Source organism: Patella vulgata, chromosome 6, assembly GCF_932274485.2.
Source record: "Patella vulgata chromosome 6, xgPatVulg1.2, whole genome shotgun sequence".
NCBI classification, from domain to species: Eukaryota; Metazoa; Mollusca; class Gastropoda; family Patellidae; genus Patella; species Patella vulgata.
In genome coordinates this window covers 22,501,938-22,718,293 of record NC_065884.2, presented here as the reverse complement: position 1 = coordinate 22,718,293, position 216,356 = coordinate 22,501,938, and the positions used below count along the sequence as shown (strand labels likewise).

General features: G+C 34.3%; 12 protein-coding genes and 2 long non-coding RNA genes across 35 annotated transcripts; 6 read left to right on the top strand and 8 right to left on the bottom strand.

Moving 5' to 3' along the window:
* The first annotated feature begins 4,258 nt into the window (after positions 1-4,258).
* On the top strand, positions 4,259-15,345 carry LOC126825110 (uncharacterized). The gene is made up of 7 exons (XR_007681796.2): positions 4,259-4,458; positions 5,562-5,795; positions 6,378-6,581; positions 7,957-8,214; positions 8,630-10,817; positions 11,883-12,113; positions 15,070-15,345. It is a non-coding gene; the product is annotated as an uncharacterized LOC126825110 (long non-coding RNA).
* A 2,278-nt stretch (positions 15,346-17,623) lies between these two features.
* On the bottom strand, positions 17,624-37,311 carry LOC126825102 (chitin-binding domain protein cbd-1). Of its 5 annotated transcripts, XM_050554583.2 has the most exons (11): positions 37,121-37,311; positions 33,884-34,345; positions 29,846-30,073; positions 28,953-29,165; positions 27,885-28,028; positions 27,434-27,565; positions 26,131-26,475; positions 23,893-24,225; positions 23,110-23,355; positions 19,038-19,085; positions 17,624-18,566 (listed from the first exon to the last, which is right to left on the bottom strand). In XM_050554583.2, exons 1-11 carry the CDS (start codon positions 37,146-37,148, stop codon positions 18,388-18,390), a joined length of 2,358 nt encoding a protein of 785 aa, XP_050410540.2. In that variant the 5' UTR covers positions 37,149-37,311; the 3' UTR covers positions 17,624-18,387. The 5 variants fall into 5 exon arrangements, with proteins under 5 accessions (XP_050410540.2, XP_050410542.2, XP_050410541.1 ...); XM_050554585.2 differs by lacking the exon at positions 26,131-26,475; XM_050554584.2 differs by lacking the exon at positions 29,846-30,073.
* Positions 37,312-38,445: 1,134 nt separating this feature from the next.
* On the top strand, positions 38,446-59,221 carry LOC126823727 (replication factor C subunit 2). Of its 3 annotated transcripts, none has more exons than XM_050552693.2 (9): positions 38,446-38,514; positions 55,337-55,448; positions 55,661-55,767; positions 56,219-56,320; positions 56,810-56,910; positions 57,357-57,514; positions 57,797-57,862; positions 58,250-58,444; positions 58,692-59,221. In XM_050552693.2, the coding sequence occupies exons 2-9, from the start codon at positions 55,362-55,364 to the stop codon at positions 58,806-58,808; spliced, it is 933 nt and encodes a 310-aa protein (XP_050408650.2). In that variant the 5' UTR covers positions 38,446-38,514; positions 55,337-55,361; the 3' UTR covers positions 58,809-59,221. The 3 variants fall into 3 exon arrangements, with proteins under 3 accessions (XP_050408650.2, XP_050408647.2, XP_050408648.2); XM_050552690.2 differs by lacking the exon at positions 38,446-38,514 and adding an exon at positions 52,122-52,278; XM_050552691.2 differs by lacking the exon at positions 38,446-38,514 and adding an exon at positions 52,847-53,047.
* A 2,081-nt stretch (positions 59,222-61,302) lies between these two features.
* On the bottom strand, positions 61,303-69,048 carry LOC126823726 (coiled-coil domain-containing protein 74A). Of its 3 annotated transcripts, none has more exons than XM_050552689.1 (8): positions 68,929-69,048; positions 65,960-66,354; positions 65,043-65,144; positions 64,781-64,831; positions 64,465-64,588; positions 63,888-64,074; positions 63,571-63,737; positions 61,303-63,009 (listed from the first exon to the last, which is right to left on the bottom strand). In XM_050552689.1, exons 2-8 carry the CDS (start codon positions 66,321-66,323, stop codon positions 62,871-62,873), a joined length of 1,134 nt encoding a protein of 377 aa, XP_050408646.1. In that variant the 5' UTR covers positions 66,324-66,354; positions 68,929-69,048; the 3' UTR covers positions 61,303-62,870. The 3 variants fall into 3 exon arrangements, with proteins under 3 accessions (XP_050408646.1, XP_050408645.1, XP_055957828.1); XM_050552688.2 differs by lacking the exon at positions 68,929-69,048 and adding an exon at positions 68,597-68,799; XM_056101853.1 differs by lacking the exon at positions 68,929-69,048 and adding an exon at positions 68,546-68,563.
* Positions 69,049-69,594: 546 nt separating this feature from the next.
* LOC126825239 (protein moonraker) lies at positions 69,595-86,937 on the top strand. Of its 2 annotated transcripts, none has more exons than XM_050554807.2 (19): positions 69,595-69,708; positions 71,260-71,801; positions 72,088-72,246; positions 72,791-72,999; positions 73,238-73,462; positions 74,035-74,197; positions 75,464-75,526; positions 76,084-76,241; positions 79,027-79,184; positions 79,783-79,950; positions 80,162-80,192; positions 80,431-80,579; positions 82,114-82,186; positions 82,386-82,436; positions 82,781-82,954; positions 83,732-83,813; positions 84,028-84,124; positions 84,951-85,229; positions 85,730-86,937. In XM_050554807.2, the coding sequence occupies exons 2-19, from the start codon at positions 71,318-71,320 to the stop codon at positions 86,016-86,018; spliced, it is 3,012 nt and encodes a 1,003-aa protein (XP_050410764.2). In that variant the 5' UTR covers positions 69,595-69,708; positions 71,260-71,317; the 3' UTR covers positions 86,019-86,937. The 2 variants fall into 2 exon arrangements, with proteins under 2 accessions (XP_050410764.2, XP_050410763.2); XM_050554806.2 differs by lacking the exon at positions 69,595-69,708 and adding an exon at positions 70,005-70,258.
* Positions 86,938-88,094: 1,157 nt separating this feature from the next.
* On the bottom strand, positions 88,095-96,638 carry LOC130013108 (uncharacterized). Its single transcript, XR_008788471.1, has 4 exons — positions 96,272-96,638; positions 91,707-92,209; positions 90,352-90,506; positions 88,095-89,732 (listed from the first exon to the last, which is right to left on the bottom strand). It is a non-coding gene; the product is annotated as an uncharacterized LOC130013108 (long non-coding RNA).
* A 574-nt stretch (positions 96,639-97,212) lies between these two features.
* On the top strand, positions 97,213-100,062 carry LOC126825241 (uncharacterized). The gene is made up of 5 exons (XM_050554809.2): positions 97,213-97,348; positions 98,091-98,266; positions 98,809-98,933; positions 99,120-99,336; positions 99,735-100,062. Exons 1-5 carry the CDS (start codon positions 97,213-97,215, stop codon positions 100,047-100,049), a joined length of 969 nt encoding a protein of 322 aa, XP_050410766.1. The 3' UTR covers positions 100,050-100,062.
* Positions 100,063-100,489: 427 nt separating this feature from the next.
* On the bottom strand, positions 100,490-105,382 carry LOC126825242 (peptidyl-tRNA hydrolase 2, mitochondrial). Its single transcript, XM_050554810.2, has 5 exons — positions 105,364-105,382; positions 103,421-103,516; positions 102,783-102,904; positions 101,268-101,380; positions 100,490-100,644 (listed from the first exon to the last, which is right to left on the bottom strand). The coding sequence occupies exons 2-5, from the start codon at positions 103,475-103,477 to the stop codon at positions 100,595-100,597; spliced, it is 342 nt and encodes a 113-aa protein (XP_050410767.1). The 5' UTR covers positions 103,478-103,516; positions 105,364-105,382; the 3' UTR covers positions 100,490-100,594.
* Positions 104,838-116,848, top strand: LOC126825240 (anaphase-promoting complex subunit 7). Its single transcript, XM_050554808.2, has 17 exons — positions 104,838-104,973; positions 106,269-106,397; positions 106,606-106,680; positions 107,005-107,088; positions 107,418-107,533; positions 107,795-107,908; positions 108,128-108,215; positions 111,135-111,230; positions 111,568-111,656; positions 111,929-112,058; positions 112,633-112,774; positions 113,395-113,495; positions 113,653-113,697; positions 113,815-113,927; positions 114,406-114,528; positions 114,910-115,021; positions 115,955-116,848. The coding sequence occupies exons 1-17, from the start codon at positions 104,908-104,910 to the stop codon at positions 116,009-116,011; spliced, it is 1,680 nt and encodes a 559-aa protein (XP_050410765.2). The 5' UTR covers positions 104,838-104,907; the 3' UTR covers positions 116,012-116,848.
* A 1,278-nt stretch (positions 116,849-118,126) lies between these two features.
* Positions 118,127-136,408, bottom strand: LOC126825238 (uncharacterized). Its single transcript, XM_050554805.2, has 17 exons — positions 136,316-136,408; positions 131,004-133,038; positions 130,120-130,764; positions 129,208-129,338; positions 128,390-128,596; positions 127,950-127,998; positions 127,443-127,604; positions 126,194-126,247; positions 126,030-126,077; positions 125,057-125,121; positions 124,644-124,727; positions 124,202-124,372; positions 123,547-124,013; positions 123,135-123,244; positions 122,841-122,927; positions 122,112-122,177; positions 118,127-121,432 (listed from the first exon to the last, which is right to left on the bottom strand). Exons 2-17 carry the CDS (start codon positions 133,020-133,022, stop codon positions 121,337-121,339), a joined length of 4,461 nt encoding a protein of 1,486 aa, XP_050410762.2. The 5' UTR covers positions 133,023-133,038; positions 136,316-136,408; the 3' UTR covers positions 118,127-121,336.
* Positions 136,409-136,459: 51 nt separating this feature from the next.
* Positions 136,460-152,904, top strand: LOC126825076 (uncharacterized). Of its 5 annotated transcripts, none has more exons than XM_050554525.2 (9): positions 136,460-136,519; positions 142,985-143,042; positions 144,425-144,496; positions 144,803-144,876; positions 145,563-145,657; positions 145,989-146,094; positions 146,839-146,943; positions 150,476-150,678; positions 151,368-152,904. In XM_050554525.2, the coding sequence occupies exons 3-9, from the start codon at positions 144,465-144,467 to the stop codon at positions 151,542-151,544; spliced, it is 792 nt and encodes a 263-aa protein (XP_050410482.1). In that variant the 5' UTR covers positions 136,460-136,519; positions 142,985-143,042; positions 144,425-144,464; the 3' UTR covers positions 151,545-152,904. The 5 variants fall into 5 exon arrangements, with proteins under 5 accessions (XP_050410482.1, XP_050410481.1, XP_050410483.1 ...); XM_050554524.2 differs by having other exon boundaries at positions 136,466-136,594; XM_050554526.2 differs by having other exon boundaries at positions 136,519-136,628.
* A 41-nt stretch (positions 152,905-152,945) lies between these two features.
* LOC126825075 (DNA repair protein RAD51 homolog 4) lies at positions 152,946-160,784 on the bottom strand. Of its 3 annotated transcripts, none has more exons than XM_050554520.2 (9): positions 160,427-160,784; positions 159,160-159,278; positions 158,324-158,405; positions 157,841-157,957; positions 156,413-156,514; positions 156,093-156,183; positions 154,842-154,912; positions 154,246-154,398; positions 152,946-153,218 (listed from the first exon to the last, which is right to left on the bottom strand). In XM_050554520.2, the coding sequence occupies exons 1-9, from the start codon at positions 160,574-160,576 to the stop codon at positions 153,183-153,185; spliced, it is 921 nt and encodes a 306-aa protein (XP_050410477.2). In that variant the 5' UTR covers positions 160,577-160,784; the 3' UTR covers positions 152,946-153,182. The 3 variants fall into 3 exon arrangements, with proteins under 3 accessions (XP_050410477.2, XP_050410479.2, XP_050410478.2); XM_050554521.2 differs by lacking the exon at positions 160,427-160,784 and adding an exon at positions 159,750-160,390 and having other exon boundaries at positions 152,949-153,218; XM_050554522.2 differs by lacking the exon at positions 159,160-159,278 and having other exon boundaries at positions 152,947-153,218; positions 160,427-160,584.
* A 3,123-nt stretch (positions 160,785-163,907) lies between these two features.
* On the bottom strand, positions 163,908-204,058 carry LOC126825071 (uncharacterized). Of its 6 annotated transcripts, XR_007681774.2 has the most exons (8): positions 203,896-204,058; positions 203,464-203,526; positions 202,037-202,107; positions 199,924-200,208; positions 198,835-199,200; positions 197,264-197,294; positions 196,690-196,734; positions 195,842-196,019 (listed from the first exon to the last, which is right to left on the bottom strand). XR_007681774.2 is itself a non-coding variant. In XM_050554516.2 (5 exons), exons 2-5 carry the CDS (start codon positions 169,707-169,709, stop codon positions 163,954-163,956), a joined length of 1,089 nt encoding a protein of 362 aa, XP_050410473.2. In that variant the 5' UTR covers positions 169,710-169,786; positions 203,896-204,058; the 3' UTR covers positions 163,908-163,953. The 6 variants fall into 6 exon arrangements, 2 of the variants coding, with proteins under 2 accessions (XP_050410473.2, XP_050410472.2); XR_008788445.1 differs by lacking the exon at positions 203,464-203,526 and having other exon boundaries at positions 197,264-197,325; XR_007681773.2 differs by lacking the exon at positions 203,464-203,526.
* LOC126825072 (uncharacterized) lies at positions 179,627-190,970 on the bottom strand. 2 transcript variants are annotated; one of them, XM_056101597.1, is made up of 6 exons: positions 189,505-190,970; positions 188,009-188,097; positions 186,816-187,133; positions 185,957-186,235; positions 183,825-184,259; positions 179,627-182,272 (listed from the first exon to the last, which is right to left on the bottom strand). In XM_056101597.1, the coding sequence occupies exons 2-6, from the start codon at positions 188,076-188,078 to the stop codon at positions 182,205-182,207; spliced, it is 1,170 nt and encodes a 389-aa protein (XP_055957572.1). In that variant the 5' UTR covers positions 188,079-188,097; positions 189,505-190,970; the 3' UTR covers positions 179,627-182,204. The 2 variants fall into 2 exon arrangements, with proteins under 2 accessions (XP_055957572.1, XP_055957573.1); XM_056101598.1 differs by having other exon boundaries at positions 188,009-188,094.
* Positions 204,059-216,356: the final 12,298 nt, after the last annotated feature.

The following is a 216,356-nucleotide window of genomic DNA, read 5'->3' as shown; positions in this document are numbered from 1 at the left end:
AAATTTCATCATTTTCAATATCGTTATGGGGTAGGGAAATCGAATTAGCTTAGAAACACTTAACATTGTTACAATGAATAATTTCCCGTAAAAATGTGGTTGATTTCTTTTAAAGGGGGGTTGGATGGCTGAATGGTTAGCGTGCGCGCGCTGTATCATAAAGTCTGTCATTGAGTCGACTGGCGTGGTTTCGAATCCCCGGTTGTACGTGACAAGGAGTAGGGTCGCCTGTCCAACCTCGTGGGTTTTCTCCGGGTCCTCCGGTTTCCTCCCACTGCTAAAGACCCCTATGCGCAAGCGAATTATTGAAATAAAATTAAACCATATGTTGGTCCCGAAATGACCTAGTTGTGTCGAGTGGACGTTAAACCCCATTTCTCTCTCTCTCTCTTTTAAAAAGTTAAAACAACCTTATTTTAGACACGAGAAGAAACAAGACTTTGTCTTCCTTCATGATTTTATTCTTTCATTAAAGAGCTAAATCTGTCTATTGCAGTAAATCTGCCTATTACAGGATTTGGTTTTTACGTCAAATGTTATTTATTTATCAGACATTTACTAACATAACAATCGAATCGATGGCCCTGATTTTGAATGGATTAAAATATAATCGCCATTTAATAATTTAATGTAAATATCGGTGGCATTAAAATTGTTTATAAAAAGTACAGACGTATAACTGTTGTACCTATACTTGTACATATTTTTAGAAAATGGTTTTAATGATTTGAATTTTTCTCTTTTATTTTACGAAACATCATTAAGGAAGCTAAGTCTCTAACTCAATATCTTCCAAAATATTCAAAAATAAAAACACAAATTAGAATTCAATATTGGTCCATTTCAATCCATATTGATGTTGTTATGTTGCTGTGAAAATGTGGGATCCTAATTTCCAATATTTAAGACAACAAACGTTTTAACATATGGTACACGAGTTGTGTACCATATCCTTTCGGGCGCAAAACCAATGAACAAAGAAAAACATATCCTAAATTACAATGCGGCAGTAAATAGTAATGATAAGATAATAATTTTTTTTGAAAAAAAAACCCCGTGAAGAATGGGCTAATAAAGCGTAAACGATTGTAGTTCAGTCTGGACTGTTCGCGTATTTCCCCAAAAATAACGGATTAGAAATTACAATATTTTTTTAAAATGTTGAATACTTTTATAAATCAATTTATATGCACACATAGTACATTAAAATGTGCTTTTAGACCCAATTATGGTTCAAAAAAACAAATAGAGTCATCCGCCCTTTAATACGTGTAACGTAATCGAAGCAGGGGGGCAAAAATTTAACTATGTAGGAATCCAACTTAGTCAAGAGCAGAATAAACATTTAGGATGGTCGAAATCCGCAAGGATAACCGAGACCTAGCCTCAGTTGTCAAGTACTGTAGCTACGATATTAAACTATCTGTTTGATCTCTTCTACAAATAATCATAACTTCGCCCAGATAAAGTATTTTGAATGAAATTTTCAATATTTTGGAACTATTATAGCAATAATGTCCAACCCTTATCTTTATCTAAATCTTCCATAATGCTTATTAAACTATAGATTTCCTTTCATTTCGTTTTCTTCATTCATCAAATTATATCACAGGATTAATCACTCAAGATTGACAAATAATAGAAGTACGCCTATATTATTAGGTTCGCCATGGGCAACCGTGTCTTGCGTTGGTATTCTGTTTTGAAATGTTTCGGTTAAGTTAGTCTTCATTTGCCAGTTGCCTCAAATCGTTGTACTGTGATACGTCATTTGCAGCTGTTGCAGTTAAATCTAGTTTCAAATATAATCTATTACTAAAAAGATTATACTATCGATCTTAAAGATTAAAAATATTTCGCTTCAAGATTGTTGCTTATAGATTTCTCGCATAAGTTCCTCCCTAATCCTTCTATTACCTTTCATCTCATTTAACGGGGCGTTATTTCTGTATAAACTAATAAACGCGGATAAAACTGGTGTAAATATGTAATATTGGTAAGCTTGATGTTTAGTATTCTGAATTTCACTTTCACATGAGAAACTTTGAATACGCATTTGGTGTAGAAATGCGACACTCTGTATATTATCCGTTCAGATATAACGGGTGCCTTGTAAAATGTTCGGTTTTTCGTCTTCGTATATTGATAACCTAGGAGTGGTCCGATCTTAAATTATAGAGATCTGGGCCCTGTTTTTCGAAATCTTAACTAAAGATAAAATCCAAATTTTAGTAGATACTTCAATTTTGATTGGCTAAGCACTAAAATCAATCTAATATTATCCAATCAAATTACTAAAATTTGGATTTTTATCTTAGTTAACATTTCGTGAAACAGGCCCCAGGACTATATTAATCGGTACTGAAAGCTCGAAGATTCTTCTTCCTTTGGAAAACCGTGGTTATGTCGATGCTTAAACAAAGTAAGGATCTGGTTACAATGAAATTATATCGGTTTGTTATCTGAGATAAAAGTCTACCTTTTGTTACAGGCACTGACCCTTTCTCTTTTTTCCGCGTTGACCCACCAGCTTTCGGCGATCTTTTCTCTTGGAGCACAAAACTACCAGTTGTTGATTTATTTATTGGTGTGACATGTGACACAATTTTTGAAAAAACTGAGGTGACGGGATAAAAATAATATTGAACATGTACAATGAATTTATATCAGTTTGTTATCTGAGATAAAAGTCTACCTTTTGTTACAGGCACTGACCCTTTCTCTTTTTTCCGCGTTGACCCACCAGATTTCGGCGATCTTTTCTCTTGGAGCACAAAACTACCAGTTGTTGATTTATTTATTGGTGTGACATGTGACACAATTTTTGAAAAAACTGAGGTGACGGGATAAAAATAATATTGAACATGTATTTTGTGCGTGAATAGCAAATGGAATGTGAAACAGATTGTAAGAGATCAATAAAATGACGCTTATTTCGATAGAAAAGGCTTAGAAAATTAATATATACAGAGCATCTTAATATATATTATATGAAAAAGGTAGGTTATGTTAATTTAAAAATTGTTACTTGCTGGGTATCATTCACAAACAGGATGTTTTCTCCCGTCTTAAAACAGTGTCTTTTTTCTGACATATTCAAGTTCCGCAAGTTAACTGTACTTGAAATGCCTGATTAAAGGTATTGTACATGAAGACTGTCAAAAGGAGTCCAAATTCACGAAATCCATTTTCGCGTTGATTTCTTTCCAAATTCGTAAAAATATAATTAACTAATTAAATCAAAAAGATCTCAAACTACATTTTCGTTGCCTACATTTCAGTGTGGGCGTATTATGTAACCAAACTGTCCGTCTCCCGTCCGTCCATCAACAATTTAGTACGCCGACTAAAGCAAGGGACTCAAATTTTTTGAGATAAGTTTCTTTCTCTTGACAATTTGATATGAATTTATTTTTCGCTACTGGATTCATCTTAGCTTGGAGAGGTTTTTTTATCAATTAGCAAATTAACAATTAAATAATTAATTACCCCCCACCACCATTTGTTTAAAATGGCACAAATATGTTAAAATATGCGTCTGTAATAATGTTTTTTTAAATAGAATAGGACCCTTAAAGTCCATTTCGCAACTGGCTCCTGGAATGTTTTCAGTAATTGATAATTATATAATTAATTAAACCTAAATTATTGAAAATGACACGTATATCAATATATAGATTTCATAATCAAGTTCTATACTGTATCGGACTCACTGAATGCATAATTTCGCTAATGGATCGATGTCAGTCTGGAACGTTTTAAGTAATTGGTTAATTTTTTAATTGAAAAATAAATCAGACTTGTGATTCATTTCAATAAATTACGACTCCCTTATGCAACTGCCACACGGATAATTTTATCACGAGTAATAGATATTGTGCGCCACTTATGTGCATACGGAGATCGGTCACACGAGATGGTGTTTCAGCCTTGAGACCGCGAAACCAATAAGCGGTTGTCATGCGAGATACGTCCGCATTTTGCAAGGGATGGACGGGGAACTGGTAAATGCGATAGAGGTCATCCACTCATTGTACCCATGCTTCCCAGTAAAAACTGTAGCCTCTTTCAGAAGATAACCTGCTTTCGAGACATATAGATGCTGTGTTGGCGCATTTACACGCTTTACGTGGCTATGTTTTTATGTTAAATTTTAAGATTTAATCTCAACTTTCAAATGCGATTAAAGACCCACTGCCATCGATTTTTAATCCATAAATTGTCAGCCAGTACAATGTCCCATAAGATCATAGTAACAGCTGATAATATTGTGCCGTATGACCTTAGCCAACATATGACGTTTCTCACGTTTAAGCCTTTCCAGATTTAACTTGCTGTACGTATAAATTCTTTTACCTGCGGTTCATCCTGTGGATTTTTCTAAAGAGAACCGCCACACACTCATTATGGAAGTAATTGTTTTATTACTAGCTGTCTCTGTAATAAGTACTCTCACCGGTATGTTTTGTGAATTTCTTTAATGTTTTCTCTCTAAAAGAAATATCTTAAAATGTAGTTCACATGTATGTTAAAATGTATGTATTATGGTTGATTATATCAAATTGAAATATATTTACACATAGGCGGGGATATTATATAGGTTCAAATTAAATTGTTGCTTTGGTGAGATCACGCTTCCTAATCATATATTCCGCATTTTAAATTTTACCGACTTAATTTTACTTAATATTATGCAAGTCTTGTCATTGGGTCGTCTTCTTACTTATGTACTTTAAACAGGTATTAAAACGCAGAATTATCAATCAAACCAATATATCGTCCTTTGATCTATCTATAAACCCCCCAGGCCCCAAGCCAGAATCAAGAATTGGAATGAGAAGGCAAGCCCGAAGAGCAACACGCTTATTGTTCCGTTGAGTCTCGGGCACCGGGGCAACACCATTTTGAAAATTAGACCGCCGCAAACGTCATTTCCTGCATCCTTGTATAGTACTTTGAATAGAAAATTACTGCAAAATTATATATGCAAAATTCTATCACATAACAACAAGATCTGTCACTTAAATTAGCAGCAGACAGGGGTGCACGGAAATTTCATATCCAAATACCAACAGCATAATGTTCACTTGTCCTTTCGTGGTTGTAGCATCCTGATGTGCGTTGGTCTGTGAACTCGTTTGAGAACTGGGATACTGCTTTCACATTCAGCTGAACAAAGGCCAAAGACAGCTATGTCAGTAGCCAGATTATACAATTTCGAAAAGAAAGGAACTAAGCACTAAGTTGGAACCCATTCGATCGTTTGGAAACAAAATTGAATAGTTTTGATGCAAAACGCAACATGTGTGTCAGGTAGGTGTGATCGCTTGCCCTTGTCAAACGTTGTTGCTGGTCAGAGGAGTTCGTTGAGGAACCAGACGTTGTAATCCCCAGCCCCACCCCAACTCATCCCCCTCCCCTATTTGCTTTCTCACTTGATATAGCATATAAATATATTTGTAATATAATGGTGATGAATAAGAAAAAAAAAAAATTTATGACACTGTCTTATCTGTCAATGATCTTGGCTTTCTATAGATTTGTATGTACTTTTATTAAAGGTGCATCACTCACACTTCCTCCAACAACACCAAGTCCACCAACAACACCTGTTCCGCCAACAACCCCAGGTCCTCCCACAACTACTTCAGAATGTATTTCTGGTGAGAGTAAATCGGAGAATTGTTTCGCATATTTCTGTTATGAAGGAAGGTGGGAACAATTCGAATTTATAGCCACTGTAGAATGTTGTAATACAAAACCAGATTTTCCTCGTTGTATAATGATTTTCCCCGGTGAGTATTTATTTATATTATAAAATACCTCTGATTTTATAATTAGCTACGGTTTTAACTGATTCATTATGTAGAGAAATACTATCTCTAGTTCTGGCTCTTTTTAGATGGGTCTTACTTCTCTCAATTACAGTAATATTTTGTTTTTTTTATCTTATTTCTGATTTTTAGTTTACACTAACAAAGTTTCTATCGTCGACATGTGCTGTTATATCGACCAATCAAACGATAAATCGCTGTAACCGCTAAACAAACTTTCATTTTCACTTGATCTGAAAACTGGATTCAAAGAACATTTGTTAGTTGTGGTTGAAACGTTGCATCAAAAATAAAACGAAACCCTTATTGACATCTGAAATGGAACCAATTTACATAACCGCTATGGTTGAATCTAGCTGTAAATAGTTTTTATTAGGGCAGTTCTATGGTAAGGGGCCAATTTGTATTGCCACTCTTGGGCGCTTGACCGAGCACTTAATGTTACAAAATAAGGGTGTCCGTGGGTTTATTTGATATTTTGTTTTCCTTTTGTATATTTGTGTGTGTGTTGTGGCTCACCAGCAATTTTTACTCTTTTTATAGAATTATTTGGATCGACAACCCCTCCCCCAACATCACCACCACCACCACCTACAACCACTTCACAGTGTTCTTCCGGTGATGGCAAAATAGAGAATTGTTACATATATACCTGTTCTGGAGGAATGTGGCAAAGATTTGAATTCACTGCAACAATACCATGTTGTCAGCAACAGCTACATCCTAAATGCTTCACATTATTTCCTGGTAAGTCTAAAATACTATTAATATGTGCATCGCATTAAAATAATTTGTAGACTGATATTGATAAATACCAGCAGGCCCAATTTAATGTTTTGGAGCCTTTATGTAATGTTTTGAGTGCCCTATAAGATATACTTAAACTTGTGTGGTTAGGAAAGGACATTGTTTAGTGTACATATCGGCAATGTACGTACAGGGCTCTCACATGAAGGGGGGGGGGCATATGCCCGGGGTCGACAGGAAATCACTTACCTTCGCTTCCATACACCTGTGTAAATTCCAGTTCATATTTCAGCAAATAGAGAGGGTAGAATTATGATTTTTCCAAGATATAATACATGTATATGTTTTTTCGATAAAAAGGTGCGTTGAAGGTGAAATAAACATAACATCTTTACATATAAATTGATTTAATAAAATAGTTATTTAGATAAAGTGTTAAAAGTATAAAAAATGTATTTTAAAATTTCTTTAATTATAAAGACAAATAACTAAGCAAAGGCACTGAATAAAGCAGTTAAAGTATGCAAGGGGTGACAACCCTGTGTACGTAAACGATCTCTTTGGAATTGGAACAGTAGGCCTAAGCGGAACGATCCTCGTAAAATTACCTTCGCCGTTTTACACAAATAATTGTACTATAGTTGTAGAAATGTTGTCGTTGCGACATTGTTTTCAAATTTATAGACAAGGAATAGAGAAAAATGATGGCATTATATTCTATTAATTAATGTCTTTGGAAAGTTGTGGGATTCAAACATATTGTTTAATATGTACTTAAGTCAAATTAGTGAAGGAATGACAGATTGTTATATAAAAAAGAGTTATAATTTGATAAACATTAGCTGGTTCCGTGGAAATGCGAATTTGATGTTTAACACGTTATCGGAAAGTTACGATTGCATCATTTGGCTTTATAAAGCAATCTCTATAATTATTTACATCATGTTTGACCAATTAGATAATTGAAGGTCTAAAACCCAAAGCTACAAAACTATCATATTTGTGAGACTTCGTCTGACACTGACACCAGCTTAATTCCAGAAGGGAAAAGATGTAGCGATTTATAATGTAAAAACAAACTGGTGCATTGTTATTCCTGGTAAGACAAACAGTAAGAAGTAAATACGCAACGTGAAGGGGAAGCAAAAACGACAAGTGAAAATACTAGACGATCACAAGGCTACTAATATGTAGTAAGAAAAGATGCATGGGTCATACGCCGGAGGTGGCGACCGCTTTTAGCACGTCCCCCGCTCTCCACGTCTGACAGAAAAATCCATGGTACTACATAGTAGGCTCAAAGATATTTAACAGGATGCTGTCCTAACATGACTATTTCAAGCAATAAACTTGTATGTATGCGCTTTATTTGTAGGTGTTTTTGATACTAGTACTACTACAATCCCCCTAACAACTACAACAACTACAACAACAACAGCGACTAAGGCACCAGCAATTATTGCTGCTGCAAGAGAACCAATATATGAATGTAAATCTGAGAAAGAGCAGATGATTAGAGATTGTATTGTATATGTCTGTGTTAAATACAGATGGCAGAAATATCAGTATGCAGTAACTAAAGAGTGCTGTCATAGGTATCCTGAACAAAGAGGATGTAGCAAACTATTATCAGGTAAGGCTGATCATGCCCGTCTAAAATTGAAGCTTTAGCAAGTAGTTTGCTCCTGCTTTGTTTAAAGAAACAAATGTGGCCAAAATGTGGTGTTGAATAGGATACTGGGGTAAGCTCTCTTAAATTAAATTTGTGCTTCGAAAGATTAAACGGAAGTGAGTTTATTTACTAATTTTAGCTTAAATTTTGGCTTTCTGTGTAAATACAGTTAAATATACCACATATTTTGGTTATATGCCAACATTGACTTTATCTGTGTAAAATTTTGAAAGAATACACTCTATATTATATTTTGCTGTTCTAAATCTGTTTTAGTGAGAGGTGAATTGGGTACTTTCTCCGAGTGATTTTGTAACTGATCTCGGTGACACCATGGCATACAAAATACGATTAACTTAATCTTGTCTGTTTTCAGCCTGAAAAGTGTATCCAACATGAATCCAGTAGATAATGAAAAGAACAAAATCCGAGACTTCTGCTGTTTTTCTTCAAGATAAATAAAAAAAAAAACAAAAAAAAAAACAATTTATCAGGTTTCAGCCTATTACTGACCAACTATCTGTACAGTTGGATTCCTGGCTATTATTAAATTCGATATACGTGCTACGTTACGGACTTTAGGTTTTGTTTTCTAATAGTTAAACCGTATTGTTCAACACCCGTGTTTACATATCTTACATACAAATCTATTTTATAAAGTACAACAAAGTACCTATATATGTATATTATAATCTATAGCCTAGAATCTTCTGAAACACCAGACATGTCTGATGCTGATGTCCCTAAGCGTGCATATTTCTTTGAAATGATGGGAACGCACATAGTTGAGGCACCACTGACTTGATTTGACAGTCGCTGCAAAGACTTTACCCGGGATTCAAACAAAATGTACTAATATGGAAACCGCGTGGCCATCTTTCTAAGAATTAGTTCGGAGGGGAGGGAGTCTTTCGTGACTAATGGTGGGTACCAAAACTATGACCAAACCAGTTCATATCCAGAACGCCTGCTTAACCCAAATTTTTTTTTGCAATCCCGATAGATCACTCAAATCCATGAAGGTAATGGTCTTAAGCTATTACAACATTATGGCATTTACTTACCACAAATCGCCCATTTGAATGTAATGGCCCCAATACATTGGACCCAATGCAATGTGGAACAATATAGTCTTAGGTTTGATAACCTAATGGTATTATAAATTAGCAAATAAGCCAGTAAATTTAGTTTTAAGGATTAAATTAGTGTAAAATGGACATTAACTACACCAGGAAGGTTCTAAAGGGGTTATATTTACGCGCGTCATAGAGTTACTAAAGTTTCTTTGATTAACCAGGCCCTAAAGGGCAGAATAACGATAAAAACGGCTACAAATACCACGTTCGTGTGGTGATATTTGGGGTGTTGGTATCAGCTAATGCCAGCTTCTGTTTCATGATAATAGCTACAATATCGAGGAATAGCACATTAGATAGCGAGTATTTCAATGTACATACGTTATGCCTATGTTCTACCTTTAGTTAAAAACTTGCATTGACTTTTCCCATTGTCCAATCCTTCTCGAATATATAAGATATTATTAAAACATTGCTGTGAATTTATCACGTTACATCTTAAAATTTTAGTTCGAAACATGTTAGTTAACCACTAATATTCTGATCTGTAACATACACTTCACACCAGTGTCCATTGTACACGTGGTACATAGAACAATAACCGTATGTTAGTTTCAAAATGTGTGTTGTTTAAGAGATTTTAATTTACTTCTGGTTTGGGACTGCATCGGGGTAAAGGAAAACAGCAAGTCAAGATCACAGACCGGACTATATACACGTTCCATTGCTGTACGGTGTAATATACAAGGAATAGTCTGGCCAGCTAATTCGATTGCACTGCCCTGGAAAAATGTTCTCAAGCGAATGCAAAATATGATATTTGTATACTCTGTGGGGATCTGCGGAGACCGTATATTTAGTTGAAAGGTTTAATCTAAGCTTTATAGCGCAGATGTTGTTTACTTGAATTGAATGGTGGCCATTTTATACAGGTAAAGTTTATAATGTCATCATGACTGAATCTCAGACACCACACCATCGCCATTACATTACATAAGACACATTTTATTCCTCTTTCAAGGTGTTAAATGAAAGGATTATCATTAGACAAAGATTAGATATTGACACCGGCTTTATTTCTCCAGTTAGTCGAGGCACATCAAAAGACAAGCAACAAATTGTGACTCCCCGAGTCTTCTATTTCGCCATTGACCACTCACGTGCGACTAAATATTATAGTATACATGTCACCAACAGCCTATTGTTGCTGTAAGAGTGTGTGAGTGCATAGCTTGTATTTCTATCTGATATAAGGTGCTAGTTGCCTCCCTTTTTTCTACCCTTTTTTTCTCATTCTTTATTTTGTCTTTTTTATCGGTTTATCAGAGACGCACAGTGATTATTTTGTTTAGTTATCGAAAATGTACCTGGAGGTATAGAATAATTTATGTGGCTTTCACGTAGCCTTAATTGCTGGGGATATAATAAGGATTAAAATCAACACTGGAATAAAGATGGCGATATTCTGGTTTAAAATGTCTATTGTTGGTAGGTATCTGTGTATTATAATGTCACTTTCCTTTATCCTTTACTCCGCCCAAACAAGTTGTTAATCCAACTGTAAAGTAGAACATTGATTATTGAGTAAAATTAAATTGATTTCCAAGAATCCAATTGTATACTTGTGAATGTTACCTTTTTGAATTGAAAAATCCACACCTCCAGGCAGATTCATAAATGAATGTATCTGAATTCGGATTTTAACATACAAATTTGATTTCTGAAAATGGAAATAATGGAGATTGTTTTAAAGATACATTATTCAAGAGCTCTATTTGCCTATTACAGGTCTTTCTTTAGGCCTTAAATGTTATATAAATTGTTAATTAGACATTTATTAAGATGGAAAGACCTTAATCCACTCTCGATGGCATTGGATGTTCGAGATTTTAATTAGATTAGAACAGTTTGGCCATTTAATTATTTAATTTGAAAATGGAGAAGCGGGGCTAAGTCTCGAATATACCAGTATGGTGGTTACACTCAAAGCACACATCTTTTCAAAGCTACAAACAGTGATAAGTTTGCTCGGAATGTTTTGGAGAATTTCGATGGTTAGAGAAAATTGAGTACTGTAATGCATGTTATTTATTAATAATTTTGCAAGAACGTACAATGTACTGTGAATCTATGACAACTTATGAAAGTAATAATAGTTGCATCATTTACATGGACCTATATCGATATACTGTTGTGGTTAATATACATAAGGTAGCAAACACATGACTATTGTCCTCAAATTTTGACTAAGCGTGCGCGCAGTCAGGTTTGACCACCGATTGGCAATTTTTAATGAAATTTTCAATATATACTTTTACATTATCGATTTTCGAACTATTATAGCAAGAACTGTCCGTTCTTTATCTAAGTCTTACTTAATGTATCTTTAAAAGGCAGTTAAGCTCGTTGTGATATACTTATAGTCTAAATGGCCCCATCTTCAAAGCATGTCATACAAGATCATGTGCTTAAACTTGTATTAGATCTTAAGATATTGACAAATCGTTGGATACCAACATTGTTCTGGGACATGTTCCATTATTTATATTTCAGTATTGTTCATCAGTGACGTGTCATCACATCTTGTCACTGATTGGGCGACATATTGTGGAGGTAAAATTGGTCTATTCCGCCATCCTGAGTTATGTGATAGATATATAGCGTGTTCTCCATCTCATCTATATATTGGTATGTGTCCAGAAGGTCTTCATTTTAACATCAAACACAACGTGTGTGATTGGCCTTATAAAGCGGACTGCAAAATACAAAAGCAATCTAATAACTGTAAGTATAAAATGTGCGAATAAATTAAGCGAGCGTCAATGCTTTTGACTGGATTTGTTTAATAACATGGGATATAGCCTGGTCGAGGTACATATTTAGTGGGAAAAAATTCCTACCCAAGCGATTATTATTTCATATGAACAAGTAGGGTGAGTAGCCTTCCAGAAAAATTTTCCCCGTTGAACGGCTTTGGGGAAAATTTTTAGGGGGCTTTTTTGTTTGGACCCCCGAAATCGCCCTAAAATCCGTTAATGGCTATGATAACTCGCTTAATATTCATATTTGGGGTTAATAATGTACTAGGAGCCTATAGGAAATCGATACCAAGGAATTCAAAAATGACGACGTCATAAGTCAAAATGGCGCCAAAAATTTGAAAATTTTGAAAATTTACCTCATTCTTGAAGTTTATCATTATTCACAATAAATGAATTAATATTTACAAATAAAACACACTGATATAAACAAACATTGATTTTATAGGTAAATGATAATATAGTCAGATTTCATAGAATGATCATTGATCGTCATCTTCTAGGTCAACTTCCTCAGAATTCCTGCAAGATTCACCATGACAGCCCCCACACGCGCTGACGCATTTCAGGCCATTCTTCCTGCAGCTGCATATCATGGTACCGCACTGATTTTTCAGCGACTTGCACTTACATCTCACAAAGTTTAAAACGCTTTCAGGGGCTGCAGGAAGGTCTGTCATGATGGGTTCGTAGCCTTCTGGTGTCTTTTTCCAGCCCCACTCGCTCGCATTCAGCTTGCTTTCATTTAATTTTAACCAAACGACGACCTGCAGATGGATGATGTCACAATGAGTTTACTAAGCTTTTGGGCCTTTTTATCGCTTGTTAATATACCATTTATAGTGTTTTTTTCTGAATCCGTAACAGTGCGAAGGGTATCGCTGCCAATATTAAATGCTCTCCTACAATGGCTTTTCTATTGATTATATGTAAAAAGTACAATGTACAAAGTCCTAATACCGGTAATGATAAAGTCAAAATACCTCTAAGGTAAGAGTTAAATGTAAAACGTCAAATGTTAAGTGTTAAATGACAAATGTTTTGTGGGAAAATGCTTTTTTTGACGTGTCTACATTTTACATTTCTCTCATTACATTATACATTTGCTCTCTGCCACATCCCATTTGTCCTTCACACATTCTACATAGCATAATATTATTTCGCACAGCATCAACTTGCATATGCAAATGTAGGATATCACTTGACTTATTAACATATACGGAAACCTGGCACACTATAAGCCAGAACAAGGATATTCACGACACTATAACAGGAAATCAGCCTAGCACACAATACAAATTTACTCACCTTGACACTTTGGATGGCACTTTATGATGATTACGGGGAGGGGGGACTGTGCAATGTCTAAATACGAAATTTCAGGTATCATGTTACATATTCGTGAAAATCACATTCATTTCTGTTTGTAAATATGTAAATAGTTTTCTGGTACAATCGTATTTTCATAATTTAAATCCAATAAATATCACACTATTAAAGGCGTATTCAAGTAAAAATACTGGTCTAAATACGAAATTCCAGATACCATGTTAAGTATCACTGATTGCTCTTTACAAATATGCAAATAATTTTCTGGCACATTCATATTTGCTTAACTTTACAAAATAAGATTAAAGTTGAAGTAAAGGAAGGGGGGGGGGCACTAAACTAAACTTAAAAAAAGATACAGGGCTTAATCAAAAATTCTCTATGTCCATACTAAAAGATGTATAATCATTCCTCTCTTTAAATATATTATTTATTTGTTGGGCAAAATGCTTATATATTGTTGTTTTTTTAATGGATCAAAGAAGGCTACTCAACCCTGTTTATAGAGAGACCGGAAAGAATGGGGATGTTTAAAATATAAAAATACAGGTATTAATACGAAATTCCAATTATTGAGTTATAAATTACTGGAAAGTATGTTTCTTTGGCTGCTTGAATCTATCAATTATTTCCTGGCACATTCAAAATTACGCACGGTCGTCTAGATAGTTTATGGTGTGCCAGCTTGATTTCTTTTGTCGTGCGGTGAATATCCTTATAGTGTGCTTGTGCCGGGTTTCCATATATGTTAATAAGTCACGTGATATCCTACATTTGCGTATGCAAGTTGATGCTGTGCGAAAGTTGCTATGTAGAAAGCGTGAAGGACAAATGTGTGCCAGCTTGATTTCTTTTGTCGTGCGGTGAATATCCTTATAGTGTGCTTGTGCCGGGTTTCCATATATGTTAATAAGTCACGTGATATCCTACATTTGCGTATGCAAGTTGATGCTGTGCGAAAGTTGCTATGTAGAAAGCGTGAAGGACAAATGGGATGTGGCAGAGCGCAAATGTAAAATGTTATGAGAGAAATGCAAAATGTAGACACGTCAAAAAAAGCCTTTTCCCACAAAACATTTGTCATTTAACACTTAACATTTGACGTTTTACATTTAACTCTTGCCTTAGAGGTATTTTGACTTTATCAATATCGGTATTAGGACTTTGTACATTGTACTTTTTACATATAATCAATGGAAACGACATTGTCGCAGAGCATTTAATATTGGCAGCAATATCCTTCCATAGGAAAAAGACACCAGAAGGCTACGAACCCATCATGACAGACCTTCCTGCAGCCCCTGAAAGCGTTTTAAACTCTGTGAGATGTAAGTGGAAGTCGCTGAAAAATCAGTGCGGTACCATGATATGCAGCTGCAGGAAGAATGGCCTGAAATGCGTCAGCGCGTGTGGGGGCTGTCATGATGAATCTTGCAGGAATTCTGAGGAACTTGACCTAGAAGATGTACCATCTATATGCGGTTTTAAAAAACGTCACATTCAATGAGCAGCATCCTTGAGTATTTACTTGAAACAAAAAAATTTTAAAAGCTGCTTCAAATATTTTTAAAAACTCACACTTTTGATTGTAGGTCCTGATCTAATCATCTGCAAAAACCACGTGAAATATTTTCAGTTTCCTGATTGGTCAGACTGTAGCAAATTCTACGTTTGTACATATGGAGTTTTGAAGAAGAATTCCTGTCCAATGGGGATGCATTATGATTTCATAAATTGGACATGCACGTTCGCTAGTACGTCCACGTGCTACGAACCTTAAATGTGTTTTTGAAACGAAATCAAGGAAAGAAAGACGTTTACAAAACATGTTATATCAATTTTTATGAATAAATATTTGATGTAATATATTTTCTTTCGTTAATTTTGTTGTCTAGTCACTGTAATCTGGATGACCTGGCGCCTGGTACGTTCGGGCATTTTTATGCGCGAACTCTTAGTTTTTTTTTTACTGGCATGCGCACAGGTACTATTTCTTTTTCTTTTAACAAGTACCCAAATCGGGGATTTCGTGCGGAGGTAGTTCGGAGGTAAACAGTCTGTGAAGTACAACACTTGCCACTGTAGCTGTGTATCGCTAATTATAAACCGAATGTGTTAAGACAGTTCATACATATCACTCAAAAATTTTTCAGTACAAACTCAGTTGATTCACGCTCGATTTGCTACTAAACAAACCCATCGGTTTATTTTCTCAACAGTGTGACCCGAAGTGACCGCGGATTTATTGACCTTGTATGAACTTATCCATAGCTATATCCTAACACCGAGAGAAATTATCTAGTCTCGGTGAAAAGAACCATGGTCATCTGGTAGAAAATTACTTTTGTATTTTTTGGAACGGAAAACAGTGTTTTTAGAAGCAAACTAACCTGCCGCACATGAGGAAGTCATTATACTAATAATAAAAGGCGAGACCTCTTTTTGCGGCGCAGGCTTATCACTGAGTAGTAAACCGTCCACAAACAATAATATAGGAAGCCTAGTGACCAGTGTAGTACTGTAAGTAGGCTATAGACTAGTCGAGATTACTCGCTTTCAGTTTACTCTGTTTTTGCGATAACCAATTATGTGAGAAATACCATACTGACATTCGGTTTTTAAAAGTTGTACGCGAACTAAATGCGTTTGTTAGATACTGACAGAGCAGCCCCGAGTCGAACAATCGCCGCCCGAGCTGTCTTCGTCAGCTAGTTTCACAATATCGTGCAATAGGTGTATTAATGTGATTTTTAGGTTTAACCCCGCAAACAATGCCAAAATAGTGTTTTCACTGCTTACAGAAAACTGAAATTTAAAAAAAAAATTTTTTATGAGGGTGACCCTCCCACACACTCGCTATCGAGCTGCCGCTCGGTCTGCGCAGCCTCATGCCTGGCACATACTGTCAACATTGTATATTTTTCCGTTTCCGCCCTTCCCCCCCCCCCCCTCAATATATATTTCACGGCTACGTTGCGACGGTACCAGCATACACAGTTGTTGACACCCATTACATCACTCCTGTCTAACAAATCATAAAGCTGTGGTGTTACGGTGGCGGCATAGTATTTCACCGTAACACCACAGCCACTCTAACCATTCATAATACATCTAACTATCCCTTTACAGCACTCCCTACACATTTCCCCTCGTCCTACTTTCCCAAACGTCAATAACACATCTCATACATCCAGTTCGCTGATTAACCCTTGTACCACGTCTACTGGATTGTTAGTTTCGTGTAAAATAAAATCGAATGGAGCAGTAATGTTCTACCTCTCGGTACCAACAGTGCTAAAAGTGGGGCAGTTATCTGTTGCATTATATACTCTTCAAAAAAAGTAGGGGATATTGAAATGCAACTACCTATGCAGGTTGTGATATGATAAATAGTCATGGGCACTTGACATGCTTTGAGAGTATCTTCACAGATGAAGAACTTATCGCCCCAACAGAACCACTGAGCTGCATGTGCGACACGCAATAGCGCCATACACGTGGGAGGAGTTCATTGTCAAATTTGACACTTCAAGGAAGGGTTGCTGAAAACTGCCGCTTGCTGGTTTATCCTATCCATGTTTGCTTTCCTATCGGTTCTTGCATAAGATTTACTGTTTAGCGCAATCTTTGCTTTAGTGTGTTACGTTAAATTTGATCGGGAGACGTGTTCGTCGACGTCAACGTCAACCGACAACACTGCAAGAATTGGCCGTGGCACTACAAGAGGAGTGGGTCAGATTGCCCAAAATCGTGATTGGACGGTTGATTAGGAGCATGCCACGACGAATTGTTGAATGTCTGAGGTTTGGTGGAGCAATTACTCATTATTAAGGCAAAAATCAAAAACGTCCATTTTCACTTTTGACAGTGTATCTCTTTGCGAGTGAAATGGGGCCGTCAGATAAGCCGCCCATATGAACTGTTTATGTTCATGTGTAGGCAATTGGCCAGTTATTAAAATACACTGGTTACCTCTAATAAAAACAGCAGTGCATTTCCGCATTTTTTTTATCGTTTCTGAATATCCCCTACTTTTTTAAGGGTATAATGAAGACAGTTATGTGGTCTGATATTATCTGCTGTAGAAACCTAGTATCACTACTTTGCTGTACATTTGTATGCAAGAAATAACTCATGACTCGGTCGTATAATAAAAAAGCCTTAATGTAAATTTAATATAAAAGGAATATTTACAACTATACATTATCAATATACAATTATACAAAAACAGCAGTATATATACAGCATGTATGGTTATAGATTACTAGTATTCAAATAAATTACTAGTATGTGAAATAGATTACTAGTATTTGAAATAGATTACTAGTATTTGAAATAGATTACCAGCATTTGAAATAGATTACAAGTATTTAAAAGAATAGGTTAGTTCGAAAAAAAAATAGACATTGAACAATACAAAGATTTGATTATCAATTATCTGTTAATTATCAAGAGACAGTTGATGCAAATAAGAATTGATTTTTTTGGGTGGGACGAAACAGAAGAATATATAATTTTTAGCACCCGATTTGCGTAGAACACTAGACTCGAGCGCCCGCTTGGTTTCGATTTTAGCATAAATTGAGACAATTGCATATAAATGAAGAACTATTATGAACAAAAATGTTAAAACAATGTACAAAAAAATATGTATACTTCTGTTAAAGTAATATATTAATATTACTAGACGAAATATGTAATTATCAACATATCGAGAGACAAAATTTAATTTGACGTGTTATAAAAATATGAGTGATAATTATATTGTGACATCATCTGTACCCATGAAAAACGGGCACATAAAAACTTCCACGTAAAACTTAGATAAAAATAGTTAAACAAATACTACTTTATGTAGTGGACAATTAAGATTTTTTTATGGGTTGAAAGTGATAATATTATAGATTTTGTTAATCGTACAGCTTACATACGACGTCATCTGGATAATCGCAAGTATGTATGTGGATATTGTAGACTAGATCTCGAGGACATTCATATATTTTGGGAATATATTTTGTACAGTATATAAACTTGGAACAAGATCTTGGATGAGCGAAGACACCATCTCGTTCTGGACATTGCAAATTGACTGAAAACAAACAGAGGTAAATATTTTATTTAGGAAGTTGTTGTCGCTATATTACTGCATAATTTTATATTAATACTAATATTCACGGATGACCTGGATTGTGCTGTCCTTAACGAGGGTGTTAATGCGATATGCTTTCTTTTCCCAACTAGGAATTATATAATTGAAATGCAAATATATACGATAGCTTACTGGTATTTATACCCGTCCTATCTTTTATCAGTACTAAACCATTTACAAGTACAATACTTTAACATTCATATTTATTATTCATATTTATTATTTATTTATATTTTTAAAGATTAAAGCCAAAAACATGAAGTAAGTATCAAGTTTTCTGATGAACAGCGGATACAACTTATATTTTACAGCTTAAAAATTAAATTTTGAAAATAATAATCATATCATTATTATCTTATAATTAAACATGAAAAGTTGTTATGTTAAATGGTGTAAATAATATATATTCACCTGCGTTAAAATCAGGGGGTGGATGATCAAATGACGATTCACCTTCATCTAAAATTAAAATAGCTAATATTATATGATTGTATTCCCTACATAATATTCCCATTATTCTTGACAATAAAGATGATTATAGTAGGTTAAAACAAAATATAGATAAATAGCATTTAGTAGTTAGTAAGGGTCGTAGATAAAGACGACGCAGAAAAAACAGCACTTAGTATCAGGGGCCTGCTTCACGAAATTTTAACTAAGATTAAATTCAAATTTTAGTAATTTAATTGGATAATATTAGATTGATTTTAGTGCTTAGCCAATGAAAATTGAAGTATCTACTAAAATGTGTACAAACACTATAATTGAATGTTTTAAATAAAATCTGAAAATGGCACGGAAGGTTTGAATTAAATTACAATTAAGAATATCAGACAAAATCACTTAAAACAAAAATAACCAATGTTTCCTTAAGGCAAAACAGTACTGAGCTGAGAACTAGACCACCTGGAAACTCGATTCACAGAATACGTAAAGAACATATTGATGCTTGTTATCTAAATACGTTATTTTATTCATAAATGAGGGTTGGGAGGTTAGGATGACAACATATAACCACTGAGAGGAAACAAAACATCGATATTAATACATGCAGGTAAGGAAAGGGGTTTGTAAACTGATGCAAGCCATATTAACATCAGCTATAAATTAAAGAAAGTAAAAATTACGAAAGCAAAAAAAAAAAAAAAAAAAAAAAAATCCAACCAATTAATAAAAAAAACTAACTTCAATTAAGAACTGTTTTACTTCATGAAATGCTCAACCTTTTAAAATGAACTTGTGTTACTTAAAGCCCTGGTCTAGAACAATACATTACAGTAGAATCTGCATTAAGCAGCCACCCAAGGGAATTTTCACAACTGACCGCTTAACGGGAGTGGCCTCTTAATAAAATCTCGTTGCTTTTTGTGCCGACATAAATTAAATATTACGCTTGGATGCATTGGAAGCGGTAAATTTGGCCGTCGCTGAATCTTGCGCCGAACGAAAATTCTTTACTCAAATCTCGGACATAACTTAACGGGAGTGGCCTCTTAATAAAATCTCGTTGCTTTTTGTGCCGACATAAATTAAATATTACGCATGGATGCATTGGAAGCGGTAAATTTGGCCGTCGCTGAATCTTGCGCCGAACGAAAATTCTTTACTCAAATCTCGGACATAACTTCTGTAAACTTGTCATTTTGTACCAACCTTCGATACTACTGTCTACCATTGTGATGCATTCGATAATATTTATCCATTTTTGTGAAGAAAATCGATGAATTCATTTTATTTTATCAAAAAAGCACATGAACAAAAAACATCGCTAATTTTATCACCTATTTACAGGGGGTGTAACTCTGTATGTAATATTATAGGAGGCGCTAAGAGAGATACTAGGTGATCGTGACAAAACTCGGTACTTTTATTTTATTCAATCAGTATCAAATAATGTGTCGTTACGCGTGAAAACAATGATCAGGTAAGTCGTTTAATAAAACAAAAGATTAATTAACAGATAATCCCGGGTTGATTGTTATTTTTACATTTCTTTTTACCTGATCAGTGGGGGTCCAGTTAATTAACTACTACTCTCGGGATTAGCGGGAGTGTTACAAAGAACGACAAGATGGTATCATTCAACAATGGCCGTTGAATGGGCCATGTTTTGTTGAATTTATTAGTAAAATAGTGACCGCTGGCCGCGTTAGAGGAGTGACCGTTGAATAAAGAGATGAAACAACAGAATTTCTACGGGGGGAATTTATCGTGACCGCTTACAAATAGATGTCGCTGAATAGGAGTGGCTGCTCATACAAATTCTACTGTACTTGTATAATTATGGCGCTTATTTAGCATAATGTTTGTTCTTACAAAATCTCTACATATGTCACCGGGATATATAAAGGAGGTATAATGCCACTTCTGTAATAAAATGAGGACACTTCCTGCAATAAACATAGTAGGGGCCACACTTAAAGCTTAAGGGATTCATTATAAATCCCCAAACTGTACAACTAAGCAATTACATTCTTAGTATAAAAGTCAGTACTCACCAAATTACATATTATTATATGGTAAAACTACATGTAACATATCTAAATAAACTTCGTTAATCTTGTAGACTGAAGTCATATATACTCAGTATGACAGATCATTAGTAACAATGCCCACATTGGTTAATATTAATGTTAACAGGATTGCAACAATCAAATGTTTTTCAATCATTCATTGGTTACACAATTTACATTATCATAGATTATTTTCAAAACTTAAGCATTACCATGCTTACAGAACACCATATTATTAAAAACCAAGTTCCGCCAAATCAACTAAACAAACAGATCTAAGGAACTGAAGTAAATAGACATCCAACGTTTTAAGCTTTTCATGTACATAAGCACTGCCTTACACCTTCTACCTATAGTTTAATTGCTCTCCGTGTATTTGATGGCGAAACTACAGATTGAAATATACTGTTTTGTTGTAGTAAGCATTTTTTGGTAGAAATCAAAGGAATCAATGCACCAAAATTTAATTTAATTTTAACTTAAATATTAGAACCGTGGGTGAATCATTTTCATTTTGACTTAAATTTTAGAACCGTGAGTGAAGGTGTAAGTCAGCTCTGAAAACTAAATTTGGAATAGAAGAGAAATGATTGCTACCCAAAGCTTACATCCCTATAATTCATGAACAGTTATAAAGCATCATTTGACATTTTTGAATTTTCGAAAAACTGTCAATGAAGCCAGGCAAATTACCAGACTGTTAGAAGAACTTTACAGTGGTCCAATATCATAATCTATACATAAAACAACACATTCAACTAAGTTTATATATTTGTATAATAAATTATTTGTATTAGGAACAACATGCTGGATTAATAATTAATAAAGAAAAGAACCGTCATCATATAAAATCATGCGAGAGCAATGACTATCAAAGATCGATGCAAGAAAATCCGTGTGAAATAGAAAGTAGAATAAAACAGACAAATATGGCCATTAGCAGTTAGAGAAAATAAAATAGCAAACTATATTGTGAATATTATTGAGATGTGAAATGGTGAATTAAATCAAACAAAATGCCCATTTTCAAGCATTCTTATATGAAATAGATATATGGATAAACAAAAAGTAAACAAATAAATAAATAAATATTGAAAAATAAAAAACATTAGAAAAACGTATAATCTTTGAAACTGATAAACTTCATAAATATTTACAAGAATAAATACCGTTTGAAAAGGAAATACCAAATTGAAGAATACTTTTTGAAATTTTTTAAAATAATTTTTGAAATTTTTTAAAATAATTTTTGAATTTTTTTAAAATAATTTTTGAAATTTTTTTAATAATTTTTGAACAAGTCTTAATAATTTTGAAAAGGTCTAAGTGATTTTTTAAAAAGTCTTAATAATTTTTGAGAAAAAAAAATTCTTTTTGAAAAATAACCAAATAACCAATACTTTTTAAATAAATAAACAATACTTTAAAAATATAAATTAACAATATAAATTTAAAAAGAAATGCGTTGAACAAAATTAATTAATTTTCAAAAAATAAATAATTTTTGAAAATAATAAATAATTTTTGAAAATAATAAATAATTTTTGAAAATAATTAATAATTTTTGAAAATAATTAATAATTTTTGAAAATAATTAATAATTTTTGAAAATAATAAAAATAATAAATAATTTTTGAAAATAATACACAATTTTTGAAAATAAATAATAAATAATTTCTGAAAATAAATAATAAATAATTTCTGAAAATAAATAATAAATAATTTCTGAATATAAAAATAATAAAAAAAATTTGAAAATAATAAAATAAATAATTTTTGAAAATAATAAAATAAATAACTTTTAAAAATGATAAAATAAATAATCTTTGAAAATAATAAAATAAATAATCTTTGAAAATAAATAAATAGAACATATTTGAAAAATAATAACAAAAATAATCAATAAAGTTTAAAAATAATAATAAATAGTATTGGATTCAATAAATAAAATTTGAAATATTGTTACTTACCATTCTGACTTATCATAGTATTACGTATACCTCCTGTTGTACAATCTGTAACTTCACTTTCAAAGTTACACAAAAATCGTAAATTATCAAAATATGTACCACGTGGACAACTAAATGTATACATTTCACCACCTATACATCTATAGAATCGGGAACATGAAATCGGGTCTCCATAGTAACCATCGTATATTGGTGGACACACAAAAGTAATCGAAGAAGCTTCTGTGATGGCATTTATATCAGGTACTGCAACAGAAATGGTTGTTGCATTATTTACAAAAACAATAATACCAGGCAAACAAATAAACGTTGAAAATAATATTCTTAACTATGAATGTTGGATTAAATAAATGACAGCAAAAAAAAAAAAACATTTGAATAAAAAAATAGCTGAATACTTTTGAAATCTTAATCAAATTTTGGAGCCGCGATGGTTCGCTAACCAGGAGGTCCCGTGTTCGATCCCGGTGTAGGCCGACAAAGTTCATCGAGATTTTTCGGCGTGATTTCCCATTATCAGCGGTGCATGGAACAACGTATAGTCGTTCGGATGTGACGAAAATCCCTAGAAGAACCCTTGACAGTTGGAATTCGAAATAAGAGTAGGCCGTAGCACCGCTGTCCGCGCAAAATTTCCTTGCATGAAGTACGCCTATCTTCATTAGACCAGTAGGAGCAAACATAAAGAACCCTTGGCTGTTGGCATTCGATATACGAGTGGGCCGTAGTACACTGTAATCGTATGGCCGTCTTCATTTAATCAAATTTAATGTAGTAACTTACAATTTTCGCCATGTTGTTCAATCGTTTCTGTTGGAAGAGTTGGAGATATAGGCTCTTTAAATCTGATTTCTGTATTTTCAGAATTTAGTCCTGTGCTTGCTGCGGTACTGTCCTGGTTTATACTTTCTTTAGTTTCGTCACATCCATCCACAAGGTGAGGCCAGGTACAAATGTGTTTGACCATATCAAAGACGGTGCCTGGTTTACACTGATGTTGGTATACCTTCCATTTAGTACAGAAATAATACACAGCACAATCTTCTATATCTCTGAAATAACCTTCTTCTTCTGGGCATTTGAAACTTCTATAGTCGATGACGCCCACATTAAGAACTATAAAATATACAACGATGATTAAAAAAATTCGCAAATATAATAGAAACAGTTCAATTTTGAAAGACGTGACTGTATTTGCCACTGGTGGTAAGTGTACAGACATAAGTTCACACCACCATTTGTTACATTATCTAAAAGCAGGCCAATATAACATCGTATTGGAGTAAAAAAATTTAACCTTGAGGCAAACCAATTAGTCAGTGTTATCTGAAATATGACTCAAATAGAATCAGACCCATAAACAACAGTAACATTTCTTTTCAAAGACTTAACATTATAATAAATCGTACAATAAATTTATGTTTTATGTTCATCAGAATTAAACATATTAATCTTGTTTTTCATCTATTGTTTTAAGAAAGATGTCAATCTGTAAAACATATTTCACAGTTCTTTAATAAAAAAAACCCATGACTTTGGTGTAGTCACGATAAGACAACTATAATTGGATTAACCTGTCACCTTTGCATTCCTACGTATTAATGTAAACATAATGTATAGAATGTGGAGAAAAACGTGAATCCTTAATCTCTTATTTCTGTCACGGAAATCTGCTCAGTTTCTGGCGACGCTTTATCTTAATCCATTAATCAAAACGGTTATTAGGATTAATAATTTACTTGGGTTAAAAAATAATTGGGTCAAGGTCAAATTTTGGAATTTTTAAAAAATAGAATAATTCACATCCTTCTTTCGGGCCCCATGGATTCTGCAGGATCTATTTCTGCTTCCCAATCAATCCACTCAACTTCATCACCCAAATCTAATGTCAATAAAAGAGGTAAATGTATGGTATCAAGTGGTGTTTTTATATAGTGTTCACAAATAAATCACATATCTGGTAGGGGCAATACAGAGCTATGTACAAACTATGTCTTTTCCTTTCCTTTTTGACTACTAGCTACACACTGATCCGCAGTGAATATTTGCTAGGCCGCTACAATCACTGATAAGGATGACATCGATGCGGCTTAATGAGCCAGAAATATTAACTTTTTTCCTGCGACAAATTAAATTCAAAAACATTTTTTTTATGTATTGGAAAAATAAATAAAGGTCTTATGTAAACAATGCACGCGCCATTCAGCCAATGATTGACGCCGCGTGCTGTGACAGCACGTGTTAAGGCAGTCATCTTTGACAGAGATTTATCACTAGACTCGTAATTCTCTGTGAAACAGATTGTACTAGCTAGTCAAAAAGGAACAACTTTCTGATTATGTAGTAAAGTAGCCCCCCCCCCCCCGCCAAGAAAAACAAACCAAAAAACAAACCAACAATAGACGTTATCTTTGTATAATGTAGGTCTGTCGTACTTAGGTAATAAAAGAGTAATTACTAATATAATTAGAAATTCAATAAATAATATAAGATAATTAATGAAATTAAATATTTTTATTCGAAAATGAAGATATACCAACACCATGTTAAATGTATTGAGATGAAACGGACGTATACAAGTTTTAATATTTAATAATAAAAATCGAAATGAAAATCTGAGACATCTTTATTTAGAATGAGATAAAGTTTGTTAAGTAGGTACCTTTAGGTACCTTTAATTTCAGTGAAAATGCGATTTGTTCAATATCGAAGTTAAAAACTGAATAGACCGAAATTAAATAAAGTCATGTCAATACTACTTTTTTTATCTGGAATAAAATCTTAATACACCGATCAGAAATAAATTAAAAGATGTAAAGAACTGTGGTACAAGGAGTTAACGAGGCTGAGAATGTTATATGTGGAAAGAAGAAAGAAACAAATACCAGAAGAGAAGAAATTAAAGAATATTGGTAAGATAATTATGGTATTATATAATCTGACACAAATGAGGTTGCAATCGGGCTTTAAATATGGGTATTAAAGGTGAACTAATATATGGGAAGGGTATTTGAAAGTTACCCTTATCCGGTGGTGTCATTGCTTCAAGAATAGACACCGCTGGCTTATCCTTTGGTTCCACTGCTTCAAGAATAGACATCCCTGGCTTATCCTCTGGTGTCACTGCTTCAAGAATAGTCACTTCCGCAGACTCCAGGGATTTTATCGGTTCTTCGACTTGCTGACTTTCACATCCGGGGATTTTATCAGCAGAAATGCACATCAGCATGTCGGTATCAAAGCCGTGGCCACTGCGACAATATCCTTTATATGGTACATCGGACAAACAATGGTAGAATATGGCGCAATTTTCCTCGTCTCGGAAGTGACCGTTAGGTAACGGACAAGCAAAGTCAAAAATGGATCCTGCAGGATAAACAATGTTTTTGGTATAATCGGACAAGGTGATATCTAAATAAGTATATTCCGTCGTTTGAGCTGAAATGTGTGATAAGGCACAAACACAGAAAAGATCGAAGAGAAAAACTAAACTGGCAGACATCTTGGATACTATACGAGTGTAAGCCTTGCACACTCCAAGGAAGCAAAGGCGCGCAAAACAATAGATCTCCGTCTCTTCAAAATGTCAAAACAATCTGAAGACAACCATTGTTAAAATACATATCAACAGACAATAGTCGCTTGTGATTGGCTAAAATTATAATTTATCTATTTAGCTTCCCTAAAAATGTTTGTGAAAGGTTAGTTATCTTGTAATGGATTAGCTAAATGGAGGTCTGTCAGTCACATTCGGCTTGTTACTATGATTTTTTTTCAAAAAGATATAGTTACCTATAAGGAAGTGATATTCATGTTGTAATAGGATCATTGCATGTTCGCTACACAAAACATTACATTTTCATGACAATACAAGACTTTAGCAGTATTTAAATCTTAGATACTAAATCTTAGACTACAGGGAATAAAAAAAATATTATAGCTTTAAAGGGGTGAACTGAATTAATCCCAGACCTGTATAAATATCTTCTATCAGTTCATTAATACCATTTTTGCTCCTTTTGTCAATATCATTTATTTTTAAGCATTCCCTCCGGCAAGCAAAGTAGATCTGAATAACTTTCACGCATATTAATAAACGACGGAAGTGTTCAATATTCAACAAGGCACATGTTAAAAGGGTTATGAATTTACTATCCGTCTCGATCACGAGATTTATAATGCAAGGGCAATAACTCTGGGTTGGGTAGCAATGTTGTTGTAATCGTATATGTCGACAGTAAACTTAAGTTAACCAGAATATAACTATGTAGCGCCGGGATTACAGAGAAGCTCTGAACAATTCCAGGTGACAAATCGTAATTACCTGGACGTTTAACTAAAACTTGGTCATTGGATTGGTTTTGTTGTATATCTACTGTTTGTTGTACTTTGATTGTATCTATAGGTTTATCATTTTCATCACAATCTGACACCATCTTAGACCAGGTACATTTACCTGTAATATAAAAAAAATTACATATAAATTGGGAAGGGCGTCCATTGTCCACTTACATTACATGCAGCCACACCCAAATCACCAGTCTACGGAGGTGTAGGTTTCTCAGATCAATAGTCATGCCAGAGCTTGCTCTCGTTTTATTATGGCTTGGTGACATGTAGAAAATTATTGCCGTTGCCACGTTCAGAGCAGGATACCCCTTGTCACGTACACGCTTAGAATCGAAATCCCACTGAACCCAAGACCTCCTGGTTAGAGAGCCACCGCGACTCCTTCACAATTAGAGAGAAGTGTATATATATTTTTATATATTTACCTAAATATACGTCAAACAGAGAACCACTTTCACATTCAAGTAATGCAGCATTATTATCAATACAATGATAATAGGCGCGACAGTTATCGGGTTTTCTATAATAACCATCTGGTTCAGGACAATCAAATTCAACAACAACTGAACCTTAAAAGAATTTAAAGTGTTAGTAAATATAATGAACTAAAAAAACATCACTTCTGAATTAAATTGTTATTGAATAACCTGCTCACTGTTTCTAAAGATACGACTTCCCGTTTGATGGGGATATGGTGGTTAAATGTTTGAATGGTGTATCTACGTATCTCATGTTGGATCTAAAGACCATGGGTCGTTTGTTTAAATCGGACACTATAATCTATTTTTACATGCCCTTACACAAGTAATTGGCGGGACCAGCACGTAACACAGTGTGGAAGAGTCTAAACAAAGGTCTAGGGTAAAGGGAAGTAATCGGGAGTCACTCGTTCATCATAGATCAGACCAACAAATATTTCCCAATTGCCTTTAATGTTAATTCTTGAAGCTCGGTTGGTCAATGGAAATTAGGATACACAAATTAAAAGACAATTTCGGAAGCTTTAAGCACGTGCGAAATAAAACAAGAGGGTGGTTTGTTACAAAACAACAAAATAATCTCAAAATAAACAGATAATACTTGCACAGTTCTAAATTTCGTTTCGTTATTTTATACTTTCGCTGGCCTCTACTTGGGTAGTAAAGACAAGTGAAACGAAATTTTGAACTATAAAAAACGAAACTAATTAGGATCTGTGTTTTAATCAGATTGCAAATAAAATTGCGTGTAACTCTCACTCTCACTCAATCAGAAGCAGAGTAGCAATAGATCGAATTGCTCATCTCTGTTCAGACTAAGCTGATCCGAAAATGTTCATCGTTAAACTCAGTTAAGACATCTACACCCAATCAACATCTACTCCAAGTTTATACATTCTTCCCCACTTAGAAGCAGGGTTACTGTATTTCAGACAGACTGACAGACCAATTTTCCTAATAACCTGCATTTTCCGAAAGGCGGTGGAGAATTTTATGCAATCCAATCAAAGTTACCTTTTGTTATTATATCTTTATCACCCCGTGTCAATGATTTACAGTCTCTAACAAGATTTTCCCATGTACACTTATTGCGTACTCTGTCGAATAGGGTGCCATGCATACATTGTCTTCTAAAAGCATTTCCAAGGATACATTCAAAGTAAAAGGAACAATCGTCTAAATCGGGATAATAACCATGATCTTTGGGGCAGTTGAATTGAACTTTCCCTAGAATTAAAAGGAATTAAATATAAGTACAAAGGGATGATAATATTATCAATTGGAAAATTAAAACAAAAAATCAACCAATAATCCACCATACAAACATTATCTTTAAACAATAAATAAGTATAACTCAACAACACAATAAGAGATAATATTAAACAATTTCAAAATCAAAACTGATTACTGTTTTGGAAAGGAGAGTATTTTATCTGTATATTACAATCTATAAACTCGATCAAGCAAAACAAAATAATAAAATATGGCTGGTGGGTTGGTAAATATTTTATTGATTAATACGTGGAAGGAAAGTGGCAAAAGGTCAATTATTGTACAACTTAAGAATGTTTAATTTTAGTAAGTAAGGTGCTTGTTAATTTAACAGGCGGTTCCATGGTTGAAAAAGTCCCTGTGAATATTCCAGTCTGGATCTCCCTTCTCAGTGATGTAAGGCTGGAGGCCTGAAAGGAACAGCGTTTAGTCGTTCGGTGGGACGGGAACCTGAACTGTCGTGTATATATTGACAGTCTGCGTACACCCATGGGCCCAATCAACCGAATAATATTAGTTAGTAACATCAGAACCGTGATAATGATTGAATGGAAATTACCAGATATAACCCATAGGGTGGTGCAGGGTTTCGGGGTTTATCGGGTTTGGTAGTATCCACAATATCACATACTTACCAGGAGTAGTCGGGGTAAGGAATTCCATATTCTCCGGTTCACCATAATACAGACAGCCTTCAACTTCTGATTTAGGTGCACAGCCCAAGATATCATTATCAAAGAACTCTTGTGGTGGACATATCCTTTTATAAGGTGCCCAGTTAATACAGTAGTAGTAGTTCCGACAGTTGAAGGGATCTCGATAAAATCCCTCAATATTAGGACATCGGAAATCAGAGAAAAAACCTGAAACCATTTTATCACTTGAATCAAAGGAACTTATCAATCCGTATATTGTTTTAACTAACACTGGTCTTAAGAAATGTAAGTAACCATGCATTGAAACCAGAAAAAATCATTTGAAAAGTAAAATGGTTCTGTTCTATATAGCTATGATATACTGGAATGGAATGGTTTTGTAGAATCATTTGAAAATGCTGGGAAGGGGTGGGTGGGATTGATAGGGAATCAACAATTAATTTGATCAGAGGTAAATGAACACCCGTTAACATAAAAGAAATATGATTGGTGCCATAAAAGGATGTAAGCTAAAGGAATTATGTTAGATATCATTATGAAAAAGTTAGGGATAGTAATGGGTTTTGTTGCATGATGACTGGATACTCTGAACAGGGAAATTACAGTCTGAAAGAAGGTTAGGTTCGGAGAAGAATGTATGGAAGGAATGGATATAACAGCTAACATGAACCGAAGCATGTCCAGCAGAAAGAGAGAGAGAGAGTGAAATGGGGTTTAACATCCACTCAACACAACATTTCGGGACTAACACATGGTGTAATTTTATTTCAATAAATCGCTTGCGCGTAGGGGTCTTTAGCAGTAGGGGGGGGGGGGGGCGGAGGACCCGAAGAAAACCCACGAGGTTGGACAGGCGACCTTACTCCTTGTCACGTACAACTGGGGAATCGAAACCACGCCAGTTTACTCAATGGCTGACCTTATGATATAGTGCGCACGTGCTAACCATTCGGCCATCTAGCAGAAAGACCTGGGCCCTTATTCACGAAAACTTAAACCAAGATACAATCGAAATTTTAATAAATACTGCAATTCGATTGGCTGACCAGTAAAATCAATTTGCATATATCCAATGAAGTTGTAGTATTTCTTAAAATTTCGATTGTAACTTAGTTTAAGTTTTCGTGAATAAGGGCCCTGTTCGTAATTCTATATAATATGGAACCATCGCGCCACCATGTGATAAAGTGACTTAGAGCAAAGCGTATTAAAAATAATACATTGGGATTCTAATAATGGAAAAAAGATGATTGAAATAAAATAACTGCTTACAGGAAGGACCATTCACCAATGCAGCTTAATGAAGAACTGACACCTAAATGACAAATATGAAATGCGAGGAGATGAATGTAATTTGCAGGATACGATAAAATGGTATTGGTTAAGAAATATAACTAGGAACTGGCACAAAGAGGTGATATTGTTGGTGTTGATATATTGGCATGACAAATAAGGATAAGAGTGGTGTTGGGTTACAAGGAAGATGTATACATATATAGATAAAAGTTTGCTGGAAGTGTAAATGATCCGGGTGAATCGGGTTGTAAATTCAGTTAACGGAAATTGTTTATAATTAGGACAAGGATATAGTCAGTTAAGATAAGCTGTCCCTTTTCTCTCTTTATTAAATAATTATATCAGCACCATTACAAATGCATAGTGAGGTGGGTAACAGTTGGTCTAATATGTGATTAAATGGCGACAATGGGTAAAATGTGTATTTTCAGTACAAACCAAGATGAGGGTATTGTCTTCTAACCTTTTGGTATGTACACAATGATTGTTCAGGAACGCACTGATATTTGTACTGTGTTCCTTTGGCCGGACATATCCATCTATTCATTTGATTAAACCCACCCCAGTTAACCCTCTAAGCCAGTATCTATACATTCGACTCCAATATTAAGCCTTTGTGGGGATTAATAGCGACTCATTTCTACATCTCTATCGTTTTGTGTAAATCGGATTATCTATCTGTTCTCATGTGATTGCATCGTCACAAATACTTTCTGGACAACAGTCAGTGCATACTAGATTCAAATCCAAGTTTAGGATTTTCCTTGCTAGAGAATTTTCGTACATTAGCCAAATCGCTATATGTCAACAGACATTCAATAACAGTCTGTAACGGTATTTCCATCACGAAATTAAATCAACTCAATTTACAACACTCTTTAATTCTAAATGCTCAAATTATTTAACTAGCTCAGAGCAACAAGGGGGGCGGGAAGTTTTCTCAGGGGTGCTGTAATATTGACGGACAATGTATATCGATTTTTCTCTGGTCGAAAATTTTTCACATGGGGGACGAAACTTTTTCAAGGGGGGGGGGGGGGCTGAGCCCCCCTAGTTACGGGCCTGTCTTCAACAAACTATTAAATCTATTGCAAAATATGGTTTATAAGAACCAGTTAAATAAATAGTTGGCTATATAAAGAAGAATAACCATTAACAGAACACTGTTTTTATGGGATACAATCACTAGTTTTTATGGGTGGAACATCTCCAGAACCACCCACAACATACAGTTAAATGAAATGAGGTTAGACACTCGCCGCTAACATTCTGTTAATGTGTTTACCGATCGCTAAATGCCACTTAAAGATTAAGAATAACCATATACATGTATGTAAAATTCACGACTAAAGTCATTGTTCTAAGAGTTACATGAACAACGCCAGGATGCCCATAATTCCAACTGTCAAGAGGTTAATTACGTATATACACTGACCAGTCTGCATCTTTAATAAGATTCGTCGTTACATTCTAATTCTTCCCGAAGAGCTAGCCTGGAGGTCGGGTGTTCGATCCCTGCATTGGCCGAGAAAGTTCATCCAGATTTTCCGGCGTGGTTCCCCCTTGTCAGTGATGCAGGACGGAGGGCCTGACAAGGACAGCTGTCTAGTCCTTCGGATGAGACGAAAAACCGAGGTCCCGTGTATACATTGGAATGCACGTAAAAGATCCCTTGGCAGTTGGAATTCGATATAAGAGTAGACGCGTGGATAGTGCCGCTGCCCGGGCAAAATTTCCCTCATAGCACACTGTATGGCGTATGCCCGTCTTCATTAGCCCAGCATAGGAGCAAAACAGTAGGACGTTAAACCCCATTTCATTTCATTTCATTTCTTCCCGAAGAGTCACCGAATGTGATGTCATTATAAAAACATGACTGCGATATTGCTTTTATCATGGTTTTATTATATGTAATATTCGTGCGAGTTCCCATGCGTTTGAAATTATAATAGAACCAGGACCTTTAAATTCAACGAAGCTGCAGATTAAATCAATTTCTACAAAAGAAGACTATTCGTGTATCACTTTTCTGTGTTTGTATCTGTTGTCTTTAATTGTTGTTTTTGAGATGATTATTTACATCAAACAAACGACGGCCTTTTCAACAATATGAACGTGAGAGCGAGCTGTTTAAATGGCTTAATGTTACCTAAAAGTCAATATGATTTCCTAATTACTTGTTTGTACGACACGGTATAACTGTAACAATTGGGCCGCTAATAACAGTGTAAAATTATTAAATATAAATTGTTATGGGCGTTTTAACCCGACAAAGAAACGGGCTTGAAATAATGTTTTTCTCGCTCCACGTCGATATTCTATTCGTAAGTTCAGTTTGTTAAAGATATATTGTAGGTCCCTAGAAACTTTTACCCTTGTCTTGTGGGGTTTTATTAAAGGAAATAATGACTTTTGGTTGCCATATGATTCAAGTGCCAGGAAAACCATGCGTAGAAGACGTTCGCTCGTACAATCGAACTCTGATATTTGTTGATCGACTTTCCTAACCATGTAGAACAAACCCAGCGACCTTTTCCAAACCACTCAATATTGTAAGCTGGAATCTTTAAACAAGCTAGTTCGGTTATTTCTTCGCATTTTGGGCTTTAGTTTGGATTCGTAATCGTAAATTTATCAATCTGAGATTGCCCCTCCTTTAACCTGATAACTATAACGACACTCCCCTTGACAGCACACTAAATATCGACTCAAAATACTTACTCTCAGCAGCATATGTTATTGTTGTACTAGCGGGCACATCTTCGGTATCAAGTGTACCAGAACTAGTTTCAACTGCGGATGTTCTGGGAACTACTGATGGCTTGAAGTCCATGGCGTGAAATGGAACACTTTCGTTGATGCCCTGATTATCTAATACTGTCGTCAATCGGGTTTCTTCTCGTAATTCAGTTGGATCGCCCTTCTCATCTGTGATGTCCACTTTGCTGTTTTTAGAGGACGATGGTAGGCCTCTCCTACCACGCTTGTCACATTCTGGTACGTCATCGGGCCACGAACACACTGAATTACTTTCAGACCAATAGGTACCCGGGACACAATTGAGCTGGGTGCCGATTCTATTTGAACATTGGTAATATTTATCACAGTCAGTGGGGTGGGGGTACAGCCCATCTATTATTGGACACAAGAATTGGTGACAAGTTACATGGCTTATTACAAGAACTGAAAGAAAACATAGAAAAATGGTTAAATTTAAATTTCAGTTTCGACATTGAAACCGCTGATCGTCATTTGGATTTTCCGGGCAATATCTATTGTTGAATGTACTAGTATCTTGATCAAGAAAACTTAAAAAATACGAACGTTGGATGACCCCACCGCTTAGATTCAGTCGGATTAAAAACAGATCTATCGAACATGTATGTATATGCGGCGCTGACCTGTTCATGTTTTTGAAACTAAATCAGAGGATTATATCAGTTCTTCTTAGCGTCCAAAAATATTCCCTCTGAAATACCCCCCCCCCCCACACACACACACACACACACGCCAATTACTATTTTGAAATATCCTATTTTTTTAAATATTCGGAAGAGGGCACTTGAAAAGGAAACTTCTGACTTTTCATCTTAACACAAGAAAGATAAAACAGTACATTGCCAAAACAACTGAATCTTAAAATAGTGATAATCGTTAACTAAAAGCGTGTAAAAATCACATATTTTCGAACCTGAATGCAATTAAACGATACATGCCAAAAGTTCGATATGTATTTATTCTTCTCTTTTTCAGCCGTTTTATTTTTTTCCTGATCTCTATTTGAATTTCTTTATTTACAGGATCCTTTTGTGCGCACTCGTTCATCGATAGTTTTTGATACAGGAAAATCGACCAGGGAAACAAGTAAAACCAATCGGATTGAAAATAATCTGTGTACATTAAGTGAAAAAAAAAAAGAAACAGATGGCTAAACAACAGCGGATTAAAAACATCAGTAAAGCAATCAGAATTTAAGCAACGTCAAATTTCACATTTTTTCAGCAAAAATGAAATGAAATGAAATATTGTTTAATGGCACGTCGGCTCCAACCTGGCTATATTTCGCCAAATTTTCCAGCAAAATAAAAGTTATAAAAATTGTCTTGTCTCAACCTGATTCTAGTTGATGGAACACGAACAACCAGCGTTACCCAACTAGTGTAGAGAGAGAGAAATGGGGTTTAACGTCCACTCGACACAAACTAGGTCATTTCGGGACTAACATATGGTTTAATTTTATTTCAATAATTCGCTTGAGCGTAGGGGTCTTTAGCAGTGGGAGGAAACCAGAGGACCCGGAGAAAACCCACGAGGTTGGACAGGCGACATTAATACTTGTCACGTACAACCGGGGATCCGAAACCACGCCAGTTGACTCAATGACAGGCCTTATGATACAGCGCGCACGTGCTAACGATTCGGCCATCAACCCCCCCCCCCTCCAACTAGTGTACGCTACAAAGTATGTATATGAGATCATTTTAACCCAAGAACCATTTTAACCCAAGAGAAACTTAACTTCGAATTAAAATGACCCTGTATTCAAGTGTTACCCCATTGCGTTGACATGTGAACCTTTCTTGGTACCGCAAGTATTACTTTGATTTAGAAAACACAATATAAGGTTGCCCCTCCTTTAACCTGATAACTATAACGACACTCCCCTTGACAGCACACTAAATATCGACTCAAAATACTTACTCTCAGCAGCATATGTTATTATTGTTCTAGCGGGCACAAGTTATAAAATAATAAATGCTTGCGGCGTTCTTCTTTTTGTGAGTCGAGTAAACAAAAGTTCAGTATCTTTGACGCCTAAGATATTTCTGGTATCGTCTACATCACCATTCATTATTCAATTAATTTACCGCATGGTACCCCAAAGATCATTTCATGGAAATAAGGAACGTTAAAGAGAAGTTCAACTCATCGGATCGGCTTACATGGTCATGAATATCATATCCTTACACTGCAAATTATACGACCCGGGCATCCATTTAAGGGGGCGGGAAGCTCTAATCAAGGATGGAAACAGAATTAAGTCTTTTGAAATTATCGCTGTTAAAAATCAGAAAAGACTAAATTTATATGGTAATAGAGAGAGGGAGAAATGGGGTTTAACGTCCACTCGACACAAACTAGGTCATTTCGGGACTAACATGGTTTAATTTTATTTCAATAATTCGCTTGCGCGTAGGGGTTTTTAGTAGTGGGAGGAAACCGGAGGACCCGGAGAAAACCCACGAGGTTAGACAGGCGACCCTACTCCTGGGGTTTCGAAACCACGCCAGTTGACTCAATGACAGGCCCTTTGATACAGCGCGCACGTGCTAACCATTCGGCCATCCAACCCCCTATATGGTAATAATAAGAACCTTACATGAATAGAATCAAACTGATTGGAAGCAGAAGTTTTATCTAATCGACAAGGGGCTAACAATAAAAAGTTATGAACATTTAGATATTTTTGATTATGTTCTGTTATCCATGTAGTATCAAAGAGAAAAGAATGCAATCCATGTAATATAAGTTTCCTGGGGCTAAACAAGGATCTTAAGTTTTTAGTCATATATATTATAAAACGAAAATATTCTCTTTTCCTAATACCCTCAACAGATTTTAATTTGATATCACATAAATACATGTTTGATAAGAAAAAAATATGAATTACTAATTATTGAGTTTCCCTTTGCAGTGTGAAGAGAAAGGGGATAATCTGTAATCCACGAATTTTATCTTTATCCATTATTGTATGCTAGAAATGAAGATGCTACTAGTGTTATCCTCGCATATCTGCATATTATTGAAATCTAGATGTCAGTGGTATACACTACCGTCGAAATTCCATCAAATTCTAAAATTTAATTGCAAATAAAATAATAAAATAACTAATAAGTTAAAAATTTAAGAATATATAATCCAATACAGTAAAACTGGTGAGAAATAAAAAGTACTTACCCGTGCTAACGATATAAGATATCCACATTTTTCTAGAAGGTAGTGAAGTCGACGGCTGATTGTTGTTCGAATGCTTCTCGTGATCTCTTCCGATACTTTAGACGTAGAATGGTTAAATACCACTGTTCAGTGATTGTGTTATTTTTGGTCTGGCCAACTCCCCCGTGCCGCGAACCGCTGTAACAAGCTAGCTCCTGACTGTGACGTCATGTAATAGACGGCCAGTCGAAAATCCACCAGAGTTTGCTGAAAGCACGTCAAAAATCACTAGTTGGCTGATGATGGCACAAGTGACAACGATAACGTAACGAGTTCTGTTAGACAACATCAAAGAAAAGTAAAGTACAAGTTTCTTTTCGACTAAACTGTTCGTGAATAAACGACTTTTTCTTGTATTGTGAAAAGAAACTGAATTTGCAAACTTTTGGAATGCATAGATCTATTATTAACTACTTAACATTGTTATTCCGACAGATAACATGGGATTTCGTCGGTTTTGTGTGAAGTAAAACGCCGCACATTTTTGGCAAGTCAGTTCAATCGATTAGCAAATAATTAAGGTCTTTCATTTTAGAAAATTGCAAAAATATCTTTACAAGACAACGTTTAACACTCACTGATAACTGTAATTCAGAATTTACGAAGCTCACAATAACGGGAATGCAATGAAGAGATAAATAATGCACACTACCATTTCAGTGCCACTGATTCTGCAAGAAAACAAAATCCAAAGAGTGTATGTCTTCGGCGCTCTGAAGATTAAAACATCTATGGGCGAGAGCTTTGGCATCTAGACTGCAATGGTAATCATGATACCGATATCGAGAACATTTCAGGATCTTTATACATAAGTAATCAAATTATATTCTCGATGATGAATCATAAATAGGATATCGCCAAACACCGAGCCCTGTGGAAGCCCATATTCCGCTGCGATTGCGAGGGTAACACCTTTGTGAAGTGGTAGTTTGCAAAGGTGTCACTGTAAACTTTAAAGAATCACTGAATATATTATTGCAATTCCTGTATTCTTCAGCTGCGAAAAAAATTCTAAAGATAGATGTTGGCTATTATTTCTTACAAACACCTGGTAATCATAGACGCCTATTTTGGTAAACCTACTTTAGAAAATTGTTCAAATAGTTTACATCTTGTATATCAATTTCATCACAGACTGTGAATATTCATTTTTAGATTGCGACTTTCCGACTGCATAATAGTCTACATAGTCGAGTAACATGATATGTAGACATTCTGCAGGGTTATTTCTTTTCGTCCTTTTTTTTGGAGGGGGGGGGGGGATACATTTATTAATGGATGTAGATCATCAAAAAATCAGTTTAACACTCAAATACCTCAAATTAATTGTGATACAGCTTCATATCAGAGAACAGGTTAGTGTCTAACAAATTATATCATTTCTAGGATCAATTTGTTTTTATAATTTTTAGCGATTTTTTGTGTGTGGGAAGGGAAATACGAAACAGTTATGGAATTGATCAGACGTTTCGATACATTAGCGTTTTTGCAGTTAGGCACAAACTTTTAATCAAACACCGACACATATCGGACATATTATAAATAACGTGGTTTCTGTCTGTTTTATACGATAAATAACTCTAAATGATTAAAATGCGCTTGGTTTTTTGATTATATTACAGTCTCGACTGTTTCTTATGACATTATCTCTTCATCTACATAGATCATCCAAAACTTAAATTTGTTTAAGATAGCTCTTTTCAAAGTTTTTTTTCAAAAAACACTGAAATATTCGTAAGTCGAGCATTTTGAGACATGTTTTGCTTTGAACAAAACTATTAAAATGTATGGAATTTCCAGTCAAGACAATATCCAGTTAAGAGGTTTACGAAGGTCCATACATTTTTCTACCTTGAAAGTTAATTGACCTCAAGTGACATATGGTTATCTGAGTAAAACAATTGTTTGTGTAACCGATTGAAAACATACCCCATTTCTACTATGGCGTGCTTCTACAAGAAGTACAATATAAAAAAATTATAGTAATTGGAATTCAACGGAGGGCATCCCGGTACTTTCTGTTCCAAGATCGAGGTATTGAAATGCGAAATACACGAATACATTGATGCCATTAAATAATGTGCGCATGTGCGCTCACACACATGTTTTGCAACGAGTGCACAGACTTCATTGATTTGCGGACAAATTTTTGGCCACAAAATATTAGGCCTATGGTTCTCAGATACCACCGCAGTCCTCTGAAAGGGAACAAGAGGTAAACTGTGGCAAAATTATCTTTAAACTAATATCTTACGCCCATACTATTGCCAAAAGAATAAATTTACATATTATAAAACTTATAAAATAAAATGAATTGGGGTTTAACTTCCAACTGTTCTGCTCCGACTGGGCTATAAAACTTGTGGCGTACTGGCTAGACTAAATATTTTTAGGAATGTGTTAGATGGCGATCAATCCCAATTAAGTAAGACGATAAAATTACACCACCTCCTCTTCACATACCTGTGGACGAAATCCAAGTATACCAGTTTAAAGTAATTTTTTATTGTCAAAAATTAAAAAAATAAAAAAAAAGAAGAAAAAGACTTATGCGCGCGCCAGTTGATCAGGATGTCCTTTTATCTAATTTGATTAAATTTATTTTATAGGGAACCTCTACAAGAACCAATTGTTCTCTGCTATTAATATAGCCATTATTCGTTGGGGAAAAAACAGATGTGAAATATGTTCAGGATTCAGTATAAAGTTAGATTATCACTGTTTTTTTGTTTTCAAAAAAGTATTGAACAATTGTGAAAAACCCACTTATCACATGGTGAAGAATTCAAAAAGTTTATTTCGAAACAAAGAGAAATATTGTTTGCTAAACATTACATATTTTAGATAAATGTGAAAATCCTATTGTTGATAAAAATGTTTGGATTGTTCAAACAGTCTCGACTTTACACCTGTAGTCACAAGTAGTATTGAATTCTGTAAACCCTAGATGAAAAACGACAGGCTTCGGGCGTGTTGTTATTTAAACATCCTTAACCACAGATAAAATACTCAATGTACACAAAGGTGCGCATTAAAAGAATCGAAGAAAACTTCCCAGCTAGTATATTCCGGGGAAACAAAATAATCAAGAATTAAGCGTTTAAAATAGTAATCGAAATAGACACATTTTCTCACTTTGGGCAATCCTTCTAGAATATTCTAGATTGATATACAATTTGGAAAATGCTTTAGGCACTCTGTTGATCCCAGATTGAAATATTTCCACTGCGAAGACCTTAAACAGACTCATTGGTTGTTTTAAACGCTGTTTGCCCATAAATCCATTATTGTCTGACATTTGTTAAAGTAAAACAGCTCTCATGAATGATACAATTTGAAACACAAGTCCTAAACAATTTTAGCGAAGATCAAACCAAAATGGGAAAAGTTAGTAAAAAGATTGGAATGACATATATAGAAATTAACAAGACACTTATATAGTTGGCTGTTATAACTAAAATGAGCTACTGGAAAAACACTACACAAAGATGTGAGCTTGATAAAACATCCGCAAACAAATGAATACTTTATGTTCCCTTTGTTAAATAATTGGAGAAATAGAGGAGTAGTGATATCCCTTCATATAACTCATTATAGAAATCTCACATCCAACCGTTATTATGCTCTTGGTAATTCCGATTATTATAGATAAAAAATGAACAGAAAACGTTTTTAACACACGAATAAAAGAACCTTATTATCCTTCTGGGTATGTTCAAGGTAAAATAAAAGTAGGCTTATTTCAAAATCACATTTAACATTTATTAGAGATAATTGATTAAAACAATATAGGACATAGATGTTTATCAATTGAGAAGCAAATTATTCATGACATATTTTTCAATCGTTTTGTCTTTTTTTCATACCCTTCCCATCCCACCCACCCCATTTTTGTGTGTCATAAATGTGTCTTAAAACAAAAAATAAATAAGTAATACATTTTCAGTTTAAGAATCAAACTCATTATGTTAACATGTGAAAATCTGGCTGTGTACCATGGGGTCAATATGGTTCTCGTTGTATGTTATATTTATACTACAAAAGTTAAGCTTGAAATCATTTGTCCAACATCATCATAACCACAAATTTCAACACGTTAAAAGAAAATCGTGAGAATAAAAAACAAAAATATTATATTGACTTTTAAAATATCGATTATTGTGCATCGCGGTTTACCTGACGTTGAATTTACAATAAGTTCCATTATCTGTGTATTACAGGGCAATGTTTAATATTAATATCTTATTGTTCTTGATCTTCCTAATCTTCAGTCCATCTGAACTACAACTGATATCTGCTTTATACTCATAATAGACCGAGTCAAAATTTGGAACTACCGATATGGTTTTTCGGAAAATTATTTATATCTATCTTTATTTTTATATAAATAATTTTACCATTTTTAAATTATCAAAACATGTAATAAATAAAAAAAGATAAAGAAATAAATAAGAACAAGGAAAGACGTTGATTGAAATACTAAAAACAAGAGGGAATAATGAAGATCCCTGTGGCCTACCTTAAAGTAACACGTTAACAACTATTTATTGAGTAACAACTACTGGTTTATTGACATGCAACGTTTCGACGATGATACTCTCGTCTTTATCAAGCATATGATAACATGTAAGTTCGTTCGTTCGTTCGTTCGTTCGTAGGGTTTTGCCTCCGCTTTCACATTGGGTGATATCGCAGACAATAACATATAAGTGTGTGTGAAATAGATTTATTTTACGTACGCTTCCACCTAAGTAACATATAAATTGTTGTTGTTGCTTATTACAGATTTAAAACATATAAGTACGTTCGTTCGTTCGTTCGTCCCTGGAGTTTTACGTCCATTTCCCCCAGGGGTGATATTGTAGACAAGTTTTTCCTAAGAAACTTGTCAGAGGAAGCCACAAAATAGACCTGATCCGGCATTTTTGGGTAAGACACAATGTCTTTGCAGCGTCCAAGGTGAATTTCATCCAAAGGAGCAGCTCCGAGTGTAAGAAATGAAAGAATGGCGAGTGTGCGCAGTCTGGCCCGCTTTGCCATAAATGCTAACGATCTTAGATGAGGTAGGTAAATTTAGTTTTGACTGTCAGTCAGGCCTAGGGCCCGCCGCCTGTCCGACCTAGGTTCGGGGATGCAAGCAATGTTCTCCGGGCTAGGCGGTGTCGTGCCGTTGACCTTGTCACCAAAACAAAAAACGGCCCCCACAGGTCAACCGACACCCCTTCGCGAAGGAACTTCCGACTAGTGGTAACCCTCAGGATGATCACTTATGGATCCCGTCCGTTGGGTAAAACCCCAAGAGTCTTCACAGCGTTTAACACTCTTTTCGTCTCTCTGTATCCACATCATATCTAGGATACCAATCTCACAATCTAGGAAAGAGTAAGTTTGGAACACTGCCGTGTTAAGGGAGCTCAGTTTATCCGTGAGGGTTTTCCTTTCGGCTGTGAGGCGAGCACAGTCTACTAGAATATGAACTGGAGATACGTTCGTGTCGCAACTGCACCTTATATGCTTAAAGGTGCGATGTATGGACGTTTCTTTCGCCCTCATCTTTGTTTTTAACCGGCAGATTTTCCTGTAGGGGTGATTTACGGATAACTTAGCATTTAAGGGCCCATCGGATCTGAATCTGTATGTGTTGAGCTCCGCAAGGGAATTGTCCCATTCAGAGCTGACGCATAGCCCAACCAAACTTTTAAATTCATTCATGCTATAAGGTAGTTAGACTCTTGGTTCTTCCAATTTTGGCCCTTTTAGGCAAGCCTGTCCGCCTCTTCGCCCCCCGCCCCCAAGTTTACGTGCGAGGGGACACATGTCAATATTATCTGGTTGCCTTTTGCCAGGTACTCCTCGTAGCCTACGCTAGGTAGATCTGGGTCAATAGAGACTTTTGGCAAGCGGATTTTTCCCCATCCGTATCACGTATCCGTATCATATACGGCATACGTTACGTCAATGTAGTTTTAGAGTTTGGGCAGATTTTCACGTCGCGTACGTATGCATCTACCAAGATCATCATCAATACTAGTCAAGTGCCTAGCCTACAATTTCCCCGGGGGGGGGGGGGGGGAATAATGTCGAAACTTATTTCAAAATCTTCGACTTCAACTCGACAGCAATTTTTGCTTTCACTAATGTATCTTTTCAGAAAGTGTATACCCCTTTACCATAGAATAAAATCATTTACAGATCTGCAAAGTTCCGCCTCCCTAAATTTAGCATGTACATCAACCAGCATGTTGACAGAGAGACAGGAAAAGTATGAAAATTCCGAGAAAACCCCATAAAAAATAATGATTAAATTTCAGTCTTTAACATGGTTAAAATCACATCAAATTTACACCTTTGTGTTCTGGGATAACACATTGGTTCATAAAAACGCTACGATACAACAATTCAGCGCCTAAAAGTAGCACAAAAGACGATAAAAGGACGACAATGTTTTACGCACCTTTTCCGTATGAAAGCTGTTCGATACGTGTCGTGCTGCCGTATCCGTGTGCCGTATCACGTATGAGAAATACACACACATTGATGACGTCACACGCAAAATCCATACGGATACGGAATACGGACCAGGAATTTACGCTTGCCAAAATTTTCTAATAGCTCGGGACAGGTTTCCGATCTCTGGTTCCTTATTGATTCCAGACTACTTAGGTGATCACTGTGCATATAAGTAAAACCCTGAGTATTTATATAAAGTGAAGAAAAACCATAAATATATACAGAATAACAAAAACTTAGCCAAAGCCATATAATGAGCTGATTTGTGGTCATTGGTAAACCCCAAGTATATAAATGTACATTTAGGAAGCCCTAAATGAATACATATGAAAATAGATACCAGATTACAAGTTCTGACTGTTTTAGTGCAGTCGGTGCAAAACAGTAGGACGTTAATCCCCATTTTATTTCATTACATTTCTGTTTTAGTCGGTAACCACCGCTAAATCTTCTCATGAGGTTGACGTACTGAAAAGGGCACCTTATAAGCATTTCCTTGACCAGTGCCTAGTCCGTGCATATTAGAAATGAAATGAAATGACATGAAATGGGGTTTAACGCCCTACTGTTCTGCTCCGACTTGGCTAATGAAGAAGGGGCTTACGCCATACAGTGTGCTATGAGGGAATTTTGCCTGGGCAACGGCGCTATGGCCTGCTCTTATATCGAATTCCAACTGTCAAGGATCTTTTACGTGCACGGCAATATTCACGGGACGACGATTTTTCGACCCGTCCGAACGACTAGACAGCTGTCCTTGGCAGGCCCTCCGTCCTGCACCACTGACAAATGAGACCCACGTCGGAAAATTCAGATGAACTTTTTCGGCCAAGGCGGGGATCGAACACGCGACCTCCAGGCTGACGAGCCAGCTTCTTACCCATTTAGCCACCGTGCCCCCCCCCCATGCATAATAGTAACTGCCTCTCGATTGAGTACTTATTTGCTTTGATACTGCCCTATTCCAAAGGATTGGGCTGCTGCAGGAGGATAAATTAGATGTTCTGTTGAATTTTGGTAATCGCCGCGCACGTGGAATCTTTTTATGATCTCTTGGACCACTCAGCAGATCAAAGAGAAGGGCTGCCATGTTACTTATTGTGTTTCAAATAACTGGATAGAGAAAACGATGTCCGTTCAAATCACTGCAAGAGAGTCGAAGACGAGAATGGTGAATTTGATTTTTCCTGCTGTCAGAGTAGTAAATTGAAGGGATAAGTTGATCATGGTAGCTGAGTTTAGATTTAAAAGGGGATATAGTAAGTAAGTTTCCGGTAGAAAGATCGAGTTGATTCCATTCTCTAATTGTCGATGGTATAAAAGAGGATGAAAATAAAGAGGTTCTGCAGGAATATGTTGGGACGTTGCTTTGGTTTCGTAGACTATATGAATTTATATAGGGTGATATAAGTTGAAACAAGTATTCGGGAGTGAAACGATTTATGATTTATGTCGCCTTCTTCTCTCTTGCAGTGTGATAAAATATGTTTCCTTATATAAGAGGTGAAGACTTGTACCTTCCACAGCACCACATATAGTTATGGATGCATCTAATTGTAAATGTTCTAGTTCATGAGTTAGTTCGGCTTTAACAGTTGAGTATAATATAAACAAACCACCTGGTCATTGTTTAAATTAGAGCTTAAGATTTTCATATGTATATACAACTTTTGAAGACACCCTTCACAAGTTTGGTAGTTGTGTTTGTATGTCGGCGAAGCGGGCCTTAAATAAAGCTATTTCACACATAGTTTGTTTTGGTCAGCTCTGTTCGCATCATGGTTTGACCTATGACAAGTAGCTGATAACATGAGCCGGTGATCTAACAAGTCAACTGACCATTAGACCGGTGTACAGGTGCAATTTTGAAGACGCGTTTTAAAAAACTATAGTGGATATAAAGTGGCCAAAATTAACAGATGTTGTCAAGATGACTTAACACTACTGGATATGTCACCCTATGTTTTATTTTTAGAAGTTTTCTTCGTCTAAAATATCACCATGTTGTTTCTTCTTGATCACAGAGTGCGCATTCCCTTTGCGTGAAGTTTACATATGGGTTCGACCGAAACTTTTACACGTCTCTAAAATGTGGTTGTCCATGTTCCTCAAGCAACGACTGCCAGTTTTACAACATCAAGTCGTTGTTAGATTAGTCTGATTAGTCTAATGGCCGTCTTATGAGTTTGGTTGGCGCAGAATAGTAAGACGTTAAAGCCAATTTCATTTGTGTTTCATATATCCAGATCTAACAGCATTTCACGTTATAGGCAAATGTAAAAGATTTTTTAAAGTTACATGTATTTATATTGTTCTTTTTTTCTTGTTTAATAATTTCGACAAATTTTATAAATTTCATTTGTCTCGGATACAACAATCGATAAAAATTTGAAATAAATGTAATTTTATTGCTGCCACCAAAATGCATTTTCATTCGTCCATAATTTCCTGTGAACTTGTTATCACAGGAAAAGCACGGCATTTTATTTTATATAATCTTTTATTTTATTTTATAAATTTGTAGGAATTGTTCATTGAGTCCCGTTTGGATTCTAAACAGGGTTGTAAAAGCAGGTTGTTTTACTTTTGTGTATTAGGCGTTATTTGATCAAAGATTTGATGAAGATAACCGCAAAGTATGCGAGAGCCACACTTACAGGGACAATGTAATCATTTTTTGGAAATAGTATAGATAGTTCATTCAATCATTAGAAAATTTCGAAATTCAGAATGTTTCTTTCGCCGGTCGATAAGTTACCAGGCTCCTCTTATTGTTTGACTTCTAAAGCTTGTTAACTTGTAGCGATGTTTTAAAACATGTTATTGACTGGGGACTTTTCGCCACGGTACTGTTGTTGTTATGGCACTGGATTCATCTCAAATAAAAAGTACTGCCCGGGCAGCGGCACTATCGCCTACTCTTATATCGAATTCAAACTGCCAAGGGATATTTTACGTGCATTCCAATGTATACACGGGAGCTCGGTTTTTCGTCTCATCCGAAGGACTAGACAGCTGTCCTTGTCAGGCCCTCCGTCCTGCATCACTGACAAGGGGGAACCACGCCGGAAAATCTGGATGAACTTTCTCGGCCAATGCAGGGATCGAACACCCGACCTCCAGGCTAGCGAGCCAGCGTCTTACCCACTTAGCCACGTGATGGACTAACATGGATCAATTTAATTTCAATAATTCGCTTGCGCGTAGGGTCTTTAGCAGTAGGAGGTTACTGGAGGACCCGGAGAAAACCCACGTGGTTGGACAGGCGACCCTTCTCCTTGTCACGTACAACTGGGGAATCGACACCACGCCAGTTGATTTAGTGACAGATCTTATGATACAACGCGCACGCGCTAGCCCTTCACGCCCACCCCCTCCACACCCATTGTCAGTCGAATCAAAGCTTCGGATTACCTGTTAGAAATATTATCAGATAATAATAAGTAATCTACTAGAAAATTCGACCTTCGATTTTGCCGTTTTGATTCAATGGTGGGGACAGATAACCTTTTCGTGCGTTCGTGGGGTTTAATGTCCGCTTCCAACGAGGGGGATATCGCAGACAAGGTAATATTTGTGCCACTCGGTGAAGTGCCTGTCAGATCTTAAAAAACACAACAATAAATGAACTAAAATAATGTGTTTTTTGAGAAAAATAACCATAACAGATATTGTTTCCGCAGAAAAAAACAATAGTGTATTATAAACAATAACCGAAACAGACACGATTTCACAATGAGAGGTATTTTTTGTATTTATTTTCAAGTTTTGGATGTATTGAGTTATATTTTAGCTCCGGTGTGACAAGTAGCTGTAACATTCTGTAATATTAAGTATATATTTGTTTTAGTGTGGTATCGTAGTCCAGCTATGTTTGACAATGTCATCTGTTACAGGCACTGATTACTGTCAATGTTTACTTGTGCCGTATCATGTGACGCCCTCTAAGCACGCGACCTGTATGATGTATATCTAAGAAGGGACGGGGTTGTTGTTTGCGATAGGGGCGTGATTTAATTTCTTCAACAAAGCAAGGTTTTGTCGACCCCAGTGCAAATTCAAAATATACATATGGAATCGGTATTGGATTCTCATTGAAATGAAGGTTCCTAAGGAATTTCAACATTTTTCATTAATCAATCAAAGTGGAATATGTTGCAATAATTCATCGCATTTTTAAATTGATGGAAGTTTGCTAGGTTATCCCATAAAAATAAAGAACCCCGGTGATTTTCAATCCATTGAAACAAATATTTGTTGGGGTTTACAGGCCCGGCGGAGATGGGGGGCTAGCCCCCCCCCCCCCAATATTTTGGCCGCAAGTACCCTTTTCTCCAGGTTGTTGCACGCAAGTAAGTATTCTATTAAAAACAAAAAAGCTTCAATTTAAACATGCATTATGCAAGAGCAAAATCTGCTTATTGCAAGTCTTTCTTTAGGCCTGAAATGTTATCTAAATTATAAATTAGACATTAATTAACTTATCCAGACCATAATAAACTCTCGATGTCAAGGCTAGCCTTCGATGTTGGCTGGATTAGATTCCTATATGCCGCTAACGGCCATTGATAATTAAATCAGAAAAAGTGGATAATCGAGACTATGCTGTTTATATTAATGATTTTAGTAATGATGACCGAGACTATGAAAAAATTTCACCCGCTTCTTTCTCGGCTCATAGTGGATTAATTTGACTGAAATTTCCAGCAAATTACCTTTACACTATCTAGTTTTTAACTATTATAGCGAGAACTGCCATCTCTTTATCTTATCTCCCATAATGAACATAGAGGTGAGTAGAAGTGAGACTTCTAGAACGTAGACTTTCAGAATTGCGAGGGTCGCAATCAGATAACTTAACGGTCGATCTTTATTTCAAGTCCATCTCATGTCTGTTGTATCTATGACATATTAGGTAATTAGAAAAACGACGGGATAGAGTTTTATTTATACTCTTTCCTTGTGCCCCTTATCCATCAAATAATTCACTGCTATGTCCAGTTGAAACAAGCGGTTGCATGCAAGATATGCCCACATTTTGTAAGAAATGGACGGGGAAGAGGTAAAATCAAAAGGGCTATCCTATCATTCAAGATCATTTGATCCGTAACATATTTAAGGTTCATCAGAATGGGATAACAATGGTAGCCCCCCCCCCCAACATCTGGAGTGCCTACAAAATCCGTACATATTTCCGATTTTGCGTGAAAAGCAGGGGCTATAGCTCTAGAATGTAAGGTCTGATGCTACCAAAGTCGAACTGTTCCAAGAACTTTTGATCCTTAACAAACAGTTGAAGTTCATAGTGAAAGGTACACAAACTTCATTCATATTTAACATTTTGTGTAAAAGGCAGGGGCAGATGCGCAAGCAAATGGAACCCACCCATGAACTAGTGATGCTCTTTTTAAGTTTCATCTAAATCGGATAAAATTGTGACCTCTAGATGGTCAACAACCTGGGTATTACATGATTTTATTATACTATTTTCGAAAAGGGAAGTGGCTATTTGACGGGGAAGTTTCGGTCCGATTTTGCGGAAATATTATTGTGTAACGGTGATATATTTGAACAGTTTTGAAAATAAGATACAAATTATGACCCCGTAAGCTAAAAAAGTTGATATTTCCTACAATCAGAGGATCAGAATCCAGAAAGTTACGGTCCAATACGAGCCAATATCGAAGAAACCCAGATCTTTGGGATATAAATATATATTTTAAATTTCATCAAAATTGGATAAAAACTTCGAACCGCTGGATGGTCTACAACCTGGGAATTAGGATCAGATCCTAATTTTAAGCTACTGGCAGATTTCGTCGAGGTCACGACATGTAAACAGGGTTAGAGCAAGTGATTGTTGAAGAGGATTGTGAGTTAGGGTAAGGGTTAGATCTTTGGTTAGGGTTTGCACTAGCCCTGTTTACATCTCGTGACATTGGCGAAATCTGCAGGTGGCCTTAATATTTAGATCTGAACTGAATATTATATCCTTTTAGGGGAGCGGCCATTTTGTCGGGCAGCAGCTGGGTCTCATTTTCAGGAAATGTGAACTCAACCGTAATTATGGTGTAACGGTGATATATTCGAATGCCGTTTAAATCGGATAAACATTGTAACCTCTAGAGGGATCACAAGCTAAAAACGCGATTTTTCGTACAATCGGGGGCTATAATCCAGGAAGTTACAATCAGATATGCGCGAATATGGAAAGGAACCAAACATACATTTCAAGTTTCATCAAAATTGGATGAAAATTGTGACCTCTAGAGTGTCCATAAGCTAAAACTGTCATTTTTCGTACAATCAGAGGTCATAATCCATGACGTAAGAGTCCAATACATGCCAGTTTCGAAAGAAACCGAGATCTTTGGGAGATAGACCTATATTTCAAGTCTCCTCAATTTAGGATAAAAAAAAATTGACCTGCTATAATTGAATGTTTTTTACAATCAAATAAAAACTGTTACTTCTACTGGGTCCACGGTTTGTAAAATCAGGGACCATAATCCAGGAAATGACGGTCCTATACGCCAATATCGAAAGGAACCGAGGTCTTTCGGTAATAAACGTACATTGTAAGTTCCATCATGCATTATGCATATATTTGTCAAGTTCAGCATCACAGGATTAAACCACCATAGATTGTGTTTTTATGGTAAGGGAGTTAAAAATGAAATAAAATTTCACTTCATTGCTGAGTAATTTATTAGCCAGAAATCGCTTAGAAAGCGTCTCCGACGATCTAGATCCCCAAGAACTCGCGGGGCCTAGGCGGCCCCTAGACCCTCGCCTAAGTACCTAGGATGGTATAGCCCCCCCCCCCCCCCAATCAAGAATTGCTTCCGCCGGCCCTGGTTTATCCTATTGAAAGGACGAACACTACTGACTTTCAAGGATTTTATACAACACCCCATTAGGGTCTAAAATAAGGTTAAATTCTTGCAGCACGGAAGCCGACCGCCCGTGAGCGAAGCGCGCCAGCGCGGGGGGGGGGGGCTGAGTGGCCTCCGCCAGAAACTTTTGAAATTTCAGAGCTAAAAACGGCATCTGTGGACTGTTCTGGCGCAGTTTACATAGGAGTTTATTTGGCTTTGCGTATAGCTTTTTTTCGCTTGAAAACTTAGCACTAGGAAGATGACAACAATTTTGTTACGATAAAATTTGAATTATAATTCAAATTCTATCATCACATCAACATCAGAACTAAAATTCTATCAGTAACAAGGGTACACCATTTTTTTCAGAGCATGGTTTTCTTATTTTCGAAGCACGGAATTTTCATTTCGAAGCACGGAATTTTCATTTCGAAGCGCTTTCGTGCTCCATGGCACGCCATTTTAGGCCCGGTTCCCCAATGACCGCGCTGCAGTGGACGCTCACGGCTAGCCCCCGGATCCACTCACTTAATCTGATATGTACGTTTGTTTGTGATTTCTGCGTATTGTGTCTTGTCCGTAGATTTGTTTTGTGTAATTGTGTGTGGTGCAGTCCCCGTGCATTTACTATTAGAGGCTTCAAATGGTTGAATCTTTTTGAACTGACGAGCACATTCCAGTAAAAAAAATAAAAAAAATACGTGTTTACGCGCGCGATTTTTTTTTTATTTCCATGTGTAGGCCTACAGAAATACCCTGGACGGTTTAGGGATTCCCATGTAAATGACGCCATAAGTGAGGATTTCTCTTTACAGAATGGAGCCTGATATTGTTAACGTTCAGTCGCTGCATTTTTTTTAAAAAAATTTTATAATAATACCATATCCCAAACATCGACTGAATTTGCAGAGACAGAGCGGTTGATTTGATTGGCTTAATTATTTTGGGCGCTCGACTTCGTACATCGCGCGCTCCACGAAAATATCTCTAGCGCACCACTTGGTATCCCGCGCGCTCGAGTTTTTTTGTTGTTTTTTTTTCGGCATGTCCTAAATCAGTCGCCGTATTTATCTAATAACTGTCGGGTGACTTATCTGCTAGTGAGTGGATGTTTAAAAAATATATAGACTGCATGTTGGTGAAAAACGGAACATGTCCGACTCCAGATTCGGGTATCTTTCTAGACCCTAACCCTGATCGGGGGGATGGATGGCCGAATGGTTAGCACGTGCGCGCTGTATCATAAGGTCTGTCATTGAGCCAACTGGCGTGGTTTCGATTCCCCGGTTGTACGTGACAAGGAGTCGGGTCGTCTATCCAACCTATCGTGGGTTTTCTCGGGGTCCTCCGGTTTCCTCCCACTGCTAATGACCCCTACGCGCAAGCGAATTACTGAAATAAATTAAACCATGTGTTAGTCCCGAAATGACCTAGTTTGTGTCGAGTGAACGTTAAACTCCATCTCTCTCTATCTATCTCTCTCTCTCTCTCTCTAACCCTAATTTCGTCAACTATACGTGCCTTAACCTTATTAACATCGTGTGACCTATGATTAAGGGGAAATTACTCCATTTTCCCCATTGACCGGAAGTGATCATAAATACCGCGGGAAAGGGTGGAATATTATAAACAAATCATGGCGGACGAAGAAAAAATGGAAATAGATGAACCTGAAAAATCAACTGTTACGATAAAAGATAAACCCAAAACAACCAGTTATGAAGTTCCATGGTATTTAACCTTTATTTTGCCATTTTTAGCCCATTTTGACTTCTGGGTGGCTCCTGTGGCTATTACATACCATTATTTTTGTTTTTCTTTTGGACAGATGTCGACCACCGCACGACACGAGACGCCTTCTCTTGGTCGTCTGGTGTTGGGATCACCCCAATTTTTATCAATGACAATAATCGAAATTGTCGTGTCAAAATGATCAACTATGATTGTGGACACTACCTGGTAGAAGTGAAAGTAGAAGAATCATGATAAAAGTTATTAAAAGGAACGGCCAAAAATTGGCAAAATCCATTTTGGTTAACGACCAAAAAAGAAACATTTACATCGACAATGACATGACATGTGTAGATAATGTTTACATAGACATTTAAATTATTTAATAATTTAAATACATAATTTCAAAAAATAATGACGGAAGTTTACCCTTAAAGTTAAATATTAAAGCTGAGCCCAAACACTGTATGCGTCTAAATGGATTAGTTTGGGTTGTTTCTAAAAACCTGGATTAATGTTCAGCTATAATCAGATTAGAGAGGTGTGAAGTACTTAATTAGGGATTACCCAATCATTTAATTAATTAGTCTTCACCTCTTTCCTTGCAAATATCACAGTCAATAGCAAATGATGACAAACATGCTCAAAAGTAAAGAAAGTCCTTAGAACGATCCACTAGCACGTACTGTGGCTGGAGCAAGACAGAAGACATAAAGTAATGGAACCATTTTTAGATTTACCTCAATCCAGCAATATTTCAACTGAACTGGTATGACGTTAATTACTACCATGTTTTGTTCCAGTGCATCTGTGGAGAAATGCTAACATTACTCTGGGCTCCATACAATATGATATAGACATAAGATTGTAATCATCTTACCGCTTTATTATTGGTAATACATGTATGTATGTTGAATGCAGATTTCACCTCCCTGACAGATTACTCGCGCTCTTGCACAAGTCTCTGTCTAATATCCGTTGACTAATCTGCGCGTGCTGATCAAGTTAAGACATATCCAGGGTATTTAATGTATAATCCGCCTAACCATACTCGGTATTGATCATGGAACACTGTGTTAGTTTTTTTTGTTTTAATCAATTTTGTGGTAGGCCTACAATAAACATGCATTATGCAAGAGCTAAATCTGCCTATTTCAGGTCTTTCTTTAAGTCTGAAATGTTATCTAAATTATTAATTAGACATTAATTAACCTATCCAGGCCATAATCAACTCTAGATGACTGCGCTAGCCTGCGATCTTTAGTGGATTGTAAGTCGATTTACTGCATAACTTTCCTTCTCATTAAACGATTAAATGGGTAATCGAGACTATGCTGTTTATCGTACTGACTTTAGTAATGATGACCGAGGCTTATGGGAATTTCAGTCGCTTAGTTCTCGGTTCATAGTGGATCAATTTGAATGAAATTTTCACCAAATTGCCTTCAGGGCTGGCCACGAATAAATTGATGGCGAGCAGATGACTGCTCACGCAAATTTAGGTTTGGGCGAGCAAGGCGAGCAATAAAAATTGCTCACGCAAAATGTTGTTTGCGTGAGCACAGATTTTTTAACAGTGTTCCAAGTTAAAATCATAAGAAAATTGCTATTCCTGGCACAGAGCTTGCGGTAAACATGTGTGACCATCGCTTTCGTTTTTGACAGTCATACTCTTCTTTAATTTTTAAAACCAATTTCCGTATGGATTTATTCACCCCACGACATAAATGTGGATATGGCCATTATTACGCTTAGATTAAAAATTATACGACTGCACAATGGAATAAAAACCAAAGTTCTGAGTTCTGGGTTCATAGTGGATCAATTTGAATGAAATTTTCACCAAATTGCCTTCAGGGCTGGCCACGAATAAATTGATGGCGAGCAGATGACTGCTCACGCAAATTTAGGTTTGGGCGAGCAAGGCGAGCAATAAAAATTGCTCACGCAAAATGTTGTTTGCGTGAGCACAGATTTTTTAACATTGTTCCAAGTTAAAATCATAAGAAAATTGCTATTCCTGGCACAGAGCTTGCGGTAAACATGTGTGACCATTGCTTTCTGTTTTTGACAGTCATACTCTTCTTTAATTTTTAAAACCAATTTCCGTATGGATTTCTTCACCCCACGACATAAATGTGGATATGGCCATTATTACGCTTAGATTAAAAATTATACGACTGCACAATGGAATAAAAACCAAAGTTCTGATAAATAAGAAATACCGATAAATATTAGTTTGAAACGTGTACATTTAGCGTGAATGCCAAATGCCGGATGTAAACATTCTTTACTTTAGACTCGATTATCACGCGTTTGTTACTGGTGTTCGTAGGAAAACCAGTCATGACGTTCAGGTCTGAAATGTATTTTTAGTAACACGAGTGGCAAGTAACTTCATTAGCCAATCAAATTTAAGGCGGAAATGTCGCGTGCAGCACTGTGAATCTCAGTTTGACAGACGAAATTATGACGTTATTGACATTGTCGGGTTAGTTTCGGCAATAAACTTGTCAATTTTTTGATTATTTTTACTGGTTTTTCTTAAAATTTTGCGCGGGCAACAAACTGCTCGCGTCTCGTGGCAAGTCCTGACCTTCTACCTTATCTAGTTTTTAACTATTATAGTGAGAACTGCCAACTCGTTACCGAATCTCCCATAATGTATCTTAATAAAGCAAATTAAATTAAGTAAGACAACATCTGGTAAATGATGTCCCACTGAATGAAAACGTCGTTTCAGACCCATACCACTTATTATCATTATTTAATTGAATTGTAAAAAAGTAATTTAATGGACCACGAGGAGCCCAGGAACAAGTTAAGAAATTTGTAAACAGTTTAGAAATTTATAAGCTGTCTGTTGATTATCAAAGGTTTCCGGTAACTTGAACAGCGTAAGTTATCGTCTGATTAATTGTAACTAGACTTAGCTGTTCAGGGCATATATCTTTTTGCCTGGCAACCAGTCTTTGTGACTATTTGTAATCAAGCATATTCACTAAACAAACTGTCAATGTACCCAGGATGTGTTATACTTTGCCATGACTATTTTTAGGGTGGAGAAATACAGACCAATTAAAATGACTGATATTGTTGGAAATGAAGAAACTATTAGTAGATTAGCTGTATTTTCTAGAGAAGGGAACGTTCCTAATGTTATCATTGCTGTAAGTAAAACTTATTTTGTGATCTGTTATTAATAAGCCACAAAATTATGTACTGCCAAATCTGGTCAGGTATTATTGACACTGATACCACAAGAGGTAACTTTTTTGGTGGATATACAATTTGGAGTAAATTTTAGTATATGTATGTTGATTAACCCCATGTCTCACTTAATGTTACAATGCACTGCACATTGATTGTCATTTATTATCAGGGACCGCCAGGTACAGGAAAAACCACCAGTATACTATGTTTAGCTAGAACAATGTTAGGTCCATCCTACAGAGATGCTGTTTTAGAATTGAATGCTTCAAATGATAGGTATGTATTGATTTTAGGGGTATTTTTACTCATATTCCCTCAAACAAATTCCCATCCCCCACGAAGATAAAGATGTTGGTTGAGTCCTTTTTAATGCAAAATAGATCTGTGTAGAGCTACATATAGTAACTTTTATTTGAAGACTTAAATATATTTATATTTTATATCAGTACACCTGATGTCTCAATAAAATGAGTAATCCATAACGTTTGATATAGAGTGGTATTTCGCTCAAAATGAAGATAAATGTTAAATTTGATTTAGATCCCAATTGATAGACACGGGCAAGCAGTTGAGTCACCATTAGCATGTAAATAATAATAATACATGTACACAACACTTTATCACCCTGGGACACCATAATGCAATATAATAAACAATTAGAAATATAATTTTCCATTATTTATGTAGAATAATTATAATGTAGATGGTACTTATATTTATTTTCTAGGGGTATTGATGTTGTTAGAAATAAGATTAAAATGTTTGCACAACAGAAAGTCACTTTACCTAAAGGTCGCCACAAGATTATTATACTGGATGAAGCTGACAGGTAAATATACCAGTATATAGAAAAAAAGTATTTCTTAGGTGTTATTTTGGATTTCTGAATGTGGGTACTTGTTGTGGTTGCTAATGCCATTTAACAGAAGACAGGAAATGTTTTGACGAGTGAGGTCTTGGGAAGAAACTTGACAATCCATTTGTTGTAATTTGGTAAATGTTTAATGAAAACTTGTCAATTTAATCTCAAAAGTAAGAAAATATAATCTGAATTTGGGCTCCTGTGTATAGTATCAAAATACATGTAGGCTGTGAATACCAGTACCGGTAGGTGTTTTAATTAATTGAGGTTATTTTTTACATGTTTCGGAACCAACTTGTTTAATTTGAGAATGCACAACTGGTGTACATGTTCTCTTTCAACTAATTGTAAATGACGTATGTGGTCATAATTTGCCTTGCTGTATTCTTTGACTTACCGTTTGTCAAAATTTTCTGGTGGCAAGTGATAACCTTTTATGAATATTGTATATTCTAGTATGACAGAAGGAGCTCAACAGGCATTAAGAAGAACAATGGAGATATATTCTAAAACAACTAGATTTGCTCTGGCTTGTAATTCTTCAGAAAAAATTATTGGTAAGTTTAATATATTTTTGAAAATGATAATTATTGTTGTAGATAAATGTGGTCTGTGAATAGTGGATCTGTGAAAGGTAATATAACTTAATACTCAGCAATCTAAATCTAAAATTTCTTGATTATTATATAATGTTAACAATCTTTAAAAATAAAAATCGAAAGTTCTGAATTCGGATAGGGGTTTTTCCTCTCTGTACGTACCATCCCAGCAACTTTTTAAAAATTATATTAAGAACTGTGTACCATTAGCAAAAGGCTACTATAAAAAAATATCTATTAAGAGCTATGTTGTGTAGATGAAAGATTACTATTAAAAACTTGAATTTCGATTGACTACATTATTTACATTAAATGGCATGCTGCTGTACAAAATGTGTTGATGCTTTTTTGTGTGTTTCTATGAATATTATAGTGTATTTAAAATTTACATTGTTTTCATTTAGAACCTATACAATCTAGATGTGCTGTATTAAGATATTCTAAATTAAGTGATGCTCAGTTGTTAAGCAGATTATTAGAAGTATGTAAACAAGAATCAGTTAGTTTTACTGATGATGGTCTAGAAGCTATAGTCTTTACAGCACAGGGTGATATGAGACAGGTATGTATTGTGTGCATTAGAATTCAAAGTTTTAGCCTTTAAATGCTGTCTTTCTAAAGAACTGATAAAGAAAGTGTCTAGTTTTTTTTCAGATGTATGGAATAATTGAAATTTGCCATTGTCACTATATGGTGTATATGCTGCAGGGCAAAATTCTCCTTCCTTGTATGGCACACATAACCATAATTACAAGAATGGGTCTCAAAATGAGTAAATCATGGTGTTGGTGAGACGTTATACCTCTGTTCATTCCATTTCCATATATTAAATTCTTTTTTACAGGCATTGAATAATCTTCAGTCTACCTATCAAGGTTTTAGTCATGTAAATAGTGAAAATGTTTTTAAGGTAAGGAGGATCATACATATTTTTATCTGAATGTAATTTTTATTTCTAAATCAAACATTGATTGATATGTAGTAGCAATATTTCAGGTATTGAACTGCCCAAGTCCAATACCTCACAACTATATTGTTTAATATTACTAGCATTGTAAACTTTGCCATATCTAATGTTTCATAAGATGGTGGGGGAGTGGTCGAGTGGTTTAATGTGTACGCTTTAGATCATAAGCTCTGTGTCTGTCAAGTGGCATGGTTACGAGTAGTAGGTTCTCCCCAGGTCTTCTGGTTTCCTCCCAATACTACAGACCACTATGCGCAAGTGGATTGTTGAAATAAAGTTGTACTATTAAATGATTAATCTGAAACAGATTTATCTTTATTTATATTATAGGTGTGTGATGAACCACATCCTACATTAATTAAAACTATGTTACAACATTGTATCGATGTTAATATAGAAGAATCCTATAAAGTTATGGCACATTTATGGAAATTAGGATATTCCCCACACGATATCATCACTATTATATTCCGTGTGTGTAAAAATCAAGAAATGCCAGAATTCTTGAAGTTAGAATTTATCAAGGTATAAATTTTATATTTGATATTCAGAAGTATAAATTAAATTTAATTGTAAGTGACGTCTATAGCATATTTTCATATATACCGGTAATAAATGTCGAAACATTGCATGTTAATAAACCAGTAATTGTTATTCCATAAATAGTTGTTAGTGTAATAAAGATTTGGTTGTTGAGAAATAGGGTTTATTCCGTTTGCAAGATAAAGTTTTATAATTTTATCAATGTAAGTGGGTTTTTTTTCTTTAATAGGAAATTGGTTACACACATATGAGGATAGCAGAAGGAGTTGATTCTTTACTTCAAATGGCAGCTTTGTTAGCAAGATTGTGTAAAAAGTCTGCTGCACCTGAAATGCTAGCAAATTGAGACAAGACTAAGTGTAAAATACTGTGAGATCCTGTTGAGGGTTTCACTGATCAGAATTTATAGTTTCCAACTAAAATAAAACTTTGTGGAACCAAATCATCAGAGTATCATACAAGTGCTATTTGAACTCTCAACTGACGATATTCTACAACAGGACAATTATAATTTCATTTTCCCCCGAATTAATATCGGTGTTAAAAGATAAAAGTATATTGTTATATGTCCACATTGAAATATGGTTGTGTATTGTCATCACACCCTTGCACACTCTTATGCTGATGGGTAACATTAGTATTGGATCTTTTAAAAATTTGTAAGAATGGTTTGTAATAGTAAGATGATACATGTACACTTATTATGTGACCTCTATGGATGTATGCTTTGTTGCCTGTGAAATACATTGAGGATTCATCTTTCTTGTCTTCAATCCTTTATTCCAGCATAAATGTTCAGTGATATCATGGGGACATGATGTACTGTGTCCCCACCACTTATTTCCGATGTTTGCTTACTGTTTATTTTTTGAAATTGAAATCATTCCAGAGCTTTTATTGACATTTCAGAATGTGTAGAGTTGGTTCTAGGCACTTGAGGCCAGGGTCCTTAAGTTGTACAGCTGCACCCGGTGACCGATTTTTATTTAACAGGGAATAAGTGATAATTCATATTATATCAGTAAATAATTAAAATATTCCATAGGGATTATAATATGTATATCATGTAGGTGTGCATATCTGATACGCTGGGTATTAAAGGAATAACTGAGATTTTGTTTTTATCTGGTATACTGGAGAATAAATCACCTAACTAAAGGATTTAGTTTGTATATCAGGGGAACCCTTCATTGCTAGATTTGCTGCCATACTAAATAAATGTATTTTTTAAGACTGGTTTCTATAGGCAATTAAATCTAAAATTTAACCCTTTCACTGTGTATACCCGGTAGTACCGGGTATTATAAAATGTCGGTAAAATGCGCGTACCCGGTATTACCGTGTACTCAGTAAAGCCCTCGCTAAAATTAGTACCGTAACTGCAAGTGCCATCTATTGTATTTTCTATACACTAGAACATATTTTCACGTGTTTCAAAGCGGCAAACTGTAAAATGGCGGAGTGCATATTGACAACGTAGACAATGCACTCTCGACGAAGTCGTGAATGACGTTTTGCTGACCAACACGTGGACAATTTCGAGGCGGGTGATACACATAATTCGTTTCCAATTACTTGATAATGATAGTAGTCAGGACAGTGATTGGTATTATGAAGTGTGTGATTTGTTCCGCCCATGGCTAGCTATGTCTCCCATGAGTGATGAACAAGCCCAATGTGAACACGATAGCCCTGTGTCTGCAGTAGATTCTGACAATAATTCTGATGTTGATAATAATGCTGGCCTGCTGAATTGTAAAAGACGTAGGCAATTCCTGAGTCCCGAACGTGTAGATCTATTGACTGACTATATTGATAATGATATGGGACTTGGGGTGAAAGTAAAAACAAGGTTTTGTAATCCACAGCGGGAGACGTGATGCGCGTGTTCGTGGCGGCATTGCTCATGGCTGCTATTGATATTTTTGTATTAAAATCTAGTGAAAAAAACAATATCTTTTAAGTATTTCATGGAGAAAAATTCGTTTTCGTGTTAGCTTTAGTGAGAAATGAGAGATCCAAAATGGCCGCCATGACGTCACGTGACTACATTATTATGCAAATTTCCAAAATTCTATTTTTTCCTCTTAGCCCAACCTCATGCCCATCCGAACAGACAAAAAGATTTTTCATAAAAGCTTCCATAAGTACTGCTTGGCATTCAGTTCCAACATCCCTTTTTTCCTCAAAAAAGGGTCCAGCACAGGCAGTGGATTTACGTCTAGCATTGAAAGGGTTAAGACTCGAACCCTCTATTTTTTTGAGTACAGTAAGCTGAGCCAAGAATCGTGTACTTATTATTACAAGTAAGTGAAAAAAATTTTGTTTTGAAGATGGTTTAGAAATTTATCGGAAAAAGACATTTTTTAAAACCAGTCAAGGGCCGTCCAGAAAGAAGACAAAGGGAAAAGAAACGGGCAGAATGGATATAAGTGTACTGTTCTTTAGTTTTAAATATATTAAACACTTTATTGAATTTTTTTCTGATTAAAAAATTCCTCTCTGAACTATTTTGTTATTGGTACATTTTGTAACAAAAATTAAAAAAATTGTAAAAGCCCCCCCTTAAGAAGTCAAATTTTGAGAGAGATATTTCTTGTTGGCAGAAGTTGTCTTGTTGTCATTCTATCGTAATGACATTTTCTAGCCTTTATTGAATGTACACCTGACACAGTCAATTTCTTTTCATCTTGACAAATATATAACTCCCGGACTATCAGTAGGGTGGAGAAAGTAAAATATGAGGTAAGAACATTATAGTAGGTTTATAATGTAATTCCATGGAATAATACATGTACACATACTGCTTGAAAGAGTTTAAAAATGACATTACCCATAAATAAACTTAAAACCAACTGGTTTTATAATTTAATCGTTATCACATCAATCCAGCTATATTATTATTAACAATAATTATGTACATAAAACATGACAGATATCAACAATATTACATAAATTATCATACCACCTCCTTAACAGCAGTTTTATCAACAATATATTCAGTAACAAAATTAAGATAATATTCTGGGAAGCTTGGTCACAATGACATATTGAAATAATGAGAATCGTAGGATATAATTAAATGGGGTTAAATATCTCATCAACACAAGAAGGTAATTTTCATGTATTCATTGGTGGACCTCCATTTCAATACCATCCAAACTACTAGTCATACTTTTCTTTTTTAGCCCCATGACCGTCATTTCTGACGAGTCGGAACAAAACTTCAAGTTTGTTCTTGGCTAGCCATGTGGGAATTCGAACCCGGGATATTTTAATCGGGTGGAAAGTGCCCTACTACTTGACCACATCAAACAATTGAGTCAGAAGAATATTGGAGCCATGTTTTCAAGAACAATGAAAAACAATCCGATAATTAAAATATGATTCATAATACATGTTGAAAATCGTTAAATTTTTTACATTACATACCCAAATACAAAATCGTGTATTGCTGCAGCTCCATTAGCCATGGAATTATTTTTTGTATTCTACAGTAATTAAAACAAAATATTTACATCTTTTAATTTCTAACAAGAGCAAGTTAAAATTTCTTACTTGTATCAATAACATGGGGATATATAAACTGAATATGATATTTGACCAACCCTTGAAGCTAAAATGCGTGCTTACATCATGATTATTCTGCTCATACCACATACGTTTTCAGGATTGACAGAACTCTTTACAATTCTTATTATCACAGCTACAATCTATAATTCTAACACTGACGATTGCTATTACCCTAATCATTATTCTAATATTTCCAGCAAGTAAGCGCTTTCTATATCCTTTATAATTTTTTTTGGGTTATAACCTGAATATCAAGAAACCATTTCCAGTTCCCAAAACTTGCTCCCTTCTTCCATGCCACAATATAATTGTGCTCCGGTTATTAGTTATAGATTATTGTAAATAAAGCAAGAAAACTTGGAAAGCCTCTGGAACAGTAAGCGGCCATGTTGTTAATGTACTTCTGATGGCTTATTGTGTTGATACAACTCAACTGATTTATTTATTAACATCACATCCAGAAGCCATTTTAATAATTCCAAACCACAAAATCTTTTTTTCATTTTACACCATCTTTTCAAATGTGAATTAAAAGTGCACAGTTCTTTTCTATGACTAAATTTACCCAAAATATATAACGAAATAGCAAATCATACACTAAGAAAAATTGCACTTCTAATAATTATTTTTTTAATTTTTTAAGGTGATATTTGTATGGATGTCGGGGTAAATTAATTTTCATTTTATAACAACTTTGTGGTTTAAAAATATGAACAAGTTTTGTATTATTAAGCTGCTTCAAACACGACAAACAAAATACATAGCCTAAAATACAGCGATTAATTAAAATAATGGTCATGACAATAAAACATGATGACTTTAGAAATGAAACATATCATTTATACAATTCTTCTCTCTGTCTAGCTTTTTGTATTATTTGTGTTCGTTTCTGTCGTTCTGTGGCTTTATTACTGACTGTATGTTTTAAAGCTGGTAGACTAACATTATCACGCTGAACATATGCTAAATCTGGTCTGAAAAATATATGCAACCAAGAATTAATTAACCTCTAATTCTACTTACTAGCTAGATTTAACAAGACATTAGATATACCCTGACTGAAATTGGTGATCTGTAGATGTGGCTGTCAACCTCATTATTAAAATAAGTAAATGTGAGGATAAGTATATACGTGCAAGGAACAGTGTAACCTTCTTAATGAAATGTTGAACCTTCCTTGCATTCCATTGGATAGTTCGCACTTATGTTTGTATAATTCAAATTTTTCTCATTTTATTTTACCTATTTGTATATATGTATATACTTGTTAAAGACTTGTGAAATCTTGTTGAAGTGTCATCGTGAAATAAACCATAGTAACTGTTATTCCATAAAAGTGTGTTATTTGATTATCTGTATGAATACAATTGCAAGTTATATCAACAAATCAACAACTTTGATTCCAAAGTCAAAATATGAGTCCCATCTAGATTTCATCATAAAAGGGGAGACAAATTTTCTGAAAGTTTTGAAATTCGAAGGAGGAACTAAACTGTCTAAATACCTTAATGTTTTTTTTATACATGTGTACTTACAATTTTCTAGTAGGGTGTTTAAGTGGTATCCTAGGTAGAGCTGATTTACTAGTTTTGCTATCTTTACTATCATCTTCTGCTACATACGCTTTAGCTAATAAATATGCATCGGGCGTCCATTTATGGGAATATAGAACATCACGTAGATCAGACTTTAAACTTTCAAGCTTAAAAACAATATACAGATCATATTAATAAGATAAAAAATCATTGCCCAGTTAATAAGCTCAATTTCCGATATAACCTTTACAGAATTTAAGTTACCAGAAGCTTTTTTAAAAATGAATTTTCATCAATTTTAACGAAACTTTGAATACCTCATGTGACTGTTTTTCATTGACTTGTTGTAAATGTCGTATAATGCCCTGATATTCTGACTGAGTTAATTGCTGTGTAGATTTTTGACTAAATATTTTTTCACTAGCTGCTAACTGTTCTACCATATAAGCTGTTTCTGGACCTTCTTGGTTTGTCTGGGACTTCAAATTTTCTATTGTAATTTGCCTATAGAATAAAGTTACAAAATTTTAACTTTAGCTCAGTATCACATACTCTAATACTTTATAAACAGTTTTTCAATTTGAAAATAAACAATTCTTTTGATCATAAACATTTCTTCATTTTGATCATAAACAGTTCTTCATGTTGAACATAAACAGTTCTTCAGTTTGCAAATAAAAGACAGTTCTTCATTTTGCAAATAAACAGTTCTGCATTTTGAACTTAAATGGTTAATTATTTTGAACATAAACTGTTCTTCATACATTTTTTTTCTGATGAATCTTTTAGATTGTTCTTTTTATCTTATTATGTTATTATATTGAAGATATTGTGCCCCTTTATTATTTATTTTGTCATCTACCCAGACTTTTCCATCAATAAAGCAAAACTTACTGTCTTTTAACCTCTTCTTCATTTTTCTCAACAAGCTGTTTAAGATATGTGTTGGTATTAGTAGTCTCCCTTAGAGCACGTTTCAACTCTTTTATTTCTTCATTCAGGAAAATGACTCTAACTTCTATAGTAATAATATAAATTATTAATGATTTTCTGATTACTTTGACTAATCAACTAACAAGTAAAAAGGCAAACAAACAGAACAACGACTCATTCTATTTATTCTTTTGGGAATTGTAATGATCAGTAGAACACTATTCTATCATACAAAGAACTAGAAGATACAATTAGTAATGTCTACACATGGGCTTACCTCGTGATTTATCTGTACCCTCCAGATATTTAGAATCTATTGAGGCTGTATCTGTAAAAAATCAAAGGTACAAAAGTAATAATTGAATAATGAAAAAAGATGTAATAAAACTTAAATACATACGTGTGTACAGTATCTGAAACTTGAGCAACCTGATTTTGTTTAGCTGCACTGATTGACCTAAAGTACAGTATGTTTTTGAAAATAAATCATTAAAAACAATCCAGCTTTTAAAAACTTTAAGTGTTTTTACTAATCTTACCATCTTCATTGGCAGCTTCCTCTGTTGTACCTCCATCTTGTTTATCCAATTTTTTTGCACTTTTTTTTCTTTTTTGATTCATAATAAGTTTGAACTGAAGCTCTAAATAAAGGAGAAAAATAATAAGTTATGGTTTTAACATGTGTCTTAGTCTATTTATAAAGTATAATGATTTGTTGAAATCAAAGTCCTGAGTGGAACTAGCCATAATTGATTGACAAAATGTTGACCATCATTTTTCCGTAAGCACCATGCAAAGCTCCTCGCCTGAGGATGACCTACTGTTATGATCTGTAGAAATCAAAATCCTGAGAGGATCTACTAGCCATAATTTTTTGACAAAGCTCCTCGTCTGAGGATGACCTATACTGTTATGATGGTAGGAAATTGTTTATTATTTACCGGTAATGTCAACTTATAACATTTGTATTAATTGCTGCTTATATGTAAAGCTCATCGTCTGCGGATGACTACTGTTGTTATGACATGGCATCTGCCCTTAAGGAAATTGTTTATTATTTACCGGTAATGTCAACTTTTGTATTAATTGCTGTTTATTTATGTTAACTATACATCAAGAAAGGTGGTGTAATTATGTAGGTTTTAAATTTTTTTATAAAAAAGTTAACTTCAACCAGAACAGTGTGTCCCACAACACGTTTTGTCGTCGGTATAAACAACTTTAACATATGCACATCTTTTGCCAATTTTACAAGCTTGTTATTTATTTCAAATTAGCTTGTGGCTTGTGAAAAGAGACTATACCTGTATATTTTCCTAAGCAACGATCGACTTGCAAATAGCAATAGATGCTGGCCTACTGGTAGTGAGACAAATCATCTACAGAATGATTTTGACCAGATCTCGACGGAAACAAAGTGGAAATAAAAAGAAATGAAGTATTCATATTATTGTACCTTTATTTTCTTTTTTCACCATATCAATTTCTTCATGCAAACACTTGAGAATATCTTGATGCTGTTGTTTTAAAAATTTAATGCTGCGCTCGAGATAACTAGACCTCTGGGCTGGATTCATATTAAATTCTGAGTCTCCCTCCTCCCCTTCACCTTTATTTGGTGGCAGAGGTTGTAATCTGTCCTTTATAAAAGGTTTAGGGTACCTGGCTTTATCTAGTGTATTAACACGTGTCCATTGTGGTAGCATACTCAAGGGTGGCAGTTGATTCATACTAATATCAGTAGATGGTAAACTATTTTGCAAAGAATTATGTTTAATCATTTTGAGATCCCCATAGGAATTGTGTACTTGTCCTTGCATGATGTGAACGGTATTCCAAACGAATATTCATCTGAAAAAAGATAAATTCGGATTACAAAATGAGACACAGTTGGTAAAAAGAAAAGTCCAGCGTATCTATGGATTATAATAGATACAACAATAGTATTGTGAAAATAATTTGGGTAGAAATTATGTACAATGAAAATTGTGACAATTTGGAATAAATTAAGAGAAAATTATTTTTATTTAGCAATAATATGTTGATCACTATGTAATTACAGTATGGTAGTCGAATTTGCAGTCTGTCAGTTAAGGGTAAAAGAGTATGTTGCTTTAAAACAATGGTTCATACTGAATACAGACATTAAACCTTAAAGTAGTCAATATTTATGGAGAGGGGGTCTATAGGCTTCTGTCTGTTCTCAAATCCAGTTTCTGTGAATAAATATTGTTTAGAAAAAAAAAAAGTAGTCAAAACTTACGAATACATACACATATGAATACCCTCATTCTAAAATACAAGTACAGCATTAGCCTACCGAATATTTTGGAAAGTGTTGTCTATACAGATCTATATCTGTACATCACTGTGTACATAATAACTTATGAATGAGCTATAGTCGATAGTATAAGCCTATAGTATAAATAAATAATGTTAATTTACAAGGTTGTATATTATTGTACATGTACTTGCTATCAGCTAGACCTGGATGATCCCAACAATGTATAATCAATGTTTGTTTTAAAGAGAAACTTACAGCATAACTTGAATAGGTCAATTAGACACAAGATTAAGATAAATGTTTTTTGACATATAAAATATTAAACCTTATGAATGAAATGGGGTTTAATGTCCTAAAACCTACAATCTGATTAAAACACAGATCATATTTCGTTTCTTTTTTTTATAGTTCAAAATTTTTTTTTTTTTTACTTGTGTTTACTCCACTATGGAAGAGTTATTATATGTGAGGGATTAGCCAATGAAATGGTCTGGTGTGGCGAGGTTTTGGCGTGAGGTGCACAGAACTATGGGTAACCCACTAGAAACATCAATGCTGATTGGTTAATCAAATATCTGACATCATAGGGTCAAAAGCCACCCATACGACCTCAGACGCGACCATCCACTACAACCGGTCAGATCTTCTTGTAGTGTAGGTCATCGAAAGTATAAAAAAACGAAACAAAATATAGATCTGTATTTTAATCAGATTGTAAAACCTATGTATGGGATTAGACAATTATTAATCCTTATAATAATGAGACATGTAAAGTATAGCTACCAGTATTATGTACAGAAAAAACATCAAAATATATAATATTAATAAGCATGTAGAATATCCTACTTATTATCACACTACAAACTAATCTATCATCCTTTGAACATTTTAAATACCTGTACTAAATTATTAATTATGAAACTCCTCCAACTGATAAGGTTTTGTCAATAATTGCTTGCCAGTCAAAAAATAAATCTGTCATTTTAATTTGGTACACCCTCCAAGTCCTAATCATATGTTTAGCTGTTTGTAATGCAATCCTTCTGCCAGGTCTATAATCTTACAGAATAGGGTAAGTATGTTCAGCATTATAAAATATTATATACCAACAGTTGCTTGTGGACACTCTGGAGGCTTAATAAATTAATATTTGATTGATTTGATATAAATACAATGTTTATGTTCATGTGATAAATTTAATTATACACAGTGCTGGTTCGGTCTAACAGGGCCTGTCTATCATTACCAGAATCAATTGAATTCAATCAGTGTACCATAATCTTACCTCACAGTGTTATTTCAACTTTTAATATTGGTCAAAAATAAAATTGTTGAATTTGATTGCATTTCTGTGAACTGTGTTGAGTTCTTATGAAATGACAAAAGGTCTTCAAATGTTCAAAAATGCAGTGTGACTTGTTAACACTACAGACTCACATGCACCATGTGTGCTGATTGTCTGGAATGTTCCCAACTGACAGGAATGCAATTGTGTGTCACAGAAGGGAGCATTGTCACATTTCTTCTAGTCTTGAAAACAGATGTGTTGCAAGCAGAATGATGACATAATCAAATATCATATGTCTCAGCTAGCATGGTTGAGATACTCAGATAGTTAAAGTAGATCATGTCTTAAATATAAGTCGCCAGAAACTCAAATGATTATTCGATCAACACCTGTTGTGGGATAGACAGAATTCAAATCCTGAACTTTCAGTATACATATCCCTCTATAGGCTACATGTATTATTTATATACCTTATTTCTAATATTTTAGCTTGATTTCCCAAAAAATCCCTTGATATTTACATTTGCTTGTTGAATATTATTAAGCTTATAGTTTCTTCTTATATTGCACCAGAATCACTAACACATAAATAATCGCATCTATGACATTCTTATAAATATATTATCTATTATGCAGACTAATACACAAGTCGATAGCACAATAGGCTACCATTATTAATCAATCATTAATGGTATCAACATTCGAGATTGGTATGCAAATGTGTGTCGTCAGAGATAAACTTCCGGTAAAATTGTAAAGTTTATAAGAACTTTTTGACTCTCTTAAAAACAAATAAAAACAAAATTACACATCAGGAGATAAGTAGTAAAAATACCATGTTTTAATTACTTACAAAAAATCACACAAAATTGATTGGTAAATACATGTTGTTGGGTTTTTTTTTGTGTTCACAGAGTTTACTAGCTGGTAATCAATCCGTTGTCAATGACTCCACTTCCATTTTACAGCCAGGGGAAGATAACTCTATACCAGACGTTCCTTAGTTCGGAAGTCTTCGGTAAAGGGTTTGAATTTATCATAGAAATAGTATCATGTTTTAAAGATGCATTATTCAACATACTGCACGCAGCGGTCCATCTACGTCATACTTCGAGAATATATGATTATTCAAGAGCTAAATTGGCCTATTGCAGGTCTTTAGGCCTGAAATGTTATTTAAATCGCCTGCGATCTTTAGGCTAGTGGATTAAGAATACATTTTGTGATGGATAATTTAACGTAAAAATAGACAATCAAGACTTTGTTAATTATGGAACCAACGTTGGTAATAACTGATTAGAAATTACAGTAAAAACAGAAACGATTGAATGTAAATCGGTTTATAAACCTTCATATTACATTATTATAGAAGTTAAAATTATGGGGGAAATTCCGCTCCATATTTCTAGGACCTAGAATCTAGGTGCCCAAGAACAGCGATTTAGTTCCTTTAAACCACATTTTTCATTTAATTCTCTCTCGTTGGTAGACCAAATGTATTTAAGAGGAAACGGAAGTGGTGGTGTTGACTTCAAGTATGGCGGCTTGTTTGAAGAATTTATTTCAAGTTCCAGCATGAATTGGATAAAATTTATCATTAGTATATTTAATTTTGAAACAAAAATTCAAGAAAGTAAGAGCCTATTACTTGTTGTTAGAACCCGTAAGAACTCTTTGAGCCCAGATTCTGGGCATTTTAAAGCAGCTAAGTCTCTAACTAACTCATACTCAATATCATCTTCGTCGACATTATTGAAAATGAAAACATGAATTATTTGTCAATTTAAATCAACATTGATGTTATGATCTTACCGGAAAAAGATGCGCTTCTGATATCCAATATTTAAGACAAAATAAACATTTTACCAATGTCCAATGGTACACGAATCGTGTACATAATGCATTTCAGTCCCATTTGTAACAACTTGAACAACTTACAAGGGACTTAAAATAGTTAGAAGAACGAGGCTAGAGATAATATGATTGTTATTCCACAACACAGTCACAAGTAATGTCAAACGGTGATGCCATTCTTATCTGGAGAGCATGCGCAGTATGAATACGGCAAGCCCTCTGATCTGCATATTGCGTTTGTAAACCACAAATTTCTCCGTTATTAGAAAGTCTGAACTACATGTATAGTCTAGTGCATATAAACGTTTTAAAAAAAATCAGCTGAAAAGGTAACTGATAAACAGTGTCAATGGCTTCTTATATTTGGAGTTGTTTAGTTTCATATCTCCCCCAGTGACCCATCACATTTCAAATGTGACCATATGATATTATGATTATATATTACTGGGTAGTAAATAAATGAAATGAAATGGGGTTTAACGTCCACCCCGACACAAACTAGGTCATTTTGGGACTGACACAGGTTCAATTTTATTTCAATAATTCGCTTGCGCGTAGGGGTCTTTAGCAGTGAGAGTAAACAGAAGACCCAGAGAAAACCCACGAGGTTGGACAGGCGACCCTACAGTCTCGAAATCACCACAGTATTGGATCTTTCCTGACTTTCTCAGTCTTTAGCAAAAAAGTTTATCTTAGAGTAAATGAGACAATTTAAACCAAATTTTAAAAAAAAAAGTTAAAACTAGAGCAGCTCAGTGGATAGGTTGAAATTGAAGTAGGCCTACATGTACATATATGTAGTACACAATTTATGCACTAGTATTAGTAGAATAGTGTACAGTCAGCCAGGGTCATGGGATTAATTTACATGTAGTTCCATAAACCAGATATACAACTACATATAAAGCAAAAGAGCTTATAATATACCTCAGACTCTCTTTCTCTCTCTCCCTCTCTCTCTTTTTCTTTCTCCCCCCCCCCCCCCCATCAAATACCCTCTGATATCAATATGTTGACCCCCTGGGCTATGGTCAGAAAAAGTAGATGTTTTCCAGTTCTTTAAACGATTGGTGATTTAAGTCCATCTCCAATTTCCAAGTAATAATCCAGTAAATATTCAAGAGTCCACCATCTGTTAACATATTCATCAGGGTGGGTAAGAGCGTCTAAGCTTATACATTATATAAAATGGCATTTAACATCCATACGTTGAATAAGCTTACCACATATTTTAAAGTTATTTCCATGTAGCACAGCTAGAGATTTGTTCATGAAATTTTATAATTATAAAAATATTAGAATGACAGAATAAAATGTATATGTATTTCAGATTGAACTAGTGTGGCTTAGGATTCATCTTATGAAATACTATAGATAAATCACCAACAATGGCAGCCAAAAGTTTCCTCCAACTTAATCAACTGCAGTTTAATTTGAATGTTCCTCCAACAGCAAATAATTTAATGTATAGACAGTTTAGACCGGAACCAATTAAAATTGAACGACTTAGTGGGCGACCATCTAAGAATAAGAGTGAAGCATGGGCTCCTACCGGACATCCACTAAATACCTCTCAGTTCTCGGCCATTTCTGAAGATAGACTTAGTGCCGCTGTTCTCTTAGCTAAAAGAGATTTAAAAAATCAGAGAATAGCAGAACAAATGAGAGCTAATCAAGCACGTAGTAGAACGCCTTCTCCTAATAGAGGCAGATCTCGTATCAGAACTACTCATGGTAAAAATAATATTGATGCCAAGAAAGGTGTAGGAAATGTACATTCGAAAGTTACTAAAACTAGAGAGAGTTTAAGAAATAAAGCTCCAAGAACTCCTCCTAAACCTGTCGTTAGAGCCAATACTGCCTACTTTCCAGGTTAGTTTGCTTCTTTTATTAAATGAGACATGATCTACCATTTTTAGAAATTTAAAAAAAATGAAGAATTGTTGTAAAATTATAGAAGTCTGTGTTCCCCCTTAATTATGTTATATTCTTATATTATTGTTGATGTTCGAATTTGTTTTGGGGAGTTGGATGGCCGAATGGTTAGCACATGCGTGCTGTATCATAAGACCTGTCATTGAGTCAACTGGCATGGTTTTGGTACTTGGCAGTTGGTATTTCGTGTAATTATAAAAATTATATGTTACATTTATTGCAGCTACTACCAACAGTCCACCAACAAGAGATACTGATAAATATCCAATACATAAAGTCCATATACCTATAAGTGATACAACTGATGAAATAACAAGAATGCAGAAAGAACTAGAATCTTATCTTAGTCAAATAAAGACCATAGAAGAAAAGGCCATTACAGGTATTAAAGCTTACATGACTGAAACTCTGGACACAAAGATTTGGGGTTTTGTTTATGAATATATTTATTCAGATCGCCATCATGGGATGTACATTACATGTCAATCTGATTAAAATACAGATCTTTATTTTGTTTCGTTTTTTTATACTTTCGCTGGCCTACACTACATGAACATCTGACCAATTATAGTGATAGGTTGCATCAGAGGTCATTCGAGCGGCTTTTGACCCTATAACGTCAGACATTTGATTAACCAATCAGCTTTGATGTTAAGATGCCCAAAGCTCGCTGTAACAGACCATTTCATTGCCAAAACCCTCACATCATCGGATCCAGAACACAGGTTATATAACAACTCTTCCAGATCCTGGTGTAGTAAAGACAAGTAAAACGAAATTTTGAACTGTAAAAAACGAAACAAATAGGATGTGTGTTTTAATAGGATTTATTACATGTAAAATATGTGTTGGTAAGAAACTACATAATAATTTGATTTAAAGTATGAAAATTACAAGATTTATTTGATTTTCTTACTTTCTTACAGACGAGAATACTAACTTTTTAATAAACAGACGCAGTAGAAGTAAAGATGGTTATCTATCTGATGAAGAAGATATTAAAAGAAGGGCAGCTAGATCAGAAGAACAGTTAGTGAGAACCGCTAGAAATCTTTATAACCTACGACAACAAGTTAGACAAATACAGAAAGATTTTCTTCAACTGGGTACTACTGATATTAAACAAACAAAAAAGGTGCTTAAATTTGTCCTAACAGTACAATATATAGTGATTTCCTTGGGTGAAATAACAGGAATACATCAAAATGTTCATACATTCGATTCTTGAATAGCAAATCATGCCAGGATGTAAGTGTGCATTATTCAAGGCTACACATTTAATGGTTGTAGCTCACTGGATAAAACTATCGATGTAAGAGAAACTACAGAAGTTGCAATTGGTTATTTTTATGGTTTGATCATTTTACTTTCAGAGTCAGGCTGTAGCTAAACTGACAGCAGCCCATAGAGGAGCTGTTCGCTCCATGCAGGCTTTTGTTCATCAACTACCTCATCAAGATCTACGGCAAGGTTTACCGACATCTTATAGAGAATTAGCTTTGTTAATACGACAACTTACTATGTTAAATACACAGATAGAGAGAGGACAAGATAGACAAGTTAATAATAATATCATTAGTATATTAGATAGAGTTGATGTAAGTTACATTCATATAATATTTGTTGTACTTTTAATATATTTTAAAACGCATCCAGAAATGATGAAATTAAACTTTTCTGCAAATGAATTATTTTGTGATTCTACACCCATTCTATTTGTTACAAAGACTTGCAAAACTGTCACAGTGCTCGACTCTGTTTATGTTGATTGCATTTGAGTCAATGCACATTTTTCAGGACATGTAATCGATTAATTCCTAGTTTCTGTAAATATAGTTTGTAAATTAAATTTTCTGTGGTCACTATATAAACCCGATAACCTACATCGAGGTCAAAAATGGTTTACATATATATATAATCTGGCAGCCACTACCCATCCATTCTGCTCTAAAGACTTAAACATATTCATAGTTTTATAAATCTTTAAAAAAAATTGAAAATCTTGGGTAGTGGGCTGTTGAAACTGTGAACATCATTTTCTTCCCTATTCTTGGATTAAGGGCTAAAAAGTATGGCCTAGAACAGTTCTTGGTTATGAAGTTTATGTACAAACAATCTTTATTTTACCCATTTACTGAATAATAATCTCTCTTTCTTTAATCTATTTCAGGAACTGAATAATATTTGGACTAGTGATATCAGGGGACATCATGCTTCAAAAGCCCAACTTAAAGAAAACTCCCTAACCAGACCTCCTTTTGTCTTAGATTTTAATCAAGATAAACCTCTAAAATTGCATCAAAAATTTTATGGTAAAGAAAATAAAACAAAAGGTATAATAATAGTCACCAAGCAAATTTAGTGTAGTTGGATTTTAGGCGCAATATCTAAAAGTATTATAGATATTTTTCTGTCAACAATTATACAACTTAGTAATTATATTGGTGAACCAAAATTTGAGAGAGGCATTTTACTACAGGCTACTTAACCCTTCCTGAGCTAATCCCGACGATTGTCGGGATAATTTTATAGTCTGTCAGAGCGGCACCCGACGATAGTCGGGAAGTTTATTTAACTTGGTTTACTCCCTTGTAAAAGCATGGTTTTAACCTTAGATGGTTTATAACACGAGTTTTTATTACGAGGGGGTTTCCTCTATTGACGGAACAACCATCAATAGTCAGAACAGCCGAGGAATGGCATCCTTCACAACAAAAAGACTTCGGCTGAATTTAGCCGTGAGTCCCGATGACGTCACGCCTATATTGGATTCGGGTAGTGACTATACTATTATTAGTGGGGATTCTTCTTGTGATGAAAATTCAGATGTTTGTCACAAAGTAAAGACACAAAAAAGGGAGACTTCTCCGGAGGAAATTATTTGTCTGCTTTTATACAGTCGCGCACGTAGATCGCTACCAATATAGACGTATACGACATGGTCAAATTGGTTACCATGGCAACCCTAATGTGAATATTTCGGTATATATTATTGTTATTTTCCAAATATTTAATTTATTTTTATTTTATTGTTAATAAAAACTTGTTACTGATGATTTTTATATGTGTGTTGCCTACCGCAAAATTGTCAATACTGCTCGTTTACATTTTATTATTTTTAGAAAAAAACATTATTATCACAATTTAGTGACTTTTCCCCAAAAACCTATACTATTCTTACAAAAGAGATATCTATCATGTTAATAATCCATATAGCTTTATTCCTGACCATCTTGAATTTTTTAATGACAAGAAAATATCCAATATTTCATTTATGACAATAATATGGCAGCCATTTTGAAACACACTAGTAACCATAGTAACCATAAAATCTAAACTAAACATATGCAAGAATCCCAAGTCATATATAATGGATATACATTTGCAATTTTACAGTTGTAGTCGCATTCATATTCAAAATATGCATGGTTTTTCACAACAGGGTCTAAAGCTTGATTTTTACTCAATATTTGCATAGTCCTCTATGGGTATGAAGTGGTTAGCTCATGAAGGGTTAACATTTAAATGTATTGTCATAAAATGTGTGCAACTAAAGTTAATAAAAACCATATTATGTTCATTTGCTTTGTGTTTTTAAGGTTCAATGAGTTCTCATCAGCATGACAAGAATCTAGTGAAAAAACATACCCATCAGCGTAGAGGTAAATTTTATTTGAGGATAATCACATAAACTAATGAACATGTAAATAAATGTCTGATTAATGTTTATATAACATTTGAAGACAAAATAAAGACCTGAAATATGTAGGTTTAGCTCTTACATAATGTGTCTTTAAAGCGGAAATTGCAAATTTTTAAGTTATATTTTTAAAATTTATTAAAATAAAGCCTGAAAATAGATGGTATCCATAAACATTCCTACCTTGTTAAAGAATAATCCTATAAAACCTATAATTCACTATTGTCAGCTGAGAAATTGGCAAAAATATCATTTTCCTCTTCATTTTCAAACGTTTGAATATTGCTACTCCATGGTGGAGAATAGAAAACAAGGGAGGTAATTGTGTTATTATTTCCTGTGTAAATGAATCTTAAGTGTGAGAATGACACCTATGATCGTATAATTGTGAGTTGACAACCTATTGAGCAAAAGACATAGAAATAATTACGTTTTGACTTTCTTAGAAAATTTGCAATTTCCGCTTTAAATGATTGTTCTTATTTTGAATAGCATTTTTTTTTCAAAATCATATTTCAGGTACATCCCCAGCCAGAAAATCTTCTTTAAGAGCAGGTCTGGTGTCATTATTAAAGCCAACTGGTGTTGCAAAAAAAACAAATGTAGCATTTCAAATACCAAGTCGAAGTAATGCTGTAAGTGGTAAACGTAGTTTAATGTTACCAGGAAAACTACAGGTAAATATAATTTGTGTTATTAGATATCTGAAAATAAATAGTTTTATCTGGTCTGGGTGGCACAGTAAGTATATATATACTGCTGCTTCAGATTTTATTCAGGTTATGCCAGGATAAGTTTCTTGGGACTTTCCAATATGGTTTCTTCTTGTCAGTGGTGCGGGATGAAGAATCTGGCAAGGAAAAGCTTCTAGTTTGATTGTCCGTCTTCATAAGCACATATCATTTCTAGTTTGATTGGAAGAAAAGACTGAGCAAGTCCAGTGTTTACGATTGGCAACATGTTAAAGATCTCCTGACAGTAGGAAATTGATCTAATACTAGGTTGTAGCACACCGCTGTCAAGACAAATTTCTCTCACATCACACTACACTTCATAACATGCTCATGGCCATTGCCCCTGTTGGTGCAGAAAAGTAGATATTAAACCCCATTTCATTATATACTATTCAAAAAAAGTAGGTGATATTTGATTTTGGGGGCATAATACTAAAATATGCAAATGACTACGAAAAAAGTCACTATAGAACCTAACAGAAGAAACATTTCCAGTTACATGTGACGCCCAAACGCACCAATAGCTACCGCATGGAATGCAGGTGATGCTTGGGATCATCATGGGGGTCCAACCCAAGATTTGCACGACTCTGACTTTGAATGTTACAGTCATTGTGGCATTGAATTCCAGGGTGGAAACATCAGTTTAATTGTTTTAGTGACCAGAAAACAAATTTTGATATGCGTCGGCTTACCCAAAATGAAAGGTTACGTGCCCTTGGCATGCTACAGATCGGCACAACACAGGCGGTTGTGGCGCGGACGATGAATGTTTCTCAGTCTGTCATAAGCAGGCTATGGTCCAGATACCGTGATACACAATCTGTACAGGACAGACCACGCTCAGGTCGACCAAGGGCAACAACTCAAGCCCAGGATTGATTTATCCGTACCTTGGCCTTGAGAAATCGTGTCATCACAGCAAATCAGATCAGCGCTCGTCTTCAAACAGACACAGGTGTGAGAGTGAGTGGCCAGACGATTCGGAATCGACTGCATAGGGGTCACCTTCGCGCCCGACGTCCTCGCGTGATCCCTTGTTTGAGAGATCATCACATTCAGGCAAGACGTCGTTGGTGTAGGGATCGTCAACACTGGGATAATCGACGCTGGAGCAATGTGATGTTTTCAGATGAGTCAAGGTTCACTGTCGATTTTTTGGACAGACGTAGGAGGGTGTGGTGTCGTCGAAACGAGCGCTTCCAAGACGTTAACGTCATCAGACATGATCGATTTGGGGGTGGTTCTGTTATGGTGTGGGGAGGCATCACTGTTGCTGGAAGAACGGCTTTACATGTTGTTGCAGGGCGTGTTACAGGCCAGTACTACCGGGACAACATCTTGGCAGTCCATGTTGTGCCGTTCGCACGACGTCATGGCCGCCGTTTCATCTTCCGGGATGACAACGCAAGATGTCACAGGGCCAGGATCGTTACAGGTTACCTCCAACAACAGAACATCACCACATTACCTTGGCCAGCACTGAGTCCCGACCTCTCCCCCATCGAGCATGTCTGGGACATGCTTGGACAGAGGTTACGTCAACGTCAACAACGTCCTGCCAATGTCCAAGAACTTGCTGCTGCGTTGCAACAGGAATGGGACAATCTGGACCAAAATGACCTTAGACGTCTCATTAGGAGTATGCCACGTCGGATCAATGCTTGTTTGGCAAACAGAGGAGGATTTACCCGTTACTGACTTGGTTGTGATGCTGTGGTAACTTTGCTGTTTGACCCCGGGTATCATTTTACCCTTATAATGGTCAGTCTGTGCCTTACTTAGTCTAACGATCATTTGGAATAAATCGATGAATGTGAACTTCATTTCATTTTGTCATTTGTTTCTTCGTCAGTTTCATTAGGTGACTTTAATAACACTTAAAAATCAAATATCCCCTACTTTTTTTGAATAGTATGTATAGACATGATTCTATTGATGCCGGTTCCTTTACACGCTCCTAGGATGAATAACATGAGATTGAAGGCTGAAGCCATCTTTTTCTTAATTCCCAGTAAAAGTAAAGTGTACTTTTAGTGTACTCAAATTGGATATTTAGCATTTAACCCTTAACCGGTCGACGTCATTTTGACGTTATGACAACAAGTGGTCAGGCTAAATAAAGGCTGACATGAAATATTTTGTATGCCTATTTCAATCGACTACTGACGAATAATTATAAGTGATAGACCCTTGACACCAATAAAAAAGTTGCTGGGGATAAGTTGATCTATAATTTGCAAATCATTCTAAATCCTGTTCATCAGAAATATCGTCTTCAGAATCGGTGTCATTGATATAATCCGATTCTGAATAATTCATAAGTATTTCAACCACTTCGAGCATCTTTAACGTTCCCGACACCCTTAAGTTACATTTTTCGTCAAAAAATGTTGAACAAAGACATGGTTTTCTCAATGCCCTTGATAAGACAAGTTCCTGTCTGACACGCATGCGTGCCCATATCAATTAAATACAAAACTAAATACTCAAATGCGGCTTATAAAAAAGGTTCTTGTGACCACTTATCTGTATAACGTTGTGGTGACTATAGTCGACAGTGACCGGTTAAGGGTTAATGAAGGGGCGAAGCTACCCGGAGAAAAATTGTTTTTAATTTTATAGCTATTGGATTTGAAATGGTGCAAGTAGTTAGAAAATGGTATATTTGGAAAAAGCATTCAGACTAACTATATAAGTTGATTATACATAATAAAATATATTTCAGAGTAAAAGGGAGAAGATAAATAGATTTGTTCAACAAGTTCCATCTGACAGTCACTTTGCTGATCCTACAATAGCAACTAATTTAAAAGCTGTGGCAGCTCTATCTAATCCTATTTTAGATGAACGACCATTATCAGCCCCATCTTCACCATCTTTCAGGTACGCTATGTTTGGTTATAAATTTCTTTGTCCACTGATGTCATATTTAGATTACATTTTCAAAAGATTTAAAGTGAGAAAAATGATAATTGCAAAAGAAATACCACTACTGAGAAAATGTATACGGTTAAACATACATTATGCAAGAGCTAAATCTGCCTATTGCAGGTCTTTCTTTAGGCCTGAAATGATATCTAAATCATTAATTAGACATTTATTAACAAAACAAGACCATAATCAACTCTCGATGGCATCGCTAGCCTGCAATATTTACTGGATTTAAATACATTTTGTGATGATCGAAACTAGGCCTAAAATTCAGTAGCTAATATCTCAGTTTAGAGTGGAGCAATTTGACTAATATTTTCAGCATATTCTCTTTATGTTATCTATTTTTTAGCTATTGTAGCGAGAACTGTCAGCTCTTTATCTAATCTCCCATAATGCCCCTTTAAGGAATGCTAGTAGTAGTTATTTTATGTTTTCATTGGTTGCCTATCATATATCGTGAATCTAATAAACTGTCAATATTTTTAAGACGATAATGTTTTATTTCTCTGTTCCGTTTTGATTAATTTTATAATATATATTTCATAAGTGAAGAAGTTGGATTCTCTCCCAGAAGACATCATAAAGAACCCTGGATACCACCTGGATCACCTAATAGTAAAAGAAGTCCATCTGCTGAAGGAAGACGTAGTTATTCAGACAGTCCTGGTTCAACTAAAAGATATCATATAGAAGATGTAGATAACAACCTAATCAAGTAATTGTTATTATTTAATATCATGACATAACAAATAACTAAATTTAGTCAGGATTGAAATTTGATCAATGATGTGTTAAATCTGATTTATGACAACCTCTTTCTGGCCACATTAATTTCATGACACATTAATATTTTGTTTTACCGTATTTGGAAGTAAACAACAGCCATGTTTTGCCTCTCTCCTACATTGTTTACATTTTTATTTCAGACGATTATTTTCAGATAAAGCTGGCACTCAGGTAATTACACATTATATCTGATTAAATTCTGTTATATATTTATTATTTCAAAAAGGCAGTATTCTATTGTCCGTGATATTTTTTTATCAAGGATAACCCACTGTTTATGTTAACATTGCCCCACTCCTCCTGAATTGATATTAGAACACCAAAACCGTAATTTCAAGTCAGATTTATAATTTATTTGTATTTGATATTACGTTTAAATGTTATTTATAAGAATTAGAAAATATTACAGCTGTTGTTTAGAAGTGAGAGGGAAGGTAGAGAACCTATGAGAAAACCTTTTACATTGAATAGATCAAGGTCTATTTCCCCCAGACCAACATCAAGATCACCACCATTGAGAGCTAGGTCTCCTAGAGAACGATCATGGTCACCAAGGAGGTAAATGTGTAACATTAATTATCAATTTTAAAGAACAGTGATGTAATAAGTAGAATCTAAAAGGACCACAAACAGATAGGTGGTATAAAGACACCTATCGTCTCATAATTTATATAGATTGAAAGATTGTAATTTCCTACCATGTTGAAATTTTTGGGGGTTACTATGGTCGAAGTCGGTTGTTTTGTTATAAAAAAGAAGTAAGTCACTGCTGGTTTTATGGAGGCTGGGGTGGTTAAGTGATCTGTGTATGTTAGAGATTGGCCTGTTATTTATGCAAGTCATAGGTTTTTTCCTGGGTTTGTATCTGGGTGAGTTTTCTGCAGGTAGGCAGGCCAACTTAGTTTTCCTATATCTTCTTAGGTTTACAAATTATTGAAATAAAAAAATATCATTTGTTAGTCCCAAAATGACTTGATGTTTTTTGCTCACATATTTGCAGAGTTTTATTACTAAAGGGTACAATATCATTAATGTTCGATGTTTTCCAATTCTTAAATTTTATTTAAAGATGGGTTCCCAGAAAAGTATTTATCGGGTGGTTATTTCCAATAAAAGTATGGCAATTTTGGTATTTAAGGAAAGTAGAGATATTCAATCTTACTAGAAAAATACTGGATTCCCCGAAAAACACTCATGGAGCGTATACAGGACAAAAATGTAAGGGTTCCCCTAATCAACAGCCCGACGATTAGGAACTTCTGCACGCGTGATGTCAAAGGTCACAAGCGAACATTGAGCGCTTGATGTACAAGTTGATAAACTTTATGAAGAGTTAGACGTACAATACTTTCTGAGATAAAAAGACGCGGATAGTGGATAATCCGAGAATTTAATTAGGATTCGATATTTATAATAAATAGTAAGCGATTAAAGACAACATCGTCTTATGTATGCAATGAATTCTCCTCTGGCTCCCAAGACGTGACGTAAACATGACCTGGTTTGATCGAATTTTAATAGCAGGGCATTCCTTCGCAATTACAATGTTTGAGAAGGATTTGAAGCATAATTATGACAAATTAATTAGTTTGAATATGTTTTTGGTCCATATATACCATTAAATCACCCAGTTTGTACGCGGGAACCCATCTTTAACATCTTACAAGTTGTATCAGTTTGTTGTGTTCTTACTTGTGTACTATAGATAGCCAATGAAAAACAGCTTATTTATAAACACACTAAAGACTTGTACATGATAAATACAGATGACATAAATGGTCTAAACACCAGCCATTTGGAATGTATATTAAATCTTATAGGAATCAGAACCATAAAGACAAAAGAAAATAAAGATATAATATTAATTAGATAGCAATACATACTACTTGACCTGATACATTGTAGATAAAAGAAATTCTCTGTTCATGTACTTTTAGATTTTACAAACTATCACTAGTCCATATACCTTTTATTTTATATTTTGATGTAGTAGTAGAAATATGTATAATGTCTGATAAAGTACTATGTATAATGACAAAGTAAACAGTTATTAATTCTAATATAAAACACTTCTTGTTAATTTATATCATAGAAGACGCTCATTATCTGAGTCAATGATAGAAGATATTGCTGAGGAGGTTCGAAGAAAACTAAAATCAACTAAGGTAAACACTTATTTAACACTGCCAGATTTTTGCTGTAAAATGTTTATTTAAATATATTTCACACGTGGCTAGCAAAATTATTAAAGTTCGTCTCTTAGCTAGTAGCATATATATTTATTTAAAACAATGAAAAAACACAAATGTCCATGAACTATAATTTTTGGTTGAAAATTATGATTTGTATACTGTTTTATTTTAGGATGGCCACCAGTTTTATAAATCATATCCAGCTGATAGCAGAAGTAGAAAGGTATTTCTATAAGTTATTATAATACATCTAAATATGATATCAGTTTGATGAAATACAACTGTATATTGAACTATTAGAATAGTATTTTACCAAATGGGGTTTAACTTACATTGTATATCAATATTACTGTATCTATTTTACCAATATTTGTTAAATTCGTTGACACAGATTATATTTCACTTTGTTTTTTTCCTTATTTACAATCCCGGAAAACATTGTAATAACATATAGGCAGAAGCTCACAAAATACATGTTTGTTTTTTAGAATTATTTGTAAGAATGTGTGTATTTTGTATTATATAAGTATATTATATGTAAGATCGTGTGTATTATGTATTATATAGGGTGCTGGTGGAAGAGAAGATGAATTAACTGATATGATATTAGATGATGTATTACGTGATACAGTACATGGTATAAAACATATAGATAATACAGATAGAATACATCAACATGCTATATCATTACAAGATTCACCTACAGTACAAAATCTCTTTCATAGATTACAACAAATGGAGGTAATATCAACAAATATTAGAATCATTACGAACAAAGATTATTTTTTATTGCATTTTTGAGAAAAACATTAAAAAAGAAACAAAACAGTGTTTATCTAGTGTACATTTCAGGAATCATGTTAAAGCTTTGGAACTATATCCTGTTTAGTATTCTATTTATTTTCCCTGTAAATAGCCAACGAATACAAATATCAGTGTGTCTGTATATTTCAACCTATCTGAAATCGTGCTGATATAAACAGTTAAAGAATCTCATGTTAAAGTGAGATTCTAATGAAACTGTTGCCCTTTTTGTTTTAATTGTGATTTAAAAATGAAATATACACTATTAACTATATTCAATAAGTTATGTACAGTAATATGTAAGTTATGGGCACTTGTGAGAAAGAGAGAGAATTGGGTTTTAACATCCACTCGACACAAACTAGGTCATTTCGGAATGAACACATGGTTCAATTTTTATTTCAATAATTTGTTTGCGTGTAGGGGTCTTTAGCAGTGGGAGGACCCGTAGAAAACCCTTGAGATTGGACAGGCGACCCTACTCCTTGTCACATACAACTGGGGAATCAAAACCACGCCAGTTGACTCAATGACCGACCGTATGATACAGCGCGCACATGCTAACCATTCGGCCATCCAACCCCTCAGGCACTTGTGAAATATGGATCTTAAATCTCATATGATCTTACTAGTAGCTGTTTTCCATAAGTTCATTGTTCTATCCAGTTACTAAATGCCTCTAAAAGATGACATACAATGACATCTAAATTTTAGGATGAACAAGAAGATATTAGAAGAAGGTGGGAGTGTGTTAGTTTTCATGATCCGAAACCTAAAACTAAATACTTTTCTTCCAGTAAGTCATTTATATTTTCAGTGGTGCTTTATAATTTATATTTATAAAATGTAGAAATCTTTCTGGTGTATAAAGTACATCATTTAACAACTGTTCAAAACCTTTAATCGTTCTCATGATTTTAAAACATTCATCTTTTCTTCTGTATAGCATCTGTATCTCTAGATGATAGATCTTTATATGAATGTAATAAAAGATGTTTTTTTTTATTTAGGTGAAATATTATCTGATAGACCAAGATCTCCAGTGGCTATTGAAGTTTTATCTTCTAGAGGTCAAACTAGAACAACAAAAACATCTCAACAATCTGTGTAAGTATATATCATTATTATACCTTAAACATACATTATGCAAGAGCTTAATCTGCCTATTGCAGGTCTTTCTTTAGGCCTGAAATGTTATCTAAATTATTAATTAGACATTAATAAACATATCTAGACCATAATCAACTCTCAATGTCATCGCTAGCCTGCGATGTTTACTGGATTAGGATACCATTTGCTGCCCCACTTTCATTCTTGATTTAATCATGAAATGGATAATCAAGACTTAAGTAATGATGATCGAGACTAGGCTGAAAATTCAATCGCTAAAATCTTGGTTCAGAGTGGATCAATTTAACTGAAATTTTCAGAAAATTCCCTTATCTAATCTCCCATAATGTATCTTGAACCATTCCGGAAAAAGGATAAAAAAATACCAATGGTTAATTTTATTTGCTGTATATAGATGTTTTATGTATTATTTCTTTATTGACTTGATTTAAATTCTGATGTTTATCATACTTTTTATATTACTCCCCAATAAATACTTTGGTTTGCCACCCACTCGTAAACACACATGCATGTAGATGAATTTAAACTGTCTTACATATAATTTTTGAGGTGTATTTTACCATCACCAAAAAGTCTTTATTAAGTGCTACAATGTGCTCTTCTTTTGAATTCCATCTGTCGGGGGATCTTTAATATGCTGCTAGTGGTATACACAGGACTTTCGTTTTCTTCCCGCCATCCGAACAACTATGCAATACTGTATTCAAGCCACTGAATTTTTAAGGGAAGGGACCAAATATACTATATGAATAGATTATAAAACAAAAAATTTATTGTAGTGTCTTGTATTTTATGTTTTCAGAGGCTTTAGTAAAGAAATGGTTGCTGAACCTATAATATTTACAAAACCGAAACACGTTCCAAAATGGACACAGAATTATATAGATAGTGAATCGGTTAATGATGATTTTGATGGTGAACCTATTACTCTACCACACCTATCAAAACCTAAAAGACATATCACAATACCTCAAACAATAGTAACAAAAATAGAGGACAATAGGGACAGATTTCAGAATCATCTGAAGAAAATATCTCACCATCCACTTGGACGTTTTGACCCTTGGAAACTTGTAGAAGAGTAAGTAATTATAATATCGTTAGTTGTCTTATTTCAAGTTACAAGTACATGCTTTTAAAGATGTAGAATGTCAAAAGCATGTCATAATAACTAAATGATAAGGATACATACCCATCTGCAGGCATATGACAAAAATGAACACAGATTGTCTATGACATTGATAACAGAGATGGAAGTTGAACAGGGGTTATGAAACTGAAAATATACTTCATCATATTTTTTTTCAAAAGATTGTAATACATGTCTGGATAATGCCAGCATGGTTGTGAGTTTTTCTGATAGGACAAAGAAAAATCAACATGGCTGTGTGTTCAAATTGGTGGTACATGTACAAAAAGATCCCATTGCAGTTTGAAGAAGTGGGGAGAATGCTGCTATTGAACCAAATTCACCTGCTGCATTGCACATGGAGAAATGAAAAAGTCAAATATTTAAGTTTAAAAATGACAGATATATTTTGTTGATGAGATGTTAAACCACTTTTTTGCTTTTATTCTCAGGATTACAGAAAAAATAATGGATGACTGTTTATTAGAAGTTGCACATGAACTGGATGATCTAAATGAAGACATGGCTAACCATATGTATAAGTCAGAATTCTTAATAGACATTAGTCAGTCATCTTCTCCAACCAGTGCACTTATAAAAGGTACAGAGTCTTCCGTAGTGCATTCCCAGAAAATAGATAAAAGGACTGATGAAAATTTTGAGGATGATGACGATAATTCTGATGAATATGAGGACTACGAGGATGATAATGAATTGTCAGAAAATAATGATGAATTTTAAGGGCTTCATTTAAATACTTAGATTGAAACATGGAAAATGTCTGGGGACTTGTTTCACTAAATGTTAAGATGTGAAATGAAATTGATAGTACAGATGTTTCATTAAAAAAGCTGTACATACATAAATGTGATATTTATACTTCTGATGTTTTGTGGAGCATACCTCTGTGCCTAACATTTGATGACAAAAATTACACTACCATGTTGGTTAAAGAATCAGATAGCAAATGGCTTCATTTTACATAGAAGTCAACTTGATCAAAGCAAGTGAAGGTACATGTTTCTGTAAAGATCAGATAAAATGATTTTCAAAATCAGAGATCAATATTTATGAACAATGCTATAGGGAGAGAATTCCTGAAAATAAAAACTAAGCTGTAGTTTAAGCATTGCATCTAGAACGAAATATTTAGTTAAATTTGATGTATTTTATATTTTACCATATGATGTTAATCTTTATTTCGTTATTATGATCTCTGTCTTCAGCATAAGTCATCTGTACTTAATTGTGTCTTTAAATATCATTTTCCATAATACAAAGAGCTTAAGGTCAAATATGTATTGACTGTGCCTTTTTAGTTACTTAATGGTTTATTGTATTTTATATGTAATTACATGTAGTGAAATATGTAGTAGAAATTGAACCACTGTGATATGTAATTATATGTTGTGGTAATTCAAGCTCTGTGATATGTAAATGTAGACTGTAACTTATTGTAATAATAAATACACTTCTTATATAAAATAGGTTTAATACTCTTTAAAGATACATTCCTGTGTACAAACTGGGTGATTTGATGATATATTTGGACTAAAAACTTATTCAAACTAATTAATTTATCATAATTTTGCTTCAAATCCTTCTCAAAACATTGTAATTGTCAAGGAATACCCTGCTATAAAAATCGATCAAAAGAGGTCATGTTTGTGTCATGTGACTTACCTCTCTCGGTACTTATAGCAACGGAAGCGAAGTTGGAGGAGAATTCATTGTATACACAGGACGATGTTGTCTTTAATCGCTGACCATTTATCACAAATATCAAATCCTAATTAAATTCTCAGATTTATCTCAGATAAAGTTTATCAACATGTGCACCAATCGCTCAGTCTTCGCTTGCAACCTTCGATGTCACGCGTGCAGGTATTCGATTAGGGGAACCCTTACATTTTTGTCCTGTTTACTCTCCATGAGTGTTTTTCAGGGAATCCAGTATGTTTCTAGTAAGATTGGATATCTGTACTTTCCATATACAGTATACCAACATTGCCATACTTTTATTGGAAATAACCACCCAATAAATAGGAGTAATGTCAGGATATATTTTAGTGAAACAAAAGAGATCATTTGTATTTGTAACTTTCACTCTTTAAGTGCCTGAATAACCATGTCTATATTGTCTTGCCAAAACCACTTTAAGCAAATCTTGCGATCTTTTTTTAACAGCCCTATATTTTAATTTTAATGTCCCTTTAATGTAATTGGACTACCCATGAAATTGAGATAGCTTATGTGAATAACACATTGTAATCATTGGGGGGGACATACATCTGTGTCAGACAAATATCAAATGAGAAATTAACAAAAGAAGTGAAATGAAATGGGGTTTAGTATCCTACTTTATGGCACCAAGCAGGCTAATGTAGATTGGCATAGTTTTGCAGTGTGGTATAAGGGAAATTTGGCTCAAACAGCAACATTTTCGACTACTTTTCATTTAACACCACTTACAAGGAAAGGTAACCTAAATAACTTTGCACTTTCTAAAACTTACACCCATGGACATGTTTTGAAAAGTAAAGTGAAAGACAATCTCTCTGTAATTGGTAATCAACATGCAAATAATAATTAGTGTATATATTATAACATGTACAGCAAAAACTATATTGAAATGTTTTTGGTAGTCGAGACTCGCTGACTTAACAATCAGAGGAGCCATTCTGTCCCACTGTTACTACTTTTGGATTCTTTCCTTGATAAGCAATAAGCAACACATTCAACAGAAACAATGGTGGGGGGGGGGGATCTGGTTCTTGGGGCTTGGACATTGATAGTTTCAAATGAGAAGTAAAACCATTCATTTTTATACACCCACATTGAAATATGGTCGTTTATTTCATCTCACCCGTCCATTGGTCGGTCAGGGGTCCACAATTGCTTGTGGACGCTCTAGAGGCTAAAGTTAATTTATACACAGTATTTAAGGTAATGTGGATTCTCTAGAGCAGTGGTTCTCAAACTTTTTTTTGCCAACGGCACACTTTGGAAAACCTGAAAACATAGCGGCACACCTGGCTAAATGCATATGAAAAATATTTGAGTTTTGCAAAATAAAAACATGGCTAGTCAGCCTGCATACAACCGTAGACAGAGACTGGTCATAGACACATGGACGGACTCGAACTAAATAAAGAAAAACACAGATATGAACTTATCAGTAGACACCAGTGAATACTCAATTAGGATCATTTGGTATTTCGCCTTTTCTTAGTGTGCGGTCCAAACTTCCACAGCACACTTAGGAAGATCTCGTGGCACACCTGTGTGCCACGGATATTAAATGCAGAGTACACTCATAAAGTTTTCAGGAAGAACTTGGTCTTGTTCCAGGATATGATTTATATAGCATGTACAAAAAACATAATATTTCATAAAAATGTATTTATGTATATGTATAATTTAAATAACAATCCATTTGTCAACTTTTTTTTAAGTAACATTATAATAATATAATCTACATCTAGCAAAATTGTGAAAATGTAATATCCCTGGTCTTTATTATAAAGCTAATATTCATGTTCTAATGACTACCAGTATATCTGTATTTTAGTAAAATATTTATAATAACAACAATGGCTTGATTATACAATATTGGGAGTCAGACTCCAACCCAATGCTGAAACCTGCCTTATACTATTTTATATACATAGCAAACTAGTAAGTAATTATTGTCAGTCTGTAAGCTAAATATATTAACTCTTTAGAACTGCTTTTTTTTAAAAACAAATGCATGTTATGATAAACCAGATTTTTGAAAACAAGTTCTACGCTATCTGTGAAATCCTATTAACAAAAAATACAGTAATGATTAAAATGAATGATGATATTAAATGTAACTATGTAATGGATTTTATAAAACTTCACTTCAATTTCTTTACATTTCTGAGCAATTTTTCTGTGACATACTTCAGTGACATTCTATTGCACTTAAGACCATTATTTCATATTTCTTCAAATCTACAATTGATTGCTAATGACAAATTTTGTTATAAAGAAACTCTAATTTACAAAGACTATACTACTATAACACAAAATAAAATTATTACAACCGTTTTTGATGAACTTTTATCCAGAAAAAAATAAAAAATTCTATTACTGTCATATAAAAATAAAATTGAGATCAAAAATTGAAAGTTATTATTTTTGTGACACATTTTATATATTATATTTATCATTACCAATAAAGCAAATACAGTATATGGAATATATAGCGCACAACCCCATATACATGTTCTTACTGGTATTCTGTAACTTGCAAAACAATTATAACCCATCTCCAATCAACAAAATTAAATATATAATATAATGTATAGAATAATATAAAACTTGATCTAGTAAAAATAATACTGCACTAAATGTATTCATATCTTCGTATCCTATTTCTGTAAAAATCAGCAAACATTGGAAGATATCTGGATTTCCTTAATATAGCATCTGTAAACAAAGCCGTGATAATTTTAAACACAAAATATATATAGACAAAATATTGATAAACATGTAATTAAATGATAGATTTGACATTCAAATGTTTTGTGTTCCAATCATAAGTATGGTCAATCTGGTTAAGTATTGGAACAAAATGATCAGATCAACTTTAAAAATTTATATTTGACATTCAAGCACTGTCATCAATGATTCCAGTACAACTCTATCTTTTAATATGGCTTAAAATTAGTAGTAAATCGGACACATTTATTTATTTTGTGCATTGAATTTAACTGTTCCTCCTCCAAATACACAGTCCAACTGACAACGACTAGTTCTTCTTGTTCGGCCATTGATGTCATGAACACAATCTAAAAGTGTGGCATTTCATGATTGGTGTTCAAGACTTTTGAAAACTTTAATTTGGTAGCTGTCATGGTTTATCTATTGTTAAGAGAATAGAAATAGCGAGTTATCTCATTTATGTCACGAGATAAGTTCATGTATCTATTCGAAAACCTTTAAAACATTAAACTGAAGACATTCAAAAATAGTTTTTCATTTGACAATTTTTACTATGTACATGAATAATCACCAATTATTAAATTACTAGAAAATATCAACTCACCTTTTACTGTAGTTAATGGTTGAGATTGTTCAAAGTCTACAACATTCCAATATGAATCTTTTCGTGCTCGACATATTCCTGCCATCCATGCAGCTGCTATTAAAACCAATATTAAAAAAACTAAACACAAGTAAGCTCTTTCAGCTTCTAATCCCCTGCAAGAAATAAAGAGATAACTTCATTTATAAAAAAGAAATCTTTTATAATTCAGAATTGATGAGTCAAACTACCTTTGTATCAATGGACTGTCACACTGAATATATTCTTGGGAAAGAATGGTTCTTATGATTTATTTAGACCATATTTTTAAAACAGGCATTATATGTAAGATTTAGATAAAAAGCTGCTGTTCTTGCTATAAAAATTTAAAATAGAAAATGAAATATGAATATATTGAAAATTTTACTCAAATTACTTTATAAATGTTTGAAGTTTTGACAAAAAAAGTTCCTATTCTCGATTGTCAAAAACCATTATCATGATAGTAAATGAAATTTCGATTTTCAGTCCTTCAATTGGCCATCACCATGAGTACCACCATATTATCGTTTAACATAGATATGACAGGCAATGTCTAATATACTCAATACCTAAGCCATCTAATTGCCTGAACAGTTCAATATGGATTTTTTTGAATATATGTCTAAATGATAATTTATATGATATTTGAAGCCGGAAAAGAACCCTACAATAGACAAAAAAAGCTCTTTAATACAAAGTATCAGGTGAAATAAATGCACTGAATATACCAAAATTCATCTAATACATGGTTTACACTGTCACTATTTACTAACAAAAATAGACTGTGTAGACTGGGCAAAAAATGAGTGAAATGAAATGAAATGGGGTTTAACTTTCTACCGTTCTGCTCCGAACTGGACTAATGAAGACGGGACAAAAAATGAAAACAAGCAATGAGAACAAGGGTTGATGATGAATGGTGGTGCACTTCTATAATGATATCTGTTCGATCAAGAAACATTAGACAATTCTGATAGAACCAGAAAAATCTGACAGGGTATCAGTGTAATTTTTGAAGAGCCAATTATAATATGTCATTATTTTGCAATAACCTCAATCCAGGTCAAAAATATAGTCTGTTACATTATGAACAGAGGGAGAGAAATGGGGTTTAATATACCCCTCATCGGTCATCACAAACTAGCACGGGGCATCTTTAGCTGTGGAAAGAAACTAGAGAACACCCACAAGATTAGTAAAGGTGATACTACTCCTTGTAACCATCAATCCTTGGATAAATTTCATCAAACCACAAACACTAACTCAATGACAGGCCAAGGATTCAGGCATTATTTCTTTAAATATGTTAATCAAAACATAAGGTGTCCACTTACACAAGTCTATTAATATATAACTGATGGAGATGCTTCTGCATGTGACTTTCATTATACTTATTATACTTAATATGAGTATCTAAGTTATTAGCTTTGGATGTGTTTATAGTTTCTGGCACCACATTTCTCTTAATTATCGTCTGATTAGAATTATTTTCTATGTCTCTATGTTTTAATCTTGCAAACCGTTTTCTGTAAACAGTAGAACTGGATCTTCTTAATAGATTAGAATGATGTTTCATCCATTTGTGTTTTGAAAATATCTGTTTGTTGTTATTGTTATGATGTTCCGGTAACACATCAAAGCTATCCGGAAGACTAAGTATTTTTCTTTTAATTTTTCTGATTATTGCATTGTTAAATACATGTAGTTGAGCTTGGGTTGCTTTAGGTTGTGATTTCATAGTTGATTGGGCAGAAATTATTGTGTCATTTGTAATATCTCTGTTCTGTGAATTTATTCCTGGGAATGGGTTATCACAGTCAGTCCTCTTTAGAATTGCCTGCAAAAAAATAAAATAAATCAAGTTGCTTTAGGAATTTTGAAATTGTTAATGGGATTGAAGTACAATTTTAAATTTAAAAACAGATCTTTATTCAAGCATATCAGCTTTAAACTGAAAGAAGTCATCAAAGTTGATTGTGGCCATGTTGAACATGTTGCAACTTACATGAAGATCTTTTAATTCTAGTGAGAGAGAGAGAGAGGGTGAGAGAGAGAAAATAAAATGGGGTTTAATGTTCATTCACACAAACTAGGTCCTTTTGGGACTACCAGTACCAGTAACATGGTACAATTTTATTTCAATAAATCGCTTGTCATAGGTTTTTTTTTAGCATGTAAGGTAATTAACCGGATGACCAATTTTGACAAAAATAACAATTCACTCATAACATAATTATCTTAAATACTCTTTGATAATCTGTTTGAAGATGGCTACATAGGATTAGTGGTGATTAACTAGTAACGAATCCCTAATTATAGGTACTTCGAGTCGGGGTGTTCTCATCCAGCTCAAAATATTGATTAAGGGTTTAGGGCTGGGGGATTATGGTCTGTAGCTGAAATGTGTTCACCTAAAATTAGATATGGATTAACCGTTTAATAAGTGTCATGTGAACTGTGTTTAATAAGTGTCATGTGAACTGTGTTTAATGGTCAAAGAGACATCATGCTTTATGTAGATGCGGTATCTCATCTTGTCCATTTAGAGTAAAAAGTATGTAATGTTTACTTGCCCATATGAAATATATATTTTTAATGTTGATGCTCATTTCATAGTGCTATTTAGTTATTTATTTTTTATATTAAGTTTTTCCATTTACATTAAAAGTGTTAAAATAAACATGTTTTACTATAATAAATGTTGAATAAAACAATATCAAGTGATTTTGTTTTACTATTAGGTTTAACCTAATGAAATAAACAGTGCCCAATGTGAAACAGACTACAGCTAATCCTTCTTTAGAAATTCCAATTAACACCTTAGTCACGCTAACATGATTATTTAAGTTTTGAGCTGGGTGAGAATGAACCCTTCGAATCACACCCCTCTAATTCGATTAGGTAACTAACATGGGCTAGACATTAATCATTTGTTTGTTTCTACCTAAGGTAAAAGAAACGGCCCAAAATAACCCATTTAGACCAGCCAATGACAAAATAAACAAGCCAACAGTGAGGCTGATGTCCCCCACCGAAATCCCAAAATAAATAGATGACACATATTAATTAAAGATACATTATGGGAGATTCAATAAGTTGGCAGTTCTCACTATAATAGTTAAAACTAAGGAATGTAAAGGCAATTTGCTGAAAATTTCATTCAAATTGATCCACTATGAACCGAGAACTAAGCGATTGAAATTTCCGCCTAGTCACGAACATCATTACTAAAGTCAGTACGATAAACAGCATAGTCTCGATTATCCATTTAATCATTAAATCGAGAAGGAAAGTTATGCAGTAAAGATCGCAGGCTAGTGATGCCATCTAGAGTTGATTATGGTCTGGATAGGTTAATTAATGTCTAATTAATAATTTAGATAACATTTCAGGCCTAAAGAAAGACCTGCAATAGACAGATTTACCTATTGCATAATGTATGTTTAATAGCACATTTATTTTTTTCAAAAGTATCGAGCAATCAAACTATACACTAAGTTTCATCAGTCTCTATCAAATAGAATCAAGATTATCTTGTCCCAAAGCATTGAATAATAAAATTGCTTCGCTCTGCTTAGCTTTAGCTCGAAATGTTAATCATTGAACTCAGTAATGAACATCTACATCAAGTTTAAACATTCTACCTCAATTAAAAACAGAGTTGTTATGTTCCAAAGTCTTGACCAATCAAATTGCTTATCACTCCTTAGCTTAAGCAGAAGATTCTCACCATTGAACTGTTATAATGAATCTATATTCAGAGTTTCATCGCTCTCACTTCATTATAACCAAAGTTATCGTGCTCCAATGCATCAACCAATCAGATTGCTTATCTCTGCTTACTGTAAGCATACAATGTTCATCATCGAACTCCATCAAAAGAAATTGCTTATCCAATTGCTTATCGCTCTGCTTACCCTGAGCAGAAAATGCTCATTATTGAACTTAGTCAAGGTATTGATGTAATGAAACTATACACCAAGTTCCATCACTCTCACTTAATTAGAACTAAAGTTATAGTGTCTCAAAGTATCAACCGATCATATTGCTTTTCTCTGCTTACCCTAGGCAGAAAATGCTCATCTTCGAACACCATCAAGGCATTGACCTAATAAACACCTACACCAAGTTTGAACATTCTAGCTCTTATTGTGTTCCAAAGTCTCGGCCAATCAAATTGCTTATCGCTCTGCTTACCCTGAGCAGAAAATGCTCATATCGAACTTAGTCAAGGTATTGATGTAATGAAACTATACACCAAGTTTTATCGCTCTCACTTAGTTAAAACTAAAGTTATCGTGTCCAAAAGCATCAACCAATCAAATTGCTTATCTCTGCTTACCCTAAGCAGAAAATGCTCATCTTCGAACCCATCAAGGCATTGACCTGATAAATACCTACACCAAGTTTGAACATTCTAGCTCAATTAGAAAGAGAGTTATTGTGTCCCCAAAAATGTGACGGACAGACATACATACGGACGGACGGACGAACCCATTTAAATAGTACCCTGCTTTCACTTAAAAAGCTGTATCGTGTACCGGTACATATTAAATTAATTTTTATGTAATGTATAATAAATATCATTTGATTAAAGATACATTATGGGAGATTTTTATAGAGAGTTGGCCATTCTTGCTATAACAGTTCAAAAGTAGATGATGAAAGAAGAATATATTGAAAAATTCAGTCAAATTACTTTATTCTGAACATAGTTATCATCGTTGTAATATTTGCCTAGAAATGGTAGCGAATTGTGTGTTCACCTTCGCTGATCGTTTGATTGACAGGCGTTAACTCCACCTACATATCTCGATTATCAAGTAAAGTTTTCAATGGCATACGGAAACGCTTTACAGCGGCCTCGCTAAGTACACTCTATCATTTAGCCTCGATCTAACAGACGTATTTTCATCAGGTTACCCGTTATCTGATTTAATCAATTAGTGAAATCCTATTTAAATCCGAGCGGTAGCCGAGCCATCCGTGGGTCTACAGAGTTGATTTTGGTCTTGTTGTTTGAATAAAGATCTAATTTATAATTTCTATAACATCTGAAGCCTAAATTAAGACTTGCAATAATCAGATTTAGCTCTTGCATAATGCATGTTTAATACAACAAATGTTGAGTTTTATTTTACTGTTATGACCAAATTTTTTGACCATTACGACCAAATTTTGGGGCAGTTATGGTTTAGGGACGTTCCATAACAGATTGATTACCAGGTACCATCATTTCCTGATCTGTTATAGCTATAATAGTCTGTCGAATTAAATAGTAAAAATTAAAGAAGAAATAAGCCATACATTTAAGCCAATATCTGAATCTTTGTTTAATTCCATTCAACTTTATGTGCTGAGGAGACATGGACCTTATAATTATAATGCACGTATAATTATAACATAACTTATAAGCATGATCGAGACAATTAAAACGTAATTATATTTATTTCCGTGTTCAAAGTGATAATGCATTTAAATAAATGTAATAAATCATTCCAAAATGATAATGTCTTAATTCACTGTCAAAGAACGTCAATTAATTATAATCCCGCATATTAATATTGAAATTCGATTATGTATAAAATTGTGAGAGAGAGAGAGAAATGGGGTTTAACGTCCACTCGACACAAACTAGGTCATTTCGGGACGAACATATGATTTAATTTTATTTACATAATTCGCTTGTGCGCAGGGGTCTTCAGCAGTGGGAGGAAGACGGAGAAAACCCACAAGGTTGGACAGGCGATCCTACCCCTTGCCACGTACAACAGGGGATTCCAAAACCACGCCAGTCGACTCAATGACAGACTTTATGATACAGCGCGCGCACGCTAACCATTCAGCCATCCAACCCCCCCCCCCCCCCCCGTAAAAAAATTAAAATTGTATTTCTTACCAAAACTAGTATTGTCAACGCAGTAAATAATTGGCATTTCGTCTGCATAATTTGTAAAAAGGGGAGGACCATTGGTCTCTCATCATAATATAATAGATTAATTTTCGAGACTTTGATAAAACACAGAAAAATCTGATTAAATGTACAGCTGTTTCAAAAGTTCTCCTCGACGTCAGCCATGAAATGAAAGTCAACGGAAATAACCCTCAAAGTCAACAAGCTTTGGTTGACCAGCCTCTCCTATCACTAAATTTGCATTTTTAAACTTGGCGTAATCATCTTTTACTGAACTTTGGTTCCAGCTTATCTGAACAGCTTATCTTATTAGAGGAGACTATATTATCTGTTACTGATCGACACTGAATAACAGTAAAAAAAAAAAAGGCAAAAATAACCCATGACGATACCCCAAAAAACATATGAATTACCTCCCATTAGTAGGCGTGTCAACAAGTCACACCGTAAACACAGCAGATCATTTGATCATTTAGCATTGTAGTTTGTACTACATTTTTAATTTAGGGAGATAATTAAATTTTATTTCATGTATGGTTTTCGAGATCAATTTTATTGATTATATATATAGGCTACTAACATTTAATTTAATTTTGTAAATTACAAACCAAAAGCTATTATTGAAATCAGTATTTCTTGACATTGCGAGTAGATTATTGCACAACTACATGTACATCACAATAATAATTGTTTTCATTGACATTGGAAAATATTGATATGTGAATCAATTTCCTTGTATTAAGAAATATGCAGAATCTAAATACATAGATAGTTGTCAGCATATAGGACTACAACCAAATATATATGACTTTGATGATTTGTGTTTCACATATGAACTGCAGGAGTTATATATATATAACTGTAAAAGTGAAAGAATTATAGTTAAAATATACCATCAAATCAAGCAAAATAATTCTAAACAAAAAATGAGTGACACATCAGCTAGACCTACTGGAGGGAACCACTTAAGTAAAGAGGAGGTTGCTTTTCGTTTATCAAAGCGATTGTGTTATATTTTAAGATATGGAGCGGTTAAGTCAGGGCTACGTGTCAACGAACATGGTAAGATATAAATGGAAAATAAACATACCTGTAGAGTGTATAACCAAGAATTTAAATGTAATGCTTTGGGATTCTCATTACGGTATATTCTTTCATTAAAAAATGCAGTCATTTTATTAGAACAAAATATTATAACATGTCTTTTTAAATTAAGTTTAATTAATTACACAATGATAAAGATCATTAAAATGTTGTTACTAATGCGAAATAGTAGATCAATGTTAAAAGAGTAGAAGGGTGTAAAGACATTAGTTAGAACTTAGATACTAAACTATGAAACAGTTTGATAATAAATAATACTTCAGTTGATAAAGAGGTCAGACTATAGCTACTGCCAAACTGAATTACTGTTATTTAAATAAAAAGAAAAAAGAAAGTAAAATATTTTGTTTTAAATAAGTAATATTGGAGATTAGTGTCTTAACCAATTTATATAAATTACCGGTACACTAAAATTTTAATATATCATCATTTAGTTCAATTTAATGTCAAATTGTTTCTGCTTTTATGGTTGTAAACCTGTATGTTACCTACTTTATGAATAATCCATTATTATTGATCCAGGTCTGAACCTATATAATTCCATGAGTAGTAATAGGTATAGTGCATGAGGCAGAATGTCTATTTTTGTCTTGAACATCCCATACTAAGTCTTATATAAAAATTGTATTTCATCCAAATACTGAGTAAAATTGTATTAATTAAACTGTTTTTTTATCAACAATATTTTCACTATTTCAAGGGTTTGTACCGGTTGAAGAGTTGATAAAATTACCAATGTTAAAATGGCACTCAAAGGAAGACATACTGCAAGAACTCTCAACATCAATATCTACCAGGAATGTTAACAGGTTCGAACTTCTGGAGCAAAATGGAGAAACATTGGCTAGAGCAGTGTATGCGAGAAACTTTGAAAAGGTATGACAATTGACAAGTAACAAATGTCTAAATCAATCACAACATCTTGATTATTTGAACCGATTGGCCAAGCTATTTTGTAAAATGTTGTTAATTAAAGCTGCAATTTCATATTTTTAAGTTATATTTTTAAAATATATTAAAATAAAGCCTTAAAATAGATGGTATCCATAAACTGTCCTACCTTGTTAAAGAATAATCCTATTAATCCTATAAGTCACTATTGTCAGCTGAGAAATTGGCAAAAATATCATTTTCAACTTCAAATTCCAACGTTTGAAGGTGCCTAATGCATGGAGGCAATAGGAAAACAAGGGAGGTAATTGTGTTATTATTTCCTGTGTCAATGATTTTTAAGGGTGGGAAATAATGCCCATGGTCGTATAATAGTGAGTTGATAACCTATTGAGCAAAAGACATAGAAATAATTATGTTTTGACTTTCTTAGAAAATATGAAATTATCGCTTTAATATGTAAATTTAGTAGTGTATTTAGCTTAGTTTATTAGTTACTAGTATATTATTCTCTAATATCATTTCAGGCACCAGTTTCTACAGAAAGCCAAGAATCACAAATAGACTCATTATATGATGTGTGTTTACAAAAAATCATGGATAATTTAAATGATTATGACTTAAGTGATTTTCAAGATGAACATACAATAAGGTACAATATTAATCTACATATTTTAAGGTGAACCATAATAGAATGGAATCTCAACCAAGATTCTGAATCAGTTAATAAATACATAAGCTACTCTCTCATGAACGTTTTGAAATTTCTGTCTTAAGCCCCGATTCACATAGTTTATTTTATGTTTTAATATCTTCACAATGCTTTCCTCTTTTTCAGAATAATGATCTACAGATTAAAATCGCAAAAGAAACTAAACATGAAGGGATTGAAAGTTCTGCTTGTGCCTACATTAGAACACCTTGATTTTGAAGGTTTATATCTTACAGAAAATATCTTCAAATTGTTGTGGAACAACTGTCCAAATTTAAAAGAATTAAGTCTTAAAAACTGTGGTTACATTGTGACAGATACCTTACTTATTCAAATTCTAAAGGTAACTAAACAGTCCAATCTATGACACAGAGTTTATAAATGTCTATGACACAGAGTTTATAATGTCTTAAAATGGCAGAACCTTTTCTTTGAGTGGAAAAAAGTGTATCATTACACATTTAGATTCAGCATACATTTATCTATAGCTGATAAATGTTTTAACTGATGGCAGTTCACTTTTTTTTCGTAACTCAAATTGTGGTTATTTGATTGGCCTATTATCAATAACACATCACAAGTGTAATCAAACTGGAACTTATAACTTCCTTTAAAAAAACAAAATTCTGTCATGCAAAATTTTAAAGTTTGGAGAGTTTAGGCTATGACTTATTTTAGTTTTAATATGAAAACCATCAATTATTTTGGTACATTAGTAATGCTAAATCTTTTTATTTTCAGAAATTACCCAAGATTGAAAGGCTAAATGTAGCCTTTTGTAATCATTTAACAGACAAAACATTAGAAACTATTGTAAAATATATACCACAAATAAAGGAGTTGAATCTCAATAAAATAAATAACTTTAGTGAAGAGGCCATAATCAAATTCTTATCATCGACTCCAGAATTAAAACGACTGGATGTATATAATTTACGAACAACTGAACAAGGTAGGGTGAAAATATTACAGTTGATCAGAAGTCATGGAATAAAGTTTATCTGCCGTGGGTTTGAAAATGAGGATGTTGCACCAGAAATGCCAGCATATCTGTGAAAACAGTTAAAATATAATTTCAAACAGTGTGATATGAAGCCTAAGTGTGATATGTAGCTAGTGCGCAAGAGTACAATACTCTCATATTTTTCATTCCTGGACTACCATAACATTTGTTTTTTCTCACACACCCACCTGTATTATTATTGAAATGACAAAGACTGTATTAAATGTGTAACAGCCATTTTGTGAAGAATTTGGGAGTTGAGCCGAGATGCACCGAATATGCTTTTTGACTTGATCAAAATAAACTGAACTACATTTATTTTTTCAAAAAAATGCAGAATATTTCATTTGTATTCAGGTAAATCCTGAACAGGGATTTAGGGAATAGGCCCAACTCGTTAGGCCAGGAAAACATATTTTTCCTCTTACATCTCAGGGACAATTACAATTTTTTTTTGATAGATGTATAGATATGTATAGTCATTAATCATATATTTTAATCAGTTTAACTAAATTTATTTCCATTATTATACAGATAAATTTACATAAAATATCCCCCCGCCCCCAACCTATTGATGTGCTAGGGGAGGTAATTTACATCAATATAATTTTAGATGGCCTGTTACTTCATCTATTAGTGATGCTGGACCTGAAATGGAAAGTTTAAATAAAAAATAATTTTTTAAAAAAAGGGAAATCAGAGAAAAACTTTCACTGAAGTCAAGATTTTTAAAAGAATGCTGAAATACCGGTGTGTATTCTGTTAATGCTATTTGTTATAGTTGATTAATCCTTAAAAATAACAAATATTGTGATATGGTTACATTTTAATGTGGGGTTTATTGTAAGGCCCTAATATCTCAGAAAACAGCAATAATTGGATGACGACAGTAGATGGTTGTATAAGATGTGATAATAGCACAGGAGTGCTGAAAAATATGAGTATAGCTCTTTCATTGAGTGCAAATTAATGAGAAGGAAACTGGTTTGGATTTCAAACAAATTACACAAACTTTCTATTGATCTAAAGAAAAATCTAGTCACAAGTTAGAAAATGTTTTTAATTTTTTAAATCCAAAAAATGGTTTCAAAACTGACAAACCCACTTCTGGAAAACATCCATTCAGTTTACATCTGCCATTTTGGTTTAAATCCAAGAAATTGAAACTAAAACCACTTTCCGTGTGATAAATTTACCCTGAATAATTCTCATATTCCAAACACCTAAGAATTTTCAGTAAACATGTACATATAATACTAATATGTGCTCACCTGGTCCTATTCCTAGAACTGTTTTGGAACCTGGAGCAATTTGTGTTCTACCAGCATCAGCTATAACACAACATGTTAAACCTACACTTTCAGCTTTCTTACTTAATGCCTTTCTGAAAATATAAATTTCAAGTATACATGTATGTAGTTCATCAACCCAACAGTGAGGCTGATGTCCCCCAGCACACTGATCAGCAGTGAATTTTCGCTAGGCTGCTACAATCACTGATAAGGATGACATCGATGCCACTTAATGAGTCCAAAATATTAACTTTTTTCTTCCGTCAAATACAATTCTAAAACATTTTTTTCATTTATTAGAAAAATAAATAAAGACATTTGAATTGTTTGTAGGTAAAAATCATTTCCTATTTAGTGTAAATGGGTATTAAAATAAGTAAAATTCACCATTTAGTCCGAATCAGTAACGTCTTATGTGAGAGAGAGAGAGAAATGGGGTTTAACGTCCACTCGACACAAACTAGGTCATTTCGGGACTAACATGGTTTAATTTTATTTCAATAATTCGCTTGCGCGTAGGGGTCTTTAGCAGTGGGAGAAAACCCACGAGGTTGGAGAGGCGACCCTACTCCTTGTCACATACAACCGGGGATTCGAAACCACGCCAGTTAACTCAATGACAGGTCGTATGATACAGCACGCCATGCTAACCATTCGGCCATCCAACCCCCCAACGTCTTATGTAAACAATGCACATGCTATTGAGCTAATGATTGATGCCGCGTGATGTGACGTCACGTGTCACAACAGTCATCTATAACAGAGATAATAAAAGGTCTCTGTAAAACAGATTGGTCCCCCAGAAGCAATCCCAATATAAATGACATATTAATTAATTGCACATTTATGATTTCATAAAGCATCAAGCAGTCAAACTGTTTATCTATAGTCTAAGCAGAAACTGCTCATGATAAAACTTAGTCAAGGTTTTGATTGATCAATGAATTTGCGTATCGTTCTGCGTACCTGACCACAAAATGCTCATTATTGAACTATACACAAAGTTTTATCCTCTCACTTAGCCAAAGCAGAGAACATTCATCTTTATACTCCACCAAACCATTTACCTAATAAACACCTTAATGAACAAACTCAATAATACAAGTAGGAGAGTTATTGTGACCAAAAAAGTTTGGAGAACAGACCCATTTTAAAAGTCCCCTGCTTCCCTGCGGTGGTCAAAAAGTCATGCTATTCTGATGTCTAACAATCAGAATAAAGACCTCTGGTGACTAGTCTCATGACTCTCATCTATATAGAGATAACTGTCAAATGTATAAGTATCATGGCATTAGGTTGCAGATCATGCTATAATTTTCTTATTTCACTGTTATCCCTATCAATATTGTTCATTATTTTACATTGCTGCTACGTACTACTACAGTTTGTTAGAATCAAATTATAAGAACACAGGATTCAAGGCCATTGAAGATGTATTTTGGTCAGACAGTGACAATCATGATAACCTCTGTCTCAGATCATAATTAAACTTACAGAGAAGCCTCATCTTCAACTTTAACAACAACTTTAGGCTGCCCGTGACTCCTCCAATACGCTAAAGCTTCTCTGTTATTTTGAAGAGCATTTTCACAACATCCAACAGCTGCATGAGCACACTACAATGAAAAGAAGACTTGTAACTAAATTAAAGCAAGTAAAGTTAAGTGGCGTTGAAAGAATACTCTTCCTTCAGTATGTGAAACTAACCTGTATGTCATTATTTTCAATCTACTTGGAATTTATAGGAATTGTTTACATTAGTGAAAGGAAGAAGCCTTTTGAAGTACAACACTATTACATGTACAATATTACTCTAACAATATTTTTCAGAATAAAGATTTCGTTGGGTCACACAGCAAACATCTTTATGGACTGCTTGGACGATTTAGCTGTAGTGGGAATATGTTTCAATGCCTGGCTTGGTTTTACATTAGGCTATTATATGATATTGCACTTTGTTAACAATCTTGAAGAAGAATTAGCTACATGTATATAGATTCAACATATAAAGCAGGGGGCAAGTTACCAAATGAAAACATTTGCTAAACATGTTATTGTTCATACGTAACACCAAACATATATATACATGTATATTTAATGAGTTGTTCATAAACTAATTTAAATTTTCTCACCTGAGCTGCTGCTTTTCCTTTCCCCATTTTTAAATCATTTCTGACAACTAATACCATTTTATATTCTCCAGTAACAGCAATGGCTGGTTCACTAAGCTACAATGAAAATTTATAAATCAAGATGTTATGATGTTGCTATCTTCACGTCCCAACATGCCATAATAATCAAAAATACTTTTGGTCCAAGAATTATTCAAATTAATTAATTTTAACTAAAGTTACTGTTGATTTAAGTTTACATGGGTTTATACTGCATTTAATTCACACCACCATCTTTATCTTTCTTACGAGTCTTAGTCTTAAATATAGTAGGCTACTGGTAATAATAATTTTGCTATCATTTTCCTACAAGCCAGCCAATTGTACATGAAAAACTCATTTTAAAGGCCTACTTAGATGTGCTTGTAATTAAAATTACATTATAGCAACAGTTTTTACATTAAAATAGTGCAAATTTGATTTTAGGCATATAATAAGCTTAAATTCAGATGAAAATTTTAACATCTATTTTCAAGCTGCACAATTGGGATGGGGGATATGGAAGGGGAAGATTCAAAATGTACATGTACTATAATTGAATACAGTAAAACAGATTGTACGATAACACAAAAAATTAAAACTGTCCACAATGAATGAATGAAAGTGAAAGGAAAGATTTTGTCACCTAAAGAACACAGTTCTACATCTATATTCTAACATAAAATAAAGTTAGTGGTGGACAAGTTACTTATATTCCCAGAAAACTATAGGCCATAGGCCATAATTTACATACATCTTTTGATACCTGTTTGCTTCCCGCATAAACACTTCCTCTGGATAATCTAGATTTTAAAACCCATCCAATTGTTATACCTATACTAAGGCCAGCCACAATTGAAGCTGTTGGACTCTCAAGAATTTTATACATAATATTAATAATCTAAATTAAAACTTATATGCTAAAAAAAAAAAGTATAATTGGAACACTGATTAAATTCTCACTCGGGCAAAAACAAATTAAATTCTGTTTCTAAAACTATAACATTTTCCCAACTTTTTGATAATGAGTGTAGCAATTCCTTTATTTTATGATGGAAAAGACAAGTTCGTTTGGGACAACTCTTTATCTTACTCAGTTCGGTTCAATGAATATTCACTGACTTTACATTTTGATCATGACACAAGCATTCAGCTTCGGTGTGATATTAGGCCTAGAAGCAAACGCCTGCACAGTTATAGGCCGTTAATGTTGTTAAGTCTTGTCAAACGTTCTTTATTATATCTTTCGTTTACCGCGAATAATTCGAGCATTCATGAGTGGCAATGTCCACAACATGCATAACGGCACACGCTTCCTGAACTGTAACCGGTTCTTTTATTTACTCCACCTTTTGGCCTATCAAATCAGAGAACCGTTTTCGGTATCTTTTCCGGTTCAATCTCAAGTAACTTCCGGTTTAAGTTTTTAATTTATTTATTTTGACAATAAAAAGTGTTTAACTTTAAGCATGACTCTTTTTGACAATATTAAACAGCTTCACCAATCAGAATTATATGGTGAAGTGAAGCAATTGGTAAGATATGTAAAACTAGCAGCAATAGCAAACCTTATGTTAGGCCGCTATGTCAATGGATGGATTATGTTTAACTTCTAGTTCTCTCCTCTCAGACTCAAGACTTCTCTTCTATCTCAACTGTGATACTGTCACTCCTTAGCCAAGGCTTAGGCTTAGGCCTAGGGTGGGGGGGTGGCTGATAGTTCAGCTTTTAACGTAGGTCTCATTACACTCGCCCTGTATGTTCAGGAACTGTCCTATTGAATTCTTGTCGAAAATCTAATTGCTCCCCAGTCAATTTTACTGGGCAACATTCTAGTTGTTTCTCTAAACAGTTGCGTGTCAGCCCCTGTGAACGCCTGAACAATATAAATGAACATCTTAGTGAGTAAATAAGACCTTGCTTACCTTGCTAGAACCAGTATAATCGACACAACACCCTGTTAAAAAATACGTCCCCGTCTTCTAACCGACTTGGTGGACTTCATTGAAAGGGTAACGCACAAATTTACGAACTCGGCCATATAAGTCAGATGAAACGAAATTTAGGTAAGCCTGGGAGAAAAAAATTGAAATTTTTGAAAAGTTGAGAATCTTCTGACATTTATTGCTTTGCTTAGCCAAATAACAATAATTTACAATCAATTTTTTTCAAAATTCCCAAATTGGGCCCCCATATACGCATACACATATCTGAGGATTTATGTGCACATAACCAGGCTTCAGAAACACGAACATTGCACTTTGATAAAAAATTTATAAATCTTTCTACTGTTTGTTATAAAGGTATTTATTTCAACTATACAAAAATAGCACTGAAGTTTACGGTAATTACTTTACAGCAGATATTTTGGGACATTCAGTCACATGATCAGTTGACGTATAATAGCGAAGATTATCTGCCGAATCGAATTTAAATCTTATTTTTAGCACACACACGCTAATTATGCAGTGATTTTGAAAATTATTTGATAGAGGACAGATCCTTCATGGGATGTCTGACATCCTACTTTCTTCTTTAAAAACTTGAAGGACTAATCAGCTCAAAGTTGACAATCTGCGCACCCATTTGATACGCGCAGATTACAATCGACACGCGCAGGATCTAATCAGCGGGGACAGAGTAGAATCTGCGTAATACGTCCAGTCCATGCAGATTGCAATCTGTCTGAGGGGTGAAGAATGTGCCCAACAAACACACTGCATATCAAAAAAGCTTCTCTTGAAGTGAACTGTAATATAATGATTTTGGTAGCCAATATATTTACGATCATGTCGAGGAAATATTTCCTATCTTTATTTTTTTTATTTAGGCTACCATAGCTTTAACATTATGTGACAACAACACAGAAGCAGAACTCTTGTCACCATCACAACGATATCAAGTCCTTGTTTTCCTTGCAGATTCTCTCTGTTATTTAACAGAATTTAAAAAATCAGAGGTTTGTAGAAATGAATTAAGCTATGCGTTTTTGTTATTCCCAATCATATTTTAAAATAAAAGAAGAAATTTAACATCCCACAGCAAAAGCACAATTTTTTTTCTCTTTGTTACATATATTTGTAATAGTATATAGTATATTGGAATACTCAGAGTGACCCTTTTTTTCGATACATGTGCAAATAATTATATTAATATTATTTTTTCAGTGTATTTATCGTAAAGCTCTGCTGTTTAAGAAAGCTATAAATAAAGTTGCAAAAGGAAAATGTGGAAATGTTACAGTAAGAACAATATTTGATTTTATAAAATTAAATATTTATATGTATATTGAAAGAACTATAAAGCATTAACTTTGTATACGTTTAAAAACTTAATACATGTAATTAAATAGTTAAAACCCATTTATGTCTCTTAGACATGGATATGCAATTTTAATGTTTTTATCAAATTTTTTTTTTTATCAATTCCAATACAAAACTGACCCGACGAAAATGACCACCCTTGTCAAACCACATATTTGATTTTAGCATGAAATTACACATATATGAATTACAGTTTATATACTATAGATACGACATTAAAACTGTGTATATTTTTAATTGTAGGAAATAACAACAGATGTAGAAGTAAAGTATAGATTGTATAACTGCTTAACAAAGATGGAACAAGATAAAGAAGCTTTAAATGTTGTAAGTATCAGTATTTATATTTGAAATGAACTATATTGGTCAGTATATCTTGGAAACATTTAGACTGAATCTACCACAGTAACTTTTATAACTACTGATTAAAGACTATCAAAGTTAAAAGAGGATGAAAGAAATCTGTGCTAACAGCAACATGTTACAGCAGACTGAAAACATAATGTGAATGGAACTTAAATGATAGATATTGTAAAATTTTGAAAGTGTAAAATGTTGGACAGTTTACCTGCTTGAACTCTATAATGAAATCACAGAGTAATACAAGTATTAATGTATGAAATGTTGTCATGTAAATTTATCATTGAATATTATAGTTAGAAAGCATCAACACAAAACAAAGAAATTCAAAAGTAAATCTAGCTTTAGCTAAACTGTATTTAAAAGATGGAAGAGATAGATCTGCTATAACATGTTATAAAGAAGTTGTCAGGTAATTAGTTTCATGTTTTCACAACTTTACCTGATTTCATATGTGTTCTGGTTACACCAAAATGACAGTGCTGGACAAGTCCGTTCCTACTGTCTGGACAGCATTGAGTAGTGAATCAAATGGGTACCATCCAGAACAATTCACTAAGTTAAGCACACCATAAGAATATTTGACAAATATGCTTTTAGTATTCCATTGTAGTCGTCCCCTGTTCGACCTTATTGAATATTTGATATATGTTTTAGATCATGATTTTTTCAGAGAACATCCTATGGCTCTAGAAGCTATTAATGGTTTATTGTCTCTGGGCATGAAATCAGCTGATGTTGAAGCTCTAGTGATGAATAGTTTACCACATGGTTCTAATTATGATTGGTAGGTAATATTTATATAACTCTCAATAATACCGTACATACACCATTATTTCTTTGTTTACATTGATACAGTCGTAGGTTCATTTCATTTGATAATGTGAGTTTTCTAAAGACTATTGTGTTACCACCCAGAATTAATATGCTTTGTGCTTGTCCATGAAAATATCATATGGTACTACTGTTTAGTTTCAACCTACTCATGATGTTTATATATCTGTAGGTTAACTGTGTGGATTAAAGGTCATTCCTATTTAGCATCTAAAGAATACAACTACGCTGTCTCTACATTTAAACTGATGGAATCTAAGGTAAATTCTAAATACACATGTTTTAATATTTGATCTGTTAATGGAGTACTTTAACCTGCATAATGCATATCCTTCTCATTAGGTTCTACTTCGTCATCACACAGTGAAATAAGTTCCTGTATAATGAAATAATCATTTATTGTTAGTCCGTCCACAATATCTGTAGGTTAACTGTGTGGATTAAAGGTCATTCCTATTTAGCATCTAAAGAATACAACTACGCTGTCTCTACATTTAAACTGATGGAATCTAAGGTAAATTCTAAATACACATGTTTTAATATTTGATCTGTTAATGGAGTACTTTAACCTGCATAATGCATATCCTTCTCATTAGGTTCTACTTCGTCATCACACAGTGAAATAAGTTCCTGTATAATGAAATAATCATTTATTGTTAGTCCGTCCAAACAGCTAGTTACTTGCTGACATTGATTTCAGATTTAATAACTTCCAAATGGTTTAGTTCTGTGATTGTTCAAAATGTACCAAATTATTCTCAACTCATCTGCCACTTTTATGGTATCTTAATTTATTCTCTCTTATTGTCCCCCGCCTTTCGAAGAAAGCAGGGGACTATTAAAATGGGTTCGTCCGTCTGTCTGTCTGTCCGTCTGTCTGTCCGTCCGTCTGTCCGTCCGTCCGTCTGTCTGTCCGTCACACTTTTTGGGACACAATAACTCTCTTCCTAATTGAGCTAGAATGTTCAAACTTGGTGTATGTGTTTATTAGGTCAATGCCTTGATGGAGTTCGAAGATGAGCATTTTCCGCTTAGGGTAAGCAGAGATAAGCAATTTGATTGGTTGATGCTTTGGGACACGATAACTCTCTTCCTAATTGGGCTAGAATGTTCAAACTTGGTGTATGTGTTGATTAGGTCAATGCCTTGATGGAGTTCGAAGATGAGCATTTTCCGCTTAGGGTAAGCAGAGATAAGCAATTTGATTGGTTGATGCTTTGGGACACGATAACTTTTAATTGAGCTAGAATGTTCAAACTTGGTGTATGTGTTTATTAGGTCAATGCCTTGTTCCACTTAATGAAATGAAGAAGCCAATTGAATTTCAACAATTTCCATTGATTGCTTCAAGAGTTATGAGTTATGACCCTTTTAAAATAAAAATTATAAAATTGGATTCTCAAATTGTATTACTGAAACAAGGCAGTCAATCAAATTTCAACAATTTAAATGTGATACTTCTATAGTTATGACCCCTCCTGACTTTTTAAATTGTTGTAAATTAACATTCTGTGTTTCGTTTATTGTCGCCCGCCTTTCGAAGAAAGCAGGGGACTATTAAAATGGGTTCGTCTGTCCGTCCGTCACACTTTTTGGGACACAATAACTCTCTTTCTAATTGAGCTAGAATGTTCAAACTTGGTGTAGGTGTTTATTAGGTCAATGCCTTGATGAAGTTCGAAGATGAGCATTTTCTGCTTAAGGTAAGCAGAGATAAGCAATTTGATTGGTTGATGCTTTGGGACACGATAACTTTAGTTCTAATTAAGTGAGAGTGATGAAACTTGGTGTACAGTTTCATTACATCAATACCTTGACTAAGTTCGATAATGAGCATTTTCTGCTCAGGGTAAGCAGAGCTATAAGCAATTTGATTGGCCAAGACTTTGGAACACAATAACTCTTCTTCAAATTGAGCTAGAATGTTCAATCTTAGTGTAGGTGTTTATTAGGTCAATGTCTAGATGGAGTTCGAAGATGAGCATTTTCTGCTTAGGGAAGCAGACATAAGCAATTTGATTGGTTGATGCTTTGGGATACGATAACTTTAGTTCTAATTTAGTGAGAGTGATGGAACTTGGTGACGGTGTATAGTTTCATTACATCAATCCCTTGACTAAGTTTGATGATGAGCATTTTCTGCTCAGGGTAAGCAGAGCGATAAGCAATTTGATTGGTCGAGACTTTGGAACACAATAACTCTCATTCTAATTGAGGTAGAATGTTCAAACTTGGTGTAGGCGTTCATTAGGTGAATGCCTTGATGGAGTTCGATGATAAACATTGTCTGCTTAGGGTAAGCAGAGATAAGCAATCTGATTGGTTGATTCTTTGGGGTACGATAACTTTGGTTATATAATGAAGTGATGGCAATGAAACTTTGAATATAGATTCATTATATCATTAGCTTGACTTAAGTTCGATGGTGAGAATTTTCTGGTTAGGCTAAAGAGCAATTTGAGGTAGAATGCTGAAACTGCATGTAAATGTTCATTAGGTGAATGTCTTGACTCAGTTCAGTGATTAACATTTCGAGCTAAAGCTAAGCAGAGCTAAGTAATTTCATTGGTTGATGCTTTGGAACAAGATAACTTTGATTCTCTCTGATAGAGAGTGATGAAACTTAGTGTATAGTGAGTGGATAATCAGTTTGATTGCTTGATATCTTTGAAAAAAATAAATGTGCGATTAATTAATATTGGTCATCTATTTATTTTGGGATTTCGGCGGGGGACATCAGCCTCACTGTTGGCTTGTTGTATATTATTCTTTCCCTTGTTAACCCTTGTGTATAAATATATCTTTACTGTAATATGCTTTTTCATTTTTTGATTGATAAAGATGAGAGGCCACTCATGGAAGCATCACTAGAAACATGCATTCAATTAACTTGTAATCTTTTGATTGTGTCATATAAACACAACACTAATCACTGGTTCGTACATATACTAGGACGTTTCGACAAGTGTTCTCAAATCATTATTGTGCTTGATAACAATACAAGAACACTTGTTGAAACGTTGTGTTATATGTGTGCAAACCATTGATTATTTTCCATATTAATAATAATTGTATTGCATTTATTGTGCTTGGTTGCTAAATGCCACTTAAGGTTTATGATTGTGTTATGTTTTATTCTGTGTGAGTTAGTATTTATATACTACATGTTTTTATTATAGTTAAATCTCCGAGATAGTGTACCTATACTCAGTGCTATAGCTGAATCTAAATTCTATGATGGTAATTATCAACAAGCGATGTTAGTATTTCAACGGGTAAGTCATGGTGTATATTAACACCATTGGTCATATTCTATTTTCATTATGTCAAATTATATTATCAGTAGCTGATTTCCATAACAACCGGGTATGTGTTATAGTTTATTACTCATTAGAGTACCATAAACTGTATAGCTATCCTGAAAATCAATTTCAAATGGCTTAAAATTTTGATCCGAAACATTTGTTTATATTTTTAAATTATTTAATGAGATTGTATAAGTTGATATCCTGGGATTGTTTCTTTGACTACATTTATTACTAAAATTTGAATATAATCGTTATTTGTAAATTGCAGTTATTGTACTGAGAAATATTTTATTTTACATAATAGATTAGATCTCTTGATCCATATTATATGAAGAATATGGATCTTTATGCATATATACTAGTAAGAGAAAGAAGTTCCAAGGAATTACAAAGGTAAAATTTATTTGTAATAACATTTTTAAAAATCTGAAGGATGCAAAGCCGGATTTCAAATCTTGTTAGTACAGATATTATTAATCATTCTATATCGAAAATTCCTAATTACATAATAATCTGTTAGAGAATAAACCTTAGGTTGTAGCAGATGATCAGTTAACAGCGAAGGAAACATTTTTTTAAATATCTTGAATTAGTCCATAAAAGTTTTCCATAAAGATTGATACATGTATGAATATATAACTGATGAATTTTTCATGTATTTACAGTTTAGCTCATGATTTGATAGCTATATCAGAACAAGCACCAGAACCATGGATTGCTCTAGGTTATATGACTTTAATATGTTCAAATAAAACAAGAGAAAAATTATCAAGAGCATTGTATTTTGGAGTAAAGGTAAAAATATTTGTGTTTACAAATATATAAATATATACATGCATTTTTTCCTTATATTTAAAAAAGATTACTTACACTACAAGAGCTGAAGCTCTTTGATTTAGGAACAAATAATAGTGTTGAATTAGTTTGATCTGGTTTCTTGTGGGACAATCTCAGTGTTTATCTTAAAAAACAAATCAGCAGATCAAATTTAATTAAACCACACATCTTTTATTTTAGCCAGATCAAGCCTGGTGTATTCCTTTAATATGAGTCATTCCATTTGATTGGCATACCATATTTACAATGCATTTATTTTATTCAGTCTTAAACCAAACCATCTCGGCTAGACTAACACTTATTATAATACTGATTGATAAAAAAAAAGACATTGGGTGATAATCAACATACAATTCATTCCATCCTATCAACAGAAATTAACAAAACAATAATCAATATCACCATATATTAGATGTACAGCTTGTAAAATGTGCAAATTGCCTCTTGAACAACAGAAAATACTGTATCCATTACATTGTGCCGAGAAATTATTAACTAATTTGAATGTTGTTTCTTTTTTCAACATGAACAGGCATATACGTTTAAACCAAAATTAGTTGAAGCTCTGTTATTAAAAGGTTCCACATTAGTAGAATTAAAGAAAACTCAGGATGCTATAGTACATTATCAGGAAGTAGTTAGATTAGCACCACATAGATTTGAAGCTTACCAAGGTGAGAAATTAATATTATCCATTATGTCATATCCAACTAGTGATAAAGTTTATTCCACTGTTATCACTTGCTAGTTATAATTAAGTACTCTTGTCCCTCTATGTTGATCATTTCCTCCATAAAATTTGATTTCATCTTTTACTGGAGTTGTTTTGATAAAACAAATTTTAAATAGGAGTTTTTATTTTTCACCATTTGTTTAGTTGTTTGGACACTGAAGGATTATATTGATTAATTCACCTGTGAAAATTTATTTTATTTTCTGATGACCGTCCTTCCATCCCCATTTTATTTCCAGAGCATATTTTATTATCCTTTCAAGAAATCTTTTTGAAACTTTGTACAAACATCAAACTATTATAGTATTTTATTTTCTGATGTATAAGCTTAATGTTTAACATACAGGAGCTGATTGAGGTAGACAAAGGTTGTTGTGCAAACCTTAAAGTGAGTAGTGAGTTACCGTGATCAGAGTATGAATCTTCTGACTAGTCCCATTGATATTCTAAGAAGTTGTTTTTCCTTATGCCTTCCAAACAAGTAAGGATGCGGGATGGTGATGATTAGTCATCTTGTTTTTGTTGCTACAAAAATCTGAATAAAAGTTTTTTTTTCACCAGGTTTAATAAACTGTTATTTAATAAGTTGGAGAATGAAAGATGCTATATCATGGTGTGGTCGAGCTATGAGAACACTAGGAAATAGTGCCAGAACTTTAACAGTAAATTATTTTCTCTTTAATTTATAATGATAGCATAAACATTTTATTAATTAAACTAGGAATATTAAACTTGAGACATAATAAATCATAACTTAAAATTGATCCCATTTCATATATATGTCTTTTCTTGATAATTTGTTTTAATATCTTATTTCAGTTGTCAGCTTCGGTGTTAGCCAAAGATCCAAGTACTATTTCAAAGGTAAATAAAATAATCACAGTACATGCTTCATTTTATCAAACAAAAAAAATGCTCTAAATCCTTTAATCATGTTAATATTTATAGAATTAATACATTACTTTTTGTTTATTTTTTTAGGCTAAACAGTATCTTGAGAAAGCCATGAGGTTTGATCCTACATATGTTGAAGCAGTCTATATTACAGCAGAAATTTTAATGCAGGAAAAAGCATACCAACAAGGAATTGAAATGTAAGTATTACATTCTTTGGTATTAATTCTATAGGGAGTTCCACGATATTTGACTTAATATATATAGGCCTATAATAGTTTTATGATCCAGGAACATTTTTCTATCGATATTGGACAAGTTACCATTATTAAAATTTTCTGTAACAAATTAGAAAATAAATAAAATGAATACTGTAGAAAAATATCCTTCACAAAAAAGTGGCAAACAAGATACAGTGTTTATAAAATATTATCTTTTTATGTGGACTCTTTGACTACTAAGTTCATGAATGTATGCACCAGGACCAAGTGAAGGTTGTGATTTGAAAATCCACTACAATGTCGCTTTCTTTGATTTAACCTACCAGCCTTTCTTGACATAAACATGTGATGGTCGTGGGACAAAAAAACTAATTGTTCATCTTTCAGGGCACAACATCATTACAGGGGCTTGTGTTCTAAATTAATCTTTATGAAATAAAACTATCTTTTATTATAGATTAAAGAAACAGTTATCAGTGCAGACTAAGACTTCAGCCAGACTACATCAATTATTAGGAGATTTTCAAGCACAGATGGGTTTTTATGCTGATGCTTTAAGTCAGTATAGTACAGCGTTAGGGTAAGACATTGACACGTTTAATAAAATATTTGACATGACACTTGATTTCTATTAGACAAAATCACAAATCTGTCATAAGTTTTATCTGTGATGCTGGGCTGACGAGGGGAAGTGGCTCTAGTTACGTTACTAGAATGTTACGTTGGGATTCAGTTGGTATTTCACTTCAAAGATTTTTGGTTCTTTTAAGTCATTAGAAAGGAGCCAGTAACGCTTCCGTCTGTGCAAAGATTTTCTCCCCATTATTTGCGCATATAGAATTAAAAAATAAAAATTATATAAATGACCTTTGTAAATTCCTTTCAACATGTTATATGATTTAGATCAGTAATACAACATATTGGTAAACAGATAATATAATGTGACTTTTTTTTTTAACAGGATTGATCCAAACTATAGTCGTGCTAAAAAAGGTATAGAGAGAGTGGAGAAACAGAATGTTGATTTAGAGACAGATACAGAAGCTGAAGATATGCGTGCTAGTGATAATGATGTAATTAATGATTTATATATTTACACAGAAATATTTTATAAATAAACCATAAGATTAGCCATCTGTCACTAACAATGATAGGATCATATTTAGGTTTTGTCAGGGACATATTTTCTTCTATTCTATTTCCCCAATAGAATGTCTGGTTGCAAGTTCCGATAGATAATCATATTTTATCTATGTAACATGAAATATTCTAATAATATTTAGTTTATTATTTTATCACAGAAAATAAAGATACATTCTCGCGTACAAACTGGGTGATTTAATGGTATATATGGACTAAAAACATATTTTAACTAATTAATTTGTCATTATTTTGCTTCAAATCCTTCTCAAACATTGTAATTGAGAAGGAATGCCCTGCTATAAAAATTTGATCAAACCAGGTCATGTTTACGGCGCGTGACTGACCTCTCTTGGAAGTCAGAGGAGAATTCATTGCATACATAAGACGATGTCGTCTTTAATCGCTTACTATTTATTACAAATATCGAATCCTAATTAAATTCTTGGATTATCCACTACCCGCGTCTTTTTCCGTAATTTTTATCTCAGAAAGTGTTGTACGTCTAACTCTTCATAAAGTTTATCAACTTGTACATCAAGCGATCAATCTTCACTTGTGACCTTTGACATCACGCGTGCAGAAATTCCTAATCGTCGGGTTGTGGATTAGGGGAACCCTTACATTTTTGTCCTGTATACGCTCCATGAGTGTTTTTCGGGGAATCCAGTATTTTTCTAGTAAGATTGGATATCTCTACTTTCCATATATACCAAAATTGCCATACTTTTATTGGAAATAACCACCCGATAAATACTTTTCTGGGAACCCATCCTTAATGTGACTGGTGATAGATCATATTTAACACATTAATTCTGGTCAAACTGTATAAATCAGTTATAAAATATATATTATTTTATTTTTAGATTGAGTTTGAAGGAAGTGACTTAGATAGTACATGGTCGGAAGCAGAGTTTAACTGATCACAATATGTATTGAGATAACCGAAATCAAAGTAGTGCTGAATGGAAGATGCTGAGTAATAAACTGTTTATTATTGCAAGTCGATCAGTTTATTAAATGCTGACAGTGCCCAGGCAAAACTAACTGTATGGTGTCAGTCAATCAAAGATAAAAATCAAATGTTTGAAAAGAAAGCATAAAACAAAATGTATATATTGAAATGCATTAATGTTTTGAGAGATAGTTGTTTCTCAAATGACTTATTTCTGACAGATGTTAGTCCCAGATTGTTCAGTCTAAGTTTATTATTTGATATGACTATATACAACAATTGAACTGATAGATCATAGATCATCTCGCTCTGTATACATGAAATCATGATTGTGAAAATCAAAACAGTGAGTTCAATTTTATTTGTTTATATATTAATGACAACAGGTTCTTATCAATTTAGTTTAAAAGTGGATGTTAAGTGAGGTTCTTTCACACACATTCTACACAAAGGTGTTTTCCTCAGGTTTAGAATCCGTTATTCATTGATATTGATTTATAATATATTGTTAATTATGATTGCTTTCGCATTTTATGCAATTATATGTAACAATCTTATAATTCAAAACAAATGTGGTCCTTCTTATAGTTTACATCTTTCTTCTTCATATCACATAACAAATTAAATAAAAATTGATACAGTGCAATAATATTTACACTAATAGTATACATAAACATTCTCTTTAAATTACACAATTCAACATTGTCACACATAAATTTTATCTGAATCTGAAAATGTAAATAAAATACATGAGAATAAATAATTTATTTTTTGTAAAAATGTTACGGTAATAAATGATGCTTAAACCAAAATCATGTTGAATTTTTATAGTGATGTTTTATCAATCTGGTAATCATGTTGAATTTATAGTGATGTTTTATCAAATCTGGTAATCATTTTGAATTTCATAGTGATGTTTATTCAAATCTGGTAATCATGTTGAAATTTAAAGTGAAGTTTTGTCAAATCTGGTAATTATATTGGATTTTATATGAAATCTGGTAATGAAGAGGAAAAAAATATCGGGGACCACACCTATGTGGCCTAGACCAGTGCTTTGTGATTGGTTTTAAAAAAAACAGACAACTGTGATGTAGTCAGAGCATGGTCAAAATTATGTAAGATTATACCCAAATTTTCTTTCCGGGGCAAGGCCCACCTCACCCCAACACCATCTAAGATTGCTTCAGTAAAGCCAAATATCAAAATTTGCTTGGGGTGTAATGCCTTTGCCATCAACCCTTGTCCAATATCTAGTAAATCAAGCACATGCAAGCTGATACAGCATTTACTCGTGGATAGAAGTTCACATTTTGCACACCAGTTTACATTATATCTTAGTGTTTCTTACCCACAGCATCATATTATTTTTAATTTAAGAATACAAAGAAATGAAATGTAACATCCTACTGTTCTGCTCCTATACTGGGCTAATAAAGACGGGCATACGCCATACAGTGTGCTATGAGGGAAATTTTGCCCGGGCAGCAGCACTATGGCCTACTCTTACATCAAATTCCATCTGCCAAGGGATCTTTTACGCACACGCCAATGTATACATGGGACCTTAGTTTTTCGTCCCATTCAAACGATTAAACCCCTGTACGTACCACTTACAAGGGGAAACCAACATGTCATTCTTGTGATGACCTCCGCTCTTTTTTCAAAACTGAGATCCTGCTCCATTAGAAATTTCTGAAGGGAAATGATCCGTGTTCTTATAATCTGAATTATCAGTTGGCCATCGCTATTATAAAGACTTGTTAAAACAATCAAAAACGACTCATTATGGCAAGAATAAAGACTTCATCAGGTGAATAAATCTTGAATTGTATATCCATAATTACTGAGCAGATACTTGGATGGCTACTATATATAGATTTCAAATTGCATATTTAGACACACTGTCAACAGAAATAAGGGAACTTTCATTAAACACCCACAATTCAAAACTGTCTTCAATGATGTCCTACAATACTTGCTTGTGAAGCATTATTAATATCTAGGGTACAAAATAATTGCTTTTACACTCACAGGTTAAATTTCACCATAATAATATATGTCTAAAATCAAACACAAAATATATGTGAATTTTATTTTATTAATTCTGGTCTTAATATTACAATTCCAATATTTCCATAATCGCTTATAGCTATATAATTACATTGTATATAACACACAGTCACATTATATAATCTTAACACAAATAACATACTATCTATATAAATCTTATCATGGTAATCCTATATACCTTTCTCACTAAACCATACATAGTCACTCAATGATCAAGTCAGTAATATTTTTAAAAGACTAGAAAATAATTATTGGATAACTTTGTTGATAGATATATCTTAAAATTGTAATGCACTGAAAGTGAATTTATGCCTAGCTTTTGATATTTTTGAAGATCATTCAAAGTTTAATATTATGGAAACTTGGAAACTGACTTTTTATATATATATATATATATACAATACTCAATTCATGTGAAGATGAATGATATGAAAATTCTTTATTCAATTATCAGATTACATTATTTAGGATGTAAACCTTAATACATTCATGTTCTTATAAGCCAACAGGATTAAGGTAATGAAAAATAAACACAATTGACCATATGAGTATCAGAGCAGTAGTTATGTATTAGGGATTTGCCAAGAAAGAATAATACTTATTTGTAAAGTATATATTTAAATATCATAGTATATACATGTATGAGCAACTTTTAGATATTGATACATGATTTGTATAATAATCACCATATAAATAATAAGTAAATAATAATAAAACTATACTTAATAACAAATAAATAACTAAAATATAAAATAACATTTAAGTGGCCTTCACATTTCACACTACAAAAATACAAAATTAAACACAATCTGTATTATTAGATAATACAACTACAATAAAAAAGAATGGATAACTTGTATAACTTTGATTTATTTTCCGACTGTCAAATAAAAGTAGAAGTATGTAGTGTAAAAACTAGAACAAATGAATTTATTATACCATAAAAAACGATTATTCTTTTTCATGGCTGTTCACGGAATGAATCTTACTAAATCCTTCAGAGAATATAGGTTAACTTATAGGCCTACATATAATATGTAATTTGACCTCTACATTGTACTCAATCTGGTTAAAACACAGATCCTATTTCGTTTCGTTTTTATAGTTCAAAATTTCGTTTTACTTGTCTTTACTACACTTGAATCTGGAAGAGTTGTTATTTAACAATGAAACGGTCTGTTACGGCGAGCTTTAGGCGTGTTTTGCACGGAACTGTGGGTAATCCACTAGTAACATCAATGCTGATTGGTTAATCAAATGTCTGACATCATAGGGTCATAAGTCGGTCTTTTGACCCCTGACGTGACCTATCGCTATAACTTGTCAGATCTTCATGTAGTGTAGGCCATCGAAAGTATAAAAAAACGAAACGAAATATAGATCTGTATTTTAATCAGATTGCATTGTACTGTTCATTCTCATTTTTTTTCATGTATACCAAAAGGCTTTAAATAAGTTAACATTTGAGATATTAAATATGAATTTGTTTGAAACAGATTACAAGACATCTACATGTACACAGTATTTTATCCAGCAAGTCCACAACAAAACTACATTAAAATATGCACCTGTTAATGCCATATAATCAATGATTTAATTCAAATCCCTAAATACATTTTGATTTAAATAAATTTGATCAAGCCTTATTTAGAATATAATATATTTGTACAATACTGATTTACTGTTTTTAAGAATGATGATAAATCAGTGTTAAGTTTCTCAGAAGAAAGTGTAATTTATTATAACTGAATTACTGTTAGTATTTACTGTTATTTTTAAAATACATTTATACTGTAACAATATTACATGAATAGCATGGATTGCTCGAAAGTCTGAGAATTATCACAACAGCAATGCATTTGATAAATATACACATAATGAAGTAAAACAAAAAAACACCCATTTTAAAGGATGACTTGTTTCATGAAGAAAGTTGTTAGTAATTAAATTAATAACCCAAACCCTAAGCACAGAAAACTAGCAAATGATATTTTAAACACAGAATAAAAATTTGAATGTGAGATCAACACTGTGTTTGAAGATTTTCTAAGACCAATATTACTTCAACCTATCACATCATGCTTTACTATTTGCATAGAATGAAAAATTACACTTAAATTATATACATTCCACCGTTAATCAAATCTATCTATAGAAATTCTTTAAAATGCCTGAATACTATCTAAGGTTATTATTATCAAGTAATTAGGATGTATTTAATGGAAAACCAAACACATATGTAACATTTTACTTTGAAAGAAATCTGCTGTTCCAATTTAATTAAAGCATGAAAAATATGTACAAAGAGTTGGCTATGTTTCTGAATTGTTATTGTTGTTGTGAGCTGAGACAAATAAAGATAACGATATTGAATGAATAGAAAACTTAGTCAAATTGAAAATTATTCTTTTATTAACAGTCAAAAGCCCTGCTTACACATGGCCGCGATAAGTGTGCTATTCTCGGCATGGTACTAGGCGCGATAAATTTAAAGAAATTGACCCGTTTACCGGTCTCAGAGCCATGCCAGGCATGCCAAATGTGGAACTCTTCACAGAAAAGTTAATTTCAGTTCCTATGCAAATTACCCGGATGAAAACAATTATGGCTGTTGATTTAGTTTGAGCAGCCATTTTGACAGAACTGTCAAAGTTCGCAGAAAAAAAGTCAAGGTTCATTTGGTGCATGTGCAGTAATCCGTACTGAAACCGTGCTCAGGCTGGATAGTGTTTACACTATGAAAATTTAACCGTGCCGTGCCTGGCACTGTGCCAAGATCACTTCACTTCAGTGGGCCAGTTTGGCACGGTAATCAGTATGGCACTCTTATGTTTTACCTATTCATATTACAAAAAAATTAACCTTGCCATGCCTGGAATACTTAAAATTTATAATGTAAACAGGGTTAAAGATCTCCAAATTGCTAAACAGTTAATATATAAATTAAGGATGTTAAAATTAGATTGCAAGCAAAATTCTTATCTTGAGATATAATGTTTAAATAGATTACTAGCCCTTTAGTTTTTAAATGATTTAAATAATTTTTTGGCCAATATATTTTTTTATAAGAGAGGATGTGATTGAATATGTGCTTGTCTAGCATATAGCATGCTGACTCCTTAGATCAGGACCAAATACATCAATAGGATTTCCAAATAAATATCACAAAAAACAGACTAGAAATAAACTGGCTCTTTTAATATCAGAGAGTGGCAAAGTTTTATCTTGATGATTTGAGGACTTGATATTTTCGTAAAGACATCCGCACAGATCCTAATTCATGTTCAACTTTTTCTAACTTCTTCTCTAAATCAATCTATAAAATAAAAGCAATTTTATTTATTTTAAAAATATTTGAAAAGAATATCTTAATTCTTTGAAAGAAAAAGAAAATAAGAATAATATAATAGTTTACATAAAAATATTTTAACATAGTGACTTTATTGTTTGAAAATGGGGGCTGGGGCGCGCAAATGGTTAACATGTGCGCATTGCATCATAAGGCCTGTCATTGAATGAAGTGGTGTGCTCTTGATTACCTGCTTGTATGTGACAAGGAGTAGGGTTGTCTGTCCAACTGCATGGGTTTTCTCTTGAGTCCTGCATTTTCCCCACACTGTTAAAGACCCCTATGCGCAGGTGAATTATTGAAATAAAATTGAACCTTACGTTAGTTCATGATAACATAAAGAGTTATGGTTAAACCCTTGTGTACGTAGTGACGAGTAACATAACTACAGCTTCAGTGGAATCCCATCATCAGTGATACATTTAAGGCTCAGAGTATACTATTGTTTGGGAAATGCTCAAATAGAACTGTTAGTGTTTTCTCATGTTGAAAAAGAAATTTGAGTAAGTAATGGTCAATACCACTGCTCCACACTAATTGTAGAGTTTATCAAGGGTGGGTTACATGATAGATTAAACAAAACAGAGAATTATTGTTAAATCCGTCCATGACATTTTATTTATACTATTTACAGCACAGAACTTACCTTATCAGATTTAGATTTTCTATCAACTCGCCCATGTATTGGTATCCTGTTTAATGCAGATTCAAGCTGAAAATGAGAATCCAAAAGTTTATTTGAAAATTGACATATGGGTAGCTCTTCACTAATAAAATATAATACAATAAATTAATTGGCAATCTGATTAAAACACATATTCTATTTCGTTTCGTTTTTTATAGTTCAAGATTTTGTTTTATTTGTCTGTACTACACTAGGATCTGGACGAGTTGTAATATAACCTGCGTTCTGGATAGCGTGAGGGATTGGCCAATGAAACCATCTTTTACAGCGACTTCTTGGCATGCGATGGAAAGAACTGTTGGTAAACCACTAGAAACATTAACACTGATTGCTTAATCAATGTCTGACGTTATAGGGTCAAAAGCCGTTCGTACGACCTCTGACGCAAACATTTACTCCAACTGGTCATATCTTCATGTAGTTAGGGCATCGAAAGTATAAAAAAACAAGAAACGAAATATAGATCTGTATTTTAATCAGATTGATTAATTGGAATATAAATCGACAAAAGCTGATGAAAATCTTAAATATCAGATGAAATGACTGACTAAAATATCAGTTCTAATAGTTGAATAAAATATCAAATCTAACAACTGACCAAAAAAGATGCCTACAACATCATGTCAAATAGCTGACTATTACAACTAGTGAAACATATATACATTTAATCCAGCCGAATTAATAAACTACCTGTCTCTTCTCAATTGTTAACTCATCATATCTTTTTTCTTGTTGTTGTATCATTTGTAAACGATCTTTCACTCTTTCTTCACGAGTCTAAAAATACAAAATTCATTTAATTAATTAACATTATATGCCAATATGTGTGTTAAGGATGATTGTAAATTTTGATATCTAACAGACTGCACAGCCCAAAACACAAAGACAGGACAGACAATAACAAATGGCACAGTGAAAAACAAAGTCATTTTAGGTGGCATAAAAACTTAATATTTCTGCTTTAAAGCATACGTAAAGGCTTACCAAAGCTTGTACTGGCAAGGATTCAGTAGTAGAAGTTGAACTTGTAGTAGTAACTTCTGCCTTCTTTATTGTATTTAGAGTATCCCCATTCATTTTACTAACATCTATTCCTAAGTGAAATACAATAATTATTTAAACATCCAAAAGATTCAATGTTTTATTTAAAACCAAGTTATCTGTAACATGTGGACTAAGGGGAGGTAAGTAGGTTCGGTTGACCCCATCTCTATATTATCTCCCCTTAGACCACATTAAGATATTAAAATACATTTCATAATTTTCAAATCTTAATACAAATCTACTAAATAACAGATAAACAACAGTTCTATTAAATCATGCAAATAACACACTTATTTCATTCTAATTTCATTTCCGGGTAACACATTGATGACAAAATGAAAAGTAAACCAACCCTGAGCTAATGGGGTTCTTTTGTTATCATTTGACGGTCGAGATGATTTTTTCTTCTCTTCAATAACAACCACTTTCTTCTTCTCTTTAACTTCCTTAACACTGACATCAAGTCTAGAGTGGGGTGAGAATTCTTTCTGAGTTTTAATGTTGGATCGTTTAGGACTAACCCTTGATGTTGCTTGATTTTTATTAATTGAAAGGCGGGATCTAGGAGAATGTTCAGTAGTTCTAGCAGGTGCCTTAACATCTACTCTTGCTCCTGTAGCAAAGTCTCGACTACATCCAGGATAGCCATTATCACTGCCAAAAAACTTTTTCTGTGTCTTCAGATCTGAATCATCTGAGAAAGTTTGATTAGTCTGAAGTTTGCGTAATTCTTGTTCTGCCTTGATGAGTGGTGAAATTCGAGTATTTTCAGATTCGGTTAAAGATTCTTTTGAATAGTCTTTATAATCTTTGTAATTACTGAAAAAAATAAAACAATTATTTCTATAATTAACATATCCCCTTTCCACAAGTCTAACATCTGCATAGACATTTGGAAGAATCAAAGTCTGTTAATAATAATACATAGAAATTCTGCTTCTTTTTATTTCCCATATCATAAAGCTATGTTGTGAAGTTATGTTTATATATTTAAATCAATGACTAACCTTGTATCATATTCTCTTGAAGAATGTAGTAATGTATTACTATCATCAATTCGCCCATTTTGTAGGCTATTACTAGTGGTAATATTATGATGTAATGAGGGTTGATAACTACTGACTGGAGGATCATGATGGGAATATGAATCTTCATAACTTGTCTTAACAGAAGACATACTAAAAATATACACACATGGAAAACAAGAATTAAGAAATTTTTCTTAAATCATATAATACAAAATTTTAATAATAATACATGCAATATTACTAATATATCACAACATTTTTTTTCTACCGTAATTCTATGGAATATATTTCAATATGACAGGAATTAAAATATTCATTGAAACTTGAGACAATTTTGTTCTATTAGGGCCCAACATTAAATGTGTCTAGAACTAAAAGCTATATATTATATTAAAGTATAATATTATAATATTTTACTTACTTCATAGCTATAGCAGCTTTATGATGCAGGTTTTCATTTTCTCTCATTAGTTGTTTATTCTTCAATTCTAATCTGGTTAAAGCCCTAAAAAGATGTAAAGTGTAAAGATAGGTTGCCTAGGAAGGAAATATATACACATGTCGCCCAAGCTGTGTATAAATGTCATCACTATTAGGATGCTCTGAAGTTTTGTGCTATAGACTAATCAAACCAGCCAAGTAATGCCATTTAAAACTCTTAAAACAAATTCTTTATGTAGTCATTACTGCCAAATGTATATCGTGTATATAAAAAACATACAAATGGTAATAAAGGTAGATCTCCATTACAGTTCTTTCTCTACGCCTTTTACTAAAAATACATTATATTATACTTCTATAAGTCTAATTTTATATTGCAATTTATCAACTTACTTATTTAAATCGGTCATTTCTGTTCTGGTTTCATATAGACTTCTTTCTTTACTTATAGCAGACTCCTAAAATATATGATAAAAACAATATGAATTGTGTTTAAAACAGATTCAAATTTTAAAAAAGGTGGTCTGACAAGCCACATTTTTTTGTCATTAACTGTTTGAATAATGAAGAAAATAGAATATACTAGAAATCAGAAGAAATTAAATGTTAAATTAACTTTTTTCATCAACACTTTCAAAAGGCTATTTTGAGACTAATGGTTTTTGTTTTATTTTTACGGAATAACTACAGCATGTTTGACATAGTTAAGAAAAACATGCTAATATTATATAAATAGACAGAGAGAAATCGGGTTTAACTTCCACTCAACACAAACAGTTTAATTTTATTTCAATAATTTGCATGTGCTTATTGGTCTTAAAGGGACAATAACACTCTTGCTGGCTTGACAGCTCCAGAAAATAAAAAATAGCCTTATTCTAAGTACTAGATGTGTTAGTGTCCTACCTGTTGTGTAAATTATCCATTAAATCCTATTTTACTTGTCCAGAGGGTTCAAAAATATTTTTAAATCCAAGTCACATTTGAAAACCTTTACGTCAGGCTTTTCAAATCATTTAGTTGAATTTTTCCAATTTTTTAAATTAGGTGTGTTAAGATGAAATTTGTATCATCAATTAATTGGAATATTGTAAAATAGTACAATTTGTTGACCAGAATAAAGATTGGGACATATTATTCAGTTACAACAAGAGTGATATTGAGCCTTTAAGCAGTGGGATGAAACTGAAGGATTTAGAGAAAGCTCTTGATGTTGTCACATACAAGTTTGGGATGAAACCACACCATTTAACTTGTTGACAGACCTTATTATCAAAGCGCATGCATTAGGCCCAAGATTAGACACTCTATCCCCCTCCCCCCCAATACTAATATACTTAAAGGTAGTGCATAAACAAAATTTTACCTGAAGTAATTTAAATTCCTTTTCTAATCCTTCATATTTTCCCAAAACCTAGAAAAAAAAAACAATTTTGTTTGATAAAAACATGAGAAGATCAATATAAGGAGGGGTAATTTCTGGTAGTCCATGTCATATTAATTTATCCCATAACCATATAATATACTTACACGTTGTAATGTTTGTTTATCTCTCTGTGATGTTTCTTGTAATTCATCTTGTACCTGAAGTTATAGATCAAATACAGTTATTATTATTCATTTAAGCTTTTATCCAAAATTATAGAAATAAGTCAACAGTCAAAAATGGTATTCCCCCGACTCCATTATTCCCAAAATAAATGAATGACACTGATTAATTACTTGCACGTTTATCATTTTGACCAATCCATTTGCTTATCACTCTGCTTAAAGCTGAACTCTGATTACAAAACTACAGAAATAATTAAATTAAAAAGAAGGTAACGCCCTAAACAATCGCCATACTTGTTTTCAATTTGTAGAACTTTTTTTTATTTAATTATTTCTGTAGTTGTGTAATCAGAGTTCAGCTTTAACTTGAACTTAGTCAATGCAAGGTATTGATTGATGTAATATAACTATACACACCAGTGCAAGGTATTGATTGATGTAATGTAACTATACACAGCAGTGCAAGGTATTGATTGATTTAACTATACACGCAGTTCCATTATCAATCAAACTCAGTCAAGGTATTGATTGATGTAATGAAACTATACAACCAGTTCCATTATCAATCAAACTCAGTCAAGGCATTCAGCTAATAATGAACATTAGGTTTCAACATTCTACCTCAAATACAAGCAGTTTTATTTGTATTCCAAAGCATTGACAAATGAAATTGCTCATCAAACTCTCCTAATGTACACCAAGTTTGAACATTCTAACTCAATTAGAAATAAAGGTATTGTATTCCATAAAGGTGTGACAGATAGATGGATACATTTCAATAGTCTATTGCTTTCTCAGAAAAATTGACAATTTTCATTGTAAATATGGAAAGCAAACTGATTATATCATATATTATGGATTTTAACATTTTATTTTGAGCTTTTACAGATACATGTAAGTTCTGTTTAATCTATCCTTATTATGTTTGAGAAAAGAAGGTTTGATGTCACTTTGAAAAGAACTCATGTCAGCTGTGATTATGCATCTATTACAGACATATAACTTACACACAAATAAATAGGTTTCTGTTTTCTCAGTTTACAAATATTTGAGGAATTAAACTAGCCTGATTACATTCATCTATAAGAGAATTCTATGTCACAAACTTGTTTTAAGCTATAAAACACAAATTTATATGGAAAGCAATCACTGGGTTTATTTCACACAACATTTCAACAAGTTCCTCTTGTCGTTCTCAAGTGAGTAATGACTACAAGACTATGTTTACCTTATAAGCTTCTTGTAAAGCTGTTGTTTGATGTTTTAATTTTTGTTGTAAACTGTCCAATAAACCATCTCTTTCTTTAGCATAAGCATGTAATTCTTCTAATCTAGTTTTTAATGTTAATACTGTTCTCTGAGAATCATCATATCTATCAGCATAATCGGCCTGTAACATAGCAAATATATTACTTAATGAATTAAAATTAATTTTTTTTTATATGAACAATATAAAAGGTTTAACACCCCACTTTCCTGCAACAACCTGGCTAAAGACAATGGGCATAAGCCATGCAGTGTGCTCTAAGAAAAATTTTGTTCAGACATTTCCATCTACTCTGCCAATGTTTTCTTTAAAAACAAACAGATTAAATTGAATTCTGCGTTTATTTACGTAAAGTAGTATTTTGCATATTTAAACAAATTCTTAATATCATAAAGATCTGCAATTATATACATACCGCAGGCATATATGTAATTTTAGAATATAATTTGACTCTACTAATGTACTTACAGATCTTATTTCTAACCCCTGTAGCCTCTGTTCCAATTCTCTAACATGACTGAAAAAGGTTAAATAAAATAATTTTATTTAAAGAAAATAATAACCACAACTACACCCAGAGACAAGAATAGATAAATCGATGAATTAATAAATTTATAAAAGCTTTGGCTTGTTTTCAAATCCATATGTCGTACTCGAAATAAAATATTGTTTAAACCAAGGGTTGTAAAAGAGTTACATGTACTTTCAGTGCTGACAATGATGAAAGGGACCAACAAAGTGAACAACTCAATTTGTCACCTCCAGTCAAACCAATCAAACTAGGCAAACAACAAATCATTATGGATTGAATGTCAAGCTATATCCTTTATGGCAGACAAAGTTGACAAACCGAACCTAGGGACTAATAAAGTTTCTAGAAACACAAATATCAAAATATATCTGCTTACTTATTAGAATCGTCTAATTCATCAGTTAAATCTTCACAACGTTTCCTTAAATCCTGATTATCTTCTTTTAACATTCTTTCATTAGCTGTTTCTTTATTAGAGTGGGAAGAACTTAATACTGATCGTAATTCTTGTAACTCTTGTTCGTAGTAAGCACGTAAATCAGCTAAATGTTTGGCATGTTTTTCTCGTAAATTTACTCTGGAGCTGAAATTTGAAATAGACATTAACAATGTACATACTGTAGAGGTAAACAATTTTCTTTAATAACTGGATTGAATATCTCAAAATATGATTCTTGAACACCTAATGTCCTAATGTATACCAAATTTTATAAAATCAAGAAAACTGGTTCCCATTATAGTGGCAATAGCCTATGCAATCCAGAATAATTTATTGTTATGAATTAGTCTTTAATCATACTAATCATTGAATATGCATAATAAATTAGTAATTGTAACAATTTAAGATTTAGCAATATTTTTGAATAATGCCTATTGTTTAACTCCCGATAACATCACATAAAGTACACAAAACATTAATTTGAGAAATGTAGCACACAATAAGTTTATACATGTAGGTGACTATATGTATAGTACATTTAAAGTCCATGCTAAGGCTAGAGTTGTGCTAGAGTTTTTATAAATTAATATCAAATTGGTTATTTTAAATCATTTATACACAAGTATTTATGATTGAGTAAATCGTTAAGTTGAGTTCTCTATAAAAAAAAAATCTTTTGAAATGCCCTCCATTCTGGCCAGAATTGGCTTTTTGTTAGGCCTGTGATATGATAGAATATAATGATAATATAATACCTGTATGATAAAGATTCGTCATTATAATCCTGATCACCTGAAGCTCGTAGATGGCTGCTTCGTAAAGTTTCTATAGAATCATGTGGTGATCGATGTATTATATCACATATACCTCTATTATCATCTAATATCTAAAACACAAATACAATTTCATAAACTATCAATAACTAAATACCACTTAAATATACATTATGCAAGAGCTAAATCTGCCTATTGCAGGTCTTTCTTTAGGCCTGAAATATTATCTAAATTATTAATTAGACATTAATTAACTTATCCAGACTATAATTAACTCTTGATAGCATCGCTAGCCTGCGATGTTTATTGGATTAGGTTTCGATTTGCTGTTCGACTTCCATTCATAATTTAATCATGAAATGGATAATCGAGACTATGTTTTTTATCCTACCGACTTTAGTAATGATGATTAAGGCTAGGTCAAAAATTCAATCGCTAAAATCTTGGTTCATAGTGGATCAATTTGACTGAAATTTTCAGCAAATTCCCTTTAAAGTATCTAGTTTTTAACTGTTATAGTGAGAACTGCCCGTTCTTTATCTAATCTCCCACAACGTATTTTTAAACAACTTGTTATAATGCCTTTCAAATTTGTTAATGCATTGAATTTAATTTTATATATCCTATGAAATGAAATGGAGCTTAATCTCCTACTGTTCTACACCATACATCTTATAATTATGTCCTGGGCAACAAAGTCGAATTCAGTCTTCAATTTATTTGGTTCAGTCGCAATTAATTTTAATATATGATATTTAAACCCTAAACTGCAGAAATCTTTAAGAGAAATGGGATTTAACGTCCACTCCACAAAAACTAGGTCACCAAACCCCTCAAGTTTTATTACGAAGCAACAATGTATTAAGCCATGCATATAGCCTCACATGAACCTACCTTGGAAGATCGTCCTTTTGACATCGGCATGGGTGTACTATAAACACCCCCTCTCAATAACTTTTCACCTCCAATATCTGTCCTTGAATTATCATGACTTGACCTTGGCGTTCGTCTATGTTCTGTGATTCGATCAGGAGAAGAATGAGGAGTACTGAATTCGTTTTCTAGAGATCGTTTAACATGGAATGAATCAGATGGAAGAGTAGAATAATCAGAGATATCGGCACGACATGGTATGTCATCTGGAACTCTGTGGTTTCTTGGAGACGAATACATTCGACGCCTTACTTCTAAAGGATCTATATCCGACGAATCAGAGTGGTAATCATCTCGATGAGGCGACCTAGGAATATATCTATCAGTTTTTGGGGAGTGCTTATTTCGAGGTGAAGGTCTTATATTTGTAGGGTCATTGGTATAGTAGCCATACAGATCTAAATGACTTTGACAATCATGTCCTGATTCAGTCAAAGCATCTCTATGAGCTTCAAGACGTCTATGAATATTATTTTGCTGTTTTTGTAATTCTGTTTCCATTGTAGATTGCATCTGTTCTATCATATTGGTATGTTTGGCATATTGTGATCTTAGTTCTTTCCGATGTTGATCTTCTAAAACTTTAAACATTTTCAACCAACTAACCTAAAACAAAACAGGGGACATTTTTTAAAATTAAATTCATAAATCATAAAATGCATCAATTACTAAAACAGACAGATAACTAGACATAAATTCACTAAAAGCTATGATGGAATTATTAGAGGTCTGTTGTTACTGTACATAAGCAAGTTTCAGTACATGTGCAATAGCATGAGAAATACATTTTGTAAGATCACACAGAACCAGATACTACTTCTAATAATAGTATATCTACAATGTACCTGTTGTTCTTGCATTGTATTAAAGCCAGGAACCGGTCCAGCACCTGGTGGCGATGCTACTAACTCTGGTTGATAACCATCACGTCTTTCGTTAGTCAAACCACTTGTATAACTTCTATCTTTATAATCCCTATAGTCCTGACTCACACGACTTGGACTAATTGGTGGTCGACCATTAGGTGATATACGAACTCTACGTCTTCTAGATTCAGGTATATTTTCTTTATTTTCATATTCAGCTGCCAAACCTTCATCAAAATCTGCAGGGTTTTGTTGTCCAAAATAATCATTCCTAATATGAGTATAATTATCAATATTGTAAGAGGGGGCATGTATAGCGGTTTTAGGTACAGGGTTTAGCTCATCTGTTTTTTTTATAACTGTATCTTTGTTGTTTTCGTCATCTAAAATAATACGACTGTCATTATCAAGTTGTTCTTCTTCGCTTTCTTCATCCTTTTCCTGATCTCCATCTATTTTTTCAGATTTATCTGTTGATAATATTCGTTGTTGTGTTTCATCATCATGAGATTTTGATAAATCATCATTTACTACTTGATCAGCTGTCGAAGGAACATCACTGGTTTCCCCCTCTGAAACTAGTTGTGATAAGTTATCTGTTGAGTTTCCAAAATCAAAGTGGGGAAATCCTGATGTTCCATCTGGATTTACTCCGACTTTAAACAATGGCTTATCATCAGGTTTTGCGGGAGATTCTGTAGCCTCACTTTTTGCTGGAGAGCTTGTTGTAGATGATTCAGATCTTTTTCGTGTTTTATCATATTTTATGTGTTCTCCAGTTTCTAGGATCAAACATTCTTTTACTCCTGGTGCAACCTGTCTACACACTTTATAATTACCATACATCAATGGATAATCAGGATAAGTTGATTCATCTACCACCATATTGGCATCTTCATCATCATCATTATCATCCACAATTTCAATATTTTCATCCTTTATATGTAAATCTTCATCATTATCACCATCTTGAACTCTATGTGATATCCTACTGCCATCAATGTCATCATTATCATCATCACCATGGTGTTCATCATCATCACCATGGTGTTCATCATTATCCCCATCTTCATTAGATGACCCAACACCATTACCTTGACCTCTGTGTACAAATACATTTTGATTGTCACCATGTTCTTCTATAGATTGTCTTGGAGTAATGTCTTCATTCTCCAAGTTACCTTCTTGTACTGTACCTATAGCTTTATCAAGAACTTCATTAACTAACTGTCGTGCTATTAAACTGTTATCACCATCAGAATCAGAGAGATGAGAATCAAAAGACTCTCCCTGATCAGATGCAACACCAGACAGGGGGGATCTTGGCGAGAAGATCGGAGATTTATTATCTTCTGTTTCATTGTGCTTTGATGGTGATGATGATGATTTAATTATGCCAATATCTCTGGATGGTGAAGATGGGGTGGAGTTGGGTTGTTGCTGTAAAGAAGTGGAAGTCATGTTGTTGATGTTCTGTGGGGTTGTGGGTGAAGAAATTGCTTGATCTGGTGGACCCTGTTTTACATTTGAGGATGTTGGTGAAGTTACAATTTGTTCTTCCTCTGTGGAATTTCCATTCTTTGGGGAAGATGGCACCACACTTCCTGTGGTAACATTTTGAGGTCTTGGAGAGGAATTCCCATCTTGATTAACTATCTCAGTGCCCCCATTATTTGATGTTATTCCCAGAGAAGGATCTTCAGATAAATTATTCTTTACATCATCGTTTGTTGTGATGTTAATATTCTGGCTGTCTTGGAACTTATCATGGTTGCCATTCTCATCTTTATTGGTGTCTATTTTATCAACATCTTGATTCCTTCCCATGTCATTGTTTTGATTGTAATTTTCTGTTTTTTCTCCTTGATTGGAAGATTGTATTGGTAACTGAGAAGGATAATCTGACCCAGGTATTTCAGCTCTTTTACCAAGCTCAGTATCACTGTGTTCTTCTGCCATTACTAATGGAGTTTCTTTTTGATTATCATCATCATCCATCACATATCAAATTCTCCTGCAATAATGAATAAATAAATTATTAACATGCGCAATAAATAATTAAAACAAATGCAAAAACTATTACCTACAGGTAGTTTTATCATTTTAAATTTTGTTTTGTCATTCAGATAAACCATCATTTGCAATATTTCATCATACCCAAAGTTAACAAAGGGTCATACCAGATGTGAAAATTAAATGTGAATATGTGTACATGTACAGATAAATGTATTAATGTTATGACATTTTTAGAGTACATATTTGGTAAGAGTTTAAATCAATCTATCTGCTGTGTGTAGCATACAAGGTATGGGGTTATCAATCAAGATAAGGGAATGTGTGACAAGCATAATAATAATATATTTACGCTTGCATTATCAAGTAGTAAACAATGTAGATTTACTTGACTACAAGAATGAAAGTATTCTATTTCAATAACATCAATGATCAAATCAATCAATGACAGATTTTATCACACACTAATCTTCAGGCATTCATTTACTATAAAAGCTTATTCAAGCGTTCATAATCCTATTCCTATTGTAATCACTGTGTTATGTTAATCATAGAGGGTAATGAAGAGTTCTTCTAGAGCTGATTTAACAGACATAGGCCATTAGGCCTTTATACCTCCATGATATTACATGTATGGGTCAGTGTTTGCTTAACCTCTTGTACATTGTATAATGTGTAAAAACTAATAAATGTAATCCTTTAACTATTATTATGAGCTTTTGGTTATTTTGTACACAACATATTTATTTTTGCACATGAGCTTTATTGGTTATTTTGTACTCTACATACCAAAATACAACCAAAATATAGCCATGGATGAATGTTGAGCACATCTTTAAAACAGAAAATAACCATACACGTACAAAGTTATTTTTTTTCAATAATTACAAAAGCTTAATAACCATCTTAGGGTCATGATTTAAATTCATATGTATTGCTAATGAACATCCGTATGCTGCCAATGTGAGACAAAATAGTCATTCAAAAAAGCACATGATAATTAAAGCTGATGCATGTCACAGTTATAAAAATTAAAATAGTGACAAAAAGTTGTAATTCACAGAGTAACAGAATCAGAGCAACCAAAACTCAATTTTAATTTTGTTCAAGCTGTAAGATTGCTTATTTGATCTTATACGGTAATCATCAATACAGATAAACATACATGTAAGTCAGGGTCCTGTGGGATCAACTGATGACCTACATAAACTTATCCTTGAAGGAATATAAGTTTATATCTTGAACAACCAAAAGCTTTTTAAAACCTATCAATAAAGTTAAGATAATCTATCGCCGACTGCAGTTCATAGGAGACGTTAAGATGGGTACAGCTCTCAGCTAAATTTACAATTCCAAAATTACAAGTACTTAAATTGATAATATCAATTCCCTTTTTTCAGATTTAACTTTGACACTGTATAATTTGATAATTATATTGAATAAAAACAAATATAAGTGATTTTATTACATGTACCGTAGTTTTATCATTTTGGACGAAAGGAGATTATTAGAAAATTCCATTGCATTGCCAAAATCAGTGTTATTTTACTTATTTTGGCTTTTGGGAAGAGTCTGTTTTATATTACGAATGTATTAAAAAGATATATTGCCATTTGCCAGATAACAAAACATTCACACAAGAGCCAAATCGTCCGAGCAGTCCACCACTGTTATATAGCACTAAAAACTCTGTGTATGATATTGGCACTTGGCGGGCTTGAGTGGTTAAAACAGCGACTACTCTACTCTATTTTGCCCATTCTAGAAATATGAAAATTCGCAATACAATGCACAAATCAGATGATTATTTGACAAAGTAGCCCTAACTGGAAAAACAAAATGACATTTGCATAAACATTTTAAACTCTATTAACTACCGTAATTGTACATTTCTATTTTCTCTTTTGGTGATTTCGCAAGTATAAATAAGCTTGAGCATCACTATATACATGTAAATGTAGACTGGAAGCTAGTTAACTTGTCCGCACGCAAACTCGACCACAGTTAAGTCATCCAATACCATTAGTTGACTCATCCACAAGGTATTGGTGATGTTGTTCACAAGTCACAACTAATAGTTGACTCGTATAAACATCTTTATTGCATGGAATAAATCATACAAAATTCTACGTTATCATGGACGAGAACATCAGTTCAAGCTAAGCATCCTTTTCTGATAAGACTCAATAATCAATTAATATTTTGCTGTTGTATACCAGCGACTTAAATCAGTAATGGAAGTTACGTAACAAAGTCGGACAATCTGAATTCTAGGATTTGATTGGTTGAACTATTTTCCTAAAATAATTGCATTTTCACTTTGAAACAGCCGATTCAGTAAAATCACTGAGATGAGGAAAAATATCTAAAAGATTGATTGATTATGTACAACAAAGAAATATTAATATTATTATTAAAGGACCAATCTCGAATAGATTTTGGGGAATAAAACTGCTTAATTTTGTGTTAAAAGCCCTTAAAATCCCCTACCTTAAGGTCAGGCAACTAACTCAATATACGCGATACGTTTTCAAACAACTTAAACCTGTCAGTCTTCATCTACAAATGGAGAGCGACCGGCGTCCAAAGCTGTATTATATGGTGTTGGATAAAACCAAACTTTTATTTTATAAAAATAACGTTTAGGTGAAATTTACCGTTCGTTGTGAAGTAGAGCATGTGGGTCATGCACTTTATAGAACTCTAAAAGAACAGCAATAGATTATCAGGTCACCCAATGAAAAAATTGACCCGAAATCTTAAAAAGGTTATAACTTATAGATGTCAGTGTCCGGTTAGATTAAGCGGTTTTGACGTTCACGTCCAAACGACTCAATATTTTGAGCTGAATTAACATACACAATTAGTACTAGAATCTTGATTAAATCAACAAGAAGAATAAGACATTTAAAACAACATATTATTATACTTATTATACTATACGTTATCTAGTACAGACCCAGTTCTGATCGATTCTTTTTCGCTGGATTTAATTATTTCGTATGGAACAAAAAATAAACTTTTAAACTATTATGAGCCAAATCTGCAGAATAATTTGATATCGCTTGTCTAAGAAGTAGTGTCACTTAATAAACTAAATATTGTTCATTCACAAATTTCCTGTATCAACATGCGCCAACTTCGGCGGAAAGAAACGCGAAAAGGCCTCAACTCATAGAAAGGTTTACAAGTTTTGGGTTTATTCTAATGTAAAGCATCATGTGAGCACATAATCGATGGCAGAAGCGAATGATTGTATATCTTAGATATATGAATACCTGTTATACGATAAAAGAACACAAATATTCTTTTAATTCAGTCAAAAAACACACATAACAAAATAAAAACATTCTCATTTCCGGAAACCTGTTTCTCCTACTTCCGGTAACTGCAGGTAAGAGTTATCTAATCTTTAGAGATGTTGAGAGTCGAGATTATACCAGTGCTAGTACAACCTTTGACTCCTTTGATTAAGATAAGAGGTAACACAAACAAGCTGAAGTGAAAGCCAAATAGAAAAATACAACTTATTTCAACTTGAAGAAACTATTGTTAATGTAAACACTAAACCTTTAATCAAGTTCAGACAAGGTCATTTATAAAATGCCATATTCAATTCTACATACATTTAATTGCTGTACTGTAGTCATAATTCATATTTGATACACTGGGTCACTGTGAAATGTTTACTGTGTGAACCATCGTAAATTTTAAACAGATTTCTTCGATTATGAACAAACTACTTAACTTTGGTTATTATAAACTTACCTGTGTGTTTGTAATCAACTCCCGTTCGATAAAATCCATTGCACAACTAATTATCACAACGATGAAAACAAGTTCTCTCTTGAAAAATTTGAAAATTTACTTGTAATTTCGACAGAGTCGATGTCAACAATGTCTTCGTGACGTATTGGTCGAATCCAATATACCTGTTGCGGGGATTGGTTAACATTGAAAGATAGTTTGAAGGCGCGATCATTTTGATCGTATATGGGTTTGGGCGACGAAAAATATCAATTGAAGGCAATTACATAGGAGATTTATATGGAAACCATTGATCGCCAGTCTATCAAATTTTCTTCACAATTAAATTATCACTGATTGCACGGATACTCGTAAAAATAAAGTCATATATAAACTATAAATATCCTATCTTCTTTCTGTTATAAATAATTTAACAAGGATCATGAAGCTAACCTCCAAATTCTCTGAGTGTATTTTTAATTTTATACGCATTCTTTCGATCGAATAATAACCGCTTCAGTAACATCTTTAAGCGTGTTGCGACAGCCCTCAACGTGCCTATTGGGTGCCCGGGTGGGTATATAATGCTACTAAGCCTGTATGACCCCGTAAGAAGCGGAACATTAATTCTCGATTCGACAGTTTTGACCGAAGTGTGATAAAGCCCGTAAAACGAATGTATAGTTGTGTTTGTGCGGCATGCGTGTTCAAAAGTAAATTATCCCATCCGAATCGCTAATCAAATAATTAGACCAAAATATTTCAAAAAGTAAAGCTATAAAATTTGCAGAGATTTTACTAGAATGTAAAAGACGGTAACTAAAATACAGGAATGCGGGTAGTTATGTGTGCGAATGCTCAAACTCAATGCCAATTGTCGTAGGTATCCAGACCACTCGGACCAAAGACTACTCGGACTAAGACCAGTCGGACCAAAACAAGACCAGTCGGACCAATTAAATTATATTATAAGGCTAGACAATATGCTATTTTTTTATTATTAAATCACAATACAAAGAAGCAAATAATTCTTATACGGAATTCTTATATTTAGAGTTGTTTAGTTCAATTTTGTGTACGGAAAATAAATCAACGATTAGTTTTAAAATTAATTAATAATGGTGACAAAAAAAAATATCAATCTAATTTTTCTTATTTACTCTTGCAATGAGACTCGGTATGTCCAGACTTTTGACAGTTTCTACATATACTGGTATACTGTTCTTATCTGATGGCCTAATTTTACTTTTTCCACATTCGCGGTATCCCCAGTGGTTTCATTCCGTTCTACCCCACTAACCACTGGGTTAATATATGTGGGGGGGGGGGGGGAGACACGTTTTCAAGTTATCCGCCCTTGATGCGTTAATATAAACAGCCCATAATAATACGAAGACCGGACGTTTATAATATGCACCTTTTTAAACGTGACTACAAGTGTGGTTATCGATATTTTGCGATTTGGGATACAATTATCAATTTATTCAAACAACACGTTATTATTAGTTCAAGTAGTCATATTAAAACACACACAATTAGCAATTTATTCAAATAACACTTTATTATTGGTTCGAGTAGTCATATTAAAATAAACACAATTATCACTTTATTAAAATAACACTTTATTATTGGTTCGAGTAATCATATTAAAACAAACGCAATTATCAATTTATTAAAACAACACAATATTATTGGTCCGAGTCGTCTTTCTGTTGGGTCCGAATAGTCTTTTTGTATGGTTCGAGTAGTCTATTTGTTTGGGCTGAGTGGTCTATCAGTTGGTCCGACTGGTCTTGAACCGGGTGGTCTTTGGTCCGAGTGGTCATGGATTCTTGTCGTAATTGTACTTGAATTTCCTATGCTGTCACCCCTAATACGAAATGATATCCTCCGCAGAGTGACGTAACCATCTTCCATATTGGTATTTTTCTCTGGGAAAAGTTTGTGATATTTCAATTTTTCAAGAGAGAACTTGTTTTCATCGTTGTGATAATTAGTTGTGCAATGGATTTTATCGAACGGGAGTTGATTACAAACACACAGGTAAGTTTATAATAACCAAAGTTAAGTAGTTTGTTCATAATCGAAGAAATCTGTTTAAAATTTACCAAGACTCAGACAGTAGTGTGAGGGCACTACACCAGATGTGTGTTATATTATTACTATCAGAAACAATTACCATATCATTATTTATTCGTGTCACTACCCTTCTCCCCCTTCCCAGTATCAATTTTCCAACACACTTTCAACCTTGCTTGAATTATCATAATTCACAACAGCTCAAATCCTTCTAGAAGTGGTTCATATTTTACTTTTAGACATTTAAACTTAAAGATACATTTAATTATGGGAGATAAGATGAAGAACTGGCAGTTCTCACTAAAATAGTTAAAAACTAGATAATGTAAAGGCAATTTGTTGAAAATTTCAGTCAAATTGATCCACTATGAACCGAGAATTAAGCAATTGAAATTTTGGCCTAGATCATCATTACTAAAGTCTGTATGATAAAAAACATAGTCTTGATCATCCATTTTATGATTAAATTATGAATGGAAGTCGAGCAGCAAATGGGATCATAATCCAGTAAATATCGCAGGCTAGCGATGCCATAGAGAGTTGATTATGGTCTGGATAGGTTAATTAATGTCTAATTAATAGTTTAGATAACATTTCAGGCCAAAAGAAAGACTTGCAATTGGTAGATTTAGCTCTTGCATAATGTATGTTTAAACTTGTATCTACGGTATATTACTATATCAGTCTATCTGCAATATGTCACTTCCCACTCAGTGCAGATCTATGATACATCTCCTGATATGGAATAGGCCTAATCTTATCATATCGAGGGCAACTGCAGCTGAAACCTACACATTAGATACATTCCTGTATATTACTATATCGGTGCAATCTGACTAAAATACAGATCTATATTTCATTTCATTTTTTTATACTTTCGATGGTCTACACTACTTGAAGATCTGACCAGTTGTTGCGATAGGTCACGTCAGAGGTCATACGAGCGGCTTTTTAACCCTATGACATCAAACATTTGATTAACCAATCAGCATTGATGTTACTAGTGGATTACCCACAGTTTCGTGCAAAACACACCTAAAGCTCGCCGTTGGCTATTACCTCACACTATTCAGAACACGTCAATGATAACAACTCTTCCAGATCCTAGTGTAGTAAAGACAAGTAAAACGAAATTTTGAACTATAAAAACGAAATGAAATTGGATCTGACATCATAGGGTCAAAAGCCACTGTTTTGACCTCTGACACGACCTCCCATTACAGCCGGTCAGATCTTCATGTAGTGTAGGCCATCGAAAGTATACAAAACCGAAATGATATATATTTTAATCAGACTGAAAATAACTCCAAAATATCCAAAAGTATTTTGTTAATGAGAAATAAAACTCTATCCCTATTGTGTCAATGTTTTAAAGATTTGCATGTTATTGCCCTTTTCTCATAAACATGGAGGAATGAAAAGGTACATGTAATTAAACTAGATTGGATCATTTTTCGATTAAAGGTGCTTTCGGGTTTGCACATATAATATACACTGTGTAATTTTATGATATACTATTCAAAAAAAGTAGGGGATATTTGATTTTTAAGTGTTATTAAAGTCACCTAATGAAACTGACGAAGAAACAAATGACAAAATGAAATGAAGTTCACATTCATCGATTTATTCCAAATGATCGTTAGACTAAGTAAGGCACAGACTGACCATTATAAGGGTAAAATGATACCCGGGGTCAAACAGCAAAGTTACCACAGCATCACAACCAAGTCAGTAACGGGTAAATCCTCCTCTGTTTGCCAAACAAGCATTGATCCGACGTGGCATACTCCTTATGAGACGTCTAAGGTCATTTTGGTCCAGATTGTCTCATTCCTGTTGCAACGCAGCAGCAAGTTCTTGGACATTGGCAGGACGTTGTTGACGTTGACGTAACCTCTGTCCAAGCATGTCCCAGACATGCTCGATGGGGGAGAGGTCGGGACTCAGTGCTGGCCAAGGTAATGTGGTGATGTTCTGTTGTTGGAGGTAACCTGTAACGATCCTGGCCCTGTGACATCTTGCGTTGTCATCCTGGAAGATGAAACGGCGGCCATGACGTCGTGCGAACGGCACAACATGGACTGCCAAGATGTTGTCCCGGTAGTACTGGCCTGTACCACGCCCTGCAACAACATGTAAAGCCGTTCTTCCAGCAACAGTGATGCCTCCCCACACCATAACAGAACCACCCCCAAATCGATCATGTCTGATGACGTTAACGTCTTGGAAGCGCTCGTTTCGACGACGCCACACCCTCCTACGTCTGTCCAAAAAATCAACAGTGAACCATGACTCATCTGAAAACATCACATTGCTCCAGCGTCGATTATCCCAGTGTTGACGATCCCTACACCAACGACGTCTTGCCTGAATGTGATGATCTCTCAAACAAGGGATCACGCGAGGACGTCGGGCGCGAAGGTGACCCCTATGCAGTCGATTCCGAATCGTCTGGCCACTCACTCTCACACCAGTGTCTGTTTGAAGACGAGCGCTGATCTGATTTGCTGTGATGACACGATTTCTCAAGGCCAAGGTACGGATAAATCGATCCTGGGCTTGAGTTGTCGCCCTTGGTCGCCCTGAGCGTGGTCTGTCCTGTACAGATTGTGTATCATGGTATCGGGACCATAGCCTGCTTATGACAGACTGAGAAACATTCATCGTCCGCGCCACAACCGCCTGTGTTGTGCCGATCTGTAGCATGCCAAGGGCACGTAACCTTTCATTTTGGGTAAGCCGACGCATATCAAAATTTGTTTTCTGGTCACTAAAACAATTAAACTGATGTTTCCGCCCTGGAATTCAATGCCACAATGACTGTAACATTCAAAGTCAGAGTCGTGCAAATCTTGGGTTGGACCCCCATGATGATCCCAAGCATCACCTGCATTCCATGCGGTAGCTATTGGTGCGTTTGGGCGTCACATGTAACTGGAAATGTTTCTTCTGTTAGGTTCTATAGTGACTTTTTTCGTAGTCATTTGCATATTTTAGTATTATGCCCCCAAAATCAAATATCCCCTACTTTTTTTGAATAGTATATATTCGGTCTAAAAACATATTCAGACTAATCTATCTATCATGATGGTTGCTTCAAATCCCTTTCAGAATATTTTAATTGCAAGAAAACTACCCCATAAGGCAAGAATCTATTTCAAGAAGCCTTGTTTGTCATGTGACTTTATGACGGAGAATCTATATGTAGCTCGTATTTGTCATTAGTTGCTGTCCATTTATCTTGAATATAGAAGCCTAAGTAAATTTGTGGATTATACTCTGCCAATTTCTTTTTCCAATGTTTAATCATAAAGTCTACTTAATGTTTCAAGATACATTCCCGGTTACAAACTGGGTGATTTGATGATATATTTGGACTAAAAACATATTCAAACTAATTAATTTATCATAATTTTGCTTCAAATCCTTCTCAAAACATTGCAATTGTCGGGGAATACCCTGGCTATAAAAAATCGATCCTCGGTACCTAGCAACAGAAGCAAAGTCGGAGGAGAATTCATTGCATACACAAGACGATGTTGTCTTTGATAGCTGACTATTTATTACAAATATCGAAGCCTAATTAAGTATTCGGATTATCCACTGCCCACGTCTTTTTCTGTGATTTCTATCTCAGAAAGTGTTGTACGTCTAATTCTTCATAAAGTTTATCAACATTTACATCAAGCGCTCAATCTCCGCCTGCAACCTTCGACGTCATGCGTGCAGGCACTCCTAATCGTCAAGCTGTCGATTAGGGAAACCCTTACATTTTTGTCCTGTATGCGGTCTATGAGTGTTTTTTAGGGAATCCAGTATTTTTCTTGTAAGATTGGATATTTCTACTTTCCATATATACCAAAATTACCATACTTTTATTGGAAATAACCACCCTATAAATACTTTTCGGGGAACGTAGCTTTAAGTTTCTCAAGGTTCTCACAACTGCTAAGCATAAGAATCACTTTCTACGTCACCGGGGGAGACAGGTTGCCAGTTAGGGATACCCTTACATTGAATGTTTTTCAGGGAATCCAATTTTTTTCTAGTTTTCTTACTAATTTATTTCAATGTTTTTCAAAAAAAAATATAACATTTTTAAATATTTTTTCTTCTTTCAGCACATTAATATTTCGTCTAAAAGAAAGTTTATGTATAAGAAGGTTTATTTGAATATAGGTATGGATTTAAAGTTCACATTATGTATTTGATTCTATATTCCACACTATATACTTGCTGTTAACTACGACGAACATTCAGCATCTTGTTATCATGATAGCAATATGGAGAACTCATCAATTTAATATAACAAACTATGTTAAATTTAGCAAAAACTTGCTATGTAGTATTTCTGTTTACCCAGTTTGTGGAAGAACTAATAATGTGTTAGACAAAATTCAGACATTACAGTTTATTCAAAGATGTTATTTATCAAAGAAAACACACAAGTTTCCTGAAATATTGGAATCTGATTTAGAAGAACAATTTGTTCGAGGAAGTGGACCTGGAGGACAGAAAGTAAATAAAACATCCAACAATTGTGTCCTGAAACATAAACCAACAGGAATTGTAGTTAAGGTAAATTAATACTGTTTTAATACTACTGATATTTAAGAATCTAGATCTTGTTGGGGAAAGGAGGTAGTATCTATATAGAGATTCAAGATAAATTTTTTGTATCCAGTTATTTTTGGTGATTAAGATATTTGAGGAATTATTCTACTGTAGCAAGATCCATAATGTTCTTTACATCTAGCAGTAAAGGTATTCTGTTGTTGAAGGTACAGTACACAAATTGTGGCACAATTTTGTATTTATTAAAATTTACCAATAATATTTAAAGAAAAATTATCATAGTAATATAGAATTGTCAGAGAAGGTTGCAAACAGTTTATACATGTAAGTATAATTTTCAAAAACAGATGATATTATCCATCCTAATGTTGTTTTTACTTCACAATTTATGTTTATATTATAGTGTCATGAATCAAGATTATTAGCAACAAATAGAGAGCTGGCCAGACAAAAACTTATTGAGAAACTAGATGTATTATATAACGGTGAAAACAGTTTCGCAGCAAAACAAAGACGTGAAGATTCACAAAAACGTTCAATAACAAAACAGAAAAATAAAAAGAGACTGGAAATGAAAATGGAATTTAAAGAGCGTGAAGGACTGGAGTGATCAGTGATGATAGTGAATTCATTTATTTCCACAAACATTTTGATTATAGTTTAATCAATTATCATTATTATTTGAAATAATTTATCAACCACCACATTTCTAGACTATTGTCATATATGATCATACGGCTACCTGTCTTTCACATTATATTTCTTCATATGTCATCATATTCAAATATGTAAGCTGTAAATTATACAAAATATAATAAACATACTAACAGGTAATGTTAAAACTGTTAAATGTTTATTAAATAAGGAAAAATTATCTTGACATTTAATTTATAACATTTTTGTACGATTAACAATATTAAGTGATCATCAGCTATTTCTGTTGATAACTAGTGCATTAAAATATACAATTCCTTCTTCTGATTTAGAGACTTGGAATTATATTGTTAAAAACACCTCACAACAAGCATGGCTGTTGAAATAAAAACACATCGAGACAGGTAAGAATGTGGCATAGAAAATGATTGTTTTTCATAGACATTAATACATTCATATCTTTTTACACACAATAATTATCTAAATGCTGGAATGAATTGGAAATGATTTATTAAAAAATTGATTATGTGTAGATATATGTCGAGAAACTTAAGCAAGATACATGCACAAAATTTCCAAAATCTTTAGTTATGGTTGATATGGAATCTTGATTTGTCTTTTGGGTATTCAGATTATTCTCTTACTGATAGCCATTTTTATTGTCTCTCTTTGTAGTCATAGTGATATCTAATAGGTAGGGTTTGTTTCAGATACAATGGTCTCACAATTGATTCTGCTCAACAAAATTTACAAGATGAAGTGGCATTTATTGAACAACTTAAAGGTATTTAATATTATTAAAAAATATGATAATATTGCTGTTAATCTGTAACAAAACAATTTTCATTTAATTACTTCTTGATATTAACCTTGCTCACTCTGTAGAATCTTGTGAATGCATTCTACGAATCGGTGAAAAAGGAAAGCTGGTTAAATTTCAACAATTTACGTAAATTAATTCTATCTTAGTTTATTGTCAATGTACTATTATAGTATAGAAATTTAGCTTTTTATTTACCAGAAGATTCATAATTTGACAACCTTTATGGATTGTTCAAACAACTTAGCGGCTATGGGTGTATGTTTTGTTGCCTGGCAACCTATCTTATGGTTAAATGTTTGTGGTAAAATAGCATTGTTTAGTAAAATATTGATTGGGCATTTCAATAATTTTCTGAGTTTGCATTTTTTGTTTTTCTAGACAGAGGATGAAATCCAAGAGTCTTTACAGTTTAATTCCACCTATATAATTATAACAAGTTTTGAGGCTTTTGAAATCACCAATTATCAATACTATATTTAGATTGGACAATCTGTTGATGTTTCACCATGATGAGAATATCTGGCATGCAAAATGCTGGCATACTTTATGTTAAAGTACAAATATCACATATTATATCGGTGGTTAGAGCATGTACATGTAATTATGATGAAACTGTAAATATGCCTTATGTATAATTCTATCTATAGCTTGTATAAATGAATGGAGGGCAGATGCTGAAATTAGAGGATTATGGGTAAAGATTAATAAAAATCACTCCAGTATTATACCTCATTTAGTAGCTGTAAGTACTACATGTATATATTGTATCCATACATACTTTTCTAGTGGGCACCAAACTTTCGTTTGAATCTCGTAATAGATCTATCAAAATCTAATATACTAGAAAAACTGATTAATAGAGGCAAGTACTTGTAAACTGTGACAATTTTCTGCAGAACTTGCATTTGAAGGAATTTTCTATATTAGAAAAACATTCTGAGCAAAGTGGGCTTTGAGAACCCTCTCAAAAAATTTAGCATTTGTAGTGAGAGGGTAATTTCTGTAATGGAACAATGTTTCCCAGTGATGCATATATTTAAGAATTCATTTTCACATCTATGTTTTTATTTCAGTTAGGGTTTGAGTTTCATCATGCTCAACCCGGTTATGTTATGATGTGTCAATGGTTGTCTGATAATGAACCAAATGGTCTTCCAGAATATGCCAATCAGTATATAGGTAATTATAATTATTATTTAAATAATTAATTTTTATTTGTGTGATGGCCGACATCCAATTTCTCACAGACCCTTTTTATTAAAGGAAATAAAAGCATGACATGTGAAATATCTAATCCATCAGAATCACACACACAAATAATTTAAATTCATCTCCTGTATTCCCCCGAAATAAAGATGTACAAAATTTCTTAGTACCATTATCGCGTCTTGAGCTTCTGTTGTAAGAATTGGCACATCAACCAAAATAATTAATATTCTCACAAGAATAAATTTTTGCAGGTATGTTATACTACAATACACTGTAAGTCCCATGCTGTTTGTCTCTCTACCAAAGAGAATATCCAGTTAAGATAAGTGGTCAGGACTAAATTACAAAACATTTAAGATATATATACCGGTACCATTTTACTAACCCTCTACTCAATAATTGCCAATTGATGTTTTGATGACAAGAGTAGACATTTTGAACCAATTTTGTTTATTAACATGTTCACTTTGCTGTCCTTTACCAAAGGTAAAGTGGGACTTATTGTACGATTTTTAATATATATTTCTCACATAATTGTGTCCTACAAAGAAAATAGATCAGTAATTCAAGTACTAGTACATAATATATGAGGAACTTTTCTTATACCGATGGAAAGTTAGTTTCCAGAATAATATTAACAATAAATTTCATCACATATGCCATTGTATAAACATTTTTGAATGTAGTTGAATGAAAACCTATTCAATATTACAGGTGTAGGAGGATTTGTTGTCAACGATAAAAAACAACTCTTAGTTATACAGGAAAAATATACAATTAAATCTCACTGGAAACTACCTGGTGGTCATGCTAACTGTGGTAAGACGATCATTATCAACATTTAAAATACAGATGTGATGTCATCCTTTGATTTTGGCGTATGTACCAAGTGTTCATTATTTACACTTGTTGAGATATTGGACCAGCGTGATGTATTTCATTGAAATGCACGTGCTGGATAGTGTCTGTATTTTAAGTTATTTAATGGTCTTGTGCAAGACATTACGTAATATATGGAGATAAATCTCATGCTATCGCACTCGTGCAATATCAATATATTACTTAATGTCCCACACTCGACCATTAAACCACACATAACTTATATTATCATTTTGACAGTGACTAAAGTCACCGAGAGTGGTAAGTCACACTTGCCTTTTTGTTGTCAGGTTTGGGGACAAGTTTTGGATAAGTTTTTTTGAATACTTCCATAACATTATTAAACATACATTATGCAAGAGCTAAATCTGCCTATTGCAGGTCTTTCTTTAGGCCTGAACTGTTATCTAATTTAGATATTAATTAACTTATCAAGACCATAATCAACTCTCGATGTCATTGCTAGCCTGCGATATATTTACTGGATTGGAATCCTATCTGCTGCTCAACACTCATTGATGAATAAATCGGGGGATCACGTGGCTAAGTGGGTAAGACGCTAGCTCGCTAGCCTGGAGGTTGGGTGTTCGATCCCTGCATTGGCCGAGAAAGTTCATCCAGATTTTCCGGCGTGGTTCTCCCTTGTCAGTGATGCAGGACGGAGGGGCTGACGAGGAAAGCTGTCTAGTCGTTCGGATGGGACGAAAAACCGAGGTCCCGTGAACACATTGGCGTGCAAGTAAAAGATCCCTTGGCAGTTGGAATTCGATATAAGAGTAGGCCGTAGTGCCGCTGTCCGGGCAAAATTTCCCTCATAGCACACTGTATGGCGTATGCCCGTCTTCATTAGCCCAGGTTAGGAGCAGAACAGTAGGACGTTAAACTCCATTTCATTTCATTTCATTTTGATGAATAAATCAAAAAAAGGCCAAAAATTCAATCACTAAATTCTTGGTTATCTAATCTCCCATAATGTATCTTTAATGTTTATGAAACTTAGAGTGGAGCCTCTTTGTGGTCCAACTCCAAAATATATGTCTATTACACAAACAACTAAAATTAGATTCTTTGTTTTGGGGGGAAAGTAAAAGTAGCCATGGATAAATTAAGATTTTCAAACCTTCATATGACTTCATGATATGCACACGATATAAACATAACAGGTCTTCAGTACATTGTCAAGCTGGGTTCTCACTTGTCAGAGTTAACAACATACAGGAAAGTTTTTCAAGTTAATAAAAATATTTTGACAGTTGGTATTTGAAAATGAGTACATGAAAATAAAGATGACATGTATTTTAATCCCAAAATGAACAAATGTATCATATTTTAAGGCTTTGAACTTAAGTTCTTGGATTTCTTTTTATACGCCCACATTTTCATGTGGACGTATATTGTCGTCGCCCCTGTGAACAGTCTACAGGTCACAATTTTTATCCGATTTCAATGAAACTTGAAATATAGGTTTATCACCCTAAGATCTCGGTTCCTTTTGATATTGGCATCTATCGGAGTGTAACTTCATGGATTATGGCCCCTGTTGCACGAAAAATCACGTTTTTGGCTTGTGAACACTGTAGAGGTCTCAATTTTTATCCGATTTTGTTGAAACTTGAAATGTAAGTTTATAACCCAAAGGTCTCGGTTCCTTCGGATATTCGCGCATATCGGACCGTAACTTCCTGAATTATGGCCCCTGATTGTACGTAAAAACGCGTTTTTTGGCTTGTGGACCCTATAGAGGTCATAATTTTTATCCGATATAAAAAAACGTATTAATATATCACCGTTAAACCCTAAGGACGGTCGAGTTCGAATTTCGTGAAAATCGGCCCAAAACTGACAGACAAAATGGCCGCCGTTCGTTCTCAAATAGCGTAAAAATATGGTATATCAAGGTTGTGGACCCTATAGAGGTCACAATTTTTATCCGATTTTGTTGAAACTTGAAATGTAAGTTTATAACACAAAGATCTCGGTTCCTTTCGATATTCGCGCATATCGGACCGTAACTTCCTGAATTATGGCCCCAGATTATACGTAAAAACGCGTTTTTTGGCTTGTGGACCCTATAGAGGTCATAATTTTTATCCGATATAAAAAAATGTATTATTATATCACCGTTAAACCCTAAGGATGGTTGAGTACGAATTTCGTGAAAATCGGCCTAAAAATGACAGACAAAATGGCCACTGTTCGTTCTCAAATAGCGTAAAACTATGGTATATCAAGGTTGTGGACCCTATGGAGGTCACAATTTTTATCCAATTTTGTTGAAACTTGAAATGTAAGTTTATAACACAAAGATCTCGGTTCCTTTCGATATTCGCGCATATCGGACCGTAACTTCATGAATTATGGTCCCTGATTGTACGCAAAAACACGTTTTTTGGCTTGTTGACCTTATAGAGGTCATAATTTTTATCCGATTTAAAAAAAACGTGTTAATATATCACCATTACACCCTAAGGACGGCTGAGTTCGAATTTTGTGAAAATTGGCCCAAAACTGACAGACAAAATGGCCGCCCTTCGTTCTCAAATAGCGTAAAAATATGGTATATCAAGGTTGTGGACCCTATAGAGGTCACAATTTTTATCCGATTTTGTTGAAACTTGAAATGTTAGTTTATAACACAAAGATCTCGGTTCCTTTCGATCTTCGCGCACATCGGACCATAACTTCATGAATTATGGCCCCTTTGTATGACAAATCGCATTTTTAGCTTGTGGACCATATAGAGGTCATAATTTTTATCCGATTTAAAAAAACGTTTTATTATATCACCATTAAACCCTAACGAAAACTGACAGACAAAATGGCCGCCGTTCGTTCTCAAAGAGTGTAAAAATATGGTATATCAAGGTTGTGGACCCTATAGAGGTCACAATTTTTATCCGATTTTGTTGAAACTTGAAATGTAAGTTTATAACCCAAAGATCTCGGTTCCTTTCAATATTCGCACATATCGGACTGTAACTTCCTGAATTATAGCCCCTGATTGTACGAAAAATCACGTTTTTAGCTTGTGGACCCTATAGAGGTCATAATTTTTATCCGATTTAAAAAACGTATTATTATATCACCGTTACACCCTAAAGATGACTGAGTTTGAATTTCGTGAAAATTGGCCGAAAATTGACTGACAAAATGGCCGCCCCTTGTTCTCAAATAGCGTAAAAATATGGTATATCAAGGTTGTTGTCCCTATAGAGGTCACAATTTTTATCCGATTTTGTTGAAACTTGAAATGTAAGTTTATAACTCAAAGATCTTGGTTCCTTTCGATATTTGCGCATATTGAATTGTAATTTCCTGAATTATGGCCCTTGATTGTAGGAAAAATCACTTTCGTTTAGCTGGTTTTCTATCCATCTCTCGAAAATGTGGGCGTATACTGCCTGGCAGCCGCTGGTTTTTTTTACTTTCGTTCACTTGTCCAGATATTACACATTTATTTATTGGATTGTAGGGGAAGATTTACAAGAAACTGCTCAGAGAGAGGTATTTGAAGAAACGGGTATTAAAACAGAATTTATATCTCTACTGTGTTTTAGACATCAGCATCAATATAGATTTGGATGTTCAGATATATATTTTATATGTTTAATGAAACCTGTTGGAGGTGAATTAAAACCCTGTCAACAAGAAATAGATAAATGCACCTGGATGGATGTAAGTATATAAAGAACTGGGAATTTGCTTGTATAAATGTACATGGATTCATTATGTAATATGCATTGACAAATCTTTTCGCAGCCTAATTAAACAGATAACAATGTTCAAGAAGGGAGTCACGGTGGCTCAGTGAGTAAGACTGGCTTGCTAACTGGAGGGTCAAGTGTTCGATCCCTGTATTGACCGGCAAAGTTCATCAGGATTTTTTCAGCGTGGTTCCGACTTGTCAGTGGTGCAGGATGGAGGGCCTAGCAAGGGACAACATAGTCTTTTGGCTGGGATGGAAAACCCTTGGAATTCAATTTAAGAGTAGGCCGTTGCCTGGGCAAAATTTTCCTTATAGCATACTGTATGGCATATGCCTGCCTTCTTTAGCCCAGCTAGAACAGAATAAGAAGTAAATTTTTAACCCTGCAACCCCACAAACAAAAAGAAACAGTTTAATTATGCCCCCACATCTAATGCTGAGTTACACACCACAATGAAATTTGAAAGAGGTAATCAAGAGCAACTGGTAGGTTATGGTACCAACAATTTCTGCATTTGATATCTTGGCAAAAGTAGGCATTCATGGCAGTGTAACATTAACAGAGTTCACACATGTGGTATATGAAGTTTTTAGAATAGGGTTAGGGCTGGACCTACAGTGGTTACTGTATGCGTAAGAACTATTTTTGATTTTTTAGGTAGAAGAATATATGAATCATCCTGATATATCTGATGCTAACCGATATATTGCACAGTGTTACCAAAATATATCATCTAATGGAAATGTGTCTATTACTCCGGAAAGAGTTAACAATTTTAACAATACTAGAACTAATAATATATACAGTGTTGGCTTAATCAATACTAAAAGTTAAACTTAATTAAAAACTAATTACATTTTTTTATCCCCACTGTCCACCACGTATATTTTAAACTGAGTGGTATTGTTGAAGTAATGAACAGGAAAGTATATAAGCCAGTGTTTTTTTTTTATTTACTTCCTTTTGTAGAAAGTTATTCTTATAGAATGAATACTAGTGTAAATTTAGAGAACAACTTTAATAGATGAATGTATAAACTATAATTAATTTATAATTATTGTGGATTTATTGATATACAATATTTCCATACTTATTTCACGACATGTTTCTTGTCCTGATTACAAACTTTGAGTGAAACAAATTTAGAAGAATGTTATTAGTAAAACCCTTTAGTTCTTATTAAGAGACCTAGTTGTTCAAATATATATTAAAACTTATTTTTGGTGTATTAACCAATGTAATCTGGTGTATTAATATTTATTTATTCTAATTTCTCTATGATCAATGGCCAATCTAATTAAAAATTAATGGAATTTCTTGCATAGATTAATTCTTATTCCTAATACACTGATAATCAATGATTACTAAAATACTACAACTAATGATTTATCAATTGACCATTATATTTTGAATTATTCTTGTGATCTCCTAGAATATTGACTAATTGCAGGGCTTGTTTTGTTTTTAGTGGGTTTTTTTTTTTCAGGGTAGAAAAGTAGTGGATGCAAAAGCAATTAATAATATACGTTTAAATGATAAAAACAAATGTCTATAGTTATCACATTTATTTGATAACTTTCAATAATCTATTTAAAGAACGATCTGTTCAATGTGATATCTTAAATTATAACATGATATATCAATATGCTCATGACTACTTGCGGGTATGTCTGCACCGACTGGGTTAATGGCCCACTGTTATTTCCAATTCCAAAGTTTCTTTTACGAATGCTAGTGTGTATACGAGAATTCAGTTTTTTGTACCATACAAACGACTAGACACTGTTTTGCACCACTGACCGCAGCTCCCAATGATTTTCAAGGTAATGAAGGTAATTGTGCAATATGAAAACTGAGATGTAGATGATAGATAGGACAGAAAATATGTTATTAAGTGTATTTTTGCAGTTAACTGATATGTGCCTTGAACCTTGTAAATAATTTACCAAATAAGATGTATTTTCTTCTATTGAAGTAAAAGAACAAAAATAGCTCAAAAATCTGTTTTAGGATTATTCAGTTAGGGCTAGATATTTTAAGAACTCCAGAAAATGTTGAATTTGTGACTTTTATTCAGAATTTTCTTTTTTCTGGAGTTAAATGAAATATAGTATAGTTCATAATGAATTTATGTGTTCATTTGAATTTTATATAAAATATTTGATTTTTTAAATTTTTATTTTATTCCATTTGATTACATGTATTGGAATTTTACCAAATAAATTCAATGATGGAACAATTGTGTTATAAAATATTTTTATAGTTGTACTCAATTACAAATAGTGACACAAGTGCCCACCTGTAGGCTATATAGAGAATAACACAATCCATACATTTATCAACTCTGTCCATTAACCCAACAGCAGTTGACACTTTTTATCGGATCTGCAGACAGGACAGTATATACTCTATCAATTTCAAGTAACTGCTGCCAACACTCAACCATTTTCTACTCCTCAATCAGGTTATGCCTTAAGGTAAATAAAATTTGATGTTACTTGGTGCTGACTGAAAAATAAAAAATAGATTTGTCAAGCTCCATTTTATATTCACCCATAGGTGTACGGGCTGGGGGGGGGGGGGCGCCCCCCCCCCCCATTTTGGGCACCAAATGCTGGGAAAATTTGGGCACACAATTATACTTTGTAAAAGTTGTATAAAAAAATATTGTGTTCTTGAATGTGTCCAATTTAACAGCGAATTTAAATTCAGAGTGTCTATAGTTAGGCAATTAAAAAGAAATCTTAAGACTCATACCCTCTATTGTTTGGAGTACAGTAAGCCACGAGTTACAGTTACATAAACAACTGTTTTTAGTTGTGTATATTACAAGTAAATAAAATTTAGTTCTCTTTTATTGATGATTTAGAAATTAAGAACTTATTCATCGCAAAAGAGATTATTATTATGTAACATACTAAGAATCTAACTACATTTTTGGGGCACCAACCACCACCGCCCCCCCCCCCCCCAGTCAAAAATTTCCCCGTACGCCTATGTATTTACCAGAAGCAAAATCTTTCAAGCTAACTCTAATATCATTGTCAATAATTCCCACACTGTAAGTTACGAAAAATAGCACACCACAATAAACTCTGTCCCAAAATATGTACTGTTTAAAAATGAATAGAGTTTTTCCTGAACCCCAATGAAAAATCCCACAGTTTTATAAAAGACTATTGAAAACTCCTTGAGATTCGTAAAGTTAGTGTGCGATATGTGCCAAATTCTAAACCATTCGAGATCATTGGGAAATAAATATATTTTAAAGTGTCATCAAAATCAGAAAAAGATTGCCACCTCTTAATAGGGTGTCCACAAAACAATATGGAGGACAGAAGTGATGATATAATACATCCACATAAAAAAAAACCTGCATTTAAATAGGTTAATAGAATGATGCAAAAAGTATGTCTTGTAAATTCATTAGCAACTTTTGATCAGTGTTAAATACTGGTACTGTATGTACAATTAAGCCTTCATCCTCGCACTAGCATTCTTTAATTTTGTTGCTGACATAGAAAATTTTACTTACCAATCTAGAACTTTTAACAAGAGCAGCTTTTCTTTGATCTGGTTGATGATTTTCAGATGACAGAATAATACGTGTATGAGGCACATGTGACCAAGTCCTACCTAAACTTGGTAACCATTTTCCATCCTCACCGGACACTACATTATTAGTTACCTAAAAAAACCAAATAATATAATTTAGGTAATTATTATCCTATTTTTCATAGTTGATACACAGGGATAGTATTGAAGTGGAACCCTTGTGTACAAATATACAAGTTGTAACCGAGGGAGAGAGTAGGCGGGGAAACGGAGGGTGAAGAGAGAAAAGTAGACATGCATAAGCTTAAATGGAACAGGTACAAAGGTTGCAACCAGTGACTGCAGTTCTATGGATGCACTGGAACCCAAATTCTTTGCAACCAGCTTTTGTACAGGCCTCCAAGATCACAAGATATGCCTTATGGTAAAGGTGGAAAACCAGAATATATGGATTTAGCTTAAAGTTGAGTTTTTTTGTTTTAGTATTCCTATTTGTATATAGATAGTGCCTCATGTTCTACACCAATCTTTAGAAAATAATTCTGATATTTTAATTTAAAGAAATAGATCCCTTACCAAGACAGCAACAGAGTAATCAACAGCCAATATTTTCAATTTTTGACTAATCTGAACCATTAGACTATGACCTGTAACAAGTAATTACAACAAAGTAACAAAGATATAATAAAGTACATTAAAATACATTAAAATATAAATGTTTCATTATTACAGACAATGCAGGAAGACTGCACAAGCCATAGATAAAACAAACATATTCCAACTGTTTTAGAATGCTTACTACTTTGCTAAATTTCTAAGATAATCTTACAAGAGTTGTCGCATATTTTTACTTTTATCAGTAATGAAACCTTTATAATACACTAAAATCTGATTAAGAGTAACAACTCATTAAGTAATTAGCAGAAAATGATTAGAAATTATTTAGCCAATGCTAATGAGTATACAAAACATTTAATATCATGGATATAGGCATAAACATGGTGTATAAATATAAAATCAATTAGATGATAGCTATGGTCTCTAAAGCATCCACAAGATTTTCAAAGTGATCAAGGGCCACAACCCTGGCAGTAATTATCCGAAATCGTTGAAAATCAATAGCCTCTAGAGCGTCCACAAGATTTTTCAAAGTGATCAAGGGCCATAACTCTGGCAGTAATTATCTGAAATCGTTGAAAATCAATAGAACACTTCCTTTGATGACCTTAAACACTGTGTATAAATTTAACATCAATCAGATATTAACTTTAGCCTCTAGAGCGTCCACAAGACTTTTCGTTTCATGACCTTAAACATTGTGTTTGTATAATCTAAAGTTAAACGGATATTAACTCTGGCAGTTATTATCAGAAATCAGAGAAAATCAATAGGATTCTTTGTCTCATGACCTTAAAGACTGTGTATAAATTTAAAGTCAATCGGATATTAACTTTAGCCACTAGAGTGTCCACAATTAATTGTGGACGCTGGATTGACTGACGGACTGGGGCGAAGACAATATACGACCACATTTCAATGTGGGCATATAAAAAGATATTCAAATTTCAACTACAGCAGCAGAGTTCTGCATAATAATAATATAAGATACCTATAAAACGTTATGCAGTTCACACTTTACTTTCTATTGGGAAGTGTCCTTAATCGGACAGTTTTCTCCTGGGTGCTATTAGGTATGAAAGAACAGAAAATTGTCTCGTCTCCAAATTTATGAAGTTCACTCACTATAATTTTAGTTGTCACTGGCAACAGGGTAACCTTTAATTTTCACTCACTGGAGGTACATGATAATATGTAAACAGTTCTTACCATCAATCTGATTACCGCCAAGTATAGGATATATAACGCTAGCTATACAATCTACTATTACCAACTTTATATTACTATAAAACACATCAGACTGTAAAAAAAATATCAAGTAATATAATTAGGTTTGTTATATCATCTTTCAGATCTATAAGCACTTACTGTATATTATTAATCCATATAAACTACATAGACACTGCAAGAAATAAATAACAAATACCAGAATCAAAAATTTCAATTACCCACTTCATAAATATCTACCGCAATTAAATATGAAGGTACATGTATAACAACTACGGGTAGCTGAAGTTACTTATACAGACCTTCTTGTCAAGACAAGATCTGATTTCCTCTATAACTTGAAATATTTCAAATACATCCGAACATGCACAATGTTTAACACGATTTAATATCTCTTCTTCACTCTGAAACAAATAAACCTATTCTATAGTAAGGAAATAAACCTGCTATATTTTTTTGACTATCAAAATTAATCCATAAAATTGAAATAATTTCATGTCAATGAGAGGTAGCGATCATTGGTGAATTTAACATTTGACCACTCACTTTATATTCAAAAAGGAAATGGAATGTTCTTTAACATCCTAAACGGGCATACACCATGCCGTGTAACATCATCGAATTTCAACTGTCAAGGTTTCTTTTAATTATTCTGGTTATATCATGCAATTCATGTCAACACTTTTATACCATAGTTGACTGACTATACAACATAGAATAAGCAGTACATGAATACATGTGTACAGCAATGACAAATTGAAATGAAATGAAATGGGAGGGAGAGGGGTTTAACATCCACTCAACAGAAACTAGATAATTTCAGGACTAACATACAGTTCAATTTTATTTCATTAATTCGGTTGCACTAGGAGTCTGAACTCAATGACAGATCTTATCATGCCACCCAATCCCGCTGAAATGAAATGACAACCCAAACAGAATATACAGTACATGATATGAATACAGTACATAATGCTATAATCTAAATTAACCCACCAAAATTAGGTGTCAATAAAACACTTCTATCACAGATGAATACTGCAGTGATATCAGGTGATTTTCAAAGAGTATGCATAACTTGCTTTAGTGCTTCACAGAGCTTCATAGATCTAACAAGCCAACAGTGAGGCTGATGTCCCCCGCCGAAATGCCAAAATAAATAGATGACACATATTAATTACTTGCATGTTTATCTTTTTCAAAAGTATCGAGCAATCAAACTGAAAGTTTCATCACTCTCTATCAGATAGAATCAACCTAATGAACATAACATCAAGTTTAAACATTCTACCTCAATTAAAAGCAGAGTTGTTACATGTATGTTCCAAAGTCTTGACCAATCACATTGCTTACCTTCAGAAGAAAATGTTCATTATCGAACTTAATTAGAACTGAAGTTATTGTATCCCAAAGCATCAACCAATCAAATTACTTATCTCTGCTTACCCTAGGCGAGTTATTGTGTCCCAAAAAGTGTGACAGACGGACGGACCCATTTTAATAGTCCCCTGCTTTCTTCGTAACATGCTCTAAAATTGGGGGAGAAAAATTTACTTTTGAGAGTAACAAAACTTAACACAGTTATATGGGACAACAATCACTGGTTTATTATACACAAGCACAACGTTTCAATAAGTATTCTCTTATCCTTTTCAAGTACAATGACATTTAGTAAACACGTTTTAGAGAGTAACCAGCATCTTTCTAGTACAATAAATGGAGACTTATACCTGATTTTGTTGACCTATTAACTCTAAAACTCTGGTAGAACTAAAGCTACATGATGTATCTATATATATGACATTCGCTTGTTTGACTGCTGTTGTACATAAACAACTTAAACAAATCTATAATAAATAAATAAACATACATAAATAAGGGAATCAAATAAATAAAACAATTATCCCATTGGGACTGAGGTGCATTTTACACAATCGACTTTACTTTGAGGTCAGGCAACCTCAATTGAACAAATTTTGTTGTTAAGTTAAAGAGAAACTTAACCTGAAATTGCTGGCATTCTGAAATTCTGAATATTAGATTTCAGGGGTCCTCTGTCAATTTATAGTCAGGATATTAAATGAGGTTAAAGACAATTTTACTTATCAATGTCCACTGATTTCTTTTGATTGTCCATTTCATTGCATAAAGCTACTTTGAAGACATATACCCAGCAGGTGCAATTTACCGGTATTTGTATTATATTTCGATACCTGCGTTTTGCCGACTGCTATACCACCACATATCTCAGTTACCTCCCCTATATAAACACCTCCATTCAGTAATTCATCCAATCTATAAATGATAATGTTTGCAAAATAGTTATTTTAGATACAGTTAACTTTTATGTACCTTTCCTTTTTTTTTAAGTTATCAACTACCACAATGTAAACAACAACAAAAAAAAATTCTTCATAAACTTTTATGTGAGATACCATCACTGGCTAAAAAGCTCGATCAAATTAAGTGAAATAATGAAATAGACCTTAACGTCCTACTGTTCTGCTCCTATACTGGGCTAATGAAGACAGACATACGCCATACAGTGTGCTACGAGGGAAATTTTGCCCGGACAGCGGCACTACGGCCTACTCTTATATCGAATTCCAACTGTCAAGGGATCTTTTACGTGCACGCCAATGTGTACACGGGACCTCAGTTTTTCGTCCCATCCAAACAACTAGACAGCTGTCCTTGTCAGGCCCTCTGTCTTGCATCACTGATCAGGGGGAACCACGCCAGAAAATCTGCGTCTTACCCACTTAGCCACCGTGATCCCCTAGAATTGTTTGATATTTCACTTTCGATCAAATGAAATATCAAACACTTCGATTCATTGCAATTAAATTGATTTGATCACACAAGAGGCACTGTTGATTATGTATGCATTAACAATATTCCGAATGAGATTAACATCTTGGTTTTATTGAATAATTTCGATTTTGAATCCATTCACCAATTTGTTGTTTAAATTGTGTCGAATGTGACCAGTATTGGCTAAAAAGAAAATCAAGGAGATTTACAGAGTTGTATCAAGGCCTGTTTATACCTCTTTATACCTGTTGATAGATAAACTATTCCAGAATCACCGCATTGTAACAAATCCCTACCATTTTTTACACTAGATGATAGTTTTACAAGCATATGTCTTTTCATTGCTACCAAATCCTGCAAATTATATCAACAAATAATAATGAGACACATAAAATTAACATCAATTGCCTTCGAATTAGTCGAATGTACTCAGACAGTTGTCACAAAATAAATCGTGAAACAGAGTAATCTAGATTTAATTGCACGTTTTCGGATGCTGGATGACTGTCTGAGACATTGGTCTGGCAAATTTCTTTTCTTTTTGACGTCGACCTGCGAATGCAGCTGAAATAGTCTGATTGATTGATTACAATTTGTCTGGTATTCAGGTGGTCATAATGTCCAACCTCGTGGGTTTTCTCCGGGTCCTCCAATTTCCTTCCACTGCTAAAGACCCCTACACGCAAGCGATTTGTTGAAATAATTAATTCGACCATACATTAGTCCCGAAATGATCTAGTTTTATGTCGAGTGGATGTTAAACTCCATTTCTCTAATAAAATGGGATTTGGTTTTGACCATTTTTTAGTAAGTTGCTGTACTCACAGACTGGAACAGCTGTATGAAAACATGTTTGCAACCCTGCCTCTAAAATCTTCTGGATGTGAACCGCAAAACGTTATGCATGTGCTTTCAGTTCGTTTGCAGTCAATAAACGTCTTTTAAACGAGAACGTCGGTGGTTCAGTGGGTAAGACGTTGGCTCCCTAACCTGGAGGTCGCGTGTTTGATACCTGCGTTGGCCGAGAAATTTCATTTCATTGACGTATTCTTAACAGTAATTTTTTCGACCATCTGTTCCAACCCGCCTCCTCCAACCTATTGGGTTCCCACGCCAATATGAGGAGAATCAAATAGATAGTGCTTGGGTTTTTTGTTAGTGTTTCTAAAATCTGAAAAGCTCAGTGTCTTTGCAGGTTTGTAAATATCATTCAAGAATTCAAATAAGGCTTATAAAAACAGGTAATATATTTTGGACAGTTGATTCACAATGCAAGGGAAATAACTCCAATTATTTCTCACATGTCAAGTTTGTAAAGATCAGTATCAGATATTTCACTTTATGGTTGGACCAGTTTTAATGGTGCATTAGATAATAATGTTTGTGCAACTTCTCTACAATGTCATAGGTTAGATCTAATTGTATTTAAAAAACAAAAAAAAAACAAAAAAGACTCTAGCACAGAAGCGCCCAGCAGAGGCCGAAACTTAACAAATGTTGACCTTGAAACTGAGAGGGAGTGCATTTTCTTGCGAGAGTTCCTCCAAATCTCTTCCTAAAAAATCTGTTACTGTTCTTATCCCCCTCTCTTCGAAGACTTGCAATGCCCTTTCTGTGATGAGAGGCGACAAAAAAACTTTCAGCAAAGTCATAGTTAATTTAGAATATTAAAATCGTCTTTTGCAATCTTTCCCGCGGTTTCTCCAAAATGTAAACAACCAAGTTAGATAACCGATACAATATTGCAAATTGTCTCCCTTGTCGCATCGAGCAACTCTCCACTGGTTAGATCTATTTGATAAGGCCAACTTCAAGTTTGGTTAAAGGTCACGAGATGTAAAGAAGGCTAGCGCAAATCCGAACCCAACCCAAGATACCTATCCCCAACCTTTATTCTAACCCTACAGGTGGCCTTAAAAAAAAAGCCAGCTACCATTTAATTTTCGTACGTTAGTTACGTACGCTTAATATTTAGATCTAGCCGTGCCCTTCACAGACTGAAAAATGGGGTTTCCGTAAATGAAATGGAATGAAATGAAATGGCCGGGGTATTAAAAAAAACGTCCTAGGCCTAAGTACTGTTCTGTACCGAATGGGCTAATGTCAGTAATGAAGACGGACACACGCCATGAGGACACGTACGTGGTATGAGGACAATTTTGCTCGGAAAGAAGCACTTACATGTATAGTAGGCCTACCAGGCCAGATACTTTTTATTTCGAATTCCTAGAGTTCTTTTACATGCTCGCTAATGTGGACACGGGACTTCGGGTTTTCGTCCCATCCGAACGACTAGACACTGCTCCTCTTAAGGCCTTCCGCTGATCATACAGAACACAGGGGAAAACTACGCCTGAAATACCCGAGGTATTTCTCGGTCAACACCGAGCTTCCGGGGTTTAACTTGCGCGCAGGGGTCTTTAGCAGTGGGGTGGGGGAAACTTAAGGACCAGGAGAAAATTCTCGAGGTATAGGCGACCCTATTGCTTGTCACGCACAAGCTGGGAATCAAACGCGCGCCACTGAACTCGATCATTTTCCCTTTAATGTGTCGGTAACGTATCGGTAACGCAATTCATCAAAGGTAGCCTACTTCGAGGTCTGGTTTTTATTCCTTGTACAATTTCCACATAAAATAACAGGAACCATCAAACCATCAGTGAATTCAAGGCTGACCCAGAAAGAAGATAGTTGGCTTAAAGGTAAGCTATCAACATGTTTTTCATTAGGCTACTATCGGTATTCCAGTTCGGTACATAGCACATGTAGCCTACTGCAGGCAAACACGGGTTGTTCTCATAGGCGTACGAGCCAGGGGGGGGGGGCAGCTGCCCCCCCCCCCCCCTAACTTTCGGGCAAGCTGACTTTTCGGGCAGACGGGTAAAGTGAAAAAAAAATTATATTTCATCTACTTGGCAAAATAAAGTGCCCGAAATCTAATAAAACACTAATTTTACGGGCTGGAATAGCAGTAAAACGCGTTTGCGGCCGTCAAATATTCCAAAAATTTTCTTGGGGGGTCCTTACAAGGTCAGCTCCGCTTCTTCGCCTCTCGAAGAAAACGGCGCTGCTGTCTGTAAACCTGAAATTTTTTCGGGCATTTCCCTGTCACCGAGCCCAAATAAAACACTAATTTTACTTATCTTTTAATTGAATACCACGAATTTGTACTGAGTTGACTATGGATTAAAACATTTTGTCTGGAGCCACTCTGCTTTGTGCGACATTTTTCGGGCATCGATTATTATTTGTGAATGCAGCTGGAACAGTCTGATTGAATGGTTGGAATTCAAAATGGGATTTAGGTTACAAAACCATTGGATACTGTTGGAGTTTCTTACACGGGCTAGAATAGCAGAAAACGCATATGCGGTGGTCCAATTTTCAAAATTTTCTCCGGGGGGGGGGGGGGTGAGGCCTCCATACTCCGCGATGATTGATTGGTTGTTTGGAATTCGGATCAGTCAGGTGGGCTATATTGGACCAAATTGAAGTTGCTGTATTCACAGGCTGGAATAGCAGGAAAACCCGTTTGCGGCAGTTAAATTTTCTGCTATCAGTCCCGTCTTCGTGGACTGTAAACGATTGATCTTTTGATTGGAATTCGAGTCAGCCATCTTAATTAGGCTATAATAGACCACTTTGTTCAAGGACTGAAATAGCAGGAAAACGTGTTTGCAGCCGTCAAATATTCCAAAATTTTCTTGGGGGGGGGGGGGGCATGCAAGGTAATTATGACCTCTATAGGGTCCACAAGCCAAAAAACACGTTTTTGCGTACAATCAGGGGCCATAATTCATGAAGTTACGGTCCGATATGCGCGAATATCGCAAGGAACCGAGACCTTTGTGTTATAAACTTACATTTCAAGTTTCAACAAAATCGGATAAAAATTGTGACCTCTATAGGGTCCACAACCTTGATATACCATATTTTTACGCTATTTGAGAACGAACGGCGGCCATTTTGTCTGTCAGTTTTGGGCCGATTTTCACGAAATTCGAACTCAACCGTCCTTAGGGTGTAACGGTTATATATTAACACGGTTTTTTTAAATCTGATAAAAAATTATGACCTCTATAGGGTCCACAAGCCAAAAAACACGTTTTTGCGTACAATCAGGGGCCATAATTCATGAAGTTACGGTCCGATATGCGCGAATATCGCAAGGAACCGAGATCTTTGGGTTATAAACTTACGTATCAAATTGTGACCTCTACAGTGTTCACAATCGGGGGCCATAATCCATGAAGTTATGGTCCGATAGATGCCAATATCAAAAGGAACCGAGATCTTAGGGTGATAAACCTATATTTCAAGTTTCATTGAAATCGGATAAAAATTGTGACCTGTAGACTGTTCACAAACAATTGTGGACGGACGGACGGACGGAGGCGACGACAATACGTCCACATGAAAATGTGGGCGTATAAAAACTGTGTTCTGTTAATGTGCTTCCGATCGCTAAATGTCATTTAAAGATTAAGACGGGCCGTCTTTATTTCCGAAACGGCGTGCGATTCCGTATCCCCCAAATCATTATAGCTATTTATTCCCTCTGATATAATTAATGATTTGCTTGAACATCCTGGGATCAGGCAAATATCGATAGTCCTACCTACAGAGTTTGTATTATTTTACCGTCAAGGGTCTCTTAGGTTTGATCAAAGTTGTCAAATTTAATGCAAATTTTATTAGCCCAGGCTAGCCTCATTGGTCGATGTTTTCAAATTAGATGCTTACCCATACATATAAAATGAAGATATGTGTTTTTTTGCACCCATTTGATCTTCAAGGGTGAGTTGATTTGCAAACAAAATGTTAAAACATCAATAGTATTTGGTTAAGATATTTTCTAGTGATCTCCGGTGCCTTTTTAATGGCAATCAAGGATTACCCATTTCATTTTAATGAACGTATCTAAATTACGATCTAAGTGTAGTTCCAGTGTTTGTTTTATTTAAAACTGAGTTTTATCGCATTTTTAACACATAATTTATATTGTACATGCAAATTGTTTTTAATGCGCTTAATTATATCGTGCAGTATTTTCGTAATAACCGGATTCAGATTCAGCAATTCCGTCATCAATTCCTATAGTACTGTTACATGCCGGTGGTAGAGCTGAAGGCGGTGGTGTCATTTGGGAGACATCAGGTTCAAGATAATCATCTCCTAAATAAATAATTACAAGAGCTTTAATATAAATATAGATTAATAATACAGAATTATTGACAGCTAAGTACAACCACACGCACTAATATATAAATATAACGCTTATACCCACACACAGAAGCTATAGGCCCGGTCCCACTGCACTTACGGATGCAAAGATGCAAAGATGTAAAACGGGGGAAAAAACGTGCCCTCCTTTTGAAAACGCCATGCATCCGTTGTGTACTCATTGCATACGTGTTTCATACGCTCTATCCATCGAGCATCCGTTCACTTTGATTTCATCCGCGTAAAAAGTTTTGAGCTGCACAAAACTTTTATAACGGATGTACTTTCTGTCGTGTACGATGTAAATGCGCGACATATACGAGCACCAAACGTTCCATGTCCGTTATCATCCGTTAAACGTCCACTGTATCCTCTCTGCATCCTCTGGGCATCCTCGCAACTCACATCCGCTCCAGCTGAAAACGGAAAGAGGGAGGAAAGATAAGGTACATGGAACGTCTATACATCGTTAGTAGCACGGAAATAGAAAGGATGTAAGCGTATGCATCTCGTATATAAAGTTTTCAAAACGGACAAAGCGTTTGTATCTGGGATGTATCTGGTATATTGAAGGATGTCTGGGGTTTGCCTAACCCCTTCGGAGCTGTCATCCACTTCAATCCGCTTTCATCCGCTAGGCTTCCGATGAACATCCATTTAACATCCCCGCTACATACTTCCCACGTTCGTTCTTTTCCGTTCTGTTTTCGCAAATTTTCCTCAATTTTGTCCATTTCTTTAGCGGATGAAAACGGATGGAGCCACCCCGAAAGTTGGCTCGCCCGCTGTGTCCTTTTTGCATACGTTTTGTGTCCATCGGCCACTGGGGCCGGGCCTTAAGTCTCAGCTCCAAATTAAATAAGATCTGGCACCCTTCAAGAAATCTAATCTATATGCATGGCGTTTCTAAGCTTTTCTGGACACATATAGCCTATCATTGGAATGAAAGTCCTAGAATTGCTAGAATGCTGATAATCAATAGGGTTCATCCTTTCCTGTTCCAATGCTTCCTACCAAATTTGAAAACCAATAGGGTTAATCTCCTCACAGTCCTAATCTGTAAAAGAAATCCGAAATGAAACGAAAGACGATATGTTGCCCCTTGCCAGACCCCCGTCGTGCATCACTGACATGGGGGAACCGCGCCGGAAAATCCCGATGAACTTTCTCGGCCAAGGTAAGAATCAAACACGGGACCCGTAAGAGAAATCCGTTAAAAACTGTTCTAACATGTTAAGAAGGCTTCAGAAAAATGGGGACAGGGGTGTTAACCGGGACTGAAGGACGCGGAGCGCTGAATGTCGATAATGTTCTTTCTTTCATGGCCCCAATCCTTCAAACAAAATTCGAAAGCAATCCCTTCAAGCCGTAGCCTCTATCGCGTTAACAAGGTGTTTGGAGAAGAGGATAACTCCGGAATTGAAGGTCATCGAACGCTGAATATCGACAGAGTTCATCCTATTTGAAAGAAAACCGTACAAAGTATAGCCATTATTTACGGACGGAGCGACGGACATGTTGGTGTATAAAATGGGGGAAAACATGTATATTGCATATTTTTCTTGCACTTACCCTCGTTTCTTTTTTTGTGAATAATACAGGCGATGACAATGATGATAATTTCTAACAGCAGAGTTCCACCTGCGCCTATACCAACACCTACATATCCACCAAATGGTGCACTCTGGTCCTGATCGTCTGACTCAATATTAACAGTAAATACAACTTGAAGTTTCTTCACATCTTCGTAAGATAACTCAACGCTATACTGACCGGCATCTTGAGGTTGTATGGAGTATATTATCAACTGTTTTGAATGGTGGTGAGATGCGTTTGATTGTTTTATACGGTAATTCTCCAACGTGATTAGTAGGCCATCTTTAGTCTGTCTATACCACATTACAGAAGATGGCGTTTTATCTCCCGAATACGGAACTGATAAGACTACATCACTACCCAGTCTGGCATTCACTGTCGTCACTATTTCAGCATTTAAAATTCGAACGTCACCTATATAAATAATTTCATATTTGAAAGTACGACAGTTTGACTTTAGTTGGCATTTCAAGACAATGTTGTCATGCTTATCAATTCAAGGTTATGGACATAGGTAACTATTGCTCGAAAACTAAATATATATAGCTAGCTCTATTTTCTACACCGGTCTCTTGGGTTCAGAATTGGACATGGATTCCTAACCATTTCATGGCCTTTAGCATTTTTTCAGCATTCCAATGATTCTAAACCATTAAGTCAACAAATATTGCCATACAAAATTGGGGAAAAAAAGATTGCTATACATGATTAGGATTTACAAACCAGATTACTGCGGTAGAAAAATATACCGAGTGGTGTCAATGCAAAAACATAATGTTATCTCAGAATTGTGGTATCAATTATCCTACCTGAACAATTATTAGCAATGACTTTTCTACGGGTTTAACAGTGATTCTATCGTTGACTCTAAGGCAAACAACATTAATGACAGTGATTTATAATAAATATTTAGTTTCGTCTTTTACTTACATTTTACACTGATATTTTCGAAGTTTCTTGTGACAGGATAACTCTTACCATTATCAGCCATACAAGTAAATGTATCTATATTATCATTACATTCTGTGGTTAGTTCAAATGATGATTCAACAGAATTCTGGGTGTTGTTGATCGTGTATAAGACTCCACGACGTTCACTAGAAATGGTGACAGTATAAGGTACAGAACTGTTCACCTCGCAGGTCAATTTGATCTTTTTATCAACTGTCGCGTTTGAATTAATTAGTACATTTGTGATATCAGGTCTTACTGCAAAGAAATATATTATTGTCATAATTATTACAGCCGCTTTGTCAAATATTCATAAAACTCACATGGCCTGTTAAAAAATAACCCGTCGTCGTAATTCTTTTATGGGATCTGGACGAATCCATAAGTTTTGGAAGCTATATTTGGAGAGAAAGAAGGGGTCGATAAAATGTGTGAAGCCGGTCTGTCGGTCAGCTATTTGGTCACTTGATGTCCGGATCCATAGCCTAAGCCCTGGCATTTCATTGCTCAACAGCCTAGAAGGCGGTGCGATCGGGTGACAATGGAAGCTAGAAGGTTTTACAAAATTAAACATACATTATGCAAGAGCTAAATCTACCTATTGCGGATCTTTCGTTAGGCCTGAAATATTATCTTAATTATTAATTCGACATTAATTAACTTCTCCAGGCCATAATCAACTCTCGATGCCATCGCTAGCCTGTGATATTTAGCGGATTGGAAAAAATTTTGAAAAAAATAATTAAACGTAAAAAAATAATTAATCGAGAATTCGTTTTTGTATCCTACCGACTTTAATAATGACGAAGGCTATCCTAAAATTCAAAAGCTATTATCTCGGTTCAGAGTGGAGCCATTTGACTGAAATTTTTAGCACATTCTATTTACGTTATCTATTTTTTAACTATTATAGCGAGAACTGTCAACTCTTTATCTAAGTGATGGATAATGGCCGAAGACTGTCCATTATGTAAATAGAAAGAACAACTGAGGGGCGTCTGAGGTTATTATCAAACTTAAAACATAGCACCATAGAGATACAAATAATGGATAGTTTTCTAAAACAACAAGCCATAAAATAATGGATATATTCTTAAAACAACATGCACATGCTCATGAATGCATGTGACAAAACACTCCAGTCATATACAAAGCAAGAATACACAGACAGTCCAAAATATTCTACATGGAGACGACATGTTTACAACGCAGTCGAAAACAAATAAATATTAATAATGAGAATATATTATGTGATAAGCATTTGGATATTGATTACATTGGTAATGTACTCGATATGGAAGATAATAGCCGTAATTGTGATGTTCTTGATGTGGGGGATAATAGCCGCCAAAGTATTGATTGAAAGGCTGCTCACGAGAATGATTTAGATATTGATAATTTTCTTAATACTGGGGTTAATATAGCCGTAAAAATTGTGATGTTCTTGATGTGGGGGATAATAGCCACCAAAGTTGTGATGGAAAGGCTACTCACGAGAATGATTTAGATGTTGATAATTTTCTTAATACTGTGGTTAATATGGAGGGTACTAGCCGGCCCAATTTTGATTTAAATTTTATATATACTCTGATATAAGTGACAGGACGTAGGATCAAAGGAACAACCCAATTCACGAAATTCAAACTCAACTGTAATTATGGTGTAACGGTGATATATTTGAACGTTTTTTATAATCGGATAAAAATTGTGACCTGCATAGGTTCCACTTGCTCAAAGCACGTTTTTTTTCTGTTCAATCCGGGGCCATAATCTAGGAAGTTACGGTCCGATGCGCCAATATCGCAAGGAATCCATATCTTTGGGTTATAAACACACATGTTCAGTTTCACCAAAATGGGCTAATAATTGTGACCTCTAGTGTGTACAGTCAGGGGCCGTAATCCACGAAGTTACGGTCCCATACAAGCCAATATCGAAAGGAACCGAGATCTTTGGGATATATACCTATATTTCAAGTTATGACCTGTAGAGTATCCACAAAGAAGATGTGAAAATGTGGGCGTATAAAAACGTATCATCGATCTAGTGCCGAACGAACTATTAAACGAATAAGTGACATATAACGGACGGATTTAAGTGGAATTCTTTATGTAGACAAACACGTGAAATCAACATTCTGTCATGTGACATTTCGGTAACTATGAGGTTTTAAAGTAATTTCATGTTCTGTAACTTAATTTGTTCAGAGAATAAATTATCCCAAAATACATGTTCATTTTTCAGATACGTGTCTATTATTGGTATTTTCTTAAACAATCGTCTATCATTTATAAAACTGTCCATTATTTTCAATCAATAATGGACAGTTTTATAAATAATAGACGATTGTTTAAGAAAATCGTACATTCTCTTATATAATGGTTAAGAACATCAAAGGTTGACGTCATATCTATGTTTTAATCTCCCATAATGCCCCTTTAATATGTCAATGGCTGCGAAAGAACAAGCTATTCAGCTTCAAATAGTTTAATTCTATTAATGCTTGAAAATACCTCAATAGAATTTAAGAACTTTTACAAATTTTAAAATTGAAGGTTTAGTTTTCTATTCCGTCTGACAAGAACCCTAGCGCAGACTCGACTAACTTTCTGAATTATGTGAACTAACTCCTCAAATGTATAGAGCCCATCGGTCCTTCTGAAATCATATTTTGGACTTGGATTTCAGAAACCGAAGTCTGAAATTCAGAACATAAAATGTTTGGTTTGTACGGGTACGACTATTAGTCATATAAACTGTCGGATAAAGATAATATTTTAACCTTTTACCTGTATTAGTGAAATTATAAAAATCAAATTGTTTGTCATGGTAGCAACTCCATACTGTTCCTTTCTCTTTCCATTCATTGATATTATCACTCGTGACAATTAAAGATGACGTTCTTGTAAGAGAATCGATATTAAATTCCTTTAATGTTTCATCTTTAACGACACATTGTCCGGCCATGTAAGGTGGTTCACATTCGAACTTGATAACTCCATCCTTTTTCCACATAACAGTTTTAGTCAGTTCATTATGCTTACATTTCAGCTGGAATGGTGGCTTGTAGCTAACTGACAGCTGAGTGGCATCTGAAAGAGTAAGAAAATAAAGAGTCCAAAGTATAAAGATATACAAAAAAGTCACAGTTACGAAATCTTTTTTTTTTAATTGTTGACTAGACGAAGGAAAGGAATAAGTTTAATAATCATGTCGACGACATATCGTTCATTTATTTACCATGATCGCGTTGGTAATACCAGGGAAGGGCATATAGACTTGTGCTACTGGTTCTTTGTGTGTGCACCACTGTGTGGACCAGTAACATTGAAAGAGTCTTCGTGGTCCACGATGCATGGTATTCGAAACTGCGATATTTTACCACAAATATTACAATCTAATATAATAATACGAATAAAATTTTTATGTGAAAGTATATAATCGTCACCAGGTTAGATTATATAAAAGACCAAACAGCCCTTTTTATCTTAATTCTTATTTCTTTATTTGTTGTCGTATTTCGACTTTTGTATCTTAAAATTAATTTTTGTGTCTTACAATCATACATTTGTCATATCAGATTTGTAAATTGTATACATCTTTGCCTAATTTAATTGTATTGAATTTGCATAGACAGATTATTTCGCTGAAGAAATAAAATGTGTCTCCTAAGCTGCGACAAATCAAACTTTCCAACAACAGGATATATCATAATTTCTATTTCAGCTATATACTGCTCCAATTACCACTTCAAACTACACTTCAAATTATAACACCCCTCAAACGACACTGAACCTAATCTAACGATACATCTGAAAGTTGACACCCATTCTGTATCAAATACCATTTTAACCAAACCCAGCCTTTAATACGCTTTAACAACATGTCTTTTCTATACACGACAAATAAAAAAAATTCATGGAAATCCAATAAGAAGACAGATTAAAACAAGAACACCCAAAGCTAAAAGTTACTATCACTTATGCATTAACATGTAAACGCATACATTCAATGCCAGAAACTAGGTCACCATGTGGCTTGGTCGGCCTTAAAGGAAATTACATCATAATCATGTAGGCCTACCGTCAAGTGACACTTGTCAAGTCAATTGGTATGCGGGGGGGGGGGGCAGAATTCTTTTAAACCTAACACTGGACCTAGCCCTAAAGCTTACCCTAACCCTAATCTACAATCTCGCCAACAATCACGTGCCCTAGCCTTATTTACATATCAGCGACCTTGACGAAAATTGATTTGGCCTTAAGAAATAGATCTTGCTCTTTATGCTCGGTTCCCATTATCACGATTCGTGCTGCGATTGAAATCGTGCTGCGATGAAATCGTGGTTTTAATCGTGAAGTTATCGTGGTGATCCTATCAGGTATCATACAGTATATTGAGGTCAGTCGTGTTGATCGTATCGAAACGTTTCCGAACGTATCTGGACGTACCAGATCGTGGACCCAATAGGGACAATCCTATCGTAACGCATTGTACGACAGTTGAAACCTTGCATAATAGGCACCTTTTTGTAGTTCGAAAGTATAAATTATGAAATCTGCAGAACAATTTGATCTAGAATAGATACAAATTACACGGCCCATATAAAAAGTTTGAATTTGGTGGACAGTAGCCATCGAATCCAGTTCAACAAGTGACCGAAATTTATTTGATAAAGAAACTAATTTCTGATCATGTATGTAATTAGCTTAAAACGAACCCTTAATTCGTTTTTCATATGATTTTAAAAAATAAATATTATATTGCATATTATATGTATACATACCCAGAAAATTGTAGATTACTGATATACATAATAAATATTATATTGCATATTATAGTATACATACCTAGAAAATTGTAGATTAATGTTATACATAATAAATATTATATTGCATATTATAGTATACATACCCAGAAAATTGTAGATCAATGCTATACATAATAGAAACAAATACAAATTCTCCATTTCGTGTGTTTCATACGGTATAGTTACTACTTTCTCTGGTTACAAGCAGCCTATATTCACTTTCTAATGCATTAAAATATTATCTAAAATACCTGTACATACAAACGATAGTCATCTTCCTTGTTGCCGTCTCTTTGTATTTGATTGTTATTCCATGAAAAGATTAGCCGCCTTGGTCTAATATTTGTTATTCAATTTCTCTATATAAAAGTAAATAAGTGAAGTTGGATGGTTACAGACTCGCAACAACAGTTAATTCCCCAAAACATAAATAGAATAATTGCAGTTTCTATTTATAAGTTATTTTTGGTTTTGGAAATAATAATACCCTCTTCACACATTATTACACAATCTAAATTACTGGACTGATTAATAATGTAACGTCAGAATATGTTTACATTACTAAAACATTGCCGATATTGTCTTGTTAAATGCTTCTTAATCAAAATGCAAACAAGTCTCGCCAAATTTAACTTAAAACGTAAAACAAGGGTATCATGTGTCTCGTCAAATATTATCTCTTATACCCCGTTCAGACGCTTATTTTTAAACCAGTTCAAAATCGCCGGGGTTTTTAAGACAGCGTCGTGTTGCGTTCACACGTACTATAAGTCAAACCAGTTTAACTATTCTGACCTCTTCGGTCGGAGGTTAGAGTTAACTACGCATGCGTACATACCATTTCCTGGTAGAATATGTAAACATCGCTGTATTTGATGCGAGAAAATGAAATGAAATACCAAGCGCTCTCTTACAAGAAATTAAAAAATTATCAAGGTTTTATCAACAAAGACTGACATACTTTAAGCTCACCGATAATTGATTGCTTGTCGGTTAACACCCACTGATTGAAGGCCGAATTATCCAATGTTAATTCAACGGAAATCATGAAACTGGGGTCCCCAAATTGGTCTAATAATTTGGAATATTCAGAGTCCACTGTACAAGCCTACACTATAAAGTAAGGCTGTGCAAAAATATCGATATAATCGATAATCGGTAGAAGTTATTTAGCGATACGATAATCGATATTGAAATTCAAATATCGATTATCGGTATATTTACCTTCTGACGGCAAGTTACGGTCACTTTCACATGACTGAACTTGCCGTAGTCTGGCATGCAGACGAATGAACGAATACACAACGTCAACACAACAATTTCCCCCCTCTGCGCTTACAAACTGGCACATTTTAAATATATATTATTGTAAAAAAAACTAAACTTTAAGATTAAATACATTATTTTAATATTTTCGTTGTTTTTGTTGTTATTACTAGTTGAAACTAAAATAGGTCACGCACTTTGTGAACAATAACGATCGCACGTGATATAGTAAAATTAGAATTATCTCCCTTCTTTGCTCTTGATTGATTTGTAGAGAAATTGTCTGCTTTCACGATAAAACTAATTGTATTATTAATGATCAACTCAGCTTTTATTACTAAATCATGTCAGATACAGCCCATACAAAACACGTTTTTGACTTCCCGGGAAAATATCTATATCTCTCGTAATTTCTTGGAAGAATTCTACTTTGGTTTTCGTCAAAATTAACCAATCATAAAAATTCTACTTTGAAAGCCGGTAATTATTTTTTTATTGTCCAATCAATAGACGTCTTCTATTATATTTTATTCTATTATTAGTAACACTGTGTGATCGCCAGTAACTTGCAAAGAGAAACCATGTATTGTCTTTGTATTTATCGGAGATATTGGAATAAATAAAAGGTTCAAATGAATCAAGAACAAAACTTAGAATAATACTCAAGTTAATCCTACATTTAGCAACTAATTATTTTACATTAATTGATTTTTTTACGTACATCGGCACAGTATTAGACAAGGATAATAACACTACTGTAACTCGATCAACACAAATAACAGGTCGGTAAAGTTCGGTTTTTCCGGAAGAATGATAATCGATTATTATCGATAATCGCTGACAAATTCTTGCCGATAATCGATATTGAAATTTCATATCGATTCCCAGCCTTACTATAAAGTTATTGATCAATTTTTAATTTATGTCTTTCAATTAATGTATAAAATAAAAGAGAATTTACCATTTTTGAAAACATACCAGACTGTTTTGTTGTTATTAGGGGCTTAACAATTGACTTACAATGAAGAAAACACCCATCACATACCGTTTCGCATTATTTGATAAAGATAAGAAGCCAACTTTTCCCAGTTCAATTGCTAAATGCCATTGAAACAATTAATCTCATACTGGTAATTTAAATTCATAAAAACTGAAATCACATAAAACGTGTTAAACTACAGTTCACTTTCACAACCAAGTACATACATCAGCTTCATGACACATTTGAAAATGATATGGATATTAATAATTAAAACATGGAAATAAATTTATTAAAACTTGAGCCATGGTAAAATGGAATGACAAATAAAATTCATGTATTTGTAGAAACAAAAATAAACTGTTATCAATGACAATAAATGCACTACATGTCAGATATTTTGGCACAAAATGTTACATCTTGAAAATACTATGATTAAGCTTCATAATACATTTGTTAATGATATGGATATTTATAATTAAAACATGGAAATAAATTTATTAAAACTTGAGCCATGGCACAATGGAATGATAAATAAAACTATGTATTTCTACAAACAAAAATAAACTGTTATCAATGAAAATAAACGCTCTACATTGCAGAACTTTTGGTACAAAATGATAGGTCTTGAAAATAATATGGTTTTATAAATTTGTATATGTGTGTCCATTAGCTCCTTGTAAAAATTGTGGCTGCGGAACATGTCCATTTTGTTGTTGAGAAAATTGATGCTGCTGAAATCCCTGATTGGCAAACAAACTCCATAATGTTAATTCATGTTGACTATCTCTTTCCCTATCCTCACGTCGTTGTTCCTCAGCTCTAAGTCGATCCTCCCGTCTCTGCTCTTCTCTACGTCTCTCTGAATCGGCCTCCATTCTCATTCTTTTTTCTTCGAATTCAAAATATGATCTTTCTTGTTCTCTTTGATAATTTATAAAGCTTGTTGTTGCCTCATTCAGAACACGTTGGATTATATCCTCTCTGTTTCTTTTTTTCTTTTCTGGCCCTGTAAGTAAATAAAATAACTCTTTAATGTTTAAATAAATGAACAATGATTGACAATTCGGGCCTCGAAATATCCCTTCAGTAACTAACCTGTCACTCTTAATTATCCAAAAAAACCCACAATATTTACCATGGTGCCGTTACACATGTACTTCTGTGTAGATACTTCAAAATGCTATAGATGAAAACTTGTGTGGATGGTGTGTTAAAGTTCTTATACAATAATTGGGCGTGGTTCTGTCCCTGGGGGTCAGGCATGTACCAAAAAAAACCATATTGGAAAGGAATAATAAAATATATGTGACATAATATGTGAGTAGGCCTATTGTGGTCTGGAGTCAATTTCCTGAACATTAGTAAATTTAGTCCACCTACTTACTACCTGTCAGACCTGTCACTGACACATAGTCAGAGAACACTTCAAGTCCTGCATTTTATTTCCATATAGGTATACACCTTATTAAGTCACTCTTCTGTTTTGTTTTCCCTATTCCTGGCTACACTATTTTGAATCCGATCTTATTATGTATTAAAATCATAAACAAAATTCTCTGGAGAAAGTTCATCCAGATTTTCCAGCGTGGTTTCCCCTTGTCAGTGATGCTGGACGGAGGGCCTGACAAGGACAGCTGTCTAGTTGTTCGGATGGGACAAAAAACCGAGGTCGCGTGTACACATTGGAGTGCATGTAAAAGATCTCTTGGCAGTTGGAATTCGATATAAGAGTAGGCCATAGCGCCGCTGCCCGGGCAAAATTTCCCTCATAGCACACTGTATGGCGTATGACCGTCTTCATTAGCACAGTTTAGGAGCAGAACAGTAGGACGTTAAACCCCATTTCATTTCATTTCCAATGGCTATTATCCAAAAAATTTTGATTTAATTTGTTTTGTATGTATAGGCCTATGTGAGTTCGATCCCATGTTAGTAAGCTGCTTATATTGCCTGCAAACTACCGCATCGATTTAGTCTTGCTCCTGACAATAACATGTACGCTTACCTGAATTAATACTTGTCTCCAGAATATGTGTTGGACGGGTAGCGGGTCTGGTTCCCAATATTTTATCCATTGCATCATAAAACTTTCCAGTTTTCTTACCACTCCTACTTTTATTGTTGTGGTCCTTTATTTTTTTATAAGAATGCTTCATGTTTTTTTATACGATTCTTGCAGGCGTCTGCAGATTTTTTGTACCCATTTTCCTGATAGAAAATATAAAATACATGTATTACTAGAATATGAGAAAACCGGGATTTATGAAAAATGCTTACGCTATTATAAATAGTATATTTTTATTAGGTGTGATGAATCAAAAATTTATAGATTCAGGAAAGAAATGTTGCATTTGTAGCCAATGTAGGCCTTACTCATGTGACGGCATTATATTCTCTAAAGGTACATACAAAATACATATAGGTATAAATTAAAAATACAATTTTGTTAGAAATAAAGACTGGCTCGTCTGAACTGATCAGGTCAGAAATAAGTCAACCCGCGAAACCGAAAAGAAATAACTAACCTCAAGTCTATTGGCAATAGACTGTCACACCTTTTTGTTTCGGACGGTGCCATCCAGCTGTCCTTGAATGGCGTCCTCTCCCCACACACAAATGAGGAAATGTGTTTCTTCGTCGCCCCAGTTCACCCCTCTATTATTAGTATGGTCGTTTTCAATAATACTGGCATCGGCACTGCATGAAGCCGCCATTTTCCCAGGAATGTAGCGTATTGCGCATGTCCAAAGAAAGCTGGAGCTGGGGTTTTTAAGCCAACCCGTTCAGACGGCTATGAACCGGTTTAAAATAAAAAGCCTTCTCGAAGACAGGTCGCGAGCTGGGGTTTTTAAACTGGTTTATTTGCCCCACATGTGCGTTCAGACGCTTAAGTTAAACTGGTTTAACGATCCCCGGGGTTTTTAAACCAGTTCAACTTAAGCGTCTGAACGGGGTATTAATCAAAACGTAACACAAAGGAGAAAAGGTCTTGTCAAATTATCTTAATGGAAACGTAAAACAAGATGTGACTCGTCAAATGTAACTTAATCAAAACGTAAAAAAGTGAATTGGTTTCGACAAATTATCTTAATCAAAGCGTAAAACAAGGATGAAATTTATCTTAATCGAAAAGTAAAACAAGCGTATATATGGGTATATCTTAACCAGAACGTAAACATCAAAATGTAAACAGTTCCAGTAAACAATTTGATATAATGCACAAGTATTAAAATATCATAAAATATCAACTAATGACGAAAATAGGTTAATTACATTCGTTCTGATATTATTTGATATTTAGTGTATTAGGCGGGGTGGGATAGGATATTAGGCGGGTGGGATACAGGGCCCTGTTTCTCGAAATCTTAACTAAAGATAAAATCCAAATTCTAGTAGATATACATGTACTTCAATTTTGATTGGCTAAGCACTAAAATCTATCTAATATTATCCAATCAAATTACTAAAATTTGGATTTTATCTTAGTTAAAATTTCGTGAAACAGGCCCCTGGTTTATAACAAGGGCGTGGTGACCCATGATATTGCATGAGGAACACTATCCTGTCCGGGCCAATAAAAAACAATATTATGTGTGGGGGGTGGGGGATGTGTGTGTTTGGGGGGGGGGGGGGGTCCTCCCAGTGTCGCCGGGTAACATTGGGCTGTTTGAAACATGCTAGAGTCGATTGTAGCATCTCTAACCCACGGTATATGTTTGACACTGGTTAAGCATTATGATTATGATTATAAGGTTGGAGACAGCATAGAAACCGCGTGATATTTTGCCATTTGCGAAGGGGCACGAAAACTCCTAACCATGACGCAAAGCTCGCCATTGCGTCCCTCTCACATAGCCCCTGGTCTATAAGCACTTATTACCGGATATTAGGCGGGGCGAGATAATTTCTGTATAAGCACTTATTACCGGATTAGGCGAGTTGGGACAGGGGTTTATAAGCACTTATAAGTGGATACTAGTCAACTATAAATGTTAAAGTAATACTGTGTGTGAGAGAGAGGGCAAGAGAGAGAGAGAGAGAGAGATGGGGCTTAACGCCCACTCGACACAAACTAGGTCATTTCGGGACTAACACATGGTTCAATTTTATTTCAATAATTCACTTGCGCCTAGTTGTCTTTAGCAGTGGGAGGAAATGTTAATCTACGTCCTTCCTACAGGTTGTTTGGGCTGAAAGTCGATTTTCTGCAGTAACAATCCAACACCGACAAACCATCTATTGAGATCAAAAGGGCAAGCTTTTAAATAAATCCCGCCGTGTAACCAGAAGGCGATAAGAAATTCTACGGTATGGTGTTTTCTAGTGTTTTGCCTAACAACTCAGACTGTCGACTACCAATAATCCTTGGTGTGCGTACGCCTATACATTGTAGGGCCTATTTACGTGTTTTTTGATGTTACCCCGTCCAGTACCATGTTACATATTTTTCATCTAGGGAGGATGGGGTATATCGTCCACCCGAGAGTAGACAGGCGACTCTTCTTCTTGTGAGGATATAACCAGCAACTTACATAGATAATAGGGCTCATTATCTACAACACATTTTATTGAATTTATCTAGATTATTTTATACAATATGATAATCAAGCCGTTATTAGAACTGAACGGAAATAAACACTAATAAATCAAAAAGGCAAGCCAAATATAAATGTTTTGTGATGAAATATGAAATGGGGTTTAACGTCCTACTGTTCTGCTCCTATGCTGGACTAATGAAGACGGGCATACAGTATACAGTGTGCTATGAGGGAAATTTTGCCCGGGCAGCGGCACTATCGCCTACTCTTATATCGAATTCCAACTACCAAGGGATCTTTTACGTGCACTCTAATGTATACTCGGGACCTCGGTTTTTCGTCTCATCCGAAGGACTAGACAGCTGTCATTGTCAGGCCTTCCGTCCTGCATCACTGACAAGGGGGAACCACGCCGGAAAATCTGGATGAACTTTCTCGGCCAATGCAGGGATCGAACACCCGACCGCCAGCCTAGCGAGACAGCGTCTTACCTAAATGTTTTGTATAGATCTTTGGTCCGGCAATGACTCGACCAAATTTATGAAATGAAACGGGGTTTAACATCCTACTGTTCTGCACCGAAGGAGCTAATATATAAAGGATTTTACGTGACCACTGATGTGGACACGGGGCTTCTGTTTTCGTCCCATCTGAACGACTAGACACGAACGGCTCTAGCAACTGCACGATTGGCAGGCGGAAACTTTCTCGGCCGGACCTCCTGGTTAGTGAGCCACTGTGGCCCCACCCAGTTTATGGCGTGGAGAAAGGAGGAAGTAGATTTTAAATGTCTGTGTTCATATAATACAGAATTAATTGTCTTCTTCCGTTTTAGATATTCATTTCTAAAATATAATAATATGCGTGGTACATTTTTTAAGGTGTAGAAGAAATTAAATGAGATTAAATCGGGATAATAATCGAATACACGCTGTGAAAACAAAGCAATCTGTAGAACCAAAACATGACCTGGTGATCTTTTTGACTATTTATGGAGTTGGCTAGATTTGATTTCAAAATTGATCTTGTAATTTTCTGTAGCCAAAATAATCAACCATCGGCGTCTGTCGTTAACCGGAAATTGTTCGACATTGGAGAATATGACCTACTCTGTTTAATATTCAACAAAACATCAAAATTCAAAGGAATATTACATAACCATTCGTATAGCTAGAGATCAAGCGGACTCTTTCTCAAAAGAGGGGATAATAGGATCTGGGACATCGCACTCCTTGATTCTCGAGGATACCAGAAGAATAGTTAAATCATAGACTATATATTTCATTTATACATTTATTTGTAAGTAAAACTGGATATGGTGAGAAATAAGAAAAAAAAGGCGAGAATTAATTTATTATATAATCTGTAAAATAATCAGCAGTTACAATTTAAAAATATATATATACTTATACATGTATAACATATACAGATAGTATTCCAAGAAAGTTCAACATTTTAAATAAAATTAACATTATTTGTCACGTGACGTGATTGAGAGGCGGGGCCGTTTTCAGTGTGTACAATTTGTCGATACGGGATGTGCTTTTACCATAAATGTCGAAGCCTATAGGTACATTCTAAGATTATCTTCTGCTTACTTCTCTTTCCGCTGTTTAATCCCAAAGTCTGTAGTACGTGTAAGTCTCTCACTGTTATCACAACTTCTATTCGCCCAACAAAACTATGACCCCTTTCATCTTTCAATAATCAGACAGCAAGACGCGGACTGTCCGTTAGGGATCCCATTACATGTTTGTCCTATACGCGCCTCGTGGATGTCTTTCAGGGAAACCAGTATTTTTCTGGTAAGATTGGGTTTCTCTACTTTACATATGTACCAAATTTGCCATACATTTATTTGAAATAACCACCATATACTGTAAATACTTTCGACGAAATGTATCTTTAAATGTCAGGATATAAAAGACATGAACAGTAAAATCATTTAAAAGTAAGTAAATGTTATAATGATTAATAAAAAAGGAGAATAAATTAAGCAATATTATTACTAAAAGCTTCTATATAATAGTTAAATTGATCGCCTTGGATATATTAATAAAACTGGTATCTCGAACGGCTCTTGGAGAAACTTAATTCTAGTCCTATACGATTATCCGAAGCTCTTTGTTAGTTTTTTTTAATTCAAAATGAAATGAAATGAAATGAAATGGAGTTTAACGTCCTTTTATTCTGCTCCTATGCTGAGCTAATGAAGACGGGCATACGCCATACAGTGTGCTATGAGGGAAATTTTGCCCGGGCAGCGGCACTATCACCTACTCTTATATCGAATTCTAACTGCCAAGGTATCTTTTACGTGCATTCCAATGTATACACGGGACCTCGGATTTTCGTCTTATCCGAAGGACTAGACAGCTGTCCTTGTCAGGCCATCGTCCTGCATCGCTGACAAGGGGGAACCACGCCGGAAAATCTGGATGAACTTTCTCGGCTTCTTACCCACTTAGCCACGTGATCCCCTTTTTTTAAATTCAATTAAACGGTCTGTTTTCGTTATATTTCTGCACACCATGTCTATAGGCCGCGTGTAGAGAACCATCCCGGTTCATTGCATTAATTTGTCATTTTTTAAAAAATAGAGATAAAATGCTTACTGGTTATAAGCAATTTTGGAGTACTTAGTATTTTGGACTGAATCTCCAAGAAAAATAATCTGCTTGGTTTTTGGAGTTTTTTTTGGTTTTTTTTTACAGCAATTGATTTTGGCGTTTGATTTGCAACATGCGTGAGGAATGAGGATGAAAACTGAAACTTGATCAGGATGTAAATATTATAACATCCACCCTGTTTTGTTAAACTTATCTAGTTTCCTTCCCCATACCCGTATTTCATCTCGTTTTCGTTAATTAGTATCGTGTAACAGTCGGCATACAGATGTGTTGTTATTTTGTTGCCGGTGGTGGTAAATATTATGGGTTATGTAAGTCGACTACTTTGTCACTATATTATCAACCTTTTAATAATAGACCCTACTGATAGTTAGCTATACGTATTAATTTAGAAATATTACAATTTAATCTGCATTCACGCAATCTCTTGGAATAACATTCCTTATTTCTCAATAAGACTGAGTACTATAAACACCATTTTGGATGCCAAATAATTAAAAAAATGAGTTTTCAAGCGCATTATTTGGTAGATGTGAGAGTTTGTTGGGTACTGTAAACTGTACACGCAAGGATGGGATTTCATGGTATATAGACCTATTTGGACACACCGAAACATTCCAAAAAAGCATTTTACTAATGCAGCACTTTCTTGTATCGTAGAAAATATCCGGATCAATCTTTTTTGAATTCAAATTTTTTAATATCGAATGAATTTGAGAAATTATAATAGGACTGCACAAATATTATTAAAAAAATAAGATAAAATAAATACGAAAATAACAAAGCAAGCGATTTTGATCTAAAAAATTATTATATTTTAATATAATAATATTTTAGATCAAACTAAAATTTACCCCTTACCCTAGCCCTAACCCTATTCCTACTTACAGTGGAATCCGGTATCCTTTTAAACTGATTTCAACTTGGAAACTTGTGATTAGTACAATGGAACTTTGGTTTCGTGGCAATTTCCAACACATTTCAAACTAACATGTGAATTTTATGTACGAGGAAAGATCATGCTTACTTTTTCTAAAACACCCGATACCACTTATCACAATAACACGAATAAATGTTTATTGGTTTACGGTTTCTTTAGGGACAAAAAGTCAGTTAATACGTGTTTTGTTGTTTAGAATAAAACATTTAGTCTATTATTATTTTTTTTAATCCCAAGAAAGAGTTTGAAAATTTTGTAGTTTGATATTAGTTCATCTCATTTTTCTTTTCAATTTGTGATTTTCCAACAAATGTGTAATTCATATCAAAGTAATAATTAACAATTTAAGATTTTTCTTTGGTATACTGAACATTTTCATACTCTTCTTGTCCAACAACTATATTAACAGGACCTGAAATAATACCATAACTACACTTAGGACCAAGATTAAGATTAGTTTAAGATTAAACAGGATCTGTTTAAAGTGAAAGCGATCCTGGAACAATTTCGACCGGAGAAGATAAGTTGCTAAGAAATGAAATCTACACAAACAACATCTAAATATTATGATGATGTCTATGAAAGTTAGCATATTGTCAATCTTATAAAGGGGCTTCAGTGTTTACTAAATACTAAAATTGACCAAAATCATAAAAAATAAGTAATTTCCATCAATTGTTACAGTTCGATACACTTCCTTGCTACATATAAATTTCGATTTGAAATAGTTGAATTTGTTCGGTGTTTGTTTTGTTTTGCTATTAATCAAACGGATTCCAAAATAATGGCAAATGACAAACACTCTTAAGTATCTAAACAATGCATAAAAAGACAGTATATTACACATATATATGTTAAATTACGATTGAATAATAATATTTTTAAAAATGTAACATAAACAATTGTTACGCTCGTTTGGTGTAATCGCAATCTGATTAAAATACAGATCTATATTTCGTTCCGTTTTTTTATACTTTCGATGGCCTACACTTGTAGTAAAGACAAGTAAAACGAGATTTTGAACTATAAAAACGAAACGAAATAGGATCTGTGTTTAACCAGATTGGTGTAATCGCTAAATAGAATTCATGTTATTAAAATCTAGATGGTGTTATATTGAATTAACCAATCCTCTTAGATTTGGGTAACAGATAAATTAAATTTGATGTGTTGATTTGTTTTTACATTTAATATCTTACACTTCATAGAAGCCGCCAGATTAACCAAAAATTAAAATTAACAGAATTCTTTTTTCGCTTAATATTCAAATAAAAAAAACGTAATGGTACAGAACGTTTTCCATCCCTAATCGAAGTCACATATCAACTCAATGAATCAAATCGTTTTGCTCTTTTAAAACCTTTACAGAGACAATAGCCAGAAAATATTAGTTGACATATAATCAGGCAACCAAATTAAAAACAACTGTATATGGTACTCGTGACACAAAAACATTCTGTACCTCGACGAGAATGCGAATCCTGGGTCCAAATCCTAAATTTTCGTTTCCATTACTTAACTAAAATATAATATAAAACACAAATTTATATGGAAAACAATCACTGGGTTTATTTCACACTACAGTTTCAACAAGTTCCTCTTGTCGTTCTCAAGTACTTACTTGAAAACGACAAGAGGAACTTGTTGAAACGTAGTGTGAAATAAACCCAGTGATTGTTTTCCATATAAATTTGTGATTTATATCATATGTTCAGTTACTAAATGCCGTATAAGGATTTTAACTAAAATATAATAATTTGCAACAGTTAAATGCACATATTGTATTATATTAAATCATTTTCACCACAACTACATTGTTACAATAACTCAAATACTTATTTCGGCTTCTAAGAAGGTTTCGTGTAGCTACTCCCATATTATTGTTCAAGTAATTGGTTACCTGTGACCAGTCAATCATCATATTTCCCGCCATTATTTTATTTAGCGCTACGAGAAATTCTAACCTTTTGATTTCCTCCATCGTAAAACGCCCCAGGTTACACTAAGTACGACAGCAACTAATACAAGGGTTACCGCTATTCCTACACCAACACCAATACCGATACTTCCACACCCACAATCATTAGTAACACTTGTAGTTTTCTCATTTACTACCAATGTGAAATCTTTCTGAAGGCTCCTGCCGCCCGTGGATAAATCTGCTTTGTATACACCACTATCTTCCATGTGCACGGTTTGAATAGTGAGGGTTGCATTATTATGGGATGTTGTTTTAGTGTTCCTATAGTTAGTCATTGAGACAAACGTTGTATGCCCAATCTTCCGACTCCAGACGATCTGTGGTTTAGGGTATCCCACAAATCTTACCACCAATGTGGTGTCAGAACCAACATTCGTCACAACAGTTGTCTCGGTATCGTCTTTTAGTTTTACGGGACCTATAAAGAAATGTACATAAAGACATAATAGGATGTCAGAAAATGAATCATACGCCCATCAGCATTTTAGTCCAATGTGTTTATAAAGGTTTTTACCAGTATTATATTTTGGATTTTTTTTTAAAAAAAATTCAGAATACCAGATACTTCGACTGACAGCCGACTAATGCCATCGTTAAACAGATAACGGAGCCCAACACCTCTGTTAAATATAACGGCAAGTTAACGGGGCTTCTAGCAACAGACTTTCTTTTCGTTAAAGATAACGATCCGTTAACTGCATGTTAAAGAGTCGTTAAAATTTAACGGAGCTTTGAGCAACCGGTCCCGGGCATGGTTAGTGAGCTAACATTTTACTCAGTGAACCACCGTTTCTCACTAAATGAATAAATCGAGCATGTTTTAAAAATGAATCCCAAAATCTCTGGTATGGAGCTTGACAGATCGTCGGACCAGTTTGAAAATGACTAAAATTCGTCGAACTACTAAGAGGAAAACGCAGACGATTTATCAATTTGTCGCATGACGAACGCAGCAAATTTTATTTGAACAAACCCAGGCATCATCAAGTTTTTAAAATTGCAACTTATTTGAACGGGAATGTTGTTTCTTTTTAATCCATGCTGGCGGTCCAACCATACGAATAACCACATTAAAGGTATATGTACTTGCTTCCAACTAGTATTTTTCCAGTCTATTCAGTGGAAGTTCCTTCATGCTGGGGCGGTTCAGCCGAATACGTAACCTCATTAAATAGAGTGGGGACCCAAAGGGTTAACCTAGCTGAAAAGTGTACCAATTTTCTCTCCGATATGGTATCAATGCATGCATATCTGATATCATCAGAATGTAAGTCTGCCGGGTTTCTGGTGGTGGGTGTCGTATTCCACGCCCAAAATTTCATGCCCCCACCCCCTACTAGTCTAGATTAGCACAAAAGGGAACCACATAAAAATCGCACAGCAGTGTACCGTACATCTTCAGGTATTACAAAAACACTCTGACAGACATTTCTAGTGGTGGGGTACCCCTGACAGAGCTATGTAATTGCCAGACATTTGTAGTGGTGGAATTATCTAATTTCCAGATCACAGCTAGGCTAGATTATCTGAAATCTGTACCACCTAATTTGGAGTTGTTCAGTACCACGACAGGAATCATGAATGACCACTGCCTGACAGTTTGTGTGGTGGGTTACCCCTAACAGACATGCCCAAAATGCCACGGCCCCCATTTAGGACAGATTAGCCGGTACTGTTCCCGTGGTCCAAAAAGTTAAAAATTGTGCCAGGATGCATAGAAAACTAATATCTAGCACATATGGAAGGGGCGATAAATTGCGGATTTTTAGTCCCATAAAAAGTTTTTTGCCCAAAAATCAATTTTTTGCAACCGCAGTTTACCTCCTCTTCCATACGTGCGAGGTATTAGTATTCTACGCATCCTGGCTAAAAATTTAATTTTGCGTAGGGGTCTTTAGCAGTGGGAGAAAACCGCATGAGCCAGAGAAAACTCTCAAGGTTGGACAGGCGACCCTACTCCTTGTCACGTACAACCGGGGAAACGAAACCACGCCAGTTGATTCAATGACAGACCTTATGATACAACGCACACGCGCTAACCTTTCGCCCCCACCCCAACCCTACAGGGGAGAACGGTCAGAAGAAAACTTGAATTAAATGAAATACGGTACTTACATTTAACATTGAGTGTTAACATCTCTGGGTTGGCTGATCCATAACCATTTGATGCTTCACATCTAAATTCATGATCAAAGCACCTGGCCTTTATCGGCCAGCTATGATTTGATGCACTCTCATTAGACGATGATTCTCTGTCAGAACCAGAAATTGTGATTTTTTGAACCGGTTCAGTGCTTTCACATTTAAGCTCTACTTCCCCCCCTTCATCCACGTTAATAGAGGTAGAATATTTTACGCTGTCGATGAAACCAGTGAAAGTTACAAGTGGTTTATCTGAAATAGTTCAACAGATGAATTATCATTAGGCATTGTTCCATGTTTATTAGGAATAAGTAAAGAATAAAAAATGTGATGCAGTATTAACTACATTAGATAGTATGACCATATCATGCCCCGTGAACGACACTCGTTAATAACAGGGGCCATGGGTCATTACCGATTTTCATAAAGAGAAAGGGGGATCTAGATATAAAGCTATACCGTTGGTGAGCCCGGTTCAAGACAAACCGGACGTAATTAAAGCCCAAAGCGCTAATCAAATAAGGTCGCATCATGGTAGTAAAAAAATAACAACACGGGGCCATTAAATAGAATCTATCTTTGCAATCGCGGATTTTATGAGGCTAATTCTGAGTCCAGAGAGAATCAGGTCAGAATTCTTTTAGGGCCCACATCCACGTTCTTAATTATAGCTTGATAGTTTGATTTACCTACTTTCAAAATGTGAATAAAACTGGGACCAGTTTATTTTACTGTTTGATACAGTCTTGTGTATGTCTGTCTGATACAGAGCTGTCTACTTTTCTGTTACTGTGTGTATATGTCTGTCTGATACAGTCCTTTCTAAACTTACCTGTAACATTAATAGCTATATCTCCAACGACGGAACCCCCATGTTTACAAGTCCAATTTCCTTCATTTTTCTTTTTAATCACGGACTGGAGTTGCACTTGAGTGGTGCCCTTTTCAATATTGAAATCATAGGAATAGTGTGTTTGGTCTATTGTTTGAATCTTGTGACAAATTCCAGCACAATATGGTTTCGAACATTTGAAATATTGGATTCCTTCATACAGCCACTCAACTTCCTGTGTTATTTTGCCGATGTTGCAAGTTATTGTCACCGGGCTGCCATACATCACTTTCTCTGGTGATTGAGTCACACTTAATCCTGAAATTATAGTGCGCCCAAATGTCAGATTTTGTACATGAACATACAACACTTTACTTCGCCCCGACTTCAAGGCTCAGGTAAGATCTACCATTTTCAGACCAGCTGCCACATAGGCAGTTGACGTCAAATTGGGTTATGCACGAAACATAAGAGGAAAACCTTGAGTTTTTATTGGCTGTTTAACATTTTATAGATCATATAAAATACGGAATACAAAACCAAAGGGAACGCAAAGCTAACTCGTTCTGACGCCCTCATGACGGGTAATCAGTAATTTAACCACCATAAGGGGATTGGAAAAGAGTCAAAGAATTTTTATAGCACCATTTCCACAAAGAGTGCTCAAAAGCGCTTTACAATAGACATGGTACAAACATACATGAATGTAAGTAATAAGTAAGACAATCACAAATTTTAAAAATAAAATATAAATCGACACTGAAAAGGTGTGGTTGTTAAAGATAGTATAGAGTTAACAACGATAATCTCTTTTAAGCGAAGGAGTTTTAAGACTAATCTTAAAACTTGATAACGTATTGATGCTGCGAATAAATACCGAGGTTTATTCTACAACTTTTGGGCTGCAATCTGAGACTCTCTTTCATCATAAGATGTCCATTCTTCTCCTCAAGGAGATACGAATCATTAGAAGACCGCAACGTTACTGTCGACGAGGTTGATATAGAAACTTAAAACCTTTATGACGGTATAAATCTGATTACGTATAAAGGCCCATAACGATTGTCTTCTGGGTTTCTCTATCCATTGTGCTGTGCTATTTTATATCATTTGCATGCTGGAATGTTCCCTTTTCACCTGTTTTTGCGACGAAATGCCTCAACATGCAAAAGTTTATCAGTGTTACTACCTACCTTGTACAGATAGAGTATAGATGTGAAGAATAACATATAAACGTAAATATTTGATCCCGAATTCCAACATTTTAAATACCTGCAGTCTACTGAAAGAAAAACAAGAAAGGGGATATCTATACTTAAAAGAATTAAGAATATTGAATAAATAGCGTTTTGGTCTTCCATCTAACACTAAACAATTCAGGGCCCTGTTTCACGAAATTTTAAATAAAGATAAAATCCAAATTTTAGTAGATACTTCAATTTTGATTGGCTAAGCACTAAAATAAATCTAATATTATCCAATCAAATTACTAAAATTTGGATTTTATCTTAGTTAAAATTTCGTGAAACAGGCCCCTGAATAGTTATTTGCCTTTCCCTTGGACTCAGCTTTGGTGTTGGGAATCGGCTATACCTCTTGTAGAGATATAGACTTACTTAAAGATACATTATAGGAGATTAGATAAAGAGCTGGCAGTTCTCACTATAATAGTTAAAAACTAGATAGGGTAAAGGGAATTTGCTGAAAATTTCAGTCAAATTGATCCACTCTGAACCGAGATTTTAGCGATTGAATTTTCGGCCTAGCCTCGATCATCATTAGTCGATACGATAAAAACATAGTCTCGATTATCCATTTCATGATTAAATCATGAATGGAAGTCGAACAGCAAATCGGAACCTAATCCAATAAACCTCGCAGGCTAGCGATGACATCGAGAATTGATTATGGCCTGTCTAATTTAATTAATGTCTATTTCATAATTTAGATCAGGCTTAAAGAAAGACCTGCAATGGGCAGATTTAGCTCTTGCATAATGTATGTTTAATAGACTACGAACTAAACATATCAGAAATTTATCGGCTAGTACGTAATCGAATTTAGTAGACCAATAAAAAGAATAATTCACCCATATTTACTGTCCAATTGTAACACTGACGATAATGTTCATCGTCAGTTGTCCGAAATATGCATATTCACAAAACTCGTAATAAAAAGTCATACAATTAGTAGTCAACAAACGTTTCAATAGGTCATAAAATAATTCACCTCAGTGAACTTAATCATTTAAAAAATAATCCTTGGTAAAGACATATACATATAAATCGACAACAAATAGTCAGGATTTAGTAGGTTACATGTAATTTATACTCCCTACTTATTCAAGCCTAAACTATATCCTCTAGAAAAGATTTTTCTTATTTGAATTTAACAAAAAAATAAGGAATGAAAGGCATTCTTCAAATGGTAATCTAGATGATTAAATAAGAAAAACCATGGTTAGGTATAATCTTGACCTCGATGTTCATGGATAGAAACGAGTCATTCTTCAGCAGCTGATCGGCGTTCTTAGACAGAAAACGACGACGTCATGAAATCAATAGAAATGTAGATGGCGTATTATTCATTAGGAGACTAAAGTTCTTTGAAAAAAAAAACATAACGTAATGATATAAGTAGAAAATAATAGTAAAATGACATAACCTTATAAATTATAAAATAGACTTACCCCAATAAAGGCTTTTAACAGTTAATGTTATTCACCACAATGCAATTAGCCAAATGACACAAAATGTAGATAATACACAGTTAGTTAATGGAACAAGGAAGCTATCACATTATATCATCTGATTGGTTGCTAATAATATGAAGAACCGTTCTCGACCTCAATACTGCCTTATAGTTCTAATGTTAAATATCAATAGTAATTGGGCGGGGTTCTATTTCACAAAAACTTTTAAAAGCTAAAATGATATACTGGATTATTTATTTAATTTGTGTGATACCTCTTGAAAGCAATATTTTAAGTACTAAAATTCGAACAAATCTATTAGCTATGTTAACTGGCATGATATCAATTGTGTTACGGAAAGAGTAAGGGCTGCCTGTATCGTGCACGACAACCGCCAGTGCTTATTGCTACATCAAGAGTCAGTTCGGACTTGGATAAACTCATTCCCACCATATTTTATTAGCGATATAATCCCGAATGAGAGAGAGGATGATGGATGGCGAATGGTTAGCGCGTGCGCGCTGTACATATCATAAGGTTTGTCATAGAGTCAACTGGTTTCGATTCCCCGGTTGTACTTGACAAGGAGTAGGGGCGCCTGTCCAACCTCGTGAGTTTTCTCCGGGTCCTCAGATTTCCTCCAACTGCTAAAAGACCCCTACGTGCAATAAAATTGAAATGACTTGTTTGTGTCGAGTGGACGTAAAACCACATTTCTCTATCTCTACGAAGGAGAGATCGGATCAGCTGTCCAATAAAGTGCAATGCGATTAACCATGTATCTATTATTCGTCATTATCACCAATTGTTTAGACATGCGCTCCCAAACGATACGTGGTATTAGATGCTCTAGAAAAAGTAATGCTATCACCCATACCCTGCCGTGGGCATTATTAAAAGTCCTTTAGGTTCAAGTAGCCACGGTGGTTCAGTGAGTAAGATGTTGGCTCGCTAACTTGGAGGTCCCGCCTTCAAACCCTTCGTTTGCCGAATTTTCCAGATTGGTTTCCCCTTTTCAGTGGTGTTGGACGGACGACCTGACAATGGACAGCACATACTCGTTCCGATGGGACGAAAAACCTCGGTCTCGTGTACACATTAGCGAGCACGTATAAGAACCCTTGACAGTTGGAATTCGATATAAGAGTAGGTCATAACGCTTAGACAAAATTTCCCGCATAGTACACTGCATGTCGGAGCAGAACAGTAGGACGTTCATTTTAGGAGCCCTAAAATCGGTATACTAGTTGGATTTGCTTTACTAGAATGCTTTTCAATTGAGTTTCATTTGGAGACTATAATCTAACAAATGCAAACGCCGCACTGATTCAGTAAGAAGCTGGCTCACTAATCACTGCATTTGCAACTATGTTTGAAGGCATTGGTAATTAAATTCATTCGTATTTCCGATATGATGTCCTTGTACTTGCTTTGTTTTTTTAGACAATAGTTTATTCGAAAATTGAAAGGGATTGAGGAAAAGACTTAGTCTATATTATGATTTCTTTCTTAAGTACAAGAATACATATGGATAATGTAAAGGAAATAGGTGAATAAACAAAAAACACAATGCAATGAATAAAGCTGCGTAGTGTCAAGTGTCAAGTGTCAAGTTTAACCATAATTAATTCCGGATATTCGCATTGACTTTTAGTCAACAATAGGAAATAATTCAGTCAAAAAATTAAGGAATATCACCAAAAGCGAACTCGCCCAGACAAACGGATAGACGGACAGATGGACAGAAGGGAGGAGAAAAAACTATAGTCCTCCCCTTAAATTAGCAAAATATTTACTTTAATTTTAAATACTTAAAATATTGTAATAAGTCAGTTTCGTAAAAGAAATATATAAATATATAATCATTTAAATAATCTTTTATAATTATTATTAACCAACTATATCATATTGCAACTAAAATTAAATTCCCATACTTTCATTAATCTTATAAAATTATATAGTCATATCAGATTAGGAAACGCTAAACATTATGGAAATGAATAACCCACCTCCTATTTCTATTTAAATCTGTTTTTTTTTACTGTAGTTGAGCGAGGATTTTTAATTATCTATCATATAAGATAATATGCTCATATAAAATACGAACACACTGAATCATATAAAATTATATACACATATAAAATACTGTCAGTAATTATATAAAATTATAACATTTATAAATATCAATATAGATATAATAAGGTTCATGATCTCAGGGCCACAATGCTTCACACCGAATTTCAAAATAATCTATTAAAATATGTTGCTTCTGTCGCGTCCACAAGATTTATAATAACTTTCATGAAATTGGGAAAAAAGCTTATTGTAAAATCAAGGGCCAGAAAAATTCCATGAAAACTGCCCCATCTATATATCTTGCTTACAAGTAGTTTCGGCAGAAATTTAAAACATATTAATCCGTATCTTGTCGTATCATAAAATTTGATGACAACTCTGACCACTATCTTGCTGACAAACATCACCAGTAGTATGAGCAGGTTTCTACAAATGGGATGTAACTCTACAAATATTGTACGGATTCAGACGATAAGAAATAGGGACAGATGTCTCATCATAATACTTAAGTTTCCTGACAGTTTCAGAACAATCGGACGAAAACCCTGGCCTCTATGCTGCCAAGGTAGTCGCGGTAGCTCAGTGAGCAAGGCGTGTGGCTCACTATCCTGGAGGTCAGGACTTTCCGTCATGATTCCCCCTCGTAAGTGGCACAGTACGGATGACCTGGCAATGCACAAAGCATAGTCGTTCGGACAGGACGAAAAACCGAGGTAAGCGCTTACGTAAAAGGACCTTTGACAGTTTAAATTGGATAGGGGATTAAAACCCATTTCATTAATTAATTTCTATCCTGCCAACGAGCATTATATGAGCATTATACAAGCAGCGTGGACGGGCTTTGATAAAAGGGGCATAACTCTACAAATATTAAATCGAATTCTAAGGAAAAAATATATACAATAACATCCGATAAAAGCTGCAGTCACTATTGCGCTGGTAAGTTAGGCAGAAAGGAAAACAGTGTTCCTCGTCATGTCATAAATCAAGCTCACATACTCTGCCCTTTCCCCATTTTCAGGAAGCTATTTGAGCCCATGTAATAAATCATTGTAGATTCAACTTTAAATTAAAATATGTACATTGGCATTAACCAGATATAATTCTTAAATTTTCAGTTTTAAAAATTAAATAATGTCTAATGATTATTATCATGTAGTAATATACATCAAACATCAGTAAACAAATACCAGGCGACGTCCTGTTAATTAATTTGCCACAAACTAGGTCATTTCGGGACTAAAATTTGGTTCAATTTTATTTCAATAAATCACTTTCGCTTTATTCACTTAAAATGTGGAAGGAGACCGGAAAACTCGGAAACAACCCACGAGGTTGGATAGGCGACCCTACTCCTTGTCACGTACAAACTTGGAATCGAAACCACGCCACTCGACGCACACGCGTCAAACCATTCACCCCAACCCCTTATCACCCACGGACTCACCTGTTTTAAAACAGAACAAAACTCTCTTACCCGAAATAAAACAACGCCGCTAACAGGTGTGCCTCTGTTGGTTTATACTTATCACTAGAAAAACAGTTCCAGAAATGTCAGAACTCGTTACCGGTAAAGTTGTCATGCTATACGGGTTATTTTAGTACTATGAAAGGTGCGCTGTTTAATATATTGAAGTGGTTAAACAAATAGGTGATAACCAGAACTGGGCTAAGTAGGTATTTTGCAAGATTCAACTTTCTTAGACTAACTCACTGACAATTCCTGCCACCATCGATTTCTGGAAGTAGGTTACTGGTGTCCAGTCATCTCGTTCAGAGATTAGTCAAATGGAATAAACAATATTGATGAAAACGGGTGCTCAAACGAAACAATTACCTAAAAATGGTAATTGCCTCGCCCTAATAGCCGACCTATCTTAACGTTTGATATAAATTAAACAACACTATTGGCGTTCCTAGGGAAGACATCAGGCGGGATAGAGACATCATTGACTTTCCTAGAGGGACGTGCAGCCGCCTCGGCTTAGAGGTCGGAATACGGACATCACGCTGGGATAGAGACAACATGCAGTGTTACTAGAGGGACATACCTTTAGTCGCCCCGGCTTAAGAGACCGAGGGAGATCACCGGAAAGACTTAGAAAGAAGAGCGTAACACCACAAAACACAAGCTAAGGGATAGGGAACTTATGTTTAGTTTATTTTTAATGTCAAAGGCGTGTGTGTGAGATATATAAACGTAGGTATACCAATAAAGTGTTCCAGAGTTAATTGATCATTGAGTAAAAGATAGGTTGCCAGGCAACAAAACATACGCCCACAGCAGCTAATTCGTCCGGGGGCGAGAAGGGTTGAAGCATATCTATTCTTTTGTAGCTAATTGGGGCAATTTCATACAGATCAGATTATAATTTTCGTCCAGAAGTAATTGACGGAAATTGCTAAATTTTCAATAGGTTTCTTCATTTCACTAATTCAAATAATGCATATAGAGTTCATACATATCGGATGATAATTTTCGTCATTCGAGCATTGACAAGATTCAACAATATGAAACAAGAGCCATAACTCTAGAAGTTATTATGGGAAATTGCTGAAATTCAAAAGGCTTCTTCGTTTCACTAATTTAAACGATCCATATAAACTTCATATAAATCAGATGATAATTTGTTCATTTGAGTGTTCACAAGATTCAACAAAGTTAAACAAGATTATAATTTTCGTCCAGAAGTAATTGACGGGAATTGCTAAATTTTCAATAGGTTTCTTCGTTTCACTAATTCAAATAATGCATATAGAGTTCATACATATCGGATGATAACTTTCGTCATTCATGGTTTCATCAATTTAAAAGACGCATATAGAGTTCATACAAATCGTATAACTTTCGTCAATCGAGCATTCACAAGATTCAAAAAGTGAACCAAGGGTTATAACTCTAGAGGCTTCTTCATTGCACCAATTCAAATGATGCAGATAAATTTCATACTGATTGGATGATAACTTTTGTCGTTAGACCGATCACAACATTCAACAAAGTGAAACAAGGGCCATAACTCCAGAAGAACGGAAATTACTGAAATTAAATAGGATTCTTCATCTCACTGATGTAAACAACATATAACAGTTTCAAAACAATCAGATGATAAATGTAGTCTGTAGAGTGTGCACAAGAAATTGTGGACGACGGACGTACATACGTACGAACGGACATACGTACGAACTGCTACTGAGCAGTAGTGAATAATCGCTTGTGTTGCTACGTCCGATGTAAACAACGCACGTGCTATCGAGCGGCAATACTCAAAAAACACCGAAAAACACCGGTAAACAACCGGAAAACACCGGAAAACTACCGGAAAACACCGTAAAAACACTAAATACCGGAAAACACACTAAATACAAGAAAACACCCTAAATAGGTAACCCAGAGCCTGGTCCTCTGTTTGCAGGTAGTTCGGGTTAGGGTTAGGTTTTTCCGGTGTTTTCCAGAGGACCAGGGGGGGGGGGGGGGGTTAGGGTTAGGTTTTTCCGGTGTTTTCCAGAGGACATGGCTCCGAGTTACTTATTTAGGGTGTTTTCCGGTAGTTAGTGTGTTTTCCGTTATTTAGTATGTTTTCCGGTATTTAGTGTTTTTCCGCTGTTTCCGGTATTCAGTATAACATGGTGTTTTTCGGTAGTTTTCCGGTGTTTTCCGGTATATAGTAGAGCCCCTAACGAGGCCGCATGATGTGATTTCACACGTAGACCTATAATAGACTTAAACTTAAAAGTCAGTCACCTTCTACAGAGTTAAAAGAAGGCGTTCACATTACCTCTGTGAAACAAATTACATGTATGAATATGAGAGTTGTCAATGACAGAGGGCAATGCCTTGGACGTTGTATGGATTGTCGGCGTATAAAAATGATGGACAAAATGAAAACAAATTTATATGAAACAAAATATAAGGTCCGAATATTTCATTGCAGTCTTTTTCGATCATCTTTTCGTGAGAAATATTAAGTCTCTAACTCAATTTCATCCACAGTCTTCGACATTGCAAATACGACTTATTGGTCAATTTAAATCAACACTGATGCTGTTATATCTCACCGTGAAAAGATGGGCTTCTGATATCATAAAGTAAGATCTTTGTAATGAAGCGACTCGATGAACGAGGCTAAACATATTCAACAGGAGAATACTATCGGTGTAGACTGGAATAACTAGACACCAAAAGACGGTGATTCAATTTGGACTCTTCGCGTATTTCACCGAACATAACTGATTAGAAATTAGAGTAAAACAGAAACTATTGAATGTGAATCAGTTTATTACATTCATATTACATTATTATTATGCGTTACGACCCATTTATGTCAATTTCTAGGTGCCAAAGAATAGAGATTTAGCTCCTATAGATTGATTTGGTCTGACGTCAGTATTGTCATAAGTGTCCTTTTCAAATGAATTATAAGAAGTATTGAAGAAGACTGAAATTAAAAAAATAAATAAATAAAAAAAACAACAAAACAGCATTATTATTAAATATATCAATTGAACAATTTAGTCGTAAAGATCACAACGATGAGAGAGTATTAGGTATATTATATTAAAATCTATGGAGACTCGTTTTGGGCAGAATGGATAATTAAAGGGACCATCCCGATTTTAACAGTGTATCAGAAATAAAAGTCCGGGTACGTAATTTAAACACAAAAATATAGAGGAATAGTGTATTTACCTTGTCTCAAAATATTCAGGCATTTGGACTTGAAAGTCAAAACCGCTTATCTGGACACGAAACCTTTCTAAGATTTCGGGTCAAATATTTCGTTGGGTGACCTTATAATCTATTGCCGTTCCTTTAGCGGTCTATACAGTGCTTGACCCACAGGTTATACTTGATACCGAAAGGAAAATATCAACTACACTTTATTTTTATAAAATAAAAGTCTCCATTTCCACATAAAGACTGACAGGTTTGAGTTGTTTGAGTTAGTTACTCGGCCCTAAGGTAGAAAATTTTAGGGGCTTTTAACACAAAACTAAGCAGTTTTATTCTCCAAAATATAATCGAGATTGACCCTTTAATACTAATATATGTGCCTGTATGCTGGTTTTTGTTTTTTTTGCATGAAAATCTACAAAAGAAGCAATTACCTGATGGACTGTTTTGGTTTTTGTCTTGGTTGTTAGTTAGTGATGCTAGAAATAAAAATCAAAGTAAAGCGTGAGGTGAGTAATATATAGAACATGGCGCTCAGAGGAGTTTCACATTGTGCCCTAATATCCCAGCTTATATACACGAACAGAAATGAAAAAGGGGTTTTAAAACGTCCCAATGTTCTGCTCCGACTGGGCTAATGGCTAATGAAGACGGAAAAATTGACCATGCATACACAGGAACCTCCATATAATTTTATGTAGTCATCGGGGTTCTGGAAATTCTCAGTAATTACAAAAAATATATTGATACCCACTTGGAACTGCATATTTTATCTCGATCAGTTGAAACAAACAAATTAAATCTGAGTAAAACATGATCTTTAGTTCAGCCCCCCCCCCTCCCAAACAAATATACATACTTATATTAATAGATATCCATATAAGAATTCGATGAATGATTTGTAAAAAAATACAAAAAAACCCCAACATAATTTGCTGCTAGGTATTAAATATATAATATTATAGATATAGTTATATCTACCAGAAATATAAAATATGGAACACTAACCTCTTTGGAATTGTTTATGCGTCTTTACCTTCTACAATTAGATAAGTATATATAATACTGAGCTTCAAAAAACAATATTAATATATTACTGATTGTCAGTAAATAATATGAGTATATCACTCAATGTTAATAAATACTACGAGATAACAATAATACATACATGCTTATTAGTTAATTAATTGTGAAATCTGTTCGACATTACCTTCATTTGTACGTAAATTCTGTTAATGTATTTTTACAATAATGTTATATTGTCATACAAAATAAGAATATTATTTGAATTATTTTAAAGGAATAGCATAGATAAAAACGGATAAAAATTTTCTACAGTGTTAATAAGATATCGATTAGCTATATCATGTTTTAGGAAAATTTCATCTCATATTTTATACGCTCTTTTTTACTTAAAAGTAGCTCTAACTCAATATCATCCAAAGTCTTCGATATTGAAAACACGAATTATTTGTCAGTTTAAATCAACATTGATGTTGTGATCTTACCGGAAAAAGATGGGCTTCTGATATCCAATATTTAAGACAAAATAAACATTTTACTATTGGTACACGAATCGTGTACCATAATGTGTTTCAGCGCCATTTGTAACAAGGGACTCCAAGAACGAGGATATTCCAGAAGTCATGCGCAATAAATACTATTGGTGTAGACTAGAATAACCAGACGCTAAAGATTGCCATTCGATTGAGACTTCTGGCGTATTTCGCAGAACATAACTGATTAGAAATTACGGTAAAAACAGAAATGATTGAATGTAAATCAGTTTATATATATTCATATTACATTATCAAATGCGTTGCGACCCATTTGTGTCAATTTCTAGGTCCCAAATATTAACGATTTAGCTCCTTTAAAAGTGTTATTACTTGGTATATTTATACACTCTTTTTCACTTTAAAATTGTTATTGCTTTGAATATTTGATAGACTCTTGTTCACTTTAAATTTGTTATTGCTTGGAATTCACTTATTTTCATAGTTCGAATATTTTATGTGATGTTCTTTACATCTCTTACGTATACTGCTATTACGATTAACTCGTCATTTCCAGTTGTCTGGAATGAATTCAACAGAAATGATGTGCGTCACACACGAGACGATATTTGTTTACTCTTTCCAGAACACAAGATTACAATTTGAACCAGCATCGATTTGACACGTTCCAGTTGTACATTGCACAATGCACATACTATTAGACACAATCTGATGGGCAGAAATGGGAATAATCAAAAGTGTGTGCTAACTTCCAATGATCCAAGAAATCCCTCTCGGGTCAAAACTGTACGGGGAGCGAAAGCTTGGGGTTTTGACGGAGTGGGTCTATTTTGATCGGCCTATAAAATTTGTCCCCTGAGTACAGTAGAATCTGTATTGAGCAGCCACCCAAGTGAATTTTCAGGACTGACCTCTTAATGGGAGTGACCTCTTAATAAAATCTTATATTAAGTAAACTATCCTTGTTAGACCCTCCGTCCTGAACTACTGACAAGGGGAAACCGCGCTAAATAAAACACATTCTATTTATCGGTGTTGTAATATCTACACTGTCGTATTTACCTCTCGATTTCAAAGTTCTACTAACTAGCAAATTCATGCCCAGTACCAGAAGAGTGATTATAACGCCTACAGCGATACCGATACCCAATCCAGCGGCGCTGATAAACCGCTGTGTGGTTGCTGGACACCATTCTTCAGCTTTAATTGTAGAGTTATGTGGCTGAACATTCACTGTCCTATTCTCGGAGTTGGATGTCATTACTGGATTTACGTTTAATGTAAACCTGACCTCAACTTGTGATGATCGTCTGTACCAGGCGTGGCTTGGTTCGGGGAATCCTGAGTAATGCACTTGTAATCTAACCTCAGATCCAACAGTAGCATTAACTGTTGTGTTGCTTTTATCGAGTAGCAGTTTTACTGGACCTAATTAAACAAAAAATAATTTTAAATAAATTCTCAACAACTGTTAGCAGGAACTTTCTATTTTTCTTTATCTACAGTTCAAATGATAGACAACCTATATTTAACAAAACATTTAACAAAAACCTGCAATTTTACTTACTAACTAATGTAAAACAATCGTGTGTTGCAATGTACGATGGCTGATTTAGGACACGCAAAAAGTTGAGTCGAGCGCTCGAGATAATTAAGTCCCCCGCTCGATATAATACAATCGAAAATGTCTCAACCGATGTTTTAAGCTGTATGATTCTGTGTATCATTTAATGATAAACTTGCAGAATAAAGATATATACATTTGTTCGTTTTTACAGCCCACCCAAAGCTGCAGTGACGGAGCGGATTCCAACACACACCCACACACGCACCCACACACACACACACACACACCCATACCATCTATAGCCGAATACATTTCAAAGGCACAGCCTACATAACAGCTATGTTATTACAAATATAAGCTCAAGTATACCTCAAAATGGGACTCAAATGTATTTTATAAGATTTACTACTGTTGTATCTACTGTTCATAACAATATTAACGTTCAAATTACTTATTTATTTGCACAGTTAGTAATACATGTCTTTGATACTTACACTTGACAATTGTTTTAGATTTATATATATAATTATCTCTACTGTTCAGTAATTACTAACATCGTATTTATATGTAATTATGATACTTACACTTTATATACTTATACATGCTGTGAATATAATTACTACCATAACCATTATATACTGTACATATAAACTTGTAATCCAAACATTGAACTATTGTTGATACAGTAAATGTTCTAGATGTGGAGTTGGTGACATATGTTAGCTTTCCTTCTCTATTCTGACTATATATAGAAACATCTACTGGTAAAGACGTAGCACTGGATACAGTACATGTAAATATTACATTAGTTCCTACAGTTATATTACTCCTCCTAGGACTTGATTTAAAACTAAGAATGACAGCTCCTTCTAAAATATACATATAAAAAAAACACGTTCTAAATAGATCTACATACTTCATGGACGTACTTTTGCATTGTATACAAAAATCAAATCATGCAATTAATATACTCATTCCTGCATTATTATAAATTCAATAACTTTTCAGTTTAACATGTCCTGTGAATGCCTCGCAACCTTTATAAGCTACTACCATCAACTTGTAGACATTTACAATATTATACCAAGTTAAAGTGATATTACATAAAATACAACTGAACTTTTTATTTATTTAAAAAATGAGAAATGTAATCAGATGTTCTGAAAAGAGTCAAGAATTGATTTTATGTTCATTCGATGGACTTCTTGTATTAACACACTAAAACTGGACGTGGACCTTGAACGAATTGTTGGAAATAGTTCTAAATAAACAATTTACGTTTAATAAGTTGAAAAGTTGTAAGGGCGAATCATTTAGGTAGGTGGGCCAAATTAAAGTATGGCTGAAATTTGTTTTAAAAAAATGATGAGATTGGTACTGTCGGGGCCAAATGTATGTAATAAACTATCTAATTATGTTCTTTAAAAACGATTTAAAGATGCATTATGTAAGAGTTAGATAAAGAGCTGAAAAATGAATATGTTGAAAATTTTAGTTAAATTAGTTTATTTTGATCGAAGTTATGAGTGTTGGAAGTAGTGTATATTGTTTACAATCACAGCAATGAACAAACAAGACCAAGTCTCGAATATCCGGTTTGTCGTTAAATTTTTAAATGTCGCGAGATTTATATTGAAGCAATTAAATTTAGTTGCTGTTAGCGGCCATTCAAATGTCATCTGATTCGTCGCCGTATGAAGAAGGCGACAAGTCGACAGAATCGACAAAATAATCACGACAACACAATCCGACAATTGTCACTTTAATTTTGTTGTGCTTTCGACTCTATTCTGTCGTATTCACAACCCGAGAAGCCAACAACAGGACAACAGGATAGAATACAATTTTGTTGCCTCGGATCGCTGTTTTTTTTTTCAACACTAAGCTATCGAGCAAGCAAAGGACGTCAAGTTTTTGAAACGAAGTAGTCTTTAAAAAAACGCCTCGCTTTTTCTGATCATATTTTATTTAATTTAAATTGACTATCGTATTGTCGCCTTCAACTATTTCACAGCACGATTTATTCACAGTATTCCCTATGCTATGTTTGTTAGGAGTCCAATCTTTTAAGAGATAACTTTTTTATAAGTTGCAATATTTAATTGTACAATGAGATTAGGGATACGTTTTTGATAATCATAATTAAGTAGGCCCTAGTTTGTTCATACGGGATGAAAACACTATGTTTTAGCGTGGTTCATAGTTTCTTTAGAATGTAATACTAGGATGAATTGGTTTGGATCACTCCTATCTTTTCAACTATGTAAACAAGAGTTCTCAATGGGATTTCCAAAATAAATGGTCGGATTGTTTAATGGGGCATAAAGAACAATCTTATCCTAATTCAGAATTAAACATTTTCAATTAAACATTTTATTTCCAAAGATTTATTTTTAATATTATAATCTTAATTCATCTTCACAGTACAAATAGATCACCAATTAGATCGCCAAATGACCAAACACAAACCCCAACAATGAAACGTCGTAGACATATACAAAATAAATTCAGCACACCAAATAATAATCATTATTGTAATGAATATATCATACGACCGCGCAGAGTGTCACCATCCCTTTGTCGGTCATGCATGAGTTATTTTCACACAATCCATCGTCGATTTATTAATTCAATTCTATGTGCAAATTCCAAATCAGCCAATTTTAACATATTTATAGTCATATAATATAATCTTACCACCAGGGTTGACATTGTAACTAGAGCTGTCTGTACCATAATGACATGTCCACAAGCCTTCTAGTTGCTTACTGAAAGGATATATTCTAACAGTAGATATTCCAGCTGTTGTATTGACGTCATAGTTAGTACGATGAAGGTATGGTGATGATGTATTCAAAAAACACAGACCAGCACTATATGGTGATATACAGGAGAAATAAGTTATTCCTTTATAGATCCATTTAACCTCATCAGTTACTATACCAATATGACAGGTTAATGTAAAATAATAATTATATACTATTTTCTCCGGTTCGCTGGTTATAGTTATTTCACCTGCCATACAAATTTTACCAATTATTATCTAGCGGATGTTGTCAATTTAATATTTCTTGACCCCAATTTCTAATTCGAAAACTATTTAGCTCAATACAGACACCTAAAATGGTTTTGAATCATAACATAGTCTGATTTTGGGAATTCTGGGTATTCCCAAACAGTAAATATAAAACGAAAGTTGTTTAAAAGGCTCTGAGTCAATATCAAAATCGGTATCTTAAATCATGGTAAAGCAAAGACAATCCTAAATGTAATGTTGTACCACGCAGAGAGATAATGGGTTCCAAGAAGAAATTCTCGAAAAGTCCAATATCTTCTTGTAGAATGTGGTACCATTCTGGAACTCTTGTGGAGACAAAGCCCACACAAGAGCCCCCAAACCTTGCCATAAATAGTGTGGCGATACTAAGAGTAATAAGAGCCACCACCACCTCCCGTTCCCCAATATTTAGTCTGCAACCATTGTCTTAGACTTAGTTGAATCTAATATAAAGCCAAAAGACAGTTTAAATATGGGATCATTATTCTGATAATGCACGCATATTTAGATCAATCTGATTGTGCAATAATCAATATACAATGTTGGGATAATTGGGACTATATAACTTGCGTCAAAGTGAACAAACTTACCATAAAAACTATTGAATTAGTAATGTTAAATCCCACAGCTGTTTGATAAATTAATACTAACCTTGTGTACCCAATACAAATATTATTGTAGCTGCCACACAGAAAATTACAAGTGTTGTCATCTTGGACATTATTCTTCTAAAATATGTATAATAAATAAATGAAGAAGCCCCCGCAGCCCCCCACCCCCCGTTCCGCGGCCCCAGCTAATGCCCCTATTAGTTAAATTTCACGATACTAAGTTGAAATTTTACGATACTAAGTTGAAATTTCACGATATTCAAGTTGCTAAGTTGAAATCTCAAGATACTAAGTTGAAATTATTAGTTTCCGTTTTGCCATTTAATCTTTTACTATACCGAATTACGCTCACACAACACTTCCATATCCCATCATAAATAATTGAATAAGGTCTTTAGCATTGAAAACAGCGACTGGACGGACGTGTACCAATTACCATTTAAAAGGACACAAACCTTCAATGGTTTCAGTAAACAATATTTCACAGAAAAATAGTTATAACTACTAATGATGCATTCCTGTAAAAAATAAAATACGTTCTCTTTGCAAACACCAACAGAGACACTCGACCACTTATTTGTGGTTAGATCTATTCCATAAGGCCAACTTCAATTTTGGTCATTGGTCACGAAAAGTAAACAGGGCCAGCGCTAATCCAAACCCTAACTAACCCTAATCCTGGACCTGCCGCTTACCCTAACCTACAATCCCACCAACAATCACGTGCCCTAACCTTATTTACAGCTCAGCGACCTTGACGAAATCCTTAAGTTGGACTTAAGAAATAGATCTGTCCTTTACAGAAATTTGGGAAATAGTAGAATCTTGTATTCTTGAAATTGTTCGAATAATGTAAAATTTAGAATTAGGTCGGTGAAGGATCTTACCTTATAACACACATTTAACCATAAATTGGGTGGTATTGTCCATTAAACAAATAATATCTATGTTAAAGTTTTCAGGAAAAATGTATTCAGAAGCAAAAGATTGAAATACTGAAACAGTTATTCCTGAATATGGAGAACACAACAAATTCGAAACTAATGTGGCTGACTGGTACAAGTTTTTCAACAGCGCAACCTATCAATCTAAAAGTAGACATGTGACCTTTCCCTGTTGCATGTTGTCTAGCACGCGAAGCAGACGACTCTTGGCTGTACCAGTGTTTGTATCGTATCACCATCGAGGTATCAGACGCTATACACAGACGCTGCATGGTGATGGTTTAGTCCATTGAACAAGTTAGTCTCCAAATAGACCCTTTAATTAAAGATCTCTTCGAATGAAAATATGAAAGTCGCATGTACTTGAAGCCAGTATTAATCTTTTAACACTTTAGCGAACTGACCACCAATCTGAATAAAAGTGGGAGGGGGCGGGGAGTTGGATGGCCAATGGTTAGCGTGTGAGCGCTGCATCATATAAGGTCTGTCATTGAGTCAGCTGGCGCGGTTTAGATTCCCCGGGTGTACGTGACAAGGAGTTGGGTCGCCTGTCCAACCCCGTGGGTTTTCTCCCTACGCGCAAACGAATTATTGAAATAAGATTGAACAATATGTTAGTCCCGAAAAAACTTAGTTTTTGTCAAGTGGGCGTTAAGCCACATCTCTCCCTCTTGTTCACAAGGCGGGGTGACTCCGGAACGGAAAGTCACAGAACGCTTAAAGGTACTATGCCGATTTGAGTCTTAAAAATGAAGGTCCGATTACGTATAACATTTAAGCGCCAAAATGTAGAGTAAAGGTGTATTTACCATGTCTCAAAATTTCAGCTCGAAATATTGAGTCCTTTGGCCGTAAACGCCAATTAAAAACTGCTTATCCGGACACGTAACCCTTTTACGATTTCGGGTCAGTGTTTTCGTTGGGTGACCTGATAATCGATTCCCGTTCCTTGAGAGGTCTATACAGTGAATGACCCATGTGCTGTACTTGATAACGAAAGGTAAATTTCACCTACGCATTATATTTATATAAAAAAAATGTCTGGTTTTATCCAGACACCGCATAATACAGCTTGGGACACCGGTCCCCATTTCCAGATGAATGAAAACGTATCACAAATATTGAGTTATTTGCTCGGCCCTTTGGTAGGGGATTTTAAGGGATATTAAAACAAAATTAAGCAGTTTTATTCTCAAAAAGATTATCGGAATTCGCCCTTTAATGTCAATAGGGTTCATTCTCTCATCCCCCTTCCCAGCCCATGCTTCCTGCCACATCTGAAAGAATTCCGTTAAAAGCTATATCCAGTATCGCGTCCACAATGTTTTCGGAAAAAGAGGATAACGATAACTCCGCACAGGATAGTCACAGAATGCTGAAAATCAATAGTGTTCATTCTCCCATGACCCCAATTTTGAAAAAATTAAAACTACAGACTCTATCGTGTTCTCAAGGTTATGGGCAAAGGAGAGTGGGTAACCCTGTAACAGAAAGTCACGGTACACTGAATATCGATAGGGCTATTGATGACCACAATGCTTCACATCAAATCTGAACATAAAAATCCGCTGAAAAGGGAATGGTAACGTCACCGCCCCATATCCTACATAACTTTTCGTAACCAGCTGAAAACGGCTGGGTATGGCGCTAAGCGACCTATCAGACGACATATCAAAGGGGAACGTCCTAGAACAGGTTCTGTTCGGCGGCGGCGCTTTATCGGCCTGCATTTCACACGACTGTAACCTTCCACTGGTAATAGTTAGAGGTTGTAGTGTTTGACTCAATCGGCAAACCTCAACAGATTCCAGTACCCTACATCTAATGTAGAGTACCGGAATCTGCCGAGGTTTGCCGAGTTGTGTTTGACTTTGACACTCATCCTCTTCTCACAAGGCCAATCTTCATGGATTAAGACTAGTAATTATTTCCCCTTATTTCATGATAGAGTGCGAGTTATAAATAGACAATTTTTCCCTTAATTTTTTTCTCCCCTCTTCCTGCATTTTTGGGTTGACTTTTTGGTCTAGAATTGGAGAAAAGGGATCAAATTTGCAATTTCATAGCAGTTTTGGGTAATACTGATGATATTACAGCGGAGGGATAGGGGGTGTAAAGTGTCTTTCTGCAGAGCAATCATTGTGTCGGAAGTGAGATTTTCACCCCAGTCAACTTCAAATCCCCGTAGCAAAAAATCTAAATGGTCAACCCCCTACAAATTTATGATGGGGATATTGCCAAATGTGGTCCCCATTGTGCCTATACAGATTGGAACCAACGGAATGTTGAGCAAAAAGCTACAGCCTGTGATGTTACAGCCATTTAACATTGAAGTCAATGGGCAAATAATTGCTCGTCAGAGTCCTCATGGACGACACTAGAGTTATTTCCCTTCAAAAGTCGGTCCCAAGCACCCGACACAACACTGATCATCAAGCAATATTCACTAGGCCGCTACAATCGGATTAATTATATCGCAAATTAAATTCTAGAACATTTTTTTGAAGTATTAGAAAACAGATAAAGGTGTTGAACTATATCTGGATAAGAAAGACATTTCCTATTAAGTGTAAATGGGTATATAAAATGAGTAAAAGGCCTCATCCTTCCCGGACCAGTTTACACTACGACGTCTTATGTTACCAATGCACGCGCCATCGAGTCAAATATCGACAACACAGAGTGTCGACAATGTGTGATGTGGCGTCACATGTAGAAGGCATACTTGAACGTCTGACGCAAGAGTTATAATAAGGCTTTCGCAATGTCTCTGTGAAACAGATTGACCCGATACAATGACATCCTATTCCTGTATCGTTTTGTCCAATAGAGATTTTAGTTAAGTATGTTTACAATATCTATTTGGCGGTACAGTAAATGCAAGTTGGTTTAAACTCCAGAATGTAAGCTTTGAAAGTTCGATCTTTGGGTTGACATCGTTTTGATATTTTATAACTAAATTACAGGTATACAGGTACAACAAAGGAATATAATGCGTTACCAAAGTACTTTTGTTTATTTCAAGATACATTTACTTGAAAGTCGGGATTCGATTTAGAAAACATATCCACACTGCCGGAGCAACGAGTGAGTAATGTTAAAAGAAATGGGGTTTAACGCCCTACTTTCCCGCCAGCACGTACTGAACTAATCCACTCCCAAAGACAGACTCGGTGGTTGACGCACTAATATATATATTTTTTTTAAATGAATTTTTATAATTGTTTTTCACCTTCATTTTACATTAGTTTTATTTACTACCTGCAATTCAAAAGAATAGTGGTCATTTCAGATTGTGGAACCGCTTAGCAATCGTACTCTTTGTTGGAGGGACGCTCTGATATTTAACTTATTTTATTTATTTTGGGCTTCATCAGCAATTTGTGTATAATTTTAGATCTGGATGAATTTAGAGGTCGACCAGATGACCAAACTATACTCGATGGAATTTACCTTTAATTTTAATAATAAATATATTGATAAAAAAAATTATAGTATTGAGTCAATTCGCGTGGTTTCGATTCCCCGCGTGTACGTGACAAGGAGTAGGGTCGCCTGTCCAACCTAGTGGGGTTTCTCCTGGTCCTCGGATTTCTTCCCGCTGCTAAAGACCTTAGTGCCGTTAAACCACATTTCATCTCTCTCTCTCTCTCTCTCTCTCTCTCGCTTCTATTGTGAAATCTATAGTTTTAAGAGGTAAATTATCGTCCATCAGCAAGCGGTGTCGTACTTTAAACATATAGGGATTATAAGATTATATCCCTGTACTGTCTCCTTCCCCAGACGGTGTCAATTTTCTTTTAACTTGCAAAATTATACCCAGTATAAGAATATTGGTTATAACTCCTACAGCAAATCCGATACCTACTCCGGCAGCGGTGATTAACGGCTGGGTAGGTGCTGGTCGCATTTCATTCTTAGTAGAGTTACGGTGATGGGTAGTTTCTATCGGAATCTCTGAGGTAGCCCCTACATCGATTGAACTAAATGCGAGATCATGTAATACTGTTGTTGGACACATTGCTTCAGCTAGCGTAGTAGAATCCGTTAGTGGAGGATCTACTGTTGTGACTACAGATAACACGTTTAGTGTGAATAAAACAAGATATTCCTGTCCAGTGGCATTAATGCGAACGCCATATTGTCCATCATCTTGTAGATCAACATTACTGATTTGGAGATAGATGTATTTGCTCCTATCAAAGGTATTTGACCAATGTGTTCTATAACTGTTCAACTTGACCTCAACTTGTGAGGATCGTCTGTACCAGGTGTAGCTTGGTTCGGGGAATCCAGAATAAAACACTCGTGATCTAGTCTCAGATCCAACAGTAGCATTTATTGTTGTGCTTGTTTCGTCTAGTAGTAGTGTCATTGGACCTTAATAAACAAAATTGAATGTGGGTCATACCTCTAGTTTCTCATCAAGGTGTGCTTTTCCTTACCCCTCTACAATCATTTCGATGAGCCAACGCTTTTGAAACGCTGCCACTCAATGGTGTCGTCTATTTAATTAAATAGAATTAGTATTTGGCTTTATATACTATAACTAACATATCAGCTACTTTATTTTGACACATCTAAATGTTAGATACACAGTGACCGTAGTATTACACTTTTGTGTCACAGTATTAATTGACATAGAATTTAAATGCTTTTTGTATCGATCGTACCGTATTTTGTGTATTTATAATACTTTCAGATTCGATTATAATACTTTAGTGGCATTTAGCGATTGGAAACATAACAAAACTAACACGGTTATATGGAACAACAATCACTGGTTTATTATACACAAACACAACGTTTCGATAAGTATCCTCTTATCGAAACGTTGTGCTTATGTATAATAAACCAGTGATTGTTGTCCCATATAACTGTGTTAGTTTAGATTCGATTATATCTAGATTCGATTAGGTCGGGTGTTCGATCCCTGCATTGGCCGAGAAAGTAAATACAGATTTTCCGGCGTGGTTTCCCCTTGTCAGTGATGCATGACGGAGGGCCTGACAAGGACAGCTGTCTAGTCGTTCGGATGGGACGAAAAACCGAGGTCCCGTGTACGTATTGCGTGCACGTAAAAGATCCCTTGGCAGTTGGAATTCGATATAAAAGTTGGCCGTAGCGCCGCTGTCCGGGCTAAATTTCCCTCATAGCACACTGTATGGCGTATGCCCGTCTTCATTAGCCCAGTTTAGGAGCAGAACAGTAGGACGTTAAACCCCATTTCATTTCGATTATATTACTTACAGATTCGATTATATTACTTACAGATTCGATTTATAATACTTAAAGATTACATGTATAATACTTAAAGATTACATGTATAATACTTAAAGATTATTGTATAATACTTAAGATTACATGTATAATACTTAAGATTACATGTATAATACTTAATGATTACATGTATGATACTTAATGACTACATGTATAAAACCAAGTAGGAACAATCCAATCCATTAGACAAAATTCGAAGTCCTAAAAAAAACGGTATAGGCAAAATAGTGTAATAAGGCAAAATAGTGTAATCAGCATATGGACCGTTCATCGTGTACAAAATACACGAAAAACAGTGGTAACAGGTGTCCGGAAGAGTAAGCTTACCCTGCCTGGCCCCACACCCGCCATAGCTGCATCCAAACTATTAGGCGAAATCTCGGTAAAATAGCGTGATTGGCCAATGAACTATCGGTATGCAAAATGCACGCGATGAACAGTGTTAACGATGTAGTAGACAGACATTATCAGGGAGATAGTGTACGCGTCAATTAAATATATCTAGAATAATAGCCGAGAGAGAAATTTTATACTTAAAGATTATTGTATAATACTTAAGATTACATGTATAATACTTAAGATTACATGTATAATACTTAATGATTACATGTATAATACTTACATATTACATTTTTATGTACGCTTGTAGTAGAAACACCCCCATAACCATTAAAAACTGTGCAATTAAACCTGTAATCCGTACATTGAACCGTTGTTGATACAGTAATGGTTCTTGAGTAAGATTTGGTGACGTGTCAAATTTCTTCGTCTACTTTAGCTATAAATAGAAATATCTAAAGGTATCTCCAGACACGGTACATGTAAACGTGATAGCAGTTCCCACATTCATATCATAGGGTAAAATGTCTGATGTAAATGTTGCGATAGAAGCTCTTTCTGCAATAAAATAAAGTATTGTAAATATATCTACAAACATTGGTGAATACAAATCGTTATACATGACTGTTATGTGAAACTTTTGATGTAAAGTACAATGCGTGTAGTTTAGGTTATGTACTGGCGATTGTAGAGTCGTCGAGGCGTCATTGGGAGAAAACAAAACATTTTATTTTTTAAATAATTAACTTTTTATTGGCTCTTGCATGCCCCCTCCCCGCCTCAGCTAACCTGCCCTTGGTGAACCTAAATCTACTGTTCACGGCTTGGCAAGTCACAAGAAGGCTTAAAGATATACTAAGAACTAAAAGGGGATTATTAAATGTAATTAATTATATCAGATTTGGCACACCACATATTTTCAGATTGATACATGTATTATGTTTGAAATTTCAAATTACGTGTTTTCAGCTTACTTTAATCCAGTACAAAGCTTTGATTTTCGATAATATCAAGAGTCATGGGTTATTTTTAACATTAGGAATTTAAAATAAATTAAATTTATATTTTTTTTATAAAAATAATTATGTCTATTTGATTGAATACAAATTGATGTGAACTAATCAATTTATTCTATGTTGATGTGCCCATTGCGCTAAGAAAACGCTGCATTTAAAGGTAGGAATTGCAACAAAACAATTATCGCCTCAAACACCGAACAGAAATATCAAATGATTTAAAGTGAAAATTGCATATTTTCTAAGAAAATTAAAACATAATTATTTCTATATCTATTACTTAATAGGTTGTCAAATCACAACTATACAATCATAATAATCATTCTAGCACTTGACTGTTATTGAAAATAATTTCTACTCCCGACGGTATTTGGAATTTGTATCATTTCTTTTCACTGGATAACTAAGTCTACACAATGAAAGAGTTGACTCGATTGTCAAGGGCTGTGGTTATACAGATAAGGATAACAATGCCTGGTTGAGCGAGACATTTCAAACATACGTACGTGATAATAACTCCTTAAAATTCAACGTTGTATTTAAAAGAAAATGATATATTTGCCAATTTCTCAACTGACACAAGTGAATTACAGGATTTAGGATTATTCTTTAACATGGTAGGACAGTGTCACGTGTGTATAGATGCCATGTATTTTAATGCTTTATTTAACAAGGCATATTAAGACCTTTAAAAAAAATGCAATTATCGCTTTAATGAAATTATAACATTTTCAAAAGAGGTTCAATTTTTGCTTTTTGTACATGCTGAAAATAGTGCCAAAATCTTAAAACACATCTCTAATGAAAAGAAAAGGTCTGTTACGTTATTTGATGCGTATATGGAAAACAGAACTGTGACAGTATTATATATAAATCTGCTTTTCCCCTATACCAATGTTACTGTAATGGTCCTCCATATGATATAATCTTACCACCAGGGTTGACATTATAACTGGAACTGTTTATACCATGGTGACATGTCCACAGCCCATCTAATCGGCTAACGTACATGTAAGCAGTCATTATACCAGCTGTTGTGTTGATGTCATATCTGGAACGGGTAAAGGAAGACGCTGACGCATTTACAATATACATACCAGCACTATATGGGGGTACACAAGAGAAATGAGTTATTCCTTTATAAATCCATTTAACTTCATCATTCAGTATACCAATATGACACACTAATGTAAAATAAGACTCGTGGTGTATATTTTCAGGTTGGCTTGTTATACTTATTTCACCTGGAAAATACATATTACCAGTTATTAGACAACGAATATGGTCCAGTTTATTATTCCTTTATCTTCCAGTATGTTATGACTTTTCTAAATTCATAAAATTGTAGCAGTTTTCTATCAGTAGTGACGGGTTTTGCATGAGTCAGGAAATGTTTACTTTTTCTAGAACATCGGATACCACTCCTTTTACTGTAGTGTTGTATTTGTAAAAAACAATCTGTAAATCCAGTGACCCGCTGCTTCTGACATCATAACTATTGTTGTGGCAATTTTGATGCACGTGTGTTTTTTTTTTATATATAAAGTAGGGAAGTGTCAGCGTCGAGGGTTAATTGGGTACCTGATTTGACCCAGTACCATTTCTTTCCATGTACCCATTTACTAAAAGCGATTGTTTAACTCAGTGCCATACAGGGTACGAATTCTCTTGAACCTAACACCGCATAGGGTACGAACCTAATGTCGTACAGGGTGCGAGATATTGTTAAATATATGCCACACAGACTACGAAACATTCCACTATGAATATGATTATTGTATCTGAACCCAATATAATTTCATTTATGAAACTCTTCGTCTTCTTCTCGTAAAGTGATACTTACCTTGTGTGCCCAATAATGTTGTCACACAGATAACTATCAATATTAACGTCCTTGAGGTCATTCCTCTGAAACATTTTGTGAAAATAAACAACATTATTATGAAATATATGTCTCGAATTAAGTTTTAATTCATCAGTCTATAATTTTTAAAGTTTTCAGTAAATTTAACAAATGCCCGTGAAAAAATATTTTGATTGGCATAAGATCATATGCAATAGGATATTATTCAAAAGTGTGATAATTCAACTTTAATAACCATATAGAAAATTCCTTTTGTATAGGCCACCATACACAAATTTCACCACCTTGATTCTTCGTACAATAAAAAAAACGTATTCGTCTCGAAATACAACTAAAAATATCAGAATTAATTAAATATCTCAGATTACTTTTCAATTTAATGTAATTGTAGACAATTTAATGTTCTAGATCATTCTCAGTATCCCCAGTGGTATCGCTCCGTTCTACTCCACTGGGGATACCGAGAATGGTTTTAGATTAATTTAAGAATTTAAGACCGTGTGCCCTTTTTTTAAAGTCTCTAAACTTCGATTGAGTACCGGTAGTCGGGAGATTATCTACCGCTGACATTTAGGTTTTGTTTTTAAATATCAATTAATAATCAATTTCGGTATGTAAGAGCTAAATTCTTTTTTTAGACCTGGAATGTTATATAAACTATTAATTAGACAATTTATTTAACAAAACAAGAACATAATCAACTCTCGGTGGCATCGGATACTCGAGATTTTAACTAAATTAGAACGGTTCGACATTTAGAAATTTAATTTAAAAATGGGAAAGCGCGGCTAAGTCTCGAATATACCAGTGTCGTGGTTACCACAATGTACACATCTTGTCAAAGCTACAAACAGTGATAACTTGGCTTAGAAAGAAGTAATTTGAATGACATTTTCAATAGTTTCATTTGACATTATCTATTTTTGATCTATTATAGCAAATATGGTCAGTTCTTAATTTAAATCTTACATATTGTATCTTTAAATAGTATAATATCAAACTCACCAGTAATATATCTTCTCAAATGGTTCTTAAATACTAGTGACTTTTGACTAACAGTTTGTGTTTAGTGTATTCAGCAAAGTATCAAGTAGTTATTATAAGTGCTTCAATTGATCCTCGTCATTGTGCCTATATTTAATAAAACTTAATAGCTAAGGTGGTATGTTAAAGGTATGTTCCATTTAAGCTATTTACAGGGCGTATAACTCTATTTCTTGGACCCTTATATAGACGAAAATAGACCAAAAAGCACATGTTAATATAATATGAATGTATATAAAATGATTTACATTCATTTTTGTTTAACATTTTATTGTAATTTCAAATCAAATATGTTCAGTGAAATACGCGAACAGACCAAATTGAATGACAATCATTTGCGCCTGCTTAGCCAAATCTACACGGCCTTTTTATTATTATTTTGTGACTCAGTCAATTTTAATTATTTTCACATTGCCTTTTAGGGTAGGCTATGTTTTTCTTTAATCGAAACTATTTAGAGTACACGGTGTACTGTACGGATTTTAAAATGTTGATTGTGTCTTAAATATTGGATATTGGGATACACATATTTTCACGGTCAGATAACAACATCAATATTGGTTGAAATGGAGCAACATTGAAATTTTAATTTCGAATAGTATTTAAAATATTGGGTTTGAGATTTTGGCCCTTTGAACATATTGTTTTAACTGACACCGAAAATGACAATTTCGTGTTTTCTTTACATCTATTCGTAGCAACCGGTTGGTCATGTCACTATCAGATGGTTCGTAATCAGTTATATACCTACATACGTACAGCATTCATTTGACCACTGATGTGATCACAATATAAAACATGCTTTACTTGTGATGAACTTAAAACAACTGAGTGTTACAGTAATTTATTGTTTGCTGGGTTAAGACTAACTCTGTAAAAGCTTTGCTGGGATGGTTTCTTTAAGAACGTAATATAAATATAACTCCCATGTACGCGGTTTCTTGTGACGATCGGAATGTATTGTAACTGGATGTACCAAATAAAAACTTAAGTAACGACGCGTAATTTATATTTTTCCTTTGCTTAATCCACGCTAATATGTACCCAGATTGATTATTTAACATTTAATAAAACTAAATGAAAATACCAACGCCGGATAAACTCCCAACCGGGATTCAATCGGATTTCAAACAAGCTTATTTTTAATTTTGTTAGCCCATAATAAAATGGAGGAGGGCTTATTGAATAGCGAGCAGCATGGATCGATGAAATTTTAAATCAACATATTTTTTTTTGTAAATACCAAACTAAATTGAAATATATTCGGAATGATATTCCTGTTAGAGATGAATCTTGCACAATATTGTGCAAGGGATTCCCATTGTACAATAATGACGCAATAAGACTTACATGTAGGACATTTTTGTGTGCAAAATATAAACGAAGTATGTAAATTCTATTAACTTGTATCGAGAAAAATAACAGGCCCCCCGTCCAACACCTCTGACAAGGGGGCAATGACCTTAATATCAATAAATATATATTTTATTTAATCTTTAATTAATGATTAGACATAAAACTGGTTATTTTATCACTAACAATTGACAGCTCCCAGATTATTTATTTCTCGTATTGTTTTAAATATATTGTAGTGTATATTTGTACTTGTATATTTCACTCCCATGATTCAATTATAAATACCGATTTTATAGTCGCCAGACACGATACGATAACCCATATTCCTGAAGCAATGGCCCTAGAAATCCCTCGAGCTTTTGAGGGAGTGTGTCTATTCTTCCCGTTCAATCAAATCTATCTCAAGTACAGCAACATGCCGGTCCTTCGATTTGATAGCCTCGTTTTAGTTTTTCTGCAATGTTCCGCTATGCACTGGTTAATTGGGCATAATAAAGTCATGACGTAACGTTATGTAAACATATTTGGTCCAATTTGGAGCTCTGTTTTAAGCGTAATGCTTTTGTAACGCAGTTAGGTATTGGTTGTTAATCGGACCATTGACCAGTCATAATTTGGAACAGAAATTTGCTTTCGTTAAAGCAGTGTTAAGTGGGATTAGGTATAATCAAACGAAACACCGCGAGGAGTATGCGATAACCAGGACAGTCACTCTTCTAGCTCGACGTAGTGTTCCATGTCCATTATGATTTCCCAGCAGCAACTCGTCAACCTCTTTAGTGGCTCATTAAGTAGGACACTGGCTCTCTAACATGGATGTCGCGTGTGTTATCCTTGCGTTGGCCGAGAAAGATCATTCGAAGTAAGAGTAGGCCGTAACCTCGTTGTCCGGGCATGGTGCATATATCCGTCTTCATTAGCCCAGTAGTAGCAGAACAGTAGGAGGTTAAATCCCATTTCATTTCCAAAGAATTCAAAATTTGTGCTGTTCTGAAGGAACTTCATATATTGCCAATTGTAGTCCGATGCCAATTCAAGCTACTTGTACTGGTGTTTAAGTGTCTCCACAACCTTACCCTTGCCCACCTTTCTTAATCATTACAGTCTCAAACTTCATCATACAATGCAAGATCGACATCAACATTTTTCTTTTACATGAATATCCAAAATATCCGTTACTACAAACGATGAAAAATTACTTCCTAACGACGCAAAAAAATTAATTATGCCCACTATTCGTATCAGGATGGGCAATCATAATCTACCTTGGATATTTGTGGACTTCCTCAAATTGTTTGGATAGTCAATAGCAAGAATAAAAATAAATACTATATCTTTGATTACGCCTCAGAAATTAATACGTACAGTACTTGTGTATGACCATGTCCTTCCTGAAGGCTAAGCATAGAAAATAACAAATTATTTCTTATAGAAATAGTAAGCTTGAAGGAGGTCACCTGGAAATTGATTGAAAGTTGATCTAGGAAGCATTCATCATGTATCAT

Excerpts from the sequence above, each read along its gene's own strand:
- LOC126825240 (XM_050554808.2), top strand. The coding sequence starts at position 104,908 with ATGACTCTTTTTGACAATATTAAACAGCTTCACCAATCAGAATTATAT. Across the intron at positions 107,089-107,417 it reads ATAAAGAAGCTTTAAATGTT|TTAGAAAGCATCAACACAAA; the intron begins GTAAGTATCAGT and ends TGAATATTATAG. Across the intron at positions 113,928-114,405 it reads TACCAACAAGGAATTGAAAT|ATTAAAGAAACAGTTATCAG; the intron begins GTAAGTATTACA and ends CTTTTATTATAG.
- LOC126825242 (XM_050554810.2), bottom strand. The coding sequence starts at position 103,477 with ATGGTATTAGTTGTCAGAAATGATTTAAAAATGGGGAAAGGAAAAGCA. Across the intron at positions 102,905-103,420 it reads AAGGAAAAGCAGCAGCTCAG|TGTGCTCATGCAGCTGTTGG; the intron begins GTGAGAAAATTT and ends TTTTCATTGTAG. Across the intron at positions 100,645-101,267 it reads AGTTCTAGGAATAGGACCAG|GTCCAGCATCACTAATAGAT; the intron begins GTGAGCACATAT and ends TTTCCATTTCAG.
- LOC126825076 (XM_050554525.2), top strand. The coding sequence starts at position 144,465 with ATGGCTGTTGAAATAAAAACACATCGAGACAG. Across the intron at positions 144,497-144,802 it reads ATAAAAACACATCGAGACAG|ATACAATGGTCTCACAATTG; the intron begins GTAAGAATGTGG and ends GGTTTGTTTCAG. Across the intron at positions 144,877-145,562 it reads ATTTATTGAACAACTTAAAG|CTTGTATAAATGAATGGAGG; the intron begins GTATTTAATATT and ends TTCTATCTATAG.
- LOC126825239 (XM_050554807.2), top strand. The coding sequence starts at position 71,318 with ATGGCAGCCAAAAGTTTCCTCCAACTTAATCAACTGCAGTTTAATTTG. Across the intron at positions 74,198-75,463 it reads TAAAGAAAATAAAACAAAAG|GTTCAATGAGTTCTCATCAG; the intron begins GTATAATAATAG and ends TGTGTTTTTAAG. Across the intron at positions 79,951-80,161 it reads GTAGATAACAACCTAATCAA|ACGATTATTTTCAGATAAAG; the intron begins GTAATTGTTATT and ends TTTTTATTTCAG.
- LOC126823726 (XM_050552689.1), bottom strand. The coding sequence starts at position 66,323 with ATGCAAGGACAAGTACACAATTCCTATGGGGATCTCAAAATGATTAAA. Across the intron at positions 65,145-65,959 it reads GGTGAAAAAAGAAAATAAAG|AGCTTCAGTTCAAACTTATT; the intron begins GTACAATAATAT and ends TCCTTTATTTAG. Across the intron at positions 64,075-64,464 it reads GAAGAAGAGGTTAAAAGACA|GCAAATTACAATAGAAAATT; the intron begins GTAAGTTTTGCT and ends TTTATTCTATAG.
- LOC126825072 (XM_056101597.1), bottom strand. The coding sequence starts at position 188,078 with ATGTTGGAATTCGGGATCAAATATTTACGTTTATATGTTATTCTTCAC. Across the intron at positions 187,134-188,008 it reads CTATACTCTATCTGTACAAG|GATTAAGTGTGACTCAATCA; the intron begins GTAGGTAGTAAC and ends CTATAATTTCAG. Across the intron at positions 184,260-185,956 it reads GTTAACACTCAATGTTAAAT|GTCCCGTAAAACTAAAAGAC; the intron begins GTAAGTACCGTA and ends ATTTCTTTATAG.
- LOC126825071 (XM_050554515.2), bottom strand. The coding sequence starts at position 171,663 with ATGGAGAATTTGTATTTGTTTCTATTATGTATAGCATTGATCTACAAT. Across the intron at positions 166,158-166,673 it reads CGAAAATATCAGTGTAAAAT|GTGACGTTCGAATTTTAAAT; the intron begins GTAAGTAAAAGA and ends TTATTTATATAG. Across the intron at positions 164,100-165,719 it reads TCACAAAAAAAGAAACGAGG|GAGATGATTATCTTGAACCT; the intron begins GTAAGTGCAAGA and ends TTATTTATTTAG.
- LOC126825238 (XM_050554805.2), bottom strand. The coding sequence starts at position 133,022 with ATGGATGATGATGATAATCAAAAAGAAACTCCATTAGTAATGGCAGAA. Across the intron at positions 124,728-125,056 it reads GAAATGACCGATTTAAATAA|GGCTTTAACCAGATTAGAAT; the intron begins GTAAGTTGATAA and ends ACATCTTTTTAG. Across the intron at positions 123,245-123,546 it reads AAGAACCCCATTAGCTCAGG|GAATAGATGTTAGTAAAATG; the intron begins GTTGGTTTACTT and ends TATTTCACTTAG.
- LOC126823727 (XM_050552690.2), top strand. The coding sequence starts at position 52,184 with ATGGCGGACGAAGAAAAAATGGAAATAGATGAACCTGAAAAATCAACT. Across the intron at positions 55,449-55,660 it reads TTCCTAATGTTATCATTGCT|GGACCGCCAGGTACAGGAAA; the intron begins GTAAGTAAAACT and ends ATTTATTATCAG. Across the intron at positions 55,768-56,218 it reads TTGAATGCTTCAAATGATAG|GGGTATTGATGTTGTTAGAA; the intron begins GTATGTATTGAT and ends TTTATTTTCTAG.
- LOC126825102 (XM_050554583.2), bottom strand. The coding sequence starts at position 37,148 with ATGTGGATATCTTATATCGTTAGCACGG. Across the intron at positions 34,346-37,120 it reads ATCTTATATCGTTAGCACGG|TTCTTGTAATAAGCCATGTA; the intron begins GTAAGTACTTTT and ends GTTTTCTTTCAG. Across the intron at positions 18,567-19,037 it reads ACCCCCTGATTTTAACGCAG|TCAATTTGCAATGTCCAGAA; the intron begins GTGAATATATAT and ends GTTTGTTTTCAG.
- LOC126825241 (XM_050554809.2), top strand. The coding sequence starts at position 97,213 with ATGAGTGACACATCAGCTAGACCTACTGGAGGGAACCACTTAAGTAAA. Across the intron at positions 98,267-98,808 it reads ATGCGAGAAACTTTGAAAAG|GCACCAGTTTCTACAGAAAG; the intron begins GTATGACAATTG and ends ATATCATTTCAG. Across the intron at positions 98,934-99,119 it reads CAAGATGAACATACAATAAG|AATAATGATCTACAGATTAA; the intron begins GTACAATATTAA and ends CCTCTTTTTCAG.
- LOC126825075 (XM_050554520.2), bottom strand. The coding sequence starts at position 160,576 with ATGACTTTGCTGAAAGTTTTTTTGTCGCCTCTCATCACAGAAAGGGCA. Across the intron at positions 158,406-159,159 it reads CTATCAACAGGTATAAAGAG|ATTGGATGAATTACTGAATG; the intron begins GTATAAACAGGC and ends TATCATTTATAG. Across the intron at positions 154,399-154,841 it reads ATTACTCTGTTGCTGTCTTG|GTAACTAATAATGTAGTGTC; the intron begins GTAAGGGATCTA and ends TGGTTTTTTTAG.